At 37.8% G+C, this 288,358-nt stretch overlaps 16 protein-coding genes and 1 long non-coding RNA gene across 27 annotated transcripts in view; 11 read left to right on the forward strand and 6 right to left on the reverse strand.

Annotated features, from left to right (window-relative positions):
* LOC129756249 (rRNA methyltransferase 2, mitochondrial-like) overlaps window positions 1-26,619 on the forward strand; it is a 27,154-nt gene extending 535 nt beyond the window's left edge. The window contains exons 2-4 of one of the 2 annotated variants that reach the window (XM_055753057.1): window positions 1-48; window positions 114-490; window positions 26,601-26,619. The exon at window positions 1-48 is cut by the window's left edge and continues 154 nt beyond it. In XM_055753057.1, the coding sequence (XP_055609032.1) occupies window positions 1-48; window positions 114-482 (417 nt within the window). In that variant the 3' untranslated portion in view covers window positions 483-490; window positions 26,601-26,619. Of the gene's footprint in view, window positions 49-113; window positions 525-26,600 lie in introns of those variants that run through there. The other variant, XM_055753056.1, reaches the window with a different exon arrangement.
* LOC129756247 (uridine 5'-monophosphate synthase-like) lies at window positions 1,271-4,068 on the reverse strand. Of its 2 annotated transcripts, none has more exons than XM_055753054.1 (4): window positions 3,818-4,068; window positions 3,411-3,640; window positions 3,054-3,333; window positions 1,271-2,490 (listed from the first exon to the last, which is right to left on the reverse strand). In XM_055753054.1, exons 2-4 carry the CDS (start codon window positions 3,552-3,554, stop codon window positions 1,448-1,450), a joined length of 1,467 nt encoding a protein of 488 aa, XP_055609029.1. In that variant the 5' UTR covers window positions 3,555-3,640; window positions 3,818-4,068; the 3' UTR covers window positions 1,271-1,447. The 2 variants fall into 2 exon arrangements, with proteins under 2 accessions (XP_055609029.1, XP_055609028.1); XM_055753053.1 differs by having other exon boundaries at window positions 3,738-4,068.
* LOC129756248 (uncharacterized) lies at window positions 6,009-7,510 on the forward strand. Its single transcript, XM_055753055.1, has 2 exons — window positions 6,009-6,725; window positions 6,841-7,510. Exons 1-2 carry the CDS (start codon window positions 6,269-6,271, stop codon window positions 7,338-7,340), a joined length of 957 nt encoding a protein of 318 aa, XP_055609030.1. The 5' UTR covers window positions 6,009-6,268; the 3' UTR covers window positions 7,341-7,510.
* Window positions 26,620-28,055: 1,436 nt separating the features above from the next.
* Window positions 28,056-77,445, forward strand: LOC129758748 (annexin B9-like). Of its 6 annotated transcripts, none has more exons than XM_055756348.1 (6): window positions 28,056-28,258; window positions 29,953-29,999; window positions 60,909-61,391; window positions 61,469-61,694; window positions 61,769-61,950; window positions 77,190-77,445. In XM_055756348.1, the coding sequence occupies exons 2-6, from the start codon at window positions 29,973-29,975 to the stop codon at window positions 77,241-77,243; spliced, it is 972 nt and encodes a 323-aa protein (XP_055612323.1). In that variant the 5' UTR covers window positions 28,056-28,258; window positions 29,953-29,972; the 3' UTR covers window positions 77,244-77,445. The 6 variants fall into 6 exon arrangements, with proteins under 6 accessions (XP_055612323.1, XP_055612324.1, XP_055612325.1 ...); XM_055756349.1 differs by lacking the exon at window positions 77,190-77,445 and adding an exon at window positions 76,321-76,978; XM_055756350.1 differs by lacking the exon at window positions 77,190-77,445 and adding an exon at window positions 76,690-76,978.
* LOC129758747 (uncharacterized) lies at window positions 38,353-46,832 on the forward strand. The gene is made up of 2 exons (XM_055756345.1): window positions 38,353-40,949; window positions 46,544-46,832. The coding sequence occupies exon 1, from the start codon at window positions 38,393-38,395 to the stop codon at window positions 40,205-40,207; it is 1,815 nt and encodes a 604-aa protein (XP_055612320.1). The 5' UTR covers window positions 38,353-38,392; the 3' UTR covers window positions 40,208-40,949; window positions 46,544-46,832.
* LOC129758750 (DNA repair protein RAD51 homolog 3-like) lies at window positions 77,063-79,408 on the reverse strand. The gene is made up of 5 exons (XM_055756353.1): window positions 79,162-79,408; window positions 78,985-79,091; window positions 78,265-78,455; window positions 78,036-78,167; window positions 77,063-77,710 (listed from the first exon to the last, which is right to left on the reverse strand). Exons 1-5 carry the CDS (start codon window positions 79,323-79,325, stop codon window positions 77,459-77,461), a joined length of 846 nt encoding a protein of 281 aa, XP_055612328.1. The 5' UTR covers window positions 79,326-79,408; the 3' UTR covers window positions 77,063-77,458.
* A 2,553-nt stretch (window positions 79,409-81,961) lies between these two features.
* On the forward strand, window positions 81,962-185,459 carry LOC129757438 (CDC42 small effector protein homolog). Of its 3 annotated transcripts, none has more exons than XM_055754664.1 (6): window positions 81,962-82,028; window positions 83,419-83,613; window positions 140,633-140,684; window positions 175,985-176,475; window positions 184,170-184,279; window positions 184,485-185,459. In XM_055754664.1, the coding sequence occupies exons 4-6, from the start codon at window positions 176,334-176,336 to the stop codon at window positions 184,491-184,493; spliced, it is 261 nt and encodes an 86-aa protein (XP_055610639.1). In that variant the 5' UTR covers window positions 81,962-82,028; window positions 83,419-83,613; window positions 140,633-140,684; window positions 175,985-176,333; the 3' UTR covers window positions 184,494-185,459. The 3 variants fall into 3 exon arrangements, with proteins under 3 accessions (XP_055610639.1, XP_055610637.1, XP_055610638.1); XM_055754662.1 differs by lacking the exon at window positions 81,962-82,028 and adding an exon at window positions 82,060-82,948; XM_055754663.1 differs by lacking the exon at window positions 81,962-82,028 and adding an exon at window positions 82,060-82,322.
* Window positions 185,460-195,723: 10,264 nt separating this feature from the next.
* Window positions 195,724-199,123, reverse strand: LOC129755392 (histone acetyltransferase type B catalytic subunit-like). Of its 2 annotated transcripts, none has more exons than XM_055751848.1 (5): window positions 198,966-199,123; window positions 196,664-197,414; window positions 196,399-196,590; window positions 196,101-196,340; window positions 195,724-196,029 (listed from the first exon to the last, which is right to left on the reverse strand). In XM_055751848.1, the coding sequence occupies exons 2-5, from the start codon at window positions 197,408-197,410 to the stop codon at window positions 195,976-195,978; spliced, it is 1,233 nt and encodes a 410-aa protein (XP_055607823.1). In that variant the 5' UTR covers window positions 197,411-197,414; window positions 198,966-199,123; the 3' UTR covers window positions 195,724-195,975. The 2 variants fall into 2 exon arrangements, with proteins under 2 accessions (XP_055607823.1, XP_055607822.1); XM_055751847.1 differs by having other exon boundaries at window positions 196,664-197,417.
* A 4,472-nt stretch (window positions 199,124-203,595) lies between these two features.
* Window positions 203,596-207,750, forward strand: LOC129753427 (uncharacterized protein K02A2.6-like). Its single transcript, XM_055749251.1, has one exon. It carries the CDS (start codon window positions 203,596-203,598, stop codon window positions 207,748-207,750), a length of 4,155 nt encoding a protein of 1,384 aa, XP_055605226.1.
* A 7,392-nt stretch (window positions 207,751-215,142) lies between these two features.
* LOC129751945 (UPF0545 protein C22orf39 homolog) lies at window positions 215,143-215,892 on the forward strand. Its single transcript, XM_055747735.1, has 3 exons — window positions 215,143-215,320; window positions 215,381-215,596; window positions 215,654-215,892. Exons 1-3 carry the CDS (start codon window positions 215,243-215,245, stop codon window positions 215,834-215,836), a joined length of 477 nt encoding a protein of 158 aa, XP_055603710.1. The 5' UTR covers window positions 215,143-215,242; the 3' UTR covers window positions 215,837-215,892.
* LOC129751944 (another transcription unit protein) lies at window positions 215,820-218,341 on the reverse strand. Its single transcript, XM_055747734.1, has 3 exons — window positions 218,184-218,341; window positions 217,630-218,120; window positions 215,820-217,563 (listed from the first exon to the last, which is right to left on the reverse strand). The coding sequence occupies exons 1-3, from the start codon at window positions 218,212-218,214 to the stop codon at window positions 215,890-215,892; spliced, it is 2,196 nt and encodes a 731-aa protein (XP_055603709.1). The 5' UTR covers window positions 218,215-218,341; the 3' UTR covers window positions 215,820-215,889.
* Window positions 218,342-219,604: 1,263 nt separating this feature from the next.
* On the forward strand, window positions 219,605-221,975 carry LOC129756390 (uncharacterized). The gene is made up of 3 exons (XM_055753248.1): window positions 219,605-220,028; window positions 220,498-221,109; window positions 221,180-221,975. The coding sequence occupies exons 1-3, from the start codon at window positions 219,723-219,725 to the stop codon at window positions 221,579-221,581; spliced, it is 1,320 nt and encodes a 439-aa protein (XP_055609223.1). The 5' UTR covers window positions 219,605-219,722; the 3' UTR covers window positions 221,582-221,975.
* A 4,980-nt stretch (window positions 221,976-226,955) lies between these two features.
* Window positions 226,956-239,216, reverse strand: LOC129756391 (uncharacterized). Its single transcript, XR_008739456.1, has 5 exons — window positions 238,263-239,216; window positions 238,091-238,194; window positions 237,673-238,036; window positions 228,001-228,109; window positions 226,956-227,940 (listed from the first exon to the last, which is right to left on the reverse strand). It is a non-coding gene; the product is annotated as an uncharacterized LOC129756391 (long non-coding RNA).
* A 20,442-nt stretch (window positions 239,217-259,658) lies between these two features.
* Window positions 259,659-265,414, forward strand: LOC129753429 (gustatory receptor for sugar taste 64f-like). The gene is made up of 6 exons (XM_055749254.1): window positions 259,659-259,830; window positions 259,894-260,271; window positions 260,336-260,499; window positions 260,558-261,091; window positions 261,158-261,220; window positions 265,223-265,414. The coding sequence occupies exons 1-6, from the start codon at window positions 259,674-259,676 to the stop codon at window positions 265,412-265,414; spliced, it is 1,488 nt and encodes a 495-aa protein (XP_055605229.1). The 5' UTR covers window positions 259,659-259,673.
* A 3,052-nt stretch (window positions 265,415-268,466) lies between these two features.
* Window positions 268,467-270,036, forward strand: LOC129753431 (gustatory receptor for sugar taste 61a-like). The gene is made up of 5 exons (XM_055749255.1): window positions 268,467-268,599; window positions 268,657-269,034; window positions 269,097-269,260; window positions 269,316-269,843; window positions 269,932-270,036. Exons 1-5 carry the CDS (start codon window positions 268,467-268,469, stop codon window positions 270,034-270,036), a joined length of 1,308 nt encoding a protein of 435 aa, XP_055605230.1.
* A 1,716-nt stretch (window positions 270,037-271,752) lies between these two features.
* Window positions 271,753-277,545, forward strand: LOC129753432 (gustatory receptor for sugar taste 64f-like). Its single transcript, XM_055749256.1, has 5 exons — window positions 271,753-271,807; window positions 276,166-276,552; window positions 276,613-276,776; window positions 276,833-277,363; window positions 277,424-277,545. Exons 1-5 carry the CDS (start codon window positions 271,753-271,755, stop codon window positions 277,532-277,534), a joined length of 1,248 nt encoding a protein of 415 aa, XP_055605231.1. The 3' UTR covers window positions 277,535-277,545.
* An 8,054-nt stretch (window positions 277,546-285,599) lies between these two features.
* Window positions 285,600-287,194, reverse strand: LOC129753433 (gustatory receptor for sugar taste 64a-like). Its single transcript, XM_055749257.1, has 5 exons — window positions 286,964-287,194; window positions 286,390-286,446; window positions 286,163-286,344; window positions 285,850-286,102; window positions 285,600-285,713 (listed from the first exon to the last, which is right to left on the reverse strand). Exons 1-5 carry the CDS (start codon window positions 287,192-287,194, stop codon window positions 285,600-285,602), a joined length of 837 nt encoding a protein of 278 aa, XP_055605232.1.
* Window positions 287,195-288,358: the final 1,164 nt, after the last annotated feature.

The following is a 288,358-nucleotide window of genomic DNA, read 5'->3' on the forward strand; positions in this document are numbered from 1 at the left end:
AAAGGAATGGTTATCGGGGTTGACTTGCTTCAGGTTTACCCGATCAAGGTACTTTTTCTTCAAATATTTAGTTCCTATGTAATAAATTTGTCTAAAAACAATGTAACTTCTAGCACGCCACAATTCTGGGTAATTCAGATTTCACTCGACCGGAAACGCAGAACCGCATCCGGGAGCTACTGGCAGATCGACGAGTAGATTGTGTACTTTCCGATATGGCTCCCAATGCTACTGGGGTCCGTTCCTTAGATCAGGAGAACATCATTACCCTATGTTATTCGGTTCTGCGCTTTGCCATCCTGATGTCGTCTAAAAATGCCTCGCTGCTAGTCAAAATCTGGGACAATAATGAGGTGCCGACGTTGGAAAAGAATATGGCCAAATACTACGAACAGGTGCGACGGATAAAGCCTCGTGCCAGTCGAAGTGATTCCGCTGAGGCGTTTATTCTTGCGAGGGGATTCATCGGAGTAGAACGGTAGCGTTTTGGGTAAGTCCATTATTTTTGTTAAGATAGATTATTAGCTGGATTACAATGTTAAAATTACACAGAAGGGTTTTAGTTCTTCGAAACTCCTTATATCATTCTTAACTATCTTAATTTCAATATGGATATGCTTGAAGTTTTGCGGAATTCTGATTTTCGAATCTTAAACATTTTATTTTTCGGGATTTCAAGTCCAAAGGATTTATGAATCCCTTCTAATTCTTAAACCGACTCTTAACCCCTCAATTATAGGTTTTTTTTAATTTTTTAAAAGAAATATATTTAAAAATATTAATACATATATGATTTTCATTAATTGTTGAAAGTTTGTTACTTTGTTAAACGAAAATTAATTCTGAATCTAATATCTTCATTTATTGGAATTCTCAATTGAAATTTTCAACATAAATCTCAATTCATAATTTTGAATTTAAATTCTAGATTTTAATTTGACATTACAATCGAATTAAGAGTTTTGAACCTGAATTTTCAATCCTTGTATTGATCCTGATTCTATGTCCTTATTTAGGACAGAAGGTTAAATCCCAAAAGCGGAATATAAATCCAATGTTTACAGTAAATTGTGAAATAATGTCTGAAATTAGATTCTTTTTTATGATGTGAATCTTAACATAGTACCATTTTAATATTTCTTATCAATAATTTTTTTTAATGTCTCCAAAGTCTAGATCTAAGATATATTTTCAGAAAGAATTATTTAGATAAATTGATTTATCTCATGAACTTGTGGATATTTTTGGCACAACGAAAACGACAAAAAACTACTTTGAAACAACTCCAATTTTTATTTTCAATTTCAATCAATAGACTATATTGAATGTTTCCGGATTTCATCAGGGAATGGTTTTTGTGTTTTATGGAAATGTTTTAAACCCAACAGCTAGGTCTCAAGTCGATTTTTTCTTATGGTAATACTCTTCAGATATATTTATTCAACTGCTATTCGCTGACTCCGACTCTCTCGCAATAGGCCGCCCAAAGGCGATCTCGATAGGTCTTGGCCATATCCTCTTGATTCTTGGCCTCGATAATTCCTCGTCCCACAACGCAAATGTCCGCACCCTTTTCCTTGACCACGTGCTCCGGACTGTTATATTTCTGATCCATCCCATCAACTCCGCCTTCGATTTTCACTCCGGGAGTCAGCTGCAGTTGACCGGGGAACGCCACCAGATCCGAGCTTTGACACACGATACCGGCCACGAATTCACTCTCCATTTCGGTTGCAATCTTCATCGTGGCAGCGCTGTACTGGGCCGTTGTCAAATTACCCTGGGAACTCATCTCAGCCAGCAGGAAGACTCCTCTTTGCTGCGATGGATCATTTAATACGGATTTTAATCCTTTCAGAACACCTTGTCCGGGCAGCGAGTGAACCGTTACCAAATCAGCCCACCTGGAAATTTTGAACGGTCCACCCGAGTATTGGAGAGCTACTGTGTTACCGATGTCGGCAAATTTCCGATCCTCCATGATCATAAAATTGTGCTTTTTGGCCAACGATTGCAAAGATTTAACGAAATTTTCGTTAAAGTCCTCTACGATGTCCACGTGTGTCTTCAGGATACAGATGTACGGTCCAACACGTTCGACCAGATTCAGAATGTCTTCGGAACGAGTTAGATCCGCCGCCAGACAGAGCGTACTTTTCTTGGTCGCAATCAGCTTCATCAGCTCCTTGCTGATGGGACACTTGGCCAGATCAGCACGAGCCTCGTACGTCATCCCGACTCGACTGAGCTCGTTGATCACCTTGGTGCCGTTGCCGTTCATGAATGAACCATCGCTCTTGATTTGGGCACATTCGATGTACTTGGCCACCGATTGTACCGTCTTGTCCTCAATAAGGCCCTTATCGAGCAGCACGTTCAACAGGAACGACAGCGTGAAGAGTGAGTGCATACGAACGCCCTGCTCCTCCGTGTTCTGGACACCACCCTGCTCCCGGTCTACCACCACGATGGCATCCGTGACGACTAGGCCTGAAATGGGTCAAAGAAATTACGCACATGAAACTTTCTAGCGTTAACATCAAGCAGCTTGAATGACGTAAGGAGATTTTCAACTATGTTAGATGAACGCCACTTGAAAGTACAGTAAAAGCTTTAAAATGCTTTATCAGAACCGATGATGCACTGATGGCACAACTCGACTACCTACATACATTGTTTTATCAAGCACGTGTTTGATCATGAGTGGTTGGTGCACAAAGTCAGTGTATAACCCAGTGAACAAAAAATATCGTATGGATTTATTTTCCTGTTATCTACGTTCACATGAAGCTATCGTAAGCGTAAGCATCTTTAAAAAAAGAATGGCAATGCTTTGTTCAAAAATCGACACGCCCTTAGCGGTATGTGTTTTCCAAACCGGTCGCCATCAGTTGTCAAAATTAATCAAGTCTGGCGAACAACAATCAAGTCCCACGAGCACGACTCAAAACAGTTCCTATCATTAGATCAATTGGAACTGATTACATTATGCGTTCTACAATTCCTGCAGCAGAGATTTAGACTAAAATGCTCTATATTCCAAGAAAACTCACCCTCGGCCCGTAGATCGTTCACTGTGTCCAGGATACTGGACCCGGACGTAACGACATCCTCGATGATGAGACACTTGTCCCCGGCATTGAACTTGCCCTCGATCAACTTCTTGGTCCCGTAGGTCTTAGCTTCCTTTCGGCGGATCAACATCGGTTTGTTAGCCTTGATGGAAATCAGCGTGGCTACCGGGAGCGCCGTGTATGGAACTCCACACAGATGCGCCCCGGTGTCGACTTTCGTTTTGCGAATAAACTCGGTCAAAAGTTCGGCAACCGTTTCCTGTATAGCGAAATTTGAAACCCATTAGAACAAACCCTTTGAAGTTAATTTCAAAAAGAAGAAGAGCGAAAACATACCATCACATCCGGATAGCTGACGATAACCCGCAGATCGAAGTAAACCGGCGAGTTAATCCCAACCTTCATCTTGAAGTCACCGAACTTGAAGGCATTGATCTCGAACAGGCGTAAGCCGAGTTCCTTCAACTTGGTCTGGTCCATGGTGTGGTTGGGCACGATAAATGACGATCCTTGGTGCGAATATCGAACTTTGGGGATCGAGTGCTTTTCACGTGGTTTCGCTGACACTGCGTAGTTACAATTAGTGCATTAGATTGGATGTAATGTGCAGTGATGAGTACTCGTTTTCTCCCTCTGGTAGTAATATTAGTATAAACTACTCACACCACTCTCAACAAACACCAAACTAATAATCACTTAGCTTATCGAATGATGTTCGAAACCGAAAACTGCCAGAAACCGACCTTGAAAATGCTTCCGTTCCCTACGAATGCCGACTAAGCAATACCTCGAGTGAGCGTGTCCTTTCTTTATGATCCCCCCAACCGATTCAACCTACGCCAACTTCATCGATAGCATACACAAGTGTTAACCTATAAACGAGACTCAAATCGGCAGCAACAGCCTACTACCTACTCTTGGAAGAAGAGTTGAATGTGCTCCCCGTCTCACATTTTTGCATACCCGCGGATGCGGATTCTAGTCTAGCGAGTCTAGCAGCCTGCCTGTTGCTATTCTATTATACCGATTATACCGGTGCCGGTGTGTTGGAATTTGTTTTTGATTACATTAGCGGGATAGTTTACTCAGCGTGGATGGCATCTGTTTCGGGGGACACACACACGCACCAGGCGGTACCGTGAAGTGGTGCGGGTCATGTACCTATAAGCCATGATATATTTTAACTTTTAACAATCGCCAGTTAAAACATTTTTTTTCATGAACAATTGAACCTTCCATAGGGAAAAATGAAGCTTCTTCTGCGAGTCACGTGACTTAACCTTGTAACTTGTAACGCTGACTCCAGTAATCACTTATGTCTAAAAATGTTTGCACGTTTTGCACAAAGTGAAATATTGCCAGTCAAATCAAGTAAGCTATTCTCAAGCAGCTAAAAAAAATCTTTATAGGATCAACTAGAAAAAAAACAAGCATCTGAAAGATTGACAGATAGACTTTAAAAGCTTACTCAGCTCTTGAAAGGGCGCTTAAAGCATGCTACTCAGCGGAGAGTTTCAGGTCTTATCGATACTTTTATGTTAGTCCCAAACAAGCTCAAAAAAACTTATCTATTATACAGATTGTACAGCCTTCCCGTGCGTTTGTTGAAAAAATAAAAAATCATAGAATTATTGATTTTTATTTAGGCTGGAACAAATATTAATTTCTTCTTTTGTCACCCGTCCCCTTCGAAATTTTCAAAAACCCGAAGGCGGGAATATATGAAGTTTTAAGTATTTTATGTAAATTTCGGAAAAAAAAATTTGAAATATCGGAAAGATTACTAGACCAAAAATTTTTTTTTGGAAAATGGGAGTTATTGCACCTTTTGTATTCATTTTTTTTCGATAGAAAATTACCTATAGATTTTGTGTAATGATATAGTTTGCAATTTTATTGCATACAAGCTTTCGTGCAATATATTCCAATTTATTTGTTTTTCGCATTATTTTTTTATTACCCACCCCCTCGCGATGTTAAGAATCCGAGTGACAAAAGAAGGATTGGAGATTTGTTCTGGCTTTTGCTTGAATCCTCATGTTTTGTTTCTGAGCAACATTAAATCTCAATTTTATGAAAGTTTAAAGATTTGAACCACAGCTCTTCGAATAATTGCTATTGTGTTGCTCAATCATGCTCGAATTTCAGATAGCTTTCACTTAATGTTCTGTTACATTTCTCTTTTTCTTGCTTTCTAATAAGCCGCGATTTACAATTTTTTTTATACGGGATTTTCATCCTCTGGGATGATTCATCCCTAAAACGCCCGATTTACAATTTTGTTGAGGTCGATTTTTAAACGCTCCCAATTCTCCTCATACTGATTATGAAACTTTCATTTCCAACATATTCATTCCTTATAAGACAATAATAAATCACTTATATCTCCAACATTTTAACATTTACTCAACTCTTCTGTATTGAAAGTCTTCTTGTACAAAAAATTATAAAATTGAAGTAAGTTGTCTCCTTAAGAGACAGATTAGCTCAAAAAATTGGAGAATTTTCCCATCTCAGCTTGAGACTGAAGCACCCTATCACCCAATACGCAGATGGTGTTCCTATAAGAACTTTCATACAATATCTTCCACCACTACTTTTGTGTTACCATAAATCCAATTGGAGTCGAGAGTGGGCTGTGTTTTTTATGCTACCGATGCTGGCGCTCTTTGTGTGTGGCGTGTGGGTACAAATTTCTTTACTCGAAACTGACAGCTTGTTTTCATTTTTCCATCGTCCCCGTACGTCAGTTGAATGGGTTGAATGGTACCAAGGTACTTTGCATACTATGGACTTCAAACTTGCTATTTCAAAAAAAGATAAGTTAAAAGTTTATAGATCTATCTATAGTATAAATAATTATAAATTATGCGGATTCTACGTTTATAAAAAACTTAATTTTTGAAGTCTTGTTTAAGTCAGCCTAATTTTTAAAGAAATCTATCTAAAGCTGTCAGTTTCGAGCGGGCCACTGTTGGTCAACTACCTTATGCAAGCTGCTTCACCATTTTGTTTGCAAGTTGTTTGCAGTTGAGTCGTAATCAAGCTTTTGTGCTGCTGGTCTCGCGTGAAATAATCTTCTTCCAAGCAAGATTGTAATCTTAAATCGTGTTCAAGTGTGAGCTCTATTGCTTCGGTGCAAGATTTGAACATTGCATTCAGGAACTTTCGTAAAAAAAACCCGTTGAGTAACCATGACCTCTCCAGATTGGAAGCGTTCAGCTGCTGAAGTGCTTCTCAAGCTGTATAAGGAGCACCCGATTTTGTATGATATGCGTCATCCAAAATATTACAACAAAACGGAACGTCAGAAGGCCCTAAACACCATAATCGATTTGCTGGAGGACCACCGCCCGGGGACAACCACAAATGACATCCTCCGGAAGATTCAAACTATGCGCACCCAGTTTGGCCAGGAGCTGGTAAAGTTAAAGAAAGCCCAAAGCAGAGGCATCGAGTATACTCCCACCGTTTGGTGGTATAGCTATTTGGCATTTTTGAAGCACCATATAAAACCCCGCACAATCCACGATGAAGAAGATGACCCCCAGTCGGAGGGGGATTATGAAAATACCGTGGAAGAGTCCTACGAAATCGAACACGACGGGGGCCAAATCGTGTACGAGATCCAGAGTACCCCAGTTGGAAAGGGTGGGTAGTTTTTTACTACAAAATGTAAATCAAATTCTAGAAACTGATAATAATTCCTGAAAGCACTTGGTTCATATTTGAATAATTCTATAATCTCGATACGTTTTCTTTCTAGGTGGTAATTTAGATTATGAGGGTGAAACTAGATTGATCCGTAAACAAAACATCATCACTCCAACCACGATTAGCAAAGAGGAAATCATCTACGAGATCAACAATGCCGACGGGGTCATTTCGAAGCGCAAAACAACGGACCTTAACGAAGGATTGATGACACCAAACGTAAAAATGGCTCGCAAAGAAAGTCCGATAACGATGGAAACAATTACAACAAATCCATTCATGCCCAGTACCCCGCAATTGACGACAGTTATCCCCGGTACTGGTGGGAAACGAAATTCTTCCTCGGTAACACCGGAAGCCTACGAAATAAACGTCGATTCGGACCGAGCTCGAAGTTTGGGTCAGTTTGTGATGTCGCAGATCAGTGCCATCAAGGACGATTATTTGTTCTACTCGACGCAAATGGACGTTTTGAATGTGATCAACAAGGCTCAGCTGAAACAGCTGCAAATGGACAAGGAAGCCGAAAAGGCAAATGCCTCCAAAACGTAGACTCATGTAAAACTTTATGTTAAGTATCTTTAAAATTAATGTTACGAATTCTCTGTTCGAAGAATTACTTTTATCGTTTCCTAAGACATAAACGTGTAATTTTAATATGTTTCAAATAGCTGATAATTGCACAATGAAATAAATTCACAGAAACAGTTTGTGAAATATGACTCCGGGTTTAGAATCTAGAAAAAAGAAACGAAAATGCTCAAAATCATTTTATCAGATATTTCAAAAAATATTTATACAGTGTATAGTATACACACATGAGCAGACATCTGTGACCTATAGATTGCAATGCATTGAAGTTATTGGGAACACGATTTTATTATAAAATTGTTTGAATTGCCGAACCTCAAACCGTGTGGACTAAATGCGCCTATCGATGTTTTTAGTTCAAATGTAAGTTTCTCTGGTAATATTTTCGTATAATTCAGTGAAAATGCTAGAAACAGATAACTATCATACGCAAAAGCCGTAGTTTTACACAAATCTATCAGTTTATTCATAAACAAAATCTAACAAATCTGTTTTGAGATCTTCAAACCTCTCTTGAGATGTTGATTAGGGCTTAGATTCAAAGTAAAAATTAAAAAAAAATCATAAATGTATTCTATTTAACCTGTTATTTTGGATACGGACATTTTTCAAAATGATGTAAGTATACAAAAACACTCCATTTTCGAATTATTATCAAAGATTCCTTGAAACTTAAATTTGTTGTTCTTTTGATGTTCAACTGAATTAGAAACAAAAATCAATCCAAGATTATTTTTAAAGGTCAAAATATAACATGAAAAGGTATCAGAACCTTACATGATTTTTTTTTTTAATTTTGAGTTTATAAATCCACGAAATTCTTTGATGATTTCTTTGATTTCTTATGTTCAAAGCGTTTTACCCTGAAAATGCATTGATTAGATATGATTCGTCAAACGGCAGCTGAAGGCGCATTTAACCCGATAGGCGCATATAGAAACACTTTTCCCTATAGAACTTTTTCGCTATAGAACCTTTTGTAGGCATTTTTAAAGAATTGTGGTATCACAAAACATTGCATGAAAGGTTTAAATTATAGCTTTCTTGAACGCAAGGTGGCAGTATTATGCATTCTGGATTTGTAGGTACCGTACAGGCATCCTTTGTTTTTGAGCTTTTAGGAGCCGTTTCTGAGAATCTTTGGATACTTATGATTATTTGCTCATAGATCTTTTTATGGATACTAATATTAAGAATCTCTTAAAATTTTGTTTTTGAAATACTTGCACTGCTTTCCAACAATCACACATTTGAAAATACCATCATGTCACCATCTACCGCCCAGTTAAGCGGTTTTTCAACTTCAAACATGTGTAATAAAAAAACGACGGCAGATTTTTATTCGCTTTCTTTTCCATTACATCTCAAAACTGCTCTACTTTCAATTAAAAATTTAGTGGAATGCGAAAAATGTGCGCTTTTCAAAATAATTAACTAAATTTTGAGGTGTTCAACTGGCCCTATTACCGCCCACTCGACTTTTTTAGGTATCAATAAGGTTTTCTTAAGGAAAAACTATCTAACAACACGGAAACTGTTCTTTTTAGTATTTTCCATGTAACGAGCTGTCAAAAGCATTTTGAGGAACTTGAGAGAATACATTTTGTGAAATTTTTCCCGCAAATTTTTGACAAATTGTAACAAAGTGCGTTGACTGACAAAATGATGATTCCAGGCAAACAGCCTCAAGTAACCGGTTACTTTCAGCGATAAAACATCATTTTCTAACATAATCGAACTAAATTCTTCTTATAACTAACACATTTGACACAATACATGCGTTAAAAACAAAGAAATTGTGCGTGACCGGTCATTAGGAACCCACACTTTTTTTTAAACACCAATTACCGCCCATCACTAAACGCTTCAAAAAACAACAACTATTGAAAAAATCGGAAATTTTTCGATGCAAATCTATTCTACGAAAATAAAACTATCGTTTCAAGTCGATTTTAGGTCAAATAGGTACTATCTTGAAAACAAAAACCCTTTTTGCCCTAGGAATACAGTAATGCTTAGTTCGCTAACAGGCGTCGAATTCAACAATTTGACCGGAAACTAAAAACTTAACATTTAATTTCTGGCTATAGTTGGCATAATTAAGTGATGTTTTTTCAGTGAAATGATCGAACAATGATGCCAACACAGAACACAGGTCTTATTTTTGGAGAAAACATCCCAGTTTTTTAAAAATACAAACAAAAGGGTGATTTTGGGCGGTAAATGGTGTCTGGGCGGTAGATGGTGACATGATGGTACCCGATGGGAGGGTAGTTAGTTCTACAAAAGCTTCAAATGGTTCACTTTAAAAACACCGTACACGTGCTCCGCCCTCCCCACGTTTAAAGTTTGTTATACTTAACAGGGAAGGCTATTTGGCATACCTTTGAGCCATAAAGGGTGATACGGTCAAAATTTGGTCAAGGGAAAACTCGTGTAAATCGATGAAATCATTTATTCAAAAAAATCAAATTAAATTTCTTTTTCAAGTTTTATTAGTATAAAATTCAGGAAAAATATTCAGTTAGGCTTCCACTTTTCCAAATCCGAATTGTCGGGCCTTACGCTTAACCCCTGCCATCAGATTTTGTACAGCCACCTTGTCCACCTTCTTCGCCGCTGAAAGCCAGTTAGCCTTGAACTGCTGCTCATCTTTAGCAGTTTTTTGGTCTTCTTTAGGTCCCGCTTGACAATAGCCCAGAATTTCTTAACTGGGCGGAGCTCTGGCGTGTTGGGGGGGGGGGGGGGGGGGGGTTCTTGTCCTTGGGAACCACCTGCACGTTGTTGGCGGCGTACCACTCCATGGCCTTTTTACCGTAATGGCATGATGTCAAATCCGGCCAAAACAGTACGGAACAACTGTGTTTCTTCAGGAAAGGCAGCAGACGTTTATTCAAACACTCTTTCACGTAAATTTCTTGGTTGACAGTCCCGAAAGCTATGAAAATGCTGCTTTTCAAGCTACAAGTACAGATGGCTTGTCAAACCAGATATTTCTTCGCGAACTTTGACAGTTTCATGTGCTTGAAAATATCTGCTACCTTTCCCCTTCCTTTTGCCGTATAAAACTCCTGTCCCGGAAGCTGCTTGTAGTCGGCTTTGACGTAGGTTTCGTCGTCCATTACCACGCAGTCAAACTTCGTCAGCATCGTCGTGTACAGCCTCCGGGATCGCGCTTTGGCCGTCTTATTTTGTTTATCATCGTGATTTGGAGTCACTATCTTCTTTTAAGTCGATAGTCCGGCTCGTTTTTTTGGCTCGATGCACGGTTGTGGACGATACACCCAGCTTATTTGCGGCATCTCGGAGAGAGAGGTTAGGGTTTTGCTTGAAACTACCGGCAACTCTCTTTGTCGTCTCAGTGGCTTCCAGTTTTTCGATTTCCCCCCGATCCAGACTTCCTGGCTGTCGACAAACGTTCCCCAAACACTTAATTACTTTTGTAACGGTTGATTTGGCGAAGCGATTTTGCCAGCTTTGCGTGCGAGTAGCTCGGGTTTTCGCGATGCGCGAGCAAAATTTTGATACGCTGCTCTTCTTCCTTGGACGGCATTTTGACAACTGAAGAGGGAATTCCAAAATCAAAATAGGAGCATCATTCTACACACACACACACACACACACACACACACACACACCTTCAAAATGAGGAGTGTTCAGGTTTTTTAAATGCATAATTGAAAGAAATACGTCAAGTTGATATTGGCCAAATTTAGACCGTATCACCCATCATTAGATAGCATGTTTCTCAGGAATAAATTTCCAAAAGCAAGCGAGGATCATCCTTCGCCTTCACACTCTGTTCTCTTGCACGCCGCCGCCGTGCCCGTAGAGGACAACTAGTGAAATGAGCGTTGTGGAAAAGTTACACTTTGTGCGGGGGCTAAGTCTTCTCGACCCCAGTAGCTTGAGGAGTCCAGAGTAGGCACGACTTCCGCTGATAACGGATATCACGGCTGGTGTCTGCGATCACCAGTGAGCCGATATAGACAAAGTCTTCGACTATCTCCAACTCGTCGCCGTCGATCGTGACTTTGTTATTACTGGTCAAGCGGGCTCAGTCGGTCTCGGTCCGCAGGCCAGCATATACTTCGTCTTGGACGTATTAATCATCCACCCAATCCTTCCTGCTTCGCGTTTCAGTTTGTGATAGATCTTCTCCACTGTCGCATATGGTCTGCCGACTATATCAATGTCGTCGGCAAAGCAGATAAGCCATGAAGCCGGCCTGATGACTTCCCACGAACCTGTTTACTTGTGGCGTTAGGCGGCGGAATAGGATTCGGGACAGCACTTTGTAGGCGACATTTAGGACAGTAATAGCTCGCTAGTTCTCACAGTCCAATTTGTCGCCCTTCTTGTAGATGGGGCATATTACCCCCTCCTTCCACTGATCCGGTAGCTGTTCTGTGTTCCAGATCCGAACCATCAACCGGTGTAGGCAATCGGCCAACTTGTGCGGGCCGATGGCTTCCTTTACTTCACTCATCGTTGGGAGTGGCTACTCTACGTCGTTGGCTACGCCGGCGATATTTCTTCCTCCACTGTCTTGATCTTCCGCATGTACGCCGTTCAGGTGTTCATCGAAGTGCTGCTTCCACCTTTTGATCACCTCACGATAGTCCGTGAGGATGCCTCCGTCCTTACCTCGGCACATTTCGGCTTTCGACATGAAGCCTTTGCGGGATGCGTTCAGTTCTGATAGGACTTTCGTGTTTTTCGGGAATGATGCAGCTGCATTTTCTCCTGAAAAATTCAGCCTCGCTGCCTCTTCCGCTGTCGATGATTTTCCACATTTCGACGGGTGCCTCTTTGCTCTGCTGTTCCCCGCCCGGCATTCTCTTCGTCCTTCACCCTCCTTCACTCCTCGTCGAACCAGTCGTTCCGCCGAGTTCGCTCCACATAACCGATGACGTTCTCCGCAGCACTGGTGATGGCTGTCTTGATGGTATCCCAACAGTCCTCAAGAGGGCTTCGTCAAGTTCGCCCTCTGCCGGCAGCGCTGCTTCGAGCGATTGTGCGTAGTCTGCCGCGACCTCAGGTTGCTTAAGTCGTGCGATATTTAACCGAGGCGGACGTTGGTTTCGTATGTTGTTCACTACGGAGAGTTTTGGGCGCATCTTCATCATCATCATCACCAGATAATGGTCTGACTCGATGATGGCGCCTCGGCAGGATCTGACGTCGATAATGCCCGAAAAGTGCCTGCCTTCTAGCAAAACCTGGTCGATCTGTGATTGCGTTTGGTACGTTTATCTCAATGTGTTCTTGTGTGGAAGGCGATGCTGGAAAAAATTACCACATACGGCCATTCGTTTGAAGGCGGCGAAATCTATTATTCTGAGGCCGTATTCGTTGGTCAGCTGGTGCGCACTGAACCTTCCAATTGTCGGTTTGAATTCCTCCTCCTGGCCGACGACATGAGCGTTAAAATCCCCGATGACGATCTTGATATCATGTTCTGGGCAGCCATCGTATTCAGGCTTCAGCTGCTCGTAAAGTTCGTCTTTGGCGTCACCTGTACTTCCTAGGTGAGGGCTGTGCACGTTGATGATGCTGATGTTGAAGAACCGGCCCTTGATTCTCAACTGGCACATTCGTGGGTTGATCGGCCACCGCAGCTCTAGTAGACAGCACGACCATCTGGGTACGTTCGCTTTTTTTTTTTTAATTAGTTGTTAACCCAGGTGGTAAATCCATTTTACGGATTGCATTCCCAGGCACGGCGAGCCACCGCGTCCCCCCAGTTTGCTACTCTGGGTCCATGGGTGCAATTGGACGACTTATGATACACTGTAGGAAACACTGTAGGAACACTGTACCCCCTACGCCATAAAGTCCACCTGGGGCCACTGACCTTTGTTCCCACCTCGAACTGTTTGACACACTATACTTCAATAATGGGAGGTCATTTCGCGCTAAAGCGCTCCAAGGCAATACTCGTTTCCGAATCCTCTGTCAGCAATACCTCATTCTAACACAACTCGAAACGCAACCCCTCCTCTGGCGAGTTAGGACACGGCATCTCATCGTGTGAATGAGGTTCCCATGTAGCGCAACTACAAGCTTTGTGGATCTAGTCCAGGATGTCCCGAAATACAAAGCGAGTTGTCGACGACACTTTCTCTCTTCGAACATATGGGTCAGGAGGCAAGCCTCCTAAACTCAGACTCCTCCGAACTCTCTAGTGTTGACTTAAGTCACCACTCAGCGCGACTACTCAATTTTCAAGTCGGGTGCTTTACTCCCCGAAGCGCAAATCGAGCTGTAGAACGCCCTCATCAGGTCGCACTCGCGGTTCGGGCGCAACAATTCCCGAAACGCGTGTCGAACCCTGACACCTCCAGCATAAAACTGTGCCTCACTGACACTAACGTGTAAAACACGTATCTAAGTGATCGGTCCACCATTGGTCACCACTTTGCGCATCTACTCGTTTTTCGAGTCGGGTCTTTATCCACCGAAACGCAAAACGAGTTGGCGATCGCTCTCCCTCCGGTCACGTCCGCATTTCAGGAGCATGACCCCCCGGACGCGTGTTGGACCCTCACTCTCAAACCCAAGTACTGGTACCTAAGTACTCGGGTGCACCACTTCTTCCGCGCGGGTCTGCAGACCCGTCGACGGCCTCTAGTGGGTTCAGTGGTAGTTCTCTTGGCCTTACATCTGCAATACGCCGGACTTGCAGACACGTTTCCGCCCTGGACCAAGAGGAGGTGGAACTACCCAAAGCACGTTAGTATCGTGGGGCCCTTCCAGCATACCTCCTTCAACGCTACGATGTCAAATTTGCGGCTCTTCAATTCTTTGGAGAGCACGAGGTTACTGCCCACGAAATTTAGAGATCAGCAGTTCCAATTTTCAACATTTCATTTTGGATGTCAGTATTTGAAATTTACACACTTTTTTTGTTTGACCTTGTACGTCTGTTCTTTGTGTTTAGGTACCTTTTCAGGATTTTCTATCGTTTCGAACAGTTCGAAGGCAGTAGGATGAGTAAAACCTGTCCTAAGCCAGTGGTAACGACCCCCTTACTAGTGTTGCAATTATTGTTGATGAGTTAAGCATGAGCAATGTTTGTGGCTGTCCATTTTATTTTATTGTTATAAATTTAAAACTGTAGTTAGTTTCGTTGGAAGTAAAGTGAGCGACCTGTCTTAACCCGCCAACGTATTTCCTCCAACTGGTCATAAGGGGTTAGTCTACTATTTTGTGCTGCATTAAGTTCATATTCATTCGAAGCGGACTTAAGTAAGTGCAGGATGGTATAAGCAACATCTCAAGATCGCTTACTATTCTAAAATGTCTACTCTAAACTTTTATTTTCCGGACCCCTCTACTCACATTTCCTTTTCAGCGTCAGCTTCACACAGCTATTTAAACGCCACAAAAAAAATTAATACGACTAACCTTAAACATGGTAAATTTGTTAGTAGAAATTTTAAAATTTTGTTCGTTTATTTTGTTTGAAAATCTCCAAAAAAAAAGTTGTTTTAGTCTAAAACTTTTAGATCCTCATAGATTTATTAAGTTAATAGTGCGTTCGATTGAGGAGAATCACCAATATTTATAATGTGGACAATTTTTGGATATGTCGAGTTTGTCGTTTTATTGACCAAAAAAGACAGCGTGGTGTCTAGACAATTTTTCTCTCATATCAAGGATTTCTTACAGCATGTTTAAATGCATTCATTTGCGTAAATGATGCTACCAATTAAGTTTTTCTGCGAACTGCTATTCTGTTGAACTGAGATATCCGAAAAAATGTACCTGACTCTGACAGTATGTATTTGGTATAGTGATATATTCAAAATTTGTGCTTTCTTAACTACTTATTAAAAGTATTCTTGTTCAAGATCCACTTGATACGTCATCATATCTTATGACCCAATGGATGGATACTACCCCTGAATGATCGTTACTTGTTCATCTATCTCAAATACAGCTATATGATACGCAAGCATCATCCATGCATTCCATAGAATTCCGAGTGAATAAGAGCTAACCGTGCCCATCGAATGCTTAAGTTAGGACTAATGTTAATAAGACGATCATTGTTTGAGTCATCAGTAAAGCCGTTTTTTTTTCGAGAAGCAAAAACAACCGCGACTCAGCGAATGGAGGAAGCAACAAAACCCATTCCTCGATCCGTAATGACATTGAAAACGTTGTAACTATTAGTATGGGTAGCTGGTAAAGTACCTATTTATTTTATTTCATCAGTTTGCGCCATGGGAAATTCAAAGCTATTCGAACGCATAAAATATCAAATTTTGAAGTCATAGGCACAAGTAAACACTGTGAGCGTCGGCATTAGGCTCAGCATGATCAAATATGTACGTGGGACAAGAACAGGTTTTTGCATAACCGGTAAAAAACATCCATCATCTGCCCTTTCAACCGACTTCAAGCGACCGGAAGATCAGCTTAACCCGCTTTTTTGGGATATGAAACAGAAAAAAAGCTTGCAACAAAAACAAAATTCAAAATAAAGAAATAAGCACCTGCAGGCGAGCTTAAAATGTGGTATATGTACGCAAGTGTTTTTTTCCTTTCGGATTCATAGTCTGACAGGCAAGATCGCTTTCATCCGATAATTGAAAACAAATAAATTGTCTCATTCAAAAAGAATACCACCATAAAACGCCAGCAACGAGTAACATCTACAGATGAAAAGTAATGAATTCGAATGAAGAGCATTTGAGATACAATGTGCAATTGTGAACGATGTCAGTAGTGGAAGCCATCGGAATTCGTGACTGCATGGGCAACGTCATCGTTCTACGATGAATAAATTTTACAGGGGGAAACACTGTGGGTCGACTTTACTTCGAGAGTCTAAAGAAAATTATTATAGGAAGTTTTACAATTTGTTTAAAATCGGAATTCCGGCGAAAGTGCTGATGAAATTCTGAAGAGGGCGACCATCAAAAAATTTGTTAAATTTCAGCCGTTTCAAAAATAAAAAAAAACAGACAAAGTATGGTTATCAAGTGGATATATCAAGAGTCAATCAACTGAAAATTTGAACCGTCAACGTCAACGTCATCAGTCGTCCTGGCCCTGAGTTCGTCTGTGGCATAGGGGTTCTCCAGCCTGTGAGCTCAGGCAAGTATAGCCCTCCTAAACGTTTTCCTCCGCCTGATGGTTCCTCCCCTTCCAGCGTTCAAGGCTCTAGGTCTGCGATGGAATCTTATGATTCACTCACCATGTACTACCAGAATGTCGGGGGTTTAAACTCCTGTATAGCAGATTATCTGCTCGCCAGCTCTTGTTCCTGCTACGACGTTGTCGCTTTCACGGAAACATGGCTGAACGACCGTACTATCTCGAGTCAGATATTTGGACCAGATTACGTTGTTTTTCGTTGTGACCGCAGTCCCCTTAATAGTAAGAAGAACACTGGAGGTGGAGTTTTAATTGCTGTTAAATCCAATTTCCATGCACTGCTTATTGACGATATTGACATCGATCTTGGCAACCGAAAACTTTACGTATGCGTGCTGTACCTGCCCCCTGATCGCACACGAGATGTAACCCGGGCGGAGTCTCTTTCTCGCTGCATATCCAAAGTGAGTTCTCTCTGCGCACCCGAAGACGATATTCTCGTCATTGGTAACTTCAATTTGCCCGGTTTGAAGTAGTGCTCCAACCATGGTAGCTTTTTGTACCCGGATCCTGTGCGCTCTACATTCTCGGTTCCTTAAAACATCATACTAGACTCCCTGAGTACGGCAACCTTGCGTCAAATTAACAGAGTTACTAACGAAAACGGCCGTATGTTGGATCTCTGCTTTGCTAGCGATGGGTCTCGCGTTTCGACCATTGAATCGGCTCCTGCTCCGTTCGTTAAGGCAGTTCAGCATCATCCAGCTCTAATGGTTTCGCTCGAAGTCACTGGATTGCGTGCTTCTGTCGAAAAATCAGCACCTTTCTATCTCGACTTCAAGAAAGCGGATTTCGATGCTATCTCCCTTATCCTGGTCACCATCGACTGGGAATCTGAACTCAATCTATTGAATCCCAATGCTGCGGCCGAAACCTTTTCGCATATCTTAAATTACGTTATCGACCGCCACGTGCCAAAGCGAACGTCTTCCGGGAATTTGCGGACTCCTTGGTTTACGAAAGAACTGCGTCGACTGAAGACGGCGAAGAGATGTGCTCTTAGAAATAACCATAAGCTCAAATCCTCCCAAACTAAGGATGTACACTGTATCAAAAAATTGTCCGTACAGCACGTACCTTGAAATCCAAATAATCAAAAAGTGCACTTTTTCAGTCAATAAAAATACTACAAATACATCATTCGCTGCAGAAACTAGTCCTTTTTGTAGATCAGTATTAAAAATGCGTATGAATTAAACCTTAAAAATAATCCAATTCATTATGTATACAAAGTCCCAAAAACGACGTCAAAAAATTGTCCGTACACTGAGGCCTTTGTCAAATATTAGACAGTTATGTGTCAGTCTGTCAAACGCAGAAACGTCAGTTGAATCTCAGCAAAGACAATTTCCAGTGCACTATGGGGTTTGAGGCGGCAAAAAGTCAAAAACTGAACTTTATCGGATCGCTTTTTTATTTTTACTAGTTCATAACTTAATATTAAACTAAGATATTCCCAGTTTTTCAACTCATTATCTTGAATACTGAGCGCACCACAGACATCAGACTTTGAAAAATTGAAAAATTTATATGATGACGAAAAAAATTTAAATCACGTATATTTCTATGGAAAACATTTTTTTCTTAAATTCAAAGTACATCATATGAAAGCTTATATTAAAAGCTATCATTTGAACCATTCAAAATGTTAACACTCTAAATTGATCTATGATAAAAATGAGTAAATAATTATTTTTTTCGAAAATCAAAAACTTTAAAGGCTTGCCAAAAAAAATCCCCGCATTTCCCCATACTCTTTTCACTATCAAGATCTATTTTCAAGTCCTAAAAATACAATGAAAGAGATTCCAGGCACCTTAAAGCACCGTTTTTTGAGTTATAGTCAAATAAAGCTGAAAATATCATGCAAATGGGTAATTTTTACCCATTTATGAATAAAAATTCAATAAAATTGATATTGGTTTGTCAAAAAAATGTTTCTTATGATTGATCAATCATTTCACACATTTTTCTCTTGAGTTTCATGAAATGTTTTGATGTTATTTATCATTTGATGATCAATTAGTCCAAAACCTGGCTTTCAAAAGAAATAAAAAGTAGGGTAAAAAATAACACCCAGCATCGTACTTTAAATGCTATTTATGCAAAATGCTTGTTAGAATTCATTTTAAGATAGTTAAAATAGTAATTTTCATACACAATTTTCAAAAATAACAATATAGTCCAAAATACCAAATCATACTTTTTGCCGCCTCATTGTATGGAGCTGCCCCATAGTGCAGTGGTCTGAGCGATAAATACGGTAAAATGAACTTTATTTAGCATAAATCAGTAGATTTTCGTGTTTCCTGATGTCAACGGGTTTTTTTTTGTGAGAAGCAGACATTTTCCCGTTAATTAAATCCACAAAAATTAACAAGAAAATGTCTGCTCCTCACAAAAAAGTACTCGTTGACATCCGGAAACATATTGTTGACCTGAAGAATGACGGTAAAAGCTTGTCCGAAATTGCAGGTATAGTAAAACGGCCCCGATCGTCGGTTCAGTATGTCCTTCAGAACTTTAAGAAGGCTAACTCCCTGGACACTACTCCAAGAAGAGGCTGCAAACTGAAGCTTACGGATCGCCACCATCGCATCATTGTCAGGGAAATCAGAGGAACAGACATTTTTCGTTAATTTAATCCACAAATTGTTGAAATCTACTGATTTATGCTAAATAAAGTTCATTTTACCGTATTTATCGCTCAGACCACTAGAAATTGTCTTTGCTGAGATTCAACTGACGTTTCTGCGTTTGACAGACTGACACATAACTGTTTACTTGACTAATATTTGACAAAGGCCTCAGTGTACGGACAATTTTTTGACGTCGTTTTTGGGACTTTCTATACAAAAGTATTTGGATTATTTTTAAGGTTTAATTCATACGCATTTTTAATACTGATCTACAAAAAGGACTAGTTTCTGCAGCGAATGATGTATTTGTAGTATTTTTATTGACTGAAAAAGTGCACTTTTTGATTGTTTGGATTTCAAGGTACGTGCTGTACGGACAATTTTTTGATACAGTGTATATCGAAGACTGAACTCCGCTTATAAAAAAGCCAGTAAGCGTTGTTATCAAAATTATCTTTTTCGAGTGCAACGTAACCTCAAGTCCAACCCAAAATCGTTCTGGAAGCATGTCAAAAGTCATCGGAATGAACCTGGTATTCCAACTCAAATGTTTCTGGATGGCAACACTGCGAACTCTGATGGCGGAATCTGTGCTCTCTTTGCTAAAAAATTCTCGAGTACCTTTGCTACTGCTTCAACATCCCCAGAACACGTGGAGAGTGCTGTTAGGAATGTTTCGCCACTCGGCTTCAGCATAAGCACGATTGTTGTAGAGCAGGGGTCGGGGAACTTTTTGAATCATTACCCCAAAACATTTTTATTTAAGTTGATATTACCCCATGACGAAGAGCAAAAACACGAAATCGAATTTTTTTCAGTATCTTTATATTATGCACCATTAAGTTCATAAAATTGCAAAATGAAAATATACACTTTTCACTCACAAATTTTTTTTCTGTTACCCCCAAGAATTTCACTTTTACCCCATTTGGGGTAATTTACCCCGGTTCCCCGACCGCTGTTGTAGAGGATGCGGTCATATCTAAAGCAGCGGCAAAGCTCAAAAACTCCCTCTCTACTGGCCCGGACGGTATACCATCTACCTTTTTAAAACGATTTATTCCTGTTTTACTGACACCTGTAAGACTCATCTTCCAAGCTTCTCTTGACAGAGCCACCTACCCTTCACTGTGGAAGGAAGCCTACATGTTTCCAGTCCATAAAAAGGGGGACCGGAGAGATATCAACAACTATAGAGGAATTTCTGCTTTATGTGCAATCTCCAAACTATTCGAATTAGTCGTCATGGATCCGATTTTCTCGTATTGTAAGCAAAATTTTTCAATCAATCAGCACGGTTTTATGCCCAAACGCTCTACGACAACTAACCTGTTGACATTCACCTCTTATGTACACGAAAGTTTTGCTGCTAAGTCTCAAACTGACGCCATTTATACTGATTTGTCAGCAGCGTTTGATAAGGTGAACCACGATATCACCATTGGTAAGCTTGGGCGCTTAGGATTCTGCGGACCTTTACTTGGCTGGTTCCGCAGTTACTTAACTGGACGTAGATTGACAGTTCGCACTGGAGACACTCTCTCCAGCCAGTTCTCTGCTTCCTCTGGTGTGCCCCAAGGTAGTCACTTAGGACCGATTATCTTCTTAATCTATTTTAACGATGTGCTCACACTCCTTAACGGCCCGAAACTTTGTTATGCTGATGATCTTAAACTGTTCTACGCCATAAACGGTCAGGACGACATTGATTTTCTGCAAAACCAGTTTAATCTTTTCGCACAGTCCACTGCAGTGGTGCGACATCAACTGCCTGCCTTTGAATCGCAGTAAATGTGCAGTCATCAGTTTCTCACGAAGACGGCAGCCTTTTTGCGCGGAGTACTTCTTAGGAGATGAGTCCATTGCGCGGGTGGACCACATAAATGATTTGGGCGTAATACTCGACCGTAAGCTGGAATTCAAAACACATACGAACTACGTCGTCGATAAAGCTTCTAGAAGCCTCGGATTTTTATTTCGAGTGGCCAAGGAATTCAAGGACGTGTATTGCCTGAAGAGCTTGTATTGCAGCATAGTTCGATCCATCCTCGAATACGCCTCAGCTGTCTGGTGTCCTTACTACCAGAACGGTAATGAGCGGCTCGAGGCTATCCAGAGGCGCTTTTTGCGTTATGCCCTCAGACACCTTAACTGGCAAGACCCGTTCCACATGCCAGGCTACGAACATCGATGTCGTCTTATAGACATGGATACTCTTCAAGCCCGAAGGAATGCAACACGATCATTTTTTGTCGCCGATCTACTGACATCGCGTATCGATTGTCCTACGCTACTGGAAGCTATTCCTCTTAGTGTGAGACCCCATGGACTGAGAATCCAGGACCTTCACTTCAACTGTATGTCCCCATTCGATTGAACAACTATGGAGCCAATAGTGCATTCATCGGTGTAATGAAAACGTTCAACCGCTTTTCCGAGCTCTTCGACTTCGACGATTCGCGGAGTGTTTTCCGAAGAAATGTTTTAAGAATATCAAGAAATCGTTAATTAGATGTAAATTTTATGTAACTTTAACTTTAAGTCGTCATTTGGACCTATACTTGGTCCGTTGATTGAATAAACAAATAAACTGTACTTCTGGGCCCAAAGAGACGAGTCGTCCTACCGTTCTTCTTCATCTTCTGCTTGACAATTGTCCAATATTTTTTGATAAGGCGGAGGGTGGGTTTAAATCCACTCCGTTGTCTCGATACCACTGTAGTACCTCTTTACTGTAGTGGCAGCTTGCCAAATCTGACCAAACTTTACTGGTCCTTTGTGAGATCTAATGTAAGGAAGAATATGTTTTCTCAGGCACTCCTCCTTGTACCTACATTTTGAAGTCCATGGTCTTGTTTGTCACAAAAACCGAAGTTTTTCGTTCGCTGCTGCAAATATCTTTCCAGACTTTTTTGCAAACTTATCGGCAAAAACGAATTTGAACCCCGACCAGTGATTTTGTTTTTTTAATTGTTGACCTAGAAGCTGCCCAAAATTCATCTTCACGTACGTTTCGTCATCCATGAGGATGCATCCGTCGTTCTTCGTTAGAACCTTGTTGTATAACTTTCGGGCACGCCCTTTGGCTAGTACATGTCCGGTTTGGTTGCTTACTGGCCCCATAAGATCGTCGGCATTGAATTTCTTGATGATATCATAGTCCAACTGCCCTGGGTTTACCTTGATCGCTCTCAACACCTTCAAATGCAGTTTCCGATCCTTAAATCCACTATAACGCTTAGTATGAACCTGCCGATCGATAGTATGCATCTCACGGAAACGTTTGAGAACCCTGCACACGGTCGATTTGACCATCTTTACAGATTTCGCGATTTTCGAACCCGACCACGTCGGGTTTTTGACGTGGGTGTCCAAAATTAATTTTCGTATCGCAGCTTCCATCACGTGTAACTTTTTTGGAACAAAACGAATCGTAATGAAATTTTCAATGATAGAGGCAACATTCCAAAATAAAGTAATGTCAAAACATTCCAGATCCGACCACTAGGAGCGCTGTGGTATAATATACAGTGCATCCAGATTTAAGATTAGCTATGCTTTATCGAAGCACAGCACGAGGTATTTTGGAGGCTTATTCTATGAGTCTCGTGACATAACTAATCAAACTTCACCTCTTAGTGCTGCCTCCAGTGACTCATGAGCTGCGTTCGGTCTTCGAAGCTCATATTATCTCAAGTCAATGTTTCGAAAATCACTCAATTTTCATGAGTTACGCTGAAACGTTTTCAACAGCGAGAGTAAAACCGAAATTGTCGGTTGGTTTCTCCCCCAACGGGGCAAAGATTGTGTTTGACAGCGCTGCTGCGAGAGTTAAAGAAAAAAGATTTGAAAGAGAGGCGTTCCTCCTCCAGTTGGAATTCACAACTGAGTGAGGAGCTACCCGATTTTTAGTTTCTTATTCACTCAATCACTTTTCTTACTCACGCACTCACACACTCACTCGATCACTGATCGATGATCCAATTCTGTCTGCCTATGGTTGTTTATTGTTGCTGTTATTTTTTTAAGTATTATTTATTTATTTATTTTCGTAGTAACTTGACAAACATAACTCCTAAAACTCACTCGGTCCATGGCAACCGTTCTCCAATTTCTAGGACATCCCACATCCGCCAGATCACGCTCCACTTGGTCTAACCACCTCGCTCGTTGCGCCCCTGCTCATTTCGTTCCTACGGGATTCGTAGCGAACACCTGTTATGCAGGACAGTCGTCCGGCATTCTCGCAACATGTTCTGCCCAGCGTATCCGGCCAGCCTTCATCACCTTCTGGATAAAGGGTTCGCCGTAGAGTCGCGCGAGCTCGTGGATCATCCTTCGTCTCCAAACTCCGTTCTCCTGTACGCCGCCAAAGATGGTTCTTAACACTCGTCGCTCGAATACGAACAGACGAAATAACGATGCGTGTCGTGTCGTGTATTCCTTGGTCTGTCGGCTTCGCTCTCTGCCCGAACCACCACCCAACTTACCTACTCGGAGAGCAAACACACACATTTTGCTGGACGAGGTGCTTGTAGTTCTCGAAATTCAGGAATGATTTTATGTTTATAATTTTCATATTTTTGTGAAATCTCACAGCGTGAATTGCAGCACCTCACTAGAATGTAGATTAAATGTGCTTTCCAATAAATATACTCTTGGTTGGTCCAAACAAAGTAAAAGCACTGATAATCCGGGTACAACATGACGGTGGACCACAAAAACAGATGAAATTTCAATTTGTTAAAAAATCGCGCAAAGTAGTGAACTTTGAAAAATTCCAGTAAATTCAATTTTTGTTGCATCAAAAATCTAAAGACAGCAAAATGTTGGAATTTTAATACATTTTGTAGTCATATTTTTTTCAAAACTCTACCATCGCTCAAACAGTATTTACTAGCTATCGAATGAAAAGTAGGTTTTTTAGACCACTTTTTTGAACTTTTTGTGACCATTTCATTAAAAAAAATTGAAAAGAATATTTCTTGTCTTCATGATGTAGGCATTAACTTCAGCTTTCATATGCATAAGGCAAATATTTTTTTGGACGTGTAACATATGAACTACAGCAGTTTTCGCGAGGCATGTTTTTTCGGATTTTTTTTTCTTTCATGCTGAATAACGAGAAAACTAGTAACTTTAGCTATATATAATGTTCTAAACATATTTTACTGACATTACAAGGTTTCTTTTGATGTAAGTTTTGTTTAAATCGGTCTAACACGCCAAAAGTTATAACGATTTGAGCTTGTGGTGTCAAATTGACACCACAAGTGCTGATTAGGGTAATGAAATCTAATGCGGATGAGGGTTAAGAAGATGCTGCTTCATAATCGCCCACTGCGCATTTTGAATTATTTACTTTCAGCTTGATTCTGACCAATCTTCTATCCTATTTACTGGCAAAAATAGTTTCCTATCATCTGCGTAAATCAGTACGAAAGCATCCGAAAGGGAGTCCGGCAAATTCTTTATAAGAAGAATGAAAAGCAAAGGTCCCAAGTGACTGCCTAGAGGCACTCCGGAAGACGCTTGAAAGGGTACAGAGCACAAAGAATTGACAGACACGTACTGTTGTCTATTCACCAGATAAGACTTGATCCAAGGTAAGATGTTTCCTCCATACCAACTCACGCTGGTGCATCCAAAATTTCGTTGATTACAGTCCACTTGGAATCCCTTGACCATCCAATCTGATACGCGAGTGGTCAACTGGCAAAAATTTCTGACCACCGCTGGATACAGCTATAAACAAATTTCTCAAAATTTTTTTGGCAAAGCAGATAGTATTGCTACACCCCTGTTCAGTGACCAATTATGGGCTTGTGATATTAGACTGAGTCGATTTGGGTTTTTTTTTAATTTCTCAAACCCTGGGGTCTTAAAAACTTCGTTTTGATTCAAAACTCATCCATCATGTTTTAGGAGAATTTTAAAGTAACGTTTACATGAGTAAATTGAACTTTTAGGTTTGTATGGGAAAATTGAATATTTTGTACTGAAAAATCAACATCATTTTTGTTTCTTTCTGTAGAACCGAGCCTGCTTTTTGCCTGGTTTTTGTGCCAATTTATAAAATCTCTAAAGGAAATTTTCGGCTGAACAACTTTATCGAAGACTGTAACTTGGTATCTTATAAGACAAAAAAATATTATGTGTTGAATGGGAGCATTTTTTTGTCATTGAAAAACAATAAATTCAATTGACATCACTGTTGGGTGCCTAGCATGACTACACTGAACCCAAATTCACACTTAAAATACACTTGAGAATTCACTTAAAAGTAAGGGACAAGTGAATTTCTTCATTTCAAGTGGCTCATGTACATTTCACTTGACACTGACTTGAATTTTAAGTGAGCGATCCAATATTCACTCCTTAATCACTTGAATTTTAAGTGACTGGCATTTGAAATTCTATCGTCGGTCAACTGCATTGTTTTTATTTTGGTTTCGATTGAACTCAACGGAGCATATATGAAAAGTAAAATATTAATTTATTGGATTTAAAGCAATTATATTTTTTTCCAAAGCTTGTTGACAATGTCGCTTGAAACTTGCAACGATTCACCACAAAAGCAACTAGAACTGGAGATAGGAAAAATTTGCAATTTTCATGAGAAATCATCAATCGTGGCGATGAACGGTTTATTGCAGTGATTGAATTTTGCTGAGCATGAGTTGATCAACCATCTCTCGCTCAACGCTTTACTCGGAAGCAAAGGTTGCTTTGAGGCAGCGAAAACGACAAAACCGATGATGTATACGCTCTCAACATGGCCGCCTTCATGAAGCAATATACATTCGAGGCAGCGAATCCAAAAAACCAAACGAATGGCTCTCACTCATCTCCTGTCACAACCTTGAGGGAACCGAATTCAAAAGGCAGAGCAAACCCGAGTCTCCTCGTTTGTGCCTGGATCGAATGCGTGAGGTTTTTCTGCTATTGCTATTATTGCACAGCAACCGCACGCAGGCAGCTAGTTTTTTCATTTCTTTTTCTTCCCCCCTCTTTCACAATACGTTGCGGGCCGTGCAACGCAATAAGTTCGGTTGTTTTTGTTGTTGCCTCAACCTTTGCGGTCGGCTCGAGTTATTCAAATTCAACAACGTAAATGAGTATGTGTGCCTCGTCTTCTTCATGCATCATGTAGCAACCGAACGTTGAGAGAGTTCGTTCGGGGCAGCAAACGGATAGTGTCTCTCAGAGCAGATCCTCCTCATGGGGGGAGGTTTGAATGAATGTATATGTATCGTCTCCTGTATAGCTATGCGAGGCCTCAAAGTGTGTATTTTGAATGCCTCTGATGAGAAAATTGGTGAGGATTTCAATCACTGGTTTATTGTAAGTTATTATAAAAAATCAATCAATGGTTGTATTTGATTTATTTTTTTTATTTTTTTGTAATTTTCAGATTCTGATGCAAATTAGGTGCCGGAGAGGCTTTTCACGACGTTTATTGCTTCTCGGAATCGGAATATTTTTTCTGCGAAAGAACTGTTGGAGAAAACAAATAAATTACAATATAGTTCTGCATATCTGATAGGGTAAAATTGATTTAAATAAATACATCCTTTAAACAAATTCATTGTTATCTGCTCGCATACAAGAAAATATCACAGAAAAATCGCTTCTACAGAAAAAATTGGATGACCTGTGCATTAGACTGAGTCGATTTGGGGTCATTTTCGAATACCTCAAACCCTGGGGTCTTAAAAGCTTCGTTTTGGTCCAAAACTCATCCATGATTTTTTGCAGAATTTTTAAGTAACGTTTACATGAGTAAATTTGAACTTTTAGGTTTGTATGGGAAAATTGAATATTTTGCACTGAAAAATCAACATCACATTTGTTTCTTCTGTAGAACCGAGCCTGGTAATGGGTTTTGTGCCAATTTATAACTTCCTTCAAGGAAATTTCCCGCTGAACAACTTTGTTGAATACCATAACTTCGTATCTTTTTAGACAAACAAGTTATTAGCTATTTAACTGGTGTATGTCTTTTGGCATTGATAAACAATAAATTCCATTGACACCACTGCTGGGTGCTTAGCGAGATATTGCAAGACCACTTTTCATACCATACTTCGTGGAGCACAAGCAGTGGAGTCAATTGAATTTATGGTTTATAAATCCAAAAAAAAAAAACAAAAAATGATGTGGATTTCGCCGTACAAAATATTTAATTTTCTCATACAAACCTAAAAGTTCAAACTTACTTATGTAAAGGTTACTTAAAAATTCTGAAAAAAAATATTAATAAGTTTTGAACCAAAACCAAGCTTTTAAGACCCCAAGGTTTGAGAAATACAAAAATGACCCCAAATCGACTCATTCTATTGTGATATCGCTTAGTTGGCAAAGCAGTTGCCTCCTGAGCCGATGTCTATGAGTTCGAGCCGTTAAAACGACTTTTATCGAAACAAAAAATAAATTAGGCAATTCCAAAACTCCAACTGTTTCTTGAAAAACATATTGATGGACAAATGATAATACTTAGATAAAATTGTTATATAAAGTGAACAATATCACATGAAATATTAAAAGAGTTGTGGAACAATTATAATTGACATAATTCTTTAATAAATATTAAAGAATAATATACTAATTCTCATGAATTCAACTACAACCCACAGTGAACTCATACACTGGTGCAATTGCTGTCGTCACGAAACTGTCCCCCTTCCCGGAAGAAGGGAAGGTGACCGCGCGGTCCGAAACGACGAAGCAAGCCACTGGATGACTCTACTCTCTACCGTACCATCACATCGTCGCAGTAGGTTGTGTAAAAAATATTTGCACCGCGTCAGTATTGCTACTCGCCGCGAGACCAAGAGTTTGAACCCAAAGTATTAGTTGCCGGTAACCGTTTACAAACCGCGTCAGTCTCAATTGTACGTTGGTATCGTTCGGATCGCCTGTTTTATTCGCCGTTCGTCCGTTTGGGAAAGCACAGAGATACATAGTAGGTAGTAGTTAACTTTCAACCGCTCTTGTGAGATCTCTGAAAAGTGTCCGGTCCGGTGTGACTCATCATCAGCTAACAAGTTTTATCTCCTACACGCGCAAAAGGTTGGTGAAAATTGTGAATATTTCCTGCGGAAAGTGGAACATGTTACAGGATTTTTTTAGATAAATAAAGTTGGAGCATTGAACATATTTTACTAGTTTGTCGGGGAATGTGCTAATAGAGCTCTCTGAAGTGTCACAATGTGATCATCGCCACCTTCAATCGTAGGTGTTGTGTCGACATGTTGTCAGCTATACTATGTGTTACGACGATCGTTTCACACTTTCTGGGCGTTGGTTACAACTCGGCAAAGATCTGGATAGTTCAGCAAAGTGATGACCGAACATTCCAGCAATAAATCGACATATCACTACTAAAACGATGTTCTGATAGTTGAATTCGTATCTTCCAAAAGGGTCATTCAATTCGTTGAAAAATTATCACGCTTCTGAATTGTTGCCGCTATTCGCAATCTTCCACGAGCAGCAAATTTAAGTATCACCACTCATGGCAGTTTGAAATAAAATAAAAAATATACACAAAAAAGCAAACAGCACAAACCAAAAACAAAAAAAAGAAAGCAAACACTCTTTTGGATGGAAGCAAACTGCAATAAAAGCCGAAGCAACTGAAACTGAAATCGAACCACAGACAGATATGAAACACAGCATGAACGAACCCAAACCATCAGCGCCTACGAAAGTCGACCGTTCAAGTTGAAAGTTTACACATTCGGGAGACCGTGTTGGTAGGGCAGCAGCAGGAGCTGTTGAGGGTGACAATGTGCAGTAGCAGTAGCGCTAAATTTAACGGTGATTTGTACTATTTTGCAGCGGTGTGTAGACTCGCTTCGGAAAAATCATTCGGCTGATTTTTTCCGAGTTTAACTTGTTGTGTGCAGATTGATTTTATCTTCGTTCCAATCATGACGCGATTGCACACAAAACGAAGAGAACATTTCCGAATTGATGTTTTCCATGCCTCGCAGGAATAAAATCATACCAACGAAACAACAGAACGAAGCTTAACGTACACGAATGCTCACGAGCGATCGTTGCCCGACGGACCGAGTTAACATTCCTCGCACCCTCCTCTCGTTCGTTTCCCGTTCCCTTGTATCTATCAATTTAAGCCACGCCCCCATGCGTTGTCCGATTGATGTGTTCGGCTGCCGAACGAAAACGATTTTTTTTCAATTCGCAGAACTGTTCGTTTGCTTCGCTGATGTTTCCCCCCCGATTGCTGTTTACTCCTGCCGAGTTTACCCGAAGCTTACTACCTGATGCTTTCCGAGTTGAACTTTAGATAGCATCATTGCAGATTGAGTTTAACGAAATAAAATCGTTCTGCAAAGAAGGGCAAAGTGGAGTATGTAGACTCGCGATTTTAACATCTCTGCTATTTTGTATGATCCCATCACGAACCGTGCTTCTGGGAAAACTGACTGTCGAAAGGGGAAATCCGGAAGTGGACGGTGGCTTTTTGTGACACTATCATTGAACCCTTCAATTATTTTTTTTTAATTCAGTTACTTATTCAATTCTAACAGAAGGGCTTTTTGAAATAATCAATAATTTGCATTGTTTTCCGACAATTCAGGGAACGACTGCCTAGATAAAAACATTTTGGTCCTTCGAGCCGGATCGACTGAGAGGTCTAAACGATTTTTTTTGAAGTTCAGGGCGTACTTCCTGTTACACGTAGAAGCTAAATATTTCATCACCTCTCACACCGGTATTTATCTTTTTCATTCCAGGTTAAACCCACAGCACAACCATGAGCTCGCAGTACTATCCATTCCAGGTAAGTTGGACATGGTTCCCGAAATTTGTACATACATATTTCTCGGTTTTGTTTTGAGTAACTCGTTGATAACGTAGTTAATTGTTTTACAACACAGACCCCTCCCATGCGGTAAGCAAACGTGAGGCGGACTTGAAGCACTTGAGTTGAGCTTAGGTTGATTAGTTAGTTTGAGGGTTTCAGACTGAAGTATCTCTTACAATATGCATGAGATAAACCAATCCCACAATCATTCGTTGAGTAACCGAACAATACTAAACTTGAATAGGGCTCTTTTGTATACGTTAGATATCTATATAGTTTGAAAAATACCACCCAAACGAAATCTTGGCTCTAACACTACTGGAAATATTTGTGTGGCACACATAATTTAGCGGCCAGTTATACTGTATCTTTTTCCATGAGTAGTAACTGCAAACACGCAAGGTTGACGCGGTTGATGGTGAGATAAAAATCATTCATCAGCAAGCCTGTAGCAGAATCAACATCGTATTTCAAGATCATCACATGATTACGTTTGGCTGTATTGCCCCGCGATGCCGATGATGATGACATGTCTGGGATTTTAGTTCTCATTCAGGTTGTTCTTACACTGACTGATGAGATGTAACTTGATGAAAGGATTGAGATGAATCAGAACTTAATGATTGTTATATGACTCGATGTCACTATAGAGGTGATTCATAAAGTACTTAAAATCAACAATTCGAAATAGGCGCGAACTAACAAATGGAATTCGTTCTTTGAAAATAGGAAGCAAACTTGTTGGAGGCAGCTCGAATGCTAACCATAACACCGAAAGCTTCACCCTAATTTGAAATGAAAACAATCTCGGAAACATTGTTTGTTGAGAAATTCGAGTTGAATGACACCGGCGAATAAATATAAATAATAGAGCTAGGCTTTGTTTTTTGGTTCGGGCTGTTTGGTGTCATACTTTTATGTTTTGTTATTGAATTTGTTATTTGAATTGTTATGATGTTATTGAATTTTTGAAAATTCGATAAAAATTACTTGTTTTTTAGGTTTTGTGCAATGATATTGTATGCAACTTTGTTGCATACAAGCTTTCGTGAAATTTATTCCAATTTATTTATTTTTCACATTATTTTTTATTATCCTCCCCCCCCCCCTCGATGTTCCAACTACGAGTGACAAAAGAAGGATTTGAAATTTGTTCCGGCCTAATTTATTCGTAAAAACAACTCATTCGAAAAGGAATCTGTCTCGAGGAGTTCAAAGTGATTTATAGCCATACGATTTTCAATCTGATATAAATTTTTTTTATTTATTTTTTTTGCCTACCCCACTATCTAATCAATGCTACACGCGCTCATGCTTTATCTATTGATGAATCTCCCCACAATAAATGAAATATTAGAACTTGAAAGTGAGCTTATCTACGAAAACAAACCAATACGACTAATTGAACACCTTTAAATTGCCACTTGAATGCAAGTGTTAATAGGTTCAAGAGTTTCCTTTTTTTCGACATGTACACTCAACAATTTGATGTGTAAAGAAGTATTTCCTGAACAGATTGTCCAGGATTATTCTTTTTCCCGATCATATGTTGAAGAAAACCAGATTCCAAGCATTCTCTGTTGCACTTATCTTAATCTTTTGTGATTTTGCACCTGTACAATGTCACCTAATTATCATTCATTGTTGTGGAATTCTCCGCACATGTCGTGTGATGAATTACGTATCCCTCCTACAACTATCTAGGCAGCTTCGGAATATTTTACCACATTCCAGCCCATAGAAGAGGAAAAATTCATTTGGGTGGCGTCATAAAGACTAGACACACGGTCTGTTTCGTCTCCGAGTAACTTATCATAGTGGAACAAAAAGATTTTTTCCCCTTTCTTTTGATATGATCTTTTGTGGATGGCCAAATGTGTGAAAAAAACATCCATCAAAAATATTGGTAAAAGGAAAATTAGAATTATGTGTTTGAAAAACGATACTACCATAAGAAATTGTTGAGGAAGTTATTTCTTGAATCAACAAAATACAATGTAAACAACCAAAGTTGAAGCAATCTTCATTATCATCTCCAGGTCTCATTTTAGTAGGAACTAACGAAAAACGTGCCAACCGTTATCCTTGACCCGAAAAATGCCAGGCCCCTTACTAATGGATTACAAGTCATTCAGAAGTGGGCTCAGCAGAGCAATTTACGCATAAAATGTCAGAAAAGAAATAAAAAATACTATGATCGCCACCCCTTGAAGGCCATTTGTTTCGTCGTTTGTTGTTTTTCCCAGCTTTGGAAGGGGAAGGGAAAAACCATTCTTTGATGTGGAAGGAGGTTTTACTATTCGTATTACAACTATGTACTGCTGGCTGTTTCGATTTAAGGCAATTCGCCGATGTCGATTTAAGGAACAGTACCTTTCAAATGCTTCGAACCAAACAAGAATCAAGCAACTGTTTACATAAAAAATAACAAATTCCGTCGGTCGAAAAATTCGAATCACTACCAACCAAAGGGTCAAATTAAGCGTAACTGCTAAAAATAGCTAGTAGGTATACTCACCACGGACCACGTCACGTGCCCTTCGCGATACTTCCAGCTTTATTGCTTCGCGAAGAGGGCAAATCACTTCCTTCCTGCGTTAGTTCTGTGGAGAAGGTAGTGATTTCATTCTTCATTTTGAGTGGGGTAACGAACAACAAGATTATTAATGATGACTAGTTGTTGGTGACGTTCTGTCCTAACATCTGTGTATCTGACTTTTTTTGTGTGCCTGTTCCATCCGAATATCTCAAATGAACAGTCCACATAGGTAGTAGCCAAAATCCAAATATTAACTCTATTTAAGTTCAATTATTGCAAACTAATGGTATCTGGTAACTCTTAACTTCTGAAAACTTTGAATTAATGTTTGCAAAAGATAGATAATTTTAAGTTGAAATCTAATTCCATTCTGAACATTTCCATGCCTTAAATCAACAACTTGTTCAATAACAATGTTTCTGATTACACAGTTTATGAGCAAAAGACTTTTCTGTTTGCGACGCTATTTTTTTCTTTGTTGCAATCACTTTGCCATCTTTAGCTAAGTGGGAGCCAGAATTTACTTTCAATAAGCTCCAAACTCAAAATCCAAACCCGCATACCTCATACCATGTTAAAATTTTTAATAAAATCTAGGATTTTTTTTAAATTCGAAAAAAGTCCCGATTTGACACACCCTCATGTAGAGTTTTTTTTCCAATCCACTGAATTTTTGGCTCCCAATTGTTAATTTTTTAAAAAAAAAATGTGTAAAAATTAAACTGAATCAAATAGGATCAGAGCGACTCTCAATGAGAGTATAAAAAGTTCCTAGATTCAATTAAATAAGAAACTATCCAACAGTTCTGTTAATAATATTCGAAAATTTCATCTGAAAGTTTTCCAACATAACACAATAATTTTATTGAAAATTATATACATTGCCCTTTTTTGTCATATTTTGCCCTAATAAGTTTGTTCGTAAACTTTGAGATCATTCATTCTAACATTAAATCTCTAATATAATCAAACGAATTTACATTTAAGGTACTGTTTTTTAACTTTTTCATATTTGATACATACATAAACATAACCATGTGTAAGTACAGTTCATCACGTTTCAGTGTCCAATAACGATGATCCAAATCCGAACGAAATTTTGTTCTGTTTGCTATTTAGAAATAAGAAATAAAATTTCGCGCAGCAAAACAATTGTTTTATAAATATCGAGTAATCCCAAACAAAAGACATTTTTTTGCATAACTTGAGCTACCTTACAATTTTACATATAACTCGAGAACTAACCAAGATATTGGAACCAAATTTGGCATGGGAGGATATTTCGATACAAGAAATATTTCAATGATTATTTGAGGCCCCTCCCTCTTTCCAGTAGAAAGGGGAAAAGGGCCTTTTATAATTTTTTACATTAACCAAAAACTAATAAAGCAAATGGAACCAAATTTGGCATGGGAGGTTATTTGGGTATGAGAAAGGCTTCTATGAATATTTGATATCCCTCACTCCTTCAAAGAGTTGGATGGAAAGGTGGGGGAGAGGTCTCCCTTACAATTTTCAGTATAACTGGAGAGCGGATCCAGCAAATGGTACCATATTTAGCATTACCCTTACATGGATACGAGAAATGTTTCTATTATAAACTTAAAGACCCATATTTTTTTAGAGGAAAGATATAAAGGGAGAAACCAAATGTGGCATGTAATGGTATTTCAATGCGAGAAATTTTTCTATGTGAAACAATTCTTTTTTAGCAGTAGGAGGATAGAATTAGGAATACAGGAAGGGAAGAGGAATTCTTACATTTAATTTTTTTTTACAAAGTCCGAGAAATGGACAAAACTTAACATGAAAAATCATTTTGGTATGATTCTATGATTATCTGACACACCATCCTCATCCATCCATCCATAGAGAAGGGAGGTGAGCCCAACACAATTTTGTTAGTTCTCAATTCATGCTAACAAAAAACTCTTATTCATCATTCTAGCTGAGTAGCTCGAACAGTGCGGATGTGTTTTTTTTTCATCACTGCTGTACCGAAGTGTTTTTTTTTTCTCGCTAAGTCGGAGTGAACCAAGTGAAGTTTAATGGTCTCACGCGGAATTATTTTCATTCCTGCTGGTTCGGTTGGTGCTGTGTTTTGTATGCAAAAACAATCGGCATAAACGTACAACAGCCATTGTTTTCCATCACCATCTCCATCATCTGTCAAGGCCATCACTACATTTAAAGACGTCTCCCTTCGCCCTGTTTATCCGGAATTTGGACCCCGTTAGGGCGGTTGCTCGGTGGATTCGGATTTGATTGCTGTAACCGGGTGAGACAGAACGGCCCAGATATTGATTACCCATCGATCGACATCCATCTTGTTTCGACGGAGGACCACGTGGTTGGTGCAGTAAACGAAGGCTAAATAAAACAATAGCCCCAGAAGTGCTTAAAAATTGTGAGTTAATTCTTCTTTCTTTTTTCTCTTTTCTTGGTCTATTTTTTCCCTTTTTATTTAAATTTTGACAATTTTGTGCTTCGCTCATATTTTCAACGCGGAGGGCATTCGTGTCCCCGTTGAGAAATATGAGCGAAGGCGGGGGGTCTCACCCCTCAACTGGTAGTGATGGGAATGTCGTCTACGAGGATGAGGAGCATCTGGAGGATCCAGATGCTGCTGGTCCCTCAAATGTAAATGATTCTCAAATGGACGATAATTCTTCATCTTTAGCATTGAAGAGTGGCACAACCCGGCTCCGAAAATATGCTGACAGTTCATCTTCCGCTGGACCTTGGGTGGTTTTCATCCGGCCCAAAAAGAACGGCAAACCTCTTAATGTGGTACAGATCACCAAAGATCTGGCGAGGTGGCCCTCTGTAACCAGTGTTACAAAATTACGTCCAAATAAGCTGCGCGTTCTTGTGGCTAATTCGAAAGCTGCAAACGATATTGTTGCCAGTAATTTTATAAACCTTGAGTATCACGTCTACATCCCGTCTCGGGACGTAGAGATTGAGGGCGTGATCACAGAGATGAGTCTGGAGGCTGATTACGTGATATCCAACGGCGTTGGTAAGTTTAAGAGCCTTGATTCGGCTTCGGTCGAAATCTTGGACTGCCGACAACTCAGAACTGCCAACGTCGTAAACGGAGTCAAAGTGTACTCACCTTCAGACTCATTTCGTGTTACCTTCGCGGGTACCGCCCTCCCTCACTTCGTCTTGATTGACGGAGTTTTAAGGCTTCCTGTGCGACTCTTTGTGCCTCGACCCATGGATTGTAAAAATTGCATCAAGTTGGGGCACACAGCGTCGCACTGTTGCAATAAGCCACGCTGTCCCCAATGCGGGGAGATTCATGGGGCTGGAGCGTGCTCAGCAATAGAGCAGAAATGTGTCTATTGCGGGGGCTCACCTCATGAGATCTCCTCGTGCGAGGCATTTAAGAGTCGCTGGGATAAACAGAAGCGCTCTTTAAAAGAACGATCAAGACGTTCTTATGCCTCTATCTTAAAGAGCGCTTCTCCACTGGCCCAACCGCATTCGAGTAACATTTTTTCTGTGTTGCCAGTTGACAACGAAGAGACGACTGATGAAGACAACCCATTTATTTTTGTTGCGAACTCCCGAAAACGTGTAAAAACAACATCAAAGACACCCAAGATTCCCAAAAAGATCCCTACAATAAGTCCTCCAATAAGTCCCCCTAAAAAATCTATTGCTGCAAAACAAAAAAATCAAACTCCCCCTGGATTCCGCACGATCTTTTCACCACAAATCGATCCAACACCAGCAGGGACCTCAAAGGCCCCCATAACTAATGAGGTTTCGTCTGATTCATCTTCCCAGCCGGGACTGTTTAAGTTGACAGACATCCTAAACGGTATTTTCTCGTTTTTTAACATCTCTGAATCCATCAAAGGTATTGTTAGTGCAATGCTTCCTGTAGTGAAGACATTTTTGAAGCAATTGATGCAAACTTGGCCCCTCATTTCAGTGTTTATCTCTCTCGATGGCTAATTTAAACCAAGAGGTCGGAGATATCACTGTTTTACAGTGGAATTGTCGTAGTATTATTCCTAAACTGGATCCGTTCAAATTCCTTCTTCATGAAATTAGTTGCGATATTTTTGCGTTATCCGAAACTTGGCTTTCTTCTCAATCTAACATCACATTCCACGATTTTAATGTCATACGTCTAGACCGCGACGATTCTTATGGAGGGGTGCTTTTGGGAATCAGCAAGCGCCATTCCTTCTTTAGAATCAACCTCCCTTTATCGGGAGGAATTGAAGCTGTTGCATGTCATACAACTATAAGAGGAAGGGACTTATGCGTTGTCAGTTTGTACTGGCCTCAGAGAGTTGCAGTGAATCGAAGTCACCTTGAGGACCTGTGTTCAGTTTTGCCTGAACCAAGGTTGATCCTGGGTGATTTCAATTCACATGGAACTGTCTGGGGAGAACAAATTGACGATTGTCGTTCTACTCTTATCTATGATATCTGTGACAGTTTCAATTTAACAGTTTTGAACACGGGTGAAAAAACACGAGTACCTAAACCTCCTGCAAGACCAAGTGCAATTGACCTCTCACTCTGCTCAAATTCACTATCATTGGATTGCCAGTGGAAGGTAATCCCTGATCCCAATGGTAGTGACCACTTGCCAATCAAAATTACAATCACCAATGGGGTCAGCAATTCAAATTCTACATATATGGCATATGACCTTACAAGACACATCGACTGGAAAAAATATTCGGACGAAATAACAACATCCATCGAATCTATGAATATTTTACCTCCTTTAGAGGAGTACCACTTTCTTTCACGTCTGATACATGAAAGTGCACTTTGCGCACAAACAAAACCCATCCCAGATTCATCAGTTCCTCGAAGGCCTCCAAACCCATGGTGGGACCAGCAGTGTTCCAAACTGCATAAGGACAAATCAAAAGCATTCAAAGATTTTCGAAAACATGGAACTCTCGTTCTTTTTAATGCATATGTTTCCCTTGAAAATCAGTTCAAAAAATTGATCAAAGGGAAAAAGAAAGCGTATTGGAGGAATTTTGTGGGTGGTTTATCACGTGAAACATCATTGAGTACCTTATGGAAAGTGGCACGAAGCATGCGTAATCGATCATCTACGAATGAAAGTGAGGAATATTCGCATAGATGGATATTCAACTTCGCACGGAAAGTCTGTCCAGATTCTGCACCAGTACAAAAAATAATCCGGAATGTGCCTCCAGATAGGTGTGGTCTGGATTCCTGCTTTTCGATGGTCGAATTTTCAATTGCTCTCCTCTCTTGCAACAATTCAGCTCCGGGAATTGATAAAATCAAGTTTAACTTGTTGAAAAACCTTCCGGATGCCGCAAAATTTCGCTTGTTAAATTTATTTAATCAATTCTTGGAGCATAACATTGTTCCCCAAGAGTGGAGACAAGTGAGAGTCATTGCTATCCAAAAGCCCGGAAAACCAGCGTCTGATCCCAATTCGTACCGTCCAATAGCGATGTTGTCTTGTATACGCAAATTGATGGAGAAAATGATTTTGTTTCGTTTGGATAAATGGGTAGAAACAAATGGCCTCCTGTCAGATACTCAATATGGGTTTCGAAGGGGCAAAGGGACAAACGATTGTCTTGCTTTGCTGTCTTCAGAGATACAAATGGCGTACGCAAAACGTGAGCAAATGGCTTCAGTGTTTCTAGACATAAAGGGAGCTTTTGATGCTGTCTCAATAGAGGTTTTGTCAGACAAGTTGCACTCCCGGGGTCTGCCTCCTCTTTTGAACAACATCTTATACAGCTTGCTTTGTGAGAAACATCTGAACTTTGCTCACGGAGATATTGCAGTTAGAAGAATCTCTTACATGGGCCTTCCGCAGGGTTCATGTTTGAGTCCACTTTTGTACAACTTTTACGTAAGTGACATCGACAGTTGTCTCTCTGAAGGCTGCACTCTAAGACAACTTGCAGATGACGGCGTGGTGTCTGTCACAGGATCTACTGAGTTTCATCTGCACAGACCTTTACAAGATACTTTAAACAGATTATCAACCTGGGCTTTGGGGCTTGGGATTGAGTTTTCTCCACAGAAAACGGAGATGGTTGTTTTCTCTAAGAAACGTAGACCTGCTCAACCTAAACTTCAACTCCTGGGCAGAACGATCACTCAATCGAGGTGTTTTAAGTATCTTGGGGTTTGGTTTGATTCCAAATGTACCTGGAGGGCCCACATTGAGTACCTGAAAGGAAAATGCCAACAAAGAATCAATTTTCTCCGATCAATCACTGGCACCTGGTGGGGAGCCCATCCAGAAGATCTTTTAAAATTGTATCGAACAACCATTCTCTCAGTGATGGAATATGGAAGCTTCTGTTTCCAGTCAGCTGCCAAAACTCACCTCATCAAACTCGAGCGTATCCAATACCGTTGTCTCCGCATCGCTTTGGGCTGTATGCCCTCAACGCATAACATGAGTCTCGAAGTTTTGGCAGGAATACTCCCACTTAAAGATCGATTCAATTTATTATCACTCCGGTTCCTCATCAGGTGTGAGGTCATGAACCCATTGGTGATTGTAAATTTTGAAAGGCTTCTTGAGCAAAATTTTCAAACCAGATTTATGTCTATATACCATGTCCTCATGTCAATGCAGGTTAACCCTTCTCCGTATTCTCCAGCTCGTGTTTGTAGCCCAGACTACGATAATTCTTCTGTCCAGTTTGATTTGTCTATGCAGCAGGAAATTCGTGAAATCCCGGATCCGCATCGTCCACTTCTGATTCCAAGAATTTTCGAAGCTAAATATAGACACGTCGATGCTGATAAAATGTACTTTACTGATGGATCACTTATAGAGGAATCAACAGGATTTGGAGTGTTCAATGAAATATCTAGCGCCTCTTACAGCCTCGAGTCACCATGCTCTGTGTATATAGCAGAGTTAGCAGCAATTCATTGGGCTTTGGACAGTATCGCTTCAAGGCCAGTTGGGAACTACTTTATTGTAACGGATAGTCTGAGTTCTGTTCAAGCAATTCACTCAATAAAACCGGGAAAGCACTCGCCTTACTTCTTCGAGAAGATACGGGATAGTTTGAGTGCTTTATCAAAACGTCGCTTTACCATCACCTTTGTTTGGGTTCCCTCCCATTGCTCGATAGAGGGTAATGAGAAGGCAGACTCTCTGGCAAAGGTGGGGGCGATGGAAGGTGACACGTATCAGCGTGAAATCGCCTTCAACGAATTTTACTTTTTAGTTCGAAGAAACTCTCTTGTCAACTGGCAGCGCAAATGGGACGAGGATGAGTTGGGTCGGTGGCTGCACTCGATTATCCCAAGGGTAAGCCTTAAATCCTGGTTTAATAGATTGGACCTGAGTCGAGATTTTATTCGTATATTTTCCCGTCTCATGTCCAATCATTATTCCTTAGACGCGGTACTCTATCGTTTGAATATTGCTAGCAGCAATTTGTGTAGTTGCGGCCAAGGTTACCACGACATCGAGCATATTGTTTGGTCGTGCGAGGTCCATCTTGTCGCTAGAACGAATTTCATAGACTCCCTTCGGGCCCGAGGAAAAACACCCTATGTTCCAGTCAGAGATGTGCTGGCTGTCGTGGACTTGGACTACATGTTCGAAATATACCTTTTCCTAAAAGCTATTGATCTTCGTCTATAATTCTTTTTTATTTTCATATTTCCCTATCTATCTTCTTTTTTCTTTAAAAGTGAACTAGATATAAGCACACAATTGTAATAAAAAAAGGTGTCTGGCTCCTTAAAGCCTAAAGGTATGAGCCGTTTCAAATAAAGAATTTACAAAAAAAAAAAAAAATTCATGCTAACGAAGCCAACAAATGGAAACAAATATGGCATGGACAGATTACGAGATATGTTTCTACGAATGTTATAGACCCTTACGCTTTACAGCGTAGAGAGAGAAGAAAAGAGGGGGCTCCTTATAAATTATGTTGTAAAGCATAAAAAATCATCAATCAATGGAGTTATATTTGATATAAGGATTTTTGGGCACGAAGAAATGGGTATATTATGTTATAATTTGATTTGAAATAATGTCAACAAAAAAATAAAAATTCAAATAATTTCTGAAAATATCATTTGTTTTTTTTCATTCGTTTCGCATCACTCACTGGAGACGGTCGAGTTTGTTTTCTCTCGCGTGTGTGGCAAAAGTTTTTTTTTTATTTGCCCCTTATACCTACCGTGTAGTGCCGCTATCCGAATTATCCGGACTTATGTACCGTTACACCGGATAGCTTAGTTCAGAACGGCAGTGAAATTCTAACGCTCGTGTAGCTGGTTCGTCAAATCACCCAGCAAATTATCACCCCGGCTGAATACAATAGCCTTGGTTCAGCATCCATTCGCCATCAAACAAAGGACCACGTTGTTGGCATCAGGTTTGATAGAGTGGTCCACATTAATAGAGTGGTTCATTTTTTTTTTCCCAAAAAGTTTTTGGGTTTTTATTTTATTTTTTTTTTATTTGGTTTTCTTCTTTAGCTTTCCTCTTTCGTTATTATTACTATATAAATTATAAGATTTTTTTTTTTTTTTTTTTTTTTGAAATTTATATTATATATAAATTTTCTTTTTTTAATTTAATTTTAAATTGCGGTTGCATCTCCTCCAGAGCCCATTAGTTCGGAAAGTCACCGGCTGATGGATGACGACGGCGAGACGGGCAAAGATCCCCCTTTACGGGAGGATATTTCCGAGGAAATTCTTTCCGAGGAAATTGTTTCCAAAGAAACATTACAAGACCACCCGATGTACCTCACGGACACGGAAGATGACCCTTCTCCTCTCCCAAAGACCCTTTTCCCACAAATGCCTTTTGTGTTTGGAAACTCCACGCTAGCATCAACCCCTCAAGCAAACTCCCCCGTTGAAAAAGATAATGAGTTGCCTCAAACTGCCCCTCGCCGTCGGGTTTACCAACCTGAATCGACGGGACCTTGGGTAGTTTACATCCGGTCCAAAACTAATGGGAAATCACCCAATGTGATTTCAATCGCCCGGGACCTTGATCGTTCTTACCCTTCCGTAATCAGCTACCAGCCGATGAGACCGCACAAGATGCGCATTGTTGTTGGTAGCCTGAAGGAAGCAAATGCCATTGCTTGTGACCCGAAGTTTACGATCGAATACCGCGTATACGTTCCCGCTCGTGACGTGGAAATCGACGGAGTGGTAACCGAAGAGGGTTTGACCGTCGGTGACCTAATGGAATCCGGGGTTGGCCGATTCAAAGACCCTGGTCTCCCCACGGTCAAGGTGCTGGACGCGCGTCAGCTGAAATCAGCATCAGGCGAGGGGGAAAAGAGAACATTTTCCCTGTCGAACTCTTTTCGGGTTACCTTTTCCGGCACTGCACTTCCTGATTACGTTGCGATCGGGAAGGTTCGTCTACCTGTGAGACTTTATGTGCCTTCGGTCATGTTCTGCCAGAATTGCAAGCAGTTGGATCATACGGCCGCCTACTGTTGCAATCAGGCACGCTGCTCTAAGTGCGGGGAGAAGCATGCGGAAGCTTCGTGTGAAATACAAGCATTAAGCAAGTGTTTGTATTGCACAGGCGAGGAATCTCATGCTCTCTCGGCGTGTCCGAAGTACATATCGCGCCGGGAAAAAATCAAGACTTCTTTAAAAACCCGCTCTAAGAAATCATATAGAGACATGCTGATGAAGTCTTTGCCAATCGTCTCAGAGAACCAGTTTGGCCTTCTAAGTGAGTATGAATCCGAAGGGGAGGATCCATGTGAAGGAACATCAGCTGGGCCATTTGTTAAAAAAAATGTTTCACAGGCTCCAAAAAGGAAACGCACAACTAACACACAACCCCGATCAGCTGCCAGCAAAGTTAATAAAACAAAAAATCCTCAAAGTGGAAATAGTTATTCTACCCCTCCTATTCAGAGACCTCCGGGTTTTAATCCGTCCCCGAAGGACTTCCCTCCACTTTCTGGTAAGTCAAAACCCCAGACTTCCCTTCAGAATTCAGGACCATCAGTAGCTAACAGGAATGCAACAATTCCCAGAGAAACTGCATCTGATCCATCGTCGAACAGTTTGCCCAGCTTTTCATCTGATGGTAAGATGAAATTTTCGGAAATTGTTGCGTTCATCTTGGACTTTTTCAGTGTACCAGCAGGTTGGAGGACTATGATTAATATGTTTGTACCTCTTTTGAGAGAAGTCTTGAAAAAGAAAGCTTGTACTATGACCCTCATCGCAGAAGCAATTTCTTTTGATGAATAACTCGTCCACTGAGGTAAGAGAAATTGTTTCTGTATTGCAATGGAACTGCAGAAGTATTTTACCAAAATTAGACTCCTTTAAAGTATTGGTACACAATTTGAATTGTGATGTGTTCGCCTTATGCGAAACTTGGCTCTCTCCAAACACTGATTTCAACTTCCATAGCCACAATATTATTCGCCTGGATCGAGATGGGCAAAGAGGAGGTGGCGTTCTTTTGGGGATCAAGAAATGCCACTCTTTCTATCGTATTCCACTACAACCATCTCCAGGTATTGAAGTCGTCAGTTGCCAAGCTAGAATTAAAGGCCAAGACCTTTGCCTAGCCTCGGTATATATTCCGCCAAATTCAAGCGTGAGCGGGAACCAATTGGCGAATATTATTTCACTTCTTCCAGAACCCCGACTAGTTCTGGGAGACTTCAACTCCCATGGCGTGGGCTGGGGTAGCTCACGTGATGATGATCGTGCTAACATGATATATGAGCTGTGCGACGACTTCAACATGACTGTCTTAAACAATGGGGAAGTGACTCGAATTAATGGATCCCAATCACAGCATAGTATTTTAGACCTTTCTTTAGCTTCTTCCTCTCTGAGCTTGGATTGTACGTGGAAGGTAATCCAAGACCCTCAGGGAAGCGATCATTTGCCTATCAATATTTCTATCACCAGTGGTCGTAGTCCACCCGAAGAGATCAATATTCCTTATGACCTCACAAAGAATATAGATTGGAAAAAGTATGCATCAGGTGTCATTGAAGCCATCGACTCAACGGATGAACTGCCTCCGGAGGCAGAGTACAGTTTTATTTCCGGGACAATTGTGGACTGTGCAATCGGGGCACAGGTCAGACGGAATGAAAGCTCGACGATACAGAAACGGCCTCCCACTCCATGGTGGGATGGAGACTGCTCACGCGCGCGAGGTGAAAAATGCAAGGCGTTTATTGAGTTTCGCAGAACTGGATTGCCAGAGAAGTTCCAACGTTACTTGTCCTTGGAACGCAAGTTCAAGAACTTGATCAGGGGCAAGAAACGTGGGTACTGGCGGCGATTCGTAGATGGGTTATCTCGAGAAACGTCACTGCACACGCTTTGGAGAACAGCTCGAAACATGCGAAATCATACACCTTCGAACGAAAGTGAGGAAAGCTCGAGTCGTTGGCTGACACAGTTCGCGAAAAAGGTCTGTCCAGACGCAGTACCAGCTCAGAAAAACTATCGGGATACAGAGAATAGTTCCGAAACGGAGGATCAATTCTCGATGGTCGAACTTTCACTTGCGCTCTGGTCATGTAACAATTCCGCTCCCGGACTGGACAGAATCAAATTCAACTTGTTGAAGAATCTGCCAGATACCGCTAAGAAACGCTTGTTGAATTTATTCAATAAGTGTTTAGAGATGAACATTGTGCCGCATGAATGGAGACAGGTGAAAGTTATCGCCATCCAAAAACCGGGAAAACCAGTTTCTGATTACAATTCGTATAGGCCGATCGCAATGCTCTCGTGTCTCCGGAAATTACTCGAAAAAATGATTCTCTTTCGGCTGGATAAATGGGTTGAATCAAACAATCTCTTGTCAAGTACACAATTTGGATTCCGTAGAGGAAAGGGTACGAACGACTGTCTAGCATTACTTTCATCAGACATTCAATTGGCGTTTGCCCAAAAAGAGCAGATGGGGGCAGTATTTCTGGACATCAAAGGGGCATTCGATTCGGTGTCCATAGAAGTGCTATCTAGTAATCTTAACTCTTGCGGACTTTCACCAATATTGAATAATTTTCTTTATAACCTGTTGTCTGAAAAAATCATGCATTTTAGTCATGGAGAAACCAAAGTTGAACGAATTAGTTACATGGGTCTACCCCAAGGCTCATGTTTAAGCCCCCTGCTATACAACTTTTATGTCCGAGAAATCGATGCTTGTATGGCACAAAATTGTACGCTAAGACAGCTTGCGGATGACTGTGTTGTTCATATCACAGGTAAAAAAGGCACTCAAATTAAACCTCCGTTACAAGAAACTCTAAATAATTTATCACATTGGGCCAGGAATCTAGGCATCGAGTTTTCGCCTAGTAAAACCGAGTTAGTAGTTTTTTCAAGGAAGCATTCCCCTCCTCAAATAGAGCTCCTTATGATGGGTAGAACTCTAACTCAATCTCTTAGTTTTAAATATTTGGGTGTCTGGTTCGACTCTAAATGCCTCTGGGGAAAACATATTAGGTACTTGACTCAAAAATGCCAAAAGAGAATCAATTTTCTTCGAACGATTACTGGAACCTGGTGGGGTGCTCATCCACAGGACCTCATCAGGTTATACCAAACAACGATACTGTCGGTCATAGAATACGGAAGCTTTTGCTTTGGGTCCGCCGCGCAAACCCACTTGATTAAACTAGAACGAATACAGTATCGTTGTTTGCGTATTGCCATGGGTTGTATGCAGTCGACACATACGATGTGTCTCGAAGTACTGGCGGGAATAATGCCGTTGAAAAATCGGTTCTTCGATTTATCGCTACGTTTCCTAATTCGAAGTGTTACTATGAATCCTTTGGTGATAGAAAATTTGGAAAGGCTTATGAATATTAATCCGCTAGTAAAATATGTAAACAATTATGAAACTTTTAGTCAATTAGAAATAAATCCTTCTTTATTAAATTCGGACACGAGTCACTTTTACCCGATTAGCAGTTCCTTGATAAGATTCGATCTGTCCATGACCGCTGACATCCGTGGAATACCAGATCACGTCCGACCCCACGTCATTCCTTCAATCTTTGCATCAAAAGTACGTGAAATTGACCCTACAAAAATGTTCTTTACTGATGGTTCTAGAATCGACGGCGCGACTGGTTTCGCAGTGTACAATGAGCGCTTTGAAGCTTCGTTCAAGCTTCGAGAGCCATGCTCCGTTTACGTTGCTGAATTAGCCGCAATTTATTGTAGCTTGGAACACATTCGCACACTGCCCGTAGACCACTATTTCATCTATTCGGATAGTCTCAGCTCCGTTGAGGCGATTCGATCGATGAAACTGATGAAGCGCTCTTCCCATTTTTTGCTGGAAATTTCAGGGATATTGGGCGCTTTGATCGAAAATTCGTACAGGATTACCTTAGCTTGGATCCCGTCTCATTGTCTTATTCAAGGCAATGAGAATGCGGACTCATTGGCTAAGGTGGGCGCGTTACAAGGTGAAATTTTTGAGAGGATAATAACTTACAATGAATATTTTTCAATACCTCGCACTTTAGCGATTAACGCTTGGCAGTCTAGCTGGGATAATGGCACAAAGGGACGTTGGTTCCATACGATTATCCCTAAGGTTCCGACGAAGGCATGGTTTAAGCATTTTAACATGAGTCGCGATTTCATTCGCGTGGTTTCTCGGCTCATGTCAAATCACTGCCGGCTTGACGCGCATTTGTTTCGTATACAACTAGTTACAAGCAATGTTTGTGTTTGTGGGGATGGCTACCACGACATTGATCATGTTGTGTGGACGTGTGAACGGTTTGATCGATCGAGGGCTTGGCTACTGGATACCCTTAGGGCCCGAAGTAAACTACCTGGGGTTCCAATTCGAGACATCTTGGCAAACTTAGATCTTGAATATTTGTACCCTATATACAAATATCTTAAAATGTCTGACTTGGTCGTTTAGTCCTCTTCCTCTCTGTCTTTACTCTATCTAATGCTCTTTTCGTCTATTCATTAGAACAACCTCTCGTCCGACCGGTTCGATAACACCGGAATGAAGGCTGGCCAGGAACACAATACCTGCGGTAGCTTACGAAACCACGCTACAGGAAGCCACCACCGACCAAAGACGGAAATCTGTTCTCGAGAGTGACCCTACACAATCCTCTTTCCCTCCCTCTTAGTTAATCAATTAACAGTTGAGTAGCCGCGACGATTACGGCCCCCCTCTTACTAACACCACATAAAAGTGAAAGTGAATACTCGGCAAAAAAAAAAAAACTTTATGAGTTAAATGCCTTAATAAAGCTACCTGTAAATAAAAAAAAAAATCATTTGTTTTTGAAAGGGGTAGCAAAGCACACCGGGTCAGCTAGTTAAACTATTAAATCAAATTTATCAATATATCCTTTATGGTAGTAAAATAAATTTAATTATCATCTCCCAACCAACCAAAAGTCTCGTTAAAACGGTCGAATACAGCTTAATCAGCATAATCAATGTGCTGAAGTTCCTTTACTTCAGCCCAAAATTTAAGTTCTTATTGAAACTTTGAAGTTCTATTACAGATTTGAACGGCCTTCTATTCAGCCCACAAGTAAACGTTTAATCAGCAAAAACAAAAAATAATTCTCCTCTCCTCTCTTATTTTGGTCATCACCAGCCCATGTGGTGCTGCCAGTTTCTCTGCATCCATCTTTATTTCCTCCCACCCCCTCACTCAATTGATCATACTTAATTGCTTTGTTTTCAATTTTGTTCGATACATGCCGGCACGCACGCCAGTTCTGCTACACAATTATTTGATTTGCTTACTCAAGCAATCGAACAACCTAATGGAAAAAATTAGTCCTGGTACTAGATTTGAACCCCATCCTCCGAGATGATAGCCGAACACGCTGCCACGACGCCACGCCTAGATGTTGCCTCACCGGCAGCTAAAATTCGAAGTGGTTATAAGCTTCCTAGAATACCCGCAAGGGCAACCAGCGGCCAACAGCAAAGACGCATGTTGATTATTATTAAGAAACATTACGAAACGGTGTATAATTCAATCATCCGTTAAAATAATATCGGTTTAAAAAAAATGAAATTCCATGTTTATAACTGTTAAGCATAAAATTATACAAATTGATGAATCTTGATTTTATCTTGATATTTAATCAATGAATTGCTTCAACTGACTTTCAATGTATGATAAATTCGTGGTAAGTAAATACAGTTAGACGAAATTTTATAAAGTCAAAGTATTTACCCTTTTCAAAAACAATCATTTGCGAGTTAGCTTTAAGTTGTTCTGGGTTGAAGTTTCAAAATAAATTATACATTTCAACAATTTCCAAGCTCCAAAAAATGATTTATTTATTATATGCCCTTTTGTGATGATCGTTCACATTTCATATTCATAAAATGGCGGACATGTCTCAAAAAAGGCTATTCGAGGAACTTTCTGGAACTTCGAGTCCATAGAAGGCTATTTGAGATCCAATTTGTAACTTTTATTCTGAATGATGCGATTGACATGTCACAGAAAAGGCTATTTGAGGAACTTCTTGGAACTTGAAGTTCACAGAAGGCTATTTGAGACCTAATTTGTAACTTTTATACTTTGTGGGTGCGATTGACATGTCACAAAAAAGGCTATTTGAGGAACTTTTTGGAACTTCATGTCCATAGAAGGCTATTTGAGGAACCTTTTGTAACTTTCATGCTCACATTCGAGAAAATTTGGTACCAATTCCCTTTGAAACCATTATTTAGCGAAATTCGAACTTTGGAGGAACGAGTTTAAGTAGATATGAGACTTTTGGTTACGTGGGCTGTTCTTATATGAAATGAATTTGCGGCTTTATCGGTGAGGGTTAAAGAGTTGAAATGAAAGACGGATAGAAGATCAGAAGAAAATTCTAAGGTGGTGAAAAGAGCGAAGAGCATTTGAAATAGAAGCTTGACCACATGCTAAATTCTTTGTCCCGCATCAATTAACTGTATTGAAGAAGTAGTACCCAATAGAGAAGGCACTACATTTTTCGATACAGTTAATTATGGATGGTTCGACCGCCATGTGAGTAACCATCCATAATTAACTGTATTGAAAAATGTAGTGCCTTCTCTATTGAGTACTACTTCTTCAATACAGTTAATTGATGCGGGACAAAGAATTGTGAAATTTAGATTGCGAGAATGCCGTTGAATCACTGGAAAGAAAATAGTTGATTGCTACCGAGACTACCGTAAGTTACAAGAGCTTTTTACAAACCAAAAACAAAGAGTTTCATATTTAGATTTAGTGACCCGAGTGCCCGACTGTTAACAGAATTCATTCATCTTAGTGCTACCGACCGTAATTAAGTGTTTATCCGAATGTTAAGTTAGTACCGTAAAACGGGGTAACATTGATCACCGGGGTAACTTTGACCAACATGAAACTTTTCCACATTATCATCAATAGCTCAGTCTATAGTTTGAATTCTTGAAAACTGTTTTCTACGTTTGAAAGCCTATTAATTGAGTATCAAATAGACAAAATTTGGTTTGTATTTGAAATTTTTTTCTGTTAGTAAAAAATCTAATTTCAAAATCTTAAAATATCTATTTTTTCAAGGCTCGCAAACAAAGAGCTCTCCTGATGATTCCAACAAGCTTTTAGAAGCAAACGGATTGTTTAAGGTGAAAGAACAACTTCTTTTCTTTGTATATGAACAGTTATAGTGCTATTTTTATAGTCATTTAATGATATATTTTTGATATTTAAAAAATAAGGACATTTTCCAAGAGTAAGCCCGTATTGGAAAAATGGATAGGAACCCTATCAAATCGTTAACTTTGAAGAAAAAAATGATAATGGAAATAGTTGGAGGGCCTAGGGGAATGTGTGAAGGTAAAATTTCATTTGTATTTTGAAGCTCTAACTATTTTGCAATTATAATTGTTTTTGCCCCTAAATGTAGGCAGCATATTAGTTCTTTTTTCGATAATAACTATTTTTGAAATAAAACGTTAAAAATCAAGGTTAAATTGATAGACTAACATTTTTAAATATTATGAATGTGTTTTGTATCCTTTATGATCAAGAAAACGCGTTAAAACCGTCAGAATAAAGACTGATCAATGTCACCCCAAAGCATCAAATTCTGAACAGCGACGAAAACGATTTTTAAATCAAATTTAAAGAGGTCCAATAAATTACTGCATCCATGTTTTACGTTCATAGGAGTCCAGTACTGGTTTTAAAAATATAAAACATGTCACATTTCCCTTAACAGAAAACATAATCGAAAAATATTGAAAAAAGTGATCAATATTACCCCGGATTACGGTACTTAAGTCTGTACTTAAAAGAGAGGAAGAAAGCCATCAAAGGATAAAAATCTAGAGTGAAGGAGAAACTTTTAATGTAAGATAGCAAAATGTCGTATGTACTGTTCAATCTAAATTGTTGTATTTATTGTAGCTTTGAGTAAATTTTCTATTAAAACTACTAGGATTCGTTTTTGCCTGTGTGATATAGCTCAGTTGGCAAGTCTGTTGTCTTCTGAGCAGATGTCCGCGAGTTCGAGCCCAAGAGTATCGAACACGGTTGTACCAGATAAGTTTTTCAATAACGAACCGCCAACTGCAACGTTGATAAAGTCGCGAATGCCATAAAGATGGTAAAACGACTATAATCGAAACAAAAAAAAAGTTTTTGCCTGAGCTTGAGAATTCCGAGCGCAACAATTCTAAAGTCATACATGATTTTCTTTCAATCTATCGGCATTTAGACGTGGCTTCCTACGGACAACGAACACGATCGTAAAATTATTACAAAGCCACGAAAAAACTTGTGCACAAACTATCACATTCTTGTGTAGCCGATGATTGCGAGCACGACACTTTCTCGGCCGATTGGCCTTCCCCTCATCGTCCTTACTACATGCACACACACGACGGCTAAGCAGCCGTGTCGTAAGCGGTCCTCAGTTAACGAACGATCTTCAGTAAGGCAGGATGTGTGTCTACCGTTCAGCCGTTGAGTGCCAAACAAGAGCTGCACAATTCTCTAATTTTTTTCTCTTATTTTTCTTCGTAAGAAATGAGAAATTTTTTTTTTAAAACGAGAGAAAGTGTAGGTATTTTGGCGTTTGTTTTTCCTCGGCGATGAAAATCCACTTTTTTCTATTAATTTATAAGCTATCTTAACACATTGCGGACCAAATACGAGATATCTTTTTTTGCTACCAAATTTGATAAGGAAGCTTTGTTCTACAAAGTTCAACAAAACAATTTAAATTACTAAAAATTACTGAATTGGAAGAAATTACTCCAGTGGTTTCTGAGATATAGAATGCCTAATTATGGTGTTTTCGCGGTCCGTTATGTGTTAAATTTTATCGCAACGTAGAGTTCATTGAACATTACGGAAAACTTTACTTATAATGTATTCATGTTTTTCTTTAAGAACTGTTTTCATGTTGGAATCCAAATGAAATTGAAAAATCTTCTATCAGCATTTTCGAATGTTTTCAACATCAACAAAATATGGTATTATGTCAATATTTGAAGAAGGAAAAATTTAGCTCTTGACTTATGGGAAGATAAAATTAGAAGCGTTAGGAGAAATTTTCCACATTTTAAGTTATTCAAAAAGGCATTTGAAATTTTGTTGCAATCTACTGCGTACCACCCGTAAATTTCGAGCTTTGGCTGAAAGCAAAGTATCGTCTGCAAATAATTTCCTACATTTTCCTTTTGGTACATCAGAAAGATCAGAAGCAAAAATATTGTATTAAATTGGCCCATATACTGCCCTGAGGGACACCAGCTCTAATGGGTGTCCTTTCAGAGCATGAATTTTGATAGTTTACTTAATATATAAATAATTTTGAATAATTTTAGAAAGATATATAGGAAAATCAAAGCGAGCTAATTTAGCTACTAAACCTTTTTCCAAACACTGTCAAAAGCATCATATTGGTTAAATTTAAAAGTTGATGTGTAGTAGAATGTCCATGACGAAAACCGAATGGTTCATCAGGGAAAATAGAATTCTGATCTATATGAATCATCATTCTATTCAAAATAATTCTCTAAAATAGTTTATTAAAGAAGGAAACAAACTAGTTGGTCGATAACTTGAAGGCCCTAAAGCAGTTTTTCCAGGTTTCAAATTGGAGTTACTTTGGCATTTTTCCATTTATTGGGAAAATAAGCCAAATGAAAACATTTATTGGAGATTTTAACTAAAAAATTTAAAGTACTTTCAGGCAATTTTTTAATAAGAATATAGAAAATCTTATCTTCCCCTGGAGCTTTCATATTTTTATTTTTTTCGAAAATCAATTTAAGTCCATCAATATTTGTCTCACAAGAACTTTTAAATACATTTGAGCATCAGTTTGACTTACAACGTTTAAATTGAAATCATGAGCAGACTCAAATTGTTGGGCTAATTTTTGAGCTTTTTCTGCGTTAGTCAAGGGAAGTTTATCTCCATCTTTCAAAGTAGGAATTGGCTTCAGGGGCTTTTTCAGAATGTTAGTTAATTTCAAAAATAGCTTTGAGTAGGGTTTTATGTCCTCTACTGCTTTTGCAATATTTTCATTACGAATAGAATTTAAAATATATTGTGGTCTTCATACTATATTTGATAAAGGCCGACTTTTGATACTTTTTATGTCTTTCGGGAATGCTTGTAATTCATCACATAGATAACGTCTCAATCACTTCGAAACTTCAAATTTTATTTCTTGTTGAAAATACATGTGTACACTCACTGGTAGTTTTGGATCTACTTCAATAATAGTATGATTGAGTTTTTGAGATTTCGGCAAAGGATGATGCCCCATTAGCATAGAACAGCTTTCCAATCGTTTGCATAGTTCTACCAGAGCATTTTAAGCATTAAGATTCTGCAACCTCCTTTAAGGTGAGGCAAAGGCCAGATCGCCCAGTTTTGCCCGGACTTGCTCAGATATTAAATACATAATTTGAGAAAGGTGAAACCTGGTTAGGCACAGAAAATTTTAGGATAAATATTTAAAAGTTAATGTGTGCAACTTCTACTTTTTTGGACTGGATCTAGAACCAGTTTCAAAGTTAGTGAAATTTGCTTGTGTTCATATTTTGCATTGAATATCAAGCAACATGGCTTGGTTTTCATCCCTCATCAAAAACGTTCAATTTGAGTGGGCGTCAGTAAATCATTGGAACCAAATGGCATCTTAATTAAGACTGCCCATGTTGATTATACAGAAAATATGACGCGAAAGTCATAATTCCATGTTTAATGGTGGACAACGACAGGACCAGGACCAACCCTAATCGGCTGAAATTAGTAGCCGCTCCTGTTTGCGGCATATGGATCGAAATAAATATGACGTTGTTGAAGGAATGCGCAGAAAAAAATATGGTAGCCCAGTTCCACAATTTCTTTAGACAGTTTTTTTCTGGCAAAATAAACATTTAGAAATGAAAACAACTTTCAAGAGAATAAAATTTCAAGATTTTGGAGAAATGTTGAGATTTTAATTACTACCAAATGTTTAATATGCAAAGCCTTGACTCCCTTAGCAAACCATTCATGTTCAATCATCGAAAATCTAATAAACAGCCTATGAATTTGAAATTCAAAATAAAAGCACAAATCGTGGCGCTCATGCTACAACGATTTCCCACGTGGGCCTCCATTAATTGCGAGATCGATTTTATTTATAGTATTTTACCTAGTGCCACACAGCATGTTTTCACCTATCGTTTGCTCTGATTTGCCACACCTTCCCTTGGAATGGAATAGCACCACTACTGTTCGATAGTGTAATCAAAGTTATAATTCACCATTTCACGGTCGCATTCGGCGTTTTTTTTTCGGTGGATTTAATTCAAGAAGCATAAACGCTATTGAGGTAATTTTTATGACCATGTAGGAAAATCTACTTTCCCCCGTTTGTTGATAAAAAGGGAATGTGCCCTATGCTCTAGTACCTAGTAGTAATTCGGTAATTTTAATGAAGGTTCAAACACGCAAGCTGTGACAAGTAGCTGTCGTTGATGGGTTCCAATAATGGTAGTTTCCAGCAAACTTCAAAAGCAACGTTGACAAGCTGAACAAAGTTGAATGGAGCATATTAATTCATAGGTTTCTACACGTATTTTGGATGCAATGCATGTTAAGGTTTCCTTCATGAATTTGGTGAAGGCCAGGATGTTATAGGAAGACAAAAAAAACGACAGGTGAAAGATAATTGACGCTTCCTTTCTTCCTTTCTTTGAATAATCAACTTAATCCATTACGAACCGTAATTATCAACAAAAAAAAATCTACCGATCGAATCGATCGATCGTCTCCGATACCTAATAGATGGTGAATGATTCATGCGAGCGAATCGTACAATCGACTCGTGGGTTATTGCGTGGTTCACGTCATTCGCGGTCCAGGATTTACCTATACGATAAGTTGCGTTCGTCCGGGTCTAGTCCAAGTTCCTCCGATGATGACGAGTGGGAAACGGTGGAGGAAGAAGATGAAAGAAATGATAAAGGTTACGTTATCGTTCCGGTGAGTTATGCAAGAGTTGCCTCTGGTAGGACAGTTGTTTTTGCACCCATCGTAGGAGAGTTAGAGTAATTATAGGAAATAATCATCGTTTACTGTTTCAAATTTCTTTTTCATCTTCCAAAGTAAAAATTAAGCCCTAAATTTGATTGCTACTAAACTGTACTCTTCACTTTGAGATAAATTGCTAGACTGTAAAAATCTTTAAAATTAAATTTATCCATTCAATATCCAGTTTGTTCACGTCTTTGAAAATGTTCTTGTAAAATCACAAAAAAAAAATCGTTTAATTATTTATTTGTATCGATGAAAGGTCCAACAGTTAACCCATAGAGCTCGACTCGTACGCTCGTGTCGGTCGATACTTGCTGAATCTGAGCCAATTTTCATCACACCCGTAAAATTTACGGGTTTCCATAAATCTTGCGTTAACAAGATCTTCAGTTTTAATATAACAAATGGATTTATATAAATATTGCGATTCATAATTGCCAAATAATTGAGAAGTGCTAAAGAATGTACTGCTTGTTTTTAAATATAAAATTATTCTTTTTGAAGGTCAATCGGACTGATTGGGGTCCTTCAAAGCGCTCTAAGTTTTTATTTCTTACCCTCAAATTGGGGACCTAAAGAAATCGGGAAGATATATTTTAAAAATTTGCTGACAAATAACTTAAATTATGCATTCTTACTTTAGTCATTTAACATGAGATCTAATGTTATTTCGCAAAAAAAATGGCGAAGAAGAATTTGCTTGTAAAATAAATAAAAACTTGCTTAAAACCACATTTTAACCATTTAAATGCCTCATCATTTTACGTTTAGTTTTTCACTATGGTGATAGAAAAATATTGATTTTTTTTTTACCTAAAGTTTAAATTTAAAAAAATATTAAAATTACAGAGCCAAAGGTTTTTGAAAAAACGAACCAAATGATGCATCGTTCACTTTTCTAATATCGACATGCAATTGCCTTTCTAGTGAGTATAGTTCTATTGCGAAAACCATGCATTTATATGCTCAAAATCCAGTGCAAAGTTTAATTTAGGTATTAAAAATCTTAGAAACTGCTAATTGATAAAAAGTTCGAATAACAGGTACCTTTGAAAATTTGTCTAAATAACGTTTTTCTTGTCGAAAATGTGCAACATTTTTCTACTGTGACTGAAACGATTTTGACTGTCCATTGATTGAAAAGTAAGGGAGATAAGGGCATGATAAGCACTCCACTTTTCTACAAAAGTATGTATTTTCTTAAATAAATTTTCATGAGGGTTAGTTGCGTACTTCCTATAGTATTAATTTTTCAGCAAAAAAAGAAATCTTCTTATCATTTTTACAGAAATGTTTTAGAAAAAACAACGCGGTTTTCAAGTGACAAAAATATTATAATTTTTGAGCTCTGAAAAATAAGCTTTTATGATCGTTAAATCATCTTAATCTATAATGTACGCACTGCAACATGATGAACACATTGTTCCTCAATTTTTACCATCATTAAATTTTTGGTTTTTCACTATAATCAATTTCAAAACACGTTTTTACTTTAACTGGTTGACTCGGGGCGAACAGAGCACAATTATTCGGGGCACGATGAGCGTATTATGCCGTAGCATCTATCAGCGAATTCAACTAGATAAAGTCGACAGAATGATAGAGCTACAGCTTCACCAGTTTACATCTGACGAGTTGGCCTATTGGTGAGATGTCGGAGAGGTAATCAGTAGGTTCGAGTTCAATTCCTGTTCGAGATTTTTTTTTTCATTTACCATTCATGGTCGATTGCATTTCATGACTAGTGCATATTGGCGGGTGATGCAAAGCACCAAAAACATAATGTATGAGTGTGTGTGTGTGTATTGCTTGTATTCTACAGAAAGTCATACATTATTTTAGTATTGCCTTACCGTTTAGCGTAAAATGCATCGATCATGAATGGTAAATGAAAAAAAAATCACCTCGAACAGGTATCGAACTCGAGCCTACTGATTACCTCTCCGACATCTAATCAATAGGGTAAATCGTCAGACGAAAGAAGTCAAGCTGTAGCTCTATTATTCAGTTGACTTCATCGAGGGAAATTTGCTGCATGACAGAAAACGTTCATCATGCCCCGATTAATGTGCCCCAGTGGGGGTTCTCATTATGCCCCTACAATGACTGATTTTCAGAATTCGGAAAAAAAAAATTTTAAAATGAATTTTTAAACGTTTTAATATACTTTTTCAAGTATAATCCAGTCAGGAAATATACTTTTTTAGTGTCTGGACACGAAACAATGATGTAAGTCACATATTATTGCTGTTTTCTACGGTTAAATAAGCGTCTTCCTTGGTGGTGGTGGTCATTATGCCCTCATCTCCCCTATCTTCTGTTTTTACACCACTTTTTTCACATTTTTAGTGGTCATAGTCTGGAAAAAAATGCTAAAAAATATATCTTTGTGCGCAACATATAGCTTCTAACTTCAGCAAGCCAAGTAATTTTTTTCTAGCGTTTGGTAGCTAGTCCAGCTAGTCTATAGTTTTTTCTCCTAAGCATATTTTTCAGATTTTTTTTTCTTAGACTTTGAATAAATTAATAATTAATAGCTGTAGCTCAATATTGTCTGAGAAACATATTTGAGTATCATTACGAGGTTTTCAAAATTAAGCTCAGCTTAATTGTTTACTCACATCCACCTTAAATCATTGAACTTGAAAGTCAATATGAAAAATGGTTTACAATCAATAATTTATTCATTATCAATAACGGCGCCAGACACGTCCTAGTTTGGAACTTTTGCATCAGGTTGAAGCAGCTGATGGAACGATGCTTGATTCGAACTTTCACGTTTTACTATTCTTCAAATTTTCCACTTTTTCGTTATTAAATTTGACAGGAGCAAAAAATTTTCATTTCCTATTCAAGCAATGCATGCTCTTGAACTCCTCAAAAATGAATAGTTGTAGCTCAATGTCGTCTGAGAAACATATTTGAGTTACATTACGAGGTTTTCAAAACTATTAATTCTGCACAAATCCGCAGAAAAAAAGAGAAATATTTTGGTTAAAGTCAGGAGTGTCAAACTGAAACTCCAAGAACTCTTGCGGGTTAAAAAAAAATCTGGGACGGATTAGAGTTAAATAAATTTTTACATAACGTATAATTCGGCAGTAAATTTTGAAAAGGGCGAATGCGCCAAATGTAAACAAATGGATTGATCAGCTGGATTAAAAAGTACGTTTGGACTACATTTTGATAGTACAAAGTTATCTGAATGGTATTTGGTTTTCGAGAAATTGAGAAAACTAATTATTATTTTTGCTGGGAGCTTATGGAGCTGTCAAACTTTGAGCGCGTTTTTTTTTGAAACAGTGATGTTGGCGTATTCGCGGTATTCAAAATTCGATATCGAATTGCTTCCGAATGGTGAAACTATAAAACAGGGGTGAGCAACCTTTTGAAGCACCGGGCAACTTTTGATTTGAAATTCTTTCGGCGAGCTGCAAAAACAAAATTTAGCTTAAAATAGTTTGCAAAGCTTTACTTATTTTTTTATAAAGACAAATTTTTATCAAAAATAAGAATGAAAAAGGATAATAAAAACGAATTCATGAACTTGCATAAACATTTTTTTTAAGTATAAAGTGATTAGACCAGCCGAAATTGAATAATCACTATTCTTGATTAGAGATCCATAATGTTTAAATTGATTTGAAATGTTAAGCGAAAATTATTTTTGACAAAAGGGAAACATTATTTGCTTCCCTTTTATTTATAAAAAACGAAAAATGCTGAAACTCTTTCTATGGTTCGTAAAAAGATTTGAATCGTTTTCTGAGAATACCCCGTTTTTGTTCGAACAAATGCGATGGTATTTTTCGTCATCACTTTTATTTAAAAGTTTCATAAAGCTTAACCATAGCGATTTTTTTCTGTGACCATTTTTGAAAAGTTTTTTCCACAATTTATATAAATTTCATTGCATTGAGATATAGAACAAAGTTTTAAAATTATGAAAAAATCATAATTTCACTGATTTTTATCCAGATTTGTTTGTCAATGTTGGAGTTTAAATTTTTGATTCTAGAAATTTTTGGTAATGTGGATTGCTAATTTTCAAGTAAAATGACTCGATTCAATCGATTTTTGGCAGATTTGCCAATGAAGTTTCTTAAAATAGCACCACAACGAACTGTAAAAAACTGTAAAAATCAAATACTATAACCTTCCTAAAGATCGCGATCTATTTTGAATTCTTGAAAAAAGTTATGGAAGTTTTCTTTTTGTTATTTTTTCCCAACCTGCAAAAACGGGAGTTTTGACGAAAAAAGAAAAATTACACTAAATTGAATCTTTGATATTTTTAGAACCGTAAGTCAAATCATTTCGCAGTCTTCAACAAAGTTGTTGAATGAGTTAAAATCTTTAATATCCAATTTTCAATAACTTTCTGAAATGAGGTCATAAGAAGTTGTAATCCTATTTTTTGGAATTTCTATAAATTGTAGAATTCAATTTTTTGAAAGCTTTGTATCTCTCTTACAAGAATATCTTGGCAATATCTGAGACCTTGATTGAATGAAGGATAGTAAATTGATTCAAAATCAACTTTTGGTTATTATGAAGGTTTAATGGTTATCAGTTATACAAGATCGATTTCACCAAAAATTGATCAATTTCAACATTTCCACACGCCATATTACCAAAGCCAGAAGCGATTGACAAAATCTGTGAAATGTTTTGAATTCAGGATGCCAAAATTAACAAAATCAATTATTGAAACATAGGCACCCAAAATGCTGTTTTCTTGAGTAGATAATGTTTTTGTCGAGAAATCCTACAAAAAAAAAATGAACAATCTGAATGATTATGGGGCTAATGCAACTGTAAATAAATGATGTGCATATTTGATCAAGTATAATACATCATTTTTGGTTCAGTAGGGACTGCTGAACCAAAAATAACGCGGGCCGCGGGTTGCTCATCCCTGCTAGAAAACAGGAAAAAATTTCAATTAATCATATTTGAATCACGTTACAAGCTCTTCAAAACCATAAATTTCATAGAAATCGGTTGTTTAGTATGTTTAGTGACTGTCGATAACATCGTCGTCTTCCGTCTTACGAACAAAGATGCGCCCTTGTAAATTTGGCCACGCTTGAAAAACGTCGTACCGAACTTCAGCAAACTTTTATTTTTGACACCCTGACTCATCGTGTGGACTGCTCTTACATACTCGAGCGTGTCAATTTATACGTATCCACGAGGACGCTCCGACAACGCCAGTTTCTCTGGATACCTTACCACCGTACTGTGTATGGTCGAAACCACCCAATCGACAAATGCTGTGAACGTTTCAATGTAGTGTACCATCTGTTTGATTTTAATGTATGTAAACGTAAATTTAAACTAGACATAAGTAGAATAACCTAGTTTTTAAGAAATTTGTCTGTATGGTAATTCCTCATCCAAAGACTAAGTAATAAAATAAATAAAGCCCTTTACTCACATTTTCAACATCTAATCGTTTCTTCTACCCAAAGCACTCTAGCTTTGAGCTTTCCTCTTATCAATACATAAATTTCTGTCTTGATTATTCACTTATTACAATTATAATTTGTCGATATGGTAGGGTTGCCAGATTGCCCGGTTCTATCCAGGTTTACCCGGATATTTAATAAAAAAAAATGGGGAAAGTCCGGTCCGTCCCGGTTGCCCGGATTTCATTGAGAAAAGTCCGGAATTAGCCCGGATTTATTTTATTACTTTATTTTTAAAATCGAACAAATCAGCTGTTAAATTTTGATGAAAAAATAGTTTTTTCAAGTTTTTCTTTTTCTTAATTTTTGTTGAGTAATTCCTGGGTTTTGACCAAATTTGCTCGGATATTAAATGCCCGGAATTTGCCAGGTTTTTAGATAAAATAGATCAGATTTGTCTGACCCGGATACGTGCTGAAAAAATTCTGGGAACCTTACGATACGCCATAAACTTATATAAGGAAGCAAAGGATTAAATAAATGAAAATAAATGATATATTCTTTGTTATCTTTGTATACAGAAAGGAGAGTTGTGATCGAACATAAAGTCCGACCTTAGGTTTGCAATGAGCTAATATTGTTGTTATTTCGTAATGGTAATGGTTTTTTCAAAATTTCTCATATTTTGTACATTTTGTATTTTTAAACTGAAAAAGCAAAGAGGTGAAGTTATAAAAAAATAGTAACAGCTAGCTAAATGATATTTAAAAAAGGAATTGGTAACGTTTGGGTTAGGAGTTCGATTGATATTACTTTTTGAGTGACGCGGTACTGTTCGACATGCATCGCTAACTGATTTGCATTGAAGAACTAACAGAAGGGTGTCAATATTTGAGGCTAGGATTAGATGCACCACCACGCACGAGCGCCCCACTTTGAGGAAAAAGATTTTTAGCGCGTGTACGAATGCCGATTTTGAACACAGATCGAGCAAACCGGTGGATACAAGTTTTTGTTTGTTTTGATGTTCAAGCACATGGGCAACAAACTCACATAATGGCAAAAACTGGGCGTGAACTTCCTTTTGCAATTTGTGACGTACTCGGTCATCTTAAAATGCCTATAGCAGGAAGCTAGTCTTTTTACTTTTAGTTACATATTTAAATTTTGGAATAACGTTTGAATATTAGTGGTTACTCTTGATTGATTAATCGTTAATTTTGACCTCTTTATTCAGGAAGCGCATGGCCAATGTTATGACCATATACGAGACTTGACATAAAACATTCACCGTTGAATTCATAATGAACCGAGTGACATATTTAAGCCACGGTCTGCGTAACAAATCTGATTAACACCTACTCTATGATTCACCCCGTTAATAGTGCACCCCAACCGTCTACCCGGCCGATCCCTTCGATGCCGCCGAGGATGCCGCCACCCTGCGTAAAGCCATGAAGGGCTTCGGAACGGACGAGAAGGCCATCATTGAGGTGCTGGCCCGCCGTGGCATCGTGCAGCGTCTGGAGATTGCCCAGGCCTTCAAGACCTCCTACGGCAAGGATCTGATCAGCGATCTGAAGTCCGAATTGGGCGGCAAATTCGAAGATGTCATCCTGGCTCTGATGACCCCGCTGCCCCAGTTCTACGCTAAGGAACTGCACGATGCCATCTCCGGCATCGGAACCGACGAGGAGGCGATCATCGAAATTCTGTGCACCCTGTCCAACTATGGCATCAAAACGATCGCTGAGTTCTACGAGCAGCTGTACAATGTTTCGCTGGAATCGGACCTGAAGGGCGACACCAGCGGGGCCTTCAAGCGTCTCTGCGTCTCCCTGGTCCAGGGCAATCGCGACGAGAATAACGTAAGTTTATTTTTATTGGCTTGGCTCGCGTTTCAAGATTTGTATCAACAATCAAATACTTTGTGTTGTACTTCTAGGGTGTCGATGAAGGTGCTGCCGCTGCCGATGCCCAGGCCCTGTTCGAAGCCGGTGAAGGCCAATGGGGTACGGATGAGTCGATTTTCAACATGATCTTGGTCAGCCGTTCGTATCAGCAGCTGCGTTCGGTTTTCGATATCTACGAAAGCCTGGCTGGACACTCGATCGAGGATGCCATCAAGCGGGAGTTCAGTGGCGCCATCGAGGAAGGTTTCAAGGCTATCGGTAAGTGTTATGGGTAGAATTTTTCATCTCTCAAGTCATGTGAAAAACTGTGATTCTTCATCCCACATTTTTAGTGCGCTGCGTCCGATCGAAGGTTCAGTACTTTGCCAAGCGTCTGCACCACTCGATGGCCGGACTCGGAACCAACGACAAGACACTGATCCGTATCATCGTGAGCCGCTCGGAGATCGATCTGGGAGACATCAAGGAAGCATTCGCCGAAATGTACGGAAAGTCGCTTGAGTCCTGGATCAAGGTAAATATTGTTGATGTACCTTATTTTTCGCTTCCGTACACGTCAGCAGCGCCCAAAAGCTGTCGATATGTTCTTGTATTCAACTGATACCTATTTAACCCTGTTAGAGCAACTAATCCCGCAGCAGGTCTGCTTCTGAAAACGGGGCACTAAGCTGCCCAGATAAGTTAAGCCGGCGCGGCTTAACATTTTTGGCGCTTAAAACCTATGTTCAGAAACGTCTCTGTCCGAACCCAAACAAAACAAAAAAACACTTCTCTCTTTCCATATTGGTCTAACAACAACACCACAACCCTAACTCGAAATCAATTGATTATGTGAATGATGATAATGATCGAAACTACCTACTTATAACTTTCTTCTCGAGATTAATATCAAATATTTAGGGGTGACTTTTGGGGCGTTCCAGTATTGTAGTTTAAAAAAATCAATTTCACCGTAGAAAACAATCAAAGCAAGTCCATATCACAAACTAGTCGCATAAATCACCATGCATGAATCATGCCGATTTGGGATGGGTCATTGATTAATATGAATTAGTTACGACTTCCTTTCGATTTAAACTTTTTATTTTTCGTAAACGCCGCAAGCCTGACTATTTCTTGCTGATGGTGAGTTATGCGTTTAGTCGAATCGAATAGATTAGAAAATCTAGAAGTAGGTATATATTTACATAGTTTTAGTCATCATTTGGAACTAGATCGAGACGATGACAAACCTGGAATTAAATCAGCATTTAACTGTTCTGATTCATTTTAGGTGTATTTTTTTTATCATTATATGATCTCACAACACGTTCTAGGATAAGTGAACGACATAAATCTGAAATATTTTTTGTCAACATAAAAATTAGACCACACCACAAATATTCGAAATTTATAACAGAAAAATGACAAAAAACGAAGCCTTCAACCTGAGAAAACTGGAAATTTCATATCGAATTCTGATTCTGAATTCTTTTTTGTGGTAGAGGAATTCGACTGGAAATATGTTTTTTCGGGGTTTTTTTTTTCGGCTTGCAGTCTTGTTTTTAGCCAAATTAATCCCAAAATCACTAGACAAACGGATTTTATCCGCAAACATCTGTACGCAGTAAGTCGATACACTACACCTTACATCTAAAAACACGAATTAAATTAAATTATTCGGAAAACAGATCAAAAGACAGCTATACACGACCAGCCGAGTCGACACTCACAAGAAAACGGCATCTTTTCGGTAAGAAAGCATAAATTATAATCAGCAGAACTAACTAAATAAACACTATTTTAGTCCCTGAAGAAGATCCAATAAGGATCGAAACGTTGGAAACGTAAATCAATACGTCGTTTTTGCTAAAAACAAGACTGCAAGCCGAAAAAAAAACCCCCCGAAAAAAAAAAAAGATTCTGAATTCTGATTTTTATTTTTTTTTTGTTATTCTCAATCCTGATTACGGGTAATTGATTTTAAAGTTCTGGTTCTGAATTGATTGAGTAGATTTTCGAGTAGATCGAATAGATTTAGTTGGTATCTTTATTCACTTTTTATGTTTGCAATTGTGGATTCAAAATATACTTTTTCAGTTGATGTGTAAGGTGGGAAGTTCTTACCTACTTACGAATATAAGGTATCAAATCTTCACTGGAACAGTATCTGAAAGATTATACAACTCAAATTGCTTCATTTAAAGCTCGATATTGAGTACTTAAAATTCAGACACAGTTGGATAATGGTAATCCTTGAAACTCCTTATCCAGCCAATACGGAACTTCGAAAGCACAGCCATTATTCAATAATAGTGCTTAGATGATGAAAACAGAGGGTGTTTTGAAAAAAAAAAATGGAATCAAATACATTTTTGATAATAAAACTACCTATGTTGATAAATATTTAAAAAATAAAAAAAACTTGAAGTCCAAGTTTGCAGTGAAAACTTGAAGAAAATGAGTTTAAATTTCCATTTGCAAAAGTTTAATGGTGAAAAAAGAAATTTAACAAAAATCCAGTTAGCTATGTATAAGTTTCTGCACAACTCTGAATAAAATTGCGAATTCATAAAAGTTAGCTCAAACTTGATTCAAGTGGATTGTATATTAGACTGAGTCGATTTTTGGTCATTTTTGAATTTCTCAAACCCTGGTGTCTGAAAGGCTTCATTTTGGTTCAAAACTCATCCATGATTATTCGCAGATTTTTTAAGTAACGTTCACACGAGCAGGTTTCTATAAGAAAATTGAATATTTTGTACTTAAAAATCAACATCATTTTTGTTTCTTCTGTGGAACCGAGCCAGCTTTTGCTTTTTGTGAAACGACGAAATTTTTCGCTGAAACACTTTGTCGATGACCGTAACTTCGTATCTTATTAGACAAAAAAGTTATTAGGGCATGTATTCTGGCATTGAAAAACAACAAATTCAATTGACATCGCTGCTGGGTGCCTGGCAAGGTATTGCATGGCTGCTTTTCATGCAATACTTCGCGAGGCACCAGCAGTGATGTCAATTGAATTTGTTGTTTTTCAATGCCAAAAGACACACCTCTGTTAAACAGCTTATACAGTGAGGGGCAAAATAAAGTGTCCAAATTATTTTTTTTCAATTTCTTTCATTTTTCTGGTTAAAATTCAACGAAAACGCATCGTAATCATTTTTAAAATATTGTTTATTATGTTCTTTTCAATTTTTGTTAATGTTGCGCTGTTAAAAAAAAGAAGTTTTTCTGATAGAAAAAAAAAAACAGTTAATATTCCAAAAAAACAGGGGCAAAATAAAGTGTCCAGATCGGTACAGCTTCAAATTGATTCAAACTGAAGGCAAACAAGAACTATTTAATAATGGGTATGGCCTTCTTCGGCCTTCAACACCTCCTACAAGTGCTTCGGTATACTTTCAACAAGGTTGTGCAAGTGTTGTGGGTCGAGTTCCTCCCACGCATGCTCCATGGCATCAAAATAAGTATTTTTAATTTGTCACACCAGTCTTATCAATCAGAGCATCGAGGATGGCCCACAGATTTTCGATGGGATTCAGATCAGGACTTTGTGGGGGCCATTCAAGGGCTTTTATGCGGCAGGAACGGGAAAATGACTTCATCAGATTGGCCGTATGCTTCGGATCGTTATTCTGCTGTAAAACGAAGCGCTCTTCGAGGCCCGTCTTGATGAGGGGTACTTCGAGGTTTTCCCGCAGGATATTGGAATATGACTCAGCTGTCATGATTCCGTCAATTTTTACCAAATTGTCCACCCCACCCCGAGAAAAGCACCCCCACACCATCACGTTACCTCTTCCGTGCTTGACTGTTCTTTGAATATGGCGATCTTGGAGCTCCTCACCCGACTTGCGCCACATATGATCCCGCTTCTTCCGGTTGAATAGCTCGAATTTGGATTCGTCGGCCACAACAATGTTTTCCAGTACTCGAGCCGTTTATCGGCGTGTTCCTTGACGAACTTGAGCCGCTTAGCCTTATTCACCTGGCTGATGAAAGGCCTTCTCACTGCGATCTTTCTATGGTACTCCTTTGCATGGATGCGGCGACGGATAGTACAACGCAATACCGAAAATTGGAGCTCTTCCTATATCTGCCGGATCGTTATTATTGCTTTTTTCTTCACTTCAAGAATGATTTTCTTGTCCGTTCTGGCATCTGCCTTGGGCTTCAGTCCTCTTCCTGAGCGATCCATCTCCGATCCGAACGTTTTCATCTTCTTCATGATTTTTGATACAACTGTCTTGCTGATTTCATAGTGCTTGGCCACTTCCCGGTGCGTTTGACCGTTATTCACATCACGAACAACCAGTTTTCGGATGGACAACGGAATGGAACCAGAAATTTATGCGTTCTCCATATTTTACAACTTATTCGAATGTAGACACCTGTTTGAATACTCCAGAGCCAAGCCAGTTGTTTATGCAACGTCAAAATACACAAAACAAACAAATTCGAAGGGCCTCGCGATGGAAACTTATCGAAATTATATACATTTTTGAGTTGGACACTTTATTTTGCCCATTTTTTTTTTGGAATATTATTTGTTTTTTTTCTATCAGAAAAACTTTCCTTTTTTACCAGCGCAACATTAACAAAAATTAAAAAGAACATAATAAACAATATTTTAAAAATGATTACGATGTGTTTTCGGTGAATTTCAACCAGAAAAATGAAAGAAATGATAAAAAAATAGTTTGGACACTTTATTTTGCCCCTCACTGTAACTTTTTTGCCCTATAAGATACGAAGTTACGGTATTCAACAAAGTTGTTCAGCGGAAAATTTCCTTGAAAAAAATAGCACAAAAACCACAAGCAGGCTTGGTTCCACAGAAGAAACAAAAATGATGTTAATTTTTCTGTACAAAATATTCATTTTTTCCACACAAACCTAAAAGTTCAAGTTTTTTATGTAAACGATTCTTAAAAAATCGGCAAAAAATCATGGATGGGTTTGAAACCAAAACAAAGTTGTTTAGACCCCAGGGTTTGAGAAATTCAAAAATTACTCCAAATCGACTTAGTCTTGTTAACATATATGTGAGTAACGAAGCAACATAGAACGACTTGATCATGTTCAGCTACATCATGAAGAAAGTTTTGCGAACGCTTTACAGTATTGTCAAAAATGTTGGATTTCATTTGAATTCCCCATTATAAGTTGCACTCATCATACGTCAGATCCTGTCGGGGCGCCAACATCGAGTCGGACCATTATCTGGTGATGGTGAAGATGCGCCCAAAACTCTCCGTAGTGAACAACACGCGAAACCGGCGCCCGCCTCGGTTAAATATCGCGCGACTGAAGCAACCTGAGGTCGCGGCAGACTACGCGCAATCGGTCGAAGCAGCGCTGCCGGCAGAGGGCGAGCTTGACGAAGCCCCTCTCGAGGACTGTTGGGATACCATCAAAACAGCCATCAACAGTGCTGCGGAGAACGTCATCGGTTATGTGGAGCGATCTCGACGAAACGACTGGTTCGACGAGGAGTGTAGGAGGGTGATGGACGAAGAGAATGCCGCGCGGGCGGCAGTAGTGCAGAGAGGCACCCGTCGAAATATGGAAAATCACCGACAGCGGAAGAGGCAGCGAGTCCGACTTTTCCAGGAGAAAAAGCGCCGCCTGGAGGAGGAGGAGCTCGAGGAGCTGGAGCAGCTGCATCGTTCCCAAGAAACACGAAAGTTCTATCAGAAACTCAACGCATCCCGCAAAGGCTTCGTGCCGCAAGCCGAAATGTGCCGGGATAAGGACGGAGGCATCCTGACGGACAATCGTGAGGTGATCAAAAGGTGGAAGCAGCACTTCGATGAACACCTGAACGGCGCACATGCAGGAGATCAAGACGGTGGGGGAACGTACATCGCCGGCGTAGCCAACGACGAAGAGGAGCCACTCCCAACGATGAGTGAAGTTAAGGAAGCCATTCGCCAGCTGAATAGAAACAAGTCGGCTGGGAAGGATGGCATCGCAGCTGAACTCATCAAAATGGGCCCGGACAAGTTGGCTGATTGCCTACACCGGTTGATAGTCCGGATCTGGGACATAGAACAGCTACCGGAGGAGTGGAAGGAGGGGGTAATATGCCCCATCTACAAGAAGGGCGACAAATTGGACTGTGAGAACTACCGAGCGATCACTGTCCTCAATGCCGCCTACAAAGTGTTGTCCCGAATCCTACTCCGCCGCCTAACGCCACAAGCAAACAGATTCGTGGGAAGTCATCAGGCTGGCTTCATGGAGGGGCGGTCTACGACGGACCAGATATTCACATTACGGCAAATCCTCCAAAAATGCCGTGAACACCAAGTCCCTACGCACCATCTATTCATCGACTTCAAAGCCGCATACGACACGATCGACCGTAACGAGCTATGGAAAATCATGGACGAGAACGGCTTTTCCGGGAAGCTGATCAGACTGATCAAGGCGACGATGGATGGAACGCAGTGCTGTGTGCGGATTTCGGGTGAATTGTCGAGTTCATTCGAATCGCGCAGGGGGCTTCGACAAGGTGATGGTCTATCCTGCATGATGTTCAACGTGGCGCTAGAAGGTGTTATTCGACGAGCGGTGGGCGAAATGCGGGGCACGATTTTCAACAGATCCAGTCAACTTATCTGCTTTGCCGATGACATTGATATAGTCGGCAGATCATCTGCGGCGGTGGAGGAGATCTACCGCAAACTGAAACGCGAAGCAGGAAGGATTGGGTTAATGATTAATACGTCCAAGACGAAGTACATGCTGGCCTGCGGATCCGAGACCGACCGAACCCGCTTGTCCAGTAATAACAAGGTCACGATCGACGGCGACGAGTTGGAGATAGTCGAAGACTTTGTCTATCTCGGCTCACTGGTGACCGCAGACAATGACACCAGCCGTGAGATCCGGAGGCGAATTATCAGTGGAAGTCGTGCCTACTATGGACTCCACAAGCAACTGCGGTCGAGAAGACTTAGCCCTCGCACGAAGTGTAACCTGTATACGACGCTTATTAGACCGGTTGTTCTCTACGGGCACGAGACATGGATATTGCTCGAGGAGGACCTGCGTACACTCGGAGTATTCGAGCGACGAGTGTTAAGAACCATCTTTGGCGGCGTACAGGAGAACGGAATGTGGAGGCGAAGGATGAACCACGAGCTCGCGCGACTCTACGGCGAACCCAGTATCCAGAAAGTGGTGAAGGCTGGCCGGATACGCTGGGCGGGACATGTTGCGAGAATGCCGGATGACTGTCCTGCAAAACAGGTGTTCGCCACGAATCCGGTAGGAACAAGACGAGCAGGGGCGCAACGGGCGAGGTGGTTAGACCAAGTGGAGCGTGATCTGGCGAACGTGGGGTGCCCGAGAAATTGGAGAACGGTTGCCATGGACCGAGTGAATTTTAGGAATTATGTTCGTCAAGTTATGTCGTAAGACGGAATACTATGTAAATAAAATAAAATAAAATAAAAAATAAGTTGCACTCATGGTTGAAAATGTATATAAATAATTTTAGCTGTTAAACAATGATAATTTGAAATTTTGATTAACTTTTCGTTCTGGTAACTAGTTTTACGAAAATTTACCTAATTGAAACTGTTTCCAATAATCAATAAAATTACTGGCAATTAAAAACCTGCCAGTAGTTTGATTTATCAAACAATCAACTAAACTCTAGCGCTTTTGAAATCTGTGAAACTTGATTAAAATCAAATTAAAAGCCTAAAATATCAACTTAAAAAGTGAGTTGTTAAACAAATTCATGCCATTCTTTGCAAAGAACACGAAGGAAAATATAACTGATTTTTTTTTAACGAAAAAAATTATTTTTATTCAATTTTTCACATGTTTTCGATGATTCTATTCTATTGATATCAAGAATAAACTGTCATTACAGAACACTGAGCTTTTTTTCTGTAGTATTGCTAATCACAGTTGTCGTTATTTGAAATTTATATTTAAATTTCTATTTACTTCTGTTTTATTGGTTTTTTGAGATACCCTAGATCATTTATGAATGGAACGATTGTTTCGGTTGATTTTTTAAGGGATTTTTAACGGCTTTCAGTCTCGGATGTTTAAGTAAAAACGACTCCAACACGTTTTCAACTCCAACGTTTCGATCCTTATTGGATCTTCATCAGGGGCTATAAAGTGTCGTTTTCTTGTTAAGTTTGACAAGATAAGCTCAATCATACTTAACAAGAAAACGACCCTTTTCGCGACTGATGAAGTTCCAATAAGGATCGAAACGTTGAAGTAAAAAAAACAGTCGTTTTTACTTAAAAATCCGAGACTGAGAGCCGTTAAAAATCCTTTAAAAAAAGATACCCTAGTTTAAAATTTAAAAAAAAACGATCTGTTCTGAAATGATCAATGAAAGTTCTGTTTGAAAGCACATGTTAATGAACCCAGCCTTTTTTCACTATATTTGGTAGCAGAAAGTCTTGAATGAAGCGAATTTTTTAGATACCAATTTTTTGTAGAATAAAGTTGCCAAAAAAACACTAAGTACACTGAGGTTTTTTTTACAAATTGAAGACGAGTATCGTGCAAAAAATTCATGAATAGAAACGATTATTGTTCTTCGTGAAAAGAAGAAACTTGATACGTGAAACGTGAGTTGCGATTAGAGAAAAGCATGAGACGTGCGATAATGAGTTGAACCGTGAGATGTGACAAGATGAAGATACGGAGTGTGATACGGTGAGGAAGAATGTAAAACGTTAGACTTCAGATAAAACAAGATACGACGTGAGCAGATGAGTTGAGACGTAAGATGAAGACATGAATCATGAGAAAATGAGATGATATGTGAATCGTGAGATGAGATAGGATGAAGACAGGATGAAGACATGAGACGTGAGAAGATAAGCTGAAGTACGAGATGTAACAGGATGAAGAAGTGTTAGACGAGAAAAGTGAGACGCGAGATGTGTTACCTGGAAACGTAAAAAATGATAGGTGAGACGTGAGACGCAAGTTTTCTGATTGAGAATTATTTTATGAATAGTTCAGAATTCCAAAGCCAAGCGTTCTGAATTGAGAATTCTTTTAGTGGGTTGATTCTCGGCTTTCAGTCTCAAGTTTTTCAGTTAAAACGACTTTATTATTACATATCCAACGTTTCCATCTTCATCAGGGACTTAAATTTTTAACAAAATTAAGTTTACGTCTACTGAATCTAAGTGATTCTTACTGAAAAAGTTGTCGTTTTTTCATTCGGTTTGATACGGCGTATCGTTTAATGCTGTCGGTTTCTGTTTCAAACTATTGTAAAATGTGTTGGATTTATGTTATAATTTTATATGTGACTTACAGTTCAAAATTCTTTTTCTGGGCTATTGTCTTGTTGATTTTTGTCGTTTTTACTAAAAAAAAAACTTGAGACTGAAAGACGAGAATCAACCCACTAAAAGTAAACTAAACAGTCGCCCCAAAAAGAGAATTCAGAATTTAGAATGATAATTCCGAAACTGGATTCGGAATTGAGAACCAGAGTTCAGGATTCAGAATCAGAATTCGAGATCTAAAATTCAGAAACAGAAGCAGAATCAGAGTCCAAAAACAGAATCAGATTTGAGATTAAGACATAAGAATTCAGAATTTAGAAGTAAGAATCGATAATAAGAACAAGAAATGGAAATTTAAAAAGAGTACCAGAAATTCAAATAAAAAGTTAGAATACTGATTCTAAAGAAAATTTAGAGCTCAAATGTGGGAATCAATGTTCAAAATAAAAATTCAGTTTCAGAAAGTACAATTTGGAATCAGAATAAAAAATTACAAATCAAGAATCAGAAATCAAATTACATGGATTTTTTCACGAAAATTTGTGTTTAAATAATGTTCTTTTTGATTGGAAAGGTGTGATGGTCTTGACTTTCAATCAAAATATTATTCTACTTAATGCGACAACCTTTAGAATTGACACATTTTGATATACTGTTTGCAACTCAAATTGTTCCTTATTCAAATATTTTATTTTATTTATACAATTTATGAAATTTTCAAGTTGAAAATGACATTATAGATTTCTCAAATATAGTGTTTTGATTGTTTACTGAATTTTATTTTTAGTTTTTCATTGTATTCAAACAACTTTCTATACCGGCACTCAAATGTGTGTATTTGTTAGACTATAGTTTAAATCCCCTTTGCAAGAACTCAAAACACAACAGAACACAAACACTACACCAAAACTCAACCACCAACACTGATGTAAATAAGCCAACCAACACCAACAAAAAAAATTGCCATACTTGTTTTCCACAGGGTGACACTTCGGGTGACTACAAGCGTGCTCTGCTGGCCATCAGTGGATGTTACTAGTCTCGCAAAACACGATGGGTGATATCTACTTATGATGGTGATGAAGACGTGACCATGAACTCTCGAAAACGTTAACCAGTTGAAAGTTTTTTCTTTTTCTCTCAATTTTAATGTTTTATTTTCCTACAAGAAGTAATCCATTGATCTGTTCTTAAAACGAAACCAAACACCTAATGTACACTCTAAAGAAAAAAAAAGTGCCTTTTTCTTTGACAGCATTATTATTTCACCAAACTAAATCACATTGACAGAAGTATTCATACGCTACATTACTTTTATAAGAACAAAAAATCACATCCTCCATAGGCCTACGATAAAAAAAAACACTGAGACTTACTACGTAAGTGACGTTAAGTTTTTTTTCTGCAAATTGTTAATGCTTGTACTCGAAGAAGCAAATGAACAAATTATTTGTGTTTTGGAAATCAAATGTCAAAATAAAAAAAATGTTTGAAAAAAACCGAAAAACGCTAGTCTTATGTTTTATTAACCATCACCAAAAAAACACACCACACATCCACTCTGGCTTTACGTGTCATGTCACTAACACACAAACACCGTTCTGAGGAACAATCTTTGTATACGATTTTAACCACACTTTCTTACACATCACTACTGAAAGCATCATATTGGCTAAGTCACTGTTTTCTTCTTCTTTAAATTCACCGGTAATTATTCGTTTCGATTTTTTTTTCTTAAATATTTTGTTGTCAAAATGTTTAGTGTAAAGTTAAAAGGTTTTTTTTTTCTTTTTTTCCTGTGTTCCTTCAATTTTCGTTTTGAATTGTGCACCGTTTGCAGGAAGACCTCGGTGGAGATAACGCTGAATTGCTGTACCATTTGGCCGCTTACTGAATACAAAAAGTTCTGTTTAAATCAAGTTTTGTTGAAGCTTTTCTAATAACGCACAAAATTGTCGCGGCAGGTTCGATTATACATTCCAGGCGCAACCGCAAAGCAACGCTATCATTTTCATGCACCATTTAGATCTAGAACCAAGGCATATAAAGCAATGTGCACAGATATTCAAAAACGGTCGATCCTATTATATTTACATGGAAAAATATTCAAATACAGATGATATTTAACGTAGCAATGGGTGTCCTTTTTCTTGTGTTTTTATGTTAAAACTTTCAGTCTTCGATTATTTTTTTGGTAAATTATTTTTTCTGGTGTAAAGATAATTTTTGTGGAGCTTTTTTTATTTTTATAATTCAAATATATGTGTGTTATACTGATTCTGACTGGATTTGAAAAAATTATTGATCCCAATCCCAACATAAGTTGAAATGATAACAAAATTTTGCTTGAGATAGATTATTTCAGAACTGCTTCCGAGCACCTTAGAATTTATATGAAACGAAAAAAATAACAAATCTAAATTGTGGGTGTTTGTTAATTTTTTTTACAAGTTTTACGTACCTACTGTTTAGTTTTTTCCATATACAGTTTTTTTTTCTCAAGGGATTTTAAGCATCACTGGCTTATTCATCCCGAAATTTCCATATACTGTACAGTAACTGTGGAGCTGCGCCTTTGAACGTTTAGTTGTGTTAGCGATTGTTATCATTGTTGATGTTGCGGAACTTCTCTACACTCTTTGAGAACTCTGACACAAGAAGCATACTTAGAACGCCAAAGTTGTCATATAAACAATAAATTTATGCCAACTTTAATTTTTTTCTGAGCTAGATGACACTTTAAGTTTGGAATAAAGGTAAAAAATCACCACCAATCAAGGTTGCCGAAAAAAATTCTGTGTTTTTGACAAAAAAAATTCTCGAATTCTGTGATTTGAACCTAAAATTCTGTGACGGTTTTCTGTGACGCTTTTTTATAAAGTTCATAGGGAAATCATGTCAAACATCTAAAAAATGGAAATTTCCTACAGTTTAAACTGAATAATATCAATCTACATTACCTTATTTTCATATTTTCATAAATTATAGTCAGAAATAAAAAGTCGAGAATGACAAAAAAAATAAATTTTGGAAATCTGTACAAAATTTAGAAATTCTGTGAATTCTGTGAAAATTTTTAAAATTATGTGATCTGTGACGAAATTTAGCTCAAAATTCTGTGATAATACAGATTTTTCTGTGATTTCGGCAACCTTGCCACCAATACGCATAAGATTGTTTGAGTAAACTTTTAGAAACGCTCCAGAAAATCAAATTACGCAAGTCTAAAACTTTTTTCCGAGCTCTAAAGCTGATACGAATAATTTTGTACTCTATACAAATACGCAATTAGCTTTTTTTCTAGAAGCTTCTTTTTTGAAAAAAAATATTTTTGACAACACTGTTTATTACTACTAATTCGCTGCCCCGAAGCTGCGCTGCTGCCATCTGGGGTATTTAATGCGAAGTTGTGTGACCAGCATTCCGGGTAAACGATAAATAACAGACTATTTTAGATTTCTTTGAGTAAAATGCTATTCTATTTGTTAGCCATTCAAAAACCATTTTTCTGTGTTTGCATTTTTTGATTATTGGATCAACATTGCAACCACTGACCATACTGACTGGACACTCGATTTCGTTTGTTAGATGATTTTTCCAACAGTACGCAATATCGATTCTAGAGTGCGCTTCGATCGATTTGAAGAACTGCTATTCCAGTTAGAAAGTGCCACACAGCTTTTAAAAAAAATAGGCAATTCCTACGATAAAACCGGGCTAAACAGGTACATTTTTCCTACAGGGCATTTGTATTGCGTATTGCGTCGGTATTGCGAACCTGCAAAATTTGACAAAAAAATTATTCAAAAAATGGTGAGATCAAGGGTTACACTCCGATGGTTGGTTTGAACTTCGTGTGGATCCTAAAGTGGCCCCTTATACTTCTTAACCAATTTGGTCCGAAATCAAATTAGAAAAATCAACAGTTCATGAGCTTTCAAGTCGACAATAAAGAATTTTCGAAGCACAAAATGCGTAAAAGGAGCAAATTTGTGCAAATTTTTTTTACCATGTCTTTTTGCATCGTAAATATCTCAAACACACGTTAACTTAAAAATTTATCAAAAATACAACGCTACTAAAATTTTGCATATCCGAGCCCTATTAACGTAGCTATCACCGAAATAAAGTGCCCGGATACAAAATGATCATAGCCTTAACTCAAATCTGATACATTTTATAAAAAAAAACTGTATTCTACAAAATTGTGCAAAACACTTTCGATAACTCAAAGATACTAAATTTGTAGAATTTGATCCAGTCATTTCTCTGATAGAGAATGCTAAATTTTGGAGTTTTCGAGGATTGATTTCTTCGCGGTCCATAATTTGTAAACACAACGAACGACCTCTAAGAGGTTTCAAATGGAAATCAACTCTCTCGAAGACTAATTTTTGTTTTTGTGAAAAAAAAATGCTGAGTTACTGGTCTATATTTTTTTACCCATTCGATAAAATATAAAGGTTTCAAAAGAATTTTAAATAAAAAGCAAATTTGAGCCAGCTCACATCTAAACTGTCTTCCACAAAATTACTGAAATCTTCAAAATCGAAAACTCAGAAAAGTGCTCAACTGATGCCAAAAAAAGGGAAATGTTTTACAAAATCTGAATAATAAAGGATACTAGTTGATTAAAAATCAATTTTATGTTTTTGAAATACGGTTTTCATACATCAATTATCATCGATTGATTTCACTAAAAATTGAAAAAAACCAAATCATTAGAATAAGAGAGGTCCAAGTCAAAATCTAACACCAGACTTGAATACAGAACGTCAAACTATTTTGAAATCAGTTTTCAAATATTGGCACCAGAAATGCTGTTATTTACCGTTATTTTTGTATCTAACTTTTTCACTTTTTCTATATTCGGATATAAAGGAAAGTAAAAGATTTCGAGTATTCAGCAAAATTGTGAAATCTAAGATGTTTTACAGTGTTGTCCCGTTTGTTTTAAAGAAAATTTGCAATTTTCGTCAAATGATATTTTAAATCAGATTTTGATCCGTGTAAAATAAAATATTTAAATTAAACATCCGTGTATTCGAGGTCTTTTAAAAAAAATCTACCCTATATTCTTAACAAACCTTGGAATTTAATCCTCATCCTTCCCAGAAGTTAACACTTAATAAAGGTCTGATAAGGGTTTTTTTCGGTGCTTTCAGGGTGCGTCCATAAAAAAGTCTTGATGCAAAATTAAAGGTTTCATGAATTTATTGAGGGTCTCGAATTTTTTTTTATTTGGATGTGCCTGAATAAAGAGAATTGAGTAATACATATCGAAAATAGTAATCCTTAGCTAAATTTGACTAAAAAAGGATAGTTCAAGTTTTTTCGAAAATTCAAAAAATAAATTTGGCAAAGCTTCACATTTTTTATCAAATCTTCAATAAGAATATTAATGCTTTAAATTATGTAAATGTTTAAAACTCAGCTTGATCCGTTTTTCATTTTTAAATACACATTTAAAGAAACAATTCAATTAGTTTTAAAGCCAATAAAATGTGCTGCCAAAGTTTTGAATGTTTAGCTATATTTACAATGTTTTCGTCCAAACTAAAACAAATTTCCCGAAAAAGACTCTAACGCCTCCCTTCTGCTTTTTCTCATTACAGGAGGATTGCGAAGGAGATCTGGGAGATTTGCTGGCAACACTGGCTTCGTATTAAGCACGCTTGCGAAAACAAAAATCCAATTCGATTGTTTCTGTTTAACACAAACTCAAAAAGATTTTAAACCTATTTTTCTCACGTTTGTCGAACTTTTTTCGAGCCACCACTCAGCACATTGAAACGGTTTAGAATTAGTTTTTAAGTCAGGAACAAACTATAGGAGATTAAGTCTTAAATTCATTCGATCGGTACACTAAACAAAATTCATTTACGGTGTTTGGGCAGCTTTTTTTTTGTTTTTAACGACTTTTGTTATTGCGGCACCCAAACCGAGTTTCATATCTTTATTCGTCTATCTCCATCCCATTGCAGGAAGATCTGGGCAGCGACTTGGGTAATTTGCTCGCCGAATTGGCTTCATTCTAGAGAGGAATCTACGCGATACCACCTTAACTAACTCGAATCATTTGTACACTATTGGCCTTACAATCAAATTTGTTATACGACAATGTTAAAAACATTCTGAATATTTTTTTGATGTTTTATTCAATTTGGTATTATATAGCTTTTGAAGCATTTATATATTTTTTAAATATATTATTTAATCTTACACGGAAATTAACTTAATAAATTTTATTCAGAAAAAACTTAAATCCGGTAACAGTGACGTTTTTTTTTAATAAGGAACCTTCTATGAAGCCTCAAAACACTAACAGAAAAACGCCTTCCTTTGCCGAATGATAATAATGATGACACTGTCCCTGTTTATTTATCGCTCACATAATCAATTGATCGCTGTCCGCCCCATCATCACTCCCCACCAATGTTTAACTTGAGCGTAAATCATTGTGCGAATGCAATTTTTGTTACAGGACGACTTGAGCGGTGATTATGAACGTGTTCTAGTAACTCTGTGCAGCCACTAAACTAAAAATGCCAAATGCTGAAAGACGAACATGAATTTTCGGCTGTTTCACTCGAACAAAACTCGAAAGTATTTTTATCACGTGTTTTATCAAACATTGTCATCGTTGTTGTTTCACTTGATGGTTAAAATTATTCACCTAGAAATACGTGTATCACAGATCGGGATCTACTTATACTAAATATACACCAATAAAACCTAAACTAGTAGCAACTTTCATTTATTCCGAACCCCCCTTATGCCAAAGGCGCTGATTTGGAAATTTACGGCCATCCGGGGCCGGTACAGACTCTTTTCGACGAAGGCCACAAATATATCAGTTGCTGCCTCCGCTCGTTGACTGGAAACTGGACCCAGCAATACCCGTTGGTTGATTTTGTGCCCATGGCTTTCTCCGAGGGCTGGAACTATTACGGAAGCCGATTCTCCGGAAATGATACGGGTGGTAACGTCGTTGGTTATAACGATCTGCAAGAGTATGATTCGTTTTGCAAATTTTTAGGGCTGTAAAAGCCCCTTAACAAAATCGGTTCCGAATTTTCAACAGAAAATAAGGGAGAAAAATTCCTGCAAACTTAGCTCGATATTAGGCTAAAGTGGAGTACACATTTACGACAGTTAGAGTTCTGAGTTGACGACAATCCAAGATATTGACCGAAGTCGAGTAATGGCTCTCAAAAAAGGTTTGATTACTTCACGTACTAAGCCCAGTATTCATTTTTACGATAACACTCTCGATCTCTACGTCTGGGGACGGAATTGTTTGATTTTGTTAGCTCTTATAAGTACTTACCGCAAATTTGTACTGCTGGGCTAATGCATGTAGTTGGGTCAGCAACCGATGATTGACCCGTATCCTTTCTAAAGTACTTTCAATACTGTTCCTGATTATAAATGATAGTGAATCTATCACGACAAGTTTTATCTAAAAACAGAGATTATAATTAATTACTTTATCAAAAAAAAAACAATTCACGAAATTAGAAAAGTCACATTTCCAAATAAAAAGAAACAATGGTTACCTTTTCGCCGTTTTTCAACGTCTGCTCCAACTGTGCTACCTCATTCGTTAGCTCAGAAAACTCAGACACGTGCTTGTAGTAAACGCCATCCAGAAACGTTTCGGCAGTCAAATTTTCGATCAGATGGTTAAGATCCTTACGATGTATCTGGACCAGCTTCTGGCAGTGTCTTACGCAAGCAGCAGCAATTTCTAAAAAAAATGAGACAAATATTTTTAATTTTTAAAATCCACATGATCATGATTGATAGGAGAGCTCTATACCAATATTGCAGCAAACATTTATTCTTGACTACAACTGACAGAAATATAATTTATCCTTTCAGTGGATTTAGATAACTTAATAGAACTTGTTAACATGAAAATGGAAAGATAATAAAATAAAAAAAAAACATTTTCAATAAAAACCATTTATGGTAAACAATTTTAAAGCTCCGTTTTATAAAGATACAAATTTACAACAGTTTTTCTATAAAAAAAAAGTTACGTATTACTTTTTTGAACTACAAATCTTTTCAACTGTTAAAAATTATTAAAATAAAATAATTGTGAAATGAAGGGTTAAGACGCATATATCGAATCATATAGTGAAATTAGAAGATTAATTTCAAAGGCAATAAATTATAGTAATTTCAAATTTTTAATGAAAATACGTGCAAGAATAGCTTCAATACAACGAACTGTACCATTTGTTGTCATTTTAACAAAAAAAAAATCTTACCCTTCAACCGATGAGGATCGAAATTGAAATTTGTATCAAAATACAACGCTTTGCCACCAAGTCCTCCAAACTGGGGTAGGATTTGAACGTTGATGCATAGCTGCAGACTAAAAAAAAGGAAAAATTTAATAGAAAATAAATCCTCAAGACAATTGATGAGCATGGTGTAATACAAACCACATTTGCGTTTTGCCACTCCCAGGTGGACCACAAAACTCCGTTATCAATCCAACGGAAACACCATTTCCCATCGCTTGATCGAGGTCCCGACAAAACGTGATGATGTTATTTGTCTGTTTAGTTTCTTCCTTCCATAAATCTAGACACGATTTAGCAAACATGGTAGCTTTTGTATAACTTATTTCAGATGAAGAAGAATTTAAAAATTTAAAATTTTCGGGAATAATCCGTGTTGAGCGAACGCGCGCACGGTTTTGTTTACAAATATTTATGGCTGCGTACTTTCTTGCCTGATGCACGTTGAATGTAAAACAATCAATATAATGCAAATTTGCAAGAAAACGAAGTTTTTTAATTTTATTTTATTTACTTTCCTATAACTTTTGAAATTTTACAGAAATTTTTGGTCTGCGGTTACGAAAAGCAAAAAGGAAATTTTGATTAGTTAACTTTCACTCAGAAACGAAACAACCCAAAATTAAGAACGGCAAGGCATCAAAACAAAGTTCGTCTGACGTTCTTAATTTTGGGTTGCTGTCAACACCCCAAAAACAAAGTTCGCAGCTTGAACTGACTGCCCCAAAATTTTATCGTTCGGAAATTGTTTCGTTTGTTGTCGCCATGCTGTTTATATTTGTTGGAAGTCAATTGTGGTCAATTTTCTTTAAGGAAAATTTGGTGAAAAATCGTAAGTACTTCTTAAAACATAAATTATTAGTCATTTTATAAGTCATGTGTGATAAGCAAAACACTATATTTTTATTTTTAGCACTATCAAATGAAAAAAAAATCATTAACTTGGAGGAATATGGACTAACAAATTAAACGGGGAACCAATGAAAAGGTGAGATGACAGCAAGAAAGATTAACTTATTGAAAATAGATTTTTGACTATAGAGTTAATTTTAAAGTTTACTATTATCGTTTTAAATTATTTCCAAAATTTTATTACATTAATTATTGGAAATTGCCTTCTTTTACACTTCAAGATGTCCTCTGAATATTAATTTTTTTTTGTTTTCTTTTTTTCATTACAGAGCTTGAATTGCGGCACCACGAGTATAATAAATAGCAACCGAATATAACACATCTAATTTAAAATTAATTTAAAAATAAAAAACGTTACCAACACCGCTTTTGTTTTTTTAATTATTATATGTCCATTTTAAATGCTATGATAATAAAATTAATATCGTTTTCTCGTCAAAATGGCTTTCTCGATTTTGGGGTGTGCGAAAGAGCTCGATTCTCAAGTTTGGGAAAACACCTCCAAACTTATTTTCGTCGGGAGCCAGTTTCATCCGATTTTGCGGCATTTCAACTTAGTTTTGGGTTAGGATGGCCTACACTCTTGGCCGTCATAACCCAAAACCAAGTTGAAATGCCGCAAAATCGGATGAAACTGGCTCCCGACGAAAATGAGTTTGCGGGGGTTTTCTCAAACTTGAGAATAAACGTCATTCTCGCAACTTAATTTTGGGGCATTGGGATTTTTTTGGGATATTTTTATTTAATGACCCACTTATCAAAAGGGATTAAAAATATTTGAAAAAATGACAATTTGTTATTCATTTAAAAAAATCTATTTTAATGAAAATCCTTATTGATTATAGAATTAAAATATTCTTTACAAAAACAAGTTGCCAGACCATAATGATGCTCTAATTGTGGTGATCACCACACCAACCAGGAATGAAAAATGTCTTGAAATGTTTTATGTTATCTTGCCTCCCGGAGATTGGCACTCCTTTAAGAACCATTTGGACCATCCAGCGTAGTGTTAACCGCAGTTCCCGTCTTCAGTGAGTTGTAATACTAAATCCGGGTTTTTCCAGATCGCCATTCGCTTCTTCCGGCTTCGACAATTTTGGTGCCATCGCAACAGGCCAAACAGGCAGTTGGCAGGCAGCGTGCTGTGCTTTGTTTGTTTTGCATGAATATAGTGCATTGTATTCAACGGGTTTTGCCAGCTTCCGATGGCAAACATAATCCTTATAGAGGATTATTTGTTTCCGGCAAAACTAGTACCTGCGGTTGAGTTTGAGAGTGAAAAAATAAGACTGATTATGATAGGCAGAATCGGACTTACCGTAGGATTATCAGATGTGCTCTGGCAAATGGATCCATCGGATCCCTTTTTCTGCGGAACGGACGAAGACATTCGTTACAGCTGATTTCCGTTCTGGAGCTGTTAGCTTAACATTCCTCTTTGCGCTGCCGTTTGTATTTTTTCGTTTCTATGAATCGCTTATGGCAATGCTCGCTTTCGAATTGTGGCTTATCTCTGTGTGATCTACATTCGATAAAACGTATGAAAAATTATAAATTTGATAAAATAACGCGCGAGAATCGTGAGAATTTTCAAATCTTCTTACCAATCATCAACCAACCGATATATCGTATACGACTGACTTGTTGGGGAACAAAAACAACCTTTCAGAAAACAGGGAATTTTTTTTGGGGTGGTCAGTTCGAGGTACGAACTTTGATTTTGGTGCATAGACAACACCCCAAAATTAAGAAAGCAAGCCGAACTTGATTTTACTGCCCTGGCAAAGTCGGTTTTGGGTTGTTTTGATTCTGAGTGTAGAGTGTTCAATCAAACTCTCCAAATGAACGTAAACAAAAGTCCGCAGCCAGCAATAAAACCATGCAAGCTTTCATCAAAGTTATGCTCGAGATCTGTCTGTCTGGCTCTCTCTCTTTCTCAAAACTCTCTTCAAGCTTATGCTAAAGCACCTCTCATCCTCATCTCAGTGTTGTTTGAGTCTTGGAAGTTGGAAGCGCCAGAAATATTATTCCAAGCACGAAGTAGGTTCCAGCCAGCCAGACTAGCTCATAACCGGCCAAACTTGCTGCTGTTGGTATGTTTTTTTTCTGTCGTCTTCTCGTATATGTTCACAAAGAAGAGAAATAGAGACTTGAGTGAACAACAAGAAGCGGACGGTTTTTGGATTTCTGCTCCGCACACGACTCAAACTCAACCTTGTCCGGTCTCCGGTTCGCTGTGTGGTGCTGCGACTAAAGCTCAAGTTCCATTCGTGTCGATCCATTCAAACGGTACGGTCACGTTTCGTCGTGCATTTCAGTAATTCGGTTGTTTTTTGTGCCTTCTAAGTTCGTTGGCAGGGTAATTGAAGGTCCATAGAAGGTCTCTAGTAAGTGCTTGAAATATTTAATTCGGACAAAAGTGCATCAACTTCATACGATCATTGACTGTTAGTGCAAATTTGGAAGCCTAGATCCAGCATCCCACGGTCTTGTTCGAAAACGTGTTTTCCATCTGGACCACCCCCTCAAAGTGTCGGCCTACTATTCTATACACGTTGAGTGGCGTTGATCGAGCGTTTTGACCATCAGCAGCATCACCATCATCGTGTTTCATGATCATCACGCAGACACACTTTTATTCGATCGACAACAAAAGGGCAAAACGACCATAACAAAACCCCGGAGTCGGTGTAAGCGAATAATAGCAGAAGCGCAGCAGCAATAATAATAAACACACCAAAAAAGCGGGACCACAGAATCGTCCAATAAAAACACACAATCTGTGTGCGCGGAGATAACGGCAAAGTTGGACAAAGAGCGGATCCAAGTAAAAAATTAAGCATAAATCCAGCCAATATCTCATCATCTCAATACACATGTGCTGTGCGCTGTGCTGTGAAGCTGTGAACAAGAGAAGTACCTACAGGACAAAAAGCATCGCAGCAGCATTTCGCTGCTGATTGGTGAAAGTGAGTTTTTTGTAAGGTTCCCGGAGTGATCGTTCCTTTTGAAGGTATACATTCTCTTTTTGGGACTCCATCCACCAGAGTCAGAGCAAAGTTGTGTGGTTTACTAAACATGCTTGCCGATTATTGTAGTTGGTTTCTTACAAGCTAAAAGGTTTTGCGGGATCCAATCTTCAATGGCACATTTGTCAGCACGAGTTTTTATCCAGCGTGTGTAGGAGTGTCCTACGAACCTTGGAGTAACGAAACTCCGAAGAACCAACTGGTGTTGCATTCGCTGTCATCTTCCGCTTAAACGGGGAAACAGCAAAGGGGAATCATAAAATTTGCATAATTTTAACCGTACCGTCATCGTGGCAGCACTCACCTTAGTCAGTCCAATCCAACAATCCATCCATCAATCCATTTCGGACGGGGTGATTTGTCGTGTGGTGGATTCGGTGTGTTTGGTTTTGACCGGTTTCCTGGGAAGTTTATGTTTTATTGAAGTTTATTTCTTTCCCCCTTCTTCGTCCAGTATCTTCTGACTGTCTGTCTACGGCAGTTATAACTACTAAATAATCGATAAGAAGTGTGGTGTTTGTGGTGTGCAGAACGTACCGATATCTTATCTCCGATTGAGTGAAGTTGTAAACGGATAGAAAATTGTGAAGGAGCCGGATTGGAATACGATTTTGACGTCAGGTATCCTCGCAAATAGCTGAGCTTATCGGTAAGTTCCTTAATACTTGATTATAAAATTTAATATAACAAACCAAAAACGATCAATCACGATTCGAATAATTAGGACATTATCTAGAAATCCGATTTTTTTACGGAAACTTGGATTTTAAATTCAAAATCTGAATACTGATGCTGAATTCTAAGCATTCCAATTAATGTGTTTGGACTGGAATGACTCAAATTAAGCGTGCGAAAACAAGTAACTGTTATCTGATAGCATCATGGTATTAATTGCACCTTTAAGCCTCTAAGTACCTGAAAAGTGCTCAAAGGCATCTATTCTTATTGCCATGTGTGATTAACACAAAAAGAAAGGATATGATGAAACTAATCTTACCCAAACAAGCGGACTGCTCTCGGTCCAAGCTCAGTACAGAAGATCACTGCTGGATGGTCGTTTTAATACCTTTCTTGGTTGTATCTATACAAGAAGTCGTGCCAGCACAGTTTGACCCACTTGTTGTGAGATGATGACTCATTAGAGCCAGTGTTTTCTGTTTTTGCAACACTGGGAATCGCCAAAAAGCATGTTCGCTAGAAGACGAAATTTGAATACGTGACTTCATCAAAATGGTGACAACGCTATAGTCGCTATAGTTAACAAATCCGGCTGGGGGGGAGGGGAATAAAACTACTCAAAACTGACATAAGACCCCAAAAAGTGAATAATGCTCATTTTTTCTTAATTTCGAAGAAGATTATTTAAAAAAAGGGGTTAAAATGAGCGAAGGGTCATTTTAATTTGATGTGTTGAATAATGAATAACAAAATATAAATCAACGATGATCAATTCTTTACCATGAATTTTAATTCTAAATTCTGATTCTGAATTCTAATTCTGAATATTCTAATTTTGAATTCTTATTCTTATATTAATTCTCATACTGAATTCTTATTCTGATACTGAATCAAAGGTTCTGATTCCGAATCCCGATTCTGGATTCTGATTCTAAATCCCGATTCTGAATTCTGATTCTAAATTCTGGCTCTAAATTTTTATTCTGATACAGAATGTGACACTAAATTATTCCTCTGATACTAAATTCTGATTCTGATTCTTATTATGAATTCTGATTCTGAATCTCGATCCGGAAAAAAAAATCTTTGAATATATCAGTGATTACATAAGTAGTGAAAAATTGTTCAAATCAAATTCTGATTTTGAATTTTTGATTTCGATTCGGAAATACACCAAGGTATTTTACGCAGTTTTTTTTATCACGGTTTTAACACGGTTTTTACACGGTTTCGGAAATTACCACGATTTGTTTTTACACGGATTGCGCGAATTAACACGGATTTTTACAGAAAATAGTCCTTTTGAACGGGAAATGTTTAGAAATTTTAGAAGTTGGTAAAATCTTAACTCTGAGACTAAGAACGTGAGACATTAGTCCTGAGACCTGACACCGGAAACCTGAAATCTGAGACCTAAGACCTGAGACATGAGACCTGAGACCTGAGATATGGGACACGAGACATGAGACCTGAGACCTGATACACAACACCTGAGACCTGAATCAAAGCAATCGAAAGATTCCTTTTAATTCAACCACGGTAAATGAAAAGTTCATATACCAGTATTTCGATAGCAACTTACTACCTTCTTCAGTGAACGTTTTCGATTGATCATCACTGAAGAAGGTAGTAAGTTGCTATCGAAATACTGGTATATGAACTTTTCATTTACCGTGGTTGAATCTTTCGATTGCTTTGATTTAGTTGAATCATTCAACCAAGTAGGCTCACAAACACAACCTGAGACCTAAGACTTTAGACCTGAGACCTGAGACAAGAGACACGAAATTTGAGACCTATGACATGAGATCTGAGACCAGAGATCTGTCACATCAGACAGAAGACCCGAGACATAAGACAAGAGACATGAGACTTGAGACCTGAGACAAGTAACCTGAAACCTGAGACATAAGACAGGACTCTGGTCTCAGGTTTCAGGTGTCATGATTGAAGTATCAAGTCTCAGGTCTCAGTTCTTAAGTTTTAAGTTACATGTCTTATTGTTTCAAGTTTAAGAGCTGTAGAATTTGAATGTAAAAAAAGATTTACATGGTTTTCCGCAATTAGCACTGTTTTTTTACACGGTTTTCGGGAATTAATAAAAATCGTTTGTCATTTAATTTTGTATGCAGATATGAAATATTCTTCAAAAAAACCGATTATGTGTTCTATTAAATGCTCAACTCAACATTCGAACCGGTTATGATAAATTTCACAATGAATGAACCTTTTGATGAACAATGAACCAACCCAAGGTGCAAAGAACTTAAATGCAAATTTTGATTAATTTTGGTGGCCTGAATCGAAATATTTATATTTTTTGCTATCAGCTTTTGATTTTTAAATAATTTGTGGATCCAGTCCTGCACTTTTTTTTGACAGAACTGTAAAACTAACTAAGGGGCCGTTCAGATACCACGTGGACAGAAAAATGAGATTTTCGACCCCCTCCTCCCCCTCCGTGGACAAGCGTGGACATTTGGCTAACCCCTACCCCCCTCCCCGGATATCCACGTGGACACATTTGAAAAAGTTTTTATTTTAAATAACTATAATTTGACAGTTAGAGAAAAAAACTCCACTTTTTGCCTTTTGTTATAGAAATGGCTGATTTTGTAAAACCGAATAAATATTTCCTGATTTAGAAAAAAAATAATATTTTTAAATTTCATAATTATCATATTTATCACTTGCTTTCAAGCAGCTACTTATTGTTTAAAATTTAAACTGGAAAGGTATGCCATTTTAAGATTTTGATTTAAACATCATAATATTTATTCACCTTTAGAAAATATTTTGAAAAGTAAGTAGTCCACTAAACCGCTGCAAGCTTTGTTTGCAAATTCTCAAATATTTACACCTCCCTTAACTTTTTTGATTGTTTTTGCTGCCAGAAACAGCAATAAAAATTTTGGAAGCGATCTATCCAGTCCTGAATTAACGCAACGAGTTTTAATTTTGAATGGAAATTTGTATGGGAAATCAAAATTTGTCATTTAAAAATCGCCAGAGCTGTACTGAAATTTCCAAAAAATATAGTTTTGAATGAAATTTTTACTTGATTCTTACAGTACAATTCATTTGAACAAACCACAAACCTAACTTTTACCCCAGGAAAGATATTCGATGTTATACACAATTTTTGTTTTCAAAATTAATTTATTTAATTTTTGCGTTTTTGACTGCTTATTTGAAAGCTGTGAAACCGTAGGATGAGAATAAAAATTAAAAAAAAAAAACAAGTAATTTATTGATTTGTATAACATTAGAAAAATCATTTCATGAAATTATTAACAGCTCAAGAAAGCAAAGTCTTTTCAATGGATTCAGATTTTTTTTTATTTTGAAATGGTTATAACTTTTTTCATGGAATTCTTAGCTGCTTGTCATGTTAGCAAAAAATGAAGCTTAAGAATAATCAAATCCATGATGATTCAATGTGCAAAAATTTCTTCTTCGATACAAATTTCCATACAAAATTGAAACGCGTTGCGCTAACTCGGGAATCAACCAAATAATCTCAAATTATACACTGATGCTTGGTGGCCCAAAAGGCATCGAAAAAACTTAAGGGAGCAAAAAGTCATTTTTCACAGCGGTCTAATGTCCACGTGGACATGACCCAAACCCCTACCCCCCTCTCCGTGGACAAGCGTGGACATTTCCATACCCCCCTCCCCCCCCTAAGTTGTCCACGTGGTATGTGAACGGCCCCTAACTTGATAGTAGTCGCTAACGATCGACTGAAATTTCTCAATGTTGCGTCAAAGTGATGGATCTCTTAAATATCGCTAGACGCCAAATTTTAAAGAAAATGATAAACAAACAGAAAACAGAATTTTGGTAACATTTCTGACCAACTCAATTCGTCAATCCATGAAAAACACTTGAATCCATATTTTATTTTTGGATTCCTTTCCGTTGAAAAAAAGTCCGGCAAAGACATCTAATCGTTGAAAAAAAAAACGAAATCTCACCAAAGAACAACCGTTAGACCAGGGGTGAGCAACCCGCGGCCCGCGGGCCGCATGCGGCCCTCGAGGCATGTTTGTGCGGCCCGCGGAGCTAATCTCAAATTAAATATATTTCACGATTTTTTTGTCTACGAAATATTGTTAATTATAAAATAAAAAATAAAATAGCAGTTCCTACATAACCAAAAACATGATATATCAATAACTTGATATGCACGGCGCTTGTTTGCAGTTGCATTTTCCCATGATCATCCAGATTTCAGCTTTTTCTTGAGTTCTTTTTATTTATTGAAAACACGTTATTTTCTTTCTGAGCCGAGGTCCGTGAGTTCGAGCCCAAGAGTAAACATCGATCATAGTTGTACCGGATAAGTTTTTCAATGACTTGTCCGCCAACTTCATCGTTGATATAAGTCGCGAATGACATAAAGATGTTAAAACGACTTATAATCGAAACAAAAAAAAAGGAAACACGTTATAAAGGAGGTAGTTAAGACTTTATTTTTCGTTTCAAACAAAGTTCAATTATGAAGTATGATGAAGTGAAATATTTTTGTTCTTGATGAATGACAGAAATAAGGAAAATTTTATAATACAAACTGGGCTATCGATTATAGATTTCTTATCGATAGAACTCAGCGAAATTCTGATATCTCGACAAAAACAATATCTGTAATTCTGTGACTCAAACCAAAAATTTTGTAACGATTATACAGTGAAACAGCATTTTTTGTGCCTATGTTTCAACTGATTTTGTAAGAGTTTGGCGTCCTTTATTCAAAACATTTCACATATTTCGGCTATCGCTTCCGGTAATATGGTGTGTAGAAATTTTTATATTGATCAATTTTGGGTAAAATCGATCTTTCATAACTGATAAACCAATAAACCTTTATAACAATCAATAGCTGATTTTCAATCAATTTACTACCCTTTTTTTCAATCGAGGACTCAGATATTGTCAAGATACAACGCTTTCAAAAATTGAATTCTACAATTTATAGAAATTCAAAAAATAAGATTACAACTTTTTCTGACGTCATTAAAGAATGTTCTTGAATTGAAGATTTCAATTTTTCAGCAAGTATGTTGAAAATTGCGAAATGATTTGATATCAAAGATTCAATTTAGTTGGATTTTTTTTTTAAATTTCGTATAAATTCCCAGTTTTTGCAGGTTTGGATAACAAAAAGAAAACTTCCATATCTTTTTTTTCTCAGAATTCTAATTTACTCGTGGTTTTTTTTTAAAGTTGATCATTCAGTCAATAAGTATTTGTATTTAACAGTTTTGTCCAAATAAGGGCAGAAATTGAAACTAATTTTTTACCTATTTTTTTTTAAGTTATCTCGAAAACTAGAGCTGACAAAAAAAAACTAATTGAATGCATATTTGGATTCTGCACCCCTGAATAAGTCAAAATCAGTTCTGAGATTCCTTGCACCTCGAAAAAATGTGAATTTAGTTAACTTGTGTTATGTGTGATGCTATTTTCAGAAATTCCATAGGCAAATCATGCAAAACATTGATTAAAAGGGGTAATTCAACTTAAAAATTAGACATCCACATTACCAAAGTCATAAGATTGTAATGATTCAGCCTTAGAAAGTCTGTCCCAGAGGTGTCTAAGTTAAATTTAAAATTTATGAAATCTGTAAATATTTTCTAGAATCAAAAATCTAAACTGTAACATTGACAAATCTGGTTAAAATTTTTTACAATAATTTTGAAACCTTGCTCAACTCTTATAATTAAATTTATATATTTATATATTAAATTTTATTTTGATGCGGCCCACCGAAAGAATTTCAAATTAAAAGTGGCCCGTTGCTTCAAAAGGTTGCTCACCCCTGCGTTAGACGATACCCTTGAGAAAGACAACCAAAAATGGTCGAAACGTCAGGCATTTCAAAATTAAATTTGTTACTTGAAATCCAAGAAGAAGAAAATAGCCAAAAATAGAACATTAAACAGAACATTTCAACAAAATACACTCATTTGTAAAATTTTCCATACTCATACTCAATGGAAGCATAAATACCTACTTTTATCCAAGTGTAAAGAAAACTCGAAAAGAGTTTTTGCTGTTTTCTATGAATCCAATAAAAAATAAGCTCGAATCCTCTGGAATCAATCTAAAAAAAATCAAAAACCTGGTCGAAATTAGAGTTTTGAATGATTAAGAAATTATGATTTATTCGTCTCATAGACCACTTTTGCATTCTTTAGTTAGCAGAACTAAAAATAAGCGAAACTTTCTTATCCGATATATTAGTATTTGCGTTGCGCTTTCAATATTCACCTACGACAAAACTTAATTTTTCTTATTTCTATCTATTTTTATTTCTATCGCTTTCTTCTTGATCATTCAAGAAATCAAATTTCCCAACATATACTTTGTCATTAAAAGCTTTCAATGATGAATTGCAAATGTTGAATTAGAAGTACGTACATTTATTTATGGTGAACTTCGAAAATAATTTTTTAGCCTTTTATTTCGGAAACTATAAAAATTTGAATATAAAAAATAAATTAATCTCTGACTTTGATCACTGTCATTTTATCAAATAAAACTCAATCATCTAATCTGTGTTTAGAATGAATTCTCCCAAGTCAAATTGGATATTTATTTTATTTTCTAATCGAGAATTTACATTTCATTCGTGATGATTTTTTTTCGAATTCAAATGAATATGATAAAATAAATAAATCGTGGAAGTACCTTTCAGCATGATCGGCAGGATGATAATGTCCGGATGGATTTTCTTTTTAAAGGCAGCAGGAATAATAATTTTCTTAATAATATTTCATTTTTGACGCGATTTGGAATGTATTTCAGAGTTAGTCTTTATGTTTTTTTTTAAACTGATGTAAGATTTTATGTTTTCTCTTTCTGTACACTGATTCGTATCAGGGTGGCCAGCGAGTTTCCATTTTCAAATTTCCGGTTGTTTCTTTATTTTATCGATTAAGATTTTATGGTATTCCCAGTTTGGAAATACATACATATTTAGGAATTTTTTAAACCAAAATAAGATTTTTTTTTTTAAACGTTGAACGTTGGATTAATTCAGATAACGGTGATGATTGTTGCGATTTCTACAAAAAATAGTTGAACCCTTCAATGCATGACTTTTTTATATGAGAAATGCAGTTATTGATTCAGTGAAATAATAACATTTTAATTGGAATAACAAAACTCAACAGGTTTGAAGTTGTTATTTTGAGTATTATAGAAGTTATGGTCCATGAAAGTTACAAAATATTTTTTGAAATTCTTAGTTCATTTCACTAAGGTTTTGCTGATTTCTTCAAAACCTTGCTTATTGGGTGCAGGAAGGTGTTTATGATTTATTGAGATTTAAAAAAATGTTAGAATAAGAATTTGATTTTTGCTATTTTTCCGCATACTTTGTTCGATATCTCACATATACACTAAAACATCGTAATAAAAATACCATGGGCTAATTTCTTTTACTCTCTAGAATATTTTTTGTGAAAACATCACTGAAAAATATCCACGCGTTTTCGAAATATTTGGATTTTGATTAGTGTTGTTTTGTATGCATTAAAGGGTTAAACAGCTTTGAATGCAAAGCATTAAAAAAATATTTGTGACCCTTAGAATCAGTGGGATGAGGTGCCAAAATCGTCAATTTTGGGGTATGTGCATACGCAATCGATTATTTATATCTCAATCTACATCTGCCGTAAAACTCTGATTTTTTGATGATTTTTTAAACATTTTTTCGATTGAATTCAAACGATGAATCCAATTAAAATTCCAATTAAAATTACTTTATCGCACACAGAATTTGACTATTGAGCTTTGGTTTCTGAATTCTGAAATTTGAAATTAATGAATTCTATCTATATATCTATAAATCAAAACTTATCAACTTTAAGTTTGGATTTATAATTCGAAGTTTGAATGTTGGAACGTATTCGGACTCTTTTCAGCAAGACCGTTTTTACAGGATGTAGCTAAAAGCTAAAGTAATTTCTTTTTAATTAACGGAAAATAAACTATAAACTAAGGCTTACATTGAGTGTCCTACTATCTTGCAGCGTTCCAAAAGATCTCGAGTCCGCGCAACTGCCTACTCGAACTAAATACAGTTTTAATTAACTACTTTTTGTGGGAAAACTGATTTATAAATACTCACAACTAACTATAGTCACGACTAGCGAAATCCTCAATGTCACGACCTATTGTCCAACTGTAGGAACGGCCTAAAAATAGTTGCACACCTGTTTCTGTTATGTGTACCTTTTGAGTATTCTGATAATACCTATGATTTAGTGAATGATGCTGAATTGAACGTCGGGTTTATTTTAATTTAAATTAAAAAACACAAAGTTTAAAATCGTACGCAACTCAACTTCACAATGTTAGGATGACGAATCGAATTTCAATTTCAGTCTTCTTTATCTCGTTTGCCACTTATTTATTCATACTCATCTGTTGTCATTCTGACAGCGGGTGCCGTGTAGTCAGCCACTGTGGGCTGTCGAAGTCGCAACAACATTGAATAAGTGTTCCTGATTGATATTCTAATTTATTTATTTTCTCTGCAGAATCTGCTAAATTCTATTCATTCTAAATTTTGTTTTGATTTTCGTCTTGAATACTGAATGTGGTTTTCGTTATACATTTTTCAAATTTTCTAGAGCGCCAATGTGGATAGGATGGCGCGAGTCTGGTTTTGGTATGTCAGGCGTACTGTGTTCGGTTCCCGGTATCGGCGAGAAAACTCATTTAACTGACTATATAATAAGAACGTTCAATCAGTTGCCAGCTGACCAGGTATATACACGGAGGCCGGAATACCTGTAAGTAAACTAGCGCACCTGATTGACTCGTTCTTCCAAAAATAAACCTACATCAACACAGTACAATCACTCCATAACAGTTCATACGAAGCCATGGGGTCCGGGTATCGTGTACACGTTGCATTGGAGATTTGTCGAACCTAATAATCTAAAACAGAATGCATGTGAGCACATACTTAGGCAAAAACTGCGGTGAATCCGTGCACCCATGGTGGATAACCAACATACATTTTTCAAATTTTCTAGCGCCTTGGTTCTTGATTTTGAACTTGGCATGGTTATCTAAATTCTGAGTCTGAATTTGCAATCCAACCAGGACAATTGAATATCGTTATTCAAATTTCAAATTTAAAGTCCTAATTCAAATTTGAAAATTATTCTAAGACTTGAACTTGCCTTTTTAAATTCTCTGTTTTATTTTGATAATTTCTGTTTTATTTTGATAATGCTAGCTCATACATTTTAACGATCTGTTTTTTTTTAACATTTTTTAATTAACGAAGAATGCGATTACTATTAAAAGCGCAAAATGTATAATATGTATAATCACACGAAAATTTGGTATCTCCTTCTAAATTTTGTGCATTTTATTGATGAGCCATGTAACATGGTGGCCCCTCATTTTGAATTTTTCTGTTTTCTCGCATTTTTTACGCATAATCTTATGAACTCCCGACTCTAAAAGTTTTAACATTGAATTTATTTGTAAAATACAATTTTTTCAAACATATGAGAGATAAGTTCACGCTTTGGACGCTTGTCAAAAATTTTTAAATTCCTACTTTTTCGACTCTTGTCCTACCGTCCTACTTTGGACCCAAATGTCCTACTTTTTTACGGTTAGGACCATTATCTTGTTTATCGATTTTTTTTACTTAGCGTTTTTTATTATTTCGATCCATTTTTCACGAAATCCTTATTGGTGCTTTCCCATTTCAATGCAAAACTATAATATTTCATCCAAAGTAAGTTATTTATATTTTACCGTGTCATAAAAACATGTTCATGATATTTGAAAATTTCAGCAAACAAAGGAATTGAAATCAACGATTTCAAACTGTATAACTAATTTGTCGCCTAAATTCGTTCATTGCGCAGAAACAAGATGATTTCAGGAACTAACAACCTCATGAAAAATGGAAATCATTTTTCCAATCAAATCAATTACCAGATCATCACTCCGAGCTGGTAACAATTGCTGATGAATATTGCTTCGCAATATCGGCTCACAACACAATGTATAGAGAGGATTTTCTCCATCATCAACACCCAGTGGACCAAAGAACGCAGAAAACTCCTTATGGACGCAGTGAGAGCGATTATATTACTGCAATACAACAACAAGCAAATTCCATGTTCATAGTTCCATTCCTATTTGTTTAAAAATAAAGAGTTGCTAGAAAAAATCGGCTCTTCAGAGAAGTACGCTGCAGAACAAGAAGAGCTTCCCTTTTTTTTTATAAAAATAAATACTAATGATAAAATATTGAATTTGAAAAATAGAATTACATAGAAATGTGAAAAAAAAAATTTTTTTGATCTTATTTTGTTGTGATATCATCTTATCTTATTAAACATTTGTGTAATTTTTTTTATTTTAAATAAAATCACAAAATAAAGCGTCCTACTTTTCGTCCTACTTCAAATTAAAAAACGTCCTACTTTTTCATAGTATTTTGAGCAAAATGTCCTACTTCCCGAAATTTTATTCTGGTAAGCCTATATACACTGATCTTAAAAAATCTCGATTTTTTCAAGAAGTTTTGGTCTTTTGCCCACATTTTCTCCATGAAATTAGATCCTAATTTTATGATGAACCAAATTTAGAACTCAATAGGTTTATTTAGGGAAAAAATTATCCATAAACAATTTTCCCGGTTTTGATTTGAAATTACTAGTCCCATTTTCAATTCCCGGTTTTTTTTCCTGGTTTTCCCACTCTGTTATACCCGAAGCTTAAAATTCTGTTTTTGAGACGTATTCAAAATTGTCATTCTTATTCGTTTCCTGGTATTTCTGATATATTGGTTAAAAAATTTAAAACTAGACTGCTTAAGATTTATTTTCAAGAAAATCTCTAACTCAGAAAAAGGAACATCTTATTAAATAGATTTAAATGACTTACCGGAAAAATCAATGATTCGAATCCTTGATTCTGGTTAATTTTGAATCTTGTCGGTTTAAATTTTTTATTTTTTCGAGTTTATGTGTTGCTGATTAGTTGAAAAATGGTTTTGGGATGCCATTTCCTTCCATTTTCCAAAGTCACACACAAAAAAGCGTCGTCTGGAACTCTTATTTTAACTCAATCTAATTCGAGAGATTTCAATCAAATTGGACATGTCCCAGTGGAATGGAATTTCCACAGGAAAATTCCGATCAGTCTGCATCAGGCTGCACGTGAAACCATCAGTGAAGCAAAAACAAAAATCGTAAACTGAAAATCCGGGTTCGTTAATCGTAAATAAAATGTGCCAGGTATGGTGCTGCTAGCGGAATCTGCTTCGGGAATCAGCTCTGACGGATTGGGTTGGAGTGGTTCAATTTAATTCAATTTGATATGGTAGTTATTCATTTTTAAAAGAATCTGAAAAAACACTATGTAGATTTTAGATTTGCAGGTGTGCAAATGTATTAAGTAATTAGATAAATGAAATTTTAAGGTATTCAGCTTTTCAAGTCTCTATTTTTGGAATAATCAGAAAAAAACCAAAAAGGTTTAAATCTTTAAAACAGTAGAACTTTATTTGAAGTTTATCTACACACAAAATGTGGGAAGGAAGTAAAATTAAATGCCTTACAAACTTTTGAAGCAGTCTACCCTCTTCATGGGTCGTCAATTTTTCGAGATGAACTTGAAGTTAAAAAGACGAAAACAAGGCACCACAAAAAAAATCAAGTCGGCGGTCTGTACCGATTCCAGCCGAGATTGAACACACATCGCGCTATTTTGGGAAATCATCATCCGTGCAGCGAAAACCCCGTATACCTTAAGAAGAATAATTGAGCTCGTTACTCATCTGTCTAACTGCGCGCTCTCCTCTAGCAGCAGCGATCTTTATGCTAGATAGTTGTTTAGATTGGCCTGACTAAATACACATTAGCGTCGTGTAACTGTATTTTTTCCTCGATTCCAGCATGGGTTTTTTTTTCGGTGGAACCCATTCCAGTTTCACCACCACGTCCAATTCATGATGCTTTTTCATTCCGATGAAAATTTGCCATGCCATTAGTGACAGCTTGATTAACAGCTTCCTTTTCGGATGCCGGCAAATCCCGCCGCCCAGATCGTTGCGTTGTCTGCTTGCGGTTTCAGTAACAACAGAAAAATGTGCAGGCATAGATTTCGAATTTGTTTTTATTTTTAAAACGTCACATCCCGGAGATGATTTTTCAAAGGCACGCGCCTCTTTACCTCATCGAGCGAGAGTGAGTGTATATTGTTTCTGATTTGCCTGAACGAAAAAGAGATCTCAGAAGCTGGGACATGATGACGGGGTTTGTACCAATTAAGAGCGGAGTTTATCTAAGTAATGTGTATAGTTCATAAGATGATGAATATTCGAAGGTAAAATCCATAGTTCCTCATTATGAGCTATAGTAATTGGTAAGAAAATCTATGACTGCAAGGAAACATTTGCATTGCAGCTCAGAAAAACTACTACCATCAAGACGCCATTCACCGCCCAGACACCATTTACCGCCCAAAATCACACTTTTGTGTGTATTTTGAAAAAACTGGGATGTTTTCTCCAAATATAAGACCTGTGTTCTGTGTCGGCATCATTGTTCGACCATTTCACTGAAAAAACATCACTTAATTATGCTAACTACAGCCAGAAATAAAATATTTGGTTTTTCGTTTCCGGTCAAATTATTGAATTCGACGCCTGTTAGCGAACTAGGCATTACTGTACTCCTAGGGCAAAAAGGGTTTTTGTTTACTAGATAGTACCTATTGGACCTAAAATCGACTTGAAACGATAGTTTTATTTTCGTAGAATAGATTTGCATCAAAAAATTTTCGATTTTTTCAATAGTTGTTGTTTTTTGAAGCGTTTAGTGATGGGCGGTAATTGGTGTATAAAAAAAAGTGTGGGTTCCTAATGACCGGTCACGCACAATTTCTTTGTTTTTAACGCATGTATTGTGTTAAATGTGTAAATTTTAAGAAGCATTTAGTTTGATTATGTTAGAAAATGATGTTTTATCGCTGAAAGTAACCGATTACTTGAGGTTGTTTGCCGGGAATCATCATTTTGTCAGTCAACGCACTTTGTTAAAATTTGTACTAAATTTGCGGAAAAAAAATCACAAAATGTATTCTCTAAAGAGCCAAAATATGGTTTTGACAGCTCGTTGTATGGAAAATACTAAAAAGAACAGTTTCCGTGTTGTTATGATAGTTTTTCCTTGAGAAAACATTATCGATACCCGGAAAAGTCGAGTGGGCGGTAATAGGGCCAGTTGAACACCTCAAAGTTTAGTTAATTATTTTGAAAAGCGTACATTTTTCGCATTCCACTAAATTTTTTATTTAAAGTAGAACAGTTTTGGGATGTATTGGAAAAGAAAGCGAATAAAAATCTGCCGTCGTTTTTTTATTACACATGTTTGAAGTTGAAAAACCGCTTAACTGGGCGGTGAATGGCGTCTTGATGGTAAACAACAAAGGGTTTAAGGGGGGGGTAGGGTCTAACACTTTCAAAAAATCGATTTTTTTATTTTTTTATTTTCTTATTGTAAAACATTTCAAGAATGTTGTGTCAAATTTTCAAGTCAATTGAAGCAAAACTGTAGAAGTTATAGGCCTTTATCTCCTCCTATCTAATACTGCAAGAAAGCAAGAGCAGAAACTTCAAACGCGTTTTTCTCGAAAGCACATTTTTAAAGTCCGTGGACATCGTCATTTGAAAACTACTTATCCGATTCTTTTCAAATTTGGAACATATTTTCTACATATAAAATACCAGACCCCAACGTTTTTCTTTTTTGATTTTTTTACTTTGGGGAGATTTTAGAGGTGAAAAATGGCGGATTTTTAAGTAAAAAATCGTAGTTTTTACTTCAAACAGCCACAAAAATTTCATAAAAATATTTTTTAGTTAAATAAAAACGTTGGGGTCCAGAAAAACATCTATTAAAAATATTTTGCTCTGATTTTTTGACTTCAGATGATTCTGTGCTGAGATACAGTGTCCACCGCAAATCCTGTTTTTTAAAAGGCATCCTCGAAAATGCTCCGTCACCGGCTCATTTTTCAATATTTTTCTACGAAAAAATTACTAAATGTTCTTGTAACAATGCTTTGTATAATGCAAACAATTTGAATACATTTGTTTGAACGATAGCTCTAGAAAAAAATCGTGAAAATGGTGTTTTTTTATACCCGTTAGACCCTACCCCCCCCTTAAGCCATTGATCTAAATTCGAAGTCGTGCGAAGTTCTTAAATTGATCTTATAATTCATCTGTGCTTGTAATTCGAAAACGTCTCTAACGCATCCAAATCATACTTATGGGGAATCTGGCCACTAATGTTTACTGATTTCATGTTTTTATGACTTAACATACACATTTTCTTGATATTTTCATGTTTTGTTATGCAACATTGGAATTTGGAACAATAATGTAAAATACAAAAAATGTGTAATCTTTTTTTCATTTTTTTTTTTCAAATTTTGGAATCAAGCTAGTTTTGATCAAAATAAATAACTTAATTAGAAGTTCCCTCGTTTTTTCAAAACGGCAGGGCTCCATGCAAGATGATTTAGAAAGAATTTGGCGTCATCAAAATTCTAGTATTTTGTATTTATCAGTTTTAAGTAAAACTACTCCTTGATCAACATACGAACCAAATTTAAAAACAAAAACTATCATCCAATCTATTTATTGTCCTTCGTTTTTTTTTAAAGAAAACTTACATGTAGGATCTCAGTGAAAGTTCATGTTTCTTTCAAGAGAGCTAATTTACTAAATACACTAAGATTTTTTGATTGTTTTGACTATTCTCAGGCTAACACGGCTTCTTTCAACATGGTTTTTTTTGCCATGGCTACGGTTCTTCCACACGACACTCGCGAATCAACACTTTTTTTGAGCGAAAATATTTCATGTCCTATACGTTAACGACGGATTTCATACCACGTAAAAAAAACTTTAGTGTACCAACGCGTACATCTTTCAATGATATGATGGCTAGCATCTTAAAAAATGCGAAAACCACCAATCCAGAGTACTATATATGCCGTGACCGAGATACAATCTCATGATCTCTGACTTAGAAGACTTGAACGCTATCCTCTGAGCCACGGCCGTTGGCTATATCAATCAAAGATTCAGATTTTTCCTAGCTAGCTTTTCTAGCTCAACAGTTCTTAGAAAATTATGTGAATTGAGAAAACCTGATAAAGTAGGTATAAAAGTTCAAGGATAATTGTTTCCTGTTAAAAATACACTCGTTTATTATTTTGTTGAAAAAGTCATAAATATCGAGAAATACCTATGATAATATGTAAAAATATGAATAAAAAAGCTAATTGAAATGTGCTATTAAATTGAGGAGTTTTAAAATATAATGCACAAATCTGTTTAAGCAAAGGTTGCCAGAATTTTTTCAGTACGTATCCGGACAAATCCGGGCAATTTTATATAAAAAACCAGGCAAAATCCAGGCATTTGATTTCAAAAATGACGACCAAAAGTTCGGCCAATTTACGAGCAAATTTTGTCAAAACCCAGAAATTACTCAACAAAAATGAAGAGAAAAAAAATTGGAAAAAAAATATTTCCATCAAAACTCATCGACAGATTTTAAATTGTATTTAAGGTTTCCAAGAAATCTTTCATGATTGTTTTTATAAAACTTGTTTAAAAACTTTCGTTTTGGAGGCATAAATATAAAAAAATACATCACAATTCGTTTTTTTTTGTTTGATTTGCCAAATAAATTGAATAAATCTGGCCAAAATCCGGGTTTTTTTTTTCAATGAAATCCGGGCAACCGGGCCGGGCCGGACTATTCACAAATTTAGTATTAAATATCCGGGCAAACCCGGATAAACAGGGGAATCTGGCAACCTTAGTTCAAGCCTGATCTAAAATTTAAACACAAATATTTTGAAATTTCTAGATAGTAGTAGGATTAATAATGTACATTAAATTTTACACTTTCTGAAATCATAGAAATACATAATAATTATGCCATTTCTTAACTACATTCTTTACAAGATGAAAAAAGTGGCCTTTTGTTATGACATTCACGAAACTTGTATGAAATTTATTTATTTCCTGTAAAATTGGTTTTTAATTTCGCATCGCGCAAATTTCTGAATCTTTTTTAATATTTTAAATTTGAACAGAATTGAAAAGTAAAACAAGTGCTGATTCTGGCTTAAAAACTATTTTCTTTATAAATTTCAAACTTCCGTTTTTTATTTAAAAAAAATGGAAAATACGAGACAGGAAACCAAACCAAAATAACACAAACTAGAAATCAAGCTCTCCACAAACACCATCATAAATTCAATACAACATGAAATAGTGTATACTCTGCCAGTTTCCCGTTCGAGAAAAGTTCCAACTTAAGTCCCGAAAAAGGATAGTTTTCTAACAAACTTTAGTGCCTATAAGAATCGAAATATTGAATATGTAAAAATAAAGTCGTTTTTACTAAAACCCAGAGACTGAATATCAAAAACCAAACCGCTAGAAAAAATTTTTGAACATTTTTTTTCTAAAAAAAACTTTTTCTTCCACAATTTGATCTCAGGATCTGTTTTTCAATTTAATCGCCGGTTTTCAATAATAAACCGATTGAATAGCAGTTTTAATTCTTATTTTGATTTAATTTCTAGATTGTAGAATTCATAATCTGAAATCAGATAGTAGACTGTACAGTAGACTGAGTCGATTTGGGTTCATTTTTGGATTTCTCGAACCTTAAAAGGATTTGTTTTAGTTCAAAACTCATCCATGATTATTTGCAGAATTCTTGAGTAACGTTTACATGAGTAAATTTGAACTGTCATGTTTGTTAGAGTGTTCATCCTGGGATTTCTCGACCGGGAATTCCTGGGAATCAAACAACTTCGGGAATTCCCGAATCCCGGAAAACGGTAAACAAATCCAAGAGTTCCCGAACATAAGAAATCGAGTTAAATTTTCGGAAAATTTCACTACCTAAATTGAAAAAATGAGTTACAGTCAGTAAGAAAAAATATTGGTATACCTTCGTATATGGTTGAGGCTGATTGTTTTTTAAAGATTGATAAAACATGAACAATGGACATCAACAAAACGAAATAGAATTTAGAAAAAGGGCTTTTGAGAAAAACTTACGTAGAAAGTGAAAAACAATGAATATGTAAAACCAAACAATTAATAAATAAAAAACACCACAAGAAAAGATAGAGTGCTCTATTTAGCAATTTTCATCATTTAGAACTTTCGTTTCGCAAACTGTCGACAGTAGCCAAATCATCGACAGAGAAATGGCACTATTTGAAACAAAAAGCAGCTGTACAGCTACCTAAAAATGCACTAAACTTGATGAATAACTTGAAGTCTAGCATATCCACTTTTATCGATAGTGAAAAGTCTTTCTCTATTTTATTTGTTCGTTAAAGTGCTACAGACCCAGGCCCATGCAACGCAACGTGATAGAAGCCGTGTGGAAAACATCTGTCAGAATTAAGCGTTTTTTGTCAGATTTAAGCTTTCTTTTCAGATTTAAGCTTTTTTTTCAGATTTAAGCTTTTTGGCCTTGAGTGCATTGAAGATGAATTCAATGCTCTCAAGGCAAAAAAGCTTGAAACATAAAAATGGCCGGGAAATGGACACTCTATATGGGAAAATTGAATATTTTGTTCTGATAAAACAACGTAGGGGAACTGGGGGTAAAACGCCCACGTTAAGAAGAATGTTTTATAACTCGTAAATGAAGAATGCAATCCAGTAAATTGGATATAAGTTTTGAAAAGGGGACTGTTCTTCACCATAAATATATAAACTGGAACACTTAAACTAATAATATAAGTCTTAACTAATAGTTAAATTACTAAAGGCTTTCTAAAGTATGATTTCCATTTCGTTAGGGGCAAAGGGCGCATATGTGTGTACCCAAACGTGCCATTAAACTTTTATTACGTTATATTGATTTAAGAGATTTAAGATTGAAAAATGTATTGCTACGCGCAGTGTTGCCAGATATACTGACATTCTTGTGAAAAGGTAAATAAATCTTTATTGAATTCAGGAATTTAAAATATTTTCGTTCATATTTAACTTATGTTTTCCAATTTAACATAGACATTTCTTTTGAAGTATTGTGATGAAAATTGTACATAAATTTGAACAAATATGAAACATGCTTAAAGGTAAGCGGACATGGCGCGCTTTGCCCCGCCTCGACATTTTTATTTAAAAACGCTAAATAATGTGAATAATTATTGAATTAGAATTTTTATCATTAGATCAGATGAGTGGTAAAATTGCAAAAAAAAAACTCCTAACAAATTTTGTTTTTGTTTTTCGTCAAATTTACATGATATAAAAAACTTAGTAGGTCCGCAAATGTTTATGAACGCATAAAAGTGTAAATAGAACAAACTGGCATTTTCAGAAATGTTGAAAAATGTTTGATTAGTGATATACTGATGGTGACGCATCTTGCTCGCTCTCTTTCCCTAATTTTTTATTCTTCTGTGGAACCGAGCCTGCTGATAGTTTTTGTGCCAATTTAAAAATTCTCATGAAAATTTTTCGCTAAACAACTTTGTCGAAGACCGTATACCTCGTTAGGTCCCAGCGGTGATGTCAGTTAAATTGATTGTTTCATTGTTTAATCATGATAAATACATTCCCCTTTTCAACAGTTAATAACTTTTTGCCTTATAAGATTACGGTCTTCGACAAAGTTGTTCAGCGAAAAATTTCCATTAAAGAATTTTTAAATTGATACAAAAACTATCAGCAGGCTCGGTTCCACAGAAAAATAAAAAATTACGTTGATTTTTCTGAACAAAATATTCAATTTTGTCAAACAAATATAACAGTTCAAATTTACTTGTATACCTAAACGTTACTTAAGAATTCTGCAAATAGTCATGTATGAGTTTTGAACCAAAACAAAGCTTTTTCGACCCCAGGGTTTGAGAAAATTATTCCCTTACCAAATTGTGAATTTCAATTCAAGGTTGAAAGATCTCAATACTACTTCACTGTAAAAATCATAATTTTGAGACTTATATTCCGATGATTTCAATTTTCATATCTCTGAGTGAAAAGATGAACAATAAAACCACAAAAATGAGAAGTAGGTAGTAAAAAAACTCATTTTTTCCACTCTTATCAGTGAAAGATCGTTTGTGTTTCAAAAGTCATACATGGAAGCCGTTTCTTTGAATGCCAAGTTACTGAATATAAATTCTACCAGCACAGTACCAACTAAGTAGTTACTCCATTGATAAAGTCAGTGGCCAGTGTCTCGCTCCGAGAGATGTGTAAGTCGGGGTAACGATTTTCCCCCCTAAGGGGTCCCCATTATCCACGATCATAGAAATAAATTAACTCACCAGTTTGATGTTGTTTAGAGGAAAATGCTGTACTTCGGCACAATCGCTCGGAAAATGAAACACAGCGAAAAGAAAATAAAGAAAGAAAATAAAACAACGCGCGAGATATGCCCTCGTAAATTTATGCTAATCTACAACCAGTGCCATAAAGTGGTTGGGCCTAGCTCCAAGGAGTAGGTTCGGTAGTTCGGTGAATGGACTCAAGCTAGGAGCACGGAGTGAGGCCAGGCGAGGTTGAAAGAGCACTCCGGAAAACATGAACCGAACTTGACGGTTCAAGTTACACTCTGTCCGCCGTATAGCACGGCATCATGTCAGCGAGAGCTCGAGTGAGCCGTAAGTTTGTAACAATAGTGCGGAGAAAGTCGCATTACAAGTATCTGCACGAGTTTTTTCTCGATTTGATTTTCTTTCAACTAGATAGGTACACACTATCGAAACGTTTTAAATTACCCCATCGGCGAACTCGAACTCGAGACTTCAGGTAATGTATGGATGGATACATTAAATCGGATCTTTCATTGAGGCACGAGGTAGAGGTGCAAAGAGACTTGATCTTTTCAAGTGTCACTCCACTACATTGTATGTTTCAGATTTATCAACGACTTTCGCAAATGTTACTAGAGTTTCCTTGTAGTGGAGGACGAAGGAAACGGAAAGGATGCATAGCTGATTTAACCTTGCTCGATATCCCTTTCAAATTGGACTTAAATCATGTTAAACGTGCCATGAAGATGATTTTACCATGCATGATTTTTTTATGAAAGTCAAATAAGGATGATTCAGTTTCGTAAAAGATTTAATCAACCAAAATTTGTTGTTATTTATGTATGTATGTTGGTTATCCATCATACAAGCACGGACTCATCGCAGTTTCTGCCTAAGTATGGGCTCACATGCATTCTTTAGATTATTTAGTTCGACAAATCTCCAATGCAGCGCGCCACCATACCCGGACCCCATGGCTTCGTATGAACTGTTATGGAGTGAATGTATTTGTGTTGATGTAGGTATATTTTGGAAGAACGTTTCAATCAGGTGGGTTAGTATACTTAGGTACAGGTATTCCTGCATCCGTGTATATATCTGGCCAGCTGGCAACTGATTTAATATTCTTATTAAGTCAGACCACTTATCGGATTCGAACCCATAACTTTTGCCGATACCGGGAATCAAAGCCCAGTACGCTTGGCATACCAACACCAGACTCGCGCCAACTTATCCGCTAGAGCACATCGGCGCTATATTAACCGCCAAAATTTGTTGTTATTAAAGATAAAACAAATCATTACATGTGCTACACTTCCCTTCCTTTTATCGACAACACGGACTTGGCCGGCGTCTTTATTGGTTCATATTAAAGTTTGAAAATCTCAAAACTGTACAGTGAGATTGTGTTGCTTGATCGCAGCATTCTTTCACTTGGTTCATTGTGCAACGTTGATTATTTCGAACCAATCACGGAGTGAAACCATTATGCCATTGGCTAGGAGGAGTCGTAGGTTGACCGTAGTTGATAACAAGCTCAAGCTTAAGCTCAAAATTTGTTGTTATTAGAGATTTACCGTATATGTAAAATTTCCGTTAGGCCGAGTATTCAGCTCACCGAATAGTTTTACTAAATATTCGATCGAATAGTTCAAATTTTCTGCGTAGAATAGATGAACTGGGTAAGATGAACTATAGACTATTTTTCACAAAATTTGAACTCTCTGTACTATAATTGACGAAAAATAATATCTCTCTGTAATATAATTGACGATTTCTATAGAATTTTGGACGGTTCATGGGAAAAATGCCCTTTCCATCCAAATCAGTCAATAAATGTCTGAAAAAAGCAATAACGAAAAGGAAATATTGAATGAATGATTCATTTGTGTTTTAAAATCAGAAACTCAGTTTTTGGTTGGAAAAGATTTACATGTTGTTGAACATAAAATATGATATTCATGCCTAAAATATTGTAGCTCTCACAACTTTTGAAACAATCGATAGTACTTTCCGACAAGCATTCTGCAAAACTTAAATACCTAATAGGCGTTGTTTCGTTTCTGAGATACTGCAGTTTGAATGGTTAACGTCCAAAAAATCCGTAGAATTACTGTATCTCAGGCCACACATATATAATTTCGTAAAAAATAGTGTGATCTTTCTTACGCAGAAAATTTGAAAAAATATATCATCTGAGTGCCTCCTATGTCTAGAGAATTATGAACGATACTGCATATCTAATGCTAAAATTCGACTTTTATCTAATTTGATGCCAGAGTAACAATCTTCGAGTTGTTTGTCACTTTCACTCACATTTCACTAACCCCAATCTTTTTGTTGATCAACACTCTTGAAGCGACAAGTCATCTGATGTCCTCTCAGTGATTGCATACATTTAGAAAATCATTCTAGGTATCTTTAAATTAAGCGAGCTGAAGTTTGACAAAAGGAATAGAACTAAAATTTTGGATAAAGCTCAGTTCATTTTGATCTGGGACACTTTCTTTAGCTGATAGCTAATTTCCTAGTTATCGAACATTCAAAATTTTGACAGCATTTTCTTGCCTGTAAAAAGTACTTTCCGATCTTTGTTTCAAATTTTAAATTTATCACGTTTTCGAGATATTTACGATGCAAGAGAAAAGAAAAAAAAAATCTCTTCAAAATCCATCATTAGATATTTAGCCGATAGCTGGCAAAACGGTTGATTATTCAAAAAAAAAATCTGTTCGTGAGTGGTGGAAAAGTATGCAAACACTGTCAAAAATGTCCACTAAGTTCGAATCATGCGTTGGACTGAAGGGCATGATCGGCAACTACGGTTAAGGGTCATATAATATTCCTGATCGTTAAAAGGTCCCTTGCAAATTAAAGTATGTATTTGCTGGTTGTTTTGTATGCCAAAACTCGGCTCTTATATTCAAAGGTTTGAAGAACCTCTTAGCTGAACGAAACTATGATTTCGAAGTAGTCGATGATTCCTTTGAATTCAGCTAAAGGGTGATACGGTCAAAATTTGGTCAACGGAAAACGCGTGTAAATCGGTGAAGTCGTTTATTTAAAAAATCAAATTCAATTTCTTTTTCAAGTTTAATTGGTATCAAATTCAGGAAAAATATTCAGTTACGCTTCCGCTTTTCCAAATCCGAATTGCCGGGCCTTTCGCTTAGCCCCTGCCATCAGATTTTGTACAGCCACTTTGTCCACCTTCTTCGCCACAGAAAGCCAGTTTGCATTGAACTGCTGCTCGTCCCTAGCAGTTTTTTGGTCTTCTTTAGGTTCCGCTTGATAATAACCCAGTATTTCTCAATTAGACGGAGCTCTGGCGTGTTGGGAGGGTTCTTGTTCTTGGGAACCACCTGCACGTTGTTGGCGGCGTACCACTCCATGGCCTTTTTACCGTAATGGCAATATGCCAAATCCAGCCAAAACAGTACGGAACAACCGTGTTTCTTCAGAAAAGGCAGCAGACGTTTATTCAAACACTCTTTCACGTAAATTTCTTGGTTGACAGTCCCGGAAGCTATGAAAATGCTGCTTTTCAAGCCACAGGTACAGATGGCTTGCCAAACCAGATATTTCTTCGTGAACTTGGACAGTTTCATGTACTTGAAAATATCTGCTACCTTTCCCCTTCCTTTTGCCGTATAAAACTCCTATCCTGGAAGCTGCTTGTAGTCGGCTTTGACGTAGGATTCGTCGTCCATTACCACGCAGTCAAATTTCGTCAGCATCGTCGTGTTCAGCCTCCGGGATCGCGCTTTGGCCGTCTGATTTTGTTTATCATCGCGATTTGGAGTCACTCCCTTCTTGAAAGTCGATAGTCCGGCTCGTTTTTTGGCTCGATGCACGGTTGTAGACGATACACCCAGCTTATTGCGGCATCTCGGAGAGAGAGAGGTTAGGGTTTCGCTTGAAACTACCTGCAACTCTCTTTGTCGTCTCAGCGGCTTCCGATTTTCGATTTCCCCCCGATCCAGACTTCCTGGCTGTCGACAAACGTTCCCCAAACACTTTAATTACATTTGTAACGGTTGATTTGGCAACTTATTATTATTATTATTATTGTTGTTTATTCATCTGACAACGAGGTCTACATGAAAACTTAAAAACTATTTAACTAATATTATACAAATCAAAAACAAGTAAACCGGCATTTAGATTTCATGTAGAAGTAGGGAACGAATAAAGGAAGATGGGAACGAATAAAGGAACTTTTAGCGATTTTGCCAGCTTTGCGTGCGAGTAGCTCGGATTTTCGCGATGCGCGAGCAAAATTTTGATACGCTGCTCTTCTTCCTTGGACGGCATTTTGACAACTGAAGAGTGAATTCCAAAATCAAAATAGGAGCAACATTCTACACACACACCTTCAAAATGAGGGGTGTTCAGGTTTTTAAAATGCAAAATTGAAAGAAATACGTCAAGTTGATATTGACCAAATTTCGCTAAGCTTACAGATACCGTATATTATGAGGGTGTGTCATTTTGCAACTTTTTTCGAATTTTAAACCCCTGTACCTAGTCTTGAAAGTTTCCCTTTTGGTCAAAACGAACGACAAAATCTCTGCAGATTTTTTAAAATGAGATCTAGGTACCCGCGTTTTGATTTGAAATTTTGTTTGGAAAAACGCAAAAAATTGTTAGAAAAATTTCAATTCTCTGGTTTTTCTTGAATATTTTACTCTCACAAATGCAAATGTAATTCCAATATATGGAGCTTACTGGAAAATTCTCTGACTACAACTTTGCCCAAGACGGAAAAGCAGTAGCAATAACGAGAATATAGTTATAACAAACATACACTCAGAAAAATACTATTATGTATGCCATAAGATTCTCTTATGAAGTGGCGCCATAAGAAAAATTAATGAAAATCATAAGATTGTCTTATGACGCGAATGAATTCTGAAGATGAACGCCTACTTCAATGAGAGGTTGTTGCTTTTCATAAGAGATTCTTATGGAAACAGTAAATCACTTTCTAATAAGAAAAATTCTCGATATTTCATGCTGAAAACATTACCTTTATTGTTTGCCAAATTTGTTTAAAATTAAATCCTTCATGGTCACCATCCGCAGCGCATCAACAGACGGCTCCATCAAAGTTTTTTTTTTGCCGCATCTCAATCTTCGACCTTTCGTTTTTTGCCGATCAGCTTGCTGAAAAGTAAACAAATAATGTAGGGGAGAGTGGGGTATCGTGGGCCATGGGGAAACGTGGGCCACTTTTAATATCTCAGATGTGTGTTGAGATAATAATCTCAAACCAACTGTCATCGTCGTCGCTTTGCATGAGCATATGTTTCTATATGTTGTTGACTGAAATACGCATCATATGCTTCTTTTATTTATCAAGCTAAAAAAAGTTTGAAAAATTTACCTACATAATTAAAAAAAACTTCGCTAATTTCATCGATGGGGAACCTAAAGTGCATAACAAAAATATGCTCATACGCTTATGATCTTAGTTTATTCATGATCTTTCACGTGGAAAAGGAATTTTTGATGAAACATCAATAAGTCACACAAACGCAACCAATTTGCAAATCATAACTTGTGGGGAATCGTGGGCCACACATCTTGAACCACCTATATTTTTATGTTTTTCTACACATTCAGAACTTAAAATACGTTTTTCCTATCTGTTAAGTTTTCTTATGCCAAATGAAGAGTTATGAAAAATATTTTGTCCATCCTATATAAGAAATTTTGCCAAAACGTTCGCGAGCCAGGATTTGGAATCTATTGGATCATACACAGCTCTCATTTTTATTTCATCATCTGAAATTGCTTTAAAATAACGAAATGAATTAGGAAATCACAGTTTGGGTCAACTCATAAATTTTGCAAGTTATTTGGTCAATTTGGATTTGGCGGCCCGCAATTCCCCACCATTTTTCAAAATCCAAAAAATATTGCTTTTTTTTAAACAGTCAGAATTTATAGGAAATAACTTATTAAAAACTTAAAATAAATACCTCATGATACCTTGAAAATGTAGAAAACCATACCATTTTTTATTTTCATTTTATCTTTTATAATAAAGAAGTTATGGAACAACGAAAAAAAGTGGCCCATGATTCCCCACTCTCCCATATTTTAGTTTACTAATATATTCAACGTTCACACCAAAAACATCAAATCGAACTTACCATTCCGGAGATAACAATAACATTTAACTTTGAAGGAAAACTATAATAACTATGAATCGGTGATAGCTTCGTACTGTTAGATGATGAAAAAAAAACTGATGCTATGAATGAATGTGTTCATCATTTTTTCACAATGCCGTTTCTTCTATTTTTCATAAGAACATCGTATGAAATTTGAAAGAATTTCATAAGACTCTTATGAAAAATTAGTTTGGACGCAAAAAAGTGGTTCATAAGATGTATCTTATGAAATTTATAATAAGATTTCCTCTGAGTGTAGCATTTTTTTCCATGATTAATATTGATTTTAGAGCATTGCAATGTTCTGATGAAATGAATGAAATTTTATGCAAAAAATTACCAGAAATTCAGAGTCACCCGCTGCAATGATTTTCAAAAACTTGAATCAGGTAGAACTGTCTTGTTTCTTAACACTTTGAAAAAGAGCAAATATAAACTCACAATGATTCATCTGATTCAACTTTCTCCGAACAATTTTTTGCGTTTTTCCATACAAAATTTCAAATCCAAACACAGGTACATACATCTCATTATAAAAATCTGCCAAAATTTTGACGTTCATTTAAAACATAGAGGAAACTTTTAAGACTACAGTTTTTGAAATTCGAAAAAGTTGCAAATCGACACACTCTACTGAAGATGATTCGAGTTTGTTGAGAAAGATTGATAGAAAATTGTGTACCAGTATATTAATTGAAATGGGAGAATTGGCTGAAATAAAAAAATCGCTAAGCAATACAGAAAACAGTCCTCAAGAAAAATAAACTTAATTTACTATTTTCACCAAGTAGATGTCTGGGAGATACATACACGGAAAATAATAAAAAGGTAAAATTTACCGAGATAGCAAGGTGAACGTTCGTGAAAGCCAAAAAGATAACTTCTTCCTGAAATTCTACTGAAATTTTAATAGTGTTTCAAAAGAACGCCAAAACAATTCGAATATCAAGATCAAGATAACCGCACTTGGTTTTACAAAATTGTTGAAATTGTGGAGCAAAACATTAAATAGATGTCAATTTCGTTTAATCCGTTCCAAAATTTTAGCAAAACCTATCAATTTGATGCGAAAAGATTGCGTGTTAAAAGGCGTCGAAGTACTTATTTGTCATGATTTCATATCGGTTAACAAGTTAGAGCTTTAAATTAAGGTTGCCGGATTGTCCGGTTTTATCCGGGTTTGCCCGGATATTTAATGTAAAATTTGGGAACAGTCCGGCCCGGCCCGGTTCCCGAATTTCATTGTAAAATGCCCGGATTTATTCACTTTATTTGGCAAATCAAACAAAAAAAAACAAACTGTGTTGTAAAAATTTGTTAATTATGCCTTGAAAAACGAAATTTGAAAGCTTTAAATACGATTTAAAAGCTGCCCATAAGTTTAGATAGAATTTTTTTTCTTCATTTTTGTTGAGTTATTTCTGGATTTTGGCAAAATTTTCCCGGATTTTTGGTCGTCACTTTGAAATCAAATGCCCGGATTTTGCCAGGTTTTTATATAGAATTATCCGGATTTGTTCGGCCTGGATACGTGTTGAAAAAATTCTGGCAACCTAATTTTAAACACATCGAGTATTTAAATTAACCATGATTCCTTATTCAAAAATCTGTTTAGTAAAAACCGGGGAAATTATATATATTATTGAATAAATCTTGTATTATGGTTTTCTGTTAATCAAAAGTTTTTTCATATCACCAAACCAAGCTAGTGTAAATATTTCATTTATCCTACTCCACCTGATGACATCATATGGGTTGAAAAATTGTGAAAAATAGATGAAGCAAAATAGAGCGTACTCGTTTTGGGTGACAATTTGCATATTATACAAACTTTACATCCACTCTAAGCGTACCCGCCCAAACCAATCAAGAAGATATTGGATAACCTACAAAATCTATCAATGAACAATAATCTGGGCCGGGTGCGAGCACACGATCAGTTGTTTCGCTACATGTACATATGACGACTACATAAATAAATATGAACATAAGCTCAGCGCCGCCGCTTGAATTTTCAATCACTCTCCCCGGGTATGAACTAACAATTTAAGGTAGCTGATAGCAAGGAATATTTAATGAAATTTTGTACCCTAGAGCTTCACCCAAGGGGTCCCTTTTTCGGAGGGACGGCTCGAATGAAATTCGCAAATGAACGTTTTTCCTCCGTCGTCGTTGTTGTAGTTGGGTGCTTAGCTTGGAACCAGAGAGACTTGGATTAAGTAATATCTTTAGGGAGCTGGCCTGGCGATCGGTCCGAGCGTAACTTTTCAAATATTGGTTCAAATATAAAATGTGAATTAATTTGAATGTGCTTATGCTATCGGATAGTTACGTATATGACAGTAAGAGTTTCGATGGAATAATAAATTAACTTGGAACCCAGAAGAGAACTTATCCAAGAATTAGCTGATAAACATAACATATGAAGAGTTAATCACCGTAAATTTTATTTTGTGAAATTATTTTATCGGCTATATCGGAGGAACAAATCGATGAAATGTGATGATAAGTTTTCAAATTAAAATTACCCTTCCGCTCAATTTCAACATCTTTCATCTTATTCTTATCTTCTATCCGTCTATAATCTTTCAATTCTTAAAATATTCTTTCTCAATGAATATAAATTTCACCGATATAGCCGATAAAATAATTTCACAAGATAAACATAATAAAAATTAAGAAAACACATCTTAATCTAAACTTAAAATTTTTAATGCATGGAGATTTGCAATTGATTCAAATCTTCTCACCAGCAACAGCACTGCAAACAAAATGAGCATTACGTCAGCTCCCAGAAATTCTTTTTTGCCAATAATGTGAATGCAAATGCTCTTTCAGAAGAAGTTGAGGTTAAACGAACCATTTGGCATAATCAGCTTGCCCCCAGGGTACATTCCCTGTGCCGTGTGCAGCGCAGTGTATAGTAATTAAAATAGGTTTGTTTAGGGTTTCTGCCATTCCGTTTCTTCAGACTAAACAACCTGTAGTGAGATTTCAATTGGACGAAAAGTGATCTTAGAGACGAGAAAACAAGTTTTCATTTTTAGTCCTTTTGAATAACCGGTTCCGAATTCTTCTGAAGAATTTAAGAAAAATTCAAGCAACTAGTTACCCGAACGACCCTTTTTCTTTCCCTATCAGGTACCTTTTCTCATTACCCAAGTGAGTTCTTCCACTCGAATGGTTTAAATGCCCCATCGAAATAAATACCCTGTGCTCTCCCCCTGCAGATTCTGGGCTAATCTTGAGCGCATAGCTGAGCTGTGTTCAACAACAACACGACAGAATCCGATCTGCTTGGTTTGGTTCCGATCGTTTGGATGGTAAAGCTTAGTTCTTTTAGAAATGGGACAGTTACGAATGCGTGTATCTCAAAAACCATTCGTTTGATCGAAATACTTTCTATGAAGGAAATGAAGGTAAACCTATGATAATTCATGAAAAAAATCGAAAAAAATTATTTATCGTTTTTTGTAAGAAAAATGTTTACTTTACTCTAGGTACCTCCCTTCAGCCGGCGCACACTTTTTTCAGTAATGATATTGATCAGTTTTTTCAACTTTTACTTCGTCTAATCTGTATTCTAGGTAGCTGCATCCACCTCCTTCAATTTCTGCTACTTTTCGGTCCAATTTTTCTCTTTTAAAAGAAACTGAGGGAAATTCAGTGGATACAGCTGTTTCTAAATTAACAAAACCTGATTATTTTTCAGCCACTTAAAAGCGTTTTTAATGGAGTTTCTGCTGGTAAAACTAAACAATAACGAAGTGAAACCGTCATCAAATTATAATTAAAGTATAATCGATTAGTATAGGTCGTAGGTTGCGAACAGTACATACAAGATTACTCTTTTTGGGCTTTTAAAAACAGCAAAACCTGAAGTATTCGTTTAGATTTTTTTTTGTATTTTTCCACAGGAGCAGAATCTTGGCAAATCATTATATTTTATACAAAAAAAACAGCAAATACATACTTTAATATGCTAGGAACCTTACCACGAACAGGAATGTTATAGGATTCAAACGCTGGAATTTGTTTGATATAGGTTTTTCATAAGTTTTGTCTTCCATCAAAAATCATCTGTCTCATAGCCTCGGTACCAGCTATACAGCTTACGATCTCTGGAAATAGCAAAAATCTGTGTTTTGGGGTTAGGTTTGCATGACTTATAACTAGGCAACACTTTCAGCTTATCGGATAAAAAATTTTATGGACATTTCAGCTATCTACACTTAGTTTTTTGCTTAACCAAAATTAATAAATCTGAAATGAGACTTGACTTCCCTAATGACCCTTAACCGTAGTTGGCGATCATCTACAACACTCCCAATGCTTGATTTGAACTTTGTGGACATTTTTGACAGTGTTTGCATATTTTTAAATCACTCACACACAGTAATTTTTTGAATAATCAACGTTTTGGCAGCTATCAATTTGATAATGATGGTTTTTTAAGGAAACTGTGCAAAATTATTTTTTTCTTTTTCTCTTGCATCGTAAATATCTCAAAAACGTGTAAATTTTCAAATTTGAAAAAAATACGTTGAATAGTATTTTTTACAGGCAGTAAAATGCTGTCAAAATTTTGAGGGTCCGATTACTAGTAAACGAGATATTAGCAAAACAAAGTGTCCCATTTCTAAAAGAACTAAGCTTTAGGATGGATCGTAGGATGGTAGGTAACTTCTTCGCTTCTGCCATCTTATTTTCATCCCACTTGGTATTGGGGGAAAGAGTTTGGCAGTGGTGTGACCCAGTGCATTTTTATGCTAAGTAGTCATGCCATGCAAGCACGTGAGCAAGATGGAGATGGTGTGTAGGAGATGGAAAATGTTTCATTTGCACAGATTTTATTGAAAAACATTTAGGTGATTTTTTTGGAAAATCACAAACGTTAATTAATGATTATAAAAGATGACTCAATTAAACGCTTAAGGAAGCCGAAGAGCTTCCATTTCGATGATTGTATTGAACCGGAAAGATTATTTATTTACTTTATTTTATTTACATAGTATTTCGTCTAACATAACTTGACATAACTTGACGAACATACAGGGTGACAAAAAAGTCCGGTCACACTTTTTTGGGGTCGCCTGTAGCCTACACGTTGCATCTCTCTGGTGCCATCTATATGTCAAATGAAAGGGCTAACTCTGCTGCCCAAAGTGGCAGAGTTTCGTTTCTGTGCAGTTTGTTTACATTGAGTTGTGAGCCATGGCAGAGTTAAGGGCAGCTGTTATCGCTGCTCGGTTTGGCGCGCAGATGACGAGATTATTTTTTCGGACGAGAAGCTGTTCGTTTTCATTTCGAAGGATGAATGCCCTCCGTCGTCTCTGGATCTGAATCCTCTGAATTATTTCGTGTGGGGCTACATGATATCGAAGCTGAACGAGTATAAAATAACAAACTTGGAGCAATTCAAGCGAGTTATCACGAAAATCTGGGACGAGATGCCGATGGAGTTGCGCGCCGCTTGCGACGACTTTCCGAGACGTCTGAAGCTGGTTCGATCAGAGAAAGGTGGTGTAATTCCGAAAAATCGTCTGTGAAGTATCTTTATGAGTTACTGAATGAAGCTATGAAAGCCAAATTCAGATTTTCTTCTTTTTCTTTGAAATATTGAGATTTTGCTGTGTGACCGGACTTTTTTGTCACCCTGTAATTCCTAAAATTCACTCGGTCCATGGCAACCGTTCTCCAATTCCTCGGGCACCCCAAGGTCGCCAGATCACGCTCCACTTGGTCTAACCACCTCGCTCGTTGCGCCCCCGCTCGTCTTGTTCCTACCGGATTCGTAGCGAACACCTGTTTTGCAGGACAGTCGTCCGGCATTCTCGCAACATGTCCCGCCCAGCGTATCCGGCCAGCTTTCACCACCTTCTGGATACTAGGTTCGCCGTAGAGTCGCGTGAGCTCGTGGTTCATCCTTCGCCTCCACACTCCGTTCTCCTGTACGCCACCAAAGATGGTTCTTAACACTCGTCGCTCGAATACTCCGAGTGTACGCAGGTCCTCCTCGAGCAATATCCATGTCTCGTGCCCGTAGAGAACAACCGGTCTAATGAGCGTCATATACAGGTTACACTTCGTGCGAGGGCTAAGTCTTCTCGACCGCAGTTACTTGTGGAGTCCATAGCAGGCACGACTTCCGCTGATAATTCGCCTCCGGATCTCACGGCTGGTGTCATTGTCTGCGGTCACCAGTGAGCCGAGATAGACAAAGTCTTCGACTATCTCCACCTCGTCGCCGTCGATCGTGATCTTGTTATTACTGGACAAGCGGGTTTTGTCGGTCTCGGATCCGCAGGCCAGCATGTACTTCGTCTTGGACGTATTAATCATCAACCCAATCCTTCCTGCTTCGCGTTTCAGTTTGCGGTAGATGTCTTCCACCGCCGCAGATGATCTGCCGACTATATCAATGTCATCGGCAAAGCAGATAAGTTGACTGGATCTGTTGAAAATCGTGCCCCGCATTTCGCCCACCGCTCGTCGAATAACACCTTCTAGCGCCACGTTGAACATCATGCAGGATAGACCATCACCTTGTCGAAGCCCCCTGCGCGATTCGAATGAACTCGACAATTCACCCGAGATCCGCACACAGCACTGCGTTCCATCCATCGTCGCCTTGATCAGTCTGATCAGCTTCCCGGAAAAGCTGTTCTCGTCCATGATTTTCCATAGCTCGTTACGGTCGATCGTGTCGTATGCGGCTTTGAAGTCGATGAATAGATGGTGCGTAGGGATTTGGTGTTCCCGGCATTTTTGGAGGATTTGCCGTAATGTGAATATCTGGACCGCCGTTGACCGTCCCTCCATGAAGCCGGCCTGATGACTTCCAACGAATCTGTTTGCTTGTGGCGTTAGGCGGCGGAGTAGGATTCGGGACAGCACTTTGTAGGCGGCATTGAGGACAAAGATCGCTCGGTAGTTCTCACAGTCCAATTTGTCGCCCTTCTTGTAGATGGGGCATATTACCCCCTCCTTCCACTCCTCCGGTAGCTGTTCTATGTCCCAGATCCGGACTATCAATCGGTGTAGGCAATCGGCCAACTTGTCCGGGCCCATTTTGATGAGTTCAGCTGCGATGCCATCCTTCCCAGCCGACTTGTTTCTATTCAGCTGGCGAATGGCTTCCTTAACTTCACTCATCGTTGGGAGTGGCTCGTCTTCGTCGTTGGCTACGCCGGCGATGTACCTTCCCCCACCGTCTTGATCTCCAACATCCTCGAGCTCCTCCTCCTCCAGGCGGCGCTTTTTCTCCTGGAAAATTCGGACTCGCTGCCTCTTCCGCTGTCGGTGATTTTCCACATTTCGACGGGTGCCTCTTTGCACTACTGCCGCCCGCGCGGCATTCTCTTCGTCCATCACCCTCCTACACTCCTCGTCGAACCAGTCGTTCCGTCGAGTTCGCTCCACATAACCGATGACGTTCTCCGCAGCACTGTTGATGGCTGTCTTGATGGTATCCCAACAGTCCTCGAGAGGGGCTTCATCAAGCTCGCCCCCTGCCGGCAGCGCTGCTTCGACCGATTGCGCGTAGTCTGCCGCGAACCGGAAAGAATGCATGCTGAAAATGAGGCTGGAGGAAAACATCATCTTCTAAAGAAATAACGGCCTGAATTCTGAAGCATACAGTGAAGAACAAAGGTTCGTTTTTAAGCTAAGTTCAGATAAAAAAATCCAATAGTTTATTTGTTTATTTGGTAACATATCAACGGATCATTTTTCATACCAATCATTAAACGAATATATAACAAAATAAGCGGTTGGTCACCTCAAAGCCCCAACTTGAATCCTATCGAAGATTTGGGACTACAATGTGGACAAAACAAAAGTTGTTCATCCAGGCGAAAGGTGGTCATATTGATTATTATTATTTGTCATATTGATTAGGTTTTCAAAAAAAAATTTAACTGGATTTTTTATGCCATATCTACAATGGACAATTTAGTACTCTGGTTGTTGCGGATCTATTTGGTAATATAATAAAAAATTGAGAAATGGCTAAAATTGACTCATCGCTTTCCCAATTCAATTCTGAAAGATTTAATAGATCTTTAAATATTGACATGTTAAGATTTGAAACGGACGGGTGTGGGTTTTAAATGGTACTAAAGATATGTGGCAGATTCTTTCCATCCATTTTTTTTATTTCATTGCTGTCTTCCATCCATCTTACCGTTAAATATTGGGTCTTCAAACGGAGTTTCACAATGAGGTGGCATTTTATCCTTAGGCAACTTAATCACAACTACACTCACAGTTCAGAATCTACTCCAATCATGAAATGCCGTTATTGGAACGTAATTGGCATCGGAATTGCACACGATTTAGGACAATAAGCTTTGTGACTTCTGGCATTTTCCTCCCAGTGCAACCGCGTTGCACAAGTCTGGAAAAAAGCAAATAAAAAAAAATCGTTTCTCTTTTTCCCATCACGAGACAAAGGAGGACGTAAACGATCACCGGACTAATCAACCAAGAAATTTATGTGAAAAAGTGTTTGAATAAACATCTGCTGCCTTTCCTGAAGAAACACGGTTGTTCCGTACTGTTTTGGCCGGATTTGGCATCTTGCCATTACGGTAAAAAGGCCATGGAGTGGTACGCCGCCAACAACGTGCTGGTGGTTCCCAAGGACAAAACCCTCTTACCACGCCAGAGCTCCGCCCAATTGAGAAATACTGGGCTATTATCAAGCGGAACCTAAAGAAGACCAAAAAAACAGCTAAGGACGAGCAGCAGTTCAAGACAAACTGGCTTTCTGTGGCGAAGAAGGTGAACAAGGTGGCTGTACAAAATCTGATGGCAGGGGTTAAGCGTAAGGCCCGGCAATTCGGATTTGGAAAAGCGGAAGCCTAACTGAATATTTTTCCTGAATTATTAATTAAACTAATTAAACTTGAAAAAGAAATTGAATTTGATTTTTTAAATAAATGATTTCACCAATTAACACGCGTTTTTCCTTGACCAAATTCTGACCGTATCACCCTTTATATTTTCATGTACATTTTTCCATTCAAACCCTAAATTTTTCTATCGCAACCTGATTTTTAACTTTTGTTATTTGGCTCAAAAGAACCCCAAAGCCGTTGATATTTCAAAATAATGTCGTTTAAATTTCATTTCATTTCAATAGAACGTGGTGCATTTTTCCGAAACAATCCTAATTTGAAATTTCATTATTTTAAAGAAATACGAGAAAAGTTGCTTGATGTCATGAAGTTCATGATTCAATTCTTTGTTTCAGCTTAAAATTCAAATTAGTTTAATTCTATTTTTAACTTCTAAACTGAAAATTTAATAGTTGGAAATCAGGTGGACTTCACACTCAATTTAAAGCGTAGGTTTCTAATTGAGTGACTTAATCCGTGCACCTGTTGTGGAAAGCTATTGAAGCACCTGGAGTTACATCCCAGTGTAAGCTTTATTTATTTTGCTCGAAATGCAAATCGCTAGCGGTGTGATTGCCATGTTTTTTTCCTTCTCAAAGATCTGTTTCTTAATGCATCGGTCAAATCGAGTTATGCAAGATCTACTGGCTGGTTGATGCTTCAATATGGTGTTTTCTGCTGATGTTAAGCCATAGTGCAACACCGCGAAGGCACGTTTCTTAGCTGTTTTTTTTCCGGAGCGAAAAGCATGGTTGTATAATTGCATGTCACTTGAGCATTATTGCTTCACCTGAAGAGCGCAGAGCAGCGGCAAAAAAACCCGCTGATTACACCGCCTTTTTCTGAGATATAGAAATAGAGTGATAGAGATTAAAACTTCACTGCCTGGCTAGTTTTCTTCATCGCTCTATCTCACCGATAGCAAGAAGAGCTTCTCGCTACGCCATACGAACAACCTCCTATCGCAAATAGCTAGCAGCAAATTAAATTGAATCTAGGTCTTCCGCCCCGTAAAACTTCCTATCGAATCGGTCAGTCGAGAAAAGTTCCAACCTCGCGAAGGTACCCAGGTATTGGTAGGTATACGGCCACTTTCTTAGGGTGATTGTACGTCTTGACCATTGGCTTTATCTAAAGGTACTGGGATTGGACTTTAATTCGAGGTGGAAAGGCCAGCAGACAGAGCTTGGTAGCTGATTATGCTATACTATGGATGGCTGCCTTGAGGGAAAACATATTACAGATAATTTGCTACTGCAACTAGCTACTTAAAGCCGTCCTCTCCGACCGATGACGCACCGTCAGAGACCCGCGGAAGTTTCGAGGAAATTAAGCAGCGATAATGTTCCGCAATCCGGGATGCTTGATGGTATGGTTTGAGTCAATAAGCATTGAGTATTAGCTTTTTACTCTTTGTAATTTTCTGTTATAACATTACAGCTTAATATAGTAATTTAAGAAGTAAACTTGTTCATCTCGACTTCACATATTCGAATCAAACTCAAAAAATGAGACAAGCACAATAAAGCCTCCAGTTTGTATGCTCATTTGACTTCATTTGTTCTAGCGAAACTGCAAAATACACTTTATTGAATCTACCTATTGCTCTACAAATTTGGTTTTCTTAAACTAGACGTTATTTCACACATTTTTTACAGACCTTCACATGATACATTCCCGATCATAATTTAAACATATTTTAATACAAAAATTCACTTTAAAATTTGATTGATTAATCAAAAAACTTTTTAAGCTGTTTTGTGTTTGTAGTTGTGGCTCATGGATATTAGACTTTTCAAGAAAAGCGGATTCTAAAAAATCCTTTAAATGGTCATGGGACCTGGGAAGAAGTGAGCATCTCTAATTTCTACGGAAATACGTAGTTACTTAAATAATGTTTCGTGAGGAACAATTCTATAGTTTCTAAAGTAATCATTTTTCAGCAAAAAAGCTATTTGCTTTTCAACCGTACAGAAATATATTAAAAACCATCTTAGTTCTCAAGAGACGAAAAAATATATAATTTTGGGGTGCCGGAATATAACACACTGTTCCTCAAGTCTCACAGTCATCATAGTTTTGATTTTTTCATCATAATTAATTTAAAGCTGAGTTTATATTTTAACTTTTACACTAGGTGCGAAAAGACCACCATTAAGGGGAGCACGTTGAGCACCCTCTACTGTAGAATTTAGCAATAAATTAAACTCGAATAAATCTACTCAATTATAGAGCTACAGCTTGACAGATTTCAACCAACACGGGTTGGTTACCTCTAGGCTAAGGTTAGAGAAAGGTTCCTACATCATTTGGCGTAATGGTCATTTGACATAAATGCCGTTTGGTATAAAAAATTATTTAAAAAAATCATAAAATAACAAGTAAAATTGCACACATTTAAAACAAAATGTTTATTTTTCTTTTATTTCACGAGTTTCTAGGCTTACTTAACACTAAACATACCGACACTTTGTATATACCTATTCATACCGCGAGCGGTCAAATGACGGCAAACACCGTTTTCGCTAAAACTCCCTTGTTTCTCAACCGATTTCTACCAAATTTAAAGTGTTGAAAAGCTTATAATTCGACTCAAATATGTTTCTCAGACAATTTTCAGTTACAATCAATAACTTTAAAGTTATTTACAGTACAAGAAAAATTTTATGAAAAAACATGCTTCAGGACAAAGGTTGTAAATCAGTTATTAAGAGCTCAAAAAAAATTTCACTTAGTGCCTGAGAAAGCCGAAGTTAGAAGCTATATGTTGCATATATGGAAAAATTTTTTAAAAATTTTCTAAGATCATGGCCACAAAAAATGTAAAAAAGTTGTGTAAAACCCGTACTTTTCAATCAATCAACTGCCAAAGCTGTTCCTGTTACAGTAGAAAATTTTGAAAAAGTGAATTGAAAAATCGACGTAATTTGTTACATTTTGGCATCTTTAGATTTTTAAAATACTAAATACATAATTTTTGATGGTTTTTCAAAGGTAGTTGTTTTGCGAACTTTTTATGAATCTGGATTTTCTGAGACAATCCCTACACCCAAATTCAGCTTTGCACTGGATTTTGAGTACGTTAACGTATAGTTTAAGCAAAAAAATTATATGCAAAAGAAAGAAAATTTCATACCGGTTCTAGTGACGTAACTACATTGGCGGTGCGATGCTTGACAATAATATAATAAATATATTTCTGAAAGTAAAACCAGAAAATTTGAGCGAATGCTCGTTTGTTTTTTCGTTTCCTTTCACCCGTCTTCGTGTGCAAAATAGCTTTGAGATATTACCACCCACTGCGCCCGTCTGCCAAGCAAGAATTTGTGCTGACTTCTCAAAATTCAGAAACTAGTTCACTGTTTTATTTATCATATTTTTGCCAAGCATTGCATCGCCAATGCAGTTACACCACTAGAACCGGTAGGAAATACGCTTTCTTTTGCATATAGTTTTATTGCCTAAACCTTACGTTAACGTACTCAAAATCCAGTGCAAAGCTGAGCTTAGGTGTAGGAATTGTCTTAGAAAATCCAAATTGATAAAAAGTTCGAAAAACAGCTACCTTTGAAAAGTCGTCATAAATTATGTACTTCGTATTTCAAAAAATCTAAAGATGCCAAAATGTGACAAATTACGTCTACTTTTCAATTCACTTTTTCACAATTTTCTACTGTAACATGAACAGCTTTGGCGGTTGATTGATTGAAAAGTACGGGTTTTACACAACTTTTTTACATTTTTTGTGGCCATGATCTTAGAAAATTTTCAAAAAAAATTTCCATATATGCAACATATAGCTTCTAACTTCAGCTTTCTCAGGCACTAAGTGAAATTTTTTTCGAGCACTTAATAACTGATTTACAACCTTTTTCCTGAAGCATGTTTTTTCATAAAATTTTTCTTGTACTGTAAATAACTTTAAAGTTATTGATTGTAGCTGAAAATTGTCTGAGAAACATATTTGAGTCGAATTATAAGATTTTCAAAACTTTAAATTTGGTAGAAATCGGTTGAGAAACAAGGGAGTTTTAACGAAAACGGTGTTTGCCGTCATTTGACCGCTCGCGGTATGAATAGGTATACCACATACGTTATTCGAAAACCGTAACACTTAAAAAAAATTAAAAAACGCAAAAATACTTGCATTTCAAAAACAAAAATAGTCCTGTCGTTAAATTTGCGAAAAAACAATTGTATAAGGCGTAATCATCGTTTAAAGTTCAAAAACCGTCATTTGACCGCCTCCGGTACGTTTAGTGTTAAAGTGATTGATTCCTTTTCAATACAACAAAGTAAAGCTGAGATTTTTTCGTACAAAATAGATTACATGGGATGTTCCTTTAGGAATAGATCTGTGAGTTTGGCAGGCTGGTGTTCCTGACCTTAAAGCTCCAAATGCGAAAAAACAACATTTTACATTGTCAATGGTCGATTTAGCAGAATTCGTCAATCTCCAAGCTACTGAAACTGTGAACCAAAGTGCTCCGTTGTGCACGACTTCAGTACGTCACGGATGATCCCTTGCTGAAAGGTTAGCAGTATTGGTCTTGAAGTTACACTCAAAAACAGCACAGTTGTCCTTCCAAGGACACAGGTTTGATCTTTTTCATGAAAAAAGCCGGAATATTTTTGAGGATTTTTTTGCTGTTGAACGCTGACCCTCCTTGAGCAACTGGTGATAGTGAAGTGGCTCAGTTGTGAAAATCGTTGATGAAGAAAATACTGTGAAGAGTTTTAGTAACGAAAAAAAAGGAAGGAAGGCTACATAAGGCACTTTGGAATATTTTTGTGATTTTTTTTTCGGTCCAAGCTCTGTTCAAGTCAAGATTCCAAAGAATGTTACTATTGAAGTTTTTTGTCACTCTGTATATTTACAAGACTTTTATTCAAACCATTAATACATTAGTAAATGCGTTAATTTTTATTTTATGCCAAACGACTATTATTTCTAATGACCATTATGCCAAACGATTTATGCCAAACGGCATTATGCGAAACAGCTTTAGGCCAAATGGCTTCATGCCAAACGGTATGAAATCACAGAAAGGAACCTTTGAGAACTGGAATTCGATTCTCGGTCGGTGTGAGTGGCCCAATTCCCGAAAAACCTGACAAATCTATGTTTTCACCATTTTTGGCTCGGAAACATCCTCAAATTGTTCAATTATCATAATATCTCTGAAAATAACTTACTATATGTTACTTTAATTTGTCGGCCTTAGCGGTGAAAAGTGATGTCCTTTTTAGTAGGGACATCTAAAGCTTATGAAATTTTATAGATGGATAGAAGGTTAGATGAAAATGAAAGATGTTGAAAATGAGCGGGTAGAATTTATTTAGAAGCATATCATCACATATCAAATTTTTGTTCCCCACGGGCCTACTACTATGAAGCGGTAGATACAGATAGAGTTGCATCTACCACCACACATTAGTAGGCCAAGCGTGGTCCGCCCCACAAGGGAAACTTGCAGTGCGGACGAACAAAAAAATGATATGTGATCGCTCAGATATACTCCCTTTAACTCAGAAACGCATCTATCGATGCATAAGTCTTCTCAGTTTGTTATCTTCGCATTTGTTACATCCGGGGACCACGCTTGGCCTACTAATGTGTGGTGGTAGATGCAACTCTATCTGTATCTACTGCTTCATAGTAGTAGGCCCGTGAGGAACAAAAATTTGATATGGGATGATATGCTTCTAAATAAATTCTACCCGCTCATTTTCAACATCTTTCATTTTCATCTAACCTTCTATCCATCTATAAAATTTCATAAGCTTTAGATGTCCCTACTAAAAAGGACATCACTTTTCACCGCTAAGGCCGACAAATTAAAGTAACATACAAACATTACGGTGGTTAATCTCTTCAAATAAAATAACTTACTATTTTCATATTTACTCTGACAATTTTTTTTAAATATTACCGAAAGAATTTGTAAAATGTTAATACCTCCGGTGTTCCCCGTGTTAAAATATTCTAACAGCTTGCTTCAAAATGTCTCATATCATAAAACCTTCGTTGAAGCCAAAATCAACTAAAATATATAACAAATATACAAAAATGAATGTTTGTCTGTCTGTCTGTTCCCTATAGACTCCGAAACTACTGAACTGATCATCGTCAAAGTTGGCATCTGAGGGTTTTTGGGGCCGGAGATGGTTTCTATGATAGTTACAAACCGCTCCGACTTAAGGGAGAGGGGGCTCCCATACAAAATTCACATAAATCATGACATAATTTATACAATTGATTTGTTATTTTCATCAAATTTCCCACACAAACGTATTTTGACATAATTAAATGATTGTTTATGGTATATATTCGGACCAATTATTGAATTTACAAATGTTTTGTAGTAAAGGGAGGGGGGGGAGAGTTGTTACATGGTCATTATAAAATATATCAGAACTCGAATCATTTTTTATATTTGGACGAAATCTGACACATAATAAAATTCTTCATGTAAGATTAATTCAAGATTTCTATACGTTCACCGTTTTTGTAGAGGGGGCTCCTATACAAAATTTTCGATAATATGTTTTAATTCGAACAAATTTTGTCAAAAACTGATTAATATCAACGTTTTAACATGATGAGATGGTTTATTGATTTGGCAAACAGGTTTGTAACTAATTATTTGATAGACTCTTTCTTTTTTGAATAATGCATGGCACATTCCGAATAAGAAAGGTTCCCATAAAAACTCGAAAATTGTTCAAGCGATATCGATCAAATCTAGCAAAAATTCAAGGTTTGATATGATAAGAAGGTTTACATAAATTTTTGTAAACTATTCACCGTTATCGCTCGTGGGGCTCTTAAAAAAAATTTACAAGAATATGACAATACTCGAACAGTTTTCAAATGATTTACATTAATCATTTCAAACAAGTTTTAATTATTTCATTAAAACTTGTTTGTGAGATCATGAGTTTTATGCATTGATAATGAGTTGCTCATCCCATGCTGCATTCTTTTGGCCCTTGTACAAAATTTATGGCCTCGATCAATCACGGAGTAGCAACCATTGGCGATGTGGAACTCGTTCTTCTAGCCACGCCAGCGATCATGGAATTCGATATGCATTGAATGATTTGATAGGTACAATATAATAATATATTTATATTAAACCCATGAGAAAATGATGGTATTTTGAAGACTAATTAAAGCATTTCGGGCATAATGATTTAATGTGGATATGAGTAATCAAACAAGCTAACCTAAGGTTGCCATAATTTTTTCAGCACGTATTCGGGCCGGACAAACCGGGTATATATATAAAAACCTGGCAAAATCCAGGCATTCGATTTCAAATTGACGACCATAAATCCGGGCAACTTCCGGGCAATTTTTTTCAAAACTCAGAAATTCTCGAACAAAAATCAAGAAAAAAATTATTTTTTTTTTCATCAATACTTATTGATTGATTTTGAACCGTATTTTAGGCTTCATAAAAACCTTTCTTGGTTATTTTTATAAAACTTGCTCAAAAAATCGTTTTGGAGGTGTTTTTATTTGTTTAATTTGCCAAACAAAGTGGAAAAATCCGGGCAAAATCTGGGCATTTTTCAATGAAATCCGAGCAACCGGGCCAGGCCGGACTGTTCTTAAATTTAGTGTTAAATATCCGGGCAAACCCGGATAAAACCGGGCAATCTGGCAACCTTAAGCTAAGCTAATGACCATTTGGCATAAAAAAAATTCGGCCAAGTAACCTTCGACCAAATAACTTTCAGTCGAATGTCCCATTTGACGATTTGTCCGATTCGGCCGAACATCCTTTTGCCTGTTAACCCATTCGGCCTAGCGACCTTCGGCATAACATCTTTCAACCGAATGTCCGTCTCACTGTTAATCTTACCTTTTCTGGTTAATCCAGTTACTTGGAATTGTCGTGTATTACATTATTTTTTAATTGCGAAAAAATACTTGGAATAAAAGCTTTCAAAAGAATTTCAACAAAACTATAAAATACACACAATTTTTTAGGTGGGAAAGATTAAGTGAAATGAGTCAGCAAACTACTAAAAGCAATTTTACGTACCACTTTCGGAGGCACACATGACCCAAGTATAAACAAAGTTTAACACCCGCGTTTTGGCCTACATAAACAGCTCGATTTCATGTCACACAAATGAAAACATGCATAAACCCCTAACAAGATTCGGACCATTTGCTCCTGTATGCAAAACAGGGCCGAAACTCCAAAGTGATGGTGGTGGTCCGGTTTTTCACTCAGGGAGAGCTAGCTAGTTGACTGCACTTTGCTGCATCCGATTGCAAGAGCCAAGTTGTCGACGATTTTCGGTGTTCCGTTTCTATATTTAACTCTGCCTACGGTTCACTTCCCCTTGGTGAGTCGTGTTGGGAAATGCACTGCGAAACTACATCCATCACACCGGGAAGAGGGCTCTCCATTTATTTCGAAACTTTAAAGATCTAGGAAAGATTAAAACTAAGTCCCTTTTAAGGTTTAGAAAATAAAATGAAGATGGAAGGTCACATGTTTTTTGCATTTTATTAGGCACAAATTAAAATAAAGAAGATAACATTTAATTATCTCCTCGGGTCTCACAATGGGGAAATGCCTTTAAAAAAGTAATAAGGAAAATTCAATCAAATGATATGACTTTATTTAGCATACATTTAACAACAGGTCCTCGAAGGAGAGAAAATTTCGTTAATGAACTGTTTCCAAACCAAGAAAACAATGCTACCGATATGAATTGTTAAAACCGAAAGAAAACATATCAGACAGCATAAATCACATTAGGTCACAAAATAGCTGCAGCAGTGCCACTTCATAACACACTCCAAAAGAAAGAAAAACCGCCAACGCGTTTTTCTCACGTGCTCTAGACAAGATGTTGTTATTGTTGTTGCAGCTATTTCTTTTTTTTCACTAAGTCTTAAGATTAATTTGATTATTTTAGCAAGCTGAGAACGCTGACGTTTATTGTTGTTTTCCATTTTTCCTGGCGTTTTTTATCTTTTTTTTCTCCTTTTCGTTACGGTTGGATAATGTGGTTCTTCCACTTTTGTTTTGTTTTTGATTTAGTACACCGTTTTGCACTTTCTGCAGTTGTTGTTGTTGTATTGCTGCTTTGTTCTTTATTCGTTTTGTTTTTTCGTTGTTGTTTATTTTTCTTGCTATCCATCGTGTTTCGGTTTAGCATTATTAGGGTAATGAGTAGTTCTTGCAAATTCAATTGTTGGCGCTGGGAAAAATGGAATTCAATGCATAGAGTGATTCACCGAGATGACCTTCATTTTTTTCGTGATAAGTCTAGTGAAGAAGTTTTGAACCATTGGAACAGCTAAAGTAGCTAAAAATTAATGAATTTGAAAGTAAATCCATCATCACATTTTATACAATTATAGAGGTTTCGAACTCACTTTTACACAGACTTTAATAGATTTCTTGCTATTGGTTTGTATTTGACATTTAAAAATGCAAAAAATTGATCAATTTTGATCAAGTTTCTTTGGTAATTTCAACTTAAATGTGTAAATATAAGCCCGAAATTGTACCAAGTGTGGGACTCACCTTCCATATTATACAGTGAGATAATAAGAATAGCACCACTATGTGTTTTGCTTGTAAAAATATGAATGATTGAAAATTACGAAAATTTTCTTCCACAGTTTGTTCTGAATTGCTTAACGGATAAATCAAGCATAAGTTTACTTTTTTTGGACGTAGCAATTGGCGTTGAGGACCAAAAATGTGAAAAAAGGGTGCGAAATAAGAATAGCACCACTTGAGTTTTTCAACAAAAACAAGATTATTTTTAAAAATTTACTGTGTAAAAGTGAATAATAATGCTTCTACAAATTATTTGAATAGATAACTGCATTTTAAGGAGTTTTCCAGAATTCCAAAGGTTTTCAAAGGTATTAAAAGAGGGTTTTAAGAGATGCTCCTCTAGCCCTAAGGAATTTAATATTTGAGCTATAAAATTTCATCAAGATGCTTGATTTCTTCATTAACATTCATAAGTATGATGCAAAATGAAGATATATAGATTTGAGGCTTAGTTTGAATCCAAAAATCAGGTTGGAATTCAAAAATACTTATGTTTTTTAATAGTCAATCACTATTTCTCTAGTTTTAAGTTCTAGATGGCAGCACTATCTTGCCATTTGACCAAATTCATGCCCATCTTCGAATATCCGGGATTAATTTTCGAGTGCTGGATGATTTTTTTCAAGAAATAAATACATGTACCGTGTGAACGCTTTGGAAATTCTAAGATCACTTAATCCAAAAAAAAAAATAGAATAGCACCAAGGTAATTAAAAGTGAATTTTTTGGACCGATTATCAGAAAAAAGTAATACTTTGGGATGCAGCTTGATGGACCAGACGGTTAGCAGTATTATTGGTATGATTTGCAATTGAATTGGAAGTTGAGATGAGCAGGAATTTTGGCGGTTGTACATTTTTGTGCAGGTGATTCTTTTGCAAATCCGGAAAAGCTTTCTGCAGCGTGAACTTCCACAAAAATGTGATGCGAAAATACCTCAAAATGATGAATATGGGCCTAAATAAACCTGTAAAATCAATATTGAGACTAAATTTGGTTTTAACTGCAAGATAGTGCTGCCATCTATGACTTGAAACTGGAAAAAGTGTGGTTTACTGAACAAAATCAAAGTGTTTGATTTCCAACGTATTTTTTTCTAATTCAAAATTAATCCCGAATGTTTGTTTTATCATTTCACGTCATTTTAATGAAGAAATCAAGCATCTTGATAAAGTTTTATAGCTCAAATATCAAATTCCTTATCGCTAGAGGAGCATCTCTTAAAACCCCCTTTTAATACCATTGAAAACCTTTGGAATTCTGGAAAACTCCTTAATATGCAATTATCTATTCAAATAATTCGTAGAAGCATTATTATTTACTTTTACACAGTAATTTTTTAAAAATAATCTTGTTTTTATTGAAAAACTCAAGTGGTGCTATTCTTATTTCGCACCCCTTTTTCACATTTTTGGTCCTCAACGCCAATTGCTACGTCCAAAAAAAGTAAACTTATGCTTGATTTATCCGTTAAGCAATTCAGAACAAACTGTGGAAGAAAATTATCGTAATTTTCAATCATTCAAATTTTAACAAGCAAAAGACATAGTGGTGCTATTCTTATTTCGCTCACTGTAGCTTAGCATTGCAGCACAAGACAACTCTGAAAAGTAATTTTTATAGATTGACTCGAATTTTCAACAACGCAAACTAATTCAAAAATGAAATGATCAGAACTTATTAAAAAAGAATTTGAAAAATATATTTTAAACCTTTTTTGTAAAACATATTAAAATATTTTGTCGTCCTTATCGGTGAAAAGTGTTGTCCTTTTTAGTAAGAACATCTTAACATGTAACATAGAATAAAACTTGAATTGTTTTAGCATTTAATCCTTTTTTTTTGTAGCGGCCCACCACACTCCCCCACACCAAAAAACTCATTAGAGCCCCCTGGTAATGGACGATACTATTCCAGAAAATTGAGTTACTTGTTCACAAATATAAAGCGAGAATTTAAACTGATAACCTAACTTTTCAAACTTTCAACTATGATAAATGGAGTTCGAAAAGCTTAATTTTTTAAATTTGAAGCAGAAGTCTCTAAAAATAATTTTTTTTTTCTGATTTCCGCACATTTTCTTAATTTTCTTCCTCTTGTGCAAAAACTTTAAAAAATATTTCAAATTATTAGAAGAAAAAGTACCTAACACTTTGAAGATGTGAATGTTAGAATGCTTAACCAATTAAAATATCGTATTAATGTCATTTAAAAAAAAGTGCGGATATATATGGTGTTTCGGTAGAAGGTCCAGCAGTTGATCGCCGGAGCTTGACTTGTGCGCTCGTGTCGATCGATTTCGTCATGTTCACCGTGGTGAAATTGGTTAACGCGCTGTTGTACTGAAGCGGAGATCGCGGGGTCAATTTCTGCCGGTGCACAGTGGCTAAACGTGGAAATTTCTTCGTAGCGCCTCTGTCTTTTATCTTATCTCTTAAGTGTCTTGAGAACATTTGCTTCTTCAAACATGCTTCATAACTTGAAAGCATCAAAAGTTAGTCAAAGTTCATTATAAAAAAATGGAAAATTTTTACTTTTTCATTTCAATAGATAGAGCTTTACTTTATACAACAAAGTTGTAGAATACGTAAAAATATGAAACTTTGTTGAATACATCAAAACTCTATCTCTCTTCAGAGCAGAGTTATGAGGGTTTTATTTTGAAAGTTATTTAAAAGTTAGTTTTTTATACTAAACTATAGTTAGATGAGGATTTACATGAATAAAATGTTCTGAACATTTGTTGGAGCATTCAAATCACACGTTTTGCACAAGATTTCAACATTCTACGACGTTTCCTAGCCAACTTGTTGCAACTTAAGTTTTTTTTTTTTACTCAACTTCACGAGCGTTTATTGCAAAAACGTGCAAGTGAATTTTTAAAACTAATGAATCACATTAAAGCTTGAAAAAAGTGCAACAAATTGGTGTTGTTGTCGTATGTCTCCACGCGCTTATATTTGAAGTTGAACACAACAAGCATATATTTGATGTGTTTTACGTGTTTCTATACAAAAATTATTTTCAACTGCCTTCTGCCTTCGTTTTGCGTAGCATCTGCGTAGCCTGTAAATCAATTTTTCCATTTTTTGTATGGAAACTCTTAAAATCTTGTGCAAAACGTGTGATTTGAATGCTCCAACAAATGTTCAGAACATTTCATTCATGTAAATCCTCATCTAATTATAGTTGAGTATAAAAAGCTAACTTTTAACCCTTTCCTTCCCATGGTAGCCCAGGTGATCCACAACTTTGCACAGCTCGCAATTGAACTGGGCGCTTTGGATCAACACCATTTTCTCACCGAATGTGTAGATATGAGTGAAGAAACATTGCACGAAATTTGAAGAAAATCGATTCGCTAGATTTTGCTCGGCAGATCAAAAGCTTAAAAAAAGTCGGATTTTTTTGGAATTTAAATCAAGTCATCATTTGTTGTTCAATAACTTGATGAGTTTTTAGTATTTTCCTCAAATAAAAATGCTGACATGCAGAAGGTTGCTTATGCAAGCAGAATCAAATGATGGTTTACTTAGATTTCAACTAAAACATATAAATTATCGAGTAAGTAAAGTGGATCACTGGTGATACACTGGGAACAAAACGTACTTTTCTTCTTGCGAAGCTTTTCATCAATACTCATAAAAATCATGCCGTAAAAAAAAATTTCGCTTCAAGATAGTTATTTTATCTTCTAAAATGACCACATGTCTCGAAATATTTGTAAAAGTTCGTGATTTTTTCGAAAAACGGCATGTTTACCTTTCCTGGCGCAAAGTGTCATGGCGGCCATTGTTCAAGGCAAAAATGAAAATTTCAAATATTTCAATAAATAGACCATCGAGGGATGGGTATACCAATGAAGTTTTTTGTTTGTTTTTCATTTACACCCTATGTGTTGCTATCTTCCCAATGGAGCATATATGATCCACCTCAAAACCCTAATTTATCGAATGGATCATTAAAGTAGCCTTAAATTATGCATCTTTTGTTCTAGAACTATTGTTGTAAATCAATATTTCTATGTTTAAAACGTGAAAAACCTCGTGGGAAAGAAAGGGTTAAATAACTTTCAAAATAAAACCCTTATAACTCTGCTATGGAAAGAGATAGAGTTTTGATGTATTCAACAAAGTTTCATATTTTTACGTATTCTACAACTTTTTTGTATAAAGTAAAGCTTTATCTATTGGAATAAAAAAGTTAAAATTTTCAATTTTTTTTATAGTGGACCTTGATTAACTTTTGATGCTTTCAAGTTATGAAACATGTTTGAAGAAGCAAATGTTCTGAAGACACTTAAGAGATAAGATAAAAGACAGAGGTGCTACGAAAAAATTTCCACTTTTAGCCCTTTTGGACCACAGTGCGGTGAGCCGTTGTATCTTTGTCGTAAAATTCATGATATTTACGGCTTATGTTATTAGTTTCTTGATAGCTCATGTTTCTCTAATACTTTCCATCACCTTCGAAAATTGGAAAAATTTCATTAAATTAAAAAACAAATTCAAACAAAAGACTAAAAATTATAAAAAATAATCCTAAAAAATGATGAAAAATAACAAAACTAGCAAATATGACAAAAAAAACAACATTATAAACAAAACGAGAAAAATGGATCAAAACATGATGAAAAAAAAGGTGGTCAAAAATTGACTAAAAACTATGTTAATGATAATAATAATAGTTTTACTGTAGAAAAAAGTTGAGAAAAAAACACTTCGATTTTGGCAACATTCGATACACAAAATTATCGGGTGTGTTGCCAAAATCGAACGGGGTCTCTAATAAAACAAAAACAAATACAAACAAAAGACCCAAAATGACAAGAAAAATATAAAAAATGATGAAGAATAAAAACAGCAAATATGAGCAAAAAAAAATATTATAAACGAAACAAGAAAGTGCTAAATTCATCAAAAACATGATAAATAAATTACAAAATGATTCAAAACGGTCGAAAATTGACTAAATATTTATTACGTTAATGATGTTAATAACAGTTTTTTGTAGTAATAAGTAAAAAAAATTGTTGAGAAAAAATCGTTCGATTTTGGCAACATTCTATTTTGACAATACAAGAAATCAGCAATATAATATAATAAAAAATTTATGTAATGGCAAATCGGCTGGCTCAGATAAAGTACACACAGAATTTTTAAAATACGCGAACGAGGAAACCATAAAACTGTTAGCAGAATTAATCAAGGATGCGTACATTTTAAATGAAATTCCGACAGAGTGGAGCAAAACAATCCAAGTGCCAATCGCAAAAAAAACAGGAGCTAGAGAACCAGATGATTTCAGGAGGATATCATTATGTAATGTGGTATATAAAATCTATGCAAGATGGTTAGATAGGAAAATAAGGTCTTTTACAGATGAAGTAGGATTACATCAGGCTGCTTTTACAAATAACCGATCTACAGAAGACCATATTTTTGTAGCTAGACGAGTTATGGAGGAATATTGGAATGCAGGACAGGATCTTTATGTTTTGGCATTAGATATTAGGAAAGCATTCGATAATGTAGATTTGAAATGTTTAGGAAATGTTTTAATCAGCTTGAATGTACCATCTCGACTGACTGATAGAGTTCTAGCAGCCATTCGAAACGAAATGACGAGAATCAGGTGGGAGAATCAGCTTTCGGAGGAAGTTAAGAGAGGAATTGGTATCAAACAGGGTTGCCCTTTATCTCCACTGTTGTTTAACTTAACAATGCAAGAAGTTCTGCTAAAAGTACAAGAAAAAGTACCTGAATTAAAACTAATGGGATTAAACATGTTAAAATTACCACTTCTCTTAGCTTTTGCTGATGATTTGTTGCTGATAACCTTAAACAAAGCTGATTTAGATAGAATAACTGAAGCTATTGAACTAGAACTAGGAAAAGTAGGTCTTAACATCAATAGTCATAAGAGTCAAGTATTGGTGAGGTACCCAGATAATGGCAAACAACCAGATGAGTTAATAATAAATGGCAAAAAATTCAAAGTATGCTCAAAACTGATATATTTAGGAGTATGTATTACTGCTACATTGAACAGGAAAATGTCAAACAGAGATAGATGCAGAAATGCGCTGAAGGTATCTAAGTTAGTGATAGAATTTTGTAAAAAATTCAAACCCAGTTGGGAATTGGGAAAGCTCATATATAAAACTGTGATCGCCCCATCACTTCTATACGGGACTAAAGTGTCAGTTCTGGTCAAAAAAAGTAGGATTTCAATGGCCAATTATGAAAAGTTTATCCTCCGACAAATTTTCATGAATTGTGTAAAGCCTAAAGATCTTAAGTTCAATGCCAGAAAATAGTTAGATGGGAAAACTATAAACAGAAGGGTTAGGGTAGGAAGAATTTGCTATTATGGACACATCAAAAGAAGAGAGCCAGGTCATCCGCTACAATTGGCGTACAATATGGAAGCTAATAAAAGGAAGGAAGGAAGGCCAAGTCTGACTTGGAAAAAGATGCTAGAAGCTGACTTCCATAGGCTAGAATTTGAGTCAGAGCAGGGTTGGAACAATATTGTTAGTGACAGGGACAAGGTGAAAAAGAAAGCAGAAGAATTATACAGAAACATAGAGAGTGAAATCTCAGATGGGGAATCCTCCGGTGATGAAATTAAACATTGGAAACTCAAAAAAATTTAATGGTGAATGAAGAATGAATGAATATGCCAATAGTTTTATTTATCTATTAGTTTGTTCTTTCCTACTTTTAGTACTCTTCTTCATTCTTTTTTACTTTTGTCTTGACCATCTTGTTCATACACATTTAATAATTATTCAATTTTTATTTCAGGAAATACAGGTTTGCTAAATCTATCATTATTATCATCATTATTACTATCATTTATATATTCATATTTGGAGGGGGTGGGGAAGGGCCATCCGGACACCTGATCGAAACGATGTGGAGGGTAGAGTGCACTGGGCAGTTACCCTTGTTAACATGTCGCAGAGAGAGGGAGGGTTCGTCTTCACATCCTATGGAACATTTCACATAACAATGGCTTGATTTTCAATTGATTGTCAATAAATTGTACTTTCGGTGGAGACCCATTATCCTTACCCCACAGAATAGTACAGGTTACTCTACTTGTACATTCATTCCCTTGAAACAGTCCACTCAAAGGCATTTTTAGTCAATGAGTTGGAAATCGAGATCGAGTTGTTATGTGCGAATAGTTCGCTGCAAACGGGCTGTGCCACGCTACATAGGATGTTAGCTTACATCATACATCATACATTCTATTTTGACAATACAAAATATTCGGGTGTGTTGCCAAAATCGAACGGGGCCTGTTTTTAGGCTTTTTATACTTCTGAAATCTGAAGAAAAACAAGATAATTGATAGAAATGTTCCATTTTTGTAGTTAAAAACAGTTTATGCTAGTGAACCTACATGTAGGTAAGAGAAGCTAAATCTGGAACACAAAATTCCAATCGATTCAAAAGAACTGTCAAAATCGATTCCGATCGATCGTAGAGATTTTAGTCTTCTAACTGGAAATTCAACAAATGAAAGTATTGTGATTGCTGCTGTAGTTCAAGCAAATAATTTGGAAGCTCGTCAAATGAATGTATGATTAGGAGCAATCTTTTTCACTACTTTAGTGGTTCTTATTCATAGTTAGAAATCTATCTGTTTGTTAACAAAATTCATCTCATTCATATCGTTTATCACGATCCAACGGGCATCAAATTCAATGTTGTTTTGTCGGATTTTCGAGCATTCACTTTAGAGCCAGAATACAGTGCTGAGGATTTTTTTATCCAAACTTTCGGCAATGTTGCTGCATGTTTTATTTTAAGAGGGATCAGATGTCGCTTCTCTTACATGTAGGTTCACTACCCAAGTAACAATTTAAGTTTTATTCCATTATAAGCCAAAGCGCATTTCATATTTTAGCACAACTACTTAAAAGCTATCATATGGCCCTGATTTGACAACGTCTTTAAAGCTTATTCGGCGTTGAATGAAGCTTTTTCTGAGGACTATGTCTTCACCATTAAACTTCATTCAATTGCAATTGGATTCAATTGCAATTGTTAGTATATGGATTCTGTCGTTATATGAACTATAAAAAATCTTTTTAATTAAATTTAATATGCTCTTTAAATTTAATTAAAAAGATTTTTTATAGTTCATATAACGACAGAATCCATATACTAGAATGACTAATAAATATTATTCAATCAAGAACAAATTAATTGTTTAATACATTTATTCTTATCGAATCACAAAAATCGTCTTTTCACAGTGTGTTTGCGGTTCTTTTGAAATTTGAAAGCTGTGTTAATTTATATTATTTTGAAAGTCCGTTTTTCTAAAAGCCATAAATCAAAATCCTTTCAAAACAGGTTATGCTATCTCATAAGAGGTAAAAAAGTTTAAGCGTGTATACGTTCTTCTCGTTTGTCAAATCATCTGTCACATAGTTTTAACATGTCTACATTCACTGTTCCAATAAAACAGTTTTTCAACTTGGCTTGAACGCTAGTTTTAAAAGCGCATTAAGTGCTTTATTAAAACAGGTTCCAAAGCCCTAATAAAAACAGGAAAGAAGGGTAACGGACTTATTTTGGACCAGAGGATCAATTTTGGACCACCTTGTCTAGCTCTCTAATAATGAAAAAAAATTAGTGCATTACATTAAGTGCCCGGGCTCAACAATATTTGCTAAAAAATTTCATGATTATTTGTTTTATAAGAGAGCTAGACAAGGTGGTCCAAAATTGGTCCTCTGGTCCAAAATAAGTCCGTTACCCTATGTGTTTTATTGAAGCTTTAGCAATTATTGTTATTATTAATATTTATTAAAGACCTTTAACAATTGTCATTCGGGTCAAAGGTTTAGCAATATTTTGCAGCTTTTTTACAACACTCTTAAGATAGTGTCTTATTCAAGTTTTAGCAAAACTTCCAGGGCTCTTTTTAAACACACGATAAATGAAGCATTTCCTATTTTACAATAAATTATTTTTAAAATTTGGATGCCATGGAAAAGTCTTCATAAAACAATAATAAAACTCAAAAAAGCCAATTGGCTTAATCTGTGTTACCCACCCAAGTATGTTAGAAAAATAAATAAAATTGTGTAAATTTTAATTTTAAAGTCTTTTTCGTTGATACCTGTGAACAATTCTGACATTGATTTTACCTTGAAATTCTATGATGGTTTTCTGTGATGGAAGAAGCATAAATTTCTTTGAAAAGTCATGAAAAATGGATCTTTTTCACATTTCACTCAATAAAAAACTATTTACGTCACCTATCTTAACATGATTTTCCAAAACAACGTTAGAAACCCCAAATTTACATTGACTTGAGATAAAGAATTTTGGAAATACGTACAAGATTTAAAAAAATCTGTGAAACCTGTGAATCTTTCCAAAATTCTGTGATCTGTGAGACCGATTCTGCGATGAAAATTTGTTCAAAATTCTGTGAAATTATAGATTTTTCTGCGATTTTGGGAACCTTGCCTATGAACACATATTTAGGTATCAGATTCTTAATAATATTCTGTCTGTAACAGAACAAGTGGATTTTTAACCATTATGTTAGTTCGGTATATTTTGCGTCCTCCTCATGAAGACGTAAATCTACTAATATTTTTGAAATTCTCGTAATTAAGGTTGATTTCAGGATATGGCAAATGAGAAAAAGGAGAGAAAAAATTCTTCGTAATTATAGCTCATTCAATGATATAGCAAATCAAAGAACAGAAAAAATATTTCAAGAGAGCTTTCGAGATTTTATACGGCTCGTAATTCGGGAAAATCCGTGCGTTTTTTTTTTCAAAAAAAAACAGGTAATTAATAAATTAAAGCTAGATCTAAACTCACCCAAAATCGGATTGGATCGAACTTTTCGAATTATTCTAGGAATTTCCGGATGTTTACTACAGTACTTACCATACCATATTTTCTCGTGAATGTGGGAACAGTGGGAATAATTTAAATAATACTAAATATAATTTAAATAATAAATACTGTAAAAATATCCTCTCATTATTCTTTTACGAGGAATTTGCAGTTTCCATAAATATTTTATGCAAATCGATATGAGCGTGTTTCATTCATTTCAACAATATAAATTAAGAAGACATCATTTCCGTGTAGCATCGCGTCGCACACTTCGTGCATGGAAGAAAACCCATGCACATTTTTCTCCGACCGACACACGGCCGTGCCAACAAGAACACGATTTTCATTCGTACCGTGACCTGGATTTCCTCTCTTGTCGACCCCTTGAAGTCTTTTCGGTTCTGGTTTTTTTTTTGGGTTCGCTGTCCTACTCAATTCACTAGGAATAAAACTACATTCAATATCTTTCACTGACTTCACGAGCACCAAACGAAACTGGTTGTCTCGTTACCTACCAACCTAGGTAGGTTCATATTGCAGCCGGGTGAATCGCGGAATGCGCGCAAAAATGAATGGCCCGGTGCCCCCCTGCTCGCCTTTACCTCTAAATCCTCTCGGATCTTGAAACAAACCAAAGAAAAAAGGCGAAAGTCAAACGGGGCCAGAGATTGGCATCGCTTCTGATCGCGCCTGACTTGACCCGACTACGAAGACTTGACTTGGGCTCCTCGAATTTCTAGCGGTGAAAGATGGCAATTGGCGCTTCTGGTTATTACCTTCCATTTGCTTTTCGGTCTGCTCGCTCACACTTTGTACCGAGTAGGTACCGAATTTACATAATGGGCCCATAATGAAATTAATCCTACGGTAATGTGGAGTCTTTTTGTATATAAATAGTTTAGTGGCTAAAACTCAGATGGGAATTGAGTAATAGGTATTGACCAATGAAAGAACTGGAAAATATTGTCGCTGGCAACGATTTGAAGGCTATAAGAGCAAAATGTCGCGCTTTTTCGCATTCTTCCGATAGGTATGAATAAAGGGTCGGATAACGCCCAATTGGTGTAGTTTTCGTCGCTTAAGAATTAAGGGGAGTTACATCAGTTCACCAGTGCTAATTCTGCGCTTAACGAAAGTTCGGTACCCATTTTTAACTAAAAATCGTAACAAATTTAGATCAAACAATCTGCTTGTACAATGAATGTACTTTTTTTCTTCTCAAATTTAGAAATATCTGTGTTAGAATCACAAAAGGAACACCATTTTTGGTGCCTTTGTTTAAATAACTGATTTTGATAGGGTTTTGGCGTGCTGAATTCAAATCATTTGACAGATTTTGAGATTGTGTCTATCACCTCTAGTTATGGTGATATGGCGTGTGGAAATTTTAAAATTGATCAGTTTTGAGTTGCCAATAATATCATTCGTAGCTACCTTACAGGACGATAACAGTTTGTATCTATTGATCAAATAAATAGCTCGTTGCAAAACGACCTAGAGAATCTTGGTTGATATTGTAATAGGAATCTGCTGACCCTAAATTTTTCCAAGACCAACAAAATACACGATATGTCGTTCAGCAAACAGAAGAATTGATTGCAGTAATGACACTTAATTCGAACAAGTGGATAAGAGAGTGACCCAAATTTGTATGGGAAAATTAAATCCTGTGAAACGCTATGCGCTGCAAGCTGAAATTGATTCTAGGCCTAGTACTACAAGATCCCATGCCAAATTTGGGCTAGATCGGATCACGGGAAGGGCTCGCTAAACGAGCCTGAAGTTTGTATGGGATTTTGAGACATTTTGTACGGGAGGAACATGAAAATCCGGTTTTTCATCAATTATTTTGGTTCTCTTGGGCCGATTTCTTTTGAATATAGGTTATTTTAAACCTTAAATTATGACAAATATTTCATCCGAAAACTGCATTTTGAATCAAGTTAAAATAAAAAAATAATAAGGCTTCAAAATTGAGCTAAACTCTGTTTCACATCTGGTCGCATCTTTTCATTTATTCCAGCGCCCCTAGTTGTCACATCGCGAATCTATTGACAGTGTTTTGATCCGAATGGTTTATTTACTTAGTGGTGAAAATTTCATCAAGATTGAAACAGTCAGTCAAAAGTTAGCGACGATGGAACGCGAAAGGCGATATAAAATTCTGCACACTCACGTAGAGAAACGGACGTGGTCAGGGGTAAAGATCGCGAAATTCATTTAACATCCAAAATCGACCGTAAATTCGGTGCTGCAACGTTACCGGGAAACCCTTACGGTGGATCGAGCAAAACAAACCAGGCGTCGAAGTGGAACATATGACCGGAAGCTGCGAGCAAAGGTAATTCGATCAGTTCACAATAATCATGAAATCTTCTTGCGTGATTTGGCGAAAAAGTTCAAGACGAACCACAGTACAGCTCGACGAATTTGTTTGCGAGAAGGCTTGTGGTCGTATCATGCAAGCAAACACCCCAACAGGACGCTGAAACAAAACCTGGTTGCCAAAACCAGGGCAAGGAAGTTGTGCGAGAAAGTGTTGACCAAGTACAACGGATGCATTTTGATGGACGACGAAACTTATGAATTTAAAATTTTGAGTGTATAGTAGAATACCTTGCTTCCTTTTTTGGATTTGGACACAATGTGTATAATTTTAACTTGGAAACACAGGACGCAGCACTTATCTTGCTCTTATTCAAAGATTTAGTGTCTCGTCACGTTCAATAATGAGTATGGAAATATCTCCATTTTCAAAAAAATGGAGATGTCCTTCGATCATCTGATTATACCATCATGTCCAAATCTGTTTGTATGTATAGAAAATTAAACGAATTGCTTTGAAGTTTTTGAATTTTGTCTGGTTTTATTTCATTTTTGTATAGAAGCTGCCTATTCCTAAATTCTAAGGAAACAGAACAACAAACGTTCCTGAACAAACAGACGATTATTTTCAAATATGAGGATAAGAGACTGCAACTTCTTTCGCTAAAAGAGATTTAGATAATTGATGACAGCTTTCGAAATAGATAGAAAATTAAATGTATTTTTTTATTTTATTTTCAGATACATGATTCATAATACGAGTATCCTATCATTGGCTTTGTTTGAGAAGTCGGTAAGTAATATCTGTTTATAGTAATATCTGCGAAACCAAATGAAAACATCTGCCCCATAAATACGATCCAAACTCCAGCTCGGCAGACTCTATAGCAATATGCTGTAAGCCCTAGTCTTAATTTGATTGCACAATCTCGGTTATTTTGCGGACTCCAATTTTTGGAGCGCAGCGTAGGAAGTCATATTTTCAACGTCTGCTGAATTTATGGACGACTCTATGACATTATTCTCGTTTTGGGCGGAACAAGACTATGCCACGCAAAAATAGAGCACGTTTGTCGTTTTTTTCAAGAAATCAGTGTGGCATGTGTCTACTGTAAAATTTTATGTATGTTTATAGAGACTTGTTAATCTTTATTGAAGATATTATTTATTTTTATTGTAAACTTGCCCAATGAGTTATGAAAACTTCGGTAATCATTTTCAAAGCTTATTTGAAGTTTTTTTTTCGAAGTAGTGCTACTAAAAGAAAGCACACTTTCTTCCAAGTCAGTTTCATAACTTCTCAATCAACGAAGCATCTTCCTAGATTACCGGAGCGTGGTTAAACAGGATTTAAGGCGAGAGAGAGAGACAAACTGAAAATATAGGTCAATCAAAGAAAAAAAAAAGGCGAGTTGAATGGAACTCCACCCGTAGGATGATGATGGACCTCGTCAGAAGTGGTAAAACCAGATAACACCGTTCGTTGCTGTGGGTTGTCCTCAAGTAGTTCGACGACTACGACGGGTATCAAAGGTAGAAACCTGTTCTATCTGAATGGTTCACGCCGTTTTTTTTTGAATTGGATTAAAGAAACGAAAACAACAATTTGTTGTTCTTTTCAGGTTTTGTTTGTCTACGTTGTTGAAATATGAATGAATCTTTCCAATATTTTTCATCTGTCCATTCACTTTTGTTCAACCTGTTGGCGTGAATGTTGTTGGATGTTTTACAATCTTAGTTTTTTTTAAGATAAACTGGTTCCAAGTTTATTTTTATTTAAATAGCAAGTTATATAATTACAAGCTTTTAACTTGTACACATCCAAATCAATTTATTCTGATTTTCTTTCAACCTGATCGATAACGTTTTTTCATCATTCCCAAGCAACAATTATATATTTGTAAAGATTTTCAAGCATGTTATAAGACTTTGTTACTAAACAATGTAAAGTTTTCAAAAAATCTTCGAATAACTTCCAAAGGTAAAAACACTTTTCATAATGCTCTGAAGGGAAAATTATAAATCTTAAAAAAAAATTAAGAGTCCGAACGATACTTAATAGACACTTGATTCCTGGGGTGGCTTGATTCCTCAGCCTTTTAACTTGAAGTTAGCACGATATTATAATTTTTTATTCGATTACAAACAGTGCATTTTGCATGTTAACAAAGATTTAAAAAAAATATGCTGAAAAGTGCTACTTTTCGACACTGTTTTGGTTTGGAAGGAAACAACAACAATCTGTTTCACAATCTAGTACGTCTCGGTGGTCGAGTGGTTAGCGTGGTAAGACGGTTATCGCTGGTCTATGGAGTCGATTCCCATTTTGGTACTGGGTGTTAAATGTCAAACTAAGTTGTCCACGTATTCAGTCTGTAAAGCCTAAATCGGCTAAGACGGTGTATGTCTTTAAAAAAAAACAAAAAAAAAACTACAATTTGATGGATTTTGAAGGATATTATTTATGCGGTATAGCAAAAAAAAATTGTTTGCATCTCGTGGCAACACTCGATTTTTTCAGCACTCGACGATAAAAAAGGTCGTGATGAAAATTCCATTTTTGGCAACTTGTTGCATAAATAACTATTTGCAATTGATTTTGTTTTATTTTCGACAATGATTACTACATAGAAAAACCTATATTAATTTCGCTCCATGAAAAATGCTTCTAATTCATCCCCGGGATTACTTACATGCCGTTCTCATTTTTTGAGCAGAGTAATTTGTTACTACATCTTGTAAGAAACTCTTGAATACTATTAGGTGTTATTTTCGTTAAAAAATATTATTAAAAAAAAAATCTAATCAAATCACCCCAGCTAACTTTTGATACGCTCCTACCGAATAAAAAGTTCATCTTGATCTAGGGTGATTTGCCAATCGTTGAACAGCTAAGCACATGATTTTGGTTTCTATGCAGTATTCCGGTCCTATAAATCGAATTCGTTCATTTTTTTTTTGTCAAAGGTACTCATACAGGCTTGGTCAACAAGATCCAAAAAGGCTCAGCCACCATGTAGTCTAAGTAGCTGATATTTGAAACGGAAGCTTTTTATGAGAACTTCTAGTTCAAATGCAATCCAATTTGGAGATGGCCCCTTTTGAAGAAGGGCGTCCATAAGAACAGTCCGATGCGAACTGGGGAAATTTGGACCCATAATCCAACAAAAAAACGAAGCCACGAGTTTCAGAGCCTGGAATAGTACCTATCTTACGTGAAATTTTCTCAAAAATTCAAATCTGCCGTCAGACTAGACCGTACCTATCTGAGTAGAGTGTTATTTCACCTTGTTTACCCAGTAATTAGCTATTTCTTTATATGTTCTTGCAACATGAAATTTTAAATCATTCCATAAAACGAACTAAAAGGTTTTTGAACGCGTGATATATTTTAAAAAGACTTTTTGTTGATGAAAGAATAAAAGGACAAGGTCTGTTTTGCCCCCCTTTACCCCTATGAAAAAAAGTCATTTTTTTAATAATTGCTTTTTATCTCACTAAGAAGTTGATTTATTTCAACATACTGAATATCAATTTAAAGCTTAGAAATGCTCTCAGCAACGCCCAAAGCTTCAAACCATTCGACCGATTTATGACCAAGATATGCAGTTTTGTATAAGAATAAATTAATTGATTAAAATATTTATAATGCGAAAATGGAATAATTTGTAATGAATGTAACTCCTGTAATATTTTATCAATCTCCATAAAACACTAGCTGTCCCGGTAAACTTCGTTTTACCTTTAAATAAACCAACGTAATAAATGTTTATTTTCATTTACACGTCTTTAACTTCATCGTGCTCGCGAATCGATTTTTATGAAAATCGTAACAAAATTGTATGTCTTCTGTCCCACTTTAAATTGTATTTTGTTTGGTCCCCTGCCATAAAAAGTGAGATTCTTGAAACTATTATACAAACCATCTCTGACGCGTAAAACCCTCGGATACCAAAATTCACTTCATTCCGGCCAATTGTTTATATGTGATGGTGTTACAAAGAAAACGCCTTCATTTTTATATATAAGATGTACATCACATTGAAATGTTTCCCAATAACCTTTCAGGTGAAAAACAGTTTTGATCTAATTCAGTTTTCGAAGTTATGACTGTGTTTTTGAGTAGTGAGTCTAACCTGACGACAGATTTGAACTTCAGAGAAAATATTCCATGAGATAAAAAGGTATTTCAGATCTTCCAATCTATAGATGCAGCAGACAGTCTCAAATTGTGAAAAAAATTGGTTATGCAGAACAATCTTTAAATTATTTGCATGAAATTTTGAAATAACGGTCGGGACGAAGAGCTTCAAAATAAATCTGATATAAAAGTAGTCCCTCAAAACCAAGGCAGTTAAATTGCCTTGAGGCTACTTTTAAATTTTTCGTGTAGTTTAATAAACTCAATACTTCCAATTGAAGATTTGACGATAAGAAAAATATTGTTTTTGAACCATGAAGAATTGTTCGTCATAATTAATTTTAAAATAATAGAATTTGTAAAATATCATTGATTTTTTTTAAAATCATATTTAAAGTGTCTTTAATTTAAGTTGAGTTCATGTAAATCAACATTACGTGAAAATAATATGAAAATTCTGAGTGAAAAACGGTTGAGTTGAGCACGGAAATCACTAAAATCACAAAAATCACTTCTTGAACGTAGTTTTCAACTTATTTAGCAGAAAAAGAAAACATGTCATATTAAGGCGCCGTTCAAATATTACGTAACGCAATCCTTGATCATTTTCGATCCCCTGACGAATTCGTATGAGATTTTATTACCAAAATCAACAAATAGTAACAAGCTATTCGCCTGACCTCATACGCGAAAAAAAAAAGAAAAAGTAAAACTGTCGTTATATGTCTGTAGAGGACTTCCAATCATCATCATCATCAAGGTCATCATTATCGTTGCAACGATTCCAATGATAAGCCAGCCAACTTCCTAGAACAATACTCTATTGTTCTTACTCTCGAAAAATGTGATAGAATTGAAGCTCTGTGCACCAATCTGATTGCTATAGCTTTTAGTAAAACTTTGACCACCAACCACACAACGACTTTTATTTGTAGTCCGATCGCTGCATGCCTAATTTTCAGCAGAAAATATCGTAAAAAGCCTCATTTTATCAGTAAACATTCAAATAAACATGATTCCGTATTATTTTTGGGTAAAATTTGAAAGACGGCTGAAATATTGACAATTTAAGTCATCCTGTGCAACGATGGGGTAGAGGACAACGATTGGCAAATCACCCTAGTAGGAATCATCGAGCTGTTGCTACCCAAAAAAGCTTCCGAGTAGCCGGATTAAAGAAATGCATATTTCCGCTGACGTAAACTTTGCACTTCATTTTAAACCCGTGCATACTGGGAAAAATTTGGAACCAAAATAAAAAAAACATTCGGAATCGCAGTTTGGATAACCTGAAATAATACTCATCATATGTAAAATATTCTCAGGAATGTTATATGGCTCTTGTTAGCTGAAATGTGTTGTGATGCGAATGTGATGCGAAGGTGTGATGGAGATTGATGAAATGCTACAGACGTTACATTCTTTACAAATAATCTCACTTTTATAAGAATGATGTTTTTATCGATTTCTGTAAACTGGGATTATTTTGATCATCGAGGTGACATTGGTCAACGAGCAAAAACATCGGAAGATCATTAATTGAACAATTTTTTATGTAACCTAAAACTGTGTTCTGATACATTCACCTTTAAATAGGTAAGTGAAATTTGGTTTTTTTAATACTTTTTGAAATTTTGAATTTTAAATTTCAAATTTCTTAAAACATTTGTTTTCCGAATGGCTTTTACAATTTTTCAATATTTACTACTGTAGTAAGTGTTTTAAAACTTTCAGGTGCTACTAAAAATTGTCCCTTTTAAAATAATTTGGCGGCACAAGTTTCCCGTTTGTTTCTGAAGGTCAAATTACACTTTACTCTGATAGCTCCGGTCAAATCCGACGGCAGATTTGAATTTCTGAGAAAATGCCACTCAACAAAACTAGTTTAGGGTCCTCCAACCTGCAGCTAGGAATTTTTAGGGACTTTGGGTCCAAATTATCCCATTGTGCTCTGCTTACAGGACTTACTAAGAATATTTATTAAACGTTTTTTTTAATAATTCTTTTGTTGAGTACGGCTTTGTTGAAAACGGTTCGAGGAGCCATTATTGATTTCATTTACATCAGAAGAGTTCGATGATAATCGTTCAGTTAATATCTATGTTTTAAATTGTTTAAGTTCAGCTAATAAGATTAAAAGCAACACAACCGAATATTAACGTAGAGAAATACTGAAATTTACCAGGAAACTGTTTGAAGTTTTCATTAAAGTTTTGAATTGAAGTATGCACTAATATAGTTAAGCTTTCTAGCTATTTTATATAAAAATCTGGCAAAATCCGGGCATTTCATCTCGAAACTGACGACAAAAAATTCGGACAATTCCGGGCAAATTTTGTCCAAACCGAGAAATTACTCAACTAAAAAAAAAAATAATAAAAAATTGAAAAAAAAAACTATTTTCATCAAAACTCATCGACAGATTTTAAATCGTATTTAAAACTTCCAAAAAACCTTTCATGATTAGTTTTATATAACTAACACAAAAAAAAATCAATTTGAAGGCATAAAAAGAAAACTTTTACAAAAGAATTTGTTTTTTTTTCGTTTGATTTGCCAAATAAATTTAATAAATCCGGGCAAACTCCGGGAATTTTCCAATGAAATCTGGGAAACCGGGCCGGGCCTGACTGTTCCCAAATTTTGTATTAAATATCCGGGCAAACCCGGATAAAACGGGCTATCTATATATAGTGCCGGTAAAGCAATGTCACTCACGGTGTCTTTCCTTACTTTTAAAAAGATAAAATCGGCATCTCTGAAAATTTTCAAGAGTAAACTCTTACCTATTCAACGCACAAATCGGGAAAAAAAATTGATTGGGGGGCCTAGAACAACTGTTTTTTTGAAGATTTGCGAACAAAAAACACGATGACAATTTTCTAGTTTTTGCCAATATTTTTTCCTAAGAACTCCAAATTTGAAAATCAACAAAAAAATATATCTAGAATTAGCCTCTAAATTAAATGGCAACCCTGTAGCAAATTAACAGGAGCACGGTAATAAAGTTGTATTCTCTATAATCATTTTAATCAAAGACAGAGTGTAGTTTTGATTTAAGTGAAGAAGGTTACAATTTAATCATTTAACAATATATATTCCTCCGCCCTCCTTCATGATTTATTTGTAGTTTGCATACCTATAGGTGTGATTTTAGGAAATAATTATAGATTTGCAGGGTCTAGAATAACTTTTTTTTGTTAACAAATCTTTAAAACATAAAGTGAACCACACCCCCCCCCCCCCCCCCCCCCCCATCTTAAAAAGACACCGTGTACATTAGGATGTGTCAAATTACATTTTTTTCTTTCCCTTGCCTTTTCCTTTTTGATCAAAAGGATCTACTGATTTTTGCGCATTTTTCAAATGAGGTCAATTTATTCGAATTTTTTAAATGAAGTTTTGTATGAAAAAACGCGAAAATTTGTTCGGAGAATGTCTTTTTTTTTGTTTATTATAGAGGTCACTGAAGAATTTTTCAGCATACAATTTTGCCCAAAACTGTCAAGCGATAGGGCTAGAGAGAAACAAGTTGTAACGGCCTAAGAGCAGTTGTTTTCCATGAAAAGAACCTAGCAACACTGTCAGTTTTACATATGTGGTAAACCTCTCTTTATGGCAGCCCGTCATTTTGACGGGATCGCTATAATTATTTACCGTGGAGCATGGCTTCACCGTTTCTGATTTACACAAGTTTTATGATTTTGAAGGAATTTAACGTCCGGAATCCAAATATGGTGTTATATTTCATCTAAAAGCTCTAGTTTTAATGTTATGACGGTTCAAAGATAAAAAAAATACGTTAATTTTTAAGAAACTTAGCCGCTCATACACTAATATACAAAACTATACACATGAAAAACAAAAATTGTTTTTGAATTAGATCATCACTTTCAATACAAATCACTTTTTAAATTTGGATTAGATGTTTTAATTTAAGGGGGGGGGGGGGGGGGGTAGGGTCTAACACTTTAAAAAAATTGATTTTTTTATTTTTTTATTTTCTTATTGTAAAACATTTCAAGAATGTTGTGTCAAATTTTCAAGTCAATTGAAGCAAAACTGTAGAAGTTATAGGCCTTTATCTCCTCCTATCTAATACTGCAAGAAAGCAAGAGCAGATACTTCAAACGCGTTTTTCTCGAAAGCACATTTTTAAAGTCCGTGGACATCGTCATTTGAAAACTACTTATCCGATTCTTTTCAAATTTGGAACATATTTTCTACATATAAAATGCCAGACCCCAACGTTTTTCTTTTTTGATTTTTTCACTTTGGGGAGATTTTACAGGTGAAAAATGGTGGATTTTTAAGTGAGAAATCGTAGTTTTTACTTCAAACAGCCACAAAAATTTCATAAAAATATTTTTAAGTTAAATAAAAACGTTGGGGTCCAGAAAAACATCTATTAAAAATATTTTGCTCTGATTTTTTGACCTCAGATGATTCTGTGCTGAGATACAGTGTCCACCGCAAATCCTGTTTTCTAAAAGGCATCCTCGAAAATGCTCCGTCACCGGCTCATTTTTCTATATTTTCTACGAAAAAATTACTAAATGTTCTTTCAACAATGCTTTGTATAATGCAAAAAATTTGAATACATTTGTTGGAACGATAGCTCTAGAAAAAAATCGTGAAAATGGTGTTTTTTTTATACCCGTTAGACCCTACCCCCCCCCCCCCCCCCCTTAAGTGATATAACGTTTGAAATTAGTTTTACTATAAAATTCAACAGCCTCCCTATAAAAATTTCTGGCATCACTGTTGATCATTTTTAATTTTTCAATATTTAAGACTTTAACTCATTCCGCAACTTTGTTCGAGACCGCTAAACATTTTGACTTATGGTTTAAAAGGTATTGGAGATTTACTTTCAGTTTTTCATGACATATTTTCTTTAAAATTCCCATACTCAGACTAGCTTCACTAGCTTTTTTTTTCGCAAAAATCAAAATAACTTGTGATCTTCAAGAATGTTGATTCTTGATTAGAAATCGTAAATTTTAAATACTTAGTACTATGGTAATATTCTATAGTGTTGCTTTTTCCCAATCATCAAATTGACGAGTTCCTGTATGTATAGGTATATTTAGCAAAAAAGTCCATAAACCTAGTGTTGATAAAAATTGGCCAATGTTCAAAAATAGTGGGAACTTTATTGATTTAAGAATCGTGAGATGTTCGGAAGAATTGATTTGCATTAAATTTTTCATCATTTGCATTAGCACCATATGCCATGGTATTAATTACAAATATCTACTTGAACTGATCTTTTTATTTTATTTCTATGAGTGGAGATATATCCTACATAAATATAAGGAGAGCTGATGATTTTGAGAACCTCCTTGATCCTGGACTATGGTCGTGTCGTGACATACATTTTTTTCAGGAACAGTATTCCAAATAAGACCAGATCAGCACATATCAATTGTGTAGTTTGAGGAAAGAAATAGATGGTCTTTCAAGGATTTCTTTCTTGAGTCTAGAAAAACTTTATTATAAAATTTTCAGTAAAAGTTGGAAATTATATGCTCTTCACTAACGTCGGCGTTGTTGAGCGACCCATCTAAACTCACAAAATGAGGTGAAAATTGAAGAGTTTGTTTGGTGAAGCATATCACTTTGGTGGGCATATAACTTTTAGGAGCTGTGAGATTCTCATATTCATCTGTCACTCTTTTTTTCAAACATAATAAATTTCCAGCTGTACAATCCAGTTTAATAACTATCAACAACAAGCTGGACAAAACTAGTTGGTCTGCATTGGCGCATCAATAAAAGTTGTCTGCACTGAATTTCAGCACAGAAAACCAAACCGTTCATTCATTTTTAGCCCCTGGGGATAGTACGTGTAGAAGGTATATGATAGATAGACCAAAGAATAAACTGGTTATCGCCGCTCGGTTGCATAATTCATCATTGAATTCTGCTGCTTGCTGCCAACAAACGATCCAACGATCTGGTTTGCCAGGGAATCGAAATGGGGGTGCCCTGATTTCTCGGCTCTCGATATTGATTTGTTTTGATCGTAACGTTGTTTATCATTTGAAATGGTCGATCTTTAAATTTCAATTAGAATTGAGTTAGAAGTTTTCGAAACTAAGTTTCATGAAAAGTCATGACTGTAAGATATAGTTCGGTCAGTCAAGTAAAAACAATTTAAAAAAAATGGGTTAGTATTCCAAGAACTGGTGCCAAAATTCTGCCTCGTGCTATATATTTTGACTGTTTATTATTGGGGGTGCGAAGTGCCCGAAATAATGTGTTATAAATGAAATCAAAACAGTGATAGTGTGGAACGGAATCAGCAGCGCTTAAGTCAAGAAGTGGCTGTCGTCTGTCCGTTTGTTCATGACGGGCAAAGGCGAGCCGAATGACTAATGCAAACGGTTTTATTATAATCACTTGGTTCGTTTCCTTTCTTTAGTCTGCATGAAGTCAGCCACTGGACGTCACACCGTTTGATCGGTCGCTCACACCAAAAAATCCTATCGTGTTAACCCATTATGATCAATCTTTTGAAAGAAAGTTGACGAAAAATTATAATTCTTTGTTCGGTTCACCTAGCAATATTTGTTTGATTCAGGACAGATAATTTCTTTGCGATAAACCAAACAACACAAGTGTTCAAAATGTAACTTTCAAAAGGAGGAAGGGTGCAGTGTTTGGTCAATCGGAGTGTTTCCCGTTCCCTGAATTGGCTCGTTTGTGGTTATGATTCATCGTTGCTAGCTACCGCGGACTGTGATTGGGTACACTTCTGACGTAACCCAAAGAAAGGCATAAACGAAGTTTGTTTACTTTTTAGACATTTCGGCCAGTAATGAACAAAATCAGACATAAATTAGCGCTTTAGACTAAGCGTTTCAACCTAATGGGGTCAGACTATATTAATGTTATGTATGTAGAAAGCTTCAATCAAATTCGGCTGAGATCCCGACCGATCGGTCAAATTTGCGCTAACAAGAAGAATCTTATCTCGTTACCAATAATATCAGCCCCAATTTAATTTGACCCTGGTTGAACCTTTACAGGAGCGACTGATTTGTTTGCTTATGTTTTAGTGAAGCGAAATAATCTAGAGCTCATTGAAAGCATACGATTTGTCACCATCATTTGAACAAACATTTATGTCACCATTTTAGGTTTGCTAAATCTTAGCTTTTAGGAAAACAATAGGTATTCTATTTTATGAATTTCAGTGACATCTGAAAATGTAATTTTGTATAGAATGCTTCTGCTGACCCCGTTTAAGCTACTGGAAGTAAAGTAGTTCAGTTGAGAAAACCTTGGCACTGGTGAAGAAAACCTTGCTAAGAGTTTTAGTAGTGTGCAGAGATGCCAATGTGCCTGATTTTTCAGGCATTGAATGATAAGCCATTGAATTTCCTTGATTTTTGAAAAAATGCCTGATTTTGCCTAATTTTTGCGAATGTGATGAAAAATGGGTAGTAGGAACTGGATTAGGTACCATCGTTGAAGTGAAAAAGTGAAACGTGGCTGAATCAATTCAATTGCTTTGATTCAGTAGAATTATTTATCCAAGTGAGTGAAAATGTGGAGCGATGACCAAAAAAAAGGTCATCACTTTAAACAAAATTTCCATTACTTTAACGTAGCCTGATTTTGCCTGATTTTTATTTCACCAGTTCCCTGATTTTTGAAAAAAATGTAGGCAACCCTGGTTGCGAGCATGGACGGTCGGCTCCTCCAAAAAAAAAACAAAGAGCCGGGAGAAAACAACACTGTTTTCGATTCGGCTTCCGAGTGTAATCCTCTTTCGCTAATTATGCTCCACTCGTTATCTGAGTTTTCACGAGCTGTAAGCAGTGTTGTCAACTGTTTTTCGAAAAACCTGGAAGATTTTTGTAAAATGTCTGGAAATGTGTGGATAGCTTATTTTTGAAGGTGGTGAGTTTTTTTTTGGACGCCAGATCTCAGTATGACAGATGGCTGCTAATCACCTAATAATTGGTTTCTCTCTCTACTGGCTCTCAATTTGACAAATATCTTCGAAGTATTTGCAATTATTCATAGCTTTCAATCACTTCTGAATTCATAAATTCTAGTCATTTCTTGTCGTATTATACAATGACTATTTATAATTTTCATAGTTCCATAGAACAATTTATGTTCTAACCCCAAAGTCTGGAATTGTCTGGAAGAAATGTCAAAAGTCTGGAAGTCCGGAAACCTGAAAAAATGTCTGGCAAAAGTCCAAAAATCTGGAAGATCCAGACAAAACCTGGAAGGTTGACATCACTGGCTGTGAGAGCTCTCGCATCTGAGAGAAAGAATTCCTATACAAGAGCGCCCTAGTGTTTTTGTCATACACCTCAGTGTAAATGAAGAGAAAAAAAAATTATGACTCCCAGCACACAACATACCAAAAATATCAACAAATTCTTCCCCGCGACGTCTGGATTGTCGCATTGAAATCTTTACTGTAGAATTTTTGGCGGTAATTTATTTTTCACAGACAAAAAATCTGCACCGGAATGTGGAACAAAAAAGATCGTCAGTGAGAATTATTACAAAAATCTGTAGTTTGATTGTTACAATTTCTGTTCTCTCAATTTTCCAATAATAAAAATTAATTAATTACTTTAAGGTGTTTGAAAAACCAGAAACTACTTTTAACTATGCTATTATTGATTCTCATAATTGACGACTTTCTCAAGAAGCTGAATTCTGTCTTTTTTTATTGTTTGTTTATTGTTCATCAACAAATCACATATTGAACCAAATGATTGGTTAAAAATTAAAGACAAACTATAATTACACGGACTTTACCCTACACTATACTTAAAGCATTAAGTCGCGAATGCCATAAAGATGTTAAAACGACTATAATCGAAACAAAAAAAAAAATTAAGGATTCTTTTTCGGAATAATTCTCTCGAAACGTCAAAATTGAAATGATCTGAGAAGCGGTTAAATGTCCTTATTGCACCAATTACCGCTGTATTAGCTCCGTAGTTGTTCTGTCGGAGAGGAGCAAAGAGCTGAAGATTACGATTCTTCAGACCTCGAGATCGTACGCTGAGTTGAAGTGCTTCTAACAGTGCGGGCAGTCAGTTCTTGACGAAAGCAGATCGACGACGATAGAGGCCCGTGTTGGAGGCCGGCGGGCCTGCTGCGGGTCGATATCGATTAGGCGGCAGCAGTTTTTGTAGCTGGGAAGTCAGTTCGGAGAGCGAAACGCAAAAAACGCCTCTGGATAGCCTCGATACGCTCCGAGCCATTTTGGTAGTAGAGGCACCAAACAGCCGAGGCATAATTCGAGGAACTATCGAACCAAGCTGCACTAAAGACTCTTGAGACTATAAATACCCTTAAAGTCTTTTGTCATGCGGAATAGAAAACCCAGGCATCTGGAAGCTTTATCAACGATCTAGTTTTTGTGGATCTTGAAATCCAGTCGTTTGTCCAGGATCACACCAAGGTCTTTCACATGCTCAACTCGTGCAACTACCTCATGTTCAAGAAAATAATCAGCCGATATTGACATCACACCAGGCGGCGAAGATGTTAAACTGGCTCTGCAAGACGTTGACATCTTCGGGGCTGTTGATTGGTTGAAACAATTTCAAGCCGTCGGCATACGCTAATTCTAGTCCATCGAGAAGCAACAGCACGCCATCGAAATAGATCAGGAATATTAAGGGTCCTAGGAGGCTCCCTTGAGGTACTCCAGGAGAGACAAGGAATTGATTGGAAAATGATTCACCTGTTCGTACAATAAGTTTCCGTCCTACCAGGTAGGTATGGAACCTTTCCAGTGAAGAGCCGCAAATACCGATACGATCTAGTTTGGCTTTGGCTATTTTGTGGTTTACCTTGTTGAGAGCCGCGGACAGGTCGGTGTAGATAATGTCGGTTTGAGATCCGCTGCAAAGCTGTCTTGCACGGAAGACGTGAACGTAAACAGGTTTGTTGTCTTAGAGCGCTTAGGCATGAATCCATGTTGTTCGTTAGATAAATAAAATTTGCAATACGAGAAAAATGGATCTAACATAACCAGCTCAAACAGTTTGGCAAAGGCACATAAGGCAGAAATGCCGCGATAAACATTCTTCCTGTCACCATTTTTGTGTGAAATGTTTAATCGATATGGTTTCTATTTCCTATTTAAAAAAGCTTTTTGTAGCGTTCGGAGCAGAGGTGCCAGGTAGTTTCGTCAAAAAATCAGGACATCGCGAAGAAAAAAATCTGGATTTTTCAGGACAGTGCCTGATTGGTGGAAATACTATGGAGCACTTATCAGCTTGCTTAAATGAAGGCGAAATAACGGTGCTGTAGATGCCTTTTTAATGCAACAGAAGAGATCAACATCTTGGCTGGCTTGCAGTTTAAATCTCATCTGAACCGAGGATTATCATCGGTTTAAGAGGTAAAACTGTTTTATTATAGATTCGTTTGATGTTCTCATTATTTAACTACAAATTCATATAGAATTTAGCTATTTTTTTAATCTAGACAGTTCAGGCCATTTTAAAGATCAGATTTCAAAACTCAGAAAAATTCAAGAGTTTCCGAAAAATCAGGACGGTCTCTCGAAAATCAGGACAAATCCTGAGCCGGAGAAGGGAATTCTCTTTATCGGTGGATGAGAATGCTCTCGCTCACTTTTATGTGTTGACAATCTCACTCTTTTTTGTGCGATCAATCTCTCCCTGCACCGCTTTGGGGGAGCAGACGAAAAATAGCGATTGAACCACTTCGAATGATTGTCAAATATTCGAATGATTGTGAATTAATCATTGCGTCCAAACTGAACCCGCGTAAAATTCTCAAAAAAAAAAAAACAGCATGCTTCATCAGAGATGGTTGATGTTTTGCATTTTATGTAAGAGCGAAAGCACCATGAAAAAACTTCGTGTATTAACACGTGTACCGTCCTTATTTTTTCGTACGCCGCAATTCCAAATAATCACTCCTAGCATCATCGCTTAATCACGGATGACCACACCTTGATCTGAACATGGAACATAATGTTCGGCAACAGATCTGGTTTTTGCCACTTTGCTGCAATTCCTGTGTGCCGGGCCCAGAGCACGTTGAACAATCCGTTGCCGGTTTGTTTGGATTTGGCCGTAGGTTGGTCCGGTTGAGGGTGTTTATTCATGCCATTCTTTCTCAACGATTTGTTTATGCGGAGTTTTCCTTTCGTTGGAGTACCTTCAAACGATCGAGAAAAAGAGGATGAAGAAAACCTTCGATGTTTTGAGGCAAACCAACAAAGTCGGATTTTCTTGACTCGCCAAAACGCGGCGGAAAAATATGATTCAAAAAGCGGAGTGTGGCCATGATCGTAAAAATCATCAATAAAAAGTGGTTTACGATTTCGCTTTTACGCGGTTTTGTGCACTTTTGCCGCCGGCCATTGAAGTCTGAGTAGGAGTGAAAGAGAAGTTCAACCGACCGGTCGAATGCATTTTGTGTTGGTTTGATGTGTTTGTGAGGTGTCGAAGGGGGTTGAAGAGTTGCGTTGCTCATATCTTATGCTACAAGCGTAAAGATCAGTATCTGAATTATGTTTTGACTTGAACTTCGGTGGGCACACTTACTACTTTTGGGGAATTTTTTTTCGGCTTCGATTTCATCCACCGTCATCATCATATCATCGAACGATTATCGAGAGGTTTGAGTTGGCGGGGCCAAGCAGCGATGGACTCAAGAGCGTTGTTTTCAATTTCATGCCCAACTCCTGGGTGGTGTGGAATGATCAACAACAGTTTATGTTTATAGACTTCTGTTGGGGCCGATCGATCGTGCGCACTGTGAATGTGAAGCATGATATTGCTGACCCAGATACGTTTTAATGACCAAGCGTGATAATTATCATTTTTATTTCATGAGCTAATGATAAGCCCGAAGATGAAAGTGAAAATAAATGTTGCAATTATGGTAAATATGTAATTCGCTCAATATTGATAGCACTGAAGCGCAACTCATTATTCGATGTTTGAGCACTCATGTTGACTATGTGAAATATCACGCCATATGACATGCTTTTAACCAACGGATTATGACATAAGTTATTTGTCAAATTAATTTGATTTAGATTGATATACTAATATTTTCAAATTGATGGAATAAACTAAAAAATAATTTCATGAAGAGATTGATCACCGTAATTTATTTTTGTTGCTTTAATATATCGGCCTTATCGGTGAAAAGTGATGTCCTTTTTAGTAGGGACATCTTAAGATTATGAAATTTTATAGATGGATAGAACGCCAGAAGAAATGAAAGATGGTGAATCTAACCACACATTAGTAGGCCAAGCGTGTTTCGCCCTACAAGCGGAAAAACTTGCAGTGCCAACGAACAGTTCGTTCGATATCTTGTTTCTACTTTTTACACGCCACGTTCTCATATCTAACGCACTATTTGCGAACAAAACATTCATCGGTGGTCTAGAACAACTTCCTTTTTTCAGTTGTTAGTTCAAAGTTTGTGCTGTTGTGAAGCGTAAACTTTGTAAACTTACTTACTTACTTAATGATCCCGCGCCGATCCTCCGGTGCATAGGGCCGTGGTAAAAGACCTCCACTGTTGACGATCCGGAGCCAGCGTCTTCACCTCGTCCCAGTCAAGATTTTCGTCGACAGTTCGGATTAAGAACGGCTAGGCTTCGCCGCCACGAGTTTGTGGGTCTGCCTCTTCTTCGATGTCCTTCTGGATTCCAATCTAGCGCCTCTCTGCAAATCTCGTTTTCATCTTTTCGCAGCGTGTGCCCTCGTGTGCCCCCCTCGTTACGTTCCCGAATCTCGATGTCTAGCGCCCTTTGATGACACCGGCGATGTAGTTCCTCATTCGAGATCCAGTTGCCAGGCCACCAAGCGCGGATGATATTCCGCAGGCAGCGGTTCACAAATACTTGCAGTTTTCGTGTCGTTACCGCATATGTGCACCAAGTTTCGTACTCGTACAGCAATGCGGATTCGACGTTTGAGTTGAAGATTCGGATTTTCGTTCGTAGAGAGATCTGGCGTGACCGCGAGATGTTTCGGAGACTCGCAAATGCGAAACGGGCCTTTCTGATCCGGGTTTCGATGTCTTTCCTGGTACCAAAATCAGGCGTTATCTGGCTACCAAGATATTGGAAGCACTCCACTTTCTCAACTTGTTGCCCAGCTACCATGAAACTGGAGGGATTTCCTGTGTTGATCTCCATCGACTTGGTCTTTCCGACATTGACTTTGAGACCTGCTGCCTTGGAGCTTTCGTTGAGATCGTCGAGTTTGCTCTGCACATCCGGTTGTATTTGGGCGAGCAAAACAATGTCGTCAGCCAAGTCAAGGGCTCCATTGTTGAAGGATTCCACGGCAATCCTCGGTTCGGTGCACAGTCGATTGATCCAGTCAGAATCTCATCCATTACGATTAGAAAAGTATTTTCTCCTGGATCCTGTTCAGTATCACTTTGCAGAGTACTTTTAGAGTTGTACAGATCAACGTTATGCCTCGCCAGTTACTGCACTCTGTCAGGTCTCCTTTCTTCGGGACCTTAACGAGGATACCCTGCATCCAGTCGGCCGGGAATGTTGCAGTATCCCAGATGTCAGCGAAAAGACGGTGCAACATTTTTGCTGGCAGGGCAGGGTCGGCTTTCAGCATTTCAGCAGGGATGCAATCGATCCTAGGCGCTTAGTTGGATTTCATGTTTTTGATTGCCGCTTCTATTTCAGCCAGCGAGGGCGCTTCCTAGTTCCTGTGCGTGTATATGTAAACTGGCCCGCTGTAGAAAACAGTTTCTAGTTTCCCATCCTGATCCAATAGGATCAGAATCCTATAAAATGTTTCTCTTGTTCCGCTTGAATGTAGTAGTCATGCATAATTTTGCTTTAGAGCTCGAATATTTATGCCAGAAGTGCTTTCCAATCATATCATTTTTGGTACAGTAGACTGAGTCGATTTGGGGTCATTTGTTAATTTCTCCAACCCTGGGGTCTAAAAAGCTTCGTCTTGGTGTAAAACTCATCCATGATTTTTTGTAGAATTTTTTAGTAACGTTCACATGAGTAAATTTGAACTTCTAGGATTGTATGGGAAAATTTAATATTTTGTACTGAAAAATCAACATCATTTTTGTTTCTTCTGTGGAACCGAGCCTGCTGATGGTTTTTGTGCCAATTTACAAAATTCCTGAAGGAAATTTTCCGCTGAACAACTTTGTCCAAGACCGTAATTTCGTATTTTACTAGACAAAAAAAGTTATTAGCTGTTTAACAGGGGTATGTCTTTTCGCATTGATAAACAATAAATTCGATTGACATCACTGCTTGAGCCTTGCGAAGAATTGCTTGAAAAGAAGTCATGCAATACCTCGCTAGGCACCCAGCAGTGATGTCAATCGAATTTATTGTTTATCAATGCGAAAAAACATACCCCTGTTAAACAGCTAATCTTTTTTGTTTAATAAAAAACCAAGTTACGGCCTTCGAAAAAGTTGTTCAGCGGAAAATTTCCTTAAGGAATTTTATAAATTGGCACAAAAACCATCAGCTGACTCGGTTCCACAGAAGAAACCAAAATGATATTGATTTTTCAGTATAAAATATTAAATTAGCTAAATTCTATTGGATTTTTGCAACCGCTTCTATGGATGAAGGCTTTGGTTCGATCTAGCCATCTGCAGCATTCTTCAGATATTTACCACGGGGCTCCGATCCATGGAACCCACAATCTGTTCTCCCTAATCGATTGCCTAACACTACATGCATGCATACTGCACCGGATTTGTGGGTTTGTTTCCCTCCAAGTCAATTCGCAACAGAACAATTAACAACTGCTTTCGTTTTTATTTGCCTTAAGCCGTGTTGTCAGTCAGTCTGTCTGGTTTGTGTCATTGTGGTAAGTTTGTTATACATTTTTTTTACTGCGCTGTTCTTCAGCCAAGACTCTTTCATCTTGGGGTCTTGCTTACTCGGATGCAAATCGCTGGCACGGTCTTGTGATAGGAACAGACCTCCAAGCCGTGACTTTTTTTCGCTCCTCCCGCATTAGCGGACTTATTATGTTTATTTACTTATTTACGTACGTATGCTTACGCGCGGCTTTTCGCTTACCGGACCACCGGATCATTTTTTTTTATCTCACTTAAAATTCAAGCATAAAATGCGCGCGTGACGCAAAGCGCTAAATCAGAGCAGCACCAGCAGCAGCATTAATATATGCAACAAGCAAGACGTGCGATCCGTAAGCAACTGGTGAAGTGCTACAATTGTTGTCGCGTGATAAAGTCATTACGGTTTTGGGTGGTTTGTTTTCTTTCCCGTTGCTGTCTGCTGTTTGGTTACGTATTGGTTGTGCTTTATTTATGCAGTTATTTATTCAATGGGAAATTTGAATAAGTAGCCATGCTCGAATAACATTGTTGCTAGTATTGAAACCTTTTAAGGAGGATTTTTTCTTGTTATTTGTGATAGACAATTTGGTAAACATCTTTTGGAAGGTTGAAGAATAACTGAAGTTCCACCTTACCCAACTGACCAAAACGTTCACTCAACCCATGGCCGTAGGAACGGGGGGGGTTTTGGGGGTTAAACCCCCCCATGAGGGTCCAAAAAAGCAAGCGAGGTATTCTACTCTCCACTCAAAATTTTAAATTCATAATGAAATTATGATAATATAGCAATGTTATTCAAGAGTAACAATCTAGACTAAAAACTAATGCCAAAACCTCAATAACCCATTCCAAGTTCAAAAATCTGCTACAGTTTTGCAAAATTTTCTCACTTGTTCATAGAAATTCAGGTCTGAATATTATATTTTAAACTAACCCATTCGAGACGGAGGCCTTTATGCGACATTGAAACTCATTGTACTTAGATAACTTTTATGATGATTGATTTTCAGCAAAATCAATACATTTTTCCTAAACTTTGTGGATTCCGTTTGTATAAAGATAATATTTTACCGAGAAATAGTAAACTCATAATAAATGATTGTTCTAACAAAGGCACAAAAATTCCATTGCACACACGGCGTGCAATCGATCTCGAGCGGGTTTAACCCATTTCGGAGGTTCTGGTTTCATTTTTTCTTAACCAAAATTGTATTTATAATTTTTTTTTTTGATTTTGTATCCAGTTAAGGATTCTTAATTTTCAGTTCGAATAATCATAAGAAATAAAAAATGAAAAGCTGATTTGAAATCCTGGTTCAAACTTGGTTTTGCGTTTCACATAAAATTTGAATCGTGTTTTTCGGAAATCATATGCATTTGCAATATTTTGATAGTAGTTTTCCGAAAAAGAAAAAAATAAGAATTATTTTTAAATTTAAATACGAATTTCTCAAACTACACAAAATTAATACATTTAAAGCTTCTAAATGGCGATCCACAATTGAAAACTCAAATTCAGATTCATAATTTGAATTTTTTCATTTCAATTCAGATTCACGATAAAGATAAAAAATAAATAATTAAAATAACAAATTAAGATTAAACCAGCACTACAGAATATAAATAATACATTCATGAATGACGGCTCTAGAACTCTAGAAATCTTATCTGGAATTAGAATTCGGAAATTGTAATTCTTGTACATAGAATTCGGAAACAGATTGAAAGTTCAATTTTTGAATTCAAGTTTAAAATACAGATTCAAAATGTAGATTCAAAATTCAGAAAAAGATTTGATTGAGCTTGCAAATCACAAATATAAAGTAGAATTTGTTTTATGCAAAAAATCTCAAATTTTATTTAAAAAAATCATCCACAGAAGTTTCATTATAGAATTAATTCTTTATCTTCAAAAATATTTGAAGAAACATGTACCTGATCTTCACCTGAAAAATCTGCACATAATTCTTCTCGGTGTATTGTTTAACATAATTAATATTGTAGTTTTTTTAAAGTCAAATTTCAAGCTAATATCATAAATTTGGTTCAAGTTGGCATCAAGCAAATTTGATCCAAAAAATTTGATCACTTACTTTTTTTTAAACAATTTTTTTTATTCATTTTTATTCAAGGTTAGAATCTTGGAAATTGCAAAAAAAAATTGGAAAGATTGGGCTAGTTTGATTAAAGTATAGAATTTTTTTTTTAAGAAAGCCTTCCATTTTCTTCCACCCTAAAAAGAACTTATTTTTTGCTCAAATCAATTAAGTTTGACCTACCAGACTCTTAAACATATTCAAAGATTTTTACCATCGATGAAAGCAAATTCCATATTTTGTTTATAAAATTTTCATTATAAAAATATAGGCTATCCTTTAGGTTAAGGACCAGAATAAGGAACAGGTTTAGGACTACTTTATTACGAAAAATATTAATGAGTACTTAAAATGAATATTCACCTAGTTACAAACATAGTTTATTTTAATTTTTTTAATCGTGCATAGTTGGGCAAAAATCAGGTAAAAATTCGTAACCAAAACCCCCCCCATGAGTCGGTTCTTCCTACGGCCCTGACTCAACCCATATGACCAAAACGTTCCATTAAATCTTAAACAGGAGGATTTGAAAGTTCACATTTTTCTGTGTAGAAGTTACTCTAAATAAATCAAATAACCTTTTTTCTTGGGTGACTGCCCCTATGCATAAAATCTTACGCTAAATAAGTTTTGAAATGCGCTTACCAGAACAAAAATAAAGAAACCAAAAAAGTTTTTCTCAATCTCATCATGAAAATTGGTGAATGACAGGAAAATTTCCGAGCCTCGGTCTGGAAAATAAGAATTGACTATTTCAGCTAGCTCAGCTAGATTAGTTGTCAGAACACCCTTAGTAAGATCGGGATCGTTGAGAGTTGACTCGATTCTATTCTAATTCTTCCGTTAGTAAGCTTGTAATGCTTGTATGTATGTAAAGCTTAGTTCATTGAGAAATGGGACACTTTCTTTTGCTCACAACTAAGTTCCGCGCTGTTGGAGTGAAGCACATGATCGGCAACTACGGTTTGGGGTCATTAGTGAGATGATGGCTCAGAGTGTCTTACCCGGGATTTCCCGGTCGGAAGTTCCCGGGAATTATAAAAAATCGGGAATTCCAGAATCCCGGAAAACGCTTAGAAATTCCCGGGAATTACCGAATCCAATAAAATGTGCTAGATTACTAAAAATTTACATGATCTAAATTGAAAAAATGAATCAAATTAAGCAAGGAAAATGATAGGTCTACCACGACTTGGTCTTAAATATTATTTTTTTTGAATCTGGTTGAAACATACATTAAATTTTATTTGAAAAAACACGTTTTTTCCGATTGAAAATTTAGTGTAAAAATGAAAGACGACAAAGAATCTATGAAACCAAACAATTCCAATAATGAAACGCTACGGAAAGAATCTTAATGTTCTATTTTGCAGCACTCAAATTTTTGTATCAAATTCAGACCTGTTTGTCAGTTAAAGTACATTGTTTCTGGGCTTTGGGTTTGATTATTAAATTTTTGAGGCATTAAAAAATTTGAAATGTTTTGCTTTAAAAATACCGTGTTTTTTAATTTAAAAATACCACATCGATAAGGATTAGTACGTAGTAGATGGTTAAGATAAAATGGCCGGTAAATGAACACTCTAGGCTCATGCCATTATTTTAGATTTAACAATAAGCAAAAATCTGGTGTAGGTCGATGAAATTTCAATCGAATTTGTCTCCAAGGGACTGTAAGTGTAGCCTAGCCATCAGTCGATTGAAACAAACCTCAAACAACAAATCTTTGCTTGTTTCAGAGCTTCTGAACTATATTGACGGTGCCAAGAGGATGCGACAGATGTCTTCTCATAGTATTCTAGTATGTATACGCTGGTTATTTTGTAAACAAATCATTATTTGCTAAGACTCTGCTATTTTTATACTTCGCAATTTATGATCTCGACTAATCAATTTTGCTTTTCATTCAATTCTATAATGATTCTGCAATGTTTCTGATAAACTTTACTAGCTGAAATTCCAGTAAAACGTGGCACAATCATAATAAAGTCTTATTAATTTGAAAACAGCTGAATCCAAAATCGCTCAGGTTTTCTCAAAACATTGGGCCCTTCCCCCTCTCCTATTTCTCCATTGGAAGGAGGGGCGGTTCCAAATAATCATAAAAACGTTTATCGTTCCCAAATATCCTCTCATATAAAATTTAGTAAAGTTGATTGATAAGTTTTTAAGCTTTACAACAAAATTTATATGGACCTTAATTTATCATAGAAACATTTCTCATATTCAAATACCCTTACATACCAAATTTTCTCCATTCCATTTGCTTAATGAGTTCCCCCAAACTATTCTAGAAACTTTGCCGGCCTCAGAAACCTCCAAGTTTTACGCAAATCGGTTCAGTAGGTTTTGAGTCTGTAGGGAACAGAGCTGACCCAATGAGCTTTGCTAAGAAAAGAAATTTTAACTTAGAATTTTTAATGTTTTGATTTATTTGTTCATCATTTAAAATTAGTTTCAACATGATTCAGATGCAACCACTTTAAAATGAGTCCTGAAATTTGAGTTTGAAAATTTTATATAAAAATGAATTTTTCTTATTTTTTAAACGATTTTTTTTTTTCATTTTCAAAACCTTAAATTTATTCTTCAATCATTGTTTTAAATTTCTCGAGCTATGCAAAAAAACTCCCTCACGTCACCCATTTAAAGAAAGGTCCTAAATCATTGAAGTAATATTTTTCGTATGAGCATTTAATATAATTCCTTTTTCTTGATAAATTCTCGTGTCGTTACATAATCCTCATATTACCCCCCTCCCTCCCCCCCCCTTGTATTCCCTCCCCGCTTTTTATTTCCTTATTAGAAGGAGAAAGGGGTGCTTAATCGTCTTCGAACAATTTTAAGTACCCAAATATCTTTTCATGTCGAATTTGGTTCCATTTACTTGATAAGTGTTCGAGTTACGCGAAAAAAAATGTATTACAGTGTCCCTCCTCGTTTTCTATCCTCCCAATGTAAGGAGGGAAGGGTCTCAAATGGTCATAGAAACATTTCTCGTATTCAAATACCCTCCCATACCAAATTTTGTTCCATTTGCTTGATTGGTTCTCGAGTTGTGCCGAGTTTTCATTGGAGACCCCCTCCGCCTTTCCTACCCTCCCACTGAAATGAAGGGAGGGATATCAAATAATCAGAAAAACATTTGGTTCCATTTACTAGATAAGTGTTCGAGTTACCCAAAAAACCCCCCCTCCTTCCTTTACATTTCCCCACTGGAATGAGAGAGGGGTACCAAATCATCCTAGAAACATTCCTTTTATCAAAATATTCTTCCATGCCAAATTTAGTTGCATTTGCTCGATTACTTTCGAGTTTAGCAAAAAAATATATGGAAGCCCTCTCCCCCTCCTATCTCCCCACTCGAAGAAACGAGGGAAATCAAACCTCATTAGAAACATTCCTCGTACCCCAAATACACTGCAATGCTAATTTTGGTTCTATTTGCATAATACTTACTTTTGTTTGGGAGACCCCCTCTTTCATTCCAGTGAAGGGGATGGGTCTTAAAACGTAATGAGAACCTTCCCTGGCCTCCAATTCCCCCACCTGCCAAGTTTCACGTAAATTGGTTCAGTAGTTTCCAAGTCTGTAGGAAGCAAACAGACAGACAGACAGAAATTCATTTTATATACAGTTGCGTTCAAAAAAGAATGAAATCCCGTGTAGCTGCGCCCTCTCTTCCAAATTTGACAAGCTGCCATTTCTCTCTCGGTTGATATTTTTTCATGAAATTTTCAAACAATTTAGTTAAACCATTCATCTAACGCTCTACAAAAGTTGAAGTCTATACAATGAATGGAAACAAAGATACAGTTATTCCCATAAAAATGGGAAATTTAGAATTTTTATTGAAAAATCTTGAAATTTGGTCCAAAGATGTTAAAATGTTTGATCTGGTACCTGGCCAAACTTTGTCAAATAGATTTACGCGATCAAAAATGGTGCCGGGTAGAAAATGAGATGCGTTATCGCACAACAGACGATTTCATTCCGTTTTGGATGGATGTTTGTGTGGACAACATCGTAATCAATGTTTTTTTTAGTTTTTTCTTTCACAAAATCAAAATTTATCATAAAAAGTTTTACAAATTTATAGAATCTTCATTCGTGATGTCTTTTCGAGTAGAAAATGTTTCAACAGAGTTCAAAATAAGGAGAACAGAGTTTCAGAATGACCTGCTAAATATACTGATAAACAAAGTTGATACACAATTAAAGCGAGTATTATTTTCGCTCTTGTGTTCAAATACCAATTCTGTTGGAACAACTTCTATTTTTAATCAAACCAAGAATAAAGTTTCTTTCAATCTGCATATTTTTTGTGATAAATTTTGATTTTGTGCAGGAAAAAAAACTTTATTACTATCTGTTCCATACAAACATTTGTCCAAAAAAGAATGAAATCGTCTGTTGGGCTATAATGAACCTCATTTTCCAACCGGCACCATTTTATATCGCGTTTATTGATTTTAATAAAACTTGGACAGGTACTAGATTTTCGATTTGGATTCATGAAAAAATATCAACCGAGCGAGAAATGGCAGCTTGTCAAAGTTGGGAGAGAGGGCGCAGCTTCGCGCGATTTCATTATATTGCGATCATAAGCTATCGGAAATCGAGAAACTGTCCGTTTTTTCCTGACTTGTCTACGCCAACTAGGATTGGTCGATCTTGGATCGATCTTTCCGAGATCGATCTTTTGAACTCAAATTTTAATTTTTTTGGATCGATTCTTTAGCTTTGGAAAAATCGATTAAATCGGTTTATTTTCGATCCGATCTTTTGTCCAGAACTTTTGTCGAACGCTCAAATAATCGAAAATTCCACAGAACGGTTACTTGAAAGTTTACTAAGCCTCGAATTAAGCATCCGAATTCTAGAGCATTTTACTCAGCTCAAGATTTAACTTCTTATCGAAACTTTCGATTCTCATAGCATAGTGGAAATCACAGAATAATATGTAATTTCACAAAGTTTTTGACGAATTTCCGTCACAGAATCTGTGTCACAGACCACAGAATATTGAAAATTTTCCCAGAATTCACAGAATTTCTGCATATTGTACATACTTTTGAAATGATGAATTGTGATATCACTATTTACCTCATATTTTTAATGATGAAATTTTATTGCATTTGTTATTTTAATTTGTGAATTTGTGAGTATTTGATTTGACTTTTCTAAAAAATCATGACAACGCGCTTGTAATTTGAACTTCAAAGTTTGTCGTATGAAGAAATGCATATATTAATTCTGTTTTTGATATGCCATAAACACTCAAACAAAGTCATAAAAAGTAAAACTAAAAGTGTTGAATTTGAAAACATTTTTTTTATTGCTAATACAATTGATATTCAAATGTATGAGTTTTCCTGTCGTTTTTCACTATTTACTTCAGCATAAAGCAGCCCTAATGCAGTACTCCCTACACAAATTTAAAAGATCGATCTTGAAGAGATAGATCCTTTTGCTTCGATTTTTTAGGTGGATCGATCTTGGAACCATTCAGGTGAATCGATCTTTGGAATCGATCTTTTCCAGGAGATCGAACAATCCTAACGCCAACACCAGTTTTATATTCTCTTACGGAGAAAAACACATGCCAACATAATCAAAAATACCTGTAAATTCAGCCAATGCATGTCCGATTTGGCTTTGCATAGTCAACCATTTCAACCTTATCTTCGACTGGTGTAACCATACATGACCGTAGGATTGAAAGGAAGAGAGGGAGGTCAATAGTTTGGAAGTTGAAAGTTTCAACTTGAAACCCTTCCATCTCCTTTTGAAAGTTATTATTTTATTGACTATGATAAACTGTATCTAAAATTTCATAACTGTTAATTTCTTAAATTATAGATACATTTGAGTTTTTTCCAGTTTCAGTTTTCATTTCTGATTTAAAATTTTGTAGATACAAATTTTTATTTTATCTATAGTAGGTACACGAATATTGTTTCCAGTTATGCACTACTGTCGAAGGGAAAAAATCCTGTGACAACCAGAACTCATTAAAGGCTAGTTACATTAAAAAGAATGGTATAATGCTAATAAACTGCAACAGACCACTTGAAGCGCTGTTATTAGCAACATCTCACCTAATGTGCTGATATCAAGCAATTTAGCATCTAGAATGCAGATATGATGCTTAAAAAATGCAAAACAATAGTGCTTATGGTTACTTCAGTTTTTCTCTAGGAGGTTTCATTATATCTAAATATCAATATAGAGTTCCCGATGTACTAAATCGTATATGAACCGCTACCCTCTATTGATCCACGATATCCTAATGCATCAAAATGCATGTGTGTGGTTTCCGGATTGCGATATTGGATCAAAATCGAACGTGTCTAGGGGCCTGCCCCAAAGAGTACTTGAACTGGAAAAATATTAGGTCAGTGAGTAGAGGAGATGACTGATTATTTTACCAACACCATTCGCATTAGGCCATTAAATCTCGTCCGATGGTGATTATTCTTCGGGATAGGCAGAGAAGAGACTCGATTCGTGGGCAGATCTAGACCGGCTTCTTCGAGTGGATGTGCTAGGGACTTCTGCAACTTTCCTAAACGGCTCAGTTGCAAATATGAATAAGCCAACGCTTCTAGTCGAGGAATGGTTATGACTGTATGGTGTATTTACGACGATATAATCGAAATCTGGATTAATGGCAGAGAAAACCAGTTACAGCGAGCGGAGCGCAGCATTGCAGCAAGAAATCATTATTTACGATTGATCAACGATTTAGGTGTTTTGATGATATTATAAAGATGACTAATTTTTTTTTTAATTTTTTTTTCCATTTAGTTTTTATTTTTATATCAAACATTTTACTCTTATTTTCAATCTCGCAATATTTAAAAACACGAGTCAAGCCTTTAAAAGAATAAAATGAAATCATTGGCAGTAATGAAGCTAACACCCAATTGCATCACAAATGAATTTTTATTTTCGTTCCGAAGTTAAGCACGTAAAGCGGCTTAACGTATCTGATAAAGGAAAAATCATGAATAATTAAAACCAAAAGGTTCACGCTTGTCGGATCGTTAATTTTAATCATTTTCCATCAAATGTCGGTTGGGTGGTGCCTGAGCGATAGTTTATTGTTTATTAAGATGAATTCAGATGGAAAAAAATGAAGATGAATAAGTCTATTTCCTGCAGCTCGAGCGAAAGAAACAGCCAAGAAAAGCCTCGAAGATAATACCGATTGGAAACCGATGCTCAAACCGAGTCAATTCATATAATAAAGTCTCTCTAAATGCTTCGTGACGGCCCCGGGCAGTTCAAATCAGTTAATGAAACCCACCTCGCCTGGCAGTGTTTCTGAACACATAAACGCGACCGCCACAGGTTCGGTGCCAGTGCCTCAAAGTCTAGCGAGCGTCAACATAAATATAAAAAAAAACTTTGATCTGCGGACAATTTGGTTGCGGAGCTCAGAAAAAACACAAGAAAAAAACATAAACACTTGCTGGGGCCTCTCCTTAAAAAGTGTGAACGTCAACTTGCTTACCAAAGACATCTTCGCGCAGTTGGACTCGACTTGAAAGGGGACGGTACATACATATAAATAACTAGTAGATACCAGTTCCTTCGCCAAGCCGTCAGATCGGCGTTGGCGTTCTACTGTTTTTAGTTTGGGTTGCCAAAGCACGGAGGCAGCATGTTGCCGGTAAATCTCTGGAAAGGATCGTTTCAGCAGCGGAACATGACCCTGAAATCTTAAACGTGATCGGAACGTGATTAGGGTGGGCCACCGACTTTACAAATTTGCACCTCAAACTGTACCCAGAAGATCTTGAGCACTGTGCTAATTCACTAATTCAGCAAGGAATTTTTAAGTTGATTTCTCAACTTAATTCTTGAAAAAATTCATTAAATTTAAAGACATGAAAAACCGTGTTTGGAAATCGTGAAATTCCAAAATTTACATGATAATCGCCAGGCGGTTTTTGAGATAGCGACCAATAAAGAAGTCCATCGACCGAAATTTTTGGGCACGATCATTGAAAATCTAGGAAATTTCCATTGAGAGACATAAAAACAAAAACAAAGAATTTCAAATTTGTATAATCCTTCTACATATCGAAAGAAAAAAAACAAGCGCTATTTTGTAAGGTGAACCGGAGTTAGTGTTTTAAAACAACAATTATCAAAATCTAAATATCTCGGAAACGCTTTGATACTTTATGTAATATACTGACAAGAAATATTTTAGAAATTAAAAGAAATTATTTCAATGTATTTTTATTTGAATTTTTTAATGAATGTGAGAGATTTCGAACCAAATATGCGGTAAAAATCAATAAAAAAAATTTTTTGAAAAAAAGTAATTTTTGGAAAATCGCTATTATTTCTTAAGATTAGCAAATTATAGCAAATTTTTTAATCTTAATCAATCACAAACACCTTCTTTCACCCAATTCACAAGGTTTAAATCGTCAGATGTCAACTAGTCTAGCTGTAGCTCTATAATTCAGTTGATTTCATCAAATTATATTCGCTGCCAGATTCTACGGCAGAAAACGCTCATCGTGCCCCAATAGATGGTGCTTATACTGCCCCTACAGTGATTGGTTTTCACATTTCGGCTCAAAAATTTAAAATTCATTTTTAAACGTTTATAACAATGATGTAACTCACATATTATTGCTGTTTCCTATGATTAAATAAGCGTCCTCCTTAAAGTGACTATCATACCCTTATTTTCCATAAATGAGAAAAAAAGATCGAAAGATCGGATCGAAAATAAACCGATCGAATCAATTTTTTTCTGGCCAAAAAATCGATCTAAAAAAACGAAAATCGAAGTTGAAAAGATCGATCTTCCAAGGATCGATCCAAGATAGACTAATCCTAATTGCTATGCGAGGCCTCAGAGCGTGTATTTTGAATGCCTCTGATGAGGATATTGGTGAGGATTTCAATCACTGGTATACAGATATCCCTAAGATGTTTTGCTAAACCATAATTTTTTGATGATTGTGTAGCTCTTTCAACATTACTTTATTCCATAAACTATCCAAAATCATTTAAAAAAATTAACAAGTCTGTTATTGTATAAATTTAAATGATAAATATTCGACCTATTCGGTGGGCCGAATGTTCGGCTTAACGGTTTTTGTGAGATATTTTGCCGACCGAATATTCGGTACATCTCTAAGAAAAACAAAATGATGATCAAGATCAGGAGATCTCCGTTCATGATCAGAAACAGGATCCCGATGATCGTGCTCTTGGCCCTAATCCTGATTCCTGGGTGGAAACCTGATCTTGACTCTAACTCTGAAGAAACTCCTGTTTTCAATAATTCTTCTGTAAATGTTTTCATTGCCTATCAAACATGATCTCAAACGAAAAATCCAAAACTTTGAAACTGTAGGAATTAATGTGTGTTTTTTTCTTGTGATAACCTTTCAATATATTTAAATTTTAAATTTTTTTTAAACACTTTTTATCCGCTTGTACCCAACCCCGCCTTTAGACGAGGTTTACTAAAATTGTCAAAACCGCAAGGAATAGTTTTTTTTTTGTTTCGATTATAGTCGTTTTACCATGTTTATGGCATTCGCGACTTTATCAACGTTGCAGTCGCGGATCGTTATTGAAAAACTTATCCGGTACAACTGTGTTCGATGTTTACTCTTGGGCTCGAACTCGTGGACATCGGCTCAGGAGACAACAGACTTGCCAACTGAGCTATATCACAAGCCCCAAGGAATAGTTATTTTTACAACAAAAAATCGCGAATTACTTATAAAAGACGTTGTTCTAAGATACCCTAATGGTGACAGATGTTTGACATGCCCGTGACATTCACTTTAGCTAAGAGAAGCTTACAAGCCAATAAAAACGAGAAAAAAGTTCCTTTTACCAAAAATTATCATTTGTGAAGTCTCAGAAAACATAATTTCGTATAGTTTTCCGTTTAAAAAAAATAGCCTTAGGGGCTGTTCACAAATTACGTAAGCACGTAGGGGGGGTGGGGGGCTTTCACATTTGCTTACTATCTCTTACTAGGGGGGTAGGGGGAGTTTCCAAAAATCTTACGTAAGAAATGTTACATTAAACATTCATCACAGCCATAGCCATACGAAACCATATTACTCAGGTTCTTTTTACTCATTACTTATTTCTTGGTTAATTTTTGTCATGTCATTCATGTGTTATGTCATTTATCTTTTAATGTCTTTGAATTTATAAAAAAATTGCAGGTTCTATAAAATTTATAGAAAACCAATTCAAACCCACATGCCATCAAAAACACTAAATCACATTATTAAGAAAAATCGTCACTTTTCGCTTCCATCGTAACAATCTTTTTAATTGAGAAATTGAAAGAAACAAAAAGGAAAATAGCGCGTTGTGACACCACGATTTGAATCCATCATATTTTGAAAATGACTACTTCCAGAAAAAATCTGTAAAAATAAATATGAGGCGCTATCAATAATGTATTTCTAGACAGTTTTTTCAGTGATAGACACTACCAACTCCAAATTTTACAAACGATTTAGCACTTGCTTTATTGCTTACCGCTGATATCAGTCTGAGCTTTTAGGTTTAGTTGAGAACGTGATTGTCGTTAGACGTTTTTGCCCCAATTCTAGTAGTATAGAATGATTTTTTTTAAAAGATTTTTGTGATTTTCAGGTAAAAAACATAAAAAAATTTTATGGTACCTTGTGCTAACCTGATCTCTTTTTTTTAAATCGGAATTTAGATTTTATGTTGTTTATTCGATTGTAGAAATTTGTTGAAAATTATTGTTACCCCATACATAATAATGTTTTCTTTAATCGTTTATGACATTTCATCTGTTGTTTTGTATAGATTATGCTTTTCAAATACAGTGTTTTAATTGTACTTAAAAATTTATTTGCTTTGAAGCATGTATGTCTCATTTTTAATATTTTCAAGCTATTTTGAAAAAAAACGTGTCAAATTCTCAAACAAAAAAAAAACGTAAGATCTTACTAAGAGGGGGAGGGGGGGGGTTTGAAAATCTTACTTTGTCTTACCAGGGGGGGGAGGGAGGGTTAAAAATTTCCAAAATTGTGCTTATGTAATTAGTGAACTGCCCCTTAAATGGAACAAAGATGCGCGATTTTTTTTTGAATAGTAGATAAATAAAACCGAAGTTAATTAAAAATGTTGAAACTTGCCTAAAATATTTTGTTAGATAAATGAAATATTTTCAATCAATAAGATTTTTTGTAGAAAAAAGTTTATTGTGATCACTAAATACATCTTTATGTATGTTTTCAGCAAAAAAAAAATTTAGGTCTACAGTAAGGTTGCCAGAATTTTTTTTAGCAAGTATCCGGGCCGGACCGATCCAGGCTATTTCATATAAAAACCTGGCAAAAGCCGGGCATTTGATTTCAAATATGTTGACCAAAAATCCGAAAAATATTTGGGCAAATTTGTTTGAAACCTAGGAACTACTCAACTAAAATAAAAAAAATAAAAACGTGTGGACAAAGTTTACAAAAAATCACAACAATACACACAAATACACTGACATCGTCTGAACTCGTCGAGCTGATACGATAGGTACCTATAAAGGTATATCTAAGACCCATAGTTAACGATCTCCCAAATCGACCGATAACTATACCTTTCTGAAAGAAAGGCAAAAATAAATAAAATAAATTATAACACAATTTGTTTGTGTTTGGCAAACGAATAATCCGGGCTTTTTTTTCAACGAAATCCGGGCAACCTGGCCGGAGTGGAATTTTCTCAGTTTTTTTTTATGAATATCAATATAATCTGGCAAGCTTATTCTATAGTAAGGATGCCAGATTTGCCGGTTTTACTCTTTTTATTTAATAGGAAATTTGAGATTGTCCGGCCAAGAGAACAGCATTTTGGTGGAATTAAAAATACCTGATTTAGGAAGATTATGCCGTCCTGAAATCAAATCGTTAATCAAATTTCATTTGTCACCTATGGTTTTGATGCTATGGCCGGTGGAAATTTTAATAATTAACATTTTTTATCAAAATCAGTCATTGGTAGCTGATAAACTAATAAACCTAGGTAGGTACATACTGATTTTAAATTATTGTATTATTCGTTTTTAATGAAGGATACAGATCTTGGCCAAGATTTTCTTGTTCCATACAATTTTTATACATAACTTGAGAACTTATCGAGCAAATGGTGCTGGTACTGGTGATGGTACTTCAATACGAGAAATATTGCTATAATTATTTGAAACGTTTCCTTTCTTTCAGTAGGAGCATAGAATTGGCGATATACGAAGGAGGGAGGAGGGCTTCCATACAATTTTTGAATAACCCGAGAATTCATCTTACAAATTGTCAAAATTTGACATGGGAAATTATTTTGATATGGTTCTATGATTATTTTTTACAACGCCCTTGTCCTGCTCCAGTGAGGAAAATGGGAGGAAGGCCCATAAAAATTTTGTTAGCATAAGTTCTCAATTCATATTGACAAATCCAGCAAATGGAATCAAGTATGGCATAGGAAGGTGTTTGAGTACGAGATATGTCTCTACGATTATCATTGATTCCTACGCCTTGAAGTCTGGAGAGGGTAGGAAAGGAAGAAGTTCCATATAAATTTTGTTGTAAAGCTTAAAACTTATCACTGACCTGAATGAATTACAAAGTTAAAATGTCATTAATAAATATTATTATTTTTATTATTATTAAAACTTATCAACCAATGTAATGTAAACCAAATTTTATATGGGAGGGTTTTTGGGTACGAAAAAATGAGCATGGTTATTAGTGACCCCAAATTCATTCCCGCAGTGGAGAATACGAAGGACAGGAGGGCTTCCTTACCAGTTTTTTTGGCATATCAAGCAAAAGACATTATATTTTGTAAAATAGGTTGTTTGCGTATGAATAATTTGAGACCCTACCTTTTCAGAAAAATTCGTTTAAAAAATGGATCCAAATGTGGCATGCGACGTTTATCATATACTTAAAATATTTCTATGGTATAGTTCGCAAGCCCTTCCCGCATTGGGAAAGGGGGAGTGGGGAGTGGGGAGGGGGGCGGAATTTATATCAATTATATGATTAAAAACCTTATGATACTTTTGGAAAAAGAATAAAAATTCAGATCTTATAAACAAATTTAGACATCAAGTATAAGAAAATCAGTTTAAGGCGTCTTATTGAAATTCGAAACTTCGCCTTTACAGCTCTCATTTTAAAGCGGTTGTTATTGAATTATGCTGTAATTGATTTAAAAATCAGGCCCACAAAACAAATAAAACTTCAAAAATTTCAGAAATTTTCATTTACATCAGCAGGTTGCATTTGTAGCTCTATTTCTTATCCAGGTAAATTTTGTCAAAACCAAGAAATTACTGAAGAAAAATCAAGAAAAAAGACATGAAAAAAATTATTTTGCATCAAAACTTATCGACAGATTTTAAATCGTATTTTAGGCTTCCAAAAACATTCTATGATTATTTTTGCAAAAATTTCTCAAAAAAAATTATTTTGGAGGCATAAATAGCAAAATTTTCAAAACACAATTTGCTTTTTTTTGTTTGATTTGCCACATTAAGTGAATAAATCCGGGCAAATGAGCCGTATATCTATTGTCACTTTAATTCAATTAAGAAGACACAAACTTTGAAAACATATGAACTTGCTATCACGCTTTTGTGAGGGACAGCACGTAATCTTTTCCTGGCAAAATTTTTATCAGCACCACAGTTAAACATTTAAACCAAAATTTAGGCAGAACTACCGGAAAAATGGCTTGTGATATAGCTCAGTTGGCAAGTCTGTTGTCTCCTGAGCCGATGTCCGCGAGTTCGAGCCCAAGAGTACACAGATAAAAAAATGTAACCTTACAATACAAGTGATTTTACATTTTTACATCGTCGCTTGAAAAATTTTGAAAAAGAGTATAGCAGCTCAACCATTTCTATTAAAATTACATGTCAATGCATGCTTATTCCAGCGCCAGTGTCAGTTTATCAGTTTTGTTTTGTTTTCAATCCTGTTCGTTTCTCGCCCCGTGCTGCGTCGGCAAAAGTTGTTAGTTTATTTTTTCAATCAAACCGTGGTTCCTAACTAAAGGTAAATCAATTTTGGAAATAACTGTGATTGCCTTAATAGTTTCACACTAATTGCTGTTATTTACAGGAAATTGATGCTGAATCCCCAAATCATCATAGCCTCAACCTTTTGGCATCCAATTTGCTGCTGTCATGTCGCACCAGCCGTAGAGCCGCCGTCGTCGGGAGAATCGACGACGAAGATCAGTGCAAGTGATGATCAATCAGCAAGTGTGATAAATGTGAATAAAAATTTTTTTACTGCATCAAACCGCTGACTTTTTTGATTTTGCGATACCATTCCCTGTCCAATAAGATTCGGGAATTTACATGAGATGTGCAGTATTATAACTTGTAAATAGCCGATTCCTTTCTACCCATGAAGTTGCATGTAAATCTACTTGGATTTTTCTAAGTGTGATAGGTTTTTTTTTTAAATATCCGACACTTTGCGCCGAAGGTCTTCAAATTTTTCCCAATAATTTAAATATGGTTCATTTTGCGGCTCAAAAACACTTGATTTTTACAAAATTTTTAAATTTTATTTTCCGAGATATTTGAGGTTAGATTTTTTTTCGTAAAAAGAATTCAACCAAATTTCAAATGCACATAGCTTTGTCAACTGAGCTTGGAAATTTTGGAAATTAGCTTTATTCAAGCTAGACTCCTTACCATTACAGAGGGCCTAACTTGTGGCCTTACTACAATGTTTAGGTAAAAATGGTACAACCTCAAGGTCAGCCCGGGCCGTGGTCATTGACGAGAGATGGTATTAAACCACAACAAAGTAGTCCGGCCAATTCCATTGCAAGGCGCTGTTATGCCTTTATTTGCTCGCCTTGTTTGAGTCTGTCTGAGCTCATTATCTCACAACAACAATATGTCTCATTTCAATACTAATCTAGCCATTCTTCATTGTTTCTCATTTTTTGCAACAGAAAATCATCTCGAACCGGACCCAACGTAACTAAGGGGTGCTTAACCTGAACTATCCATCTGAGTACCTCCATCATCATCCGGACGTAAGTCTGGATCTTCTCAGGGCCCCAGCTTCATCCATCACATAAAGACCAAGACGAAGACTGGTTGCGGTGGTCTGGTCACTCAACGTGGAACTTCCTTATTGTGTTCCAAGTCATCCTCAGCAACAACAATTTGTGATCTGCGTGCATCTTGCCGTGGAACGCCATCACCGTGGAGAAGATACTGAGAATTGGGGGAGTGCCAAAGGCGGCGGCGGCAGTTCACCCTAGCCCCAGCAGCCATCAGCAGCAGAAGCAGAAGACGATGGCCAGTACCGGTGACATTTGGCTGCAATGGTTTTCCTGCTGCTTCCACCAGCCCCAAAGTCCCCGCCGAAGAAGACACCACCAGCGGCTGCGGATAGATCGGTCGATGATCGGAAATCCCACCAACTTTGTGCACACCGGTAAGTGGATTCTTCGATTACGGTTTGATTGACCATCATAAATGAATTAGTTGCGTCATAGTCATGAGTGATTTTTTTTATTATTAAACGAGGAATAACGATTTAGCATTAGGGGGAAGTCGTCTACTACCGGACACTTAAGGTTTTACTGCAATAACTTCAAAAATAGATTTGTGTAAATATTGGTTTCTCTACTGATTTGAAGAGTATCAATATTATGATCACTTAACTATATTAGAAAAAAATAAATTTACAACATATTCATGTGATAAGAGAAATCATTTTATGTTAGTTTTCACTCAGTTCCAAAAGTATTGTCTATGGCCGGACACTACGAATTACTTCACCAAAGATGTCACCAATGGCACAAAAACGTAGCAAAATTACTGAAATTACTTGCACAGGTCTTGTGAGTATGTGTTTTCCAATACTGAACGTTCTATGAAGCCAGTCATAAAAGTTATTTTGACAAACCAGAATGAAACATTTGTTTCGAAAAAAACTAAAGAAAAATTGTCTATGACCGGACAGCAGAATTTAAAGTTTCTCAGAGGACCGAAATAGTTTCGTTATTGAATCCTTATCTTCTGCTAACCATTTGAGGGTGCTATAGAGATGAAAAAATGAAAGTTTCAAGTTGAAATCATCTATAATTTTGAATATTTTCTTGTCCGGTCATAGACAACAATTTTGTATCCGGTCATAGAAGAATCGCATTTTTTTTAATTTTTCTAATATTTCGTTTGAACTCCCGTTTTGTTATCTTGAATCTACTGTAGTTGAAAGATAACCAATCAATGATGTCGTTCATGTGCAGTTCAAATTTAACAAGCCGAAAACACTGATCAGAATACAAATGCAAAGTTTAGGCGATCCTCTCCGTACTACTAGCCAAAAGCTTTAGATGCCTACCATTGGTTTACCTTTTCAGATTGGATTACCATATTTCTTACACCATATCAGGCTACTATTTACTTTATTTTCAAGGTGTTAAAACATTATTCGGATATTGAGTTTTCGAAAAATCTATGTTGTCCGGCCATAGGCGATGTCCGGCCATAGACGACTTCCCCCTATCAGAAAACGGACTCATACAACTTCGATTTTAAATTTTACTTTGATTTTTCATAACTTCATAACAGGAGGATATTTAAAATGCTGTTCCAATACTTGTCACATTTACTTTATTGGCGATATAATAATGATTTATTTAAATGAAAAAACCTTCAACCCTTTAAACGAGCTTCAAACTTGTCCCGTAAGCACTACTTTCACGAACATTTCGTCCTAAAAGCGAAACATTTCGGTAGTGAATAATGATAATTTTGGTACCGTGCACTCTAGGTCGATCTTTGCAAAATCTACTTTGATCTTTTCTACTGAGATTTTCGATTTTTTGGATCGATTTTTCGTTCTGGTTACTTTTTTTTTCAATTATAGAATGTTAAGACAACTTTGAAATTTTGTGTCCTTATTTTCGCTTTTATTTTTAAGAAAATCATCAATCATCATCAATATTGAAAATAAGTAAAAACCAAATAGAAAAATAAAAATAAAGAATATTCCGCATGCCCCAAAGCTTGAAGAACTCATCAAACGCACCTCCATGTGATAAAAGTAGAGTGGCCAGCGAACCGGGAAAACCGGAAAAACCGGGAATTGAAAATGGAACCGGGAATATCGGGAAAAAACCTAGAATTTATAATCAAAACCGGGAAAATTCTTTACGAATCGTTCTTTTTATATGTATATCAATCTATTGAATCCTAAAGTTCATTCTTTTCATCGTGAAAAAACTTTTTCTACATAATTGTTCATTTAAGAATGGTAAACACTTCGGGAAAAGCGGAAAGATGTCGGGATTTGAATCCCATGAGTAAAATGCGGGAAAAGTCAGGAATTACATCAAAATTCGGGATTTTTGGCTCAGTGTATTCATTTCAAAACTCTGAAGTGTTCCAGATATTATGTTTTTACATGCAATAAAGGGTGATACGGTCAAAATTTGGTCAATATCAACTTGACGTATTTCTTTCAATTGTGCATTTAAAAAACCTAAACACCCCTCATTTTGAAGGTGTGTGTGTGTAGAATGTTGCTCCGGTTTTGATTTTGGAATTCACCCTTCAGTTGTCCAAATGCCGTCCAAGGAAGAAGAGCAGCGTATCAAAATTTTGCTCGCGCATCGCGAAAATCCGAGCTACTCGCACGCAAAGCTGGCGAAATCGCTAAAAGTTGCCAAATCAACCGTTACAAATGTAATTAAAGTGTTTGGGGAACGTTTGTCGACAGCCAGGAAGTCTGGATCGGGGGGAAATCGAAAACCAGAATTAAGCCGCTGAGACGACAAAAAGAGTTGCCGGTAGTTTCAAGCCAAACCCTAACCTCTTTCTCCGAGATTGCAAATAAGCTGGGTGTATCGTCTACAACCGTGCATCGAGCCAAAAAACGAGCCGGATTATCGACTTACAAGAAGGTAGTGACTCCAAATCGCGATGATAAACAAAATACGACTGCCAAAGCGCGATCCCGGAGGCTATACACGACGATGCTGACGAAGTTTGACTGCGTGGTAGTGGACGACGAAACCTACGTCAAAGCCGACTACAAGCAGCTTCCGGGATAGGAGTTTTATACGGCAAAAGGAAGGGGAAAGGTAGCAGATGTTTTCAAGCACATGAAACTGTCAAAGTTCGCGAAGAAATATCTGGTTTGGCAAGCCATCTGTACCTGTGGCTTGAAAAGCAGCATTTTCATAGCTTCCGGGACTGTCAACCAAGAAATTTACGTGAAAGAGTGTTTGAATAAACGTCTGCTGCCTTTCCTGAAGAAACACGGTTGCTCCGTACTGTTTTGGCCGGATTTGGCATCTTGCCATTACGGTAAAAAGGCCATGGAGTGGTATGCCGCCAACAACGTGCAGGTGGTTCCCAAGGACAAGAACCCTCTCAACACGCCAGAGCTCCGCCCAATTGAGAAATACTGGGCTAATGTCAAGCGGAACCTAAAGAAGACCAAAAATACTGCTAAGGACGAGCTGCAGTTCAAGGCAAACTGGCTTTTTGCGGCGAAGAAGGTGGACAAGGTGGCTGTACAAAATCTGATGGCAAGGGTTAAGCGTAAGGCCCGGCAATTCGGATTTGGAGAAGCGGAAGCCTAACTGAATATTTTTCCCTAATTTTATACTAATTAAACTTGAAAAAGAAATTTAATTTGATTTTTTAAATAAACAATTTCACCGATTTACATGCGTTTTCCCTTGACCTAATTTTGACCGTATCACCCTTTAACATAACAAAACGTCGCAGAAAAATATCTTGAGCATAAACTATTTTTAGCTCACGGATATTGTGCACTGCAGTGAACAGTTAAAAATGTTTTGACAATGAATAAACTCTAATAACTGTGCAGCATGATTACCAACGTATAGCTTTGGTAGTCAACTTTTATAGCATTAATTGATGGAAGCATGACAAAATCCTCTAATCTGGATGAAGAATTTTTTTTTTATGTTTTCATAATACTGCTTTTTTGTTATATAAATTTATACGTTGAATTAAGTCAGTTCTGAATCCATATCTAGAAAACTAAGATTCATGCTTAATAGCAATAGAAAATAAATTTTGCGAACAAATTGAATGAAATGTTATTGGAACATAAGAAGAGTGATATGAATTGGCTATAATTCACTTACGAAGTCCTAACTCACCTGTAAGTTGTTAAAAGCAGAGTTTTTAAAAGTACTTATGATAAAAGATTGTTCTTAAATGAATTATTCATTTTTGACAGTTTTTAGTTGAGTTAATGGTAAATCACATAAATTCTATTAAAAACAATTTTTGTTTGTGTTTTATCATTATTTGTATGTACTATAGATACTGAAAATTGTCAAAAACTTTTTGTAAATTTATTTTTCCGGCATATCGGTGAAATGTAGTTCTGAAATTGATAAAGATGGATAGAGAACTGAGGAGAAAATTTACAGCCGTCAATGTCATTTTGAAGCTAAAACGTGCAAAAATGAAGAAAAATTTAGCTTTAAAAGATTTAGCTGGTAGTTATTGAGTGTTCAACTGATTGTCATGATTTTTATCTAACCGGTTTACCATAAGGTTGCCAGATTTTTTTCAGCATGTATCCGGGCCGGACAAATCCGAGCAATTTTATATAAAAACCTGGCAAAATCCGGGGCATTTGATTTCAAAATTGTCGACCAAAAATCCGGGCAATATCCGGGCAAATTTTGTCCAAACCCAGAATTACCTCAACAAAAAAAAATAAAAAAAATATTGGAAAAACCAATTTTGTCACCAAAACTTATCGACAGATTTTCAATCGTATTTAAAGGCTTCCAAAAACCTTTTTATGATTATTTTTATAGAACTTGCTCAAAAAATTTCGTTTTGAAGGCATCAATAAAAAAATTTTACAACACAATTTGTTTTTTTTTTTTTTTGTTTGATCTTCCAAATAAAGTAAATGAATCCACGCAAAATCCGGGCATTTTTCATAGAAATCCGGGAAACCAGGCCGGGCCTGACTGTTCCCTAATTTTGTATAAAATATCCTGGCAAACCCGGAAAAACTGGGCAATCTGGCAACCTTAGTTTACCATATACAATTCTTATGTGGAACAATTTACATCAATAAATTATTGTTAACTCGGTTTACAAAAAGGCCAATAAAAGATTGTGTTTTTGTATAGTTTTTTTTTGTTTTGATTCTTTTATTGGGATAAGAATCTTTAACTGCACTGACTTAAACATTTTTAAGGAAGACTTCGAAATAATTTTAAAGTTTTGCAAATTTGAGTTGCGAAAATCCACCAGTTTTTCGAACTTCGATGATCTATTTTATAGAAAAATTACTCGAAAATCCAAATTTTTATTTACCGATCTTTACAGATTTTTCGCGATTTTGACGTCACAGTCTGTACCATAAATAGAGCAGAACCATCTTGGCACTACCTTCTTTAAATATTTCTTGAAACGTACTTTACTACACGGAGAAAAGTTGAAGTAGACTGAAATTCCTATGTTGAAACTAAAACATATTTAGTAGGTAGGTTCATAGGAGAAAAAAGGGCATGATGGCCACTCGAGGCACGATGGGTGCTTCCATTTTTCTTGCCGTTCCTTTTTCTTTTTATTGCCGTATAAAGCACTTGGATTTTTATTTTGTAAATGCTTCTTTTTTTTGAGAAATTAACATTTAGTTTCCATATGATGAAGTAAAAAAAAATTGAAGCAACCCCAAAATGCCCTCGCAAGAATATGAACGAATTGCACCTTTCTCCTATTCTGGGTTTTACGATTTTGATGAATTTAGTTTAAAAAAATTGCATTTTTTTGCTGTAGGTCATATCTTAAAAACGTAAAAAAAACAAAATTGTTTAAAATTGTTCTATTCCATAGTAAAATCATGCTTATGTTGGCTCCAAAAAAGGTAGCCGTTTGCTCAGCAACAGTAGCCAGCAATCGCTAAATTAATTACCGAGGCAATCAAAAATTTGACAAAAAGTTCGTCAAACAGCCGAGAATCGATCCCACGACATCTATCATGAGAGTTTAGGAGGCTAACCCCTTGACCACTAGTAAGCGTCGAGAAATGTGGCTCTCAAACTTAAACAGTTTGAAATATTTTGAAAATCAGTTCGCTTATCCTCCAAAAAACGTGCTGGCCATCTTTTTTTATATTGAGTTTAGTAATTTTTGCATTCGATTTTTTTTAATCATAATCTTTTTTGTAGATTAATCATATATAATTCAGAAATAAGGTATCCATCATTGTGTCATATGTTTCCAAAGATAATTTACACTCTGTAAAAAAGCCTCCAATCCACAGTTAAGTGTATTAAATCGGGTTTTTAATCGCTAGCACTCACACCTAATACCAAAAGCCTTGAAAGCGAAAATGCCCACTTTGGTATCGATGTCAGTGTTTTCGATTCTCATTCATAGATGTAGAAACGCAGCCCTTAGATTTCGATTTCTCAAGAAAATGTGTTAATCCGGTGTAACTACATATCTGTCGATGATGTAATTCTAAAAAACGATCTGCCGGAACCTGCCCTTTTCGATACTCAATGCTCGAACATCTACCAATTTCAGCCAAACCAGCCCTACTTTTAGCTTTCAACCATTTATGGAATGAAGATTTTCTTTTTATGTTTTTAGAAAACCAGCCTAGTAGTGCCGATACCACAAAAAAAAAAATGAATGTAGAAGCCAAGAACAAAACCACTTTCAAACAATTTACCTAGTCCCCTAGCCCTTCCAAAATCATGGAGTTAATGTTGAATCCTCAACTTGATAATGTTTTGAAAGAAAGGATTTAGTTGAACAAACGCCATCTTGCATTCCGCCAAGGGTATGAAATACAGAGATGGACATAAGTATTCAAAACTTTTAGTGTTCTGTTGAAGTTTTCGTTGTTTTATCATATCCCTTCCTTGTTGAGGAGAAGTGTATAGCATTGGAAATTACATGCCTTTACATAGAGGACATTTCACAGAATCGGTTCATATAAAAAATATATAAGTATCCTAAAATATTTAGAGTAACCTGCCTTCAATTTGAATAAATGTGCTGAGTTGCTAATGTGGAATACTTATGTCCGTCACTGAAAATAGGAGTTACCTACCTACATACCTTGAAGATCTAGAAGAAATTATCAAAGATGCCTTTTCTGATAATCTTCACCTCGATATTGCATTGCCCAAACTTTCTAAAGGAACATGAAAAGAACAAATCGCACATTCCAAAGCGTTCATCATCTTCTTTAGTAACTAGACATGAACATTCGACATTCGGATTGCTGTCGGATTGTATTGCCAAACTGAATGAGAAAATTACAAAAAAGATGTGGGCAGATTGTACGATGGGTCAAATATTTGGCTATCACGATGGCTCCAGAGAAATATCTAAGGAGCCACTTATGTTCTGAAAGTCATACTGCCTGGAAGCCTAAAGTCGAAAAGGATTGTCACTTCGACAATAAGATAAGAAAAAACCCTGAATTATACGCATCCCAAAAGTTTGGGATCACCCCAAAAAGTTTGAGATCACCCCAAAAAAGTAAATTCAAAAATTCGCGGTCGTTGGTACTCTTGAGCGAGGCGGCTGGAACAAGCAAAAAATGTGTGCGCGTCCGTTGGTACATCGATACTTTTTCCAAATTCGCGTTTCATGCGATTTGCGATCAAAACAATAATCGCAACGTTATATATCCCTCGAAAGTACGTCAATAACATTAACATTTCAGAGCTTTTTAGACATAAAATATTTAGATTCAGATTCAATAATCATGTATTGGCACAGGGCACAGATTTGTTTTAATAAATGGATTTTATTTAAAACTAAAGTTTGGGTTTAAAAACATTCCATAATTCTTACCTTTTATTTGTAGCAAACTACTACTCGTTATTTAACCACTGCTAACTTGGTTCAAACAACATAAATAGAAAAATAAACTAACAAATATTTAATTCGTTTCTCAACTTCTTTACAAACAATCTTCTTTTGTTCCACCTCGCATACAAATTCATATTTCAAATTTCACAATTGTTAGATACAGATTTCCTTTTTAAGATGCAGTTCTCAGATTATTTATTTAGAATTGAGAATCAAATTTCAAATTTATATTTTAGATTTGTAATTTTATTAATTGCTATTTGATGTTTTCGTTTCTTCCAGGTCACATTGGCTCGAACGACGTTGAGCTGTCTACTCATCACCTGTCCGCTATACAAAACCAGATGCAGAGCAAAGGCGGTTACGAAATGAACTCGCTTCGATTACAGCAGGTTTGTTGAGTTCTACTGTTTACCTTCTTCCTTAGTTAGAGCGCAAAATCTTTTTGTTTCCAAGATTTTATGGTGCAAATCTAATAAGGAACCACTATGAGTGGCTGTAAAAAGACCGAAAAACGAGTGTGTTTACACCATTAAACTCAAATCAAACAACTGTTACTAGCAGAATTAAAACATTTTTTCTCGATCTTCTTTGCAGGCCTGCTGATGATCAGCGCTTCGCCCCGACGTCGTTCGTTAATTTATTTCTAGTTTAGTAAGGCTAATGATAATTGTTAGAAGAAAGCAGGAGAAAAGAAAAACTGCCGCGGCCCGGAAAGTGAGATAAACAATCAAAATGCCGATTCGCAAAGTAACAAAACACTATTCCGATGGAACAGAGGTGAAGAAGAACCCTCTGTGATCGACCTCCTCATGGGATTAAGTTTTTAGACAGTTTTGTTTTAGCAAAAAAACGGAAACCGCTGATGGCTGCTTATTGTGCGTGTCATGTAACTCATCAAGAAAACAGTTAACGCTACCGATTCGAACTTTTTTTACTCGAATCAGAAAGTTAGAAGAGAACTAATCAACAATTTTATCGAAGAAAAAAAATACTCTTAAAAAGAGGCGCCAATTAGCAGCTATTTCGTGTAGCTTTTATTGGAAAATCGAAACTCTATAGATGTAATATGAAGAGATAATCAAAACTACAAAAAATCGTGGTGCTCCACAAATAATTATAATAATAGAAAATAAGCATGATAACTTTACATAGAATAACTAACTTGGATAAGAATATGGAACGGAAATAAAACACGTCGAAATTTGATTGACGTGTTGTGTACATTATTTGTAAATAGAAAAGCGGTTATATTTTAAGGAGCACATTTTTCCAACAATAATATCTACCCTTGAGCATGGGAGTAATTACTAAAAAAAAATATACAAACCCATGTTAGAATTAATTCTTCGGACTCCAATGAATACTCATAACAATCAGTCACGACCTCTCAGAAGAAAATAAGTGTCTTAAAGTTCGCCGCAGAAACAAAATCAATGAATCACGATTTGAATATCGTTGTTCCGTAATTAAAAATTCTATAGCAATTTATCAACGGCACAAACAGTTTTAACATACCTATATAAGAACAAACAGACGATTGAATAAAAAACGAAAATGTTGAAATATGAATCTACGCTCAGTTTTATAGAAATGATACACAAAAGAATATCCTTGCCGGAAATGTTAGGGGTCATGTGAACCATGAAGATGTAATGAAAGTCTAGGAAATGCATGGTTTTCAATTACCGTTGTGTGGGGTGACTAATAGTGTTGAGGGATCTTTTGCAAAGGCAAAAATTCCAAACCCTGGATCCTTTTGAAAAAGTCATTGATCCTACGGTCCCTGATGCAGTATTCAGAAAGGTTTCCACTCACCAGTTCCCGGAAAAGAGAATAACTTCAGGAGGTCTGCACTTGTTGGTAGTTGACACTAGAATGTATATTATATATTATTTCTCTTGTTAATCCAATACTATACCAACGGTAAGTCGTAGCTTCGTGTGGAAAAACTTCCACCAGTTCTGGTACTAATGAAAAACAGTCTTTGTGCCCTGCCTGAGGAAACTCGGATTTGGAAGCGTTTAAAGGGTGTCCACGATGAAATTGCCACACACAAAACTGATTCGCAAAATTCGAATTTTCATTCGTTTGCCATCAAATTTTCAGGGATTGAAAAATAACTAGTAAACTTTATTTTACCATTTTACCCGTATTTTATTTACATTCCATACGCAAATGCCCGCACCTTGGTCTTAATCCCAGTCATAAGTTTCTGCACAACCTGTGAATCAACCGTTTTGTACATGTAAACCCATACTTTCTTCAGTTCTTCGACTGTCTTCACTACCTTAGGTCGTTTAAGAAGGTGCTGCTTCATAATCGCCCAGCTACTTCTCGATGGGGTGGAGCTCCGGAGTGTTGTATGGGATCAACATTTTCGGCACGAATTTGACCTTATTGTCCGCATACCACTTCAGCACGTCCTTGGAGTAGTGGCATGAGGCCAAATCCGGCCAGCAGATTGTTGGGATGTTGTGGGCCCCACAGGAGAGGAAGCAGCCGCTTCTGGAGGCGCTCTTTCATGTAAACCGCACGTGCAGATGGCTTGCCAAACCACTAGTTTATTCGCAAATTTGGACATCTTCCGAGTGCGGACCTTGGCCGTGAAAAACAGGTTGCCGGGAATCTGTTTGAAGTCGGCCTTCACATATGTTTCGTCGTCCATGATGCAGCATTCAACTTTCGTCAGCATGTCGAGGTACAACTTCCTGGCACGGGTACTTTTTGTCGCGATTAGGGGCCTTTTGTTTTGGCCTTCTGAACAAAACTTTGGCTTAGGTGCAGCTTATTAGCCACATCCCGAACGGAGGCGTTCGGGTTTCGGTTGAAGGCCCCAACTACGTGGTTGTGATTTTTGGTGTTGTACGGAATACTTTTTCCTTCACTTCTGGGCTTCCGATCGGTGGTCAATCGTTCCTCGAACCGCTTAATCACTCACGATTCCGTGGAATTCGCGATTCCCAACGTTTTAGCGATGGAACGATGCGAGAGATCCTTGTTCTCGTGATGAATGCGCAAGATTTAATCATGCACGATCTGTTCTTTCGACTCCATTTCCGTGAGTTTTGATCTATGATGGACTTTAAAACTTGCAGGATGTAAACAATGCACTATGAACTAAATCCACCCAAATTTTTATTAAATTTTAGCCAACGGTTAAAAAGTTTATGGGAGTCGAAGTAATCCAGATATATTGAAAGAAGATAGAGGCAATCAAAGACTTTAAGATTACCGTAAATAAATTTAGTTCAGAATTACTATTCAAACCTACAAGACGTGTTTCCCTATCACACGCGCAATTCTCATAGGTTATGGGCCCAGATCACCTCGTTTGAAAGTTTTTCGAAGATGATTCCAAGGGACTATCCAGTTCGAAACCCGGGTGGTGCAAGCAGTGATGCGGATTTTACCGAAGGTCAGGATTCTGGAGGACCAAGAGAAAATGGTCAGATTCCCGGCAATAGAAGCGGCGGATCCAATCATGGTGAGCAGCGAGTGGTTCGATCCGGTGGAGGCGTTACCTTGGCCATCGAGAAATTGAAAGGCAGAGACAACTACGTATCGTGGGATTTCTCCATGAAAATAAGGAATTTATTCCACAATCGTGGACGAAAAGACGGACATGAGGGCGTTGTCAACGATCTGTCTGATCCTGGAGAAGACCAACTTCAGTTTAGTCATGGATGCGAGAAGAGCAAAGGAAGCATGGGATAAATTGAAAACGGCTTTTCAAGACGACGGTATCTACAGAAGGATTGGGTTGCCACAACAACTCGCATCGTCAAGGCTGGAAAATTTTCCAAACACTGAAGCCTACGTTGATGCAATAATTTCGACAAGTCACAAACTGTCACGGCTTGTGATATAGCTCAGTTGGCAAGTCAGTTGCTTTCTGAGCCGATGTCCGCGAGTTTGAGCCCAAGAGTGAACATCGAACACAGTTGTACCCGATAAGTTTTTCAATAACTGTCCGCCAACTGCAACGTTGATATAAAGTCGCGAATAAGATGGTAAAACGACTGTCATCGAAACAAACAAAAAAAATCCGGTGAGCAACGAATGGTTGGCGTCAATTCTGCTGATGGGGTTGCCAAAATATTACGCTCCGATGGTGATGGGACTAGAAGCGTTCGGTCAAGCCCTGAGGTCCGACTTCGTAAGGAGCAAAATATTGCAAGACGTCAAGGTGAAGCAAGATCTTCGGAGCGGTGCAGATGAAGGTGCTCTGTCTTTGAAAGAGCAACAAATTTTTTATTTTTTTTCCAGGATTTTCATCCTTTAGGATGATTCATCCCTTAGAAAGAGCAACAAAGGCAACGAGGCGGCGTTAAGAAAGGCATTTGCTACTCATGTGGCGAAACAGGTCATTTTGCGGCAAGTTGTCCGAGTAAGGCCAAAGCGATGAAAAACGACAGGAAGCGAGCAATGTGTGCTACATTTGCGATGGACGATGCTGATCGGGATGAGTGTTATTTCGATTCAGGCGCGACTTGCCACATGGCGAGAACTGAGATTTCCAATTGAAGACGGACATTTCCCTGAATGTTGGTACCGCAAACAACGACAGCATGTTGGCGAAATCGAAAGGCATCGTCAATTTAGATTGTCTTGAAGGAGCTGTGGACGTGAGCGACTTACTGGAAGTTCCTGATTTGGCGACAAACCTGTTGTCTGTTGGAAGAATTTGCGAGAAAGGATTCATGGTTGTTTTCAGAAAAGACGACTGCAAGGTTCTCAACAAAAATGGCCAGATTTTTGTTTCGGGAACTGCTGATGGAGGATTATACCGGCTGAATCGGAAAGCACCGAAGGCATTTTTATGCAATGATCGGAAGTCGACTTTGTTACCGGAGAGATGGCAATGCTGACATCGTTGCGTTGGCTACACCGATGCAGATTGGGGAGGAGATTTGGATACCAGACGATCCACAACCGGTTACGTTTTTGTGCTGAAAGGTGGCGCAATTTCCTGGAGTGTGAAGAAACAACCAACAGTTGCCCTTTCCTCGTGTGAAGCGGAACTGATGGCTTTGGCGAAAACTGTTCAGGAAGCATTGTGGTGGCGGAACCTGCTGTGGAAGATTTGAGATGGAACGAAGCTGAAGGTATACTGCGATAATCAATTTGCTCTGTGCCTGGCCAAAAATGGACCCGAAGACGAAACACAACGATGCTATCACCAACGGAGCGATTGATGTACGAAACATCAGACAGTCGACGGATTCACCAAACTACTTTCATCAACCAAAATCTCGGACCAGATAATTTTGATCGGGATTTTGGATTAGGGAGGAGTGTTGGAGTCGAAGTAATCCAAATATACTGAAAGAAGATCGAGGCAATCATAGACTTTAAGATTAGCGAAAATAAATTTAGTTTTTTTTTGTAAATCCTTCATTTGAAACAACTCATACCTTAATGTATTAAGGAGCCAAACTCGTTTTTTTACAATTTATTCTTTACATTTCTTTTAGAGGAAAAGAAAGATAGAAAGGCAAACATGAAAATAAAAAGAATCATAGGCGAAGATCGATAGCTATAAGGAAAAGGTACAATTCGAACATGTAGTCCAAGTCAAGCACAGCCAGCACATCCCTCGCCGGAACGTTGGGTGGTTTTCTTCGGGCCCGAAGGGAGTCTATAAAATTCGTTCTGGCGATAAGGTGGACCTCACATGACCAAACAATATGCTCGATGTCATGGTAACCAGTTAACCTTGACCGCAGCTACACAAATTGCTGCCAAAAATAAATTTAGTTCGTAATTACTATTCAAACCTACAAGACGTGTTTCCCTATCACAAGCGTAATTCCCATAAAGTTAGAACAATTTCATAGTGTGGCAATTTCATCGTGGACACCCTATATTAAGACCTTCTTAAAATTCGGTTAAGTTGAAGAAGGAGTTAAATTAAGCTATAAATCCTCGACAGCATCCAGTATTATGGACAGAACTTTCCGGTAAAGGATTTTGCACTTTTGAGCTCATAAGATCGAGAACTTGTGGAAAAATTCTGTCTTGGTTTGGTTCCTGAGACACTATCAGTTGTCCTATTCAAGACAAGATATTCAAACTCCGCCCGCCTATTGAGCCTTTCATTAGTGTTTTTTTTTTTCTGGGAATTTAACATTTTGATGTCATTCTTCCCTATTTGCACTCTAAATTTCGGACAGGAGTTTTGTGGTTTCTAGGAAGTTTAATACTTTTTCCTCTTCGTCTGGGCAATTTGAGAGTATTTGCCGTAAGCTGCTGGCTAGTCGGCAAGTCGCTCTGTGTACATCATACGTTGAGCAGTCCACCAATATATGTTTCACTGAAGCTACGCAGCTGCATGAGGGGCAAATTGGGGGTTCTACTCTATCCAATAGGTATCCCTGGGTGAGCCTGGTATGGCCGATTCGTAGTCGCGTTAGGGCAATTCTTTCTCTGGGGTTTTTTCGGTCGATCCATTTGCGGGGGCAGTTTTTCACTTCCCTGAGTTTAGCTGTTTGATTTGATGACCAGTCTCTCTCCCAGGCGAGAGAGATTTTGTTAGAGGTGTCACGGTAAGCGTCCTGTTGCGGGATGGGTATAGATGGTGGGGTTAGGTTGGCACCTATAGAAGCCAGGCGGTCGGCAGATTCGTTCCCGGGTATGCCGGCGTGACCGGGAATCCAAACCAAGGTAGCACCTCTCTTTAAGGCCTCGTGTGATATGGAAGATATCCAGGGGTGTTTTATGCTGCCCTTGGCGACTGCTTTTAGCACACTTGCTGAGTCGGAAAAGATGGTTGTAGAGGTTGGTTGATTTGGAATATTTTGAAGGGCATTCAATAGAGCGTATGCTTCGGCGCTGAAGACGGAGCACTGAGATGGTAGGGCAAGGCTACGCTTGTTGAGAGGATCCTCGATGCCACAGCCAACTTGGCCGTCAATGGTTTTGGAGCCGTCAGTGAATATGTGAGTCGTTGTCCTGTATTTTCTGTCAACTAGTTCGTGGAAAAAAGGAAGTACAGTGCAGGAGGGTGTCGTACTTGTTGATTAAAGAATTCGGAAACTTCTTAAAATATCTAATTTTTTTTTTTCACTTCCTAAATGCTCGACCGTTCATCACAAGTTTCGTTAACAGACTGGGAGCATTTAGGAAGTGAAAAAAAAATTTAGATATTTTAAGAAGTTTCCGAATTCTTTAATCAACAAGTACGACAGAGGGTTGACCGGCTTTGATTTTGAGGGATAGGGAGAAGTCAATGGGTGGTGTTTTTTCAGTCCAGTATCGGAACGGAGGTTTTCTTCTGGGACAAACAGATGGAAGGGAGCAGTTAATGAGATTTTGGAGTATGGTGTTGGTGCGAGTAACTAGGGGAGCGTCGCTGTTGCCTCCAATGGCGAGCCAACGGACTGATTTAGAGGTAAGGTGCTTGGCAACCAGATAGTTGAAAGGAAGTTGGCCGCATTCGGTCATGATCGATAGGATAGGGCTTGTTACAAACGCGGAACCAACTGTTCGGATGCATCTGTTGTATAACGGTTCAAGTTTGTGGTAGAGCCGAGGGCCGGATCTACTGATGAGGCCCAGACCATGTAGTGCTGATAGGAGTAACCATCCATGGACAAATTTGATAAGGGAGTCTCGATTTGCATGACTTGGGGTTTTACTTAGGATACGGAGTAGGTTAAGTTTGTTCTTACTGTTCTTTCTAATTTGGTTGAGATGAGTTGAGAATGTTAGTCGGTCGTCAATCCAAACACCCAATAAACGGAAGGAATGGACGAAGGGGATGGACTGGTTGAATAGTTTCAGGGGAGGGAGTTTTTTGAGTTTTTTCCTATTAGGACCAAGGTGAAGGAGTTTAGATTTATCAGGGGAGAAACGGAAACCTATTTTCGGTGCCCAAATGGCAATTTTGTCTAAGGCTGTTTGTAGCCTGCTTCGTGTTAGGCGGGCAAATGCAGATATCGAGATGAGCAGGATATCATCCGCGTAGACAAGGATCTTGATGTTTTCAGGAATGATTTTGAAAATAGAGTTCATAGCAATCAGAAAGAGGGTAGGGGAGATTACTGATCCTTGCGGAACCCCTGTAGGCATTTGTCTTGGGCTGGAGAGAGAGTTGTTGACTAGAACCTGGATAGTGCGGTTGGTTAGAAAGCTTTGGATATATTGATATAATCTACCAGAGATTCCCCAGTCTCGCAAGGAGGTGAGTATTGTGTTATGTTCGGCGCAATCAAAAGCTTTGGATAGGTCCAACGATAGGAGTTCAATGTGTTGACTTCGACTTAAGGCATCATCCAGAATGCACTCAAGGAGGCATAGATAGTCATCGATTGATCGGCCGGGACGGAAAGCGTATTGACGGTCGTCTAATAGTAGTTTTTGATCTATAATGGTGTTGAGGCGGTGATTGACTAGTCTTTCCATAATTTTTCCAGAGCAATCAATGAAAGTGATAGGGCGATAACTGTCGATGTTGCTTGGATCTTTTTAGGCTTGGGGATAGGGACAACAAGGCCGCGTTTCCAGTTATCTGGTATCGAACCATAATTCCACTTTATGAAGGGCCGTGTTGAGTTCATCTAGGGTGAAGTCGGAGTTATATGAACAGCTGGGAGAAAGATGTAGAGAAGATGGGGGGGTTTCTTCGGGAGGTGTTGGATTTTGATTGACAGTGTTGGTTGAGGAGAAATGTTTGCAGAAAGCTTCGGCCAGAAGGAGTGGGTCGTTGGTGTAGTTTTGGTTAAGGAGTAAATGGAACTGATTTTTGCGGGGTTCTCCGTTAAGGATTTTAATTTTGCTCCAAAGGACTTTGGAGGGAGTGTTGGGGTGAATTTCTTCAGTAAACTTAAGCCAACAATTGTTTTTTGCGGTCCGAACTGCGGACCTGGCTTCCGCCCTGGCATTTTTGAAAGATGTTAAAGCAGTCAGTTTATTGGGATGGTCATTGGGAATACGTCTTAAGAGTCGAAGGGCCTTCCTTCGTTTTTTCAGGGCTTCCCGGACTTCAGGCCCCCACCATGGGACCGAGGTTTTACCTGGTGTTCCGCTTGACCGGGGAATAGATTTGGAACCCGCTTCCAATAGGATGTTGTTGAATTGTTCGAGGGAAATAGAATCGTTAACGGAGATGAAACTTTCAATATGGGTTTGGTAGTCATCCCAGTTGGCTTCGTCGTAACGCCAGCGAGGCCTTGTGGCAGCTACAGGGGAGGGGTGTTGCAAATTAATTAAGAGGGGAAAGTGGTCACTCCCACCGTTGTCTTCTAGAGCTTTCCAGCCGAATTTAGGCCCGAGAGACCAGGATACTATGCTTAAGTCAATAGCTGACGTGTTTCCCGTGCGGGGACATAAACGTGTAGGGGAGCCATTATTGAGGATGGTTAGGCATTTAGTTTGGGCAAAGTCCTCGATGAACTCACCCTTTCGGTCGACGTTTTTACTCCCCCACTCAGTGGAGTGGGCGTTAAAGTCACCAAGTAGGATGAAAGGGGTTGGCATTTGTGGGATCAAATCTTCAAAGCCCTTGGTGTAGTCTTCGTATGATAGTGACGGCGAAGCATAGAGGGAAACTACGGAGATTTTAATGGGGGCTTCGAGACGAACACAGATAGTGTTGAGGGGGGAATTTATGTTGACAAAAGAATATGGGAATCCATTTTTTATCCCGAGGCCGACGCCCCTGCTGTGGGGGTTCGAGGGGTTTTTATGTGACAAAAAGTGGTAGCCGTTAATTATGTTAGTTTGTATTGTTGAATGTGGGGCGAGGGTTTCTTGAACAGCGAGAATTATTGGGGAGTATTTGGAGACAAGTAATTGGATTTCAGGTAATCGGGTTCTGAGACCAAAGATGTTCCACTGTAGAGCGAAGTTGGTTGTAGTTTTTGGTGTTGGGCTATTGCGATTATTGTGGGTCATAATGAGTAATAGAATTGAAGTGGTAGGCAGAAGTATTTAAAATAGTGGAAGAAATCTGGAGCTATAGTAGGAAGTTAGATCTATGGTTGGTTCGACTTACCGGCCTTTAGGAAGAAAGATGGATTTACCGTTGGGGTCGGATGGGTGTTTTGTCGGTTATGGTCAACAGTCGGGTCCTTAGCTGGTAGATTGGCATTGTTCGGTCTCCGTTGACGTTTCTTTTTGGGGCGATTCAGAATTTTACTTTCATCTTGTGGATTGGTTTCTGTCCCGGGGGGAGAATCGTCTGAAGAGGTTTTCCAGAAGCGCTTGGTGATTGAGGCCTTACTAATGGTAGAGTTGTTGCTTTCCATGCTGGTGTCACTTTCGGAACTGCATTGAGATTCGTTGGTTCGTTCTTTCTCTTTAACGAGTTGGGAAAAAGTAGCAATTTGAGCAGTGAGGAATGCCACTTGTCTTCGTAGTTCGGCAATTTCCCGATCCTTGGCGTCGACGGAAGAGCTGGAACTGGCTTGACTAAGTCGCTGTTGTATGGAGCTGGAACTGGCTTGGCTAAGTCGCTGTTGTATGGAGCTGGTCTGGTTTTGGCGGGATCTATATTCCTTTACGGCGTCATTATGCGAAATCCCACGGTCAGTCCTAATCTTGATAATGTCCTGTTCACCAACGAAAACGGGGCAAATGCGGCTTGTGGCGGGGTGAGGATTTTGGCAGTTAACACAGTTTGGGGTCAGCTTACAGTTTGTGTGGATTTTTTGTTCTCCGCAGATCAGGCAAACCGGGGCATTCTTGCAGTGTTTTTTGGTATGCCCAAAATTACCACACTGCATACACATCATAGGGCGAGGGTAGTATTGGCGAGTTGGGGTTCGAATGAAGCCGAATCTAATGTGGGTTGGAGCTGTCGTGCCATGAATAGTAAGAACGAACGTGTCCGTGGGGGTCTCCTTTCCGTCCACTTTCCTCAGGAATTTGTAGACATTGGTGACCCCTTGGCTGGCGAGGTCACCCGCAAGCTGTTGATTTGATACACCGGCGACTTCTTTGCATGTAACAATACATTTACATGTGTTGAGGGTTGGATGTAGAGTGATATTAATCGGAGTGGAATCAATTAGTTCGTTGACGGCAAGTAGTTTCTCTACTTGTTTCGGTGACCTAACTTTCAGCAGGTAGGATTCCCCTTTGTCGTAGGGATGCCCACCAACGATTTGTCCAACAGCGCGTTCAACAGTTTTTGATATGATGAAAGGGTACGCAGGCAATTTAGCTGGGGTGGTGGGTTTCAGTAGGAGAAACTGTATTTCCCCGTGTTCGCCTTTCGGGTCCATCCAATTCGGTATTCTTCTTTGATTCGAGTTGCTGGGAAGTGGGTCTAAGCCCCAAGGAGGGGGATTGTCCCCCATGATTTAGAAACACTATTCACTGATTCACTGAGCACAGTTCCTATTCACTAGAAAAAATCCTTTAATTAGGATGTCTGTGATAGAGACGATTAGAAAAACGCGGTGGTAAATTATTCAACGACGATGTTTTGCACTGAGGAGAAAGCGTCCTGTCTCAACGGCGGTTCGAGTTGAAGTGTTTCATTAGTGTTGGAAATGAGGGCCCTTTATCTAATCTCAAATCCTTAATCAAGAATTTGTCGTAATCATCGTTGATTTTCAGGAGCTCTGGAAAGACAACCTTAAATTTAAATTCCCAGAAAAAAAAAAGACAACCTTATCAAGGCTCTCTGGTTCACAGATCTGCGAGTCTGGCGGTGTTTTGCCGACACGTTATATGTAACGAAACCATCGGAAAACTAGAACAATTGGCAAACTTGTTTACCAAAGCTGGATAAACCGTCAATAAGAAATTAAACAAAATGTACCTTGCTTAGGATAATCCTAAGAATGTTCGAATTGATAAAGAAGATATGTTATTGAATTTACAGTTTTATTTCTAAAAGGTTCCTTAACGCCTAATGCTTAACCATAATAACAGTGATTTTTCAGTAACTTACTTGTGAGATAATAAAAAGAGAGAAAAAACATGATCAAACAGCAAAAAAATTATATCAGAAACAAAAGGAATATGAGAAACATTTTTGACAAGACTTTTTACGACGATATCTGGAAATGTTTAATGACATGCCTCCGGCATCAGCTTTATTCAAGGAAGCTGAACCGTTTACAACCATAACGCTAGCTTATTGTGACAGCTTTATCTTCTTGATAACCTGATAGTACACTTGTTCGACCTCCTGTGAAATAGAAGTTGGTAAGACATTTTAGATAAATGTTTATTTTGTTAACAAAAAGCATCCTATCAAACCTTATAAGCGGCATTCAGCTGTTCGATTCGGTCCTCCAAACTGGGAAGGATTTTGTAAGCCCCACTAACATCGACGCCACGCTTCTGCAGCCGAACCAGATCCCGGCGGTGTTTGCTATCGTTCAGATTCAGGCGCTTTTTCACCTCCACCCGATAGGCCCGATAAGCAGCGGCATTCTTGGTGTCGGTGACCCGAAGCCGGAGAATTTCGTAAACCACCCGGCACTGCTTCGGGTTGATCTATTGAAAGACAAATAAGTTACTTCTTGCTCGTTTTCTGAAGAACGTCACAATTTACCTTGAACTTTTCCTTGGCCTCCTGAAGCATCGCTTTGGAGAAGCCACTCGACAATTTATCATCAGCGAATGCAGGCAGGGTCATGCATCTTTTGGCGTCAACCACACACCGAATGTTTTGAACGATGTCGGTAGGTTCCTCGTAAGTTATGTCGGCCACATTTTTCATCGGGACAAAGTAGTTGTGCACCGTCTGTGGAGGAAAATACAAAAAATATTGTAAGAAATCCATTTTTTTTTAAATTAAAAAAAAAACGGAAACTTACATGTTCGATCAGTCTCGAAGCGATTCCCAGTTTTTGGAACGGGGGCAGGACCAGAATTTGGCTGATTCGTGGTCTTATGAATTCTGGGTATGAGTAATACTGATAAACCGTAAAATAACCGGCCGTTGCGTAACGAGTTTCATTGTTGTTATTTGAGTATTTCTCATAAACAATAAAGAACAACCACAAAGGATCGTGTTCAACACGACTGAAGGCATCAATAAACCAGAATGAAAACGATTCCAATCGTGCATGATACTTCAAGAATTCCTTATCGTTGCAATCGCTCATCCAAACTTCAAAGGATCGTTTTCCGGTGCTTTCGGATGTGCCGGCGCTCAACTCGAACTCGTCAATCTTGGTTCCGAACGGTTTAAACGAGCCTGCCTTCGATTTCAGCACTTTCTTGTATTCCTCCAGGTTGGTGTAGTAGCATCCATCTTCCACCAGGGAGGCCAACGATTTCTCCACATCGTCCGATTTGATTCCGTCCTGGTAGAATTCTTCCACCTTTTGCCCGTACTTGATGTTAAAGTAGATATCTAAGGAGCCAGCGGCAAAGCACACGTCGATTTGCAAATCTCGATAGCCGAAGATGCTCTCCTGCTCCCCGAAAATCTGATGGGCCATCTCCGGGTGAAAGGCAATCGAATCATCTTCGAAGTCCGACTCATCCCGGATCATCCGGAACTGGGTACAATCCAGGGCTTTGGTGACGAAGTTTTGCAAGCTAGAAATCGCCGTCATGGTTCTGCTATGGGATCAAGTTTGAATATCAATAAAGGAAAGTAGTTTTAAAGTAAAATTAAATAGCTTGACTTGAGAAGTGGTATAAATGAACTGGATACTTTTTTTTTAAGGTTTTATTAATGACACTTTACCATCTTTGTGGCATTCGTGTCTTGAACTGGATACTGTTGTCAAGTAAGCTTTAAAAACTGACTCTTGATGGTTTCGAATGTCAAGCAAAGATGATTACAGATTTCTGAAGTTTTATAAGTCGTGTAAATTCAAAAAGGGATCCTAATTATAAAAAAAATTAAAAATGTTGATACTTTGTTCAATTGATTAGGATTTTTATAAGGTAAATATTTCTGAGCTAAACCTTTATGCAGAAGCGCATCTTTGTAGCATAGATTAGAAAATTTGTTAACCAGAGGATAATTTTTCAAACAAATCGTTCAGATTTCGCAATCTGTGTACTGTTTGCGAAATCTCAAGCATAGTGAGAATAAAGATTGCTCGCTAGGGGCCAGGATGCTATATCATGAATTCACTACTGATGCTTAAAATAAATCTAAATCTAAAGGATAATAAGGTCGTTATTTGTAATTTACTGTTTATTAACTTGTGAATGCCATTTGTGGCCAGTTAACAGACATGAATTTTTTTTATCTTTAAACTAGTCTGTTTGAAAGACGATATTGCGTTATTTCATTGGAATTCCCGTCTCTGTTGGTTATTATCATATCAATGTATCAATGAATCGAGGGATGAATCATCCGCGCAGGATGAAAATCCCAGAAAAAGAAAAGAAGAAGAAAAGATATCAATGAATCGGAAGGTAGAATCCGACAGAGAGCACATGATACTGGAAATTGAGGTTATGTGTTTTATCGTTAATATAAGTTTTTCTGAGATTCAAAACTAACGAAAAGCTCTGTAAAAAAAAATTAAGAATATATGAATTTCTTCATTCGAGTTTTATCAAAAAGCACATAGCCAAAAGTCATTGCTAAATCATATGTTTGGGCCTAATATTCATAAACAAAAAAAATATTTAAATCATACGTTCTAGACCTAAGATTATTTTTTATGGATATTTCCAGATTTGGACAGGCTGCATATTATGGCTTTTTCCAGAACGGGCATTAGTAACTCAGGGGTCCCTGTGTAGATTTGTTTAGTAAAAAGGATTGTGGTACATTCTAGCTTTTGATCCTTTGCGCTATAAATGAGATGGCTACACTATCGAATACCCGGATACCAGCTCTACGGTTCTAGCCCGGTTGTTTTTGACATTTCTTACGCACACTTGCTGAGCGTGTACAGATGAGACGGGACAATTAACCTCAAAAACTCTCGGTACAAAAAACGGGCAGCAAGTCGACGCAAATGGTCATTTTTGAGGTTAATTGTCCCCAAACTGAAAAGTGTTGGTGAAACAACCAGCATAATTTCACAAACACTACCAGTGGCAAATAGGACTATTTCTGAACCAAGAAATTGCGCCAAAAATTTCGCCTGCCGTAACCTCAACAAGTATTCCGACAGCAAATTAAAGGGTCAATTATATACTTACATGGGAGAACGACACCGGGAACGTTAGTTTAATGGATTCGAGTATGGTAGTAACTGTTTTAATGTAGATTTTGAGATAAAATTGCAGGAAAACTGCCTATTAAATGCACAGCAACTTTTAAACAAAGATTTTTGTTTGCCATCAATTTTTTGCGAAAATGTCACGCTTGGCAGTGCTGCCAGTTTTGCGTTCAAATTTAACGAAGCTGAACGAAAAATTGTACACGGTTATGAATTTAAACTCAAATTGAAATTTGGATGAAAAGAGTCTCCTAACGTACTCAAAATTGATCTTTCTACAGCAGTGTTCCTCTGATAGAAAAAGATCAAAACAAAGTCCTTTTTTGTAATTTTTATGAGATTTACCTTTACACTTACTTAATGTTAAGTTTACTTATCAAATATTTTCACTGTTGACGTTCCGGAGCCGTTTTTGACATTCATTTCTTAGTTAAATAAATAATTTCTTAGGGTCAATAAAATAATTTTCATCGAAATTTTTTTTTCTCAGAGAGTTTAATTAAAACCACTTAAAACGTTGTTAAATGTTAAGTTTACTTATCAAATATTTTCACTGTTGACGTTCCGGAGCCGTTTTTGACATTCATTTCTTAGTTAAATAAATAATTTCTTAGGGTCAATAAAATAATTTTCATCGAAATTTTTTTTTCTCAGAGAGTTTAATTAAAACCACTTAAAACGCATTCGTCTCCCATCAGTCAGTGAACACGGTCGTGTTTTTGTGCAGCCTCGTGTGTGAAAAAAGTATCCTTTGTTCGGTTGATAGGAGACAGTTACCGCGTTCAATCCGGTGTTTTTTTTTGCCGTATGGTGACACAGAAGACAATCAAATTCCTGCTAGCTACCAAAGCAGAAAAGTGCCGTCGCTAGCAAAGTAAAGGACTTTCCCGAAACTTCGCCTTTCGAGTGCTGGAGGCCAGCAGTTTTTTTCTGCCTGCAGTTGTTCCCCGTGAAAGTGAAGTGGCCCCCTCTGGAAGTGTTTCCCCTACCAGGCGGGTGAAGGTCGTCGTCATTGTTTGACAAACGGCCTGATAATCTTCATTAGTCTGGTTGTCCCGCTCGTTGAGATTCGTGGCAGCCATCTTCAATCAACGAAGGAAGACCACGTGGTTGGAGCCATCGTTAGACACTGGACCATATATACGACTTGGAAATTGGTCGAATACCCAGTAAGCGCGTCCTCTCAAAAATCGACAAAGAATTCAAAAAATTGAGTACTGGGTATCCAGACTTAGGAAAAAACTGTTATATTTCGGCGACACTCGCGCACGCCGGAGCCGATATTTCTTCTTATTTGACTTGGGAGCATTTTTCTGAAGAACTTAACTGGGCCGACGGGCGACGGCTGCTCGTTTGATATTATTCATATTCTTACCTTACCGGGCTACTCGTTTCGAATAAACTGTGTCCAAGCAAAGCATTGTCAGTTCCTGACGTACCCTCGTGTGGTGCGGTCGGGTGATAACGGGCGGTAAATTTTTAAACGAAGGATTTTAAGGTTTTGAGAAAGTTGAGTGTTATGTGAAGTGTAGTGTAGTGTAGTGAGAAAATGTAAGACATCGCCAATAAGGTGCAACGTTCGGTAAGTGACATATTATATTTTATAAAAACGAATATCATTTCAAAAAATTTATGTACATAATCCATTGTATGAAGGGTGTTTGTAAACAATCACTTGGGGTTGAGTTCTTGAACAGGCATTTTGCTATTTGCAAGACCTTTCATTTGACGCCTCAAGAACTCAAATCGGTCAAGCGGTCATCGAGAAACGTGTGTGACATTATTTTGTATCATACACACACACATACACAACACATACATACACACACATACACACATACAGACATTTTCCGATCTCGACGAACTGAGTCGAATAGTATACCACACTTGGCCCTCTGGGCCTCAGATTGAAAGCTGGTTTATCAAGCGACATGTATAGGGGAGAGTGGGGATACTTGATCCCCTTTTCTTATTTTCACCATATCTTTTTGGAAACATTTAACAACTCGTCGTCTTTGACATTTTTTGACAGCTTGTAACTTCAAGTTTCTATGCTCAAAAAATTAGAACTATACTTGAACCCGTTGATGAACTAGAAGCATTTTCGTGGGAGTAAAAAAATTGCGATTTTTCTGAAGTTAGGGGAGACATGATCCCCTATTGAAAGAGACTTGATATTTTATTCAGGAAGCCCTAATCCTTGTATAAAATCAAACAAAACCCCAAGATAGAATGTTAATTAATGTTAATAATTGACTATTTTGCTCATGTTTGTTCTCATTTCACAATTTATAGCAGACATAAGAAGAAAATTTTATAACTTCGTCTCAACGCTAATAACATTGCATACTTAAAGGCGCTATTTTTTTATAATTAAGAGAAAATTAATTATTTTTGCTCTTTTCTTCAGACAATTGTTTGATAAATATAAGTTTTTGGATAAATATTAATAATTTCATAATCAGCAATCAAAACGATCATTTCAGAAGAAGAATATGTCGTTTGGAAGGGGGATCAATTGCACCCAACTCTAGGGGATCAATTGTACCCATAATCAACATTTTAGAAAAAAATTTCTGAAAAAAGTTGGGAGTTTTTCATTGCTTTGAAAATATGGCATTATGAAGTTCATTTTACGCTCGAACGATTAATACATTGGAACAAATATTTTTTTCATAATTTTCCCATGTAAGGAACATTTTAAAGTTATGAAAAAAGATCTTCAAGTTACATTTTGTGAAATTTTTCAAACAAAGTTCAATTACTCAAACAATTATTTTGTTAAAAAATTTTAAACTACAAGCATTGTTATTTTGCTTATTTTGGCACATTTTTCTAGAACATTTGATCTTTGTAAGACATTCCAGTTTCGAGATATAGCTAAGGAATCAAGTATCCCCAGGGATCAAGTATCCTCATTCTCCCCTACCCTTCTTTGTAATAAGGGTAAAAAATAAAGAAAAGGGGTCAATGTCACCCCTTATCACGGTATTGTCATAAAATATCGAAATAACAAGTAAACGGCCAATTATCAAATCAAAATTGAAATTATTTTCAAGAAATTTTTTTCCCGATTTTGTCAGGTACCCTGTTTTGTCAGCCCTAAATTCAAGATGGGGCTGACAAAATCGGAACAATACTGTACAATGTTTCGGTTGTTGAATGGTCTTTAAGACTGAGTTGGCCATCCAATAACCAAAACATCAAATAAGAATCATAGTCGATAACTCCGAACAAGAATCTGGATTCTGAATTTGAATTAAAATTTTGTATTAAAGTCAAAAGTTTGATATGTAGAAAGTATGAATCAAAATTCCCTTTTTTGAAGCTTGATTGTATTGTTCTGATTATATCTATTTGCTATTAAACAATTCTCAGTCGGGTATTAAAAATACGAGAAGATTTTGAAAAAGAAATTTGAATTTCAAATTTTAAAATTTGGAAAAAGGAAGATAGTACAAAAAAAACTAAACTAAACACTGTTGTCCAAAGTTTTCTGAAAACAACGGATTAGATTAGTAAATATAAATTCAATTGTTTTGTACGCTGCGGGAAAAATGTGAAGCATACAAACAAAAAAATGCGGGTAACGGTTTCTGAAAGGATTAATCCAATAAAGCATTGATTTGGGAAATTGCGTTTTGTATGCCCTTTATCAAATCAACACCACTGTAACGGAAATTATTCGGCATGCGTCGACAGATCTGAGCCGAACACACACACCACGATAGGAACGCACGAGCACAATTCGGATCGCGCTCTCTTGGGGCGGGATAAGCATTTCTACTCAGATTTCGTAGTACTCACGCCCGAGACACGTATATGGTGAGTTCCTCTCTACCGATATAATGATGCAAAATCGCCAGAGAGATCGTATCGATTTCTCTGGCGATTTGAGTTACCTCTCTGCCGATTCAAGTTTACCGGGTAGTCGTGAAGAACGAAAAAATCAAACAAGTTTGTAATTTCTTTTATTTTTTCACTGTTTCTACTCTATCTTTTTTCCCTTTTTAATATTTTAACAATTAAGTGCTTCGCTCATATTTTTAAAACGGAGACATTAGTGTCTCCGTTGAAAAAATATGAACGAAGGCGGGGGGTTAAACCCCTCAACTGATAATGATGAGAATATGACCTACGAGAATGAGGAGCATCTGGAGGATCCAGATGCTGCTGGTCCCTCAAATGCTCACATTTCTCAGACGGACAGTAATTCCTCATCATCAGTTGAGAGTAGAACAACCCGGCTCCGAAAATATGCGGAAGGTTCATCTTCTTCAGGATCTTGGGTGGTTTTTATCCGGCCCAAAAAGAACGGCAAGCCTCTCTGTTATAAATTTAGATTGCTTCACCTTAAATTACATTCCTTGATTTGCCACACCTTGCATTATATACATCTTGCTATCAGCTGTAAAACTTCCCCACGCTTTTTGTACTTCCGTTAGTCAGAGAAAACCGAGCAAAGAATATACACGCGTTTAGCCTCTGAAAAGTTCTCGTGTTTTCATTGCTGCCTTCCAGACGTTCCCTAGTGACCCACATTGCGGCCAACCTACGGCCACTTCCACAACAGTTAATTTGGCGACGAGTGGTTTTGGACGCTGGAAAGGATGTTTCGGGACGATCCGCCTGCTAATCGTGCTGTTGCTGCTGCCCCAGCTGCTGCTGCTGTTCCAGTTGCCGTGCCGCCATCTTTCACAATTGAACCATTCGACCGAAATCGAATGAAGTGGTCAAGATGGGTGGACCGACTAGAATTTTCGTTCACCTTGTTCGGCATTCGGGAGGATTTCCGATTGTTTATGTTGCTGCACTATATGGGGGGAGAAAATTACGATATCGTTTGTGACAAATTATCACCCCGAAGACCGCAAGAGCAGACGTATGCTCAAATTGTGGCCCTGCTGGAGGCGCATTTTAATCCTGTGCCGTTGGAGATTTTGGAAAATTTCCGCTTCAAGTGCCGCAAACAAGGAGATGAACGACCGGAAGAGACAATCGACGAGTACTTGGTAGCACTTCGAAAGCTTGCTATCACATGCAATTTCGGCGACTATCTCAACACTGCTTTGCGGAACCAGTTCGTCTTTGGTTTGAAGGATCGTGCCATTCAAGCGCGGCTGCTTGAAGTGCGGGATCTCACTCTGGATCGTGCCCGGGATACTGCGGTTTCAATGGAGCTCTCCAACAAAGGCGGAAGAGAGATCCAATTGAAACAAGGAAGAAGTGAAATGAATTTCGTGGACCATTCTCGCTCTGCGAAAGCCACCCGGTCGAATACAATCAAGAAGAAGAAAAGTGAAAATATGGATGCCGGGAAGAAGAAAGGTGAATGTTTTCGTTGCGGAAGTCCAGATCATTTCGCAAACAAGTGTCCGTACCAGAATGCGGTGTGCAGGCATTGCAAAGTATCCGGACATCTACAAAAAGTGTGCCTAAAGATGAAGAAGAACGCGAAAAGTGACGCCAAGAGCGTAAAATCGGATGCAAATTTGCTCGAAGAATCACAAGAAAGTGCAAGTGAGGTTATATCCTTGGATGAAGTGTGCAAGTTAGACGGTGTCACCGTGTCACCATCCCCAAAGTATTGGTTGGATGTGAACGTAAATAGTGCTACGATACGGTTTGAAGTGGACACTGGTGCTCCAGTAACAATAATAAGTGTGAAAGACAAAGAAATGTACTTTCCTGAGAATGCGATGCTACCGTCTAACTTGGAGTTAGTGAGTTTTTGTGATACGAAAATTAAAATCCGAGGAATGCTGAAAGTGAGTGTAAATTACAAAGAAAAATCGATGCTGTTGCCGTTGTACGTTTCGAACGTGAAGAAACATCCGCTGCTGGGACGTCAGTGGTTGTCGGTGATGCGAGTTGATTTGAACAAGATCGCCTACCACGATGTCCATACGATTGCTGCTGCTGCTGTGCCGCTGAAAACAACGCCTGCTGCTGTGAAATCGCTTGTTGAGAGGTATGCTGTTCTCTACGACGAGTCGATTGGAAAGATAAAAGGGTTGTCCGTCAAGCTATGCCTGAAGCCAAATACGAATCCGGTCTACATCAAAGCCAGAACAGTGCCTTTCTCCTTACGTGGTGCTGTTGAGAAGGAGCTCGACAAGTTGGTGAGTGATGGAGTGCTCGAAAAAGTGAACCACAGTGCATGGGCGACTCCCGTGGTTCCAGTCCCAAAGGCCAATAATAAAGTGCGACTCTGCGGTGACTACAAGATTACTGTCAATCCAAATCTGGTAGTTGACGATCATCCGCTGCCGACAATTGAGGAGCTTTTCGCCAATGTTGCTGGAGGCGAGAAGTTCACGAAGATCGACTTGACGCAAGCGTACCTGCAACTGGAAGTTGATCCGGATGATCGAGAAGTGCTGACTCTTAATACACACAAGGGTCTATACCGGCCGACGCGCCTGATGTACGGCATTGCGTCTGCACCTGCGATTTGGCAAAGATTGATCGAGCAAATACTGAATGGAATACCTGGTGTTACCGTGTTCCTGGACGATATTCGGGTTACTGGTCCGAATGATCATGTACATTTGCAACGGCTTGAAGAAGTTCTGAAGCGCCTCAGTTCGTACAACATGCGCATCAACCTGGAGAAGTGCCATTTCTTCGCGAACGAGATTGAATACTGTGGATACAGAATCGACAAAGACGGTATCCACAAGGTTGACAAGAAGATCGCTGCCATTCAGAACATGCCCAGACCGGAGAATAAGGAACAGATTCGCTCGTTCGTTGGACTTGTGAATTATTATGGAAGGTTCTTCCCAAACCTTAGTACGACTCTTTACCCGCTGAATAACCTGTTGAAGAATGACGTCCGTTTCGAGTGGTCGAAGCAATGCGAAGAAGCATTCAGCAAAGTCAAGCAAGAAATGCAGTCCGACAAGTTCCTTGTTCACTACGACCCAACCCTGCCGCTAGTTCTCGCTACTGATGCCTCACCCTATGGTGTCGGTGCGGTACTGAGCCACGTCTATTCCGATGGTTCGGAAAGACCAATCCAATACGCGTCTCAAACGCTCAATGCTACGCAACAGGCCTACAAGCAAGTTGACCGAGAGGCATACGGAATCATTTTTGGAGTTCGCAAGTTTTACCAGTACCTGTACGGGAGGAGATTTACTCTGCTAACAGATAACCAGCCATTGAAGCAGATCTTCTCCGACGCGAAAGGTCTCCCGAAAATGTCTGCCCTGAGAATGCAGCATTATGCTACATTTCTTCAGTCATTCAACTACGAAATCAAGTTCAGGCCTACCGGACAACACTACAATGCCGATGCTTTCTCACGTCTACCGCTGAAGGAGAAAACTCCGGAGAATGTCATCGAAGAGACGGACTACCTGGAAATCAACATGATCGAAACATTACCACTGACCGTAGAGGAGCTCGCTAAAGCTACTGCTACGGACCAGTCTGTGAAAGTACTGCTGGAAGGTTTGCGGAATGGGAAGACCGTCGAACCTAGAGACCGTTTCGGCGTAGATCAACAGGAGTTCACGGTGCAGAAAGGCTGCGTCATGCGAGGGATTCGAGTTTACATTCCTCCGTGCTTGCGAGTGAAAGTGCTTGCCGAACTACACTCTACACACTTCGGCACAAATCGATTGAAGGCTCTCGCTCGAGGATACGTGTGGTGGGAAAAGATCGACCAAGACATCGAGGAGATCGTGCGCAACTGCAACTACTGTCAGTCCACCAGGGCTGAACCCACCAAAGCGCCGACGCACTGCTGGGAAACACCGACTGCACCATTCGAACGAGTTCACGTCGATTTTGCTGGTCCGTTCATGAACACATACTTTATTGTGCTTGTGGACGCCTACACGAAATGGCCTGAGGTGCGTATACTGAATAACATTACTACTGCTACTACCATCCAAATCTGTCGTGAATACTTCGCAACGTACGGAATTCCATCCGTCCTGGTGAGCGACCGTGGAGTTCAATTCACGTCCGAGGAGTTTCAAAGGTTTTTGAAAATGAATGGAGTCTATCACAAGATGGGTGCACCGTATCATCCTGCGACGAACGGTCAAGTCGAAAGATTCGTTCAGACATTCAAAGCGAAGTTGAAGAGTTTGCAGTGTGACAGATCATCGATACATGCTGAGTTGTGCAAGATTTTGCTGGCCTACCGGAAGACGATACACCCAGCAACTGGTAAATCGCCTTCGATGATGCTGTTCAACCGACAGATACGATCTCGTTTGGATTTGCTGATTCCAAATTCAACAACCGAAGCCAAGAAGATCGATGGTAAGGTGCGCGACATCGCTGAGGGGGCGAGAGTTGCGGCCAGAGATTACCTCAACAAGGAGAAATGGAAATACGGTGTGGTTTCTGAAAAACTTGGAAAACTGCACTATCATATTCGACTCGATGATGGGAGAACCTGGAAACGCCACATAGACCAAATCCGAGAAGTAGGACAACATCTGCCGAACAAAAACGATCAACCTACACCTGTGTTGATTGAGAACGATCCTGTTACCGAGACAACAGTACCTGTGGCCATCGAGCGAACTACCATGAACACACCTGTGACTCCAAGAGTACTGCCGTCGGGTCCGAAGTCTCCTACCAAGCCACCATCCATGCCAGCTAGGTCTACAGAGGATCAAGTCACCGAAGTCGCCTTGGGTCCAAGAGAAGCTGCTGCCAACACTGGTCGTAGCCACGATCACCAATCACCAAGACGTTCGGGACGGGTCATCCGACCACCGAAGAAGCTGGATTTGTGAAAGAGATATTTGTACCCTAGCTTACTTATTACTTTGAAATGTATTTGAATTCCATTTGTTAGGAGGGAAGAGCTGTTATAAATTTAGATTGCTTCACCTTAAATTACATTCCTTGATTTGCCACACCTTGCATTATATACATCTTGCTATCAGCTGTAAAACTTCCCCACGCTTTTTGTACTTCCGTTAGTCAGAGAAAACCGAGCAAAGAATATACACGCGTTTAGCCTCTGAAAAGTTCTCGTGTTTTCATTGCTGCCTTCCAGACGTTCCCTAGTGACCCACATTGCGGCCAACCTACGGCCACTTCCACAACACTCTCAATGTGGTACAGATCACCAGATCACCAAAGATCTGGCGAGGTGGACCTCTGTAACCAGTGTTACAAAATTGCGTGCAAACAAGCTGCGCGTTGTTGTGGGTAACTCGAAAGCTGCTAACGAGATTGTAGCCAGCAATTTTCTGAATTTAGAGTATCACGTTTACATCCCGTCTCGAGACGTAGAGATTGAGGGCGTCATCACAGAAATGAGTCTGGACGCGAAATACGTTAAATCCAACGGCGTTGGTAAGTTCAAGAGCCTCGATTCGACTTCTGTCGAAATCGTGGATTGCCGTCAACTCAATACTGCCAACGTCGTAAATGGAGTTACAAAGTACTCGCCTTCAGCTTCATTTCGTGTGACCTTCGCGGGTACCGCCCTCCCTCACTACGTCTTGATTGACGGAGTTTTAAGGCTTCCTGTGCGACTCTTCGTGCCTCGACCCATGCATTGTCAAAATTGCATCAAATTGGGGCACACAGCGTCGCACTGTTGCAATAAGCCACGCTGTCCCCAATGCGGGGAGAATCATGGGGCTGGAGCATGCTCAGCAATAGAGCAGAAATGTGTCTATTGCGGGGGCTCACCCCATGAAATCTCTTCGTGCGAGGCATTCAAGAGTTGCTGGGATAAACAGAAGCGCTCTTTAAAAGAAAGATCGAGACGTTCTTATGCCTCTATCTTAAAGAGCGCTTCCCAAGCAACCAAAAGTCGCGTTTTTACTTAACTCCGAACTCCGAAGTTCACATTTGGCTGAAAAAATGTATTACGGGAACTTCAGGTGACCCTTGTCGCGTAAAAGTTACTCAGGAACTTCCATCGCCCTTTGAAAGGTTAAACTATCGATAACGGAACTTCTAAGCGCTTTTAATGGAACTTCTTTCAAGAAGGTCCATAACGTTCGCGTAACATTCCAAAACGCACCATTAAGATACTTGAAGGTGTTTAAAAGAACCTATATGGGAAATCTAAGCGACATGTCAAAAACGTTTTTCAAGAAGGTCGATATCATTCGCGTAACATTCTAAAGCGCACCATTAAGATACTTGAAGGTGTTTTAAAGAACCTATATGGGAATTCTAAGCGACATGTCAAAAATGTCTGTCAATTTCTTGTCATGGTATTTGTTTTGTTTATATCTGTACTGATATTTACAAATGGAATTCAAGATTTTTTCGAATTTTTCTTATAAATGTTAAATAAGATATTCGAATAAATTTTTGATGATGCGAATTTTTGTTATGATTCATATTGTGTACTGAAAGTCCTTTGAACGAAATAAGGTACCTTCTATTGACCAACCCACTCAATCATCTCAAATGACATTAAGTTTAAATACTAATCATTACAGTGGCAATTAGCTATTGCTGGATTGGTCGAGAGGCTGGTGAGTTTCATTGCAACCTAGAGAGCAGCGGTTCAATTCTCTAGGCGTGTAAGCAGCTTTTGTAATCAAAACAATATAATTAAAATCAATGAGATAGACCATGATAGACCGGCAACCTAGCAATCTGACATGTGGTTGTCAAAGCAATCTGTCAATTGGATTTTTTTTTCGGCGCGTAGAAGTTTCTTGACATTCTCTTAGAAGCTGAATACAGGGAAACAAATCGAACCGATCTGATAATGATAACTGGTTTATCACTTGTGTAACACTTAGCGATAAATTTTAAAAACTGATGACTTCTCATCCCTTTCCAATGCCGATCAGGATAACTCGTTCGAACTTTGCTCTAGTGGGCATCAGATTTCTTGATGTGCGCCCCGTGCAATTGTTGGTGTTTTTGCTGGTGCGTCAATTTTTGATGGTGCGACCCGACCCGTGCTCGGGTCGGCCCGGCACCTTGTGTGTCATAAGCAATTGTTGGTATTTTTTGTGGGTGCGTCTACCGATCGGGTCGGTCCGGCCCGGCACCTTGTATGTCATCAAGCAATTGTTGGTATTTTTGGTATTTTTTGTTCGTGCATCTACACATCGGTCGGTCCGGCCCGGCACCTTGTGCGTCATCAAGCAATTGTTGGTATTTTTGGTATTTTTGTTGGTGCGTTTACCAGTCGGGTCGGCCCGGCATCTTGTGCATCAAGCAATTGTTGGTGTCCTCCTTGGGTGCCAGCAAATTGTTGTTGCTTATCCTTAACGTTACAAAAGACGATAAATTTGAATCGGAAAGCACAACTTATCGGGAGCAAAATTGAAATTGATAAGTGCTAGGTATAGTGTTCTTGAGGATGAAAATCTCTCTCACGGGTGTTTTGATCGGCAAATTCTATCGGAGGATAACGATTTTTGGATTCCCTGGCTGAATAGCGTTCTCTACAGCCACCTAAACGAACTTGAAAGTAGCTTTAAGAACTTAAATTTTGGGCTGATTAGCATTCTCTTCAGACACAAACGAGAGCTGATTAAGCTTCTATGGAACCTTTTTAAGGGAATTCTGGTTGCTTGGGTTCTCCACTGGCCCAACCTCATTCGAGTAACATCTTTTCTGTGTTGCAAGTTGACAACGAAGAGGCGACTGACGAGGAGAACCCTTTTGTTTTCGTTGCGAACTCCCGGAAACGTGCTAAAACAACTCCCAAGACACCCAAAATACCCAAGAAAATCCCTACAATGAGCCCTCCAATCAGTGTTCCTAAAAAGCCGAATGCTGCAGAACAACAAAAACTAAATCCTCCTGGATTCCGCACGATATTTTCACCACAGAATAATCCAACTCCAGCAGGGACCTCAAAGGCCCCCATGAAAAATGCAGTTTTGTCAGAATCCACTTCCCAGCCGGGATTGTTCAAGTTGGCTGACATTCTAAATGGAATGTTTTCGTTTTTGAACGTTTCTGAATCCATCAGAAGCATTGTAACAACAATGCTTCCTGTATTAAAGACATTTTTGAAGCAATTGATGCAAACTTGGCCCCTCATTTCAGTGTTTATCTCTCTCGATGGCTAATTTACGCCGAGAGGTCGGAGATATCACTGTGTTACAGTGGAATTGTCGTAGTATTATCCCTAAACTGGATCCGTTCAAATTTCTTCTTCATGAAACTAGTTGCGATATTTTTGCCCTTTCTAAAACATGGCTTTCTTCTGAATCAAACATCTCCTTCCACGATTTTAACATCATCCGTCTGGATCGCAACGATTCTTATGGAGGGGTGCTTTTGGGGATCAATAAGCGCCACTCCTTTTATAGAATCCACCTCCCTTTATCAGGAGGAATTGAAGCTGTTGCATGTCATACAACTATAAGAGGTAAGGACTTATGCGTTGTCAGTTTGAACTGGCCTCATAGAGTTGCAGTGGATCGAAATCACCTAGAGGACCTGTGCTCAGTGCTTCCTGAGCCAAGGTTGATCCTGGGTGACTTCAATTCACATGGAACTGTCTGGGGAGAACAAACTGACGATTGTCGTTCTACTCTTATTTATGACATTTGTGACAGTTTCAATTTAACAATTTTGAACACGGGTGAAAAAACACGAGTACCTAAACCTCCTGCAAGACCAAGTGCAATTGACCTCTCACTCTGCTCAAATTCTCTATCATTGGATTGCCAGTGGAAGGTAATCCCTGATCCCAATGGTAGTGATCACTTGCCAATCAAAATTACAATCACCAATGGGGCCAGCACTTCAAATTCAACAAATATGGCATATGACCTTACAAGACACATCGACTGGAAAAAGTACTCGGACGAAATAACAGATGCCATTGATTCTATGAATGTTTTACCTCCTTTGGAAGAGTATCACTTCCTTTCACGTTTGATCCATGAAAGTGCACTTTGCGCCCAAACAAAACCCATCCCAGATTCAACTGTTCTTCGAAGGCCCCCAAATCCATGGTGGGACCAGCAGTGTTCCAAGCTTTATAAGGACAAATCAAAAGCATTCAAAGATTTTCGAAAACATGGAACCCTTGTCCTTTTTGAATCATACGTTTCCCTTGAAAATCAGTTCAAAAATTTGATCAAAGGGAAGAAAAAGGCGTATTGGAGAAATTTTGTGGGTGGTTTATCAAGGGAAACATCCTTGAGTACCTTATGGAAAGTTGCACGAAGCATGCGTAATCGATCATCTACAAATGAAAGTGAAGAATATACACATAGATGGATATCCAACTTCGCACGGAAAGTCTGTCCAGATTCTACACCTGTGCAAAAAATAATCCGGAACGTGCCTTCTGATAGGTGTGGTCTGGATTCCAGCTTTTCGATGGTCGAATTTTCACTTGCGCTCCTCTCTTGTAACAATTCAGCTCCGGGAATTGATCAAATCAAATTTAACTTGTTGAAAAACCTTCCGGACGCAGCAAAATTTCGCTTGTTAAATTTATTTAATCAATTCTTGGAGAACAACATTGTTCCCCAAGAGTGGAGACAAGTGAAAGTTATCGCTATCCAAAAGCCCGGAAAACCAGCATCCGATGCGAATTCGTACCGTCCTATAGCGATGTTGTCTTGTATACGCAAGTTGATGGAGAAAATGATTTTGTTTCGTTTGGATAAATGGGTAGAAGCAAATGGTCTCCTTTTAGATACTCAATTTGGGTTTCGAAGGGGCAAAGGGACAAACGATTGTCTTGCTTTGCTGTCTTCAGAGATACAAATGGCGTATGCAAAACGTGAGCAAATGGCTTCAGTGTTTCTAGACATAAAGGGAGCTTTTGATGCAGTGTCGATAGAGGTTTTGTCAGACAAGTTGCACTCCCGGGGTCTGCCTCCTCTATTGAACAACATCTTATACAGCTTGCTTTGTGAGAAACATCTGAACTTTGCTCACGGAGATATTGCAATTAGAAGAACCTCCTACATGGGTCTCCCGCAGGGTTCATGTTTAAGCCCACTTTTGTACAACTTTTACGTAAGTGACATCGACAGTTGTCTCTCTGAAGGCTGCTCTTTAAGACAACTTGCAGATGATGGCGTAGTATCTGTAACAGGTAATACTGAGTCACATCTGCACAGACCTTTACAAGATACTTTAAACAGATTGTCATCCTGGGCTTTGGGGCTTGGAATCGAGTTCTCTCCAGAGAAAACGGAGTTAGTGGTTTTCTCTAAAAAGCATAGACCAGCTCAACCACAGCTCCAACTTCTTGGCAGGACGATCACTCAATCGAGGTGTTTTAAGTATCTTGGGGTTTGGTTTGATTCCAAATGTACATGGAGAGCACACATTGAGTATCTGAAAGGAAAATGCCAACAGAGAATCAATTTTCTCCGATCAATCACTGGCACCTGGTGGGGAGCCCATCCAGAAGATCTTTTAAAATTGTATCGAACAACTATCCTCTCAGTTATGGAATATGGTAGCTTCTGTTTCCAGTCGGCTGCCAAAACTCACCTCATAAAACTCGAGCGTATCCAATACCGTTGTCTTCGCATCGCTTTGGGCTGTATGCCCTCTACGCACAACATGAGTCTTAAAGTTTTGGCAGGAATACTCCCTTTGAAAGATCGATTCAATCTACTGTCACTTCGGTTCCTCATTAGGTGTGAGGTCATGAACCCATTGGTGATCGTTAATTTTGAAAGGTTACTTGAGCAACATTTTCATACAAGATTTATGTCTATATACCATGTCCTCATGTCAATGCAGGTAAACCCTTCTTCGTATTCTCCTGCTCGTGTTTGTAGCCCAGACCACTGCCCAGACTACGATAATTCTTCTGTCCAGTTTGATTTGTCTATGCAGCAGGAAATTCGTGGAATCCCGGATCCGCATCGTCCACTTCTGATTCCAAGAATTTTCGAAGCTAAATATAGACACGTCGATGCTGATAAATTGTACTTTACTGATGGATCACTTATAGAGGAATCAACAGGATTTGGAGTGTTCAACGAAATATCTAGCGCCTCTTACAGCCTCGAGTCACCATGCTCTGTGTATATAGCAGAGTTAGCAGCAATTCATTGGGCTTTGGACAGTATCGCTTCAAGGCCAGTCGGGCACTACTTTATTGTAACGGATAGTCTGAGTTCTGTTCAAGCAATTCACTCAATAAAACCGGGAAAGCACTCGCCATACTTCTTTGAGAAGATACGGGATAGTTTGAGTGCTTTATCAAAACGTCGCTTTTACATCACCTTTGTCTGGGTTCCCTCTCATTGCTCGATAGAGGGTAATGAGAAGGCAGACTCTCTGGCAAAGGTGGGGGCGATGGAAGGCGACACGTATCAGCGTGAAATCGCCTTCAACGAATTTTACTTTTTAGTTCGAAGAAACTCTCTTGTCAACTGGCAACGCAAATGGGACGAGGATGAGGATGGTCGGTGGCTGCACTCGATTATCCCAAGGGTAAGCCTTAAACCATGGTTTAATAGATTGGACCTGAGTCGGGATTTTATTCGTATATTTTCCCGCCTCATGTCCAATCATTGTTCCTTAGACGCGGTACTCTATCGTTTTGATATTGCTGGCAGCAATTTGTGTAGTTGCGGCCAAGGTTACCACGACATCGAGCATATTGTTTGGTCGTGCGAGGTCCATCTTGTCGCTAGAACGAATTTCATAGACTCCCTTCGGGCCCGAGGAAAACCACCCTATGTTCCAGTGAGAGATGTGCTGGCAGTGATAGACTTGGACTACATGTTCGAAATATATCTTTTCCTTAAAGCTATTGATCTTCGTCTATAATTCTTTTTATTTTCATGTTTCCCTATCTATTTTCTTTTCTTTAAAAAAAAGTGAACTAGAAGTAAGCAAACTATTGTAAAAAAAAAAAATAAAAAGAGTTTGGCTCCTTAAAGCCTAAAGGTATGAGCCGTTTCAAATAAAGAATTAACAAAAAAAAACACTTAAAACGTTCGTCCATAGAATTTAACATTATTTTTTTTCCTCGGACAGGAAAAGCCCGCTGGAGTTAAATTTTTCCAAGCCTCTTCTCCAACAGGCACAAAACCCTATCAAAACAATTTAACAATTAGTTTACAATATTGTTTTCAAAGAACGTAAGAGCATTCCAGCCAATGAGCGAATTATCGCTCTTTGAAGGAATGCTGAAGGGTATTATTGAGATGACTAGTGTACTAAACTGTGTTCTTAAATTTATTCGTGTAAGGGCTAACAACACCCAGACTCAAAAACGTAACGCCTCCCCCTGCCAATGTTTACATAATTTTTGCATTCCTCCCGCACCGGTGATTCCGAAATTTTCCGCATCAGGACACCATGGCCCCACAGTTAACGGAGATCCCCCCGGAACCGAAAACTCCCGAGGAACACGAAGTTTTCCGGAACCTGTGGTCGGTAGGTTGATTAATTGTGATTTATTTTTCAGGGCTCAATTTAAACAGGTTTGATTTCCAGATACGACCATGTTTCTTCTACAACGAAGAGTTTGACGATTGTACCAGCATCAAGGCTCGCTTCCATCAGTACTTCATCCATGGCGAGAGCATCGATTGTAACCAATGGAAGAGGGACTTCGACAACTGTGTACGCTTTGAGAAGAACCCTCGGGACACCAAAAGCGCAATGGAACTAATCGAAAGCGAACGCAATCGACGGCAGGAACGATTGAAGGTAATTTAAAACTCTTGTTATTAAAGTTTTTCTTACATTTTTTAAACTAACTTTCAGGCACACTTCGGCAACGATGTGTGGAGGAAAAGAGAAAAGGTACCGGAAGATTGGTCCAAACCACTGCCAGAACATCTCACCAAAGAGTACGAAAATTCCTACCTGGAGCTAAAATCGCGAGAAATGCGTGGGGAAGTGGAACCTTCAAAAGACGACGGCCGATCGATGTGTGTCATTATGTAGCACATACTTTATTAGATATAGCGATAATATTAAAGTTTAAAATGTTTGTCAATTCATTCATCGCTATCTTCGCCACCTGCGGCTTCCTCACCCGATTGTTCCGCGCCACTTCGTTCACTTCCGGAACCCCGACCACCGGAGCCGGAAGCTGAACCTGCTTCAGATCCGGAACCGGAACCCGACCCGGAATGTCTGGTGCCGCCATCAGAATCGTCCGAGTTTTCCAGAGCACGCAACGCTTTCTTCCTATCGACGTTCTTTTTCTTACGACCAGTGTCCACATCTGAATCGTCTTCTTCCGAGGAATAGATAGCTGCTCCCTGTCGGGGTTTCGATTTGTCTTCCTTGTATTTATTCTTGATGGCTGCAATCGAGATTCCTCCCTCGTCCTCGGAGCCTTCATCTTGCTGATACGAACTGTTGGCATTTCCACCTTCGCCACGTTTCCGGCCACTGGGTTTCTGGTTCGGTTTTTGATTTGCCCGCATAGCCATTCGGAGTTTTTCCTCCTCTTTCTTGATGTTTTCTTTCCGGTTTGCATCCGGATCGAAACCAACCTGGGTGAGAATCTTGATACCGGAAGTTTTTGTCGACCGATCTGCCAAAGACATGGTCATCTTTTTGTGAGTAAACGATTCCGTCGAGTGCGGTCGGAACGTGAGCTTAGTTCTGAAGACGGATTGACCTTGCAGACCTGTTCCCTGACGAATGAACAGATGGTTGTGATCTCCCTGCAGCGGCTGTTTGTAAACATCGAAGATTTCAGATCCCAAATGCAGACTGGTGCTTCCGTCAGACCAACGAACAAAACGAGCATTCGTTTCACGGATCGCACTGCCATCGTCATCGATATAATTCCTCCAACGGATTGTGTTGCCAACTTTCAGTTTCAAGCGTTGTCTACCTTCTTCATCCAGAGTTTCCTCTTCGTCAATTTCATCTTCATAGGTTTCCTCATCGAAGGGTCTCGTTTCAACGGAGAGGAAATTGGGAAGTTTTACAAAGTGTAAATCTCGACCCAAATCTGTGACAATTCGAGGGATCTCAACATCGATCCTGGTTTCCGGTATAGGTTCAGGTTCTGCTTCCGGTTCTTTAGGTTCCTCGAATCGAGCCAATCCTTCCCCTCTTTCTCCATCGGAAGATCTTCGATCGCTATCGCGACTCCTGGACCTGGACCTCGAACGCGACCTGGACCTGCTTCGACTTCTGCTCCTCTCTCGTTCGCTATCCTTCTTCTGTTCATCCTCCAGATCGTCCAACTCGTCTCTCTCACGTCCAGAATCAGCATCCTCATCCGAACTAATGTCGTCAGCATCACCGAACAAAGCATCTGCAGTCAAATCATCCTTCGCCTTCTTTCCCTCCGATGCTTCCTCCTTGCCGGAAGCTTCATCCGAATCTGAATCGATCAGTTTACTTTTCCTCTTTTTCTGTATCTTTTCGGCATCTGATCCGGAATCACTGGAAAGCACTGCTCGTTTGCGTTTGTCTTCTCGAATGTCAGAATCGGCTGAGCGGCTCCGTGAACGGGATCCGGATTTTGATCGCCGGTTTGATCTAGCTTGCGATGGCGAACGAGAACCGGATTTGGACCGACGATTCGACTTGGCTTGTGACGGGGAACGGGAACCGGACTTGGAACGATGCGATTTTGCCTGCGATGGTGAACGGGAACCTGATTTACGGGATCGGGACCGGGATCGACGACTCGATTGAGATTTCGCCTGTTTGGAGAAAACAACAATTTAAACAAGTTATTCAAAAATTTTCCTTAAAAACAAAAATCCTACCGGAGACCCTGATCTAGACCTGGATCCGCTGCGAGATCTCGCGGCAGGACTTCCACTGCGGGATCTATTTTCCGGGGTACCACTCCTGGATCGATTATTGGGACTTCCACTGCGAGAACGATTTTCCGGAGTTCCACTTCGGGACCGGTTCATCGGAGTGCCGCTACGGGATCTGGACTTTCTGCTTCCTTGCGATCCGGAACGAGATCTTCTTCCTTCAGAACCCCCGGAAGCTCGAGAACCAGACCTAGAACGAGAGTGAGACCGTCTCGAGCCCGGCGTCCCCGATCGAGATCGAGAACCACTGTGGGAACGCTGAGATCCCGAACGACCGGAAGCAGCCGAACCGGATCTGCTTCGGTTTTGTCCCGGTGATCCCGTTGGTGAGTTAGAACGAGAATCATGATGTTCCAGGTTATGACCCGGGGTCGGAGCTACCGCTGGGGTTCCGCTACGACTCCGGCTTCCCCGACTGGAATCTGAATCAGAGCCTGGCGTGAAATGTAAACAATGAACTTTTTTCCCCTCCTGAATAGTTCAAACTTTTAGCTTACCTGATTCTCCGCTATCCTTACGATGTCCCATTGAGGATTAACAACACCGATAGCGATGCTTTTGGCCAGATTTTCACAAAATTCAAACGGTCCGGCGTGAAATCCGGAAAAACAGACCACGAAAATCAAACGCCAGCCAGCACGATTTCGTTGACTAGCAGTGATGCCAAGTTATAATACGCTAAGATTTTCGAATAAAGATTTGCGCTTTTATAAACCCAAGAGAGAAAAATAATCAAAATTATTGAATAAGTATTCGATTTGAGAAATTGCATATATTCAAAAGAAAATGAGAAGAAACCATTTGATTGACGTTGTACATTGTGCAATATATCGTAATTGATATTAGTGGCTAAAACCTCCTGAATTCGCTGAACTAAATTGAGTAACTCTAAAGTTGTAAATTTAATCACAAAACTATGTTTGGGACAATTCACAAATTAAGTAAGATACTAAACCCCGAACTTCGCTATTTTCCCGTTCAGGTTCCATCGTGGTCCTAAATGGTAAAATTTTTGAACGGTTCAAAAATCTGACATGTGAAAAAATTCAGCACAATAAGACTAGATTTGGGGAACCTAAAGGCGTTTAAAGTTTCTATTTTGTTTTTAGCCTCAGGAATTGTCGTTTTTGTCATTTGAAATTACTTTTGATACTGGCTCTCGTTTAAGGATGAATGTCACCTTGAGGTAAATTCCTGGGGAAAAAAGAAAAAACTGGCCTTCGTCAATAGCCATTTAGAAGCCAACATGAAACCAGAAATAAAATGAAAATTATGTTCACACAAGTAGTTCCAGTTCATTCGAAGTACATAAGGGGCCGTTCACATACCACGTGGACAACTTAGGGGGAGGGGGGTTGTATGGACATGTCCACGCTTGTCCACGGAGAGGGGGGTAGGGGTTTGGGTCATGTCCACGTGGACATACTTACTGTTTGAATCATAGAATTACAAAGCTTTCCAGTTTAAGTTTAAACAATCAAAAGTCTTTTGTAAGCAAGTAATAAATATGATTATTAAGAAAATCAAAAAATTTAAAACTCTTTTATATCAGGTAAAGCTATTTCTTTTTTTTACATCAGCCATTCCAATAACAAATAGGCAAAAAGTAGTGTTTTCTAACTGTCAAATGAGTTTAAAAAAAAACAATTTCAAATCTGTCCACGTGGACATCCGGGGAGGGGGGTAGGGGTTTGCCAAATGTTCACGCTTGTCCACGGAAGGGGAGGGGGGTGTCAAAAATCTCATTTTTCTGTCCACGTGGTATCTGAACCGCCCCTAATGAAAACGATAAACATCAAACATAAAAGGACTTTTCTGAACCACCTTATTTTTTAAATTGGGCTAACATCACCCGTATAAATCGTAACACCTAGGTGCGAGTGAAAGTTTCCCGCATGCATAACGCCTCGCGATCGAATCCTCGCGGAGAAAAACAAAAACGCAAATGGTGGCGCAACGCAAGGTCGCTATCAGAAAACGAGCTTCAATAATTTCGGTAAAATTAAACTCGGTGCCCCGTTAAGCGGTCGGTTTCGATGTGGAAGTATGTTTCCCGGCGGATCCGTGATGTGTGCGATCGGACCCAAACCATTCTAGAGGTACGGCGCCCGTGGCCAACCGGAGAGCGAATCTGTGCGGATAATCGCTCGTCGTCCGGTTCGGTAGAGGAAAATAATGGTCCTTCCCATGGGTCCTACTGTCTGCTGAATTTGGGTCAGCAGCGGCTAGAGCGGATCCGCCAGGGTCAGGATACGGGTTCCAGCAGTTCGGAGAAGGAAGGACCCCGGAAGCAGAAGGACTATTGGCAATGCGAGCACAGCTGGATCGGGGCAATCACCTGGGTAAGTGCGACTTTTATTTATTTACTGAAGTCGGCGCCGCGGCAGAGGATAAGAGGGACTTTGCAAAAATTCATTGATACCCCGCGAAATGGGTAGTCATGATTGTTTATACCACGATTTCTCTTATCATGGGAGGCTTTTAACACATTTTCAAGACTGATAAAGGGCGATATGCACCAAAAATATTTAAAAAAAATTAACGTTAGTTTAATAATAAAGAACAAAAATGACAAAATAATAAACTGATAACAATTACAAAAATATAAAAAAAGTAAAATCGAAACTTTACAATGAAAATGACCAAAAAAATCAAATACAACAACAATTTCAAAATGTTTAAAAAATGATGAACTGACGAAAAAGATAAAACTTTCACAATGTGAATTAACTCTTATCTGGTCTTATGCTGCTATTACCTAGTAGAAATTTTAAACTGTCCATTAATTTTCCCTTTTATCCGCTCCCTCAGACAAGCGCCATCATTTGCGGTTGGTACACGAGCCAGTTGGTTTGCCTGTATCGGCGCAATCATAAATGGGATGGTCCCAAGTGCTTGCCGTACCTCATCTCGGCTGCCCATCGACTTCCGGGAGAGCTTGGTCGCCAGGAGTTTGGCCGCTGTTTCCAATTTCCGGCATCGCCTCCGATTGAACCAATTCCTAAAAATGAAGGTTCGAAAACTGCAAATGAAGGGCAACAGCTGGTTACCTTTTTTGGGGTTCCGATTCCGACGGCTAAGGTTAGCCGGTTGGCGGAGTTCGATTTCGAAAACTTCCCCGCTGTCCAGAAGCAGCAGGTAGTTCGCATCAACAACGAAATCGATTTGAGTGGCAAGACTGAGGTCCAGCAAAGCCAACAACAGGAACCTCCAGCACCTACCGTAGAATCGGCTATGGAAAACCTTTTGAATGTAATCGGAGAGATCGAGTATCAGTTGGGCGTTCAGAGCCTTGAAACCGGTGACTATCAGACGGCAGTCTCGCACTTGAAGCTGGGCACCAGCCATCAGCATGCTGGAGCAGCCTTCAATTTAGGCATCTGCTATGAGCAGGGATTCGGCGTCAAAAAGAGCGCTAGGGTGGTAAGTTTGAATCAAATTTTGTCGATTTAAAATCGTCATTATTTAACCTTTGATTTAATTTCTCCGCTAGGCTATGGAGTGCTTCCACCTGGCATCATCCCTGGGTCACGCCGGTGCCATGTACAATCTGGGGGTGTATTATGCTCGAGGACTTGGTGGACTCCGTAGGAGTCGCAGCATGGCTAAGAAGTATTTCACTGCTGCGGCTGATGCCGGTGTACTGGAAGCTATGGCTGCCCTCGGTCCTTCCTACAATCCATCCAAACGGGAATCCCTAGCAAGCAGTGCCGATTCCTTCGCTTCATCATCCATTTCAACCGCTTCTTCTCCATCGGCGGCCATTCCCTTCAATTTTACATTTGATCAGTTTGAAGCACCCGTTAAACAGTATCCGATTATGGATGCAAACCTTGCTAAGCGTGACAACAGAATGGAACCGATCGGGTTAAGACTGGTTTCAGGCATGGCCTAAAAAACTAGTTTTTACTGTATGATTTGCAAGCTAAGACGTAACCCAAGACCGCGTATCAACAGGACCCACAGTTGGAAAATTTTAACCTTAACGCTTTTGGTGACAACTCCAAATGAAAGTGTTACCACCTTATCATTGAAGACCAGTCGCGTCGGCCGAGAGCCGTATGTATTGTGTCAAAATAAAACCCATTGGCTTGAGTTTTCCGAGGTGTATATTCAGGAGGTTGTCGATAGAACACGTCAGTGTTTGCTTTAAAATTGTTTAAGAAACAATACTTTATTTTTTTCCTAATCTTGTCTTAGTATTTGGGAAATGGTTAACATTAATATGTGGTGTCATATGAAAACTAGTATTGAAGTTGTACTGAAATAAAACATACGAATGTATGATATGCGATGAATACTATTGATCCGATAAAACCTGTTAGTAACTAGGTAGTGATAAAATGCAAACATAATCGTATAGGTTACTGTATTTTGAGGAATGGATGATTTCAAGATTGTGCTAAGTGTCCGGTTACGATCCAATCAAAGATCTACTGTTGAAACCAAAAGAATCTGAAAAGAAAAAAAAGCGTCGGCGAAGAGCTCCATCTTGTGTCCTATTGGTTGCCACAAATGCTTAAACACCAGTAACAATAGCCATATCGAGCGTGCCGAGGAAAAAAAAATTATCCGGTAAGTCTACATCACTTTTTTTAAAAACTATATTCATAATACTTTCAAAGTGCAAATGTAAGTATGCTATTTCAATCTAAACAGTGTTTGGGTATTTTAGGTTGGGGAGAGTGGGGAATCATGGGCCTCTTTTTTATCTTTGCTTCATAACTTCTTTGTTATAAAACGTAAAAGATAAATGGTTTGGTTTTTTACTTTTATTACGTATCATTAGGCAATTTAATTTATTTTTTATAAATTTGTTTACCCAAGTTTGACTGTTGTGGTTATGGTCTTTATGACCCGAACTATACCTTTTCAATGCGGTATCTCAGGAACGGTTGAAGCTAAATACATGAAATTTTCTGTCTTCTTCTAAAATGTGTATTCTAACATTTCTCATTTTTAGAATTTTTGATAGGGTTACCAGTAGAGATGTACCGAAAATTCGGCCATTGATTAAATTCGGCGCCGTATACCGCCCAAAAACCTTTAAGCCGTTTGACTCATAATACATTGTTTCAAATAAAAACATGAGAGACATTTAGATGGAAGAAATGGAATGAAATTGAAATAATCGCTTTTGAATTTTTATTAAAAACTTAAAAGAATATTCGGTCGAATATTCGTTTGGCCGAATACTTGAAAGGGTCACCTACCTTTTTTCACGACAACGGATGCTCCCAGTTAGATCTTCTACTGACAAATAAACTCGATAAAGTCATACGTTTTGGACAAGTTAGTTTCCCATGTTTATCGCAGCATGACCTGATTTTCTGTTCGCTTGATTTTAACGTTGTAGACGACATCGTGGTAAATGTGTTCAGAGACTATAAAAACTCTGATATAACTGGTATTCATTGGTCTGATTTCTACGAGTCATCAAATCCAGATGACAAGACTGAGATTCTCAACAGAAACCTATGTACGATACACGAACATCTTCTACACCCAAACCAACGAATGCCTGGTTCAACCATGCCGTGCGACGATCTATATTGGAACGTAACTTAGCATACAATGACTGGCGTAGAGCTCCATTGCATCTGAAGGAATTAAAACGACGACATTATAAAACTCTACGAAATCGTACCAACTCTCTAATTACGAGAACCAAAGCACAACATTTGAATCGGTTTTTGGATGATCATTTACCTGCTGCCGTTCTCTGGAAACGTGTGAAGAGTCTAGGAGTTGGTAAAGTCAAGACAAATGAGGTGTGTAAATTTGATCCAGACGACGTAAACCGGATGTTCTCATCCTACTATTCGAGAGCGGATAGTCATGAGCCATACAGAGGTGGAACAGAACCGTCGCAGCTGAACTTCTCTTTCCGGCCTGTACTCCATTGGGAGGTTGTTAACTCTATATGCGATATTCAATCAAATTCGGGAGGTCTGGATCGTCTACCCATAAAATTTATCAAAATGGTACTGCCATTAATCGTTCACCATGTAACTCACCTTTTTAACTCTATTATATGTACCTCGATATATCCCGCATGTTGGAAACGCGCTAAAATCATTCCCTTGAAGAAGAAGTCTCAATCAAACACAATTGAGAATCTAAGGCCTATAAGCATATTGTGCGCCTTATCAAAATCATTTGAAAAAGTGTTGAAAACCAGATATCCGCATTCATAAATGACCACAATTTGCTCACTGAGACTCAGGCAGGTTTTCGTAGAGGCCAAAGCGTGAAAACAGCAGCACTTCGGGTTTACGACTATCTTGTTTCTGCTGTGGATAAACAAAACTCTGGGGTCTTACTTTTGCTTGATTTTAGCAAGGCATTCGACACCATTTCACACAAAAAGCTTTGCGAAAAACTTAACGAACAGTTCAACGTATCTTCCCCTGCTGTGAAGTTGATTTCGTCATACCTGACAAACAGAACACAAACAGTTTTTTGCGGCGATAAATTCTCTCCTAGCACACCTGTGACATCTGGCGTTCCGCAAGGGTCTATTCTTGGGCCTCTTCTTTTCACTTGCTACATAAACGATTTACCTCGTGTACTGCATCATTGTTCAATCCAATTGTACGCTGACGATGTTCAGCTCTACGCTGTTGACCGGAGTCAAAACTCACATGAACTGATCCGACGGGTGAATGAAGATGCCGAAAGAGTTGCTACATGGTGCTTTAGAAATAGACTTCTTGTGAATCAAAGCAAGAGCAAGGCTCTATATATTACGAAATCTAAGAGGCATGCCGCTTCTGGTGCTCTTCCTAATGTGATCATGAATGGCGAGCAAATTCTTTGGGTGAAATCGGCCAGCAACCTCGGTTACGTTTTCCATGAAAACTTGCTATGGGATGACCTGGTCATGCAGCAATGCGGTAAAGTCTACGGATGCTTGCGCTCACTTTACACAAATACTTTTTCTGCATCAACTAATACGAAAATTCGTCTATTTAAAGCGCTGATCCTCCCACATTTTCTGTATGGGGATGTACTCCATGTTCGCACTAGCGCTGGGACGTTACAAAGATTAAATGTTGCATTGAATTGTTGTGTGCGGTATATCTACGGCCTAAACCGTTACGATCAGGTGAGTCATCTACAAAGTAATCTTATCGGATGCCCTCTGAAAAATCTGTCCGCCTATAGATCCTGTTTGTTCGTGAAAAAGCTTAGCTCAGCTCGTTACCCCCCTGCTCTATTCGAAAAGCTTACTAGCGCTCAAGGAAGCCGTTTACGAAACTATGTTGTACCAGCCAATAGAACAGTGTTGTATGCGAACTCTTTTTTCGTCCGAGGTGTTGTGAACTACAATTCCTTACCACCTGAACTGAAGCGTTTACAATCAGAAGCCACTTTCAAGCGAGAATGTCTGAACTTCTGTAACTTAGATAAAAACGGCATATAAAATAGATTGTTAGATATAGGAAACCAAAATTAGTTTTAGGAAACCGAAGTGAACGATAAATACAAATGTAAATCACGCAAGTAGTACATAATTTAAAAGAATATTGTATTCTTACTCTACTGGAATAATAAACAAACAAACAAACAAACAATATTCAGTACATCTCTATTAATTACATTAATATGTATCAGTGCATATTTTTTTCATAATTTGTTGATTATCAATTTGCAAAAAAACGTGATTTTCTCAAAAATTCAATACATTTGCTAGTTTTTTCCATAACTATTTTTCGGAGCCTCTTACTAATACGTTTAATGAGAGTGGAATAGCCTACCTTGTATATTTCAAAGTATTATGTCTTCAGATGGAATTGGAACAAAAACAATTGCCTGTATTTCATTTATTTATTATTGAATTCAAGATCTTTTTTATACAAATGTGGCGTTTTCTTCATACTTTTGAGAAAAAAATAAAAATTAAACTCTTCGTCACGGTTTTGAAGGAGTTCTCGAATTTTTCCTGTAACACTCATTAGGCGGCACTTCTCCGTCCATCGTTTTAGTTATCTTATTCCAACAGATCTTCAACCTTTCCCTTTGGCCTGAGTCTCCTCTTCATGATTGTCCAGTATTTCACGATAGGGCGGAAATGGGGCAGTTGGGTGGGTTAAGGTTTTCCGGAAAAACTGAACTCCTTTCTCTGTATACCATACTTGAACGACTTTGCTGTAATGACAGTTCGCGGAGGTGCGCCACAGGAATTGTGTCCGAACAAACTGCGAGAAATCGTCAACGAGCTGCATAGCACGGGGAAGTTACTTGGCCGAGGGTCCCATACGACTGGGATACGAGTGAAGAGGATCAGATTTCGCTGGAGGAACTGTGCGACATCGCTAAGTCCCTCCCGTTCAACAAAGCTCCGGGTCCGATGCATCCCTAATGTAGCAGTGAAGGCCGCGCTCATGGAACATCCTGAAATGTTCCGGTCATCACTGAAACAGTACGTGGATGAGAGGGTCTTCCCAGACGTGTGGAAGCGGCAGCGATTGGTGCTCCTGCCAAAACCGGGCAAGCCACCAAGTGACCCATGAGCATATCGTCCGATATGTCTCCTGGATACTGATGAGAAGGTGCTAGAGAAGGCGATCCAGAGCAGGTTCCAGCTCTACACCGAAAGTGCAAACAACAGCGTCATTTAAGGCAGCGATTCAAGGTTGCCGAAAAAAAAAATCTGTGTTTTTGACAAAAAAAAAATCTCGAATTTTGTGATTTGAACCTACAATTCTGTGACGGTTTTCTGTGACACTTTTTCTATAAAGTTCATAGGGAAATCATGTCAAACATCAACAAATTGGAAATTTCTTACAGTATTAATTGAAAAAAAATTTACATTACCTTGTTTTCATATTTCCATGAATTGTCTGCAGAAATAAAAAGTCGAAAATGACAAAAAAAATTATAATTTTGGAAATCTGTACAAAATTAAGAAAATCTGTGAATTCTGTGAAAATTTTAAAAATTCTGTGATCTGTGACACAGATTCTGTGAAGAAATTTTGCTCAAAATTCTGTGATATTACAGATTTTTCTGTGATTTCGGCAACCTTGCAGCGATTGCGTTGTCGCTCATTCATATGAGGATTCCGGCAAAATTGGTCGTACACCCATTTTATTCATTCTTCAATTTTGAGTTTTTCGGGGTTTAAAAGTAAATAATTGAGAACAACTTTAATCCATTGAAAAATACCTCCATTTTACTCTTTAACTGTGAAAAGAAATATACAAATTGTTTACATTTTCACTTCAAATTTAAAAAAAGAACAAAAAACACTATTTCAAGCTTGGCAAAATTTATCGTACAGTACTGGTTTTTCTTAAAATTAAAATCATTTCATAGCTAGTAACAAATATCAAGAAACAACTAGTTTAGTTTTTGGTATGACCAGCTTTGGCATCTAGCACTGCTTGCAAGCGTCGTGGCATCGATTCAACGAGGTTTTTGGTTCCACTACCCGCATGGAGCAGTATCATACAATAACGATCCCCATTATCTTCTATCCAAGACACTCAAAAGATACCCTTTATAGTATTTGGATTATTGATGCACGATTATACTAATCGTTTTTTCATGAAATGGAATCGTTTAGACACAAATAACGATACAGGGAACGGGTTGTTAAGTAAATAAACGATTCAATTTTTTGCTTTTTTCTATATTGAAATTTAGCCGAGAGCACCTGAAAGATAGATGTAATCGTCATCTTATCCTTTTTTTTCAAGTTTTTACGACGATACTATGTATCTTTCAAAGATCTTTCTATCATTACCAAAACTAAAGGAAACGGTTCGTAATTTCGATAAATTTATTTCTTAATGTATGGCATTGGATTATTATATTATTAGGTACATATTTCTCCTGAAGATTTATCTGTAATCTTATAGGTTATAAAACTTGTTTATAATTATTGAACATATGTGTTCGATAAGTTTCACATAAATAACAGATAATTATGTCTTTCATTAGGGTGCAAACAAAGAAGTTTCCCTTAAAATGCCTAAAATGTTTGTTTAACTTTTTTTTTCTTCACCTCTCTTCCATAAACAGACCTGATATTGTTCAGACTTGTTCAGAAAATTCACTTATTCTATTCAGGAAGAGTTTAACGATTTAACGGTCTTGAAGCACACTACTCACGGGTTTTTTTCAATTTTCGGTTTCATTTTCATTTTCGTACCATTTTTGGTTTTCGATCATATAATCGATCAAGTTTCAGCTCCTTGACGGATTTTTCAGAATCTGCATTTGCCTGACTCCCCCTTAATCAAGAACCTGAAATATTAAACAAAAATTTAAAATGATTTAATTGCTTGTTATTGACAAGTTGCCTACCGATTGAAAATGACGGATGTACATATGTTTCAGACAGTTTTTCCAAAAGATTGGATAGCTGCTTATTCTCAGGAAAATTAGCGGTCACATACGTTTCGGAATATTTCTCCTGAAAAAAACCAAAAGAGGATTGAAAGGATAAAATTAACATTTGGATTGAAAAAAAAAATTTTTTTCCATATAAATTTTGTAAAGTTTATTGCCTAGCATCGAAAATAAAATTTTTGTGAAATGTTTCAACTAGTTTTCAAGTAAGCAAACATGACTTTAGGGGATTTTTTTTTATTATCTGACGGGTTTGCGCCGGGGGTATTCAGAATTTCCCCAAAATTGAAAATTTGATTCATTTTTGCGACTAAAAACACATGTATTTTTTCAGATTTCTAACTTTTTTATTTTTTGAGTTAGCTTCGGTTTGATTTTTTTGTAAATAAAAAATAACCATTTTTCAAAGCTACATAACTCTGTTGTTTCTCAACGGAAATTAAAAAATAGCACATCAAAATGCATTAAAATTTTATCAGCTTTCCAAATAAAATAGTTGTAAAAAATTCAATATTGATCTTCAACATGAAAAAATGTAAATAAACTTTAAATGGCGTCTAAAAGTACCGTCTGCACCACCGATTATTTTGCAAAAAATACCATTGAATAGCTCGATTTATGATGCAACTTTCATCTGAAGACACCAAAGTGGGCCATTAACACCTTGAAAAGTTATGAAAGAAATAATGACAACAAATCTCTTTTTTTGCATCGAAAACAAAAAATGATCGAACAACTGCACTCACATAAGGAGATAGCAAGCACTTCTAACAACATGGAAACAAAAGAACTTATCAAAGCAGGTAAAGAATACTATTTTTTCGTCCTTTTCAGACTGCCCCTACTCGCATAACAGTCCCATAGGAATTTTCGTGATTTTAGGTCTACATAAGACCTCAAAATAAAACACTAAAAAAGAGGGTTTTGTTCTAGAAATTTCGAAAAAAATCAATTTGTGGCTGTCCTATATGAAATATACCTGAATAACAGTCCTATATGTGAAATACCACGGATTTGGTTACTTTTCCATGCTTCTTTCGGCGAAATAGTATTTGGTTTATTGCTTTGAATCATTTAAACATTTTTTTAACTCACTTGATGTCGAATGATGCACACTGGTTTTCAAAGGCAGGTCTGACTTTCTTAGGAATGACTTACTGAGCGTAAAACAATCGGATGCAATCAAAAATCGTAAAAAGATTCAACTTACAATGTGGAATTCACGATTTTTATGCCAAAATTATGTTTCTTTTTCTGACAACTGCATTTAAAAGTTCAAAAATGATCAAATTTAAGTCTTATGAAGTAGCTTGGTGAGAAAAATATATTCTGTATGGGACTGTTATGCGAGAAGATTTGAAAAGGGTTTCAAATATGGTAGATTAACAGTTTCATAATGAATAAAAATGGTACTCTCGACCTTACTAATAACCCAATTTAGAAAATTTCAGGTCTAACGATTCATTATGACAACCTAGAAACGATTTTCGTTCATGCTGAAAGTGGTGGTCACAATTTAAAAATATATTCCAAAACAGGAAAAGCTGATTTCCTCGCTTGCTTGTTTTTGCATATGAGACTGTTATGAAAGTAGGGGCGGTAGATTGACTTCATGTTATATCCAAAAATCTAATAACGTATTCGTTTATACCCAGTTTTGCACCAGGTCACTCAGTTTTGCACTCAAGTTATTTTGTAAAATTAAACTAGGTTTTAAGTTTCAAATGTAATTTTAAATGTAGATAATAAAGGAAAAAAAAAAAAAAGTTATGCACATTTTACTGTCATTTTTAGAAGTTTATGCGCTAAGTTTTGCATCCATAACTCCCCAGATTTGATTTAAAATGGACGGTGGAACACTGAAGATTCCTTTGTGAGCGATCGAGGTAACAAAACATTGACGACGAATTATGTTCGTTCTAGTATGGTAAATCTCAAAACTGGGCGAATGTAGAAAACGGATACGGTAAAAGTATCATATTTTCATCATTTTACATCCTGGGCTAGCCATACTGAGCTCTTCGATTATATCTATAACATTTGTGCCACTTTCTCATACTTTTTTGATCAATGGGAAAGGATTTTGGTGTCCAGTGCTTAGCTCCCGATATAAAAACTATGTAAAGCACGTCTATATTTCATTTTTTAATCACATTTTTGTGATCCCAAACACAGGTACTGAACCTTCTACTATTGGCATTGATTATGCTTCACAATGATCTTTGATCAAAAAGTTAATAAGTTATATCTATATATATAAAAAGCAATTATCTGTATGTTTGTTTGTTTGTTTGTTTGTTTGTTTGTCCTCTATAGACTCAGCCGTCTTAAGAGCTAGAGATCTGAAATTTGGCATGGATGCTCATTAGGACCAGGAATGATGAAAAATGTTTTTAGATTTTTGGACGACCCCTTCTGAAGGGGGTCGTCCATACAAGACAAATATTGTTTTCACGTTATTGACGTTATTTTCCGTCGGATTGTGATGAAAATTTGCACATGAGTGTTTTGAGAGACGAGCAATCGATTACAGTTATCAAATTTAGGGTCAGGGGTCGTCCATATCAACTGATTATTGTTTTTGCGATATTGGCTTTATTTTACATTGGATTGTGATGAAAATTTGCACAAGATTGTTTTGAGAGACGAGCAATCGGTTACAGTTGTCAAATTTAGGGATAGGGGTCGGCAGAAGGGGTCGTCCATATCCACTGATTTATGTTTTTGCGATATTGGCGTTATTATACATCGGATTGTGATGAAAATTGGCACATGAGTGTTTTGAGAGACGAAAAATCGATTACAGTTATCAAATTTAGGGTCAGGCGTCGACCAAAGGGGTCGTCCATATTCACTGATTAATGTTTTTGCGATATTGGCGTTATTATACATCGGATTGTGATGAAAATTTGCACATGAGTGTTTTGAGAGACGAGCAATCGATTACATTTATCAAATTTAGGGTTTGAGGTCGGCAAAAGGGGTCGTCCATATCCACTGATTAATGTTTTTGCGATATTGGCTTCATTTTACATTGAATTGTGATGAAAATTTGCACATGAGTGTTTTGAGAGACGAGCAATCGATTACAGTTATCAAATTTAGGGTCAGGGATCGTCCATATTCACTGATTAATGTTTTTGCGATATTGGCGTTATTATACATCGAATTGTGATGAAAATTTGCACATGAGTGTTTTGAGAGACGAGCAATCGATTACATTTATCAAATTTAGGGTTTGAGGTCGGCAAAAGGGGTCGTCCATATCCACTGATTAATGTTTTTGCGATATTGGCTTTATTTTACATCGGATTGTGATGAAAATTTGCACATGAGTGTTTTGAGAGACGAGCAATCGATTACAGTTATCAAATTTAGGGTCAGGCGTCGGCAGGGGTCGTCCATATTCACTGATTAATGTTTTTGCGATATTGGTGTTATTATACACTGGATTGTGATGAAAATTTGCACATGAGTGTTTTGAGAGACGAGCAACCGATTTCAAGTTTCGAATTGCAGATCAGAAGTCGGCTGAAGTAGTCGTCCATACCCAAATTTAATGTTTTTGCGATTTTGACGTTACATTGGATTGAGATGAAAATTTCCGCATAGGAGTTTTGGTCTTTTGCTTTCAGGTTTCAAATCTTGACTCAGGGGTCGGCAAAAGGGGTTATTATCTGTTCATTGTTTTTACGATATTCTCTTGATTGAGCATAGAATTGTAATGAAAATTGGCACATGGGAGTTTAACAGAAAAGATAATTGATTTCAGGTGTCAAGTTTTGAATCGTGGTCAAAAAAAAGGCCGTCCATGTTAGTTGCTCACTGTTTTCGCGATATTGTCGTGAGCATGCATCGGATTGAGATGAAAATGTTCAGATGAGGGTTATAAACTATGAGCAATTGACTCCAGGTAGCATGTTCCGTGTCAAGGGTTGGCGAAAGGGGCGTCTATATTCACTGATCACTGTTTTCAAGTTCCTGACGTAATTTTACATATAATTTGAAAAGAAAAAATGGCACAAGGGAGTTTTGAGGAACGTAAAATTGGTTTCAATTATCGAATTTCGGGCCATGGGACAGAAAAAGAGGGTTTCATTAAAAGTTCAGTGTTTTGTGCAATAATTTTGTTGGAGGCAGTTAATTGATACCAATTTAAGTGTGAAGGTCAAGCAAAAGAGTCGTCCACACAAACAAATAGTACATGTTTCTGCCATAATGTCTAGATTTTGCAACCGATCGAGAAGAAAACACTCTCACATAAATTTTAATAAAAAGCCAATCAACAGTTTAATTTGAATTTCAAGTAATAGTAATAGTAGCGACTTTAAACACTGTTGAATTTTTTCCCCAAAATTGTCGAAAGAATGTTTCGAATTCATTTTCTAAACTCATTTTGACGTACCAATGATTTAAAGCGAAACGAAGTTCGTACGGGATCAGCTAGTTATAGTATATGACCAGGTTGTAAAAGCAACATTCCCATTATTAGTCACATCACATTAACAATACGATACTAAGAATTTTGGTTAAAATTTTAAGTCAGTTTTGCTGCAAACACTCTACGAAGCACGAAAAAATCGTGTTTTTACCTGGTTTGGTAAGTTATTTTGTTTCCATGTTGTTAGAAGTGCTTACTACCTTCATATATGAGCGCAGTTGTTCGACCATTGCACAGTGGTGCAGAACATCAATCTAGCTGTACGAAATTAATAGCGCCCAGGGATGAAGAGATAGACATTTGATGTCTTCAGCAACATTGTTCAGTTTTACAAGGAGCATATTCTAGTATCAAAATTTTTGCCGAGGGGTCCACCGATAGCGAGATAAAAATGCTAACTTTTTTGTTTTGCAAATTAGGGCTTTGATGTCTTCCACAAAGTTGTTTATCTGATCAAAATACATAAGTTTGTTGAATATGTCAAAGTCCTATCACATCACCCTCAGGAGTTACAGTCAAAGTAAAAAAAATCTATTGAAAAAACAGTTTTTTGAACCTGACACGTTGTAGATTGGATAAAATGGTTCGCTGTCTTTGAAACAAAGTTGTAACAAGCCATGATCTACATTTGTCTCATACATTATGATGGGTTTAGAAGTTGCTGAAGCTCTATAGAAAGCATTTAGTGCATTTTATTGGCAATTTTGGAAGGCTCGTCCATCGAAAAGTGCACATTTTCGCAACATCCCCTTTTTTGTGATTATTTTTGATGACAAGCGGAACCATTACCATTTGAAATAAGCGGGGAAATCGGTGGAACTAGTAGGGATTTGACTGATTGAAAAAACACATTTTATAAAAAAGTTACCTATTTTACTTATAGAAAAAACGTTAAAACATTTAATTGATTAATAAAATGTTGCAGTTTTCTTTTATATATATTTTTTTTTATTAAAAAGCATTTAAATTCTATTCAAAATTATGACTAACGAAAAGACAAAAGCGAACTGCTTGTAAGATTGGTTACTTGGATACAGTTACTTGGAACCAGTTGAGCAGTTATATTGTAAAGACAAAATTCTTTTATTCATTTAAATAATATCAAATACCAATTTAGTGCTCTACCAAATTTAACAGATAATTTCCATTTGTTATTTTTTAGGTTTAAATGATTTGAAAAATCGAATTTCAATGTCTTTTAATCAAACAAACTATATAAAAGAAAACTGCAACATTTTATTAATCAATTAAATGTTCTAACGTTTTTTTCTATAAGTAAAATAGGTAATTTTTTCATAAAATGTGTTTTTTCAATCATTGAAATCTCTACTAGTTCCACCGATTTCCGCGCTAATTTCTAATGGAAATGGTTACGTTTATTAACAAAAATAATCACAAAAAGGGGATGTTGCGAAAATGTGCACTTTTCGATGGACGAGCCTTCCAAAATTGCCAATAAAATGCACTAAATGCTTTCTATAGAGCTTCAGCAACTTCTAAACCTATCATAATGTATGAGACAAATGTAGATCGTGGCTTGTTACAACTTTGTTTCAAAGACAGCGAACCATTTTATCCAATCTACAACGTGTCAGGTTCAAAAAACTGTTTTTTCAATAGATTTTTTTTTACTTTGACTGTAACTCCTGAGGGTGATGTGATAGGACTTTGACATATTCAACAAACTTATGTATTTTGATCAGATAAACAACTTTGTTGAAGACATCAAAGCCCTAATTTGAAAAACAAAAAAGTTAGCATTTTTATCTCGCTATCGGTGGACCCCTCGGCAAAAATTTTTATACTAGAATATGCTCCTTGTAAAACTGAACAATGTTGCTGAAGACATCAAATGTCTATCTCTTCATCCCTGGGCTATTAATTTCGTACAGCTAGATTGATGTTCTGCACCACTGCACAGTGGTCCAGAAATGAAATTTAGCGGGAAACAATTATTTGCGCTCTTGCCTTAGGTTTAAGACATTTGGTGTCCAAGACAAAGTTGTACAACATCACAAGGCGCTACTTTTGAATGAAACATTTTTAGGGTGGTTCATAAAAATCCTTAGATACGAAAATTATTTTTTTACTGTAAGGAGATAGTGCTATATTATGTTCAGCAATTATGTAGAACAACATAATTGATGAAACTTTGTAGAAGACTTTGAATGTCTATCTATTAACGTTTAGGTTTTATGATGATTTTTCGTGTACAAGTTAGGGTGGTCCTACAAAAACAAGTTTTTTTGTTATAACTTTGTTGGGTATCAACTTATTAAAATTATGTGTTCGGCAAGTATTTAGCAAATCATTATGCGCATCTTTTGTAGCAAACAGATTTCTAATATCTGCTTTTGATTCGCAGTTATCATGAATTTTGTGTTCAAAAATGGCCGTTTTGTATGAGCCATAACTTCAAATGGAGCAAACCAAAAAATTCAAACTTTAATTCGTTTGAAAGAACATGTTAAAATCTACATTATATCAAAAAACTAGAGAGGTGTTTTTTGTTTAAAGCTTTTTATTTACATTTGAACTTGACCAAAATTGCCATTTTTCATATAACAAAATACACTGAGGTTTTTTTTTACGCGGTATTTCGTCCCGCGTAAAAAAAAAACCGCCTAAAAAAAACGCGTTAATTCGAAAATCCGCGTAAAAAAAACCGCGTTAATTCGAAAATCCGCGTTAATTCGAAAATCCGCGTAAAAAAAACCCTCGTTAATTCGAAAATCCACGTAAAAAACCCCGAAATTCGAAAATCCACGTAAAAAATCCATTTTAATTAAAAAATTCGAGCAAAAAAGCACGTTACTAAAAAAACGCGTAAGAATCATGATTATTGAAAAATTTACGTACAATGATAGTTTATTTTCAAGAAAAAAAAACAAAATCAATTAGATTAATAGAATAGTAGAATATAGTGAGGCTTATTTGACAGTGTGGAATTCAGATCGTCTCATGTCTCATGTCTCAGGTCTCATGTTCCATGTCTCAGGTCTCATGTCTCCAACCGCGAAAATGTGTGAATCACTGTATTCACGCATGTCTCCTTCATCATCTTCGTCAATGAATGATTGATTAAAACTATATTGAAATAGTTTGAAGATCAAAAGATAAAGGTTATTCAAAATAAATTTATACCTGCTGTGGTTTGAGCTACCATATTCTTCCCATTTGAAAATCAGTTGAAGCATTTTTCCCTGAAATGTAGAATCATATTGTAAATATTTCAACAACCTTTCCACTGTATGATCCACCAAATTAATTTAATTAATTAATTTCATTTTCAATGTTAATTTCGAAAGCTTCGGATCAATTTTTAACAGAACTTCAACCACATCTTTTTCACTAGACCCCTTCAGCCAGTGAACGACTATAACTTTCCTTTGAACGTTCATCACGAATAATCGAAACTCTTGTACTGAAAACTGTGTGGTTTACTTGGGTGTGGTATCCTGAATGAGCGTGCAGAGCAACTGGATACGACAGTGTTTGGGTGAACGTGGAAGGAGTGAGTCAGCATCAGTCGATAGCCAGATATACGAGGTATTCAGTATAGTATTAGGACAGAATATCATATTGGGTTTGATCAAAATGATCACCGGAGAAACCAAAACTGGCTTTCACAGTCAAAAGGACATAAGTGAATTATAACTCCTTCTAAGAAAAATACAATTCAAGACTTTCTTGTTGGGTAGTTAGTAATTCATTGTTTTCGTTTATGGTTCTATACATTAATAATCAAGAATCCTCATTTTTTTTTTCATTTGTGCCCCTCTGGCTATGTTAGTCTTTCAAAATTTTTACAAAAGGTTATGAATAAGAAACTCTGCTTTTGTAGTGGTAAAAAATTTAGAATGATTGACTAAGGGTGCGAAAGCAAAGAAGAATTCCATGTCGCAGAGCAAAAGTGATATATTTTGTTATATGAAAAATGGCAATTTTGGTCAAGTTCAAATGTAAATAAAAAGCTTTAAACAAAAAACACCTCTCTAGTTTTTTGATATAATGTAGATTTTAACATGTTCTTTCAAACGAATTAAAGTTTGAATTTTTTGGTTTGCTCCATTTGAAGTTATGGCTCATACAAAACGGCCATTTTTGAACACAAAATTCATGATAACTGCGAATCAAAAGCAGATATTAGAAATCTGTTTGCTACAAAAGATGCGCATAATGATTTGCTAAATACTTGCCGAACACATAATTTTGATAAGTTGATACCCAACAAAGTTATAACAAAAAAACTTGTTTTTGTAGGACCACCCTAACTTGTACACGAAAAATCATCATAAAACCTAAACGTTAATAGATAGACATTCAAAGTCTTCTACAAAGTTTCATCAATTATGTTGTTCTACATAATTGCTGAACATAATATAGCACTATCTCTTTACAGTAAAAAAATAATTTTCGTATCTAAGGATTTTTATGAACCACCCTAAAAATGTTTCATTCAAAAGTAGCGCCTTGTGATGTTGTACAACTTTGTCTTGGACACCAAATGTCTTAAACCTAAGGCAAGAGCGCAAATAATTGTTTCCCGCTAAATTTCATTTCTGGACCACTGTGCACTGTGCATTGATTGTTTTCGATGCAAAAATAGAGATTTATTGTTATTATTTCTTTCATAACTCTTCGAGGTGTTTATGGCCCACTTTGGTGTCTTCAGATGAAAGTTGCATCATAAATTGAGCTATTCAATGGTATTTTTTGCAAAATAATCGGTGGTGCAGACGGTACTTTTAGACGCCATTTAAAGTTTATTTACATTTTTTCATGTTGAAGGTCAATATTTAATTTTTTACAACTATTTTATTTGGAAAGCTGATAAAATTTTAATGCATTTTGATGTGCTATTTTTTAATTTCCGTTGAGAAACAACAGAGTTATGTAGCTTTGAAAAATGGTTATTTTTTATTTACAAAAAAATCAAACCGAAGCTAACTCAAAAAATAAAAATGTAAGAAATCTGAAAAAATACATGTGTTTTTAAATCGCAAAAATGAACCAAATTTTCAATTTTGAGGAAATTCTGAAGACCCCCGGCGCAAATTGTCAGATAATAAAAAAAAATCCCCTTTAACAAAATTTGATATGGTGGCTGATTCAAAGGAAAAATTTTAATTTTAAGGATGATTTAAACAAATCAGAAAGAAACATTGATTTTTGTATAAACTTACTTTAAGCAAAATCACTCCTAAATCGATTGATTCTGAAATCTCATCCACATCTGACGGAATAGTCGATTAATCCGTGTGCAATCACTGAAGGTACCAGTTTATACTTAATTTTGCAGCGAAGCATAATCCTGCTCCTAAGTCAGTTCTCACTCTCCGTTCTAAATTTCCTTAAAGTCTACGGCCAGGCCAGTCTGAATTCTTTTTGATTGTGAGAACCAAAATTGCAACCGCTTCTACAATCGGCTACCATCGTTCTGGCGTTTTCACTGGTTTCGAACTCGTTTTGTTCGTTCGAACCAACAGCAACTGCACCGGTGATTCCGGCTCTCTCGGCAACGCGAATCCAGTGACTTCAGCAGCTAACCTAAAAAAAACAGCTAAATAAACACAAAATCACATACAAAATTAAGAAACTTACTTTTTTATCATCAAGAGATGAGCCCCGGCCGATTCTATTCTGTAATCCGGAGTTCTCATTGGTAAACATTTTTTCTTCCGACTCCGCTGATCCGCCAACAGTTGCTGTTAATAAAAACACAAAATCAAAACAATTTTTTTACATAAATATCGTGAAAAAAATCATAACTTACCAATTTTCTACGAGGAAATAGGTTCTGGAGGATTTTATTTGCCATCAAAACCGAGTTTTAAACAATAATGGATTCTTCCGGGAAAATATTATTTGTTTTAATTCTTTCCGTTCGTTCCGTCACTTTTTTGGTAGTCAAGACACCTCTTCTGATGGGAGTCAAGACACACTGCACTCACACGCAGGTATACACAGTTTCGGTACCAAAGTATCAATCGAATCTTTTCGGAATAATATTTTATCATGTCTATCGAATGCGCATTAGCTGTAGACACATGATTAGTGGAGAAACGAATCGGTAAGATTAATGTAATCGGAACAGAATAATACTGATGATTCGTTGTATAGTTTTCGATTATGCGGGTAGATAGAATGTTCTCCCAGATCTCCTTATCGCCGTTCTGAATTCTGCCTTGTTCCTAGGAATTTTATTTTTCAGGCGATTCTTGACCTCCCACCAGAGGTGTTCTATCGGGTTCAGATCGGGAGACTGCGGAGGGGTTTCGAGATGTTTAGGGGTGTTATACAGCAACCATTCCCGTACGACAATAGCGCTATGTTTGGGGTCATAACCTTGTTGAAAGTAGTAATCACGAGGTAGACTCAATTTATCCACGGAAGGCTGCAGGTTACGCTTGAGGATGTTCAAATAACCCATCTTGTCTATCGTTTAGTCAATGAATTCCTTGGTTCCAGGTCCAGAGGCCGACATTGAACCCCACAACATCTGTTTGCAGCCACCGTGTTTTACAGTTGAAACCAAATTCTTAGGCTGAGGCTCCGTTCCAGGTGTTCTTCACACCATTTGCCGTCCATCCGATCCGAAAAGGTTTATTTTGGTTAAGTCGGAAAATAGAACTTTGTTACAGAACTTATTAACATAAGCCTTAGCGAACTCCAGTGGTTTTTTCATATTTACCTTTGAGATAAAGGGCTTCTTACGGATTACATGACCTCTTGAACCGCTCCTGTACGGTACCCTCTGGATAGTATCTACGCTGACAGGTCTTCCGATGGTCCCAGCGACTTCAGTGGCCAGTTTCGGAATACTTGTTTTAGGTTTCCTTTTCAGAGTTCACACAATTTCCCGTTCAACTGTAGGAGTCAAGATGCATTTTCGTCCTCTTCCAGCAAGATTTTTCACGGTTCCTTCGTATTTCCACTTTTTGATGATGTACTGCACTATAGAGTGGGTTCTCCCGAAAGCTTCTGCTATTTCCCGCAATGACTTTCCGCGACAAAATACACTTATTATCAACGATCGCCTCGCAATGTCCGTTTCCTTGCACTTGTTTGCCAGTTTGATGACAACTCTTCGAAATTCAGCAAATAAACAAAAACAAACACTGCCCAAGTAGCTGCTGGGTGTTGACATGACACACTGACAAAAAAAAACTTCACTTATCCACATTGGTCTTGTTTACACATAAAATATTTCAGGTTAAATATAAGGTGTACGATCAATTTGCATATCTCTCGTTTGGGAATTTTTTAAACTTCTAGAATTATAAAATAAACAAAACATATTTTTCAAAATCGTGGCGATCAGATCAATAGCTAAACCTGTTAACAATTAATGTGCATCAAAATCATATTTGTTGAACTATTTTTTCACACCAGATAATTGAAAAGAGTTGGTAAACCATGTGTGTACGATCAATTTTGCGATTGACTGTATATCTGTAGGATGGTGGAGTGTTACTTCTGTGGGTTCAGGGCAGGGCCACGGAATGGACAATAGGAAATCCGGTTGCTTACCTGGCGTAAGTCCGAAGGGAACACAATAATACCGTATTAGGCTGCACTGGACTTCACTGACGACCGACGCGTCGAGCGGTCGGTTGGATCGCGACTGGCGACGATGATGATGTTGGATGTGTGCGTGAAAGCGGAACGCGTCTGATGACTTATCGCCGAGGGGCGTCTAAATGGTTGAATAGTTCCATTGTGTAACTATCTATTTATAATTATTCCTCCTGTGCAAATAGTTTGCTTTCTGATGTCCCACAACTTCCGTGACCGCCAACTACAGTATATTATCAGCGAGGGACTGGAAACAGTGAGTGTCTCGGCAGGGGTTCCACAAGGATCGGTACTTGGCCCGGTATTGTGAAACATTGTCTACGACGCACTGCTGAGACTCTCTGGCTCTCATATCTGTATGGTGGGAGCGCCAAGAGTCCATATTTCAAGATGCCACAGTATATATGTAATCCAGCTCTCTTCTTTGCATTCTGGACGTAGCTTTGCCATGTCGATCTTTTAGCCAAATCACGGCTTGAGACGTTGGGATTTGCTTTAAACATCCGCTACACCTTTGCCTCCGTCTTTTTGTTCTCAGGTACACATTTTCTTTCAGCTCCTTTGCCGTGGTACAACGTCAACCGCTTCTAAAACCGCTTCAACACGGTTGAACACGGTAGACGGTTGAATGGCGAATGTTCAACATTTTTTCCCAACTGTCGGTGCGACATGTCAGAAAATTCCAGGTGTTTGAAAGAATTTGTTATCTCGACTCGCGTTGGTTCACCTCCATATTCGTTGAATCAAAAAACACGTCGAGTTTGACAGCTGGTAAACAATACACATCAATGAGAAAGTGTGCAAAATTTGGTTGATTTTTACCCAATGGTAAACAAATTATGCCCTGTTGAAGGTGTTGCAATAATTTCGTGTTCGCTCTTTTCTCACGATCAACTTACCCCACTTTCCTAGATATTTGAAAGAAAAATATTTATTCAGAAACAGAGATGTTAAAATCGCGAGTCTACATACTCGCACTTTGCCCTTCTTTGCAGAACGATTTTATTTCGTTAAACTCAAACTGCAATGATGCTATCTAAAGTTCAACTCGGAAAGCATAAGGAAGTAAGCTTCGGGTAAACTCGGCAGGAGTAAACAGCAATCGGGGGAAACATCAGCGAAGCAAACGAACAGTTCTGCGCAGAGATGCCAATATGCCTGATTTTTCAGGGATTGCCTGATTTTTCGAGGCTCTGCCTGACAACCTGAAAAGCCATTGAATTTCCCTGATTTTTCAAAAAATGCCTGATTTTGCCTGATTTTTGCGAATGTGATGAAAAATGGGTAGTAAGGAACAAAATTAGGTACCATTGCTGGAGTTAAAAAGCGAAAATGTGGCTGAATGAAACCAATCGAAAGATTCCCAATAATTCATATTTTAAAAAGGGAATGAAAAGGAATCTTTCGGCTTTGATTCAGTATAATTATGCAACCAAGTAGGCCCATAACACAGTAAAAATGTAGAGTGATGACCAAAAAAAAAAAAGGTCATCACTTTTAGAGGAATTTCCGTTACTTATGTAGCCTGATTTTGCCTGATTTTTATTTCACCAGTTCCCTGATTTTTGAAAACATATGTTGGTAACCCTGGTTCTGCGAATTAAAAAACAAATCGTTTTCGTTCGGCAGCCGAACACATCAATCGGACAACGCATGGGGGCGTGGCTAAAAGAGGTAGATACAAGGGAACGGGAAACGAGCGAGAGAAGGGTGCGAGGAATGTTAACTCGGTCCGTCGGGCAACGATCGCTCGTGAGCATTCGTGTACGGTAAGCATCGTTCTGTTGTTTCGTTGGTGGGATTTTATTCCTGCGAGGCATGGAAAACATCAATTCGGAACTGTTCTCTTCGTTTTGTGTGCAATCGCGTCATGATTGGAACGAAGATAAAATCAATCTGCACATAACAAGTTAAACTCGGAAAAAATCAGCCGAATGATTCTTTCCGAAGCGAGTCTACACACCGCTGTTCAGAAATGCAAGGACAAAGTATGTATGTACATATATCATCGATATCTATGTGCAAATTTCCTTCCAATAACCCCGGAATTAACGCGTTCCATCAGAAAGCCATAATTGAATTGACAAATTGGGCAATGAATATCTACATAAAAATGACCTCAAATAAACACATTGCCGGTTGTGGTAGTTTTTGGAAGAAGCTCAAAAAATCAATAAAAATAAAACCAACGTGAGTCAGTCCAAAGACCATGGTAACGAAATCAATCCTCGTTGTTTACTTGCTAATGAACTTTACCCAATTAATGTGAATGCAACAAAACAGAGCTGCATGAGCGGACAACCGCGGAGATGAACTTTGATTTCTTTTGAAGGTGGAATTGTTTAAATATTCAAATAGCGCGTCAGGTTCAAACGAACCCGATACCAAAACATTGAAAAAGCTGTTGCTGAATCAATCAGCAGATCCGATTACGCTTCCATGGATAAGAGTTTATCTGAGTGAAGCATAATTTTTATCCCAAAATGTTATTCCATGGAATACCTAATAATGATCAATGTAAATAACTTCAACCCTCATTACTCAGAACCATTCCCTTTTTGAACGATTTTATTTCTAGCTATTGTATTTTATAATGGCTTAATTTGTGGATAGCTACTCTTATAGGAAAAAAATTAATAACTCAAAGTTACACTGATAGGAGTTAAGAGAAAAATCCACTGGTTTTTCAAATAGCAAAGGACATTTAAATAGAAGATAAAAAAAAATACCATGGGGTTTAGTAGAACTTTGAGAGCATTAAGTTTCACATCCAACCTATCCTGAAAAAGAATCAAACAACTTCATTGACTGCACCGCTAAAAAGATCCAAACTGAAAAGTTCAACTGTTCTCCAGATTTTTACGAGTGATTATAACTTGATAAGGTGCGGCACTCTTCACACGATCAGTTCATATCATCCCGTTTCGGATCAATTCCTCTGGACTGAGGTTTGACTGTTATTTAAGTTGGGTTAGGTCTGTCTCAGTACCCAGACAGTGATTGAGAATGGGTGATAATTGAAGTAGTTACGAAGATGCGTTGATGCCATCTTCAAAGTGTCGGGTCCGGTGTTTGAATAATCGTAAAAATCGTTTTATTTCCTTCACACTTCACACCTTGTATTGCAGCCACTTGTTCTTCTCGGCGCGCTTGTACGCAACCTTTATTGCAAAAAAATTGAATCCGTTTGCGGTAGCCTTGATTGTGTGGTGAGAAATGTCAAAAATAATTTAGCACCTCAGTGATTTTGCATTTGGGGGCGATTTTTTGCCCCTGTACTCAAACTCACGTTTATTTGTTTCCATTAGGCGGAAAGGTGTTATCTACAGATCATTCGAACAGTGATGATTTTGTAGGTACTTGAAGTTGCTGATTTGAAACTTGATTTAATTTGATTACATATTTTTTTGGAGGATTGTTCTCAGAATCAGAATTCACTTGAAACAAAGTAGTATTTCGTTTTGCATCTGAAAGACAAAAAAGAAACAAATAATTTCAGTATATCGTGCAAGTGGGTACTTACAAATAATTTTATTTCAACAAATTAAAAAAATCTGTTTCGATGAGTTTTTAAATAAAAATTGTGTAAGTTATGCTGGATGAAAATTTAATTTCGAACACTCCCTTTATGTTTCTGAATGTAGACCTAAAATTTCACTCGGTTCATCCATTCCAGGATCAGGAGATTGGCTGTTGATAGCGCCAGTGACTGATTTGATATGCATGACAAACATCTCCGTGTTCTATCGTGCTTTCATCAAGAGCAAATTTGTCGTCGTACAATCCGTGTTCCTTCCTGATTATCATTATCCTTGTCCTGGTTGAATTGTGTAAACACCCTCGCTTTCTTCTCCTGTCTTGTTGGAACCGGCTTGTGTACATTTGGAGAAAATAGCATAGCAAAAATACATTATCCATAAAATGTGTGAATATATAAACCTTCAATTTCTTTTGAAAAGATTTTTTTAGCGATTTTACACGTAGATTTGACCTTAAAAAATTATCAACTTTCGTTTTATATTTTAAAAGTCATAATTCATAAAGTTAACATAACACGTTTTTCAGAAATATTTGTGCTACATATTTTCAAGATAAATATGATGAAATAGACCTTCGAATATGTCGTTTGATTTTCACAAAAAATATCGTTAAGTATTTACTTAATGTTAAATTCAGTCTAACATATTTTTTTCAAATTATAGACATTTTATTTGAAATCTAACTGGAAATTCTTAAATACTCTATCTGATTATTTTTTTCGACTACACGGAAATTATTGAAAAAAATAATCTTTTTTTTATTCACTTATCACAAAGGCAAATTGTACTTTTAGCTTTTCTCCTAGAGAGGAAAATTTTACCTTTTTTTGTTTAAAAAGGTTACAAAAAATTTTTTTGTAAAAGTGCAAGAAAATCTAGCATGGAATAAATAAAAAACTTATTGCTCGTTTTCTGTAAAATTTTAATCTAAAAATTTGACATCAAAATCATTTGGAATCTCGGCTGATGCTCAAGTGTAATATTAGACTAAGTCGATTTGGGGTCATTTTTGAATTTCTCAAACCCTGGGGTCTGCAAAGCTTCGTTTTGGTTTGTCAACTCATCCATCATTTTTTTGCAGAATTTTTAAGTAACGTTTACCTGAGTAAATTTTAACTTTTAAGTCTGTATGGGAAAATTGAATATTTTGTACTGAAAAATCAACATCATTTTTGTTTCTTCTTTGAAACCGAGCCTGCTTATGGTTTTTATGCCAATTTATAAATTTTCCGAAGATTTTTTTCCGCTGAACTGAAGACAAATCAGAACTTTAATAAGACTAGCAATCAGTACACAAACATAACTATTGTCTCAATTTAATATCAATACCTTCATCAAAGTTCACTGTGGAAATTCAGACATAAAGATCTTTCAAGAATGTCTTCAATGTATTGATTCCATATAAAAACGATTCGATTTGGGAATTGAAATTCATAATCAAGACAACTGCAACTCTTCAACAACGTCATACGAACGACATATTTTTAGGTTATAATCATAATCCTAAACTTTTTTTCCAGCTGATTTTTAAGCAGTTATTTTATCTTAACTTGGGACAAATTTGGGCATTTGATTCCATAAATTTCAACCCAAAATCGGCGGGAATTTGGGCAAAACTCAGGAATTATTCAACAGAAATTAAGAAGAAAACGCTTTGAAACATTTTTTCTCATCGAAACACATTAGCAACAATACGTTCAAGAAACAATTTTAATTGTTTTTACGGATTTCATATCCCCGAATAATGTTTTCAGTTATAAGTGAGCTGTGTCTAGAAAATGGATCAACTATTCAAAGGTGGTTTTCGAACATTCAAATTATTAAATACGCTCACTATAAGAAAACTACACTGAGGTTTTTTTTTACGCGGTATTTCGTCCCGCGTAAAAAAAAAACGCGTAAAAAAAACCGCGTTAATTCGAAAATCCGCGTAAAAAAAACCGCGTTAATTCGAAAATCCGCGTAAAAAAAAACCTCGTTAATTCGAAAATCCACGTAAAAAATCCATTTTAATTAAAAAATTCGCGCAAAAAAGCAAGTTACTAAAAAAACACGTAAGAATCATGATTATTTAAAAATTTACGTACAATGATAGTTTATTTTTAAGATAAAAAACAAAATCAATTAGATTAATAGAATAGTAGAATATAGTGAGGCTTATTTGACAGTGTGGAATTCAGATCGTCTCATGTCTCAGGTCTCATGTTCCATGTCTCAGGTCTTAGGTCTCACGTCTCAGGTCTCATGTCTCATGTCTCATGTCTCATGTCTCAGGTCTCATGTCTCAGGTCTCATGGCTCATGTCTCATGTCTCATGTCTCATGTCTCATGTCTCATGTCTCAGGTCTCATGTCTCAGGTCTCAGGTCTCATGTCTCAGGTCTCATGTCTCAGGTCTCATGTCTCAGGTCTCATGTCTCAGGTTTCAGGTCTAATGTCTCAGGTCTCATGTCGCATGTCTCATGTCTCAGGTCTCATGTCTCAGGTCTCATGTCTCATGTCTCATGGCTCATGTCTCATGTCTCATGTCTCATGTCTCAGGTCTCAGGTCTCATGTCTTAGGTCTTATGTTTCATGTCTCATGTCTCAGGTCTCATGTCTCATGTCTCAGGTCTCAAGTCTCAGGTCTCATGTCTCGTGTCTCAGATCTCGAGTCTCATATTTCAAGTCTCAAATCTCAGGTCTCATGTCTCAGGTCTCAGGTCTCAAGTCTCAGGTCTCAGGTCACAGATCTCATGTATCACGTTCTTAGTCTCAGAGCTAAGATTTTCCCAACTACAAAAAGATTCTAAGTGTTTTCCTTTGAAAAAGTCTTAGAATATTTTCTCTGGAAAACCGCGTTAATTCGAAAATCCGCGTAAAAAAAACCGCGTTAATTCGAAAATCCGCGTAAAAAAAACCGCGTTAATTCGAAAATCCGCGTAAAAAAAAACCGCGTTAATTGAAAAATCCGCGTAAAAAAAGCCGCGTAAAAAAAGCCGCGTAAAAAAAAACCGTGTAAAAAAAAACCGCGTAAAAAAACCTCAGTGTATATAAATACCATCTACAAAATCCCCTCTTATTTATGAATAAATTTTAAGGCGTTGAGAAATATTTCAAACTGACGCAATTCTTTGAAAAGCGTTATAAAACCGAAACGATAATTGTGATAAAATCTAACGCGAATTTTCTGAGAAGTAATAGAAACGGATAGTGATAAAACCAAAAAACTATCGTAAGGAATGTATCGAATAGGACTTTTCAACTTTTCGACCAAACGAATATTTGGCTGAATATTCGGTCGAATATTCTGTTGAGTTTTCAATAGAAATACAAAAACGATGAATTCGTTGATTTATTCCATCTAAGTGGCCCTCATGACTTGTCGCTTCTGAAACGTTTATCATCAAACAGATTGGGTTCCAGTGAAATCTGTGACAAAACAATTAAAAAAAAGATGCCAAGCTATTTGAAATTGCTTATTTGATATCGAATCAGATGAATGTCGAAGTTCAACCTGAAGCATACAATACTTTCTACCACACGTATCCATACGGCTGGATGTGGACAATTTTTTTTTAAATTACAGAAAAAGGCAAATCTGAGCAAAAACTAGGCGTTAGTTACTAGAGGAAAAAGAAATAAAATCATTCGAAATGCACAGTTTTTATCGAATCACAGCAGCAGTGTTAAAATCGTATCTAAGGATTGAATTTACTCTAAAAAATCGGTTTTGTAACGCAAAATATGAAAATTTTCAAAAGAGACATTTGAGTGTTTGATTTGATTTAGCAAATAATCTGAATAAACCCGAGTCAAATTCGGAAAGTTTAAAAAAATATCTGGTCATCCCGGTCAGATTTGACTTTCCTTGAATTTTTTATTTGGTTTATGGGCAAGCCTGGAGATATATAAAAAAAACGATAATAAAAAAAATAAAGCTAACTATAGTGAAAAATACACCAATACACCTAAGATGAACCGTAAGTTTTTGATGATTTAGAAGCTAAAAAAAAGCTTTTCCAAAATATACAAAATATACTTTTGAATATTTTATAAATTATGCAACATTAGTTGAAAAATTTAACAAGTCTGTTATAGTATGATTTTAAATAAAAATATATTCGACACATTCCGCCGAATACTTAGCTCAACTCTTCGGCATAACGGTTTTTTGGCGGTATTTGGCATCTGCGTGGTGCAATGAATTAGGTTATTAATCCGATAAATATTCAATCTAGGTTTAAGTACGCTCCTAGAGCTTATTTGATATTCAGTGTATTTGTGAACACATTTAATTCACACCTTGAATTCCTATAAGTTTTTGAATCTTCATCATGAGAAAGCTGTATGTTCAAAACAATAGTTAGGTTTAGTCGCCGATCGTAGCCTAGAGGATGGCGTTCAAGTTTTCTAAGCCAGAGATCATGAGATCACTTCAATGAAACATAAAGTTTCACTGAGATCCTATATGTGTGTGCTCGTTCAAACGAAATCCATTGCTATTATGTGTAGTTCTAGGCGATGATTGATAGTGAGTGATGATTCGAATAATAAAAGATTCCAAAGAGGGAAAACTTACTGAGCATTAAAAAAATGTTTTCATTGACTTTTTGCTGTAAATTAAAAAAAATAGAAATAATAGTTAGGGATAGTAGGAAATATTTAAAAAATAATGGTCAATAGATAGATTCGATAAAACAGATAGAGACGAAGGATTGATTTGGTGCGTTAAGTAAGACCGAGTTAACCTACCCAGCAAAACAATTTTGATTAGATATCAGATGATTAGATAGAGAAGAACCAGCCAAAGGCTGAAAGTCTCTCTAAAAAACACAAAAAAAAATTTTTCTCGGAATATCTGAATTTCTTTTTTTTTGTTAAAATTTATTAGTGCTCTATCCTCTATGTTGTAAAAAAATGGTGTTTTTGAACCTGATCCTGATAATGTTCCTTATTATTTTCCTAATCCTAATCCAAACTTAATCATGATCGTGAATCTGATCCTGATTCTGATCGTCATTCTGATCTTTATCTTAATGTGAAATCTGATTTTGATCCTTACCTTGAATCTTGTTCTGAACCAAATCCTTTTGTGTATTCCTGCAAGCTTCAGTTTCTCAATGAGATCTTCGATGGTATTCCAGCGGTACAATTATAACATTTTAGTGGCTTTTTTATGGAACCACTTTCGTGCCAAACTACAAAACTTAAAAAAACAGGATGGATCTGGGCCAATGCAAGCTCGTTTATGAACGGAAGCGCCTGCCTGATGTATAGCATGTCTGAAAAGCGCTATGTTTAGTTGAACATTTTTCGTTTGAAGTCTGCTCAATATTTTTCACGACAAAATTCACTAGGTATTGGTACAAGTGTTGTATACTTATGAATAAATATTCCAAAAGACATCGGTTCAGCAAGTCTACGATTTAATTAGACTTTTCCAATCTAAACCAGGACTCAGGTTGGATTGTGTTGTCACTGACAATTTGTCAGTGGACATATTTATTATCGCTACGCGACACACCAATTAGAACCAACCGTTGAATTTCAGCACAAACATACGCGGCTCAATTATAATTTAAGATGAAATTCTACGGATTTAGGAAATTCCAATAGCAGCTCTCACAGACATGTCAACAGAAATAACTGATGCCATCTGCTCCCAAGAACAATTACAACTATTATGAATGTTTCACAGTTCTAGGATCACAAAATTTTCCTAGCATTGAAACAGCTCCAATCTAACTTGATAGTTGAAATAGTTATCAGAATCTCCTCGCCTCCCTTATAAATGAACCATTCGTAAGTTAGCGAAGCCTAAACAGAACTCGAGCACCGTATGCAAGAATTGGCAAATGATTAGCTCCGATCGGATTGGAAATTGCCGTCCTGCCCCTGGCAGCTGTTTACTGAGCTCTACCTACGATGAAGCGTGGGGCAACAACATCGCTAAAACAACCATCCTTCGAATATGCCACAAAACTTCCCCTTGCAGCCATCAGATATCAGACACTGTGTGTGTACCCAGTCAATTATACGCCGAGCTTGATATGAATGGTATCACCATAAATTAAATAAACTAGCTTCATATTTTGCTCCTTGCCTGATAAAGGAAATTGTTTTCCATACACTCGGAGTAATATTGATAGGATTAAAATGTGATGGATCTGACTTTCCCCAAAGTTTGATGCACCTAGATTTGAAGTCCTCGACAGACATGATTTTACATCTTGTGATGTCCTGGTGAATTACATATTAAATTCTACATATTAAGTTCTAAAATTTGGGTGCACTTTTGGCTTTCTCGTGGGGCATATGAGAAACATTGATGTTATGTGTTGTTTGCAAATCGCGAGTTTCCCGATTGGGGAGCGCAGGAAGATAATCGTGAACAGGGGGGGGGGGGGGGGATGCGTGACATCGACTCAATTGGCGTCTCTTGAAAAGCACCCCTATCTATATGGCATCGAAAGTTAGGAACATAGGTATCCTATTTCGTGACACGACCTGGACGGGGGTGCGGGAATTGATGATTATTGTTTACCGAGTTAGCTTTTCGTGTTTTCTGGTTTATGTTTTTAAATCATCCTGCTTGGAACAATGCACGGGAAAGTCTTTTGGTTTTTAGTAGCACGGTATCCACGTGGATACGTTTTGCGGTTCAATAGTTTTCTAAAACGATTCAAGCTGAGCTGAGAGTGAGTATTTTTCGTTGCAAATTGGAAATTATCCATTTAGTAACATTTCAAAGTTGATTCAAAAAAATAACTATGGAATGATCATATCGAAAGGGTGCTTTAAAAGTCGAATTAGGGATTTCAAGTGAACTTTTTCCAGTAGGTACATTTATGTTAATGGACGTATTCTAAATACAACCGGAGCGATATTTTTTTCATTGACTTACAATTAATACTAATACTTGGGCTCAACCTTCAAGGAAGTAACGTAGGAGTTCCCAATATATTGAACTCGATAATGTGAACGAATGTATAATGAGATATTATCGCTTTAGCACAGTTTAATGAATATTTTATTCAAAAATATACACAGTATAAGCGCAATTATTACATCAAAAGAGCCACAGGTTGCCGACTTATGGCCTAGCCGAACGAACCGAAAATCTTTTTTATTGTTTCGATTATGGTCGTATTAACATCTTTATGTCATTCGTGACGTATATCAACGATGCAATTGGCGGACAGCCATTGAAAAACTTATCCAGTACAACTGTGATCGATGTTTACTTTTGGGCTCGATCTCACAGATATCGACTCTGGAAGCAACTGACTTGCCAACTGAGCTATTTCACAAGCCCTCGAACCGAAAATCGTTTGACTAATTGCACTAGTTGTTTCTATCGACTAGGTATTTTCGACATTGCTGACTTGATATCTCATATCTGTTATCCATATGAGGCGTGCAAAAAACATCAGCGAATCATGAGTGGCTCCATAGATAACACCATTTAAGGCTAGGTCATTCCATTCGGCCAAAGTTCATTCGGCCGATGGACGTTAAGCCAAATGGGTTATCAGGCCGAATAGGCCACTAGGCCAAATGAGTTATTTGGCCGACGATTATTCAGCCGAAGGCTGTTAGGCCAAAAGGACGCAAAGCCGAAAGGACGCAAAGCCGAAAGGATGCAAAGCCGAAAGGATGTTCAGACGAATGGTCACTTGGCCGAATGGTTATAAAGCCGAATGACCATTTAGCCGAATGGTCGTAAGGCCGAATGCCGAATGGACATTAAGCCGAAGCCGGCCTGGCATACCGAATGGTAATTAACGCTTGTTTGCGTGTTGCGCGAATGGCTGTTAGGCCGAATGGTCGTAAGGTCAAATGGTCATAAGTCATGATCGTAATTAATGGCTAGGTCAATAAGAAATCTTTTCAACTTGCCAGCATGTTAGGCCAGCATTCGGCCCGATGTCCATTCGGCCTAGTGACCATTCGGCCTAGCATCCATTTGCCCTTACGACCATTTAGCCTGACGACCATTCGGCTTAGTATACATTTGGCCTATTGACCATTCGGCCTTACGACCATTCTGGCTTACGACCATCCGGCCTTACGACCATACGACCATTTGGCCTTACGGCCATTTGGCCTTACGTCCATTCGAACTTACGACCATTCGGCCTTACAACCATTCGGCCAAATGTCCCATTTGGCCTATTGTCTTATTAGGCCAAACATTCTTCGGCCTGTTAACCCATTCGGCCTGGCGACCTTCGTCCTAACATCTTTCGGAATGTCCGGGCCCAGCGAAAAATATTACCCAGTTCTACAGTGTGCTTGTTGTGGACATCATAGAGCGCCTTTCAACCTTAGGAAATAGCGATGTGCTTCGCAATCTCAAGAGATCGGAAGCAGTGGATACTCGTAAGAACATTAGACACATTCCACCGTGACGTGAAATCGCTTTTCCCGACTTTTCTGCACTGTTATCGTTCTAGATGTCAACCAATTTACTTGAAATGAAAAAAAATGTAGCAAACGGTCGCAAGTTGAATTTCCTTCAAAATGAATATAATTTGGTTATTTTAAAATTTAAGTTGTTTTTGTTGTGACTAATTACTTTTGTGACGTGAATTCACGCTAGAATTAACCATTTCGGACTTTAGTACATACATCTTTGAATTCCTGTTCTCTCTGTGGAAATAGAATATCGGTGTCTTCGAATGAGTTGTAAAAAAAAACAATTACCCACAATTTGATGTACGGAGCTTCTCGATTGAACAACAACGAACGAAGTTATGCTGACTTGAAGTTGTGTCGTGAATTCACTCAGTTCAAACAGAACAGGGTAGTTGACTGAATTCACGTCACGAAATATAAAGTTATACCACTGACCACACTGACTTGACTCTTAGAACAAAAATTCAACCATTTTCTGTCTAATTTTTTTGTTGTCAGCTTTTGCAGGTTCGCAATAACGACGGCAGGTGGCGAACCTGAAAAATTCGACAAAAAATGCCCTGTAGGAAAAATGGTCCTGTTTAGCCCGATTTTATCGTAGAAATTGCGTGTTTTATTTTTAAAGTTGGGTGGCATTTCCTAACTGGGATAGCATTTCTTCAAATCGATCGATGCGCACTCTGGAATCGACATTGCGTACTGTTGGAAAAATGATTTTTTTTGTTTTTTTTTCTGGAAAAATTATCCAGAAAACGAAATCGAGTGTCCAGTCAGTATGGTCAGTGGTTATACTGTGGTTATACTGAACCATTATTTGGAGTCTTCAAATTTTATGTAGACTTTCAAAAACGATATTTTGTTGTTCCGAGTTTTACAATCATAAATTTTTAGTATCTGCACCTAACTTTTTCCTTATTTTGATTGGCACTTGAATAGCAACATATTGAGGGATCATATGTTAAAATAACTACTGTCTTTATTTAAAGATTCACCAAAAAATGTTTTTTTTTTATTTTTTTTCAATCTTTTTGATTTTTTATTTGAAAATAATGAACTTATTAAAAAATCAACTAAATTATGCTCGATTTGTCAAAATCCGACCATCTGGAGGGTCAAAACAGCTTTCAGAGCACATTTTCATATAAAATTTAACGAAAAATAAAATTTTGTGACGTGAATTCACTCATTCGCGCTGTTGTAACTCAGCTAGATTCCAACCGATTTCTATAAATTTTAGTGTTTCAGAATCGTCTTATCATTTTTAAATAAAATCTCATTTTTTTATTTAAAAAAAAGTCTAAGTTTTCTCGTAAAATTAAAAACATCCCTTTTTTTGTGACGTGAATTCACTCATTTGCGACTGTTTTTGTTCGCTTTTCAAACCAACTATATTGGATATAAACAAATTCTTTTTTCTACAAAATGAAGCCGTGTTTTTTGGCTTCTGAACATACTAAAAATATTTCTGAAAAAAAAATCATCCATATATTAAAATTAATGATTTTGTAAAAGTTGTCAAAAACACCACTTTTTTCAACAAAAAAACTGATTTTCAAAATCATCTAACACATGTGTAAAAAAACTTTTTTTCTCTTTTTTCCGTTGATTTTGTGTGATTTGAATTATCAAAATTATAGGCAATTTTGAGATTTTTTGATACGCGAACGGATAAAAATCACTTTTGAGCGGTACAAGCGCGTGGAATGTGTCATTAGTTTTAAAGTTTTGTAAGCTAATAAACCGATTCTTTACATCTTTAAATTTTTTTTTGCAAATTCTTTATTTGAAACGGCTTATACCTTTAAGCTTTAAGGAGCCAAACTCCTTTTGTTTTTTTTTACAATAGTTTGCTTACTTCTAGTTCCCTTTTTTTTAAGAGAAAAGAAAACAGATAGGGAAATATGAAAATAAAAATAATTATAGACGAAGATCAATAGCTTTTAGGAAAAGGTATATTTCGAACATGTTGTCAAAGTCTATCACAGCCAGCACATCTCTCACTGGAACATAGGGTGGTTTTCCTCGAGCCCGAAGGGAGTCTATCAATTTCGTTCTAGCGACAAGATGGACCTCGCGCGACCAAACAATATGTTCGATGTCGTGGTAACCTTGGTGGCAACCACACGAATTGCTGCCAGCAATATCATCGATAGAGAACCGCGTCTAAGGAATAATGATTAGACATGAGACGGGAAAATATACGAATAAAATCCCGACTCAAGTTCAATCTATTAAACCATGGTTTAAGGCTTACCTTTGGGATAATCGAGTGGAACCACCGACCCTGCTTATCCTCGTCCCATTTGCGTTGCCAGTTGACAAGAAAGTTTCTTCGAACTAAAAAGTAAAATTCGTTGAAGGCGATTTCATGCTGATACGTGTCGCCTTCTATCGTCCCCACCTTTACCAGAGAGTCAGACTTTTCATTACCCTCTATCGAGCAATGCTAGGGAACCCAGACAAAGATGATGGTATCAGAAAAGGGGTAGGCTTAATAGATGATTTCTTGATTTCTCTATAAGAGACCCATCATTTTATCAGCATCGACGTGTCTATATTTAGCTTCGAAAATTCTTGGAATCAGAAGTGGACGGTGCGGATCCGGGATTCCACGAATTTCTTGCTTCATCGACAAATCAAACTGGACAGAAGTAATATCGTAGTCTGGGTTGAAAACACGAGCTGGAGAGTACGAAGAAAGGTTTACCTGCATTGACATGAGGACATTGTAGATAGACATAAATCTGGTTTAAAGATTTTGCTCAAGTAACCTTTCAAAATTAACGATCACCAATGGGTTCATGACCTCACACCTGATGAGGAACCGAAGTGATAGTAGATTGTATCCATCTTTCAAAGGGAGTATTCCTGCCAAAACTTCAAGACTCATGTTGTGCGTTGAGGGCATACAGCCCAAAGCGATGCGAAAGCCTATTGGATACGCTCGAGTTTGATGAGGTGAGATTTGGCAGCCGACTGGAAACTGAAGCTACCATATTCTATCACTGAAAGAATAGTTGTTCGATACAATTTTAAAAGATCTTCCTTCTGGATGGGCTCCCCACCAGGTGCCAGTGATTGATCGGAGAAAATTGATTCTCTGTTTGCATTTTCCTTTCAGATACTCAATCTTCTTTCTACATTTCCACGTACATTTGGAATCAAACCAAACCCCAAGATACTCAAAACACCTTGATTGAGTGAACGTTCTGCCTAGAAGTTGGAGCTGTGGTTGGGCTGGTCTATGCTTTTTAGAGAAAACCACCAACTCCGTTTTCTCTGGAGAGAACTCAATCCCGAGCCCCAAAGCCCAGGATGACAATCTGTTTAAAGTATCTTGTAAAGGTCTGTGCAGATGTGCCTCACTATTACCTGTTACAGATACTACGCCATCACCTGCAAGTTGTCTTAGTGTGCAGCCTTCAGAGATACAACTGTCGATGTCATTTACGTAAAAGTTGTACAAAAGTGGACTCAAACATGAACCCTGCGGGAGGCCCATGTAGGAGGTCCTTTTAATTGCAATATCTCCTCGAGCAAAGTTCAGATGTTTCCCACAAAGTAAGCTGTATAAGATGTTGTTCAATAGTGTAGGCAGACCCCGGGAGTGCAAGTTGTCTGACAAAACCTCTATGGAGACTGCATCAAAAGCTCCTTTTATGTCTAGAAACACTGAAGCTATTTGCTCACGTTTTGTGTACGCCATTCGGATCTCTGAAGACAGCAAAGCAAGACAATCGTTTGTCCCTTTGCCCTTTTGAAACCCAAATTGAGTACCTGAAAGGAGACCATTTGCTTCTACCCATTTATCCAAACGAAACAAAATCATTTTCTCCATCAATTTGCGTATACAAGACAACATCGCTATTAGACGGTACGAATTCGCATCGGAAGCTGGTTTTCCGGGCTTTTGAATAGCGATGACTCTCACTTGTCTCCACTCTTGGGGAACAATGTTGTTCTCCAAGAATTGATTAAATAAATTTAACAAGCGAAACTTGCGGCGTCCGGGAGGTTTTTCAACAAGTTAAATTTGATTTTATCAATCCCCGGAGCTGAATTGTTGCAAGAGAGGAGGGCAAGTGAAAATTCGACCATCGAAAAGCTGGAATCCAGAGCACACCTATCTGGAGACACATTCATGATTACTTTTTGCACTGGTGTAGAATCTGAAGAGACTTTCCGTGCGAAGTTGAATATCCATCTATGTGAATATTCTTCACTTTCATTTGTAGATGATCGATTACGCATGCTCCGTGCGACTTTCCATAAGGTACTCAAGGATGTTTCCCTTGATAAACCACCAAGGGAACATATGTTTCAAAAAGGACGAGGGTTCCATGTTTTCGAAAATCTTTGAATGTTTTTGATTTGTCCTTATAAAGCCTGGAACACTGCTGATCAAACCATGGGTTTGGGGCCTTCGACTAACACATGAATCTGGGATGGGTTTTGTTTGAGCGCAAAGTGCACTTTCATGGATCGAACGTGAAAGAAAGTGGTACTCCTCCAGCAAAGGAGGTAAAACATTCATAGAATCAACGGCATCTGTTATTTCGTCCGAGTACTTTTTCCAGTCGATGTGTCTTGAATTTAAAGTGCTGGCCCTATTGGTGATTGTCATTTTGATTGGCAAGTGGTCACTACCATTGGGATCAGGGATTACCTTCCACTGACAATCCAATGGTAATGAATTTGAGCAGAGTGAGAGGTCAATTGCACTTTGTCTTGCAGGAGGTTTAGGCAATAGGTCAATCAAGACGTAGTGAGGGAGGGCGGTACCAGCGAAGGTCACACGGAATGAAGCTGAAGGCGAGTACTTTGCGTTACGAAGTTGGTAGTTCTGAGTTGACGGCAATCCAAGATTTCCAAGATTAACATACTCCGCCTCCAGACCAGGCGCGGATCTAGAGATTGCTCTTAGGGGGGGTGATTTGGTAAATTTTCAAAATTTCTGAATTCTGTACATCTGTTTGTGGCTGGCTTAGTCTTAGGCAAAACGCAGACAAATGTTTTTTTTTCACTAATATGAAGTTGAATTTACGTTTATTTATCTAGTTGGGGATATGGAATGACCATTGGTTTTTCTTATCAGATTAGAAATCCATAAGCAGTTTAATTTTGAAAATCGTACTTCATTTATTTTCAGTCAAAAATAAATCTGTTGGTATGATATCAACTTACTCAAATAAGCATCTCTGGTTTTATAGTTATAACTACGTCTTATTAATTTTGAAACTATTATAATATTTGGGTAAAAAATCCATTTACACAAGTTACAATTATATTCAATCGTAATATTTCTCTTTTGAGTTCCAATTTTAATCCGTATGCTGCTTCATTACCTATCGAAACCCGTCAATGTAGACGTCAATCAAAAAACAATCAAAAACCAATAAACATTTAAAACACAAATAAGGAAGTATCTAGACAAAAATATAGATTGCAAATCATTATATTTAATTTTTTTTAAAGAGGTTTGCTGAGTAGATTTTTTTTTATATTTTATCGAATACTTAAAGCTTTTATTTTGCTGTGGCTAACAAGATTTAATAGTAGAACAGTTTTATTACCTGCACCAGCGAGGTTGACTACAAAGAGCGGACAGACTTTACAAAAATAACCTTGCTTAGTTTGGAAAAAACCAGCCAACTTTTGAATGTTTCCAAATGCATTGCACTTTGCGTATCGTTTTTCTTTTTCAGCACTTTGACTTTTCAAATGCTCGGAGTATGGAAACGAAAATTGTGGTGGAGGTACCCAGTGTCTAGTTAAAATATTAAGCTTTATGATATCATCTATAGTTGAGTAAGGTTTAAAATGAGCCTTCAAAACAGCACCTTTATCTATTTCATAGACTAATGGGTCTACAGCAGATGCGAACTTGTGATCATTCTGGAGGTCAGATTTGCTAGTAGAACTTGAAAGCATTTCGATGCGTTTATGGTTCCTCTTATAATCTTCGGTGGCATGCATGTTCCTGAAAGCAGAGACTAACGGTAGCAGATCCAGATGTATGCAAAGTTCGATCGATCAGATTGAGGTTATTTTCCCACAGTTAAAAAGTGTTACTGAAATGGTCAGATTTATGTTACGAATATTTCTAGCCGAAAATAGAACAATTATTAAAAAATTTCATCTGTGGACCCAATAATTTTTTTTTTAAGAAAACCATCAAGTATGGTAAACATGCATAAATAATAAATAATAAATCACTTTATGATCAACTTTAAGATGAATGTAGGCTTCTTTCAGAAATCATTCAGAATTAGTCACTATCAACCGACGTTTCTGGTACTGGCGCCTCCATCAACTCTGGATATCGGTTAATGAAGAAAACCAATCTGCTGTCATGCTTAGGAAATTCCTCAGGAGTGAGGTGCAAGCTTTATCCTTTTCACACGCCCGAAGCCAACATGAAGTTATACTCGCGCATACTGTTTATACTCAATTCAGGCATATTTTTAAGCAGCTATTGAATTCTTATGCATGCGTTAAAATGGTAATAGCTATGTTAAGGTATTTTGACACATGAAAAAGTTATATTTCATCTAAATTGAGTTAAAAAATTGATTAATTTTTCCGCCTGGGGGGGGTGATCACCCCCATCACCCCCCCCCCCCCGTAGATCCGCGCATGCTCCAGACTCATCTCTTTGATCACGCCCTCAATCTCTACGTCTCGAGACGGGATGTAGACGTGATACTCCAGGTTTATAAAATTACTGGCAACAATATCGTTTGCAGCTTTCGATATAGCCACAAGAACGCGCAGCTTATTTGGACGCAGTTTTGTAACACTGGTTACAGAGGGCCACCTCGCTAGATCTTTGGTGATCTGTACCACGTTAAGAGGCTTACCGTTCTTTTTGGGCCGGATGAAAACCACCCAAGATCCAGAGGAAAATTAGCCCTCAGTATATTTTCGGAGTCGAGTTGTTCTACTCCCAGTTGGGGGTGATGAAGAATTATCATCCATTCGAGAAAGGCATTTGAGGGACCAGCTCATTTTCGTAGATGGAATTTTCATCATCCACAGCTGAGGGGTTTAACCCCCCGCCTTCGTTCATATTTTTTCAACGGAGACACTAATGTCTTGCACTTAATTGTCAAAACCACGTGATCTTCCTTCGTTGATTGAAAATGAGTGCCACGAATGTCAACGAGCGGGACAACCAGTCGGATGAAGATGATAAGGCCGTTTGTCTAACAATGACGACGATCTTCACCCGCCTACCAGGGGAAACACTCCAGCGGGGGCCAATTCCCTTTCACGGGGAACAACGGAAAAAAACTGCAGGCCACCAGCACTCGCCAGGCAAAGTTTCGGGGAAGTCAACTCAACACCTTTCCTTTGCTAGCGAGGGCACTTCTCCGCTTTGGTAACTAGTAGGAATTTGATTGTTCTAAAGGTCACCATACGGCAAAAAACAGCGGATTGAACGCGGTAACTGTCTCTTATCAACCGAACAAAGAACACTTTTTTCACACACGAGGCTGCACGAAACCACGACCGTGTTCACTGACTGATGGGAGACGAATGATCTTTTAATTTTGTATTATTAGTATTCGCGATAGACTTTGAAATTTAGTATTGCAGCCTGAAACCATGCGGATATTAATGCAGCTTTGGTTTTATGTAGATTCAACCTAAAATAAATCGAGCATTATTATGATAATGGAATATCCTGATTGGAGAGATGCTCAATCACTGTGCAAGAAGTTCACCATGCTCAAAATGGATACCACTTTTACATGTACGAAAACAAAAAGGTTCGACATCGAAAAAGCGACCGCCAACGGAAGTTTCCATGTTGCTATTGCTCCAAGTAATACACTGTGAAGTCTAGGAGAAAAAATGCACATCTTTAAAACATGAGTTTTTTTTACAGTTTTTCAACTTTCGCAAATTTTCGGAGTTTTCCCCTTGGGTAACGTAATGGCTCGTCTTCCATCGGGGTACAAGTTCCGCTGGTGGCATCCGGCGTGTTTAGTTAGCTCGTTGGCCATTTTTGGAGGTTATGCGGTGTCTGTATTTAGCTTACTCCGACACTTACAGCATTTGAACGCCATCAACATAGCGGAGGCATTCTTTTTTGGCCTTTGTGCTTCCATCACCGTTATGATGAAAAAGATTGCCGAACGCTGGCAGATGATAACGACCATTTGGTACGAAACGGAAGAGGTTTTTCTGCATCAACCCTTTACGAATGCGTTCTTGACCAGAAGAATTCGGACGATGGCTGCCGGAATGTTGCTGCTGGCTTTTGGTAAGTTATCATTTATGAGTCTTTTAATCCATGTAATTTTACGTACTTCCGATTTGTTCAACAGTCGAACATCTTCTCTGCGTGGTCAATAACATCGTCAACCTGAAAACTGAAGCCACCTACTGCAATTGGACCATTGCGGATCCTTTTGAGCACTATGCACTGAAGGTCTTCGTTTCCACCTTTAAATACATGCCATATAGTTTGCCTTTGGCTATTTTCAACGAGGTTCGAAGAAGCTAAATCGTGATATATAAACAAAATTTGACAGTTCAGCTTTTTACAGTACATCATCCTTTCGATGACCTATGCCTGGAACTTTATCGATATTCTGCTCATCCTTGTCAGCATTGGGATACAATCGCGATTTGATCAGCTCAACAAATACTTAGCAGAGCGGATAAAGAAGAAACAGCCGACCGATGAAAGCTTCTGGGAAGGTATTCGAGTGTTATATGCGTCGCTCTCGGAGTTGGTCGAAACCCTGAACGAGCACATCAGTCATTTGGTGTTGGTATCGTTTGGGAACGATATGTACTTCATTTGCTTGCAGATTATGAACGCAAGTCAACGGGTGCCGCTGATTATCAACAAAGTTTACTTCGTCTATTCGTTCCTGTATCTGATACTGAGGACAGCACTTATGTTCTGGTACTGTTCGGTAGTTCACGAGGCTAGCTACGGACCTTGTAGCTTGCTGATGAGAGTACCGAGCGAGCAGTACGGTGAAGAGTTACAGCGGGTGGAAATGTACGCGAAACGTGGAGCTAGCCTAACTGGATTAGGAACGTTCCATGTTTCAAGGAAGATCTTTTTAACGGTATACTATTGGGAAAATTGTTTTGAAGGAACTGTTTTATATGCTTAAATATTTCTACCATTCTAGGTTGCTGGTACAATTCTCACCTATGAGTTGGTCGTTCTGTCTTACCGTAGAGCAAATCCTGATGTTAGTCAAGGAGTTGAATGCATTTTACCAAATTAAAAGTGAATTTATACAGATAATAAAGTTTTTATCTTAGTATTCAGAGGTCTGACTAAAGATCCGAAAGCAAGCAATCACACTCTTATTGATTTCTTCGAGGAAACTTCCATAAAAATGTCTAATTTCATATTATAATAAGCAGGTGAATCAAATGTGAAACCAATCACCGTTGAGAGCACTTCGAGGTTGTCAATACCACAGCTAGATTTGATTCTGAGCCTGACTGTGTTATGCATTCGTAGGGATCTGCTTGATGCTTTTAAATAACGTGTTACAAGTAGAAACGCCGAACCTCACATTCAACACAAAGTCACTGGGAAAAAAAGGTTTGGGTTAGGCTGTCATTAAGAAAACAGCGCCCACTGTGGCATCATGCTGTGCAAAACCGTGCCACCAATTTGGATAGCTGGTTTCTACACTGAACTCTTGGGATCCGGCAGGGACATTATGCAAAAGCAATGAGTGGTTTATACAATGGTTGCCCACTGTGCTTCACTTTTGATCCGGCAAAGCTGTTAGTGCACACAAATAGCTGGGTAGGTTCGAATTCTCCAACGAAGTCGAATTGACTTCAAGGCGTTGTTCCCAGACATCGGTCAAAGGCTTAACAACCCGTCTATTGATTTGATTGGTTGGCGAATGGTGGATAATAAGCAGCACGAGGCCCCATAGTGGTCATATCATCTCTTATTCACAACTCCTATTTCAACCTTCCCGGGGGGCCGGCAGGGAATTAAGTAACTCAGCAGAGATCGGGTATACAACTTCGGTGGATGCCTTGGTCACATGCGGACTGAGCAGGTACCGTACTCGTCTGTTCAGGGGCGGCTCAAACAGCGTCTGTCTCGCAGCGAGCGTCTGGATTAATGAAATGCGGCTTCCGCCAGCTAAGTCCAGGATGGCAGCCCCATCGCGGGATAGGGAGCTTAGGCTAACAACCTACTGCTCCTGAAAAATCAATCGTTACGGAAACTGAGACAAGAAATAACCGAATTGAAACTTTGGCATCAACTTTTAGCATGAAAACACGGACTAGAATTGGAACTTCCTCCAAGTTTTGTTTGACCTTTGCTCAGACAGATTAAGCAGGCTCAACTTGCTGGAGAAGCTAGCCGCCTCAAGTTAGAGATATTGGGACAGAGCGAAGTCCGTTGGCTTAACACTGGAGAACAAAAGACACAGTCCGGGGAAGTCCTGCTTTTACTCTGGCATACGGGGAGAACATGCTACTCGGGATCGAGGAGTTGGTTTCCTATTAATCCCGATGGCCCATGCGACCCTCATAAAGGAGAAAGAGCAGTTTTACAGTCAATTGAACACCGTAGTTGAGAAAATTCCGAAGGTTGATATTCAAATCCGCTTAGACGACTTCAACGAAAAGATTGGCTACGATAATCAGGAATTTTGAGCGCATCATGGGGCGCCATGGTCAGGACAGATGAGCAAAAACAAAGAACTGTTTGTAGAATTTTTTGGCAAAAAAAACACGATGATTGGTGGATCGCTCTTATCCCATCGACCTTGGGTCACTTGGGTATCCCGAGATGGCCGAACAGAAAATCAAATTGACCACATCTGCATCTGCCGAAAAAGCAGAAGAAGGCGTCTTGATGTCAGTAACAAACGAAGTGCAGACATTGCATCTGACCATAACCTCGCCCTTGGCGAGATACGACTGAGAGTTGCGCGTATTCAACGGCGCGAGAAGAAAGTCGGGTGTCGATACGACGTCCGCCGGTTGGAGAATTCAGAGGTGAAAAGGGCTTACATTGCACAGCTAGAATCCCGAGCCTCGGAATTGCCGACAGACGGAATAGTCAAACAACAGTGGTGTGAAATCAAGAATGTCTTTATCACGACGAGCCATGTTACTCTCGTTAAAGTGTGTGGAAGAAGGAGTGAATGGATGTCGGATGAAACCTGGAGGTTTTGTCGATGGTCGGAGAAAGGCGGAAGTCGGAATTGAGCAGACCAAAGTCAGCCAAAGAAGCCGCCCGATTACGATATGCGGAGCTGGAAAAGGCATTTTAACGAGGTTGTAGACGAGACAAGAGAGCCTGAAAAAACTCCCTAGCCGAAGGGGGAGAAAGAGCAGCCGCCAATGGAGATATCCGATTACTTTATGACATTTCTCGCCGCCTTAGTGGTGCACGGACTATATATTGCTAGAATGCCACAGACGGAGCGGGTCACCTGTTGACGGATCTAACGGATCAAAAAACGTTGGACTGAGCATTTTGAACAACTCTTCTAGTAACAAAGAGCGAAGGCCAACAGAACCCCCAGCTAGAAGCGCCAACAGAAAGTCGCATTAATGGGCGTCACCTCGGGAGTGCCCTCACTGGCTGAAACTGAAGCTGCAATCAAAGACATGAAATCCAACAAAGCGCCTGAAATCGATTGCATTTCTGCTGAAATGCTGAATTCCAACCCTGCCTTGTCAGCACAGATGTTGCATGTTGCATCTTGGATACTGCAACATTCCCGGCCGACTGGATGCAGGGTATCCTCGTAAAGGTCCCGACGAAAGGAGACCTGACAGAGTGTGGTAACTGGCGAGGCATAACGTTGATCTGTACAATCCTCAAAGTTCTCTGCAAAGTGATCCTGAACAGCATCCAGAAGAAAATTGACGCTACACTCCGATGGCAACAAGCTGGATTCCGATCTGGACGATCATGTGTGGACCACTTCACAACGCTACGAATAATACTGGAACAAATCAACAAATTTCAGAACTCTCTTCTGCTGATGCTTGTAGATTTCGAAAAAGCATTCGACCGACTTAATCATGAAAACATCTGGGCGGTTCTACGAGGTATTTTCGTGCAAGGTCCTGAAGGACGGTGTCTTGTCTGATACAACTCCGGTAACTCCTGGATGTATCTTTTCACCGCTACTCTTTCTCATCGTAATGGATAAGAAACGATGAGAATGACTGTAGACCAAACCGAGGATTGCCTATTAATCCATCGACAATGGAGCAACTGAACGACCTTGACCTATCTGACGATATTATATTGCTCGCCCAAAGACATCAAGCCATGCAGAGCAAACTCGACGACCTCATCGAAAGCTCAAAGGCAGCAGGTCTCAAAGTCAATGCCAGAAAGACCAAGTCGATGGTAATCAACGCAGAAAGTCATTCTAATTTTGTGGTAGTTGGGCGACAGCTTGAGAAAGTGGAGTGCATCCAGTATCCTGACAGCGAGATTATGCCTGATGGTGGTACCAAGAAAGACATCGAAACCTTGATAAAAAAAGCAAGATTTGCGTTTTTTGGCGTTCTCGCCAGATTTCCTTATGGACAAAAATCCTAATCTTCATCTTTAACGTCAAATCCGTATGTTTTTTGGGGTGCGAAACTTGGTGCACATATGCGGTGACTACGCGAAAACTGCAAGCTTTTGTGAATCGCTGTCTGCGGAACATTATCCGAGCTTGGTGGCCCGGCAACTGGATCTCAAACTTGGAACTACATCGCCGGTGTCATCTAAAGGTACTAGAAATCGAGATTCAGGAACGTAAGTGGAGATGGATTGGGTACACGATACGAAGAGATGAGAACGAGATTTGCAGAGAGGCGCTTGACTGGAATCCAGATGGACATCGAAGAAGAAGAGGCGGCGTAGTCTAGCCGCTGAAATCCGCTTAGTTGACGAAAACCTTGGCTGGCAGCAAGCGACGACGCTGGCTCTGGATAGCCACGAGAGAATAAGAGGAAATCGAGAGGCACTTTCTTGTTGATCTGGACATAATACTCATTAGGGCTTCTCAAAACTGGAACTCTAGGTACGGGTTAAAATTGCTCTCAAAGGCTTATGGAACATATTCTGGAAATAAGACCGACTCGACTCAGCGGTTTATCAATCGGGCAATCAGGCTGTAATTTTCTCAAGCCCTTCCTTTATTTAATTTGTCCCAATCCACACTCCGAACTGTTCAGTTCTATAAGAAAACCCACAGGTTATGGGTCTCCAGAACAATCACGGTATTCCCCAGAATACCGGAAGTCCCGGATTTCATAACTGGAAGCTTAGTATTCGCGCCTTTTTTGAAGCGAAGGGAAACGTGTTGGAAAAGGAAGCTCCATCAGAACGTGCAGAGAACCGGAATGCAAGAATCTCCATCATCTGGATTCCACTAGAGGACTTGTAACGGGCACACTAGCTACTAGTAAAACCAACAACAGAAATTCCTTTATAACCTTTAAATAAATTAATTAAGAGCCAATTAGAAACTAAATAAAATGAAACAATGACAATCAAATTAATTATTTATAAAGTACCTCCACTTAGTACATAAAATTAAAATAAAGATTTCAAAGAGCAAAATCAACGAAGAAAGTTGAGCGAATGAATCCTCCTGCCAGGTACCACCCTAATTAATCAATAACTTGATCATCAGTAACATCAAAAGCGCGCCTGTAGATGTATTCGATCACCCGACACATTTTTGGAGTAGAAAGTATGGTTTAGAGAGTCATCTTCCAGATGATCACCGACTGCAAGCTTGTTGTGCACCAGGTGAATGACCTCTTTCGGGATGCGTTTGTGCACCTAGGTTTGGAAGAGAAAAGGTTTGGTCTTTGAACTCGGGTTTGGAAGGGGAAGACAAGGCTGCATTGTAAAATCGCGGAAAAGAGAGTTGTTTGTTTAACTTCTCGATTAGGTCTTCGTATCGGGTAGTTCCGGTACCAAGTTGAACTAGATCAAAAAAGCTGATTTCAAATGCGACTTCCTGAACCACTTAATCTTGAAGTTCAGTTGGGTGAAGATCGTTTAATTCGCGTGGTAATTTTTTCCACCTGTGATCCGTGAACCAGTGTTCCGGTTATTAATTACCCTTTTTGTGTTTTCCGCTTTGCTCGCAGTTAAGGTAAAAATAGCGCAGGGAAGTGTAGTGCTAAAAAGCGTAGGAAAAGTGCTGACTCAGTCAGGTAAGGTGCGAAACGCTAGCTCGCCGAACAATTCGTGAAACGCCGTTTGTTTCTTGCGACAGGTTCGAGAAACCCACTACAGCTTCCTCCAGCAGCCGCTACATCGACCGTTGGTCGCACCGTGACGATCCAGTAACACGCCGAGGCACCCGAAACCTTCTAAGGCCATTTGCAAACCACCGGGACGAAACGTCATTCCTGGAGCTCGCGCGCAGAAGTGCTACAGGTAATTCAGCCTTTCACTTTTTTGGAAACGAATATTCCTGACAGAATTTCGTTCAGCAGCGATCGCGTCGCCCCCGCAGAAATTTGCAATACGACGAAATCTTCTACCAGCTGTGGCAGCTGGGAGACCTCGGCAAAAAGTTTTGCTGAACGCATGGGATCACATTAGATCCAACCACGCGTTCCGCCATTATCACCCGCATGGAGATTCATCATCTTCACCGATAGCCCGTCACCAGCGCATCTGCCGGGAGAGCACATCGGCGGTTCACCGCACTTGGCAGCAGAACCGGGGAAACATCAAAAACCCCCGTTACCTAGTATAATTTTTTTTTTTGGGATTTTAAACCAACTGGTTTATTCATCCCCAGGGCCCCGTTAGTATAAGGAAATAACGTGAGTACTCACCTATGGCCAACTTTTTTTACTAGCGATGGTTCGCTCAATGTACATGTACACTTTATGAACGGCTTGCAACTTTAGCCGCTTATGTTGCGATTTGAAAATTTCATCCTACGACGATAATTTTATATGCGATCGACGTAATTTGGACTGGCGAGCCGGAAAAGTAGCCTATTTCCACCCCCGCAAAGAAAATTCAAACCACTTGTATGGGGAAAATTTCAACGGTCGAGCGCACCGTAAAGGAACGAAAAACCAAGCGTCTCCACCAGCACTAACAGCAGAAAATCGAAACAGACACAACATTGTAAAACGAACACACGACAGTAGAGTCCGAAATAAAAAGGATCCAATGAATGTACCTAACTAAATCGTCTCAGGTATTTTGGACCGGAAACACCACAGGGATGATGACATAATTGGGGCATTGGGAAGGGGGTCACAGGTTATTCGTTGTTGCGTTTGCTTTCTTTACAGCGGTGATTGGCTGCGAAATCAATCAATGTCTTTTCTCATTCCTGAGCAAGTTAAGAGGGTGGGAATTCGTCCGTTAGTTTTCAGACTTCTCTAGTTCAACTTTTTAGCGAACAACGAATAATCCCCCTTTCCGTGATTTTGCGGGCTGTTCTCGTTTTCGGGGCGGATTCGAATTCGAAGCCGAAGTACGGATCCCTTTTCAGAGACCCTTCCGCTTCTTTCCCAAAATAGGGAACCAAAAAAGGAACTCACGTCCGAGTCTCATTCAGCTGGGCAAACCAAGATTAGGTGGGTGGTCTTCCGTAAGGAAGTGGCGCTTAAGCCACCCGCTATCGAAACGGAAGTGTGTCGGGGCTCTCGTTATAGACTTACGAGGCATGTACTACGGAAGTTCGTTAATCCGGTGCCATGGAAGGTTTTCAGACCAGGAAGGTCGTCGGGCTCTAACCACTAGGAAGCGTCAGACTTCAGGAAAGGCGTCGATGCGCAGGGAAAGCTTCAGTCGAGCTTCAGGAAGTGTGTCGAGACCAGAAACCAGGAGGAAGTTTGTCGGATCGGTGCCAGTTTTGGATTAGCGGACCACAAATCATGACTCGGAAGATCCGTGGGCTGGAGCAAGTAGTAGTAGATCGTCGAGCCAGGCGCCAGATAAAAGACAATCGTCAAGATGAAGGTGAAGATTATGGCCTGATATGTGTCGTTGGAGAGGAGCAACTCCATCTTCAGTAAAAGTTGCACTTATCCCATTCGAAAGTTTTCGGAAGCGCACGCTTAGAACCGACGGCAATTGACTGATTACACAAAACAGAGAAATGGTAAGTTTGGTTCAAAGAGCACTGTCGAGAAATGGCTGTTCTTTTGGAAGGCTTGTCCGAGACTATTACTTCAGATTGCGTTCCTCATAGAGTTTGGAGGCCAAAGACTTGAAAGAACACTGCATAATTGATGACCGTTAACCCTTAGGTTTGTGATCCTCAAATTATTGTATGTAAGCTTAAATTTCCTCAAATAAATGGTTATTAAAATAAACTGTTTACAAAAGTTTTAAACGATTCAATTCATTATTCATACCTCTAAAACGTTTCTTGAGGTACCTAAGTATTCCCATATTTAAACACAATCGACTAGCATGTAGCAGATCACTAAATGCATAGAAGTTAGTCAATCATGTTCAACACGTTTCAGCGGCAAAAAAACGTTTTGGAGATCAAGAAACGTAAAATTCACAGTGATTTTGGAAACTCATCCTCAAAAGATGGTACCGTTACAGCAGATAGGTTCCACCAAGCTATAGCTCCAAGTGAGATAGACAATCAACAATTTGTAAGGCCTTTAAACAAGTACGCACTTTTTCCAGTTATTTTAGTCATCCAAATTTTCGGCATCTTCCCTCTCGGGAACGTTATGGCCCGAAATCCGGGAGACTACAAATTCGGCCGGTTGCATCTCTGTTACTGGATTTCGGCGATTGCCATTTTCGGTGGCTACGCTTTGGCAACGTTGAGCATCAATCGAGTTTGGAGCAAACTGAACGTTTTCAACATCGATGAGGCACTGTTCTTCGGCATCAATGCCACTTGTTCGGTAATCACTTGGAAGATCGCTCGTGAATGGAAGTTTTTGACAACTAGGTGGTACCACACCGAGGAATTGTTTTTGACTGATGCATTTGTAAGGGTTTCCTTAAAGTGGAAAATTCGTTTACTTGCCGTGACAATACTGTTGTTGGCACTAGGTTTGTGTTTTTAAAATAAGTGTTTTTCAGTTTGGGGAGTTATGAACCTATTTTTCTTTTAGCTGAACACAGCATGTGCGTATTGAGTAATATCCTCTCGCTTTATAAGGTAGCATGGAACTGCAAATGGGACATTCCGGATCATTTCCATTTCTATTCATCTGCCAATTTTCAATCCGTTTTCAAAGTATTTCCGTACAACGTACCGATGGCCATTTACAACCAAGTAAGATTCTCTGTTTATTCAATTCAAATCTTTATTCAATAATTTAACTTTTCAGTACGTGATAATTTCCATGACATTCACATGGAACTTCGTAGATTTGTTCATAATACTTGTGAGTATCGGGATTCACGCAAGATTTCATCAGCTAAACATTTTTATCGAAAGTCGTATTCATCGAAAGCAAGATGAACAGTTTTGGGAACAAATCCGGATCCTCTACACGACCCTTTGCGAACTGATGGATGTTTTAAACACCCATATCAGCAAACTTATGTTTATCTCATTCGGCAACGACCTGTACGTTCTTTGCAAGCAGATCTCGAATGCGAACGCTCATCTCCCCTTTTTTATCAATAAGTTGTACTTTCTCTATTCGTTTACTTTTCTCCTGTTGAGAACATTTTTGATGTTTTGGTACTGTTCGAAAGTTCACGACGTCAGTCAAGAACCGTTTCAACTGATTGAAAAAGTATCAAGTGATGACTTCTGCGAAGAGTTGAGGCGAATCCAGATGTACTCAAAGAAAGGTGTTGGCTTTTCCGGCCTTGGTCTGTTTCGTGTTACCCGACAGATTCTACTTTCGGTAACTATACTTTTCTTTACAAATGTCATACTTCTTATCCACGGTAGAAAAAAGATCAACGCATAATTAACTATTTCTACAATTGTAGGTTGCCGGAACTATAGTTACTTATGAGCTTGTAATGGCAATGTATCGGAGGCGCTCTCCTGTCTTTGAGTTTGAACCAAATTGTGACATGCCGAAGCTAGTTTGATTATGTGTTATGATGGTTTTCTCAATATGAATCGTGAATAAACTGTTCGTTTGATATGACTTTCTTTCATTAATAGGTTATTTTATGAGTTTATAGACATTGGGAATGGCCGGCTCGTTCTTGCGTTTTTATTTGATTTTAAAGAGCGTTCCACATCCATGTCTCGTGCCTGTAGAGAACAACCGGTCTAATGAGCGTCATATACAGGTTACACTTCGTGCGAGGGCTAAGTCTTCTCGACCGCAGTTGCTTGTGGAGTCCATAGTAGGCACGACTTCCGCTGATAATTCGCCTCCGGATCTCACGGCTGGTGTCATTGTCTGCGGACACCAGAGAGCCGAGATAGACAAAGTCTTCGACTATCTCCAGCTCGTCGCCGTCGATCGTGACCTTGTTATTATTGGACAAGCGGGTCCGGTCGGTCTCGGATCCGCAGGCCAGCATGTAATTCGTCTTGGACGTATTAATCATCAACCCAATTCTTCCTGCTTCGCGTTTCAGTTTGCGGTAGATCTCCTCCACCGCCGCAGATGATCTGCCGACTATATCAATGTCATCGGCAAAGCAGATAAGTTGACTGGATCTGTTGAATATCGTGCCCCGCATTTCGCCCACCGCTCGTCAAATAACACCTAACACCTTCTAGCGCCACGTTGAACATCATTCAGGATAGACCATCATCTTGTCGAAGCCCCTTGCGCGATTCGAATGAACTCGACAATTCACTCGAAATCCGTACACAGCACTGCGTTCCATCCATCGTCGCCATGATCGCCAGTCTGATCAGCTTTCCGGAAAAGCCGTTCTCGTCCATGATTTTCCATAGCTCGTTACGGTCGATTGTGTCGCTTCCAAAAAATCGTAAAATGAGCAAAAAATCTCTCTCTATCTCAACTGCACCCTTGGTATCGGTTCATATAACCTTCTCTTGATTTTTTACTACGTTCTGACATGGTGCCTCCATGATGCCACGCGCCGGATTCCAAACTCGACAAATTGCTCAATTGCTTCTTTCTTACATTTGCTACATATATCGCATCAGAATGATCGCTCAATTACCAAATTACTTATTGAAAAAAACTTGCCCGGCTTAAGGATTGAACCCCGACCTTCGTGGTGAGAATCAAACACGCTACCACAAGACCACACCTAGATGTTGTTCTAACTGAAACTAAAACTCAAAGGGGTGATTTGATTTTGAAAGCATTATGCACATTATGTGACTTACCAAATCCCGTCCTGAGCACTTTTGTGCTCTTTATGTGACTTACCAAATCCCGTTTGGGTCACTTTTGTGCCCTTCATGTGACTTAAATATCATACAACGTACGTATAAATTACTTTTGCATCTTTCAAGTTCGTTAATGAGTACATATAGTTCACTCATGGGAATTGAGCAAAACGAGTCACATACAACGTACATACATATTAATCACTTTTGCTTCTTCAAGTTCATTAATGAGTACATTAAGTTCACTAAAGGTAATTGGGCAGTTGGTTCTCTTAGTCAGCCAATATGTAACTTTCAATGCCTTCATTCAAAAATGTGTGACTTTTGGTTGCTTGGATGTCTTTTCCATTATTATTTCGATGAAATCCAAGCTTCCTGATCTATAGACTTCCAAAGAACCTCCTAAACATTGACGTTAGGATTGTTTTCAACATCGTCAATCAAATAGCAATAGTAAAGACACACACACTAAGGAGGATCCCACCATGTCTCTGTTGATTGGTGGAAAGCCCCTTTCTCGACCGCTAGCTACAGTGTACAGTATGACCCATTAAAAAATGCGAAAATCTTTCTTCAAGGTTGAAAAATGCTTTTCTTGATGAACATATTTTAAAAACATTTTTTATTCATTCCGGCATGAAAAAAACATATTGAGAAACAATATGCCGATGAGTCCACGGTCATTCCTACCTAACTATACTCTCTCCAGACGAGATCTAAATCGGGAGCAAATCTTCGCAATATAAGCCTCTGACATTGAAGCCCACCCCTCAGAGATGGACACGTTTCCAGGAACTCGATACTTGGTTGAGGGGATTAACGGGCCTTTGCTCAAACACACATATGAAATAGTCGAAGGGGTTCAAATCCCGGCTGCTAGAAGGTCAAAAATCAGGTTTGGGTCCGTTTCAAGGTCTGGTATGGGCTTCATCTTGTTGGGAAACAGCATCCACAGAAGCACCTTATTCTTCAAAATGTTCATTTTAACTTCAGCTTCTATGAAAACAGGAGATAATCCTTTCGTAGTGACTACTCCAAATACCATGAATTCGGTGAAATTCTTGGTAGAAAACTCGAATTTTACATTCATTAGGATATTTAGACATTAGCAAATCCTTGATGTTTATTAACTAAAATCGATAGTTTTTATTGCAAGGAATCTTTTCAGTCAAACATACTCGCTTTTTCGATCTAGACTAGGGATTGTACGAGATTCCATTTTGGTTATTTTTTAATTTGATCAAGGCGCTCAGTTCGGGCTGGTCGAAGCCCGACCAAATATCCTCAAAAATCGCCAAGAACAACCCAAACAGACTCCTATACAAATTTTCGCATTTTTAACGAGTCATACTGCACATATGACTCGCGAGGCGGCTTACCAACATTCGTGCGTTTTATGAGCCTTCGTCACATTGGAGGTCTACAATTCTACATTCTTTTCAACGATCCGTTATTGAACTTTCAAGATCCATAAGGCATCACTTTGGAACTTCCATGTACCGTTCATTGGTATCCGCTTACTGCAGATTAAGCTCTAAGTGTTTTGGGGGAGTTGTTGATAAATGCAGGTGTCACAGCCACAGCCCAAGTAATCAAAAGGTTCATAAAACGGGATTTTAAAGAATGCTCTGCATTATCAAGGACTCTTATAGCAGAAAACAATCGACACTTTCAACTCTCATAAATTGAGTCATAATCAAGCCTGAAAAATAGCCATTCAGTTTATGTATGAGACTGATGCAAAAACTTCAAACATTTCATCCTAGTTTAGTTTCTGTAAAGTCTTTTTCATGAAATAAATCAGAAGTCAAAAAGTTTATAAAAATAAGCCTTCAGTGCCTTCACAGCCCTTCGAATTAGAAGTTAGATACGCTGCTGAAGATTCAAGTTTGGTTTATACAATGCAGGATTTCGAATCTCCATGTACTGATTGATACCTTACATTTTTCCTTGGGTTCTGCACGAATGTTGCTCAACCACCTTTTTTGAACTTTGAAACTTCGTAACAAACTCGGGTCTAGTTCCAAAAATGCTTCTTACACTCTCGAGTTACCTTTATTCTGCCAAGTGTGAACTTTAAATGAGTCTTATGCTTTTTTTTTAAAGAACACACACATATAGGAATCTCAATGAAATTTCATGTTTCTTTGAAGAGTTCTAATTCAAACTTAACACTTAGGCTTGCATCTTCCAAGGACTTGATATCTAGAACCTTACAAAAGCTAAAACCCTATACCGTAACCAAGATTTGATCTCATGACCTATGGCGTAGAAGACTTGAATGCTATATTCTAGGCTGCGGTCGGAGGTTAGCTTTCTTGGGAGCTACATATGTACTCGAAAGGTCCAAAGAACAGCACTTTAAGGGCATATTGAGTCTTTCTGAAATCGATTTCATCAAGCTACTCGGATAAATATTTGAGCCCTATGTTACGGGATACAAATAATCCAGTAGTAATGTAGGTATGAAAATTCTCTAACTCAACTTATTCGTTCGAATGACTGTCTATGAATCTTTAGCAACATAATGCACCTTTGATAAAATAGTTTGAATTAAATAGTAAGGCTGCACTATTTTCTGAACAAAAAAGCCACCTTTCCATAATTTTTTTTTCTACTATCACTCATATCAAATCCTGAAGCCATAAAAAAATCACAGTTGTTATTGGGTCCAAAAGATATCCAAACCCGTTCGATACCGTCAAACGAGGCAATTGCGCTAAATGAAAGTACAGTAAGGTTTTTTACACTGATATACGTACCGCGTTAAAAAAACGTGCAAAAAAAACCGTGTTAATTCCCGAAAATCGAGTAAAAAAAACCGTGCTCATTCCGGAAAACCGTGTAAAAAAACTTAAAAAACCTGAGACTTGAGAGTTCAGACTTGAGACATGAGACCTGAGATCTGAGCCCTGCGAACTGGTGCCTAAGGCTCGAGCCTGACAATTGAGACATGAGACCTGAGAACTGATACCTGAGACCTGAGACTTTCGACATGACACCTGAGACTTGAGATTTGAGACTTAAGACATGACACCTAAGACCTGAGACATGACACTTAGACCTGATACCTGTGACATGGGACATTAGACCTGAGACATAAAACATGAGACATGAGACCTGAGACATGGGACCTGAGACCTAAGGCATGAGACATGGGACATTAGACCTGAGACCTAAGACATAAAACATGAATCCTGAGACCTGTGATCTGAGACCTGAGATCTGAGACCTGCCTGAGACATGAGACATGAGACATGAGACATGAGATATGAGACATGAGACATGAGACATGAGACATGAGACATGAGACATGAGACATGAGACCTGAGACCTGAGGCATGAGACATGAGACATGGGACCTGTGACATGAGACATGAGACATGAGACCTGAGACGTGAGACCTGAGACATTAGACCTTAGACATGAGACATGAGACCTGAGACATGAGACCTGAGACCTGAGACATGAGACATGAGACATGAGACATGAGGCATGAGACATGAGACATGAGACATGAGACATGAGACATGAGACATGAGACATGAGACCTGAGTAATGAGACATTAGACCTGAAACATGAGACCTGAGACCTGAGACATGAGACCTGAGAATATTTTCTCTCAAAAACCGTGTTAATTCAAACATTTTATGCAAAGTTGAGCAATTTTCAAAATCGTTTGATTCGAAAATGAAGTATTGTCGCAAGCAAAATCTTAAAACCAACTGGGCATATAGTAATCAACAATAAAACCTAGTTAGAAATCAATCAATAACAATTCCTTCAATTTTGTGGATAAATGTTTCCAAAACATCGACAACTTTTCTTAAAACATATTTTCGTCATTTTATTTATCCAAGTTTCTAAATTTTTCATGGTGCAAGAATAGTGATAATTTTTTTTTATTTGGAACCCCTGATTAAATCATGTCCGGAATACTAAATAGAAGGATGCTTATGCTGTCGCCTTTTCGTTGTATGGAGAAAGCGATTGTGGTAAATATTGATGAAACTATTTTTTTTTGGCTACAATTTGATGCCTCATCAACATTAAAACTTTTGATATACAAGGGGTATAATTTTATGTGGACATTAATTTTTTAGAAGCCATTGAAATTGAAAAGTGTTGCATGATGCCCCAGTTGATGGTACTTTTTGGGTCCAATGAACTATTGAACCTAAATTAATAGTCAGTTGTTCCCTTGAAGAACTTTTTTCGTTAAAAAAAAAACAATTGGAGCCTCCTAGGGAAAGCATTTCAAATTTTTTCAATGTTGCTTACTGCTGTGCAACACGAAACGATTCTTATCCATTTATCAGTTTCCGACAAATTATAGACTGTCCATAAGTTGTTTTGACCACAATCTAAAGCAATTTGGAATAGTTTAGGTATATAGCCAAGCAAAAACCTTCATCAGATAGTTGTCAGTTTAGCCATTCAATTTTCTGCTAAACCTAACATTATAGAAATTTGAGAGAAACGTTTTGCAAATGGCAATAAAAATTGCTTTTGAATTAGAAACTATCAGAGAAGGATTTTGATTGGATCTGCAGGTTTTATTAATTTTATGCCTTTCCTATATACTATGTATTGTGGAATGAATGTATTTTTATTGGGTTAAACAGAAATTTTGATATCAGTAGTTTTTTGACAGTCAAGAAACGCTGAATTAAAGAAACTCTAAGGAATGGTATTCTCGAACATAAAATATACTTTTACTTCCTACTGTAGGAAGACAATATTGAAGCTTAATATTCGCAAAAGCAATTCTAAAAAACTCAAATCAATCGATGTTTGTTCACCAGGCGATAGTTTTCATTGTGCAATTGCACCGAGTAAGTTCGTAACAGTTTCAAGTGTTTAATTTTTTTTTATAAAAACATACATATTATTCCAGTCATTTTGGTGTCCCAGTTTTTCGGAATATTTCCGGTCGGAAACGTTTTGGATCCTAACCCGGAGAACTTCAGCTTCGGGAAAGCTCATTTCTGCTATTGGTATGCCGGGGTGACAATTTTTGGGGGCTATGCCGTAGCGCTGTTGGCCCTGATTCGGTTTGCCGCCTTGAACCAAGCGCTAGATATTTTCAGTATAGGAGAGGTGGTGTTTTTCACGTATAACGCCACTTGCTCCGTAATATTTTGGCGCATTGCTAGAAAGTGGAAGGTCCTGGCTTCCGCGTGGTACCGAACAGAAGAAGTATTTCTGACCAGACTATTTAACCGGCAGCGTCTGAAATGGAAAATTCGTACTTTCGGAGCCACAATGTTGATACTGGCTATTGGTATATTATCTATATAAATCTTCAAGTGTTTTTAACCGATAATTCCACTCTTTTTTTCAGTGGAACATTGCCTATCTTTGGGAAAACACATCAGTAACATCTACAGAGAGGCTGTCTATTGTAACTGGACCATCGCAGATCCTGTCAAACATTTTGCTTTCAAAACATACTTTTCAGCCCTGCATACTTTTAATTACAATGTACCGGTAGTATTTTACAACTGGGTAAGCAATTGAGTTATTTCAAGGTGAAACTTTTAATAAAAATAATATACTTGCAGTTTATTTGCGTGACAATGACCTACACCTGGAGTTTCGTTGATTTTTTCATCATATTAGTCAGCATTGGGATACAAACCAGGTTTAGTCAGCTCAACAGCTTTATAGAAACTCAAATCAGTCGGGGGCGATTTGCCGATGAACAGTTTTGGGAACAAATCCGTATCCTGTATATCTCACTCTGTGAGCTACTGGACTCGATGGACACTTACATGAAGAAGTTGATTTTCTTTTCCTTCGGACACGATCTGTACGGCATTTGTGCGCAGATTGTTAAAAGTTTTGATATGCCGTACTCGGATAGTAAAGCTTATTTTTTGTTCTCATTTATTTTTATTTTGATGAGAACTTTGTTGATGTATTGGAGCTGTTCGCGAGTGTACGAATCAAGTCGTGATCCGTGCAAGTTATTGCTTAAAGTACCAAGTGAAAAGTTCAACGAAGAAGTATCTCGTATTCAGATGTACGCCAAAAGAGGAGTAGGATTTACGGGACTTGGATTGTTTGTGGTTTCCAGGAGAATACTAGCAACAGTTTGTTATCTTAGATTTTTAACAGGTGACCTATTTAATACCTTTGTCTCCTATTTTCAGATCGCTGGTTCCATTTTAACGTACGAGTTGGTTATGATAACATATCGGAAGAAAAGTGATAAATACATTCCCATACCAAGCTGTGAAGAGCGAAGGCCATTTGTGAATTGAAAAGGGCAAGGGGATATGTAAATCTATGAAAATTTGATTAAATCTTTTTTCTGCTCTACACCGGAATTTTTTTGAATTGAGACGTGCTAAAATAAAAACAGTTTACAGGGTCCGGCAATTGAAGTGCTACATTGAAATAAACATATAAATTGATCAAAACAACAAGTTTTTGTTTCAAATTCATTCAATTTGTCTTGAAAACAAATTACTTTTTTAAAATTTACTGGTAAATTTCGATTTGTTCGCCTTTGAGTTTAACCACTCGCGCGCAGACGGTCGAGGAACGCATCGTAAGAGGCCCGCAGGTGTTCCTGTGGTATTTTATCCCAGGCTGCCACGAGATGTCGCTTCAGAACCTCCACACCTTCATGTTTCTTAGAGCAGACTTCGGCCTCCAACATACTCCAAACAGCGAAGTCGATAGGGTTCAGGTCTGACGAACTCGCCGGCCACTCGGAGCTCGGAATGAACCCTGCGAAATGTTGCGCAATCCAAAGTTGGGTTTACTTCGCTTTGTCATCCGGCGCTGAGTCCTGTTGGAAAAGTCAATCCCTTGAACCAAAATGTCGACGTGCCCACGGTTCTACTACATTCTGTAGAACTAGTTCCCGATATGTATTTTGGTTGATCTTCACTCCTTCAGGGACAAAAACCAGCCGAGTCCGGCCATCACGGGTGATTCCGGCCCAAACCATCACCGATGCTGGTTTCTGTCGCCGGGTGGCCGTCAGCAAGTCGGCATGGCTTCGTGATCTGTCTGGCAACCAAACTCTGTCGTTCTGCTTATTCACGAACTGCTGTACCGTGAAGAGTTTCTCCTCGGTAAACACGATATTCTTCAACCTGCCTTCCGCGGCCCTCTTCAGCAGCGCCTTCGCTCTTTTTACCCGTTCTTGTTTCTGCTTCCCCGTAAGGTCTTGAACCTCTTGGATCTTGTAGGCCTGTAGGCAGGGCCGGATTAAGCCATCGGGGGGCCCGGGGCAATTTTTCTCGGGGGGCCCCTATAATTCGATTTTTTTTTTATAAAATGCTACCCAGAAAATACAAAAGCTTTAAAACGTGTTAAAAACTGGAGATAAGTTCAGTATACTATCTTCAAATAGCCATGTTGTCTGCGTAGAAATTAGTTTCTAGTATCTTCAAATAAAAATTGTTAATCAATCACGTGCAAACATTGCGGAAGAGTTTTGAAATTTCTTAGAAATGAAAACTCAAATTTAAGCTGCAAAATGCTAAATTTAATACTTTTTTTTTTAAACCCTTATTACCAACTAAAATTCTCTAATTTAAAAATGATCGTTTGGTTTGTGCTTATTCGAGAAATTTTTACCTAGTGACAATTAGGAAGTATCTTTAAGATTTGAAACATAGAAAACAAAATTAAAAAAAAAAATAAACAAAATAACTAAATCCATATTCCATAGAGATACAGATATATGAGTTAAAGAATTCAAAACTTTAAATCACGTTATATTCAGAACAAAAATTCAGTGTCCCAAATCTAAATCATAATTTCAAATCAAGTTTTAAGAAACAAAATATGAATTGAATAAAAAAAAGAGATTCAAAGTTAAAATCGGAGCAAAAGCAGAAATTGCACCACATGTGAATTTCAATTTTATGTCTTTGAAACACAAAAAAAATCTTTTCATGAGAGGTTTTTGAATATGATTCTAAGTAGATAAAATTTTTTTTATCAAATTGTTATTCTAAATGTGACAAAAGTTTCATTCGAAGCCCTCAAAGCCAAAATGATCGGTTGAAAAAAAATTGAGAATAAAGATTAAATGTTTAAAACACAGAATCAGTTATCATTGAAAAAAATCAGATACGAAATCCAAATGAGTTTAGTACTCAAAACTAAGGTTGCCAGATTGCTCGGTTTTATCCGGGTTTGCCCGGATATTTAACACAAAATTTGACAAAAGTCCGGTCCAGGCCGATTTTCCGGATTTCATTGAAAAAAACCGGATTTTGCTAGGATTTATGCACATTATTTGCTAAAACAAACGGAGAAAATCATATTGTGTTGTGTTGTTCCTAAACGGAATTTTTTGTGCAAGTTTTATAAAATTAATAATGAAACTTTTTTTTTAAAGCTCAAAATACGATTAGGAAATTGCTGATGAAAAAATTCCTGGGATTTGATCAATTTTGCCCAGATATTGTCTGTATTTTTTGGCAACATTTTGGTATCAAATGCCCGGATTTTGCCAGGTTTTTAGCTAAAACAGCCAGGATTTGTTAAGCCCGGGTACTAGCTAATAAAATTCTGGCAGCCTCTAAATAAAGATCCTGAATATTCAAAATTCGGAAAAATGATGAAACTAAACTTCAGTAACTGAAGAAACAACACAAGACTTGAAAATCTCAATGAATTGAATCTGGAATAAGATCATAGAAATATTCATATTAAGAAAATCTCTCAATCGTTTTTATGATAATTTGAAAATGATCATTTGGAAAATGATCTGCTGAATTCAGGATATTCACTTCGGTAGATGATAAAATTTTGGTTAAATCAGTTGAAAATGTTCCAGTACAAATTTCATGTCCAAGACAGAAATTGATATGGCAATTCAATAAAGACACCCTGTACTGGTACGATTGGTCCAATTTAAGCAACTACAGTTTTTTTTAAATTCTACTTTCAAAAATAGGGAGGGAAAAGGGTTATGAATTTATAAACCAAAGAAAATTTCAATAATAACACTAGTTTACAAAATTTAAAAAAAATCGTGAACTTGATTAACCGACCAATATTTTTAATGTAAAATCGGGCGCTGAATCCGAAAATGAAATTCAAAAAAATCTCAGTAGAACCGTTTTTGAGTTATGCTCCAAATATGAAATTTCGGAAAAATTAAAAAAGTTCTTGTACTTAGATTAAAATATCTCGGACGGCATAACAGTAAGGGAACATCCATAAATGACGTAGCATTTGAGGGGGAGGGGGGGGGGAGTTGGACTTTGTGTGACGATGTGTGACGAGAGGGGGGGTAGGGGTTCAAGTAAAGCTACGTAGCTTTAATTAAATATCGAAAAAAAAAAAATCGAAATTGAGCAGAATTATGCCTAATTCAATCCAGTCTGAATATATAGCTTTTGACTCCTACTGCCCGACTTTTTTCAAGCGTATCAAGGAGCTTACATGCAAGAAATGCAATTTATATTTTGCTTCAAATGTTCTCCAAAAGGAGCATAGCAAAATCCATAAGGCCTTAGCCTCGGATAGAAAGATTCGTCCAAAGCGAATTGTAGGCAAAAGAGATACGCTTTTTTAAACTTCCATTTATAACTTCTTTCCCTTTTTTTTAAATTAAAGACCGATTTCTTAAAGGGGGGGGGGGGGCAGGGGGTTATTAAAGCTACGTTATTATCTAGGGGGGGTCTATGGCTTTGTGACGAAATGCTACGAGGGGGGAGGGGGGGTATAAAAACTCAAGAAAAAAAGCTACGTCATTTATGGATGTTCCCTAATATGAAATCCCTCTTTTCCATATTGAAGGTGAATAAATTTTCTATCGATCATCTGAACACTGTTTTTGCGTTTGGCCAACAGTATTGTTGATATTAGTGACTTTATGAGAGAAAAAATTATAAAAAACGCACGCAAAATACGGGCAAAATACCTCAAAATTTAATTCACCTTTGAGACTCAAGCAACCCCTTCTTATGGTCAGATCTTCCTGAAACTTGGCATGTGACCTTCTGGTAAGCTAATAAATAATTTTGACTTGGAGCGAGTGAGATTTATCATGTTTCATTCTTCCTATACTATGATAAGTGTACTGCGGTTCGTTAAATTATGAAAAACTACAAAAAATACTATTATGGTAAAGTAGTCATAACTTCTTCAATTTTCAACCGATTTTGATAAATAACCACTTGAAATCTTTGTTTTAAATTGACATTCAAGCGCGAAAGAAAATCAGATTTTTTAAATGCTTCCATCGAGTCAAATACTTTCGTTGAAATAAAATTTTCTCTAAAAAAATGCGTTTTTATAATTTTTTTTCTCATAAAGTCACTAATATCAACAATACTGTTGGTCAAACGCAAAAACAGTGTTCAGATGATCGATAGAAAATTTATTCACCTTCAATATGCAAAAGAGGGATCTCGAATTACTGTTATGCCATCCGAGATATTTTAATCTAAGTACAAGAACTTTTTTAATTTTTCATATTTGGAGCATAGCTCAAAAACGGTTCTACTGAGATTTTTTTTAATTTCATTTTAGGATTCAGCGCTCGATTTCACACTAGAAATGACCTTCAGTTTACTGAGTTCAAAAATGCTGTAAACTAGTGTAATAATTGAAAGGTGAAAAGTGAAAGGTGAAGCCCGGATAAAATTCTGAATTGTTTATCATAAAACGAAATTAGCTGCTATTTAAGTGCAGAAAACCATAACTTGGAAACTTAACGTAACAACAAAAACATTATTTTTGTGCAAGACGTTTGAATGTAATGAAAATGAGAAGATTTTTTTTATTTTTCCTGTTCTGTACAGAATTGTAACTGATATGTTTCGATAAAAAAAATGAAAATTTGAGGTGTTTTGCCTCATACTCTTCTTATTTTTTTTTCGAATTCGGTTTTGTCCAGAAGATTTTGATATTCTCAGCTCGCAAAATGTGGGAGAGCTCCTACACTGCTTACTCTAGGAGGGCCCTTAACTTTTTAAGACAAAAACTAATCTTTATATATTTTCACGTGGGCCCTTTAGTTTTCATTCCGATTTTATAGTTTTGATTTCTTTTCATGGATTTGTATTAGTATGATTATAGTAATGTTAAATTTTTTTTCCCTCGGGGGGCCCCCTTGAGCCGGGAGGCCCGGGGCAATTGCCCCTTTTGCCCCCCCCCCCCTTTAATCCGGCCTTGCCTGTAGGGCTTGGTTTGAAGTTTATCTTTCAGGATCCGACGGAGACTTTGATCCGATATGTTGAGATCCTCTACCAATTTAGTGGCACTACGACGAGGATTTCTCTTAAGGCGCTTCTTGACGATCTTCACCATGGCAGGTGTCACCACAGTAGGTCGGCGTCCCCCACCATACTGTTTTTTTGGCACTTCCGGTCTTCAGGTATCTTTTAACTGTACGGTATACAAAACTTCTGCATACACTTATATCGGAAAGCTCACGAACTATGTCCTTCTGCCGTTTGCCAGCTAGGAAAAAGGCAACCACAGCGCTACGTTTCTGCTCGAGATTCATTTTTTCGGATAACCCCTGATTACAAAAGTAACACTTACATCCAATGATAGCTAAGACTTAATGTAAACAAAGCGACGAGGGGTCGTTTCGTGTGCAACGAAATAATTACTGTTGAAGTAATGTAGCAGTTCAATTGCCGGACCCTGTATTATTTCATTAGAGAAGAACAAATCTTCAAAAAAAAAAAGACTGGATACTGAAATATGCGGTGATAATAAGCTGAATAACTGCATAATTCAGCAGAAATTAATAAAAAAAAAAACTTCTAAAAGGTAGGACATTTGGTCGGACAAACTATAAGAAAGTAGGACAATTTTGAATGAAAAGAAGGTCACAAAGTTGGTAATCCATCATCGGTGCACGGGTACGCCGCAGTTCAATTAAAGTATGTTCCACCATGAATTCCTCAGATAATTGGTTCGGTGAATCTCAAATGAATGCTACAACATACTCGCCCGATACCTTGGCTTTAGCTATGGCTATATTTAATATTAGCAATATTATACAACTAAATTAAATAGTAATTAAGTTAGGTGACGTCACGGACTGCTCATTTAAACTAAAATTTAGTAATATTATAGAGATAAGCTGATTCTGTCCAAAGATTTTCCTGCTCCTTGGCAGCAAAACATGGTTTGATTACACAATCTGCGAGCTGGAACGTACAAGTTCAATCTCTAGAGCAATTACGGGCAGTCATCGGCATTTATCAAGATACCGTAGACGAGGGGGCGCTATAGAAAAGTTCTTCTTTAGCTCCAAGACTTCATTGATAGCGAGGCACACCTCTCAAAATAGGGTACTACCCGTACGGAATCTTGCCAGGGTAATCTGAACCCTTACGTTGCCTCTCGCTGTAGACAGAGTTTTAGGGTGCCCAGACTGGTATCGCATATTTTAGAACACTGCGTACTGATGAGCAGGTCTTCAATGTATTCCGACGCAGGAAGCCGAGCAAAGCTTCTGGGTATCTGGGTATCTGAGCTTGATCTTTCTAATCCCAACGCTGCCGCTGATACCTTTTCACACATTCTGAATTACGTCATCGATCGCCACGTCCCAAAACGCTCTAACAGCAGAAATATGCGAATCCCTTGGATCACGACTGAGCTGCGACAACTGAAGACGGCAAAAAGATGTGCTCTTCGAAACTACAAGAAGCATAAATCATCGCATACTAAGGATATATATCGTAAACTTAACTCCGTTTATAAAAAAGCCAGTGAACGTTGTTACCATAACTATCTACGTCGCGTACAACGTAACCTCAAGACTTGCCCAAAATCGTTTTGGAAACACGTAAAAAGTCACGTTCACTTCTTTTGTGCATGAAAGTTTTGTTGCCAAATCTCAAACCGATGCAATCTATACCGATCTGTCTGCTGCATTCGACAAGGTGAACCATGAAATTGCCATCGGTAAACTCGAACGCTTAGGATTCTGTGGTACTCTACTCGGCTGGTTCCGCAGTTATTTAACTGGTCGTAAATTGATTGTTCGAACGGGTGACACCTTTTCCAGGCAATTTCCTGCTACCTCCGGTGTGCCTCAAGGTAGCCATCTCGGACCGATTATTTTCCTAATTTACTTCAACGACGTGTTGTCACTCCTCGACGTCCCCAAACTTGGCTATGCTGATGACCTAAAACTATTTTACACCATAAACGACAACGACGACATCAATTTCCTGCAACGTCAATTCAACCTCTTCGCTGAGTGGTGTGACATTAACTGCCTGCCATTAAACCGCAGCAAATGTGCAATCATCAGCTTTTCTCGTAAGCGGCAGCCTTTAATTGCGGAGTACTCCCTCGGAGACGAACCCATCGCACGTGTGAACCACGTTAACGATCTTGGCGTAATCTTAGATCAGCGCCTGGAATTCAAGGCACACACCAACTATGTGATTGACAAAGCATCCAGAAGCCTCGGTTTCATTTTTAGAGTGGCGAAGGACTTCAAGGACGTGTATTGCTTGAAAAGCTTATACTGCTGCATTGTTCGTTCCATCCTTGAATACGCTTCAGCTGTCTGGTGTCCCTACTACCAGAACGGTGTCGATCGGCTCGAGACCATTCAGCGGCGATTCTTGCGATATGCCCTTAGACACCTGAACTGGCAAGACCCTTTTCGCTTGCCTAGCTACGAAAATCGATGCCGCCTCTTAGATATCGACACCCTTCAAGCCCGCAGACAAGCAACACGTGCCTCATTTGTCGCCGACCTCCTGACATCGCGAATCGACTGTCCCACGCTTTTGGAGGCTATTCCGCTTAGTGTACGACCCCGTGGATTCAGGAATCAGGATCTTCAATTGTACATTCCCTTTCGAATGAACAATTACGGAGCTAACAGCGCCCTCATCGGTGCAATGAAATCTTTCAACCGTTTTTCGGAGCATTTTGACTTCGACATTTCGAGGGATGTTTTCCGAAGAAAAGTGATTAGGGCCTTGAGATCCCCGTAGTTAGATTTAAATGTTTTGTTTTTAACCTTAATTTTTAGTAATCATTGGGATCAACATGTGATCCGTTGATCAGAAATAAATAACAAATAACAAATAACAAAGCAAAGGCTTTGGCTGCGATGGTCGCAGTTTGTTGAAAAAATGAGAGCTTTTGGTCAAACTTTCAATGAAGGTTACTCTTTCAAAAGAGGTGCCACTTAAACCGTCGTAGACAACAGAGGCTCTAGTTCTAAAAATGCTTATAGGTACATAAGTTACAAATTTATTTTTGAATATTTGTTAAAATGATTATTCTCCTTTAAAGCCTCAATAGGTTTACTGCAACACCTCATTTCAACAAATGATCGGTTACAATCAGTTGGTCAGTAAATACAGTTCAATCATCTCTGGAGAATGCCAATCTGGAACATGGTATAACATTGCCTACATGCGCCGTATCTTTGGCAAAATTCAGCATTACCAATTCGAAGGTGATAATTGTTCCAGCTAACTGAAATGGAAAATAAAAAAATGCCATCCGACAGTTTTAATTATGTAGTTATTCAGTTGCCCAAAAATCGTTAAATGTAAACAGGAGAACGTAACAATAACGTAACTGTATATTATTACAAATAGTTGATACTTACTGCCAACATAGTTCGTTTAGTAAGATCGAAAAACCCCATCGCAGATAGAGCCACGCGATGGCTCCTAAGTTGATTGATGAAACGATCAAGCTCGATACACCAACCAATATTTGGAACCGCTGTGCACGTCTTTAGCGGATATTTCGATGTTTCATTCACCATTGAGGCACTGTAGAACATCAAGACCGTCTTGCCGATCATAAAGAACAAACTGAACCAGTGGTTAACTTGAGCTAGGATTCCGGTTTCAGCCCTAGAAGAAGTATTTTTTATTATTTCAATTGTTATCATATTAAGAACCGTAGAATATTACCAAGTAAACGTGAGAAATGCATAGCAAATCAAATATATGTTGGTAGCACATGAATGAATGATCATGGGGGCCAGCAGTTCACTGGCTTTGTTGACCAGGCAGCAAACTTGTACGTACTGCTCTCGAATTTCGATCCAAAAACCCTCTCTTGCGATGGAAAAACCATCCTTGAACGGGCTCAACTTCGAATTGATCCAATGAAAGTTGCACGAAATCACAAAACTCACTAGCACAATTGTCAAATCCATGCCAGTCCAGGTGAGCGTCAGTGCCACATTGCAATACTACGGAAAACAAAAACATAAACTTAAGAGTTTAACAATGTCCACCGAAAATTCTTTGAATTTACCTCGAAAAATAGCAGCAGGAAAAGATTGTAGCGAATGTGTTTGAACAGGAATCCAAATCGGCGACTTGCAAAATATTTGGGAAAATTTTCCACGCTCCAGTTGCAATATGCTGCTTCCTCGTAATAGGAAACGTAACCATTGATTTTTGATAAAAAGTGCTCAACTGTTTAAAAATTGAAAAAAGGTAATGTGCGGCAATTGAATCAAGACATTAACTTGGATTAATGTGATTCAAAGCTATAAAACATCAACCATATTTCATACCTATTTTTTAATTTTACTTACTCAATCCAACGATAACAAAAATTATGGTAAACCACCGAGCGGCTGTAATTATCTTAATCCTGGGAAAATTTCCATCGTTGCTGTTCGAGAGTTCATATTGATCCCACATAAGGGCGAACGAGCGCCATTTTTGAGCAAGTTTTAACATCAACACCATACAAATCACGGTATCGGCATAGAATACCACACCTAGGAGGTTGCCCGCATTGACTCCGGTACGATCCACCCGTCGATACTCGACGTAACACATCAGCATTCCGAGCAAGGCAATAAGTACCGAGAACAGTGTTTTCGGATGCCACCACCGGAAGTTCAAATCGATGCTGGTTTTGCTGCCCAGGATTCCCGTTACCGGAAAGAATCCAAACATTTGGAAGGAAACGAAAGCGGGAACCATGGTTGTGTTGAACGTTCTCCAGGACATGTTTTCGTAATGGGTAGTGAAAGTTCTTTGTAAAATTCTAAGGTAGTTTCACTTTACCCCAAGTTTTAGACAAATCGCTTCCCATTATAACAGCTGATAATTTTCACATATCTGCTCGAAAATTGATTGGCTTGAAATAGAAATTGTGAAAGGCCGTGCTGATGGCTGAAACTGTGACTGAAATTAAAGCTTAGATCTTTTAGGAATGGGACACTTTTTTTTTGCTGATAGCTCATTTACTAGTAATCTTACATTCAACATTTTGAAAGCATTTTGTTGCCTGTGAAAATAACCGACCTATTTTTTTCAAAATTTCAAATTCACGCATTTTTTGAGATATTTACGATGCAAGAGAAAAAATAATATTTTGCACAGTTTCATTCAAAAACTGATAGCTGACAAAACTATTGATTATTCAAAAAGTAACCGTGTTAGTGATGGAAAACTGTCAAAAATGTCCACAAAGTTCAAATCAATCATTGTAGTGAAGCACATGATCGGAAACTACGGTTAAGGGTCATCAGGGAAGTCAAGTCTCATACCAGAATTTTTAATTTTTAATAAGCAAAAAACTAAGTGTAGATCGCTGAAATGTCCAGCAATTTTTTTTCTCCGATGAGCTGAAAGTGTTGCCTCGTTATGAGTCATGCAAACCTAAAAACAACAAATTTTTGCTAGTTCCATAACTCGTAAGCTGTATAGCCTGTACCGAGGCTATGAGACAGATGATTTCTGATGGACGACAAAACTATTGAAAAACCATATGTCAAACAAATTCCAGCGTTTGAATCCCATAAAATTTCTGCTCGTGGAAAGGTCCCTAGCATATTAAAGTATGTATTTGTAATGATTAGCCAAGATTCTGCTCCTGTGAAAAAAAAAAACAATTTTCAAAACGAAAACTTTGGTTTGCGCTGTTTTAAAAAGTCTAAAAAGAGTTATCTTTTATATACCCTTCGAACCTACGATCTATACTTACCGATTATACTTGAAGTTTAATCTCATGCATGATGGTTTTACTTCGTTATTGTCTGTTATAATGAAGTAGTTATAAGCTTTTAAAACTAACTGACATGGTATGCTTTGCTACCTTTCACCTTATTCTAATCTTCTGTTTGTCTATAATCTGTTACGATA

Source organism: Uranotaenia lowii, chromosome 3 (assembly GCF_029784155.1).
Source record: "Uranotaenia lowii strain MFRU-FL chromosome 3, ASM2978415v1, whole genome shotgun sequence".
NCBI lineage: Eukaryota > Metazoa > Arthropoda > Insecta > Diptera > Culicidae > Uranotaenia > Uranotaenia lowii.

Excerpts from the sequence above, each read along its gene's own strand:
- LOC129753431 (XM_055749255.1), top strand. The coding sequence starts at position 268,467 with ATGTTCAACACGTTTCAGCGGCAAAAAAACGTTTTGGAGATCAAGAAA. Across the intron at positions 269,261-269,315 it reads CGATGGCCATTTACAACCAA|TACGTGATAATTTCCATGAC; the intron begins GTAAGATTCTCT and ends TTAACTTTTCAG. Across the intron at positions 269,844-269,931 it reads CCCGACAGATTCTACTTTCG|GTTGCCGGAACTATAGTTAC; the intron begins GTAACTATACTT and ends CTACAATTGTAG.
- LOC129753429 (XM_055749254.1), top strand. The coding sequence starts at position 259,674 with ATGATAATGGAATATCCTGATTGGAGAGATGCTCAATCACTGTGCAAG. Across the intron at positions 260,272-260,335 it reads AATGTTGCTGCTGGCTTTTG|TCGAACATCTTCTCTGCGTG; the intron begins GTAAGTTATCAT and ends TTTGTTCAACAG. Across the intron at positions 260,500-260,557 it reads CTTTGGCTATTTTCAACGAG|TACATCATCCTTTCGATGAC; the intron begins GTTCGAAGAAGC and ends AGCTTTTTACAG.
- LOC129757438 (XM_055754664.1), top strand. The coding sequence starts at position 176,334 with ATGGCCAGTACCGGTGACATTTGGCTGCAATGGTTTTCCTGCTGCTTC. Across the intron at positions 176,476-184,169 it reads CACCAACTTTGTGCACACCG|GTCACATTGGCTCGAACGAC; the intron begins GTAAGTGGATTC and ends CGTTTCTTCCAG.
- LOC129755392 (XM_055751848.1), bottom strand. The coding sequence starts at position 197,410 with ATGACGGCGATTTCTAGCTTGCAAAACTTCGTCACCAAAGCCCTGGAT. Across the intron at positions 196,341-196,398 it reads AGGCCAAGGAAAAGTTCAAG|ATCAACCCGAAGCAGTGCCG; the intron begins GTAAATTGTGAC and ends GTCTTTCAATAG. Across the intron at positions 196,030-196,100 it reads AGCTGAATGCCGCTTATAAG|GAGGTCGAACAAGTGTACTA; the intron begins GTTTGATAGGAT and ends TCTATTTCACAG.
- LOC129751944 (XM_055747734.1), bottom strand. The coding sequence starts at position 218,214 with ATGGGACATCGTAAGGATAGCGGAGAATCAG. Across the intron at positions 218,121-218,183 it reads TAAGGATAGCGGAGAATCAG|GCTCTGATTCAGATTCCAGT; the intron begins GTAAGCTAAAAG and ends ATTTCACGCCAG. Across the intron at positions 217,564-217,629 it reads GGTCTAGATCAGGGTCTCCG|GCGAAATCTCAATCGAGTCG; the intron begins GTAGGATTTTTG and ends TTCTCCAAACAG.
- LOC129756248 (XM_055753055.1), top strand. The coding sequence starts at position 6,269 with ATGACCTCTCCAGATTGGAAGCGTTCAGCTGCTGAAGTGCTTCTCAAG. Across the intron at positions 6,726-6,840 it reads GAGTACCCCAGTTGGAAAGG|GTGGTAATTTAGATTATGAG; the intron begins GTGGGTAGTTTT and ends TTTTCTTTCTAG.
- LOC129758750 (XM_055756353.1), bottom strand. The coding sequence starts at position 79,325 with ATGTTTGCTAAATCGTGTCTAGATTTATGGAAGGAAGAAACTAAACAG. Across the intron at positions 78,168-78,264 it reads CGTTGAAAAACGGCGAAAAG|ATAAAACTTGTCGTGATAGA; the intron begins GTAACCATTGTT and ends CTCTGTTTTTAG. Across the intron at positions 77,711-78,035 it reads CCCAGCAGTACAAATTTGCG|ATCGTTATAACCAACGACGT; the intron begins GTAAGTACTTAT and ends ATACTCTTGCAG.
- LOC129753433 (XM_055749257.1), bottom strand. The coding sequence starts at position 287,194 with ATGGTTCCCGCTTTCGTTTCCTTCCAAATGTTTGGATTCTTTCCGGTA. Across the intron at positions 286,447-286,963 it reads TGGTATTCTATGCCGATACC|TATTGCAATGTGGCACTGAC; the intron begins GTGATTTGTATG and ends TGTTTTCCGTAG. Across the intron at positions 285,714-285,849 it reads CTAAACGAACTATGTTGGCA|TTAGCTGGAACAATTATCAC; the intron begins GTAAGTATCAAC and ends TTTCCATTTCAG.
- LOC129751945 (XM_055747735.1), top strand. The coding sequence starts at position 215,243 with ATGGCCCCACAGTTAACGGAGATCCCCCCGGAACCGAAAACTCCCGAG. Across the intron at positions 215,321-215,380 it reads TTTTCCGGAACCTGTGGTCG|ATACGACCATGTTTCTTCTA; the intron begins GTAGGTTGATTA and ends TTTGATTTCCAG. Across the intron at positions 215,597-215,653 it reads GACGGCAGGAACGATTGAAG|GCACACTTCGGCAACGATGT; the intron begins GTAATTTAAAAC and ends ACTAACTTTCAG.
- LOC129756390 (XM_055753248.1), top strand. The coding sequence starts at position 219,723 with ATGTGGAAGTATGTTTCCCGGCGGATCCGTGATGTGTGCGATCGGACC. Across the intron at positions 220,029-220,497 it reads GGATCGGGGCAATCACCTGG|ACAAGCGCCATCATTTGCGG; the intron begins GTAAGTGCGACT and ends CCGCTCCCTCAG. Across the intron at positions 221,110-221,179 it reads TCAAAAAGAGCGCTAGGGTG|GCTATGGAGTGCTTCCACCT; the intron begins GTAAGTTTGAAT and ends TTTCTCCGCTAG.
- LOC129758748 (XM_055756346.1), top strand. The coding sequence starts at position 29,973 with ATGAGCTCGCAGTACTATCCATTCCAG. Across the intron at positions 30,000-60,908 it reads CGCAGTACTATCCATTCCAG|TGCACCCCAACCGTCTACCC; the intron begins GTAAGTTGGACA and ends CCCCGTTAATAG. Across the intron at positions 61,951-71,687 it reads CGCTTGAGTCCTGGATCAAG|GGTGACACTTCGGGTGACTA; the intron begins GTAAATATTGTT and ends TGTTTTCCACAG.
- LOC129753427 (XM_055749251.1), top strand. The coding sequence starts at position 203,596 with ATGTTTCGGGACGATCCGCCTGCTAATCGTGCTGTTGCTGCTGCCCCA.
- LOC129758747 (XM_055756345.1), top strand. The coding sequence starts at position 38,393 with ATGGGCCTTCCGCAGGGTTCATGTTTGAGTCCACTTTTGTACAACTTT.
- LOC129753432 (XM_055749256.1), top strand. The coding sequence starts at position 271,753 with ATGTCTCTGTTGATTGGTGGAAAGCCCCTTTCTCGACCGCTAGCTACA. Across the intron at positions 271,808-276,165 it reads ACCGCTAGCTACAGTGTACA|TCATTTTGGTGTCCCAGTTT; the intron begins GTATGACCCATT and ends ATATTATTCCAG. Across the intron at positions 276,553-276,612 it reads AATGTTGATACTGGCTATTG|TGGAACATTGCCTATCTTTG; the intron begins GTATATTATCTA and ends TCTTTTTTTCAG.
- LOC129756247 (XM_055753054.1), bottom strand. The coding sequence starts at position 3,554 with ATGGACCAGACCAAGTTGAAGGAACTCGGCTTACGCCTGTTCGAGATC. Across the intron at positions 3,334-3,410 it reads TCAGCTATCCGGATGTGATG|GAAACGGTTGCCGAACTTTT; the intron begins GTATGTTTTCGC and ends TTCGCTATACAG. Across the intron at positions 2,491-3,053 it reads GAACGATCTACGGGCCGAGG|GCCTAGTCGTCACGGATGCC; the intron begins GTGAGTTTTCTT and ends GACCCATTTCAG.